Source organism: Ahaetulla prasina, chromosome 8, assembly GCF_028640845.1.
Source record: "Ahaetulla prasina isolate Xishuangbanna chromosome 8, ASM2864084v1, whole genome shotgun sequence".
NCBI classification, from domain to species: Eukaryota; Metazoa; Chordata; class Lepidosauria; order Squamata; family Colubridae; genus Ahaetulla; species Ahaetulla prasina.
In genome coordinates, this window is record NC_080546.1 from 51,122,708 (window position 1) to 51,410,517 (window position 287,810).

At 38.4% G+C, this 287,810-nt stretch overlaps 2 protein-coding genes across 3 annotated transcripts; both read left to right on the top strand.

The window, feature by feature from the left end:
* The first annotated feature begins 14,853 nt into the window (after positions 1 to 14,853).
* FAT1 (FAT atypical cadherin 1) lies at positions 14,854 to 175,484 on the top strand. Of its 2 annotated transcripts, XM_058192144.1 has the most exons (27): positions 27,730 to 31,018; positions 85,419 to 85,733; positions 106,517 to 106,578; positions 118,810 to 119,139; positions 121,303 to 121,513; positions 123,727 to 123,866; positions 130,611 to 130,886; positions 131,954 to 132,164; positions 134,311 to 138,384; positions 139,604 to 139,800; positions 140,715 to 140,868; positions 142,033 to 142,266; positions 143,175 to 143,564; positions 145,998 to 146,212; positions 146,750 to 146,887; positions 148,993 to 149,136; positions 152,146 to 152,343; positions 154,822 to 155,623; positions 156,411 to 156,542; positions 156,630 to 156,790; positions 158,335 to 158,797; positions 159,410 to 159,563; positions 160,084 to 160,194; positions 162,724 to 163,352; positions 164,587 to 164,724; positions 171,426 to 171,461; positions 173,830 to 175,484. In XM_058192144.1, exons 1-27 carry the CDS (start codon positions 27,745 to 27,747, stop codon positions 174,441 to 174,443), a joined length of 13,803 nt encoding a protein of 4,600 aa, XP_058048127.1. In that variant the 5' UTR covers positions 27,730 to 27,744; the 3' UTR covers positions 174,444 to 175,484. The 2 variants fall into 2 exon arrangements, with proteins under 2 accessions (XP_058048126.1, XP_058048127.1); XM_058192143.1 differs by lacking the exons at positions 106,517 to 106,578; positions 118,810 to 119,139; positions 121,303 to 121,513; ... (20 more) ...; positions 171,426 to 171,461; positions 173,830 to 175,484 and adding exons at positions 14,854 to 15,561; positions 88,775 to 89,340 and having other exon boundaries at positions 27,726 to 31,018.
* A 6,448-nt stretch (positions 175,485 to 181,932) lies between these two features.
* MTNR1A (melatonin receptor 1A) lies at positions 181,933 to 218,390 on the top strand. Its single transcript, XM_058193733.1, has 2 exons — positions 181,933 to 182,731; positions 216,671 to 218,390. Exons 1-2 carry the CDS (start codon positions 182,548 to 182,550, stop codon positions 217,537 to 217,539), a joined length of 1,053 nt encoding a protein of 350 aa, XP_058049716.1. The 5' UTR covers positions 181,933 to 182,547; the 3' UTR covers positions 217,540 to 218,390.
* Positions 218,391 to 287,810: the final 69,420 nt, after the last annotated feature.

The following is a 287,810-nucleotide window of genomic DNA, read 5'->3' on the forward strand; positions in this document are numbered from 1 at the left end:
AAAAAATATTGGTACCTTCGGGGCAAAACATCAATCATGCACCTGCCATCTTAATTGTTGTTGTTTTTTACAATTTCTTTCACTGTGGACTCCTTCGGCTTTATTTTTGCCCAGACTTTTCCAGGATACATTATTGCTAAACTGCTGAATTTCACAATGCTATTTTTTTCTGAAATTCAAACTAGATGAAATTATTTCCCTACTTAATAAAGCATTATCATTTAAGTAAGTTGAACATGCCTCTCTGCATTAACCCCTCCCCCCATCTCCCAAAACCTACTTCTTTCTGTCTAAAATCAGAAAAACAGTTCCAAAACTTCCAATTGGAGGAGGAACCTTCCAATCAACATCATAAACATGGTTCACTAAAAGAGACCTTCAATAAAGCCATTAAGTTCACAATATAAAATTATTTATTGCAGCTGTACCATTGAATGAGTCACTATTGTAGATTTGCTGCATTGCAGTCAAGAAGTGCAGATAGATCAATGGTTCATGCAGAAACTTACAAGATGGATTCCTTTTGAGGTATTTCCTTCTTACACCCACAGATATACATGAAAATAAAAATTGCTTCCCCAAAAAATAAGATGCACCTGCTGTTTTACTGAGAAACAAAAATGTCTTCCAACACTGTGCAGGATTTATCATTTTCCCAATGCTGTGTATAATACATAATCAGATTTGCAAATATCTGGAGAGGTGACGGGAAGAAACATCTCTAATGTGTACTGCTATGAGGATCTGACTTTATCCTTTATGGCAGGGGTCTCCAACTTTGGCAACTTTAAAGCTTGTGGACTTCAACTCCCAGAATTCCTCAGCCAGCAAAGTAAAGCTGGCTGAAGAATTCTGGGAGTTGAAGTCCACAAGCCTTAAAGTTGGAGACCCCTGCTTTATGGTATCTGTATCATGCAGTATCTTGTAATAGGCTGGACTTGAGGAGTTGGATCATGATTTAAGACTGCAGTATTTTGCAAGGGTCGGTTTCAAAAAGCAAAGTTATTTGGGATTCAAAGCCGTGCTCTTTGATCATACATGTGACATTGACCCATGTACAAAAGGGTGCAAGGCCATCTTGATTTGGTTTGACCTGTTCGACCTGTTGTAAGTATAAAAGACTATTGTATGATATATTGCATGATGTTGCAATGAGATATGAGAGAAAATTATAATAAGTGGTTGAAATAAATAAGGGAACTTCTACTGCCTCCTCTGCTACCAGATCTCTGAGCTGAATCAGCAGAACTATAATTTTGTGAATTTTACATAGCTGAAGGGTGTTGCTGTGCTTGTTGTTTTGGCTACTAGTTTAATGGTGCTAATAAAAATAAAGTATCAGATTTAGTTTGCCATTCCACTTTTATCCCATCATTGTGAAGATACTGATTTGCACTATAATATGGATGAAGAATCTGGGGACTTCTCTGTGTTATTTAACTGTACCCCCATGACTGTTTTCTTAACTTATGTGTTAATATTAAAGAAAGGAACACATAATTGGCACCTGCTGGGGCAGTGAAAATGATGAAATGTTCATTGAAGTGCAAACATGAGACTTATGTATTTGCATCTGAGATCTTGTTGTAAGTATAGAAGGCGATTGTATGATATATTGCATGATGTTGCAATGAGTATTTTGTCATTTTTTCAGCACTATCGTTAGTATCAGACACTTCTGGAGCACAATCTTTTCAGCTTTGCCCCTACAGTTTATATTTCCCCAATATAATGTGTCATCTTGCTGATAAGCCAAATTATCAGCAATAGTTTGGAAACAAGAAATGATAAATCATTAGGTACAATGTTTGGAGTATTTGTATCTATTTTATATTTCACTGAATCATACACCTTGTTGTTGTTGTTGTAAGTTGTGAAGTCGTGTCCAACCCATCACGACCCCATGGACAACTTTCCTCCAGGCCTTCCTGTTTTCTACCATCCCTGAGACCATTTAAGCTCACACCAACTGCTTCAGCAACTCCATCCAGCCACCTCATTCTCTGTTGTCCCCTTCTTCTTTTGCCCTCAATCGTTCCAAGCATTAGGCTCTTCTCCAGTGAGTCCTTCCTTCTCATTAAGTGGCCAAATATTTGAGTTTCATCTTCAGGATTTGGCCTTCTAAACAGCAGTCAGGGTTGATCTCCTCTAAGACTGGTGTGATCGCCTTGCAGCACCATAGTTCAAAGGCCTTAATTCTTTGACGCTTAGCCTTCCTTATGGCATCATACATCTTAGATGTCACCTAATCCAATATCCTGCTAACTGCAGGTTCCACAACAGCATCTTTGGGAGGTGGTTGTCCAGCCTCCAATGTAGGATAATATTCACAGCTCAGAGTTAAAATTAGGGGTCCTTGGTGCTCTCTGAGCATGGTTGTTTTCTTGCAGATGCTTCATTACCAAAACTACCGTATATACTCGAATATAAGCCGATCCGAGTATAAGCCGAGGTCCCCAATTTTACCCCAAAAAACTGGGGTAAACTGGGGACTCGAGTATAAGCCGAGGGAGGGAAATGAGGCAGCTACCGGTCAGGGAAAGCCTCCCTCCCTCAGCCGAGAAGGCTGGCGGCTCCCCCGCCCCGCCCTCTCACTGCACCGGCAGGGCTTCCCCGCGCTAATGCAAAAGCCCGCCAAGTTTGCACCATCCGGTATAATGTGAAAAAAAGAAGAAAAAAAAAACCCTCGAGTATAAGCCGTATATACTCGAGTATAAGCCGAGGGGACGTTTTTCAGCACAAAAAACGTGCTGAAAAACTCGGCTTATACTCGAGTATATACGGTAGTTAACATCATCGGTGCTAGTAAGTTTAAACTGAGAACAAACCCCATTCCTTACTAGCACCGATGATGTTACCTAGTTTGGGTAATGAAATGTCTATACGAAAACAACCAAACTCAGAGACTACCAAGGATCCCTCCTATCTAACCTCCATTTGAAAGCTTTAATGAAGGAGAATTCACCGCTTCACAGCCCTGTGTAGTCGACAATTTATATAGTCAGAAACTTTTTTCTGATATCTAGCCTGAACTTTCTTTTTTGTCATTTTAATTCACTGGTTTTGTTCTTGTTGTCTAAGGCAATAAAGACCCTCCTTCTTCTCTAGGACAGCCTTTCAGACAATTGGATATGATATGATAGTTGCATCATATTTACATATCTCCTGGGACACTGAATTTATGTATGTCCTTCTTATTTAAATTAGTTGTTTTGCAATTACAAATTGAAAGAATAGGCAATGATTACAACAAATCTGAACATAATTTAGAATTGTTCCAGTAGCAGCTATCTATAGTGCTTCGAATTTGATTCTTAAATAGTTTTGGGGAGCATGCCAAGACATGAATATAGCACCTTTCTTCAACTTTTTTAAAATAGCTATATTTCTCATAGAACATAGTATCTTTCTGGAATTGAAACTGAAGTTTTTAATAACCCTAAAATGTAGGAACACTTAAAAACAATTCAGAAGCGTTTTGTTTCACCCATTAGCCAGTCAGTAAGTTTCTTCATTTTGATCAATGATCCAATTAAAAAGAAAATTTAAATTTAAAAAATAAAGAGAGCAAACAGGAAATATACAGCAAAATTTAAAAATGAATATCAATAAACATATATGGTTGGTTAGGTTTGTTCCCAGTTCATCATTCATTTCTATATTTCAGTTTTAAAAGAGATTATTATAATTGCCAAATTTACCTTGCATGAAGATTTTTCATTAACTTCTTAATTAACAACAACAATTTCATGTAAATGGAGGACTGGACCAGACCCCACCAGAGACTAGATACCGAGTTGTTAATTTTAAAGGAGTAAAAGAATTGTAAAAAGTGTCACAATGGGAGAATTGTACATTTTTCTATTAAAAAGTATAAAACAGCCCTCTGATCAAAAGCTCATCTCCCCTACTAACCCTTGGGTCTCATAAAGCATAACTTTAATGAACTCTGAAGTTGCCTCTTCATGTGCGGAAATAAAAGCACTCAACTCTTCAGGTGTGGGGTACAGAGTCTTTATTTAAAAAATTCAAAGCCCTAGTCTAAAACAGCTGCTTTAAAAAGCAGTTACATGTTTTCAAGCTTTATAGCTGAGTCAAGTACAAAGGTTCCAGTTGAAAGGATTAAAAAAAACTTATCTAACCATTAATAGTTAACTTCAGTGATTAGTTACTTATCGGTGAACCAAATGTTTTGACCTCTTTAATTGAGGTAATCATACACATATAATTGTTTGATCCAGTTATTAATCCAGGTTCAGTTTGACTTCTAAGTCAAACCTGAACCTGACAAAGGCTTTCATTTTTTATCCTGTTTTGACATTCCAAAGTAATGTTTCTCATCTAGAGACAGAAAATAGATATAGAATAGTTTTGAGAAGGATACTTTTACGCCGACGATAAGAGTTGCTTGATTTATGACTCTGTGAGATCAATAAAGGCAAGCAGGTACAGGTAGAGTGGATTAGAGGTGATAGATTTGGAGATCTTTCTCTTTTCCCAAGAGAAAAAGGATCTGGCAAGATAACCTGTTCCTTTGTGCCTGCTTTTTCACTGCTGCATCGGATTCCTTATTAGAATGTTGCAATGAAAAATGACAGATGCAACAGTGTTGTGACCTTTGATGATTGATTGGGGCAGAAGCAGAGCTACTTAGGAAAAAAGGAATGATCCAGCAGTACATAAGCATTTTTTTTGCATTAGGTTGACAGTAGGATTTTTATCCATTAACATCCACAGACATCATGTTCCTGGAATGTATGTTTATATGTGTATGAATGCAGAAAGCTAAGTAGGATAAAACTCAACATCTTCGTACACAGGCTCTGGGGAAGCGGCTGGTTAATTTTATATTGAATCATCTCTCCCTGAATTCTCTTATAAGGTGATAATCTCAATAACATTTTTCTCTTTCCCCATATTAATCTGTATTGAAAGAGTGTTTTTAATTTTAAAAAATGTACACATCAGCCGCTACTGGATATGCTTATTCTTTGCTTTCTGTATGCTTTCTAATACGTTATTCTCCTTCTTCCACTAGGCTCTTAAAGTCAACAAATACCCAATAATGTTTCAAATAATGTTATTCAGAACTGAATAGTTTTGATGTGCTGCAGCGCATCTCTGAGTTGACACCCTCCAGATGTATTGAGACTGCTGGATGCCACCCTCCTACCAAGCCTCAAGTGCTAAGTTAGAAAACCAGCTGCTTGGTAATTCTAAGTCAAGACTTCCATTCATAATTTATTCTTTTGTACCGTGATACGTATCTGAAAGAAATGCAGCTGAAATGCATTGTCATATTGCGGTGAATATATAAATGCAAATGCAGTGTAGCAATAAAGACTCTGACTACCATTGGAAAGAATCAGGTTCAAGTCCACCTTCTGCTATGGAAGCTCACTGGCTTTGGGTTACTCTCTCCTAATCTAAACTTAATAAATTAATGCATAAAGACTGGCATGTGTCAAAACACACTGTGACACTGATTTAGGCTCCACTCCTTAGAATATCTTCTAGAGTAACTCAACCATTCCTGTATCAATATAGCAGTGATGAGGGCAGCCTATATATTACTACATTGATGAATGGATGGCTCTAGAATATGCTCTAAGGCCCAAGCATGGAAAGAATGAAATAAGAAAGTTTACAGACTCTGAACTTTGTCCTTTTATCATAGCTTCAAGTAACAAACATTCAAACACACTTTGAAGAATGAAAACTATGTGGCATGTAATGTTAGAATAGAATAGAATAGAATAGAATAGAATAGAATAGAATAGAATAGAATAGAATAGAATAGAATAGAATAATAACAGAGCTGGAAGGGAACTTGTAGGTCTTCTAGTCCAACCCTCTGCTTAGGCAGGAAACCCTACACTACTTCAAACAAATGGTTATCCAACATCTTCTTAAAAACTTCCAGTGTTGGAGCATTCACAACTTCTGGAGGCAAATTGTTCCACTGATTAATTGTTGTAACTGTCAGGAAATTTCTGCTTAATTCTAAGTTGCTTCTCTCCTTGATTAGTTTCCATCCATTGCTGCTTGTCCTACCTTCAGGTGCTTTGGAGAATAGCTTGACTTGTGGAAGCACCTGAAATGTTGGAACATGCTATCTTGTCACCCCTAGTCCTTCTTTTCATTAAACTAGAGATATCCAGTTCCTGCAACCTTTCTTTATATGCTTTAGCCTTCAGTCCCCTAATTATCTTTGTTGCTCTTCTCTGCACTCTTTCTAGAGTCTCAACATCTTTTTTACATCGTGGCAACCAAAACTAAATGCAGTATTCCAAGTGTGGCCTTACCAAGGCATTATAAAGTGGTATCAACACTTTAGTGATCTTAATTCTATCCCCGTTAAAAGATTCATATATAGTTCAGAAGTTCTGGACATCTGATTAACTAGACTCTGATCACTTAGTCTTCAGCCAGGTATTCCTAGAGATTAATTTCATTTTCTTGGTAACTGCCAGACTATATTGAATCCTGAGTTTTAAAGTGTTCTTATTTATCAAGCAAACAAAATCCAGTCATAATCCTATTTTTTTTCAAAAAAAAAATTTTTTTTTGCTTCCCACCCTATATACCACTGAATTATTCTTTAAAAAATAAAAATTATAGGCAGGAATAAGGAAATATTTTTGCTTGCAAAATGTGATTATCTGTCTAAAAATGGGAAATCAAATAGACAATGCAGAATAGGGATTTTTTCTTTCTTTCAAAATGTGACTATCTCTCTAAAAGAGGCAAAAATATATGGAGTGACATCTATTTATTTGTTTGTATGATTGATCCTTCATCTTTCTCTGCTGGTGAGTACTTGGGGAGTTGAGAAAATTAAAAACAAATTAAAAAACACAAAAACATTAAAAGCTAAATTTAGAATTAACATCAACATGGGCATTCAAACCAATTAACAATTAAAAGCTTGGCAGAAGTGTGTCCTTATAGATTTTCTAAAATGCAAAAAGTGTAGAGGCCAAATGCAACTCCCAAAACAAAACCTTTATTTATTTATTTATTTATTTATTTATTTATTTATTTATTTATTTATTTATATTTAGAAGACCGCCCAGCATTATACTGTTTCTGGGCAGCATATAAATTAAAAACAAGTTAAATGCCTACTATATAGATAAATAAGTCAACAAATAAATTTCCCCAATTAAAAGAAATAATACACTCCAGATGAATACATCCTAATCTACTCTTTTTTTTCTTCTTTGGAAGAAGAAAAAAGATTTTCAAGGTCTCCAGAGCAATGCTTTTCCAAAATATAGGGACTGCAACAGAGGAAAATCTAGGGCTCTTTGGAAGACACAGCTTGATGGATAGACTACAAAGTGTACCTGCTCTATGGAATGAACACAAATGATGGAATATTCAGATAATGAGAATTCTGTAGTCTGAGAATAACAGAAGAAAAGCTGGAAGAAGCTCCCCAAATCCAAGTGCTCAGAAACATTTGGAAGAAAATAAACTTTTTTCCCTAATCATGATAGCTTTCTGGAGGAACCTTGTCTCTCCATTTTTGATTTACAGTTGGGAATCTGAGTGCCACTGAGCCACTGTGGCACAGTGGTTAGAATGCAATATTGCAGGCTACTTCTGCTGATTACCGTCTGCCAGCAGTTTGGCAGTTCAGTTCTCACTGGCTCAAGGTTGACTCAGCCTTCCATCCTTCTGCAGTCGGTAAAATGAGGACCCAGATTGTTGCTGGCAATATGTTGACTCTGTAAACCACTTAGAGAGGTCTGTAAAACACAGTGAAGCGGTATATAAGGCTAAGTGTTTTTGCTATTGCTATCACGTAATCCTGATCTAGTAGCTGGTAAAATTGGCGCATATAATTAAGTTCATCCCCATGTTACATCCATTCCAGTGTACTAGGGCTCCTAAATGTTTTACTTGATGTTGTGTTGTCCTGAACTTACAGAAGTCAGAAGGTCAGAGCAACAGCTTCCAGTCATTACAGATCTTGCTACTGAATGAGACACTGTGATGTTAAATTGTTCAGTCATACATTGATAACATAATAGGGACTTGAGGGGCTGTGTGCAGTGCTGTGGAAGATTGAAGAAAAGAAACAGAGTCGAATAAGATTTTGCATTCCCAAATAGAGTATATCAAGTCCTCAGATCTAATAACCACCATCATTTGTGGGCTAGTTGCATTTAAATGAGTTTTGCCTTGTTCCGGACGAGAGAGAGAGCTAAAAGCTGTGCATAAAATGAAATATTCTGGGCTATTACAGTAAAATATGCCTTTGCAATACCGTGTAACATTGAGATTCCTTAGTCTTACATATTTAATATCAAGAACCTATACATTTTCAGCAACATATATTAAGTGACTGATTTAGTTCCTAGGGATTAAGGCAAGACCATATTTTGGAGAAAGAATGTAACGGAAGACACTGCTAATTTCATTGCCTACTTTGCAGCCTACTGAAAAATGGGCTAAAAGCAGTGGTGAAATGTAAAATTTGTTACTACCAGTTCTGTGGATGTGGCTGGGTGGGCATGGCTAACTTTTTTTTTACTTTTAAAAGCATTTTTTCTACCACCTCTTTGGTTGAAGAGATTGTAAAAAAATGCTTTTAAAAGGCTCTGACAATCCCAGCTCAGTTGCCTGATCATCAGAGGCTTTTCTTTTCTTTTAAAAGCATTTTTTTTGCCTTAAAAAGAAAAAAAAAGCCTTTACCAATCAGGCAATTTAGCTGGGACTGCCAGAGTCTTTTAAAAGCATTTTTTCTACAACCTCTTCAGCCGAAGTTGTAGAAAAAATGCTTTTAAAAGGCTCTGGTGATTGCAGTGAGCCGTGCGATCATCAGAGGCTTTTTTTTTACTCTTAAAAGCATTTTTTCTGCTGAAGTAAAAAATGCTTTTAAAAGTAAAAAAAAAACCCTCTGATAATCACTTGGCTCAGCTGGGCATGTGGGGGGCAGGGATTTTTGCTACCAGTTCTCCGAACCACCTGCTGCCATCGCTACCAGATCGGGTGATCCGGTCTGAACCGGGAGCGTTTTACCCCTGGCTAAAAGTAGAGATTATGGTTGCCTAACTACATTAACAATAATGAGTAGTAAAATAAGTGTTGTCTACAATCTTAATGATTTACTGATGCTTTCTATCATACAATAGAGGAATAATCATAGCTTGCTCTGCTGTTCCCATTTTTAATGAAATATGAAAAGTTAAAAAACTGTATTCTTCAGAAGGAACATAAAAGGGGCATATCTTCCTGTAAGCATTTTGGTCTTTATGCATGCTTGGGTCTTAATTTCACTTTTAACTTTTCCTTTGCTTTTTATCTTTAAAAGTAGACAGGTTGCCTGAAAACTGATTTATTTCAACCCTCTTGCTGGACTTTAGCTGTTCTCTTTTGTTCCTCTTAATTTTTATTGGTGTTCTAAATAATTTTTTTTTCTATATGGAAGTACAGCGTGCTTGTTGATAGTAATATTGATTTGTTTTCTGAATTATTCAATTATTCTGAATTATTCTGAAATAATTGATTTATATCAATATTGGACTCTCACAAGAGGGTTTTGATCTTTTTAATTTACAAAATATTTGGAGTTTTTTTTTAATTTTTCTTTTAATCTTGTATCAAAATATCCAGAAAACAACATCCCCCCCCTTTTTTTTTTGCTCCAGTTTCTTTGTTCTCTGGTTAAGCTCCAGAGAGCAACAGTTTATTACATTACAGACAAACAGTGGTTAAAATCTGAGAAAAGATCTCTTGACAACATGCAACTTTTAATCAAATACATTTTTAAAAAGTTTGATGAGATGAATAATGCTTGTGGAAAATAAGCAGAGGCATGTCGTTTTGGAAGAATCGTACTCAGAAGTTGTGATTCACAGAGATATTGACTTTACAGAAAGATATATGGCCATGTCTTTCTGACCGCTCTCAAAAGCAACTGGAATCTTCAAGACTCCCCTTCCCAAATGAGTCCACGGCATCCAAAAATCATTTTGTGTCAGTCCTAAGCATCCCCATTCAAATCCAGGAGCAGCACTGCCAGAGAACCAGCCAGGAAGCAAAATCAGCAGATTGTTGGCTGAGAGAAAAATCTTCTTATCCTTCAGCCATCTTGGGGAGCAAAACTAGAACATTCCTTAAGGAAAAGCAAGAGTGATTCAAAATAACTAAATAGATGAAACCAAAGAGACCATAAAAACCCAGGTAAGATCCAGCAGGGGGATAAAATAAATCAACAGTCAGTTAACTTTTAGAGACAAAAAGCAAAGTAAAACTATAACTTCAAAAAGTATGATTAAAACTGAGGCATGCTTAAGAGAATGATCTGCCAAAGGGAAAAAATAAGATGCCTTGACTTTCTGCTGCTCCCAGTAGGAAGTGTAATTTTCAAGATTCCTTGTCCCAGGTGGATTCATGGTCATTCGAAACTCATCTTGGATCAGTCCTAAGTGCTCCCATTCAAATCCAGGGAGCAGTGCTGCCAAAGAACCAGTTTTGGTAGCAAAATCAGCAAATCAGCAGAAGAGAAAAAGGTTCCTACCATTCAGCAGCCATCTTGAGGGAGGACTCTGTTCAAAGAATGTCAACAAACCACCAAATTCCTGTGCTTCAGAATTCTCAGGGCACTGTCTAGTTATATACTTTCAAGCTCATATATAGATATTTAGCGCCCCATTAAAACCAGTGCTGAATTTTGATTAGAACATGCTTTCATAATGTGCTTATGACAAAACATCCAATTCTGCTCTACAGTTTTAGAAAAATAAGAAAAACAGTTCTACTATTCTAAAGCAGTTCCACACCCCTGGGATCTCACAAGATTAGCTGAATCAAGAATGGATCTGCTTTACTTCTGGTTCACCTGCTATTGATTTAAAACTGCAGTAAAAGTACTTTTTTTAAAAAAAAAAGTATACTCTCTAGAGTTTCCAGATTCCCCATTAATTCCAGATTCCCTCTTGATTCATCCACCTCTAAGTTTCTGGGCCTCAATTCTTTCAATGAGCAAAGTGGCTTGATGCTTTTGTCAGATCCCAGAAGTGATGAATTTGAGGAGAATCTGCAAGACATTCATGTTACTTTCTTTTCTCAAAGGGTCTTTTGCTATTTCAATTACTGCAGCTCAAGAGATGGCAATAATTTTTGCTTTTCCCCCCAGCATTTTGAAAACAATCACAATGTGTTTCTAGTAATGGAGATTTTGTACCCATTCAGAAAGACTGGGCCAATTTATTCATAGCAACTCCAAATAAGCAATATAGTAGGCAAGCCAAAGCTGACAAGATTAGCTCAGACAAACATCTAGCATTTGCATTTCCCCTTTTGCCTGTGGAGCCAGCCATGACCCCTACATGACCTCATAGGAATCTGGCAACAGATATTAAAATATTGAAGGACATATTTTTGCACAGGAACATGCATCTCAATCACAAAGTCCAAAGAATGTATAAAAGCCCACCTACTCTCAACCCCATTTGTCAGCCACCCCAGAAACATGCTATTGTCACTGGTTTCTGGCTACTGAACAGAGACTTTCTTTCCAGCAGCCTGGCTCCATTTTATTTCCAGTGTCTTTCTCCTGACTTTGAACTGGACCAAATTTTTCTCCCAACATTGTTGTTGCACAGAAAAAAATAGGCAGTTCAATTGTACCATTGCAACCATAATCAATGTGACCTAATACTGGACGAATGTCATTTAGTTTTAATCCTATTTATACGCTTATTTTTACACATGCTATATACCTGCGACCTATTTTATACCTATTTTATTTGCTCAGTGTTGAATGTTATATGACCATAATTAGTAGTGCTTCTGACATGAATAAAGAAAAGACCATAATCCTGACTTTTCTGACCATATCTTGAATGGAAATTTGTATATTACTTACATAACATAACATAACATCAGAGTTGGAAGGGACCTTGGAGGCCTTCTAGTCCAACCCCCTGCCCAGGCAGGAAACCCTACACCATCTCAGTCAGATGGTTATCCAACATTTTCTTAAAAATTTCCAGTGTTGGAGCATTCACAACTTCTGAAGGCAAGTTGTTCCACTTATTAATTGTTCTAACTGTCAGGAAATTTCTCCTTAGTTCTAAGTTGCTTCTTTCCTTGATCAGTTTCCACCCATTGCTTCTTGTTCTACCCTCAGGTGCTCTGGAGAACAGCCCGACTCCCACTTCTCTGTGGCAGCCCCTGAGATATTGGAACACTGCTATCATGTCTCCCCTGGTCCTTCTTTTTGTTAAACTAGACATACCCAGTTCCTGCAACCGTTCTTCATATGTTTTATCCTCCAGTCCCCTAATCATCTTTGTTGCTCTTCTCTGCACTCTTTCTAGAGTCTCAACATCTTTTTTACATCGTGGCGACCAAAACTGGATGCAATATTCCAAGTGTGGCCTTACCAAGGCATTATAAAGTGGTACTAGCACTTCACGTGATCTTGATTCTATCCCTCTGTTTATGCAGCCCAGAATTGTGTTGGCTTTTTTAACAGCTGCTGCACACTGCTGGCTCATATCTAGATGGTTATCCACTAGGACTCCAAGATCCCTCTCACAGGTACTACTATTGAGCAAGGTACCACATATACGGTACTGGTGCATTTTGTTTTTTTGGCCTAAAAAAATCAACTTGATTTTGTTTTTTTGGCCTAAAAAATCAACTTGATTTCAGGAATAGTTCCAGACTCACATGCCTTCAACATGCATTATTAGAAAATGAAAATGGGATGATTGCAGTGTTTTGTGCATGTGTTTTAAAGTTGTTATAAATAAAAAGCAAAAAGGGAAGAGAAGAATCCACCTCCAGAATATTATCCTCTCATTCAGTAATCAAAACTAATTTTACATCTCAATTCTTGCCATACAATACAGTTAGGTTATTCTTATTTAAGTCATTTTACATTACAATTTTAAAAAATGAGAAAGTAAACAGAAACAATGATATGTACATTTCCAAATGCTCTCCATTCAAGGCTCCTGGCAATGAAATGCTTGTTCAAGTATAGAAAAAGAAATATGTCTTTTAGACCATTATAATCCCAATATTCTTGTTTGGAAGAGAAGGGTGTCCATCTGCCCAGGAAACAGAAAAACATGAAGTGTGACAATAAGGTTTATCCAAGGAGAGTGATTTTCAATCAACAACATAACTAGGTCTGTACATATTTGAACAATGATTCATAAAGAGACTTTTGGATGTTATCTGAGCACATCATTTCTCTGCTAATTAAAGATGCCATTTCTTTTTTCAGACTTCTATGCAGGCCTTAAAACAATCAAAAGATACATCTGCTTTAAGGAATCAACTCATTAAAGCAGCCAAGCCATTAAAGTTTGGGCACAAGCCTGAGAAAAGGTGGGTTGCTTTAACAAATAGCAGAGCTATTCATTTGAAATCCAAAGTTCTTATGAATAATTTTCAAAGCACGCACAGCTCTATCTGGAAATAATCTAGATGAGACATGGAACAAGTTAGTAAATCTTTTAGTCTTACTGTAAATATAAATGTAATAAGAAAATATTTGTAAATATATAAACATAAAACCTTGTGGTAAGAAGGTTTTCTGATACAGCAGGCCTTCAAACTGGTGGCCTGTGGGTCAGATACATCATGTGCAGGCCACACCTATCCCAGCTTTGCAAAGGCAAAAAACTCACAATATGACACAGTCTGGCCAGGGACACAATTGCATTTGACAGTCATGTGATAGTGATTAATGGGGCTTAAGAGCAAGATAGTTGAGAGCTGTTTGAGAATTCTAGAGGGGGAAATAACCATTTTAAGGTACTCATGAAAGTTCGGAAGTAGCTGAGCCAAGTGGATTGGTTGCTAGTTTCCTTTGTTGCCACAATATTTTGTATGTCCTTCAATCTTCCCAGTCATGAAGTTCAGAAGTAGTTTTTTCTTTTACTATACAGTTTTAGATGAACCAGCAAGTCATGTTTCCTATACATCAATGAAAACAAATGAGTCTATGGTTGGTAAATGAATATTCTGTGACTAAAACTATCACTACTGCAATTATCAATAATAATAATATTGATTAATGTATTATTTATTAGATTTCTATTTAGATTTTCTATTCTTTCTACTGCAGCGTCCCTGGTGTGTCTCCCAAATTCCAATGCGTCCATCAGATTGTGTGTATTTGATGATACTGATTTTACTTTCTGCAGAGCAGAAATGTCCCTGCATACCATTTGTGAATGTCAGTGTCAAAACTCTCTAGTAGGAAGAGTGCCCAGGAAAGGGGGTTTGTTGAAGTATGCTGGAGATAATTTTTTCACTCATTTCTTTTGTATGAACTGTCTAAACAGAAACAGGATGTTTGGTGTCATCTGCTATATACCACAAACATCTCAAGAATCATGCTTGGCAATGGCTTGGCAAAGGAGGGGAGAAAATGTGCTACAAAGACTATGGATTTCTGCTGACTATTTCTGGTGATTCTTTTGAAAACTGAAACCCATTATCTAAGATTATGTAATTCTAATGTTTATCTTTTGAAAGGGTTGATTAAAAAAAACTCAGAACAAAAGATATTTTGGTTTTTTCCTCCCCCCCCCCATCAACTTTCCTGCGGTTGAATGCTTATTACAATTCCACTAAACGGATCTGTCCTATGTCGAAATCATGCCCTAACATGATTAACGTGGGCAGATTAACATCTCTACCACGGATCCAGGATTTGTGGCAAATCGAAGTATGTCTATACGTAAGGGACTGGATCTAAACGCAAGAGCCGCGGGATGTTATTATGACACTGATGTGACAAACAGATCCAGCGATGTTTGGAGAAAGTCGGAGAGAATAGTCGTTGCTTCAGATTTGGCAAAACGGTCTTTTTCGCCAGGGATGAGAAGCACTTAAGGCTTCCCCTCTCTCTTCACCTGGCTGGCAGCCGCTCAAGCCACGCGTCCTCTTCCCCCAGCGGTGAAGGGAAGGCTACCCACGCGGGCAGAGAGGAGCGGGGAAGGAAAGCGGAGTGGCGTCCTTCGCTCCCACCTCTCGCGGAGCAGCGGAGCCAAGGCAGAGTTCGCCCACCCGGGCCGCCGCCCTTCCCGCGGAGGGCGACGGAGGCCAGGCGAGAAAGCACTAAACAGCCGCCGCCGGCGCCTGACTGGAGAAGCCCCTCCAAGAGCAGCCTTCGGAAGCAGGAGTAGGTGGCGCTCCAGCCGGCGAGTTCCAAGCAGGCAGGGAAGAGACCGGTTGCAGCTTTTGCTCTTCCCGGCGCTGAAACTCCACAGCCGCGCGCTTTGCCTGGACATGTCTTGAAAAACTTGGATCTTGTCCCGCCCCTCTCAACTTGCTAGGTTTTTTTTTTTTTTTTTGCCTTTCCCTTCTCTCCTTTTGAACCGGATGGGTTCAATCCGGCAGGCAGCCACCTGGAGATGGAGAGAAGCGGGCGATCTCTCGGACGCTGGAAGAGACAGAGCCAAGTTGGTCTTTGATTTGGTTTATGCGGCTCCTTTGAACCCGGGGCTCTTGGAATGGACTGAAGCAAAAGGAATCCAGATGTAAAAGCAAGCAAAGCGAGGTTGCACCCAGCTGGCCTGGTTGGTGAGTCCTTCCCTTCATCCCCTCCTTCCCAACCCTTCCAGTTGCGTTTCGGAAGCCCTGCGTTGCTTTACCTGAAAGAGGGAGTGCTCGGTAGACAAACGGAGAGACACTTCGGGGGAGGGGGCGCCGGCCCTTTTGCGTGCTCGCTCTCTTCACCTCCTTTACTTTCTATCTGTGTGACCCCTAGCAAAAAAAAAACAACTCCCCCGCTCTTTTATTACTGCAAGAACCAGTGATCCCAGTTGCAGTCTGCGTCTCTCAGATAGTTGTTTAAGAAACCTGGTTGTAAAGGGGCGCTCCTAGCTTTTTACGTATACGGTCGAGTGCAACTTGTTTTAGGAATAGTGCCTTTGGGAAGGAGAAACAAGTAGGCGATCCACGAGGAAAAGCATTATGGCGCAGCGCCCTCTAGCTACCGAAAAAGGGACATCGTTGAGTTCCCGTCCACTTTTTCTGTGGCCCGAATCGCCGCTTCCTGGGCCGGTAAACCAGCCAGTCAAGTTCAGCATTGTCCGGAGCCACGAGGAGAGAGAATTGAGCGCCTATCCCCCCCCCTTCCCCCCATCCCTCCCGCGTCCATTGTTGTCCCACCTTCTTTGGGGCCCCTTCCGGTTTTCTCCAAGGGTGAGCCTCGAGGGCAAGCTTTGGCGTCTCGTTTCACGGCCCTTTGTCAGTCACGGGGCGCGTGAATGAGAAGAAACGGGCTTCCCTAAAACGAGGTGTGGGGAGGGATTGATCACAGCGATTCAAGACAGTCGCGGGATCCTTAAAAAAAAAGCAGGTGTAGTGAGCAAAGAACGTAGCGCATCTTGAAGAATCTGCTTTATTTTTTAGCCCCTTCTTTTCGAGGGAGGTTTTAAGAAGGAAAAAAACGAATCCTTCGTTCTTTCCTTCCAGGCAATTAAATTTCGGAGGGTGGGTCGCAAGGTTGGAAACCGGAACTGACTAAACACGCTGCGATCCCTTCGTCCGGGATGTCTCTTTTAAGTCTCGTCGCACAGCAATTTGTTTTGCACGCTCCTAGTTGTAACCCGTTTCTGAAACAGCCCGCGGGAGGCGAGATGCTCAGTTAAACGTGTCGCAATGTTGGTAATTCACACTCCGGGTGTTTTAAAAAGCGCTTCTTATCCCCAACAAAGACCCAACGTGGCGCAAAAATCGACGTGTGTATCACCTGCTGGTCCCAACACGAAGGGACCCAAGCTACCCATGTGATCCTCCGGCCATTTCAGCCGGTACCCGCTGGGTTGTCCAAGCGATTTAAAAGCACAGCGATAACTCCGTCCAACTCGGCGTCCCACCCGGAAGTAGGTCCATCCAGGTCTACGAGGCATTACTCCCTGCAGACACCAGCAGGATCGTGACTCGACTGCCACCCTTCTGCCGGAGACAGTGCCCGGCCTCGTTTACAAGGATGTAGCCCAAATGAACGCGCCCTAACAATTTCTGCGCATCGAGATGAAATTCAGTCTGACAAAAGTGATTTATCTAATGGAAACCAGAGCCAAGCATCAATTTTCTTATGAGTAGGACCGGGAGGATCACGTAGCAAAGCCAACCGGAAGGTACTTCTAGGTAAGTACATGTAGATCTGTCGCTGCAAACCTAAGCATCCTTACCCTAGGAGTAAGCCTCATGAACCACGAAAGGATTTACACCTGAGTAAAAGCCTGAAGTTGCCGTGGTGGACGTTCTGGAACTACCGAGGGCTGGCTTTCCTTCTCTTCCATCCATTCGCCGACGCCTGTTTGCAGAAGGCAGGCACGGTCTCCGCCTTCTGTACTCTGTAAACTGCTGATAGGCAGGTGAACTCCAGTTTTTATTGAGCTCTTCAAAGGATTTCAAACTACCCGTTCATGACATGGCAGTTTTTTAAAAATTCATTCATCAGAGCAAGCCTCGCCTCTTTTTATCAATGGGCCAGGGGAGAAAAGCCGCCTGCCTTTCTATAAATTGTTCGGAGGGGACCTGAAATTTAAGAGGTGGATTGCTGGTGTCGGGTTACATTTTAAATCAAAGCTCTGAAATGGAATCTGAAAACCCTCCCATTTTCCCGGAGTTTCCCCCTCCTCCAGGAGAAACTCCCCCCTCCCAGTTCCTATTGGAGAATCCCTTCCAGCACCCAGTCTCTCAAAAATAAATCGAGCAATGCATCTGGTCTGTGTGGAAATTCCTACTCCTAAAAGTAAGTAGCTCAGCTTTGAAATTCCCTTAGTAAGACACCCTTTTTATTTCCTCTTAGAAGCGGACGGAGGTGGTTACGGTACGGTAATCTTTTGTTGGGCAATAAAGGCTGCGGACACTTCTGAAAAGTTATCGACAGGGCGGTCCTTTGCCGAGTTGAGCTCCAGTAACCTTTAATGTTGCTGGGCGACGCGCTGTAATTAATAATTCAAGTATTTAAGCGGTATTGCTTAACCGAGAGAGCATCCCACTGTCGATCAGAGCGATATTGAAGCCTCAGGCAATGTATTCGTGTTTAGAATCAACCGTCAAATCGCGTGGAGGCGCCTGAATCCAAGGAGATCAAGTAGCTGATCTGATTCAGGCAGCATCCGTTTTACATGTATCTGGGAATACGCCTGCTTTCCCTCAGTGCTTTACTCATGGGTAAACATAGCTACTCCTAGGGGATGGCCTTTAGTAGGAAGGCAAGATGGCTTGTGGAGTGCTCTGACAGTTGTTGAGGTCCAAACTGTTACGGGGGGGGGCCGAGACTTTCGCGTGTGCATTCTTTAGTTTAAATCGGGTAAGTTTGTCTTTAATCCAAAGACGCGACTGTTTTTAGAACTGCTTGGGCCTCCCAAGTTGGCGTAGCTGCCCTTTCCTGCCTGCCTTTAATTTCTGGTTGGGAATATGGTACTTTGCGGGATCCGCACCAAGGGCGTCGTGGTGCTTTGGGGTTCTGCAAGATTGAAAGGTTAGCGAATCCCCAGCTGTGAGCGCAACTGCAGGTTAATATGACGGTCCGTGTCGAAGGTTTGGGGCGGTAGAGCCTTAAAAGTGCCAAAGGAGGCAAGTTTTTGGTTCGCGGAGTCTTCCTTTTAAGGGCTTGTAACAGAATGTGCATAGTATAAAGCAATTACAGGCTAGGAGACGGACTCGGAGCACAGCACTATCATGCTCGGCCGAAATCCGGGCGGGTGGAAACTAGACACACTTAAGATTTGAGGCTTTAGTTCTTTACCAAAAAAAAAAAAGGGGGGGAAGGAAAGGAAAATATGTCTTGTTCACATTTCCTTGCCTTAGGACATTAACCCAATGATGGATTAAAGTCATATCTTCCAGGGTTCAAAGAAAAGATTAACACACTGCTAGAGGCAAGCATTACTTTAAAAAGTAGCTGCAAAGGAGCCTTAAATATATTTAAAGGTTCTTAAAAAGATTTAGCTGGATTTATCCTAAAGATCAACTGTGTGTGCATGTGCATTCAGGAAGGCTTACTCCCGGCCAGGTTTTTTTTAAAAAAAAAAAATGTTAGCAATTTTTAAAGGAAGCTCCACCTAGCTTTACTTCCGAGTAAACAGATTTGTTCAAGCTAAGACTGCTGCAGGCGGCTAATGAACCCGCTGAGATTTCCCCCTAAGTAAACAGGGCTCTCTGACCCAACACACTTACCTCCTTAGCCTTAAGCCCTTTCTTCTCTCTTCCCCCGCCACCCCCTTGTTCGTGTGATCACAACTGTTGCTCCGTTAAATGCGCTCTGTCCTTAAAGGGAAAGGGGGGGAGGGTGAAGGAGGAGAACGATAGTGGCGCGTTTGATCTGCAGGGTTATAATCACTCCGGAGCCAGATGGTTGCGAGCCGTGCAGTCGCTGAAGAGTGGTTTAACTTTTCATGCCAGAGAAATTAGTTCCGGACGCGGTTTGTGGCGGCTGCCCTTGGTTTGGCGGAGGAATCCGGGGACCGGAGCGTGTCGCGACGAGCGGCCGCGGGAGCAAAGGAGGCGCCGCTGCAGGCAGCGAGGGGAGGAAGAAAGGCAGACTTGGGGGACTCGGACCGGGCACCATGCGAGAGAACGGAGCTGGCGCTTCGCCTCCGTGGAAGCCGTGTCCCCCGATGCCTCGCCTTTCCCGGGGAAACCTTAGAGGTAAGAAACGGGGTGGGATGGGACTCGCGGCGAGCTGGACCCGAGGAAAACGGGAGGAGAAGAAAGGCAGACTTGGGGGACTCGGACCGGGCACCATGCGAGAGAACGGAGCTGGCGCTTCGCCTCCGTGGAAGCCGTGTCCCCCGATGCCTCGCCTTTCCCGGGGAAACCTTAGAGGTAAGAAACGGGGTGGGATGGGACTCGCGGCGAGCTGGACCCGAGGAAAACGGGAGGAGAAGAAAGTTCGGGATCGGCATGCCCTCGGTGTCTTCCCACGGGCGGTCTTTCCCGCATGAGGGAGGGGGCTTGTGTGGAGGAGCAGAAGCAGCCAGCAAAGCGGGAGTGCGAAAGCTGCTAACTGAGAAAGAGGCGCCGTGGCTACCGCGCAAGGGGGAGGAGGTGGGAAAGTTAGTGCTTTCTGCAAAGTTAGGAGCTTTTCTGCCTGGCCGCCCTATTAATAAATTTGCATTTGGAAGGGTGGCAGAGAGTCTCTCTCTCTCCCCCACCCCCCTTTCTGGGTGTCGGGACGTGAGGAGAATAGCAAGTGAGACACGAGGGGCTGCAGCTTGCCCGGGAGCTTTTGTCCTGCTGCTGCCATTAGCTGAGTAGTAGGGCACGGCGAGCCACGTTGGGAATGAAAGAGACTTGGGGAAAAAAGTGAGGAGGAGGAGAACCTCCTTTTCTTTCAAGAGTAATTGCTAAATCAAATCTTTTATGAGAGGTAGCTTTTAAAAGTGAGATAAAGCCTCTAAAGACTTTTTTTTCCTACACTCTCTCCTCCCCAACACAATTCCTGTTCTTGATTTCAGAGTGCTTAAAGTTTTATCTGCTGCTAAAATCCCTGCTAGTCTTTCCTTATTTTTCCCTTGGTCTAGGTTCTTAATTTTTTATCAAGGTCCGCCTGCCTTTCCTAATTGGATCAGAATCCAGTTGTTGTGACCTAACTAAAGTGCTGGAGAAAAATTGAAGGAAGTAGGCAGTAATTATCTTTTCTTATTAGTGGGCTTGGAAAGGAAGGAGCTGTTAACTATGGACTGAGGCTGTGATTTCTCTTGTTATGCTTGCCAGAGTTTGTTTTGAAGAGCAAAGGGTGATTAATATTTCTTAAAAAGGAAGGCATGCAGAATTCTTGGCATCATGTAGTCGAAGATTATAAACTTTATAATCTGAAGTAGTAAGCATTTAAAATGCCAAGATTTCTTTATTGCAATTATGTTCCAATTTTTCTCTTTAAGGCTCGAGATGGCATACAGGAGGATTTCTTATTTTGTCCCACCACATAAATCTATGAGATAAATTGGCTTGAGAGATGGTGGTAGACTGATGTAGAGTTGGTTAAACTTGGCTCTCCCTGGTCTAAGTGTAAGCCCTTCATTAAATATAGTCTTCTTTAAATCAAATTTGACTCTTGATGACTTCATGAAGATATCCATATAGCTTTCTTGACTGGAATCCAGAAGCAGCTTGTCCTTGCCATCTCCCTGTCTATCTTATAGGAATGCAATATTTAGGACATAGTCTATAATTGAATATAATCCATTCATAGCAAAGTCCCACTTATTTCAAGCATCACTTAAGCTTGCTTGAATCCTATCCATATCTATTCAAAAGCAATTTCTGTTTAGTTAAATAGCAACAGGTTCTATATTACATCTGTCATATATGCAAACATGCCTATATAGCTATACTAGGACATGCAGCAGTCTGAATTTTAAAATGAGAAAGTGATTAGGAGACTGATTGGACATGCATATTAATTTGATCTCCCTTAATCCAATATGTCTTATTGTATGAGTCTAGGAAGGAATGCAATTCTTTAAGGAAGTTGCAAAATAGATGCAATGTGTGCACCCCACTAACTCCAAAATTCTTTTCTCCCTTTGTATCCAGTTCACTGCACAGCCTAATGTTTGTTCACATATCACAAACTTATATTAATTTTAAAAAGTTTTTAATGGAATAACATTGCCTTGGCAAATTCCTCTAGGATTTCAGATTTCACTTGAGAGAGCTTAACTTTGGGCAGACTTCATCCTTGATCTTTCTGTTTCTTTTCTGGCTTGTTGACAGACTCCACCACAGTTTGACCTTCACATTCTTTGGAAGGATAGAACTTAGAATATTCAGAGAGGAAGGTCTTAAAAACTAGGTTTCTTTTCAATATGTTTGTTTTATATGATAACCTCAACAATCTGAGAAGCTTGCAACAAAAAAGAAGTCATCTTCCCATTTTCAAAGTCAGTCCCATTTTAATTTATTAGTTGTTTATCCTAAATGTGGGACCACTTATTTATTTTTCAATTCTGTTTTATATTTTAAGTGACGTGTATCATCTATATCGGGTGTCAAAGGTCATGGCATCACATGATTTATAAGGACCTTTTTCCCCTTTGCTAAACCAGACGTGGACGTGAGCATGTGACGCATCTGGCCCGTGGGCCGGCTGTTTGACAGCCCTGATCTATATTGTATTTTTAGAATGATCTTTTCATACGTTAGACAGGAAAATTCTCAGTTAGTAAGACACTAAGATTAGCCTGCCTCAGAAAACAGTAACAAAGTATTGTATGTTAAAATAACTTATACTGGTTGTTAACAGGATGCGATCATAAATGTGTTTCCGTTAAGTACCAATCTTATTCCTTCTAATTTGTTAAATTAGTAATCCTGTTATTGGCTGTTATGAATGACAGTGATAGTGGTTGTAATCTACTACTTTGCAGCAGGTTGAAGAAAGCAAAAACCAGAGAAAGGTCCATTGAACATGGCAACTGGATCCAAATTGTAGTTTATTTGTAGCTTATTGAATAAAACACAAGTGAATTGTCTGATACATTGTCTGGCTCTGAGACAAAAGACAGTGTTTCAGTACGCATTAGTTGGACTTGCATAATATACTAAAAAAACCATATTATAGTTTAGTATGATGTGTAGATTTGGTAAGTAAATGGCTTAATTTCATATAGTCATGAATAAATAATCTGGTAAATTAAAAGATAAAGGAACTGAGAGAAACTCTAGAATTGTGATGTTATTCAATACTAGATACTATTCAACAGTTATAATGATTTGGCTGTTGGTAACAGGGCTAAATATGCTGTTCTGCCAGTAAGATATATACAGAGTAATATTGTCTAACTATTCTTTCCACAATGAAACCAAGGAAAGATTATTGTAGTGATTAAAGGGCAAGAATTACTGTATATGGCAAAAAGTTCATTTAAGAATGGATTTTGGATTAAGAATTTCTTTTAAAAAATTCAATCTGTATCTATACTATCTGAGGAAAGATCTTAGCTTGTCTCACTTGACCTGGTCAAAGGGGGGGGGGCTGTTGTGTCTGCACCCCCCCCGAGCTGGGCCCCCGCCAGAAAGTGACTTGGAAAGTGAGGGGGAAGGGCCATCAGGACTTACCTCTGGAGCACCGGCTTCCCTGGTTCAGCTCCAGGAGCCAGAGGTAGGCCAGGTGGAGGAGATAACGAGGCCTCCATCCCCTGACTCTTCCCCCCCCAGGCCACGCCTCCAGACCCAGCTGATGGCAATCAGGCCTGGCTGGACCCTAGGTTTCGTAGGCAGGAGAGGCGGGAACAACAGAAGCAGGGTGGGGCAGGCCTAGGAAGTGCTGAGTCGTGGAGCCACACCCACAGGATATAAAAGCAGCAAGGGCTGCTATACCACTTCGTGGCACGCAAATCAACTGCCTCGAGGGAGAATTAGAGCTGAAGTCCTGTTTGTTCCTGGTTTCCTGGCTGACTCATCGGCATCAAGAGAGATAACAGAGACACTTGGCAACGCTCGCTAGTTTGCTGCCAGAGCTGATATTTGCCGGCTAATTAAATCATCGCTCGTGTCTCCCGGACTGCGGAGGGGGACAGAACAGGTGCGCTGTGGGCCCCATTGGTAAAGAGTTTTGGCTAGCAGGGTATAAAAGGAGAGCCTTTTCTGCTGTGGTGCCCATATTCTTTGGAATATCTTGCTACCTGAAGTGAGGTCTGGCCAACCCTTTTGGTTTTCCAGAATAGTACATTAAAACCTGGCTTTGCAGTTGGCTTGAGGGAGTTCTATGTTGGAGGTAATAGGTGGACTTACAGAAGAGATGCAGCCACTTTACCAATCTTGCCTTTTGCTGCTTGTCCCTATATTTAATCTTTTTATATTTTTATGATTTTAATTGTGAGCTGCCCAAAGTCACTTTGCAGAGCGAGATGAGCAACATATAAACTTAATAAATATTTCCCCAATTTTAAGGGATAACCCTTATTGCAATGATACTTTGCTTTTAAAGACAGTACGCAGGTTAAAAAACAACAACCCAGTATCGGTTGCCAGTTAACTGCAAGCAACTTTTCATACTATGTCTAAAACTTCATTAAAATATTTAATCTTGTAATATTTTTGAAATAAACATTTTAACAGGTTTAGTTAAGTATTGACAGAATTTATTCATTCAGCAAAAACCCAGGAAAAGTGTATGAATGGATTTTTGTTTTTCTGAGTTATTTCAATAACTATAATTTGTTTAAAGCTGCAGTCTCCGAGTGTTGCCATCTAATAAAATTTCATGTAAAATGAATGTAAATCCTGGGCTATGCATAAAAAAAAAGTGTGCATTGCTCAAGATCATCCAGTTTGCGCAAACCAGGTTTTTTGACTTGTTGCATATTATTATCACTCTGTACATGATATTATCGGAGAAGAGCGGGCAGAGCTGGGCGATGGAGTTAAGCATCCATTAGCTTAGAATTGTTACATTGCCACAAGTAGTCCAAGTCCAATTCCTCCTGAATTCTGTTAACCTTCATGTGGTGCCAGTTTAATATTGAACTTAATTTGGCTAGATTCTTGTGTATAGCTTGAACAATAAATCTTTTGAAATGCAATTTAACATACGGTCCTGATTCTTTGCACCTGTCATTAATATAGTCAGTTCAGGAGGGTTTGGAATTGGATCATTTGTGGCAACGTAAGTATTCTAAGCTGATGACAGGCTTAACTCCTGCCCTCAGCTCTGCCTGCTCTTTTACAGATTTTTTTTTGCAGAAAATGCTCTTTATTCATTGTACATCTTACTGTTATATGGTATTGTGTTGTAGCTAATAATTTTAGTATAGAAATTTATGTAGATATTTAGCTGCTAAAATAAGTAAAAACTTAACATAGGCCTTTAGATATGTTCCTCAATGAACAAATCATATTGACATCCACTATTACTTATTCACAAATGGAGAACACATCCTTAGAGTAAACAAATTCAGCCTTCACAATGTAGTGACACATTTGGTAGTTTGGTAACTGGGCAGAAGTGAAAAACTACTGGAAAAACACTTCTCAGTATACAGGTAGTCCTCACTTGTTTAGTATATTTAGTAACCATTTGAAGTTATAACAGTTGGGGGGAAAAACAGCTTTGTGACAAGTCCTCTCATCTTGGGCTACATCACCATTTGGGTGCTTTGCAATAGGCATGCATTTATCACCAGAGCAGCATTCCTTGGGCATGTGATCACCATTTGTGAACTTCATAAACTTGCTTCTGACAAGCAGACTTAATGAAAAACGTGAAATCAAAATTGCAAGTGACAGTTACCTGATGTCTCGCTTAGTAGTGGAAGCAATTGAGTTGCTGATCCCAGTTGTGGTTGATAAGCTTTGTTCCCTTACAGTTGATTAGCTCCTGATTCTTTTACTGATCAGTGGGGGTTGCAGTTGTTTTTAGCTTTGTTATCTTTTAGCCATAACTTCTTTAAATAATTAGTATGTTAGATTATCTACAATTGAATTTTGCATGCAACTGTTTACCTATTGTTAAACATAACATTTTTGTATGAAGAACTCGGAGAAAGAAAACAAATTTATACATAATCATAGGAGACATGAGATTGTACAGCCTTTTTTCTGGTTCCAGACCAAGTATCATTTCAAGTCATCACTGTAATGTTATTCAGCTCACCAAATGGATTTAGTAGCTAATCATTTGTTAACAAAAGAAAGTGCCAAATGTTGGTCTTTTATTATGGCCCTTAAACCTAAGCTTAAGGCTGATACTTTGTTTTGCAGCATGTTGGGTTGCTCACCATTTGTTAATACATAGAAATTTACAAAGTGAATTAGCTCGGTTTTTAAAGTTCTTGGAGATATGCTAGGAGATGCTAGGAGATTCTAGGTCATAAAATAATATCTATACTTGTGAAAAATCACAATTGCCTCTTGTGGGACAGAATGTCGTATTGTGCAGTTAGAGATAATTGAAGGAATTGTTTATGGTTTAGAACACTCTTCACAATTTTTGAGATTGCTCCACAGGGCTTTGGTTGCAAAACAATGGTGCTTGAAATCAAATATTGGTTATCATATATTCTATAGAGCAAAGGTGAAAGCTCATTATCTGTTATCTTTTTTCCAGGTGAGGCAAAGCAAATCTTAAGATCTGACAGTACTTGAGAGTACATGTCATTTCAGAAACACCAGGATCTTGTTGTATCATGTATTAGCTGAGAGTATGCAATAAAAAGTAGTACATTGGAAAAAAGTAGTGTTTAAGGCAAACCACCTGCACTCTAAAAGCATGATTAAAAATATTTGAACTAAGTTGAATGGAGCAGAAGTTGCATTTGTTAATAGAATAGTCACTGGGTAAACTACCTTACTGAGTAAAACTATAATTGTTTTTACAGTGTTCTTAAAGGATAGAATTTCTTCTTGGGATGATAGTCTTAATTAAAAACTAATCTTCACTTAAAGTTGTTATGGCTAGGCATGCAGGAGAGATTGTTATTTTTTTGTCCTTCTATTAATGTGTATTTTATTCATGCCTGAAAGAATGAAAAGTAAGTTCTCTATCTGAGCTTCAGCAAATACAAAATGTTTGGTTTTGTTAACTGCAGTTTGAGGTAAAGTTCAACCCTTTATATATTAGTTAATACCAAGATTAGGGTCAAGAACAAGACATTTATTTTGATATTTGTGTTCTGTCTCTTAAGTCAGATACCGCTTTGCTGCTTACAGACTGCATTGCTTAAGTGTAGAATCGTTCATCTTAATTCATTCTTGTCAATAAAATATGAAAAAGTATATATTAGGCATTTATGTTGGTATTAATGACACAAACAACATGATCTCTTTAGAAATTTATTATAGTGAAGAAGCTGAAGACACTGTGAATTATATCTATGAATGCCACTTTGAAAACCCATTTCCAAATCCCTGAAAGTTTTATTAATAAAAGAGGCATTTGTTTTTTCTGTCTTAATCTCAGAATGTTTTAGAATTTATTACTGGGCACTGTTACAGAATGCTAGTGTTGCTCTTCTCTCCCAGTTATATATTTGTCAAACTGCCTTTTCATTTCTTAACTATGAAAAAAATCCCTGGGAACATTTCTTCTATATATTCCCTAGAGATTTAATGTCAGTTTGGAAAATGAGGGACTCTGAGGGCAAACTGGATGGTGAAAGAAAGGAATCTGGGTGCATATATGAGTGCCCCTTAAAGTGCAAGAATCTGACATCCTACTCATGGGAATTTTGTCTTTTTCTTTTGGGGAAGAAATAAAGTCGATGGAAAATGGCTATGAAACAATGCAGAAGAAAAAATATATAATTATTGTTCAATAACTTCAAGTTATTGTTCAACTTCAGATAGACCCTTGAATTTATATGAAGAATCTTGAAATTCAGTGGTGTAAGATTGATACTTATGAATGTTATCCAGTATTCTGATTTATATCCATGTTTAAATGCAAGCTAAGGACAAGAACCTGGCCCTTAAGACTTGTAGAGGCTTTCTTGGATCTTCAAGCTACCCAAAACCAAGGGACTCTTGGATATTACTAATATGGAAAATCTTTTCCATTTCATTATTTTAATCCTTTGGTATGGTATGACCACTTAACTGAAAAAATATGTGTGTGGGATAATGGAGCTATTATATTATTATTATATTATATTATTATATATATTATTATATTTCCATGTAGACTTTATAGGAGAACTCAAGTCATTTTATTCACAGAATAGTTATTTTAAAGGACCATGTTCAAAGACATTGATTTCTCTTCTTGTCTTTTCCCCCCCCAGATTTTTAGTGATTGCTTGTATGAAGAGCCATTTGACCATGATGCTGTTGCTGTCCCTGCTGCTGCTTATGCAGGATTTTGAACAATGTGAAGGAACCCTGAGACAATATCATGCACTGCCAATGCAATTCACACAAGTTCATTACAATGCCACAGTATATGAGAACTCTGCAGCTAAGACTTACGTTGGGCATCCAGTAAAAATGGGCATTTACATTACAAGCTCCCTGTGGGATATAAAATACAAAATCATTTCTGGGGATAGTGAGAACTTGTTTAAAGCCGAAGAATACATTTTGGGGGATTTTTGCTTCTTACGAATTCGGACCAAGGGAGGGAACACCGCTATACTTAACAGAGAAGTAAAAGACCACTATACATTAACTGTAAAAGCAATAGAGAAAAATACAAATGCAGAAGCTCTCACAAACGTCAGAGTGCAAGTATTGGATACAAATGACTTAAGGCCTTTGTTTTCTCCAACTTCTTACAGTGTTTCATTGTCAGAAAATACAGCAATAAGGACCAGTATTGCCAAAGTTAGTGCAACTGATGCAGATATTGGAACCAATGGAGAGTTTTATTACAGTTTTAAGGAAAGGACAGACATGTTTGCTATTCATCCTACAAGTGGGGTGGTCATTCTGACTGGCAGACTTGACTATTCAGAAACAAAAGTTGATGAGTTGGAAGTCCTTGCTGTGGATCGTGGTATGAAATTATATGGCAGCAGTGGGATTAGTAGCATGGCAAGATTGACAATTCATATAGAACAAGCTAACGAACATGCTCCAGTCATCACAGCCCTTGCTTTCACTCCTTCAGAGTTGGACAAGGATCCAGCCTATGCAATTATAACTGTGGAAGACAAAGATCATGGTTTAAATGGAGAGGTAGCATCTCTAAGTATTGTAGCAGGTGACCCACTTCAGCAGTTCAAGGCTGTGAGAACCTTTCCAGGAGGAAAAGAGTATAAAATCAAAGCAGTTGGCATTGTTGAATGGGAGAACCAACCTTTTGGCTTTAATCTTACACTGCAGGCTAAAGATAAAGGAAACCCTCCAAAGTTTTCGTCTGTGAAAGCAATTTATCTGCCCCCTCCCCAGTTTAGGTCTGGAATAGTCCAATTTGAAAGAGTAGTTTATAGAGCTGAAATAAGTGAATTTGCTCCACCGAACACACCTGTGGTTATGGTAAAAGCATTGCCTACTTATCCCTATATAAAATACTTGTTTGTAAATGAACCAAGCAAAACTCAGTTCAGTTTGAATCCTGACACTGGCCTTATTACTACTCTAAATGCCATAAAAGCTCAACATGCGCCTCATTTTGAATTTGACATAATGACAAGTGATAGAAAAGCATCCACAAAAGTATTCATTAAAGTCATAGATGTAAATACTCATCCTCCAGAATTTACTCAGACATCTTATAAAGCTTCTTTTAATGAGAATGTCCCTATAGGGACAAGTGTTATGAGTGTGAGTGCGAAGGATCTTGATGAAGGCGAAAATGGCTATGTCACATATAGCATTGCAAATATAAACCCTGTTCCTTTTGAGATAAACCATTTCACTGGTGTGCTTACCACCTCTGAAACTATGGATTATGAATTGATGCCAAGAATTTATAAACTAAGAATTCGAGCATCTGATTGGGGCACCCCTTATCGCAGAGAAGTTGAAGTCCCTGTTACAATAGCTTTAAATAATTTGAATGATAATACTCCTCTCTTTGAGAAAATAAACTGTGAGGGAACAATTCCCAGGGAACTTGGTGTGGGAGAGCAAATAACTACAGTGTCTGCTATTGATGCTGATGAGCTCCAGTTAGTACAATATCAAATTGAATCTGGAAATGAATTAGATTTATTTAGTTTGAATCCAAACTCGGGGGTTCTTTTCCTGAAACAATCACTAGGAGATGGATTAAGTTCAAAAACATCTTTTCATAGTTTGAAAATAACTGCTACAGATGGAGAGAATTTTGCAGCACCCATATTTATTAACATCACTGTAGTCACCAGCCGCAAACCAGTGAGTTTACAATGTGAAGAGACTGGTGTGGCCAAAATGTTGGCAGAAAAACTCTTGCAAGCAAATAAGCTAAACGGTCGTGTTGAAGTAGAGGATGCTTTTTTTGATACACATACAATGAATCTGCATGCACCTCAGTTTGAAAGCAGTCTTCCCAGGAGCATTGAAGTAAAAGAAGATAAGCCTGTAAATTCTACCATCATATTGTTGAATGCAACTGATCGTGACACTGGTTTTAATGGAAAGTTAATCTATTCTATTTCTGGAGGTAATAATGACAGCAGTTTTATCGTTGGAATGGAAACGGGAATGCTAAAAATCTTGTCTCCTCTTGACAGAGAAATAAGAGATAAATATACTTTGAATGTTACTGTTTATGATCTTGGGATACCACAAAAGTCTAACTGGCATCTTTTAAATATCAGAGTTCTTGATGCCAATGACAATCCTCCAGAATTTCTACAGGATAGTTATTTTGTTGATGTAAGTGAAAACAAAGAACTGAATACTGAAGTAATACAGATAGAAGCCATAGATAAAGACTTGGGGACCAACGGTGAAGTAAGATACTCACTTCTTACAGATACAAATAAGTTTTCTATTGACAGTGTCACTGGAATTGTAAAAGTTTCAGGACTTTTAGATCGTGAAGTTCAAGCAGTGTATTTCTTAAAAATAGAAGCTAGGGACCAAGCTAAAGAGTCACCACAATTATCTTCAACAGTTCAATTAAAGGTATCATTGGAAGATGTTAATGACAATCCTCCGAAATTTGTTCCTGCAAATTATCGAGTGAAAATCCGAGAAGATCTTCCTGAAGGAACTATTGTCATGTGGCTAGAAACGTATGATCCTGACATAGGCCAAGCAAGCCAAGTAAGGTACAGCCTTTTGGATGGTGGAAATGGAAGTTTCGATGTAGATAAACTCAGTGGAGCGATCCGTATTGTGCAAGGACTGGATTTTGAGAAGAAACAAGTTTATAATTTAACAGTGCGGGCTAAGGATAAGGGAAAACCCATTTCATTGTCTTCTACCTGTTATGTTGAAATTGAAATAGTTGATGTAAATGAAAATCTTCAGCCGCCACGTTTTCCTAATTTTGTGGATAAAAGCTTTGTAAGTGAAGATGTTCCCATTGGTACTTCAGTAATGACTTTGTCTGCTTATGATGAGGATACAGGAAGAGATGGTGAAATCAGATATTCAATAAGGGATGGATCTGGTATTGGAATCTTCAGAATAGATGAAGAAAAAGGTAAGAAATTACTTTCCGTTCTAAATGTTTTGTAAAGACTCCGGTCATTTTTAAGTTTGTATTTATTGTTTTGTTAAGAATTTGAGTACTTTGCAAAAACTAAAGCATAAAGTATTAGGAGGTTTCAAATATAGATAGATAGATAGAATAATGATCTACTCTTTATTCATTGTCAGGCCAGTATTATAACTCTGAACTGATTGCATAATACCTTTGCATGCGAGTGATCTTAAATATAGCTTTTTTAGAACGTAACGTAAAAAAACCAGTTGTCATAAATTAATTTGCATCTCATTCAGGTTTTTCCTAAGACATTTGTTGAAAAACTATTATTAGAGCATTAAACAAACATTGTTTAGGCAGAATAGCAGGATAGAAATATATCCATATTTGTATCACTTGCTTTTCTTAAAAAGAACAAGAGGCACAAAAAATCATTACTGCATAATGAGCAGTAAGATTGAGAATATCTGGGGAGCCAACATTTTTCTGCTGTATTTGTTACTTAGGCATATTTTACTATTCAACCCTTTCCTTGCAGCTTCTGTTTTCTCCTACTGTTAAAGACATAGGGATACTGTTTGCTTACCCTGCAAATATGATATAATCTACTTTTGTTGTTACTGTTGTTTCTAATCTCTCATTTGTTCCTGATGCAAGGATTTTTTTTCCCCTTTCTTTTCCTCTTCTGAATGAGAACAGTGGAGAACTTTTCTGCTTGACCTTTGTAACTATTGAACAAATGTCCTTGCTGGCTTGTGCTGGCTGACAGTCCTGCCCTCTTGTGAAGCCGTATGCATGCAACGTTATCATGTTGCTTTCGTTTGGCTTGCCTTCACTTGTCCTGTTCCACTAGTTTCTAATCTGAAATGAGAAACAAATCTTACTCAGTAATACGCTAATATTCTGCTTGTTGCACATTAGAAATCTGTGGAATTCTTGCATGTCTTTGCACTCGAATCGTCAACAAATTGGTTAAGGAGGAAATACCTATAGGAGGTTCTCAAAGAGTATTAGGTTTGGGTACTGAAAGATGCTCAAGGAAAGCAGCATGACATGTCGCTTCAGCGCATGCACCACAGAACTGTTTTTTGTTTAACAAGAAAAATTGAATTTTTGAAATACATTTTCTTAAAACTTAAAAGCGCCCTTAAAAACCTGGGCATAACCTGGTAATTATTATTGTTTCATTCAGAATGCTTGGTAGGTGGATATAGAAAAAATATATATCTTTTATACTAAGCTCCAGTATATTTTCAATATGGATTAGATGATGAAGTTCGTCCATTATTTTCGAAGAGGACCTTGACATCTAACAGGTTGTGGGCTGCCCATGATGTGTCCGCAGGTGGCTGGTAATGCCTATATGGGCACAAAATGTTCTGCCATATGTCGGGGAGACGTGGACACCATTGTTGCAACATTTGCAGTTCTGGCTTTGCTGAGTGCTTGCTTCTCTTGTGCTATACTGTAGTTGTTCTACTATCCTCAGATGTCTGGCAGCCTTGGTGGATCAGTGTGCGCCATGTCGATCAATCTTGTGCCAGGGTTTCCCAGGAAGTAGTGTCAATATCCAGGGACTTGAAGGAAGCTTTCAAGGTGTCTTTGCATTGTTTCCTTTGTCCCCCATGCAATCGCTTTCCTTAAGACAGCTCACCATAGAGGAGCTGTTTAGGGATGCGATGGTCTGGCATCCTTGTCAAATGGCCTGTCCAGTGTGTCTGGGCTTTCACCAGCAGGGTGTGAACTGATGGCAGGCCTGCTCTGGAGAGGATTTCTGTATCTGGCACTTTGTCCTGCCACTGGATCCTCAGAAGTCTGTGGAGGCAGGTCATGTGCAATGGTTCAGTTGCCTAGCGTGCCTCCTGTATACAGTCCAAGTCTCACTGGCATACATCAGGATAGTTAGCAGTACTGCTCAGTAGACTTTGGGCTTTATAACAAGGCTTATTCCTCTGCATTTAGCAGAGCTTGCCTTGGCGATTCTGCAGTTGACCTCAATGTCAATTGTCACTGCACTGGAGATGGTGCTGCCAAAGGTATGCAAACTGGTCCATTGCTTGCAGTTTTTGTTCCTTCACTGTGATGGTGGGCTCTTGGTGTTGGGCTTTTGGAGCTGGCTGATGCATCACTTCAGTCTTCTTTTATGTTGATGAGAAGGCCGAAGTTGTCACATGCTGCTGCAAATTTGTCCACACTGGCTTGCATTTCCTGCTCTGATCCAGCATTCAGGGCATAGTCATCAGCAAGTCATGTACCACAGTCTCCTTTATCTTTGTGACAGCATGGAGTCTTTGCAGGTTGAACAGTTTCCCATCAGTCCTATATCTCAGGCTAACTACCAAGGAATTTTTCTGGAAGGTGTCTGACAGCATGGCTGAAAACGTGTGGTCAGTGCCAACACGCACCCTTGCTTGATGCTGTTGTAACACCGAAAGGCTTCTGAAGCTTCTCCGTCATCCAGAACACGAGCGGTCATACCATCATATAGCACAGAAGTAAACCAGTTTTTTCTAGAGCTTAGGACACCAGATTAGAAAGCTTGAATTCTAGTCTCACTTTAGGCATGAAACTCAGCTGGATGACTTTGGGCCAATCCTTCTCTTCCAGCCTAACTCACCTTATGGTTGCTGTTTGTGAAGAAAATGGGTGTTCATGTCTATTACATGAGTTTGCTGCCTTGAGTTATTTATAAAAATAATAATTGTGAGATATAAATAAATAATAAACAATTTCCTGATAGATACACAACCTTTCTGAATGATAGTTAGCATTATTCATGAAGTTGTGGGTCTGTGAAGTAAGCAGTAGAGACAATCTGTGCTGGAAAAGTAACATTAGGAGTGAATTATAATGTCTATAAAATCTTCTGTATGCTATGTACTCTTGTAGTTCATGGTGATGACCAGAAGCAAGTTGGTATAATTTTGGTGGCTGGAAATTTAACTTAATGGAAGAGAGCAATGATGCAAAGTAGAGAGGGCAATATTACACAAACGACTGCTTTATATGGTTTAGGCCTTACGCCACACTTGTTTTATTTTTTCAGTATAAAAATACCAGAAATAATGTGGATTGTTCTCCACGGTATAATGGAAATGGTTTTCAGTGGTCACAAGGGTGTGTGTGTGTCACGTTGTTCATTCCTGATCTGGAAAATTGTGATTTTAAACATTTCTGTGCTATAAACAGATTTCTTGAATGACAATCTTGTTCCTTTTTCAAAGATTGTGAAATTTTTTCAACATAATTTTCTCATTTGTGGAGGTGGGTGAAGGGGAGGGGAGGGGGGTCAGGACTAGAGAATCTAAAAGCTTGTAATATCTTCGTGTGCAGGGCACTTCAGAACAAAGAAACATAAATTACTGAGATGCACCTTATAAAGTGTAAAAAGGTTTATAATTTTAAAGGGTTTAGCTGCTTTTTAAAAAAATCTTTGAGAAAGAAAAAATTACTAGGAGTTAAAATGTCTTATCTTTTTATTTTTTTAGGAAAGTATAACAAATCCTGTGCACATTTCTCTATATAAATTATGTGTAGGATATGTTGTAATTAACCATGGGTGCTATATTTTTACATGGAACCTGGAACTACAGGTTGGTCAGATAAGATAAATTCAAAATATTAGCATTCTGATATGACTGCAAAATGTGTATTATCTGTGGAAATGCAAGTTCTTTATTTGTGTGCAAGTTAAAAGCTTCTGTTTGTAAAAAATAGCAGGCACTGTTCAAGCTTTTAATGAAGCTATTTATGCTGACAAGACTCAACAATTGTAATTACTAGCTTAGAATGTTATTGTGGATAGGTGTAATATTTAGCAGTTTTTTAGTATATCGTGTGAAATTTTATTTAAAAGCATAAACAGAAATAGTTGACTTTCATGGAGGAAAATGGCCCATGTTAGTAAAACAGTTTTATTACTGTGCGGCTTTTTCCATGTAACTTTACAAGTTTTTGCTGTATTAGAGAATGTGCTGAGAAAGGTGAAGATGGACTTTAAATATCTAGTTAGATAAACTGTCCTGGAGCCTGGTTAATAAGGGCACTGGCCATAAAAACATGGATTTTTCGGGGGGGGTGGGTTTCTGTTGAAAATTAGCATTGTTTAGCAGTGACCCCTATTGACCAGTTCATACCTTGGTTTGATGAAAACAGACTAGTTTTAGGAGGACTAAGATTAGGTGTGAAACACTTTCTCTGGAGTTTAAGATTGCCCTAGAGAAGTTCATTCAACTCTACAAGTAAAGGAACAGTGCAGGAAAATCATTTGTCAAAAACTAAAAAAAACACAGTCTAGTTATATGGTTGCTGATACCACAGTTACACTGGAAATTCTACTTAAAATTAAGATAAGAAAGAAGGGATAGAACTGGCAATATGTATACATGTTTTTCTTTCATTTATTTAATCATAAATTATTTTGTATTCAGGAAAAGATTAATCCTACATAGTGAGTGGTACCGTTCTGCTTTATACTGTATGATATGTATATATTCAGAATATGTTCATATTCTGTAATTTAATATTTTGTTGCTGAAAATTAAAGAAGGAACTCATTTCAGCAATCACATATTTCTGAAGATGTTCTAATATCTTTTTTTGTCAGATGATATGTAATGGTATGTGGGAAAGACCTTGGGAGACGGAGCAGAGACATGTTGCCTAGGGAACAGTCAAATAAGAGATGGTGTAGCCTGCACTGGAGAATAAGTGAAGCAAGAGGCTCTGGAGAGACCCTCCTAGTTTCTCTGACAGTAAAGGAGATGGCAGGAGAGTTTTACTTCAGATTTGCAAGATTCTATTAATGTAACTTTACTATAAAGTTGAATTAGCTTATCTGGTTGTTTTTTCTTACCCCGGTCTACCTGTTAAGGCTGACAAGATACTTGTGAAATCAAATTAAGAATCTTGTTCAAGGGAAGTTTTTTTTTTTTTTTTAATTTAAGACTAGCCTAGATGTACATTTTAAATTTCTTGGTATGTTTATGATCTGAAGGACAAAGTCCTGTGCTCATGCACTAATATACTGGAATGCTTATTTATTCTCATTAATCATTCTCATAATTCAAAGTTTCTTATATTTATGAAAATCTTTCAAAATTAAGCTAAAGTTAATGGATTATTTTTAATACCATTTTAAATATAATCTTCAACTTCTTTTAAGAATAAATAGATAGAATAATAATGTTTGAGTTCCTAGACTGGGTGCCAAAACACAGAAGTCTCTGCTGGTGCTGCATAACCTTTTGTGAATGATGAGCAGCTGATGATTTCAAGATATAGAAACACATCTGCAGACTGAGATTTTGGAATTTTTGCTTTGGGTATTAAGGGTATCTCACAACAATTACTGTAAATGTAGAAAGAAACAGAACAGTTTGTTATCCAGTTTGTTATTTTATAAACCCAGTGATTGTCCAAGAGCCCTAATTGAAAAGTGGCTGAATTATTTGTGTAAATATTAGCGTTTCAGGTGTAAATAATCAGTTGTCAGGCCTACAAAGTAGATGAGATTAAGAAACTGTCCCCCTAGAGAGACGAGGATGGAATTAGTTTTTTTCGGCAATAGTCTAAAATATCAGAATCCTGCAAGTCTGCTTGTGTTTTTAACTTTCATCTTTTCCAAATCCTGTAGAATCAGAAAGAAGCCACCTTGAATCTCTTCTTAATACTGTCTCTTTTCTTAGGATATAAGAAATGGTTTTGTCTTTGTCATTTCTGTAACAACTTCTGAATACTCCCTTCAAGCCCAGCTCTATGGCATTCTACACCAGCATACAAAGAATCAGCACAAGATGCATTTTACCTTACCAAATTAGAATTTGGTGGCTCAGGCTGTAAGATAGCCTGTTATTAAAACACAGCTGCCTGCAATTACTGCAGGTTCTAGTCCCACCAGGCCCAAGGTTGACTCAGCCTTCCATCCTTTATAAGGTAGGTAAAATGAGGACCCAGATTGTTGGGGGGGCAATAAGTTGACTTTGTAAATATACAGATAGAATGAGACTATTGCCTTACACAATGTAAGCCGCCCTGACTCTTCGGAGAAGGGCGGGATATAAATGTAAATTTTTTTTTAAAAATGTACTATTTGGCATTTTTCACTTCAGATGTAAATTTTTTCTGAGTATACACAGATGTTTTCTGCACCAAATGTGAACTTTTAAATATTCTATTTGTTCATCAATAGAACGGGTTCTGGATTGTGCAGGTGTACATCCACTGATACTATCCTCTAACCCAGTGATTCCCAAAGTGTGAGCCGCGGCTCCCCAGGGAGCCGCGCTATCGTCATAAGGGCGCTGCGAAGAAGCAGCGTCTGCTCCATACGCGGTGTTGCGAGATCCCAGATGCACAAAGCCGGACACGGCCGCAGCGACCGGGCCTCGTACACTGCAACTTGGGATAACTCTAAAAGCCAAGGGACCTTTGCGCAGCCGCACTCACACCCTCCGCGGGACAGGCCACAGCAGGTAGGAAGACGGCAGCCGCCGCCGACGGACTAAAGGAGAAGCGCGAGCGCCGGTTTCGCCTGCCCGTTTGAATCACAGCGCCTGCCCAGACGACGGACTAAAGGAGAAGCGCGAGCGCCGGCTTCGCCTGCCCGTTTGAATCCAGCGCCTGCCCTGACACGCTGTTCAACATGGCTGCGGCCATCACACTCGATGGCATCGGGAAAGAGGGGTTGCGCAGAAAATAGTAAAACTATTTTGTTGGTTCCTCCCAGGTGAGTCAGGCTGGAGGCGAGAACAGTCACCTCTTTTACAAGGCGGAGATTTGAGGGAACAAGGGGATCGTGAGAGGTCAAACTCCGAGACCGAAGCAGGGACTTTCATTTCTGGGAAAGTTTTGCAGAGGTTGCTCTTATCAAAGGAGACGGCGCGTCCATCAGCAAATCCAGACGGGCAGACCTTCTTTAAATTGTGAATTTAAAGCTCGTATTTAATTTATTTTTCAATTAACCTAACCTTAACGATCTAAAAAGTAGATTTCCAAAACCTTAAAAAGACAAAAATAAAAAAAAAATCGGATGTACCTATTAAGGGAGCCGCGGAAAAAATCCGAAGTGTTATGGGAGCCGCAAACCAAAAAAGATTGGGAACCTCTGCTCTAACCTTACTTATTTGAGAAAGGAGGCACTTCTCCATTGTACTTAGCAGTAGACTCCATGCTTTCCTTGCATTAGCCAACTATTGTATAGACTTCCACTGAGAGAACATGAAAAGCAGGCAACTTTTGGTAGTTTTTGCTCTTTACGTGGGGAGGAAAAAAAGCAAGGTGGGTACTCTTGGGACAGTAGCAAAGCTATTCTTCCATTTAGTGGAAAAATATATGGAGGGGAATTCTAGACGGAGATGACAGATGTTCTTGCCATCAAAAAGTCTTCTGGAAGTCCCAGAAAACTGCTAAAATGTCACTGGAATTGCTTTCTAGAGCAACAAGTAAGTTGAAAGTTAAACACTTTCCAAAGCAGCTGGGAAGCCCCATCACATTGTAGGGGCATGTCAGATTAGAATATCTTTTGAATGAACAAGAAGGGAGCATGGTCCATTCCTGGAGAGGAACATCCATTGGTCATTTAATCTTTTAATACCACGTTTCTCTGAAAATAAGACAGGGTCTTATTTTCTTTTCAACCCTGAAATAAGGGCTTGGCCTTATTATTGAGGTTCTTATTATTTCGGAGGTGCAGGAGGGCCTGGGCAGCCTGAGCACTCACAGCCAGGAATCCAGCAGAGAGATGCTTCCTGCGTGCACTGCCATCAAGCCCCTCTCCTCCTGCAGATTGTGTGTGTGTAGAACGGAGTGGCCCGAAGGCACCAAGCTGCACAATTGCCTGTCCCCCTGCTCGCGTGCCTCCAGGCCTCACCACATTGATGTGGGTGAATCCGGTGAGCACCAGGTCCTTTAGCTCATAGCCAATGCCGCCGGCACCCATGTGGAAGCCACAGCCTGGGCCAGCTCTCCCTGCAGGGTCCAGCTCCAGCCATCACCATAGAGTGGGAAGCACACTCTCAGAGCAGCTGCTGCCTTGGCTGGGGTTTGGAAGCCGCAGAAGCAGAGTTTGGGGGAGAGAAAAAAAGACTTCTGCTGCTTTCCTTGCATGCAGCTGAAAGCAGAAGCAGCTTTTTTTTTCTCTCCCCGAAACTTGCTCTGCGGCTTCCAAACCCCAGCCAGAGCAGCAGCCACTCTGGGAGTGCGCTTCCTGCTCTGTGGTGATGGTTGCTGGAGGGATCCCCACTCCTCACCACTCTGATCACCCTGCGGTTCTTCATCCAAGCGCTGACTGACCGGACCACCCGCTAGCAAGCCTAGGAAGCCCCTCTGCCTCAGGAGTCACTGGACTGGACTGCGACCAGGCCAGACTCTTCCTGGGGAAGGGAGTCTCACGGAACCCTTCTCCACCTTCCCTTCCTCCCGCAGGCCCGCTTACTCTTTCCAGGCAGCGAGATACTGGACAGCCACGCTGAGGACAGCCATAACAGACACAGCTCGGCTGGCCCAGCCATGGGCAATGCTCCTTACCCACAGCTGAGCTTGGCCACAGGGGGCTGGCCCGGACTTCCACAGGTGGAGATGGCAGCAACAGCAACACCAGGATGCACCAGTTCTCTGTGACTGCCCCACTACGCAGCCGCTGCCCTGCCCCCAACAGAAGTGAACCTGCCAACTTCCGTCTGCTGCGCATTGAGGTCTCCCTGCCGCCATGGCTGCCCTGCCAAGGAAGCCCCGGGGCAGCAATACTTGCGCTTGGACTGCTGTGGAGGGCTCTCGGTAGCATGGGCTATGCACACATGGCACCTGGGCATAGGGGCGAGAACAGGCGGGATGCCACCATGGAGCAGGAGCAGGCATTTGAGGTTTACGGTTGGTGCCGCAGGTGGCAGCGGGGGGGGCACAGGATTTCGCAGGGGTGTGGCTGCCTTGAGGGGGTGAGGGACCTGTGTGTGCATATGTGTGTGAGAGAGAGGGAGGGATGGAGAGAACATTGCTACCAGCCTTCTCCGAGGTTGGATCAGATCTCTCTCTCATACACACGCACGCACCCACACACCCACACACCATTCTTTCTTTGGGATCAGCATGGATTAGAAGGCTGAAGTCTTTGGATGGAGCATTTTGGGGATGTGTGTCTATGCTACAATCTCAAGTAAAGAATGATTAGCAGGAGGAGGCTGCAGCTGGAGATCTGGGCCAAGTTACACAGCCCTCGCTGACTCAGCTGATCAGCAGGCAGCAATTAAGGGGCTAAACCTCCATGAGGTAACCAGGGAAGTAAAGGGCTGCCTCCTGTGCTGGCCATGCCCACCCCTTCACTAGGGCTTATTTTGGGGGGAGGGTGTATATTTAGCTTGGCTTTATTTTTGGGATATGTCCTATTTTTGGGAAAACGTAGTTACAAATCAGATTTAATATATTTCCTGTTTTATGTTATTTTTTAAAATTGTGAAAGAAATAACACAGATAGGGAATCAAATGGCAAATACATTTATTTTAATATTATAATAAGTTAATTGTTAGGTCCTTCACCTAATTCTTTATGACTTTCAATTATTTCATAAGAGGTTTTTTTGTCTGTTACAGCCTAGTCATTGTATTGATTAACTTACCTTTCATTATGAATCACTGATTAAAGGATGGCAGTAAAGACTGCTGTGGTGTTATATAAAGATATATATATTTGTATTGTCAAATATCCATTTAATGGGAATATATAGCTTTGTATGTGTTGGTCAAAGTTCATTGAGAGTTGACTAAGCAGGGTTGCTTTAAATCATGAAGAAATTCTAGCTAAAAAAGATAGCTCAGTGTACTGCAGTGTATTCTGTCGATTACAGTAGCAATAGCTCAAGTTTCTGGTGGATTGTGACCTTGAAGTCTGTTTATTATTAACATATGTATTTTCTTAGGATTTTTTTCCTATCTCTTAATTATTACTGAACTATCTCTAACATGAAGCCAATATGGAAGCATTCTCTAAAAAAGTAAATAAGATTGTTTGATATTAAATCAAATAAGGTGAGCTTTATGTTTCTTTTTCCAATTTTGCAAGATAAAATGTACTTTAAACATTTGCTATGTGCAGAATATATATTTTTAAAATGTTAATTAACAATACCAGTGTGCTTAATACCAAGGCTCAGAAAATACTACAGATATCCAGCATATTTCATGAAACTAAAACATTGGACACTTTCTGCTGGGCTGAGATGAGACATTGGGCAAATTCTGACAAGCAGTTGAGGAAAAATAATTAGATCTATATTACAGTTGTAGATTCACAAATAACAGATATTAGTTATTTTATTTTAATTTACTGAAAAGTTATTAGTTATTTTAAAAATTAACCTAGAATTCCAGGATTGTAATCGAACTATCCAAACTAGAAATAGATATTTCTGATTTCATTTGGATAGATTTAATATGCAGCAAAGTAAGATGCAGCCATTTCTGGTTACTCAAGATATTGTAATAAATTTTCATCATGTATTCCTCTTTAGTATAATTACATGACATTCTTTTTGTCTGGGGTCTGCCATATATTTTATATTTTTCTCCTGTTCCTGTCTTTATGCTAGCTTTTGGGAATATCTTGGCAGTTCAGGATTGTATATGTTATATTAATAAGCAGTCAGTGGTGAAATCTGAACCGGTTTACTACCCGGTTCACTGGTTGTGCAGTGCGCACCACGCACCAAATGTGAGGTGCGGGCACATGTGTGCACAGTGCACAACAAAAGGAGGCATGGGGTAAGTAGAACAGCATGTGGGGGGTGATCAGCTGTGGCGCACAATGTTTTATTTTACTTTTAAAAGCATTTATTTACAACCTATTCAGCTGAATAGGTTGTAAAAAATGCTTTTAAAAGTAAAAAAAGGCTCTGATGATCGCGCAGCTCAGCTGTGATCGCCAGAGCCTTTTTTTACCTCTTAAAAGCATTTTTTTACAAACTATTTGGCCGAATAGGTTGTAAAAAATGCTTTTAAAAGTAAAAAAAAAAAAGGCTGATGATCGCGCAGCTCAGTTGTGTTCGTCAGAGCATTTCGCATGTCACTCATCTTATCGGCGGAACTTTTTTGTTTTTTACATTTTTTACTACCAGTTCCGTGAACCTGTAGCCTTTTTTACTACCAGTTCGGACGAATCAGACCGAACTGGGAGCATTTTACCCCTGTAAGCAGCCTAAGATCATTGACCCTAGAAAGAGTAGCAAGCTTAGGGGAGACCCTTTAATAGGATTGTTTCATTTTTTAAAAAGTAAATACTGCAGCTTCTTAAAGAAGGCAGCAGTAGTTAACTATTCTTCTTGTTTGCATTATATAATGTGCATTTTTGCTTGCCGTCTTCATGTCTGATTGGGAGTTTCTGTTTAATGCATGTGTTGAGAAGACTTCTCACAATAACAGGGAAAACCATTATAACAATTTCATATAGTACTTACGTTTTTGCTTTCCATGCAGGGTAAAATAGGCTTATATTTCAGAATAAATTAAGAATTAAATTCAGTGAATTGCCTTTTTTTTACACATTAATTTATTCAGAGGAATGAATGAGCAGGAAGTTTTTATTTTTCCTCATGCTTACAAATCTCTAGGGATAAAATGAATTAATATTGTGTTATCCCAGATTTTCAAAATAAAAATAGCAGCTCTCAATCCCCTTATCTTTTCCCCAGAAAGAACCATACTTAGCTGCCATAGGGCATCCTGCCTATGCAAGCAAGAAGTTGCATAGTAATGACTTCCAAGCTAAGACTGAAAAGAAAAGACCCTGTTGAGAAAGAAGTAAATTTGAACTACTGATTGAAGTTTACTGATTAACAGAATTCCGACATTCCTCTTGACACTGTAGGAGAAGGACTTGTGTATGGTAGAGAAAAAATCAGGAGAATTGCTAATAAAAAGTGTTTGTCAATGCCTGCTCTTTTGAGTATTATTCAACCAGTGAGGTGGAGGAATAATGACAAATATATAAGTAGAGCAGGGATGTCAAATGCAATTTCATTGAGGGCCACATCAGCATTATTCCCTCAAAGGGCCAGGTGGGTGTGGCCGGCTCGACATCTTACATGTCGAGGGGTGCCAGTAGAGGGCCAGGTAAGGCTGGTGGGGGGGAGATCCAGAGGTCTCCAGCAGAAGAAGGTGAGACCAAGATCAGCACCAAAGCTTCATCCACCAGAGGAGCCTCGCTGGACGCAAGGCAGAAATGGCGATCCGGCCCGCCCATCAGGCAGCAGACAGGGAGACAGGAATGCGGGGTGGCACAAGCCAAGTGTCAAGCCTGACTCCGGGTCGCCCTTTCCACTGCATGGCAGGGCTGGAGAAGGTAACATGGCACTTGTGCTAGATGCGGAGCCGTGGCCCGAGATGGGTGGAAATTTAATAAATGAAAAATAATAAAAATAGCATGCTAATACAATATTCTCAAAGTGTGACTTGCAATCTAGTTTCCATCCCAGTAAATTATCTAATTTTTTAGATAAAAGTTATGATTTATTACTAAGATCTAAAGTCATAATAGTTTCCTTAATTATTATCTAATATCTAATTATCTAATATTCATTAGATAAAATATTTCAGAATTGAAATGTTCAAAATACATAATGCTTACATTAAGTTTCAAGTTGGCTGCTCAGTAAGACTGAAACTGGACACGTTCTAGAATTGTTAAAAGAGGGTCTGATCATTTGCACTGAAGTCTGAGCAGTTTCAAATTCAAAGACTGCTTCAAATTTCAGGGCAGAGATATCAAATAAACATTAATCATGGTCTCTGACCAATCTTACAGTAAAAAAAGAGAAATGATTTAATACAGAAATTTGTTTATCTCTGAAAAGAGATAAAAAAGACATATCCAATTAAACTTTCTTTTGCAATTGTATGACTTTGATGAAGATACTTGGACACCTGGTATGTGTTACATTTCAAACTCACGCCATTTTAATTATATTTTGCACTATTAGTTGTTATTTTCATGGCTCATGTAATGCCATTTGTAACACTTTAGAGGTCTAAATTTATATTCATTTGAGTTATAGTAAGTTTTTTTTTCCAGCTAAAGTCAGCTCCTGATAATAGTATGGAAAATTATGGAAGTGGTTAGACATTGTTTTCTTGGGAATTGTATTATACTTTGTTACTAATTGCTTTCTATTAAACATTTTTAAAAGCCTTGTAATCTTTTCCACCAGGCTAGATGTATGTAGCTCTCTTCAGAAGCTTGTTTGAGAGATGTAATGTTACAGTTCACTCTGTTCCTTTTTCTGATGAGAACATGCTTTGCTAATAATAGGGAAAAAATTAAGTCTAGAATGTCTGCTTTATCCAAATATATGCCCTTAGAATGTTTTTCTAAAAAGGAAGAATGTATCAAAATGATGGTAGATAACAATGGAATGTCTTCACTGACTATACATTCTTGATTCAACAATGCCATTGCAGTTTCTTTTTCTTACACAAAAGATAAGTGCTCCTGTCTTGCTTATAAGCACACTTTCACGATGACTCCTAGTTTGAAGAATAATATTATGTGGACTGCAGGACGTGTATAAAATTCTTTATTACTGCATTACAGCTGACAATCTATTGTGAAAATTAAATCCATTGGCTGATTAAGTATGGGAAAAATAAAAGGCAAATTATTGTCTTTAGATAACTTAAGGGAGGGTTGTGCTGCTTTTGTAATGACCTGTGCAGTTAATGATCAACAAATGTTATGCCTGTTAGTTTCGGAATGTTGATTGCTTTGTGAAAGAAATTGGGTAGAATTATAAACAAAAAATACAGTAACACTGTGACATTAGATTTCATATTGCTAAAAGATTGCCACCAGACATTTGCATTTATCTTTCAGGCCAATTTAAAAATGTCTACAAAGTTATATGCATACAGCTTAATATTCAATTCTACTTTTAACAATTATTTACAGAGCAATAAATTTGGTTGCATATTTTTATGCAAGGCAAAGAAGTTTCATTAGTTTTTTAAAAACAGTTATGGCACTTATATGCAACTTCAGGGTACTTTACAGCACACTCTAAATGATTACAGAGTCAAAATATTGCTTCCAACAATCTGGGTCCTCATTTTACCGACCTTAGAAAGATGGAAGGCTGAACCAACCTTGAGCTGGTAAGGATTGAACTCCTGGCAATGAGCTGAATTACCACAGCTCTTCTTCTAAACATGTTTTTCATTATTTATTTAATCACTTCCAAAATTATGACTTCTCAAAAAGACTTGATGTTCTTTACGCTAAAATAATCTCATTCTATGTATACAATACATGTATTAGCTTATATATCTTGAGGAGAAAAACAGAACTATTTAAAATTTAGATGGAATGCCAGATTAAGACTTTCCATGCTAATATAGGTGGTCTTCACTTACTGTCTACTTGTTCAGTGACCATTTAGTTATTACTACAGTTACTTGAATAAGAAAACGTATGGCCAGTCTTCAAAGTTGCAGCCATCATAGCGGTCATGTGATATTTCAGACACTTGGCAGTTTGCACCATTTCTGATAATTGCAGTATCCTGTTGTCACATGTTCATTTTCAACCTTCACAACTGGCCTTCAACAAGCAAAGTCAATATGGAAACTGGCAGGAAGTTGCCAGTTGCAGTCATGTGACATTGCATTTAACATCCTGCAATGATTCACTGAATGACCACAGCTAAAATGAAAACGTAAGTGTGCGCAGTCATATGATGTTGTGTTTAACAACCATGCTGCTTACAGATGGAATTCCTTAGCATAGAAGAACCCAAGATATCTGTGACTGTGATATTCTCCTGTACGCTGCTTAGAGAGTCCAAGCAATGTGTTTTAACGTCATCTGATTGGCCAGAGACTGAGTTTTAATTTGTTTGGCCACACCTCTTCCTCCTGGCTGGGCCCCAGTTTTTTTAACTCGGTCGGCCTAGAGAGACATAAAATTTAGTACTCACATTGCTTGTACTTTGCTTGGAATATTTCAATCATAAGGACAACACAGGAGCCCTATGGCTGCAATAGGGCTAATCAAACCGCTGCGACAGCAGTTCGCAACCCTTACCCAGTCAGGCGCCACTCAGCCGAAGCACTTGGTGAATTCAGCGACAGGTTTCCCGTCTGCCCATCTACTGCAGCACATGCAATCAGTGCACTAAATCGGAGACCGAGGTTTTGGTCCCATGTGAGTTTGCGGCTGGATTTAGCGTAGAGGAACCATGGTGCCAGTTTCGCACTAGGCAGGGATCGAGGCTTCGTGACCGTTGTGCCGGTTTCACGCCATTCTCCCTTGCCTATTACTGCAGATTAGTCAGCGTGCCTGAAACCATGATGTCGGTTTCACACCACTTTACTGCGCCCCATCGCCGTTGTTTTCTGATGCTGACAAGCCGTTTCGCTGGCTTGGCGTCTCAAGATCTGCTGAGCCCACAGATACAAACAACAGTTGGCTACTCAGCTCCTTCTTGGGGAGAGCCACATTTAAGGGCCAAGGAGGGAGGCCTTATTGTGATTGGGTTACCAGGCCTCATTTCAAAAGCATTCTAACTGCTGTTTCAGTGTTCCAAAATGGCGGATTGCAGTCAATCTCATTCCAGCAATTCTTTTTTTTATTATTGAAAAACTTTTACAATAAAATTTTTCCCCCATTACATCCTCCCCCCTCCCCCACCCACCATCAACCCCCTCCCCCCCTGACTTCCCAGAGCAGACTACAAGGTATACGATCTGACAATCTGACAATAAGCTAGAATACCCTAATTATCCATAAATTCCCATCCCTCCCCTAGAACCTCAACTCCCCTTCTCTACAAAGAAAAACAAAAAAGAAGGAAATGTTCGTTCATAAAATATTTGATGTTTCTTCATCCAGTTATTATTCTAAATATAGTCAGTCCATCTTCCTCATTCCGGTATATTTTCTTGTGGGTTTTCAGTCTGATACATTGAAGTTTCCAACAAATTCAATATTTTCAACCTCTAGTCTTTGATAACAAGCATATAATCCATCTTCCAATGTTACACTAGCATCATCACAATAACTTACAAATATTTTATAACCATTTTAACATTTTAACCTTAAACAACTCCCTTTCTGTTTTAATTTTAATTTTAATTTCCCCCCCCCGAACACTTTAGACCCAACATCAATTTTTATCCGAAGTAACTAAATCCACCATTAATAAAATAACCTCAATAAAATATATCTCCTTCATTTTACTTACAAATTAAAACAAATATACCCCAACTTAATTTCCAAATACCATCTATAAAACATTTTATATAACAAAATGAATTTAAATTATCCTTCCTTACTTTCAATTTTTATCCAAAATAGATAAATCCACCATATATAATAATAACATAAATTTAATACACCCACATTTGACTTACAGACTCAAACAAATGCACATTATCCTTTCTATTTCTTTTATATTCAGAAACTTTTACTTACCCTTTCCCATAAAAGGAAACACTTTTCATTTGACAATGTTGCTTCTTTACTCCTTGTTCTTTTTTAAAGATTACCATCCTTTGCTCCTCCCCTGCTATTTTCTGTATTTCTTCTCCCAAAGTTACAGCCCCAGTTTCAAATTGTGTTTGCTTTACTCCCTTCTCCCTGGTAAACTTCCAGCCTTCAATACCTCAACATAAAAAGCTCTTGCTTTGGTAACTACATTAAGACAATACTTCCCTCCCATATATTTTACTGTTAGTCCGTCTGGCACATTCCATCTATACCATACCTGGTGGTTTCTAAGCTCCTTTACCAAAAAAGCATATTCTTTTCTGTCCCTCAATATTTTGGAAGGAATTTCTTTCAACACCAAAACCTCTTGACCCAATATTTGAATTTTACTTTTATAGGAGGCTTGCCAGATTTCACTCGTAATCTTCCTAGATGTAAAATAAATCACTATATCCCTTGGCAGCTGTCTCTGCCTTGCGACCCATGAGTTGACACGGTAAATTTTCTCAATTTGGTTTTCAAGATCCACTGATATCAAGCCAATCACCTGTGAAAAGGGTTCTGCAAATATCTTTTTTAGATTCTCTTGCTTATTTTCTTTTAAACTTCTCACCCTCAGCGCAGATTCCATTGTTTTATATTGTAATAAAACACGTTCTTCATCTGATTTCGGCACCTTGTTCCGAAGTTCCTCTATTTGACTTTTTAAATTCAAATTAATTTGATCAATCTCATGCACTTTTCCATCCAGTTTTTTTATAAATTCAATCATAGTCATAAAGGCTGACTTCACTTCTTTTAAATCTTCATTCTCAGCTGTAGCAGAATTTTTAATTTTCAATAATTTCTCCTCAATTTCCTTAAGTTTTTTGTCTCGAGCAGAAATTTGAGCCTTCAGAAATTCTTTCAACTCCTCTTGTAGTTTGTGTACTTGAACTAGGGAGGCAGCTCCCTTAGAATCAGCAGGCTGTATTCGTTTAAAAGCCATCTTACTTTAACTTTATAAATTGCAACGAAGTCAAATCTTTTCAAACCACTTATTTGAAATGATAAATCAGTTCTATAGACCTTCAGCTTTTCTCTTTAAGATTTCTTCACTTTGATATAAAATCCATCAAATTTAAGAAAAGTTAATAAGGCGCTAACGATGTTAACAAAGACTTCCTTAAGTTTTGTTTTCATGCCGTATTAACCAAATCTGCCATTTTCCTTCTTCTCAAATACCTTTCAAAGATTGAGATGCGGTCTAAAACATCTACCCTGCCTCTTGCCTCCGCTCCGTCTGCTTAAAGTAATTAGAATATCTTCATCTTGATAGCAGAGATGGTCGCGAGCACTTTGTTCTGCAAAAATGCAGAAGTTTCCCGGATCTGGAGCATTTGCCAGGTTTAAACAGGGAGCTCTCACCTTTCAGTCCCCAGGAGTTATTCCTGGAGCTCTTGGGGAGCCCTACCCCCACCCGGCTGCTCACTTTTCCCTCTTCTCCCGAGAAAAGGGTTTTCAAGCCGTCAAGACAGCTGATTTACGCTGTCTGAGTGGCTTTAACAGAATCACGGGGGCGGCGGTCCGAAAGGGCCATCGCCATCTCCAACTCATGCAGAACCACCGGAAGTCTCCTCCAGCAATTCTGATGCCTCCTCGAGACATCAGAGCTCAGAGACCCCGGCTTCCAAGAAAAGATTAACATCTAAAGGACCCTCTACCAGGTCCAAAACCTCTACCCCACATTCCTTTTCATCAGCATTGGAAAAGGATGCCATGAGACGACAAAAGGCATTAGAGAAGTATTTTGCTAAGGTCTAGAAAATGGTAGAGGCAAGCAGGGATCCTGAAGTTCCAGGCAGCAGTAAGGACACCTGTTCTTTTTTAGAGAGGGAGGTATTACCTCAGACCTATCAGGAGAATCAGCCCAACTGGTCTCCCAATGTCTTTACTGGGATGCAAGAATTTCAAACAACTGCCTACGCAGGGGAACTTATTTCCCCACAGGGTTCAATTAACTTAGAACCAGGGTCCAACTCTCGTTATAGGTCTTCCAGTCCCTCTTCCACCTTTATGCCTACTGTGACATGGCTCCCCCGGAGGAAAATCAGGTTTCTGCATTGTCACAGGAACTGTGCAGCACAGTTGTGCAAACCATTTCAAAAGGCATTGATACAGCCCTCCTTCAGAGGGGTATTTCAGCCCCATTGCCATTGGATTCTCCCAGTTGAAGGGTTATAAATTCTACAGGACACCTTGATTGGGACTATATCCTGGAGCCTCAATCTCCTTTACGCTCACATCACAACAACATTTCGCTTATGGGTGAGGAAGATATGGCAAAATACAACCTTTCAGAGGATGAAGATGTTGTCCCAGACAAGCCAGTAGCCTCTGGGCTCTTTCGTCACAACTTGTTTAAGACTTCATTATTCAAGGCAAAAACAACTGCCAACATTAGGGCAATCAGCAGGCATTATGAGGGCTCCACGGACCCTCAAACCCTAGCACACTTCTCTTCACAGAACCTGTCACAGAGCAAGAGGTTACTCCCTCTTCCAAACTCTTTGTCAATGTTATACAAAGGCAGTGGAATCAGCCTGCCCTCAGTGGGATGGATAGGAGGATGTACACTGTGGAACAGGATCTAGATGAGCTCCTGAAACTCCATAGATGCTCCACTGGCCAATCTAGCCACAACCAACTGTCAACATCCTTCCATCTGATTAGGCTGAGAGTTTAAAGACTGAGGACAGAAGGGTGGAGCTATCTGCTCATAAGACCCACCAGGCGGCTCTCTGGGCAATTCAATCTGCCACGGTGGCATCCTTCTTCACCAGGACTTCTTTAATTTGGCTTTGCCAAATACAGGCCTGTGCATCTCCTGAGGACACAAGGCTGCATCCAGACATCAATAAGCTGATCACTGCAGCTGAGTATTCTACAGACGCGACCCTCAATTTGGCAAAGTTTGTCTAATGGGCCTTAGAGTCAAATGTCACCTATAGGCGACTTTTATGGTTTAGGCATTGGCAAGCCAACATGAAAACAAAATGGAGACTGGCATCAGCTCCTTTTAAGGGGGGTAAACTTTTCAGGGAGGCCTTGGACCCTATTTTAGTGGAAGGTAAAGACACGAGGAAAGCCCTTGTTCACATCTACAGGAAGGCGGATAGAAGGGGTACCCCTTTCTATCGCTGGCAGCCCTTTCAGACCCCTGACACTGGGTTCAATGTCCTGACCTATCAGAGGACATACCTCCAGGGCATGGATCAATTGCAGGACGGACCATCCTTTCGGGATTGGGCCAGACAGCCGCAAGCCAGATGGCCCTTTCGGGGAGCCGGCAACTGACCTTACCATCAGAACAAGTGACTGTCCAGGCAAGAATCCCATAGGCAGCCATCTTGGGAGATCTTCCAGCCACTGGCAGGACACAACCACCGATGCCTGGGCATTACAAACAGTGGCACTTGGATTCAATCTAGAGTTCTGCTCTGAACCTCCAAGACGGTTCAGCCAATGCTCAGTGTCCAGGGATGCCACCAAAAGATCTTTGATGAAAACCAAGATCCAATATCTGTTGTCCATAGAATCGGTACTAGCATATCATCGGGGTTTTGGCTTCTATTCAATTCTCTTCTTGGTTCAAAAGAAATCATGTGGAAGCAGAGCCATCTTAGATCTGAAGAAGCTAAGTACAAACTTAGTACAAAGTACAAATGTTTCAAGATGCAATCTCTGCATTCCATCCTGGGTTGCATCAGGCAGGGAGATCTTTTAACATCAATAGATCTCAAGTAGGCTTACCTCCATATCCCCATCAGACCACCTCATAGAAGGTTCCTCAGGTTCTGCTACGTGGAGGTCCACTTCCAATACAAGGCCCTTCCCTTCAGGCTCTCGTCAGCCCCCAGGACTTTCACAAAACTGTTGGGTGTGGTGGCAACTCACCTATGGGTGAGACCAATCAGAATACAATGTTACCTGGATGACATATTGATCCAGTCATCATCCACACAGCAAGCAAGACCGGACCTCTAGATCATGATCCAAATCCTCCAGGACCACAGGTTTTCTGTGAACCTGGAGAAGAGCCACATGACACCCTCTACCAATCTGCTTCACTTGGGAGCAAGGATCAACATTCAGACCTGTCATGTCTTCCTCTCCCAAGAGTGTCAATCCAGCATCAGGATGACAGTGCGACAGGTCACAGCCCTCAGGCAGGTGCCATTGCCACTCCTTTACCAGTTATTTGGAAACATGATATCCTACTTGGCAATAGTACCTTGGGCAAGATTGCATTCCCAGCCCCTACAATGGCGCCTATTACCAAGTCAAAAAGCCGGCTTCAGCACCACCAACACTCGGATCAGAGTTCCCCAGAAGGTGCTTAGATCATTAGAGTGGTAGCCATGGAGAAGGACTATTTCTTTAAGGATCCCTCCCATCTAGTCCTGACCATGGACGCTACCTTCTTGGGCTGGGCACCCACCTGCAATCCTGAGTAACCCAGGGCTGATGGTCTCCAGACAACTTCTTGAAATACATCACTTGGCTGGAATTGAGAGCAGTGCACCTGGCGCTCCATCATTTTCAAAAGCTGCTGTCGGGTCACCATGTGCTACTGTTGACGCACATGGTAAGTACAATGAAGGTGCATGTGAACCGACAGGCACACATTCCAGGGCACTGATGCACAAAGCAGTGGAGATTGGTCTGTGGGCGGAGAAACACCTGTTTTCCCTGTAAGTAGGACACATCTCCAGGGTCTCAAATACCCAAGCAGACTGGTTGAGCAAGAGAACCATCAATCAGGCCAAATGGCAACTCTATCCAGACCTTTTTCCAACTGTCAACCAAATCCGGCCAACCATGTATAGATCTCTTTGCCAGCCCTACGAATTCACAACTACCAAGGTTCTACTCCAGATTCCAGACACCTGAGGCCGAGGGAACCAGTGCTGCCCATGGCCTCAGTGCTTGTTATATGTCTTCCCTCCAACCCCTCTCATACCAAGAGTCGTCAGAAAAATCCTGAAGGAAAGGGCAGAGTCCTTCTTGTAGCACCTCACTAGCCCATATGAGTCTGGTTCGCGGACCTAGTGAACCTAGGTATGACCTAAGCATAGCTCCTAAAATAATCTGCTACAATGTCCTACCTGTCAATGACTACTTCAGCTTCAACTACAACAACTCACAAGCACACAATAAATACAAACTTAAGGTAAACTGCACCAAACTCGATTGCAGAAAATATGACTTCAGCAACAGAGTTGTCAATGCCTGGAATGTACTACCTGACTCTGTGGTTTCATCCCAAAATCCCCAAAATTTTAACCTTATATTGGCTACTGTTGACCTCACCCCATTCTTAAGAGGTCTGTAAGGGGCGTGCATAAGAGTACCAGCGTGCCTACCATCCCTGTCCTAATGTTCCCTTTAATTGTATTCATTTTATGTATTCAATTCATGCTTATACTTATATATATTATCTAAAGCATACTCGACAAATAAATAAATAAAATAAATAAATAACCTATCTATATCTCGCCCCTGGAAGATACCTCCAGACAGGATCTCCCTCAGCCATGGTGGCGTTCTCCACCCTGAGCCTCAGTGGCTCCAATTGGCTGCCTGGCACTTGAAAGGGAGATCCTAAAGAAGGACCATTTTTCTAAGAAAGTCATCTCTACCATTCAAGCTTCTCACCGTCAGTCGACGAACTGCATATAGGAAGCCACATGGACCTCCTTTTGCCGTTGGTGCACCAAGACAAGACTTTCCTACATCAGCATCCATCCCATATATATTAGACTTCTTTCAAAAGGGGCTGGATAAAGGACACAAACACTCTCCACAGACAGGTTAGCAGCATTGGCTACTATCCTGACCTGCGACAGTGCGATAACCCCCTCACAACAGCCAAGGGTGCGTGGCTTCTTGAAAGGAGCATCCAATTTACAACCGCTGCCCATACCCTTCTTGGGATCTATTGCTGGTGTTGCAGGCACTCACTTCTCCATTCGAGCCATTAGGGTATGCCAGTTTCAAGATATTGATCTTCAAGGTTGCCTTTCTTGTCGCAGTAACATCTGCTAGATGAATTTCAGAACTGGCAGCCCTTTCTGTGTGAAAAGACTAATGCATCTTTCATCCAGATAGAGTTATACTACGATTAGATCCAAAATTCATGCCCAAAATCAACATCTGGTTTCATAGGGCTCAGGAGATCATTTTACCTGATTTTTGTCCGAACCCCAGACCTCCCAGGGATGGCACTCCTTAGATGTATGCAGGACTCTGTGCAAATACATCAGCAGAACGGCTTCATTCAGGAAGACTGAATCATTATTCGTCTTATTTCAGCCCAGGTCCATGGGCTCAAAGGTGACTCCATCCACAATTGGTCATTGGCTCAAGGCGTGCATAACATTGGCCTACAATCATCAGGCCAGACCACAGCCCAGCTGTATTACAGTGCACCCAACAAGGAGCGCAGCCACGGCTTGGGCTACACAAGCTTCTATCCTGGAAATTTGCAGGGCAGCTACGTGGGCCTTGCCCTCACCCTTCATCAAGAACTACAAATTGGATAAGTTTGCTTCATCTGAGGTGGCATTCAGGAGAAGGGTTCTACAGCAGGTTCTTCCAGTTGAGGGGACCCTGGACCAGGGTTGAAATGTTCCCAGTTCGGACTGGATTGCCTCATCCAGTAGTGATGATGGCAGGTGGTTCGGAGAATCGGTAGCAAAAATCCCTGCCCCAGCTGAGCTTTTAAAAGTAAAAAAAAAGCTTCTGATGATTGTGCGGCTTAGCTGGAATCATCAGAACCCTTTAAAAACATTTTTTCCTCTGGCAATCCCAGCTGAGTTGCCTGATCATCAGAGACTTTTAAAAGCATTTTTACAACTTCTTCAGCCAAAGTGGTTGTAGAAAAAATGCTTTTAAAAATTAAAAAAAGTTGGCCCACCCAGTCACATTACTCCCAAGCCATGCCCATAGAACCAGTAGTAACAAATTTTACATTTCACCCCTGCCCTGGACCCATCCGTTTCCTGCCCTAGGAATAATTAGCTTGGGTATATCCCTTTGCTTGGACTCTCTAAGCAGCGCACAGGAGAATGAACGTTGGACTTACCTGAACGTTCGTTCTATGTGCACTTCATGAGAGTCCAACCCCTCCCTGGTTCCATAGGGGTCCAGGGTGCAGGAGCGGATTAACTTCCTTTACAGGTTACGCCTCTCCAGATCCAGGTACTCATTAAAAAACTGGAGCCCAGCCAGGAGGAAGAGGTGTGGCCAAACAAATTCCAACTCGGTCTCTTGGGAATCAGACAAAGTTAACACCCATTGCTTGGACACTCACTCAGCACACATAGAACGAACATTCAGGTAAGTCCAATGTTCATTCATACTCCACAGGAAGTTTTCCTGATTTGTTGTAAACAAGATACCTAGTTCATTTAAATATACAGGACAGTTTTTAATAGTCTATGTATTCTCAAGTTCTCTGTCTCAGAAAATATCACTTATCCTAAAATTTGATTTAAATGCAGTATAATCACTCTAAACTACAAACTGCAATAACAGTAAGAGCTGTCTGTTTTGGCCCAAAATATTTCCTGAAATGGGATTAATAAATTGAATCTTAAGGCTCCATTGGGAGCTATTAATTAAATCATTTTTAAAAGCTTATTTTCAAGAATGCTTAGACTTGTTTCTAATCTTCTTTTGCTTAGAGTACTGGATCTCAAAGTTCCACAGCCTTAGCTTCAGGGAAATTTTACTAATATTTTACAGAAATAATCTTGTTTACCAATTTGGAAAGGTGACATTCATATTATGTATCCATATTAAGAAAACAGTGTAGCAGAATTTAGGTAGGAAAATGGCCTTTTCATTAAATAGGCCTTGTTGAATTGTGTATTAATATATTTATATGGTTTTTTATTTTTGTAAAGCAGTTTAACACCCTAAAGATTTGGGTTTTAGCAACATCTTGATTCAGGAATTAACTACAGGTAGTCTTCAATTTGCAATTGGTCACTTAGCAACCATTCAAAGTTGCAATACACCACAAAAAAGGTACTCGTGATCTGGTTTCCAAGTTCTGCCCTCGCACCATAATCACATGACTACATTTTGGGCATTTCATAGCAGGCCTGCCTTTATGGCTGTTTGCCTCTGGTCACAATGTTTTGGGCAAAACAATCCCATAGTAAACAATGGATTTGCTTAACAACCACTGAATTTGCTTAACAATCACAGCAAAAGGGTTGTTAAAGATCAGATTGATCACATGATGTTCCATTGTATGATTGAACTTATGACCATAATTGGCAGGCTTAATCATAGCTGTAAATCAAGGGCTACCTATGTGAGATTTAGCATGAAAACCATCTTGCTATTTTTTTTTAAAGATAACGGCCACACTTCAGCAAAAGTTCAAAGAATCTCTCACTTGTACAAATAAGCCACTTTTTATCAAGTAAAATATGAATCTTACATCTTTTGGTTGTTTTTAGACCGCTCTTATTCATGTATGCCCAGAAATTAGTCCCTTCCAATTGATATAAAATGGTTATGAGATGGCAACCCAAATGCATGAATTTTAGGATGATTTAACTCAAGCCATAATTTTTACCCTGAACCTCAAAACCTGACACCATGATTAATATTAAATATGACTCTTTATTAATAAAAATGGATAGAATCTAGACATCCTAAACAATCACACTTTTCGGCTACTGAAATGTCTACTTGACATTTTATTTTTGTTATTTGTCAAAATTGAAACTAAAAATTAACCCACAGAATGACTGCATACTGAGTAGGTAAAAATATTGTAGCATGTTAGGCTGTTATATATTGCCTAATTTTGGTGTACTTTAAACAGGAATTGGGGATCGTAAAACTAAAAACTTTCAGAAGGCTCATTATGCAGAAAACATAACTCTTGAATCATTCTCTAGATCATAGTGGAAACTTACTTTTCACAAAAATCAAAATCATATTGCTTGATTTTTACCAATAAACGTGCAACCTTACTTTGTAGGAACATACGTGTGTGTGTGTATGAAATTAATCATGTTGATTGTAATAGCTTATTTATTTTAACAAGTACTAAATATTTTAACAAGTACTAAATATATATGGCAAATAAACATGAGCATGTCAATTTATAATTGATTAATTGATTTGTCCCAAGTATTTCTTTAGTGTCTTCTCTGTCAGCTTGTTTTAGTAACCAACCAAAGTAATTAATTGATTTTTGACCATGCAAATTAAAGGATAAAATTGTATTATTTCTACTCAAATAGGATAGTTTATATTCTAGTAAAAGTAACTTTAGACATGACTGTCAGTATAAGAACATACATTTTTATTTGGTGTATTTAAGAATCCTGTTAAAATGGTCGTGTAATTGTAGCATCTTTCAGATGAGAATGTGTTATGTTCATAACACACTTGTTCTTCACTATTTAGTGGTAAATGAATCCACACTTAACTTATAATATTAACACAAAATATTTTTTGTCTTTCTGACCATATAATTCATGTAATTTCTTCCCTGCCTCCAAGTTGCACATATTCAAAGAAAAATCTTAAAATCTGAGAAACTAAGCACATCTTTTTGAATTATTAACTGGCTTAAAAACTTTATTTGAAGGTTATGAATTACAATCCATTAGTAATTAGTACATGGGTTTTTATAGTCTATATTATCATATCTTTTCCCATTAGATTTAAAATAGGCCATCATTTTTCCACTTGATAAACTCATTCAAGTCATATATTTGAACTTAAATTACCTCACCCATTTCCTCTTGCAAAGCCATAAAATAGCCAATTAATACTATGCATGTAAATCAACAGCAGTTTGCTTCTAAGAAAATAAGTAGATTTCCCATTTATGTTCCCATCCAGAGTGTATTACTACAAAGTAGGAATGAAGAGGCAAAATGTGTTTCTAATAGTTTGCTAAAAAAACTATTCTAATCAGTACTTACAGTACTTTATAATACTTGGAGAACAAAATCATATTTATGGGTTTTCTTTAACTGCAATGCAAAAAAGGACTACTGTTCTGTTCATATAACTTTCAATTGGTATTATACATAGGACTACATAGTACTTTACCAGAAGATTGCTTCAGAGGGCATAGGCATGTATGACTGTTTGTGTTTTCAACTGACATTTTAAGTGCTCAATGTTTGTCTGTAATGGGATGTATGTTACCACTTAAAACACTTACAGGCGGCTGGTTTTACCTAATTAAAGCCACCAGTAAGGCTGGGTGGAGTTGTTTCCTTGGCTCTTTAATATAGACAGTCCTCTATTTCACTTGCTTTGTTGATAACAGTGATACAAAGGACCTGCTTGGGTTTTGGGTTGCTTAGACTGAGAAATATGAGAGGTCTAGTTGCTTTAAAAGAGAAATGAGGACTTTTGCAGGTTGAAATCTTCTGAGAGCTCTGTCTATTGTGAGCTAAAGAGCCATGCTTGAAATTAGCTGTTGCCTAGAGTTGTTCACTTTCTGCAATTCATTGCTGACGAAGCTATGCATAAGCTGAGCCAGCAGTCTGTTGCACTCAGAGATTTTAGGATCAGTGTTTTTGAAGATTTGAAATGGGCCTTTTTATTATTTCAAATTGGAAAACTACTTTAATTCTGCAATTTGGAAACCGAAAAAAGAAATAGTCTGTTTATAAAGCTCAAGGAAATATATGTAGCTTCTGATGATTCCATGTAGTTGGACGAACAGAGACGGTGATATGTGCACCATTTTTTAATCTTAAATTGCATCCCTTTTTCCTATATTAGACAAAGAAAGGAGAATTGAATTACTTTTGAAGTGACCCATTAATGGATTAGCTAATTTATAGAGCATTGGATTTATCCTTAGAAGTAAGAGTGGATAGAGTGATAAATGCCAAAAAATTCTGAGGCTCCAGTTCTATACATATTATCTGGGTTACAAGAACCACTGAAGTGAGTATGTCTAAGTAGACATAGATGGTGGTACATAATTAATGAGATAGTATTATCAAAAATTGGCAGCATGTTTTTTCCAGCCATGGGCGGTGCATCAAGAGCCAAGGTGGTAGGTACAGTGGTCAGAGTGCAGTACTGCAGGCTACTTCAACTGATTGCTAGCTGCAGTTCAGCAGATAGAATTTCACCGGCTCAAGGTTGACTCAGCCTTCCATCCTTCCAAGGTGGGTAAAATGAGGACCCAAATTGTTGGGGGAATTATGCTGACTCTGTAAACCCCTTGGAGAGGGCTGTAAAGCACTATGAAGTGGTATATAAATATAAGTGCTATTGCTATTGCTATCTGGAGCTTTCCACAAACAAATCCCAGGCTGAACTTCATAGCCATACTATGTCATTTTTGCACATAGAGATTACACGTTTCTTGATTAAATTCTATTCAAAGCAATAAGGGTTAATCTTCAATTATCTGATGATAAGAAAGTGGCTGAAAAAGACATAGAGCTGCTGACAGATACCTTGCACTGTACTTTCAAAGAATCTTAACAATCTGAACTACCAAACTGCATTTCAGCTAAAAATAATTCAATGCTCGTGTTCATTTTCCAAGCTTAGGACATATTAACTCAGAAAAGTAATTGTAATTTGCATAGGCTTTTCCCAAGTGCACCAAATCAGTTTTATCCCTGTAATACAGCTCAGTAAGCAGAGGTTTAATATAAGATTGTTTGCTCAATAGAAATATCAGCATGAACAAACACACATATAAAAACAATTGATGAGACTTCTAGGACAGCCTCATGAGTCTAGAATAAAAAGTCAGATTTGAAAAAAAATTAGGGGTTTCTATCAAGGTGGATTTGATTTGATTTAAGTTGATTTAAATCATAATTTTTGAATAGCAGTTGTCATCTCTGTCCCACAGTGGCTCCTCCTCTGACCCGCTGTTGACTCACCGACAGTCCCATTCATTTTAATGGGATGGCTGGTGATACAGCGTTGATGCAACATGGTGAGGGACATGGCGGGCAGCAGGTGAATGGATTCCCGCTAACAGGCACTGCCATGATGGATCTGAAATGACAGGTGTTTTTTAATTGTAAGGATTTAAATTTTCTAAAAATTGATTTTTTAAAAACTTTTTAAAAATCATCGATTTTTATCCACCCTGGTTACTATCTGTTCTAAAATACCTATTTCGCAATATTTTACACACCTACTAAGGTTTTTAGATCATAATCTTGGTCGCTCTTTCCCCAGCCTTAAAAAACCCCACATATGTCCATATTGAGGAGTCTTAAAAATTGCTCAGTAAAAATTGGTTGGTTCTGTTTATATTATATAGATAGAAACTTTAGGGGACTCATACATTGCTCAACTTATGTTTGTTTATATATAAGACTATTCAATACTTTGGTTCCAAAGCCACAAAGATGCTTTACAGTAGGGAATGTTGAGAATCCCGGTCCCATCAACACCTTTGAATAGAACATCTTTTTCTGAGCTCTCACAGTAGCCATGGGATCCCATGAATAACTGTGTGTGAGTTAAGGAGGCACAGACAGGCTGAAAGAAGTTGCTTCATGGCCATCTTGTGTCAATACTTCCTTAATTGAAATGCAGATTGTTCTGGGGTTGTGCAGTTACTCTTTGAGTTCCTAGAAAAGACTCAGATTCTTTAAGGAAGTGCCAGCAGATGCAGAGTGCACACCCATATCTGCTTCAAAGCATCATTTTTTCTTTGAAGTACATTTTTTTTGCTCCAGATGCTGGGCATCTCTACTTGAAAAATACAGATTTGCTTCTTTAATCCTGAAATTAGAAGATTTCATAGTCAGCAAAGTCACATTACTTGCTTTTGCGAGGAAAATTTACAAGAATCGCCTCATGGAAATTTCACTTTATCTTAATGAAATTAAGATGGTATTTTAAAACAAACATTTCTGAAATTTATGTAAGTTTACATCTCCATAAATGGATACAATAGACTGGTTCAATCATCATGTTCTGATTTTTCATGGTTTTAGGTTTGATAATATGTCAGATCCAAATCACATTTTGTCTTTGTGTTTTGAAATGCGTTTTACATCACAGTATGGAAATTGGATCTAAACAAAGTTGCTTCATTCCAGTATTACTATTGATTTGTTTAAAGCAAGTTGGCATCATGTGGTAAACGAAGAGCTCACAAAACCGATCTTGATGGATTGTCTGAATTAATAGCTGAATTAATGGATCATAGTTATTGAGGCAGTTAAATCAATTTGCTCTAAACTGGATACATTATTTCAATTTATACATAGTATAATCATATTGAATTATTACAATTATTTTGGATCTTTGAAATTAAAACACAAATGCTGACAGTATTGGTTCCCCAATTCAGTGGTAAAACAGAGTCCCAATAGATATACTGTATGTCTGCCTGAAGATACCGATTTGCGGGTAACTCAAGACAGTTATAATGAGGGTTAGGGTTATGAGATAGATGAGGTGGCTTGTGCTATGTGTAATTTAAATATTGTCCTCTTCCATACTATCTAGCTGCATGTCGATTGGAAGTGTAGCTGAAAAGTGAAGTTTGTATGGAATGTTTCACCCATAAATGCTGCAGTGTACTGGAATGACACAGCCCTGAAATCTGTGTGGCTCCATTCTGTTGGTGTTCCACAAGGCCTTGAAGATTTGGTTGTTTTCTCAACCCTTGTATTAAGATGATTGGAGCTCCTTGTTGAATACATTTTTATCTATGTTTTTGTATTGAGCAAACAAATTCCTCCGTATTTTTTATTCTATTACGTTTCTATTGTGCATTACATTGTGAGCCATCCAGAGTTGTTTTGAAGTTAAATGGTGCCTAGATTTAAGTAATTAAAGAAGTGAAAATGGGCATTATTATATGATTCATGTATTAGTCACATATGCCTATACAGTTTTACTCAGAGATCAAATAAATTGCCCACCTTTATTGATTATGGGTCTCTATTTTTGGAACCAGTTTTAGATAGATAAGAAATTATTTGCAGACAGGGTTGATGATTTTTTTAAAAAAAATAATAATTTAAAAACAGATTTTTAAAAATTTAAATCGGATTTTTTTAATCAAATTTATTTTAATAAAATGCTTTTGGAGAAAAATCTAAAGATAATTTTCTGTTAAGATACATTAATAATTTAATTTATTCAGCATGAAATAGAGCTTCGTTATGTAGCATGAGGCTGTATATTGCGTAGTACTTAGATTTTTGTTAAACTCACTCAATGAATCCAAGCTCTGCAAGCTAAATAGGAAACCTTTATTTTGTTTGCAAATAATAATATTAAAGATTCTAACTACCAGCAAGAATGAGTTCTTACATTTAAAGAGCACCTGTCATTCTCCCGTAGTGCACTGAGAAGAAACGTGTCAGGTAAGACCAATGTCCTTTTCAGATCCATCATGGCCGTGCCTGTTAGTGGCCATCCACTCACCTGCTGCCTGCCACATCCCTCACCTTGTTGTGTCACTGCCGCATCACCCATTGAAGTGAATAGGACAATCAGTGACTCAACAGCAGATCAGAGGAGGAGCTGCTACGGGACAGATATGACAGTTGCTCTTTAAAAATTATAATTTAAATCAAGCCCAGAGAGGATAAAAATTGATGATCTTTTTTAAAAAATAAAAAATGGATTTTTTTATTTAAATCAGATTTTGATTTAAATCCATTTTTTTATTTTTATCTAATTTATTTTAATAAAATGCTTTTGGGGTAAAAATCTATCAAAAGTTAGTTTTCTATTTAAGATACAATAATAATTTAGTTTATTCAGCATAAAATGAAGATTTGTTATGTAGCATGAGGCTATATTGCAATATTGGGACAGTCAGTGAGTCATCAGCAGGTCAGACGAAAAGCCACTGCAGGACATGACAGTTGCTGTTTAAAAATTATGATTTAAATTGAGCTGATTTAAATCAAGCCTCTTTACTAGTGATTTAAATCATGATTTAAATCGACTTGATGTAAATCAAATCCACCCTGTTTGCAGACACTCTGAAAAAAATTAAAGAAAAAAGATCTCTATTTGGAGAAGTACATACTTCATTAAAGTATTAATTCTGAAATATAATTTTAAATATTCTTAGTGTCATTCTTTTATAACAGGTGCATATTTCCATAGAACTGCAAAACAACCAAAATGTGACTTTTTAAAAATGTGCTTAGCTTATTAGAATTCAGATTAATTACAATTATAATCAACATTTCAACTTCATGTTCCAAAGACTGGAATATTTATTTTCTTTGTTTCAGCCATCACTCCTAAAATATAGTCCATTAAACTTCATTTTCATGCATTGCTGAAAAATGATTGCAGGTTTTGATTTCCATTACAGAATCATTAATAATAATAATAATAGTTCTTATGAATAGCATACTTAAAGAAGGTTATCCAGGGAATGATAGCTTTACAATTTGTTAATGGAATAAAATTGGCATTTAAAAGCTGTGTCATGCTTAAGCATATTAACACATTTTTTTTCAAAATGACTTTGACTTGTACAGGCAGGAAAAATGAAGATTTACACACGTACTTATTTATTTTATTTATTTTATTATTCAAATTTTTATACCGCCCTATCTCCCAAAGGACTCAGGGCGGTTTACAGCCTAATAAAAACATAAGAATAAATACAAGTTAAAAACAACATTTAAAAAACTTATTAAATTAGGCCAAATTTAAAACTGTCGTTAAAATAGTACAAAACCCCATTTAAAAACTAAATTTAAAACTAAATTTAGATTCTGAAATTTAGATCTAAATTCTGTGAGAGCGTACGGGTCGGTGGGAGGCAATCGGTGGCAGTAGGCAGTCCCTTAAATAACCCAGCCCTATGCCATGAAGTGCTTTAAAGATGGTAACCAAAACCTTGAAGCGCACCCGAAAGGCCAAAGGTAGCCAGTGCAGCCTGCGCAGGAGTGGTGTCACATGGGAGCCATGAGGGCTCCCTCTATCACCCACGCAGCTGCATTCTGAACCAACTGAAGCCTCCGGATGCTCTTCAAGGGGAGCCCCATGTAGAGAGCATTGCAGTCATCCAAGCGAGATGTCACGAGCGCATGAGTGACCGTGCATAAGGCATCCCGGTCTAGGAAGGGGCGCAACTGGCGGACCAGGCGAACCTTTTAAAAAGCTCTCCTGGAGACAGCCATCAAATGATCTTCAAAAGACAGCCGTCCATCCAGGAAAACGCCCAAGTTGCGCACCCTTTCCATCGGGGCCAATAACTCGCCCCCAACAGTCAGCCGCAGCTGCAACTGACTGTACCGGGGTGCCGGCATCCACAGCCACTCCGTCTTGGAGAGATTGAGCTTGAGCCTGTTTCTTCCCATCCAGACCCGTACGGCTTCCAGACACCGGGACAGCACTTCGATAGCTTCGTTGGAGTGGCCCGGGGTGGAAAAGTACAGCTCAGTGTCATTAGCGTACAGATGGTACCTCACCCCAAAGCCACTGATGATCTCACCCAGCGGCTTCATATAGATGTTGAACAGGAGGGGCGAGAGTATCGACCCTTGCGGCACTCCACAAGTGAGGTGCCTCGGGGTCGAACTCTGCCCCCCTGCCAACACCGTCTGCGACCGATCGGAGAAATAGGAGGAGAACCACCGATAAACGGTGCCTCCCACTCCCAATCCCTCCAATCGGTGCAGCAGGATACCATGGTGGATGGTATCAAAAGCCACTGAAAGGTCTAATAGGACCAGGCCAGAGGAATAGCCCCTATCCCTGGCCCTTCCCAAGCAATCAAGTTTATTGGGGGGAGTAATGATTTTTACAGGCACAGGCATAATTTGTTGTTCTTTGATTTAACCTTTTCTTTCTGTAATTCTGTTATTTTTTTAAATCCTACTTTTTATGCTATTTATACAACACACAAGCTACATTCTGATTCTGAATTGCAATTGTATATAACAAGAAAATTCGAACCATAATGTTAGTCACTTAGAGAGGCACTTTCATCATCTTTAACCACTGGTAGATTGTTTTACTCTATCCGTGGTTTATATGATTTTGCAGATTATTGCACAGTCAGTCTCTATAAGTCTTGGGGAATTATTTTTCAATCAGCCTTAAATGTGCTTGCTCTATGAAGAGTAAACTGTTTACGATACCTGCAAAAAAGGCTACAATAATATATTCCTTGATTCAGTCCTGCATCCAAACATTACAGGGACACTTTTGAACTAGGCTAGGAGTCCGCAAACTTGGCAGTTTTAAGACTTGTGGAGTTGAAGTCCACCAGTCTTAAAGATGCCAAGTTTGAAGACCTCTGATCTAGGCTTTGCTGAGACAACTGACCTTGTGTGATCATGATAAAACAACTTAGCAAGGTCATATATGGCTAATACTTGATGGGAGACTACTAGACAAGACTAGAAAATAAGAAAAAATCATTCTAGAAGACAACAATAGCAAATCCTATTATTGACAATAAAATTGTACAGAAATGGAGATGACCTAACAATCACCTGAAGTCAAACTCGGCTTTAAAAAAAAACCCTTTTTAAAAAATCTTGTCTCTACGTGGAGACAGACTGCAGATGGTATGTTACTCTCCCCAGGCTCTGGCTTACTTTTATAGGTTCTGGCCTTCATTTCTCAGTAGGAGACACAAGTCTTAAATCACCCCAAAGTTTTTATATTTTAAAGGTTGAGGATTTTTTTCCCAAAATTTCCAAATTGATTTTTCAATCAATTTAAGTAAGATTAATTTCCAAAATGTCCAAATTGATTTTCAATCAATTTAAGTAAGATTAAAGCAGGTAACTAAAAGTTACCTGCTTTAATCTTACTTAAATTGATTTAAAATTTTAAAGTGATATATAGGTAGTCCTCGATATACAACCACAATTGAGCCAAAAATTTCCGTTGCTAAGCGAGACCATTTGTTAAGTGAGGTTTGTCCCATTTTACAACCTTTTTTGCCACAGTTGTTAAGTGAATCACTGCACTTGTTAAATGAATCGTGGTCATTATGCCAATCTGGCTTAGCCCATTGACTTTGCTTATCAGAAGCCAGCTGGGAATGTTGCAAATGATAATCACATGATCTTGGGACCAGTGCAACTCTTGTTAATACATGCCAGTTGCCAAGCATCCAAATTTTGCTACTGTGACAACCAGGATACAGCATACTTTCATACTGATAAGTATGAAAACTGGTCATGTCACTTTTTTCAGGGTCGTAACTTTGAATAGTCACTAAACAAATGGTTGTAAGTCAAGGACTATCTGGAGATCATCTAGTCCAGGGGTCTCCAACCTTGGGAACTTTAAGACTTGCGGACTTCAACTCCCAGAATTCTGAGAACTCTGAGAATTGAAGTCCACAAGTCTTAAAGTTGTCAAGGTTAGTCAAACCTTCTGCTAATATAGCTTCAATAATACAGAATCTAAAGCTTCCTGAAGCAGTCTTCTCCATCATTGTTCAGCTATTGTGCTAGGAAGTTTTCTTGATTTTCACTTGAAATTTACTTCTTTGTAATTTAAGCCAGTTGTTACTTGCCTTATCCTCTGCAACAACTCTTGAGTAATTCTGCCTTGTCTTCTGCATGATGATATTTCAAATTCTTGAAAACAGCTGTAACATCTTGCTGCAGGCTAAGTATACTCCTCCAATTGTTCTTCAAGTGGTTTCCTGTCAGGCTTTAATCAGCTATATTTTTTCTCTTCTGATTAGGTTTCAGTTTTTCAGTGTCCAGTTTCTCAGTGTCATTCTCTTGAACTCTTAAGATCAATAGAGAGGGAAAAGCAATGGATTCTGAAATGCACAAGCACATAATCCAGTGCATTTGTTGGAGAATTCCTTCAGCTATTTGGCACAGTTAAGGACATAGGAAAGCATGCTAACATTAAATAGTTTTTTTAAGAAAACAAAGAAGTTTTCTTAAAAAAAAACAAAAGCAGTTCCTTCCTTCATTTTTTTCGAATGTCGGCATGTCATAAGGAAGTGTCCTTTATAGTTCTCCATTAATGGAAGAAAAGGAAGAGATCACTGTGGTTATGCATTTGATTTAAGAACTAAATGAATAGTTTTTCATGCGTTCCCTTTGATAGGGAATTAAAACTATTTTCAGGGCATGGCTTTGCCTCAATGTAATGGTTTATTGCAGTGTCATAAAGCCAATGAATAGGCATAGCAATAGCACTTAGATTTATATATTGCTTTACCGGGACTTTGCAGCTTTCTCTAAGTGGTTTACAATGTCAGAATATTGTCCCTAACAATCTGGCTCGATGGCGATGACTTCTTTTTTGCTTTCTTGGTCTTCTCCTGTGGTGAAAATGGGGTTGCTTGGTCTGCATTATGCATGACTGACATTTCAGACTCAGAATACTATAAAAGTAATCCCTGATTATTTAACCAATTATTTAAACTTTACCACTTATTTAAACTGTTCAAACTTATAATGGTACAGGTAGTCCTTGAGTTACGATTATAAATGAGCCCTGAATTTATGTTGCTAAGTGAAACATTCGTTAAATGAATTTTGCCCCATTTTATGACCTTCCTTGAAAACAGTTGTTAAGTGAATTACCGCAGTTGTTAAATGAATCGTGGTCATTATGCCAATCTGGCTTAGCCCATTGACTTTGCTTATCAGAAGCCAGCTGGGAATGTTGCAAATGATAATCACATGATCTTGGGACCAGTGCAACTCTTGTTAATACATGCCAGTTGCCAAGCATCCAAATTTTGCTACTGTGACAACCAGGATACAGCATACTTTCATACTGATAAGTATGAAAACTGGTCATGTCACTTTTTCAGGGTCGAACTTTGAATAGTCACTAAACAAATGGTTGTAAGTCAAGGACTATCTGGAGATCATCTAGTCCAGGGGTCTCCAACCTTGGCAACTTTAAGACTTGTGGAGTTGAAGACCACAAGTCTTAAAGTTGTCAAGGTTAGTCAAACCTTCTGCTAATATAGCTTCAATAATACAGAATCTAAAGCTTCCTGAAGCAGTCTTCTCCATCATTGTTCAGCTATTGTGCTAGGAAGTTTTCTTGATTTTCACTTGAAATTTACTTTGTAATTTAAGCCAGTTGTTACTTGCCTTATCCTCTGCAACAACTCTTGAGTAATTCTGCCTTGTCTTCTGCATGATGATATTTCAAATTCTTGAAAACAGCTGTAACATCTTGCTGCAGGCTAAGTATACTCCTCCAATTGTTCTTCAAGTGGTTTCCTGTCAGGCTTTAATCAGCTATATTTTTTCTCTTCTGATTAGGTTTCAGTTTTTCAGTGTCCAGTTTCTCAGTGTCATTCTCTTGAACTCTTAAGATCAATAGAGAGGGAAAAGCAATGGAAAACTGGAAAATATCCTGATTTACTTCTTTGTAATTTAAGCCAGTTGTTACTTGCCTTATCCTCTGCAACAACTCTTGAGTAATTCTGCCTTGTCTTCTGCATGATGATATTTCAAATTCTTGAAAACAGCTGTAACATCTTGCTGCAGGCTAAGTATACTCCTCCAATTGTTCTTCAAGTGGTTTCCTGTCAGGCTTTAATCAGCTATATTTTTTCTCTTCTGATTAGGTTTCAGTTTTTCAGTGTCCAGTTTCTCAGTGTCATTCTCTTGAACTCTTAAGATCAATAGAGAGGGAAAAGCAATGGAAAACTGGAAAATATCCTGATTTACTTCTTACCATTTTTTTAAGGATCAGATTTAAGAAAGCTAATCCTTTAATTTCCTCGTCAGCTTTTTTAAAATGAACGAACTTGAGAAATTTTAGAGTTTTGTCCAACTACATTTTTGAAGTTTTGATCAAGTTGGTTCATAGTTAAGAATTTCCCAAATTATATCTCTTTTCTAGGCTGCCTGACTTAGCAGCCTACAGCACACTAGCCAGTACTGTAATATATTGTTTACCCTTCATGGGTATATGTATTTCCCAAATACAGATGACAGGTAACTTATGCTCAAAATTTTGAATGTCAATGTGAGTGTGCGCTTCCTTCATGTATTACACAACCCGTCCTCTCCTCTCCATTTCAGTAGTCAGTTTATTTTGCTACGCTTTTCAATTCTTTGCATTCTTTTCATGAGTTTTATCCCACTAAATTTCATTAATGCTTATTAAATCATTCTTGGCTTGCATTAAGACATTTAGTTCTTTCTCTTTGTTTTCCATGCTGAGTATATTTGTATGAAGACATTGGAATCATGTAAATTGACTTGTTCCTACCTGCACTATATGCTCTTTATTATTGTGCCTTACTCTTCACCGCATCCTTGTAGTTCTTATTTTTTTACACTATTTTCTGGGCTTATTTCTCTTTACCTCCCATGGATTCAGAAGTTTATAATAATCTCGATGTAAATGAAGCACACTTTTTACCAGAAGTCTATTTTGAAAAATACATTTCATTTCATTTTATTGTTTAAAAAAAATCAAAACAAAAACAAAACCATTTCCTTTGGTACCATCGATACAGCCCGTTGCTCACTAAAGATATTTTCTCTCTTCCTAAGGTATATCTTTAGATAATAAGTAGTGAATAAAACACCATGTGTATCCCAGCACCTTTAGCCTGCTCAGTATTTCTCAGGTTAATAACTATGTGCTTCTCAGAATACAAGAAAATGAGTAAAAGTTTATAAAACCTTACTAAAGTTATATAAAATATATTTAAAAATCCTCCATTATTAGTAAATTGGCTAGCTACCTCTGCTGTCCATCAGGTTCATTAAGAAATGTCCATCCTGATGGAAGTAGAGATAAAATGGAAACAAGTGAAAATATCCAGTTGTTGAGATTTCTGTAACCTAGCCCTTTTCCCTTTCAATAACCTAATTAGACATTTGTCAATAATCATGTTTATTTTTGCCAAGAAGTTATTGTATTAGTTATTTATTATAACAAATTATTGTGTTGGTTGTTTCCAGGGGTGGGCTTCAAAAATTATAGCAAGGGGTTCTCTGCCAGGTTGCTGGGTGGGCATGGCCATGGTGGGTGTGGCCTAATCTGTCTCCTGCACCACGGTGGAGGGGGGAAGGCATTTTTGCCCTCCCCAGGCTCCGGAGGCTTTCCTCAAGCCTCTGGGAGGGCAAAAATGGCCTACCTAGGCTCTGAGGCTCTTTGGAGGCTAGAAAACAGGCCCGTTTCCAGCCTTCCCGAACTTCGGGTAGGCCCATTTTTCGCCCTCCCCAAGCCTCTGCGAGTGCCCTGTGCTTACCTTGCATCCAAAATGGGCTGCATGGGGACTCCTGGGAGGGGTGGGAGGGACAGGATTGGGATTTGGGGTCAATATCCCATATTCTGTGTGTACAGGAAGGCAATTTCCACCCACCCCACCCCCATCAGTGGCCAATTGATTGTTGCATTATTCTCTTTCAAAAGGGAGTCTTTGCTCACTAGCACCAATAGTTGTACAGGTAGTCCTCAATTTATGACCTCAATTGAGCCCAAAATTTCTGTTGCTAAGTGAAACAGTTTTGTCCTATTTTACAATTTTTCTTGTCACAGTTGTTAATCACTGCAGGTGGTAAATTAGTAACATGGTTGTTAAGTGAAACTGGTTTCTCCATCAGCTGGTTAGAAGGTTGCAAAAGGTGATTACATAACCCTGGATACTGCAACCATCATAAATATGAGTCAGCTGGCAAGCATGAATTTTGATCATGTGGGGATCCTGTAGTGATCGTAAGTGTGAATAATGCTCTTAAGTCACTTTTCAGAGATGTAATTTTGAAAGGTCACTAAATGAACTGTTGTAAGTTGAGGACTATTGTAGTGTTCTCCTTTGGAATTAGAAGCAAGAATTCTTCACTGTAGACCATGTAGAGTCATCTTCCTCAGTCTCTCAAGCATGTTGCAGATCAACAATTAATCTTGAAATCTATTTTTATAATGTAGTCCATATTATAATAGCAATAGCACGTAGATTTATATACCGCTTCGTAGTGCTTTTACAGCCCTCTCTAAGCAGTTTACAGAGTCAGCATATTGCCGCCAACAATCTGGGTCCTCATTTTACCCACCTCAGAAGGATGGAAGGCTGAGTCAACCTTGAGCCTAGTGAGATTTGAACTGCTGAACTGCAGGTAGCAGTCAGCTGAAGTAGCCTGCAGAATTGCACCCTAACCTCCGGCTCATAAGAACTTGTATTGAGAGGGTTGAATCTTTGTGTCACATTGCTGCATCTCGCCATACCTGCATGCTGGGTTTCCTTCTCAAAAGCTTCTTGGTGAAATTCTGAGTGCTTCCTTTGTCTGATTCAGGCATTCCCTATCTTACTTGATAACTAAGGTTTAGAGAGTCTTACTGTACCTCTAGCCCTTTTACCTTCTTCCTCAGGAATGTGATCATCTGGTAGTTGTAACATGTATAGTTCCTAATTTGGAAAAAAAACCAAGCATGGCCCTCCAGATCACAAAAAAACTTCATATTCCATATTCATACCTCCATATTCTTCTGATGAACTACATATAATAAACTGTCTCTTCTTTCCAATCTATTCTATTTCCCTATTTCTTTACTGATCAGATTCAATTTGGTCCTTTTGATGGGTTAACAGATCCTAATTGGTTGTGGTAGCCAGTGGATTACCATAATTGGTCTTCTTGTTCTGGCAGGAAAAGAAAGGGATTCTGAAATGCACAAGCACATAATCCAGTGCATTTGTTGGAGAATTCCTTCAGCTATTTGGCACAGTTAAGGACATAGGAAAGCATGCTAACATTAAATAGTTTTTTTAAGAAAACAAAGAAGTTTTCTTAAAAAAAAACAAAAGCAGTTCCTTCCTTCATTTTTTTCGAATGTCGGCATGTCATAAGGAAGTGTCCTTTATAGTTCTCCATTAATGGAAGAAAAGGAAGAGATCACTGTGGTTATGCATTTGATTTAAGAACTAAATGAATAGTTTTTCATGCGTTCCCCTTTGATAGGGGAATTAAAACTATTTTTCAGGGCATGGCTTTGCCCTCAATGTAATGGTTTATTGCAGTGTCATAAAGCCAATGAATAGGCATAGCAATAGCACTTAGATTTATATATTGCTTTACCGGGACTTTGCAGCTTTCTCTAAGTGGTTTACAATGTCAGAATATTGTCCCTAACAATCTGGCTCGATGGCGATGACTTCTTTTTTGCTTTCTTGGTCTTCTCCTGTGGTGAAAATGGGGTTGCTTGGTCTGCATTATGCATGACTGACATTTCAGACTCAGAATACTATAAAAGTAATCCCTGATTATTTAACCAATTATTTAAACTTTACCACTTATTTAAACTGTTCAAACTTATAATGGTACAGGTAGTCCTTGAGTTACGATTATAAATGAGCCCTGAATTTATGTTGCTAAGTGAAACATTCGTTAAATGAATTTTGCCCCATTTTATGACCTTCCTTGAAACAGTTGTTAAGTGAATTACCGCAGTTGTTAAGTTAGTCACACTGTTACTCAATGACTCTGGCTTCCCCATTGACTCTGCTTGTCAGAAGGTTGCAAAAGCTGATCACATGACCCAAGGACATTGTATCGGTCTTATTTATTTATTTATTTATTTATTTATTTATTTATTTATTTATTAAATTTGTATACCGCCCTTCTCCCGAAGGACTCAGGGCGGTTCACAGCCAATAAAATACAAAGATATATATAACACCAGTTAAAAACAGTATAAAAAACTAATTCAATGTATGGCCTAAAAATTAGAATACAATTAAAAACCCCGTTTAAAAACCCCAATTAAAAACTACGTTTAACTAGCCCTGCACGCTGGAACAAGAGTGTCTTCAGCTCGCGGTGAAAGGTCCGGAGGTCGGGGAGTTACCGAAGCCCCGGAGGTAGCTCATTCCAGAGGGCAGGAACCCCCACAGAGAAGGCCCTCTCCCTGGGGGTCGCCAGCCGACATTGTTTGGCCGACGATACCCGGAGGAGGCCCTCTCTGGGAGCGCACAGGTCGGTGGGAGGCTACTGGTGGCAGTAGACGGTCCCATAGGTAACCCAGTCCTAAGCCATGGAGCACTTTAAAGGTGGTAACCAGTACCTTGAATTGGACCGGAAGACCACCGGAAGCCAGTGCAGACTGCGCAGGAGGGGTGTCACATGGGAGCCACAAGGTGCTCCCTCTATCACCCGCGCAGCCGCATTCTGGACCAGTTGAAGCTTCCGGGTACCCTTCAGGGGGAGCCCCATGTAGAGAGCATTGCAGTAGTCCAGGCGGGATGTAACAAGGGCATGAGTGACCGTGCAAAGGGAAACCCGGTCTAGAAAGGGACGCAACTGGTGTATCAGGCGAACTTGATAAAAAGCTCCCCTGGCAACGGCCGTCATATGTTCTTCTAAAGACAGCCGTGCATCAGGAGGACACCCAGATTGCGAGCCCTCTCCGTGGCGGCCAACAACTCGCCCCCAACAGTCAGCGATGGAATCAGCTGACTGTACCGGGCTTCCGGCATCCACAGCCACTCAGTCTTGGAGGGATTGAGCCGGAGCCTGTTTCTCCCCATCCAGATACTGGGACATCACTTCGACAGCCTCGTTGGGTGGTTAGGGGTGGAGATGTACAGCTGAGTATCATCAGCATATAGATGACAACTCACCCCAAAACCACGGATGATCTCGCCCAGGGGCTTCATATAGATGTTGAACAGAAGAGGCGAGATAACCGACCCTTGCGGCACCCCACACAAGAGGCGCCTCGGGGCCGATCTCTGCCCTCCTGTCAACACTGTCTGTGACCGGTCTGAGAGATAGGAGAACCACCGATAAACGGTGCCCCCCACTCCATAGGTGTTACGGAGACCTGGCTGGGCACTGAAGGGGGCGTGCCCCTGGTCGAAATGTGCCCACCGGGTTTCCATGCATTTCATCAGCCGAGGGCCCAGGGAAGGGGTGGGGGGTGGCGGTTGTTATTAAAGAGAGTCTAGAGCCGAGGGAGACCACTGTACCTCAGATTGCCGGGTGTGAATCCCTCTTTGTGAGATGGGGTCATAGGTGTCAGATGGGCTTGCTGGTCACGTACCTGGCTCCTTGCTGCGTGACAGCTGCCCTGCCCGAGCTCCTGGAGGTGCTTGCCGGGGTGGCAGTGGAGACCCCCAGACTTTTAGTCATGGGGGACTTTAACTTGCCATCTGCCGGCTCGTCATCGACAGTGGCTCGGGAGTTCATGGCTTCCATGACGGCCTTGGACCTGACTCAAGTAGTGGATGGCCCCACTCACATCGGGGGAGGCACACTGGATCTTATTTTTATCTCTGGTCAGTGGTTGAAGGATCTGGATTTGAGAGATGTAGTCACAGAACCTTTGTCATGGTCAGATCACTCTCTCCTTCGCCTGGACTTTCTGACCGCCACTCAACACCGCAGGGAGACGGAACCACTACGTTGGTTCCGTCCCAGGCGCCTGATGGACCCGGAGAGGTTCCGGACGGAGCTTGGGCCACTTCCTGAGGGTCTGGCTCACGGCACGGCAGAGGAACTAGCCGCAGCCTGGGAACGGGCTGCGGCTGGGGCTTTAGACCGTGTCGTGCCTCTGCGGCCTCTGACCCGGCGCAGATCCCAACCGGCTCCTTGGTTCTCCGAGGAGCTGAGGGGGATGAAACGCCGGAGAAGATGCCTAGAGAGCTCCTGGAGGTCTAGCCGTTCAGAGGCTGATCGGACACTAGTTAGGTCCTATAGTAGGACCTACCTAGTGACACTGAGGGAAGCGAGATGCTGCTATGCCTCCTCCCTCATTGCGTCGGCAGATAACCGCCCAGCCGCCCTGTTTTGGGTGACCCGTTCCCTCCTTCACCAGGGGGAGCGGGATGACCCGTTGCAGGGACGTGCTGAGGAGTTTAACGGTTATCTATACGATAAAATCGTTCAGCTTCGGGACGGTTTGGACCAAAATTGCGGCGATTCAGATGGGGCGTCTGAGGGTGGTCTTGGTGATATTGTCTGGGATGAGTTTGACCCTGTGGCTCCCGAGGACATGGACAGGTTGTTGGGTAGGTTGAATGCCACCATGTGTTTACTGGACCCGTGCCCCTCCTGGCTGGTGCTGGCCACTCAGGAGGTGACACGAGGCTGGCTCCAGGCGATTACGAGTGCCTCCTTGTTGGAGGGAGTCTTTCCGGCCGCCTTGAAAGAGGCGGTGGTGAGGCCCCTCCTCAAGAAGCCTTCCCTGGACCCGGCTGTTTTAGGTAATTATCGTCCGGTCTCCAACCTTCGCTTCGCGGCGAAGGTTGTAGAGAGTATGGTGGCATATCAGTTTCCCCTGCACCTGGATGAAACTGTCTATCTAGACCCGTTCCAGTCCGGTTTCCGGCCCGGCTACAGCACTGAGACGGCTTTGGTCGCGTTGGTGGATGATCTCTGGAGGGCCAGGGATAGGGGTTGTTCCTCTGCCCTGGTCCTATTAGACCTCTCAGCGGCTTTTGATACCATCGACCATGGTATCCTGCTGCGCCGGTTGGAGGGATTGGGAGTGGGAGGCACCGTTTATCGGTGGTTCTCCTCCTATCTCTCCGACCGGTCGCAGACGGTGTTGACAGGGGGGCAGAGGTCGACCCCGAGGCGCCTCACTTGTGGGGTGCCGCAGGGGTCGATTCTCTCGCCCCTTCTGTTCAACATCTATATGAAGCCGCTGGGTGAGATCATCAGTGGCTTCGGTGTGAGGTACCAGCTGTACGCTGATGACACCCAGCTGTACTTTTCCACACCGGGCCACCCCAATGAAGCTATCGAAGTGCTGTCCCGGTGTTTGGAAGCCGTACGGGTCTGGATGGGGAGAAACAGGCTCAAGCTCAATCCCTCCAAGACAGAGTGGCTGTGGATGCTGGCATCCCGGTACAGTCAGCTGAGTCCACGGCTGACTGTTGGGGGCGAGTCATTGGCCCTGATGGAGAGGGTGCACAACCTGGGCGTCCTCCTGGATGAACGGCTGTCTTTTGAAGATCATTTGATGGCCGTCTGCAGGAGAGCTTTCCACCAGGTGCGCCAGTTGCGCCCCTTTCTAGACCGGGATGCCTTATGCACGGTCACTCACGCCCTCGTGACATCTCGTCTGGATTACTGCAATGCTCTCTACATGGGGCTCCCCTTGAGGGGCATCCGGAGGCTTCAGTTAGTCCAGAATGCGGCTGCGGGTGATAGAGGAGCCCTGGTGGCTCCCACGTGACACCTATCCTGCGCAGACTGCACTGGCTACCTGTGGCCTTCCGGGTGCGCTTCAAGGTTTTGGTGACAATATTTAAAGCGCTCCATGGCATAGGGCCGGGTTATTTACAGGACCGCCTACTGCTACCGAATACCTCTCACCGACCCATGCGCTCTCACAGAGAGGGACTCCTCAGGGTGCCGTCAGCTAGGCAGTGCCGTCTGGCGATACCCAGGGGGAGGGCCTTCTCTGTGGGGGCTCCCACCCTCTGGAACGAACTCCCTCCAGGACTTCGTCAACTTCCGGACCTCCGAACCTTCCGTCGCGAACTTAAAACACACTTATTCATCTGCGCGGGACTGGATTAGATTTTAAATTTACTGGTTTTAAATGGGTTTTATTATTTATATGGTTTTAACAATTCGGCTATGGAATAAGTTTTTTACTTGTTATTTTAGTTTGTATTTATATGTATTTTTAAGTGCCTGTGAACCGCCCTGAGTCCCTAGGGAGATAGGGCGGTATATAAATGTGAAAAATAAATAAATAAATAAATAATAAGTCCCCCGAGCCGGCACAGCAGGATACCACACTTCGCCACAAAGCGAAGGTTGGAGACAGGACGGTAATTTGCTAGAACAGCTGGATCCAGGGAGGGCTTCTTGAGGAGGGGCCTCACCACCACCTCTTTCAAGGCAGTAGGGAAGACATTCTCCACCAAGGAGGCATTAACAATTCCCTGGAGCCAGCCTTGTGTAACCTTCCGGGTGGCCAGTACCAGCCAGGAGGGACATGGGTCCAATAAACATGTGGTCGCATTCAGTCTTCCCAATATCCTGTCCATGTCCTCAGGAACCACAGTATCAAACTCATCCCAGGTAGCAGCCCCAAGACCTGCCTCTTCCACCCCGCCCAGATCCACCCAATCTGAGTTCAAACCTTCCTGAATTTGAGCTATTTTATCGAACAGATATTGTCCAAACTCCTCAGCACACCCATGTAAGGGATCCTCCACTGCTCCCTGATGGAGGAGCGAGCGGGTCACCCTAAACAGGGCGGCTGGGCAGTTATCTGCCGATGCAATGAGAGTGGAAAAATATTCCCGTTTTGCCACTCTCATCGCCACTAGATAGGTCTGAATTTGAGACCTTACTAGTGTCCGGTCAGATTCGGAGCGGCTGGCCCTCCAGTTACTCTCTAGGTGTCTTCTTTGGTGCTTCATCTCTCTCAGCTCCTCAGAATACCAAGGGGCTAATCGAGATCGGCACCGGGTCAGAGGCCGCAAAGGCACGACGCAATCTAGAGCTCCAGCAGATGCCCTATCCCAGGCGGCGACTAGATCTCCAGCCGAGTCGTGGGCTAAATCCCCAGGGAATGGCCCAAGCTCCATTTGGAACCTCTCTGGGTCCATCAGGTGCCTGGGACGGAACCAGCAAGTCAGTTCCGTCTCCCTGCGGTGGGGCTAGCAGTTTGAAAGTCGAGCTGAAGGAGCGAATGGTCTGACCATGACAGGGGTCTAATAACTAACTCCCCTAACTCCAGATCATTTAACCACTGTCCAGAGACGAAAATCAAGTCCAGAGTGTTTCCCCCGATGTGGGTGGGACCATTCACCAACGGGGTCAGGTCCAAGGCTGTCATGGAAGCCATGAACTCCCGAGCCGACGTGGATGCCACCCCAACCGACAGCAGATTGAAATCCCCCATGACCATAAGACTGGTATAAATATGAAACAGTTGCCAAACATCTGAATTTTGATCATGTAACCATGGGGATGCTGCAACTGTCGTAAGTGTGAAAAATAGTCATGCCACTTTTTTCAGCACCTTTGTAACTTTGAACGGTCATTAAATGAACTGTTGAGGACTACCTGTACTGAAAAAAAGTTGTAACCACTGACAATGGTTGCAGCATCCCCATAGTCATGTGATTCGATTCAGGTGTTTGATACCTAGCATGTATTTACAATGGTAACCTTCCCAGTCAGCTTCCGACAAGCAAAGCTAGTTGAGGGAAGATGATTTGCTTAACAATCATGGCAAAAGTCATAAAATTGGGCACAGTCATGGGATGACTCACTTAACCACATCACTTGGTAATGGGAATTCCAGTCCCAATTGTGCTCATTAAGTCAAGGACTATCTATATAGGTAACTTAGTAGGCTGGATCAGGAGACTAGAAACAGAAGTTTGACCTGCTAAGTCTACAGCAGAAGCAAAACTGAATCAGATCAAAGATTTCTGCCAGACCCTTGAATGAAAAAAGGCTTGTTCTGTTGTCCTCTGTAGCTTTGCTGAAGTAGTGTCAGTACCTGTTTTTCATGCTAGAGAGACAAAGGAGATTTTTGTAACCAGGTGTCTTCTTATCTATTCTCATGTTGCAATTAAGCTGCGGTTCAAATAACTGCTCAAATTTTGGAAAATAATTTTCAATGCCTTTAACATGGTAACTTATTTTAAAAGATCATTATAAGCTTTAAACACCGATCTTTCCAAAAATAAGTGAACCAGAGTAGATTTCATACTGCAGATCACACACTGTCTATCCAGTTCATCCATTTCCCATTCCCCAATGAGGTTAATTTTGGAAAAAATAATATGAAATAATCTAGCCCCCCCTCCAAGATTATTAATAAATCATAGAAACATCAAGCACACTTCTTATATATGTTGCTTTTCTCTGAAAATATACTCCTGTGTTCCAGTGCAGTGAGAGAGAGCTAGATTTTAAAACATCCATGCCTGTGTTCCATCTTCTTCCTCCCCTCTCCCAAAACTACTTAATCTGAGGACATGAAGTATGCATCTGTGTGTGTGTGGAGGGGGAAGTAGGAAGTTACAACTTTTCAGATTCATATTTCTAATATTTTAAAAAATTGATTGTCCCTTCTCTATGACCACATTTTCTCTGAAATTATCTCCTCCCATTTGTGTATTTTAATATTTCTTCCATGCAATTATCCTGAAGCAGGATCTTAAAATAAAATTAAAATAAAACAGCATTGCTGAAATTACTACCAAAAAAAATTGAAAAGAAAGGAAAAAGCGGGGCAGGGGGGAGAGAAATAATTTATTTTTGTTTATGATAAAAAAACCAAGGATGAGAAGATAAAAGTTTCAGGGATATCAGAAATGGGAGGAGATGATTTCAGAGAAAATGTGCTCATAGAGAAGAGACCTAATGTAAATTTTAGCACTGCAGAAAGTCAGTCTTCAGAATAGCCTGATGATAATTGTTTAGGCCTTGGTATGCCAAAAATTGAAATGTGAACTTGATTTGTCATTCAGTTCAGCCTCTGTAATAAACAAAGTATAAAATGAATTGCCAGTATCCATGCTTGGGAATTTGTCTCGGGAACTTACATTATGCACTGTCCAGGTTCTGGATCACATCAGGTGCATGATGCTAATCTAAATGAGTGATTACCAATACATGGACAACAGCAATTAGGTTATCCTTATCCAAGGAAAAGGATAGTATACGTAACTCTTGAAGATGAGTATAGATGTTCCTTGGCCACACGCTTGTACTCAGGGAAGGGGGAGGTGCCAGGAAAGGAAACATTTAGAACATAAGACGGCCTGCTAAATTGAGACTGCAGTGGAGACTATAAAGTAGTCTTCTTGAAGCCTTCATTGCTACACAATGCAATAAGCATAATTAAAAATTGTGTCTCATAACAGGCTCTACCATTCATTCATTCATTCATACACACGCACACACATACATACACACACACACACACACACACATACACACACATATATATTGTGTATATATGTACATACATACATACATATATACACAATATATAAAATTAAGCAAAGAAACAACAGAACAACAGATCTTCACTAATTTCCTGACTGAAATAATGGTAGAAGCCACAAAAATTTTGGTGGGGAAGCGGATCATTCCTGAAGGCAAGAATTGCAACAGACAGATTTTCAGCTGTCTACTAACCTATTTCCTCACTTGTGGTTTTCCAGAATATCAAGCAGCTGTACAGGAATGAAAAGTATCTAAATATACTTCAATTAAATATTGTTTCCAGCTTTCCTCCAAGCGGATTTTTTTCTGACTTGGAGTTAAATTTATAAACAGCATCATCCACAGAAAAATTGTTTTGCATTTGTGGTTTCCTTTATCAAGAGAAAACGGCTAAGTGATTCATTTTGCTAGTGAGCTCAGAGTTCCTTATGATAATAATTAATTCACAGTCAAGCTGGAACAAGTGCAAGACAGCCTTCTGAAAAGGTTCAGAGAAATTTTAACCTAGGTTTTGTGTTTATTTTTTAAGAAAATTGTACAAGAATGTATTACTTTCGAGAAAAATATGACTTTGTATATAATATACAAATGGATGAAGACTATTGCTTGACATAGTGTAAGAGTCTTCGGAGAAGGGCGGGATATAAATGCAAATAAAAAAAATATATAAAATATTTGTTCAGAATGAGTATTTGTTTAGACTCGAGTAACAGACATAATGCTGAAAAGAAATACAACTTTAAATGGAACATTATTATGATTTGGTTGGGTCCATGGAGATTCCTTAATGAGGTACCAAAAGAATTCTGGAACAGTTTCCAGAGGGACAAAATACAATTTGACATTTGGATGCTGTATTGAATATTCTGCTCCATAGATCTTTTCCATAGGATGTGGACCCTTTTCCTATCTAATAGCATAATAACCTTCTTTGTCAATGTTATACATTTTCCCCATGTCTTACAGCCCAATAACCTGCTTATTACTTTTCAGATATACATTTCTATTGCTGCTTTGTCTTTCTCTCTTTTCTCTTTCTCTTTCTCTCTCTGTCTCTCCCTCCGTCTCTCTCTCTCTTTCTCTCTCTCCCTCTTGTTTAGGTAATAGAAACAAATGAATATACCACAGTTCTCAAATAATTATGGAATAGTGATATTGCTTTTACTCTTACTATAATATTTTGGTTCCCTTTTTTTAAGGTTAGGTGATATTGTAGTAATCAGAAATTGTGACCCATGTAAAGTAGGCATGGAAACGTCTACTATCACAAAAAGGCATAGTGATTACGTTTTTCTCCTCTATATTGTAGATTTGAACATCTGTCTTTTGACTGTAATGGTGATGCAATCTTTAAAATGTAATAAGATCTAATTTCATAGTCTGCCTACCTAAACAAAATCATTTTCATATTAATTTGTCAGTTTTGACAAAATCATCACTATGACTTCTGATGTTTTACAGTATAACTCAGGAAGATTAAATACATATTTGCATTACTCTCCTAATAGAGCCATTTATCTGATTATTCTTTGCAGATTTGTCACTAAACTGTCGCTACCCCACTACCTGCTACTTTGAGCAGCACTTTTTGTACATTTCTTCAAATTTGCACAATTTGGGCTCTGTATTCTTATTAATCTGCTTGTTACTTCACACCCTCGCATTTCTCCTGCCCCATTCATAATGTTGCAATCAATACTCATCACAATCATTTAATTCCTCTGGCGCTTAGCTAAACCTTAGTGCAGATTTATCCAGGTGATCCTAGAATGTTCTTCATCTACTAGATATTCTGGGATCTTCCATTTTTGTAATGTAATTGCCAGATATCAACTACTGTCTCGACCAGCTAAATACAATTTCTTGTTACCTTGTTATTCCTCATCCTTTCTTGTCTTTTTACCATCACTTTGATCATCTTCTCATTATAAACAAACAGTAGTTATTGTATGCTAAGGATTTGTGTTTCTATTGTAGCTCCCTTTAGTTGTAGTTGTTGTAAAACAATGAAATATGTTGAAATTTAAGAACATTGGAGTAACATTGTGCCAACTGATTAATATAATTTTGGATCAATGTTTTCACAGGGTCAGAACAGATTACAAAGAATTGAAACAACTGTATAGTATGATAGGGGAGCCTGAGAATGATAGTGTTAGAGACACTTACTAAGAATACAGTGAAGAATCAATGAGTCTTGGTCCAAATAAAAACAGATTACTGCTTTGAAACAATGGTCATTGTTATTTGGGCATTTAAAGTTAGTTTGGCTAAGGTTAGGATGGGTTGATAAAAGTAGATGGAATGGATGGAATTACTGGCATGTCCTTGCAAGAGTTGCAAATTATTATTGTACTAGAGCCAATTCAGTAAAATTCTAATGAGCATTTGTCTGTGCAGTCAGTAGGAGACAAACCTGAGTTGACATAAAATAATTATTAACTTGGCATTTAATACTAAATTCCTTTCTGAAGTACAATATAGTCCCAGAATTCTCTGCTTGTGCCAGACATCATGGGAATCTTCCATTTTAAGATGCAATTATAGGATCAACAGCTTTCAGAGCCAGCTAAGCTATAACTCTTTTGATCTCTTCATTCTGTGTATTTTCTTGCATTCTACCCATCATTTCTTCCATCTTCTTTAACTGACAAGGCCCTTATTTGCGTTCCCAATATATACGGTATGTAAACCTTCAGATTAAATTTTCCTTCAGATTAAACTTGCTCTAAACAGTAAATTTATTTTGGAGTAAAAGAAAATATCATGAAATGCTATGAGTTAGTGAGATTCCAAGTCAGTATTAAGGGTTGAATTATGTTTCTTAATAAATCAATGAACAAGTATAATGTTTTTGATTAATTTAATTAGAATCTATTTATCAAGTTTTGAGAATTGTCTGGAGAACAATCTCACATAGGTCATATACATGCAAAAATATTGTAAAGGGTTCAGACACTTTTAAGCTCCACTAAAAATTTGAGGTAATGTTGCAACTTGCGATAATATATAGGTGTGCATATTAAAATTTTTCGATAAGGCTGATCATATGGATCTTTCCAACTGAACATTTCCCACTCTTCTGCGTAAAAATAACAACATGGGTGTTGCTATTTGCCAGTACATAATTGGCAGAGTCTGTTGCTAGAGGTGAGTCATCTCTAGTTTCTGTGCAAGATTCAACTGGGTTGGCTGGGTTACAACATGACTTGGCTTTCTCAGGATAAAGCCGGAATCACTGATAAAATCAAATTATAAACACTACACTAGAAAAATTGCAACAAAGGAAAAAAAACCTGGAGAAGTCTTTTCCAACTAAGCTTATGTATACTTATTCCTTTTAATAAAATTAGCTGGAAAATTAGTTGCTACCATACTGTTTTTGATTATAGTGAAGTTCAAGAGATGTTCTGGCATGCATGTAGCACATTCTTCCTGTCAGTTAAGATCTCCTATGCCACATTACTTTCTCCATTATGCAGGGAGAAATTAATTATAAGAAATGAAGAAAAATTGCAAATTGACTGGACTGATTGTCTGTAAATACTTTGTATATCAAAGAGGTGATAATTTCTTCACTGGTCTGCTGATGGACATTGTAACAGTTCCCTCAAGTTCATTCAGACGATACCTGCTAGCTTCAATTATCTCTGAAATGCTTTTTTTTTCTAAGTCCTCTTGTAGAATTTCTAAAGGAAAATAAAATCTGACAGTGTAATATTATATTAGTGATAATACATCTATATTGTATGTATGATGTAAAGGCTTTTACGTTTTGCAGTCTACAGTATATGGTGATTAAAATATGCCAGTATTAATTTGAATTGGCTGTGTTACATAAATGACAATTTGACCTGCATTAATAACTTGGCTTTGCATGATTCAAAGCAATTAGCAGTTTTTTCTCTAATAAAATTGGATCATTTTTGCATGAAGAACAAAAATGAACAAATTTCTGTTATTACCTGGCTTGCTTTTCATATTGTTTCATCACTATTACTTTTATAATCTTTATAAATGTTTTCTGCAGTGACATCTGGTGGTAATTCAGACATTTTAAAAATAACATTTGAAACTGAATTCAGTTTAAACCTGTTTAAAACTAAGTATGATAGTTGGTTTTCTTTTTGTGTGTGTTTTTTTTTAAGTAAACGGGATAGGATTAGAACATTTTTTAAAAAGATTCTGTGATTGAATTGAACCAACCATTCTTTCACAGTTAATGTTGGCTTTAGTGAGTTAATCCTGTCTTTGTATTAGATAGCCTCTTCATTTTTCTTTTTCAAATATGCTTTCATGGGAAAGAGATAGCAAGGAACAAAAAAGAGAAAAAAGATTTGAAATCTTGGTGACTAAAAGTCCTGTCATAGTGTAGCTCAATACAGTACATAATAGTTAGACTTTCTGGAATTGGCAATACTTAAAATATTAACCAATAAGATCATTAATTCTTTTTTGGTGTTGCTGCATTGGGATTGAAGCACCAAAGAAGCAGCGTGAAAACCAAATATGGAGAATGGTTAGTTGTTAATGTACGTGTGTAGCCAGATCTTCTGAATATGTGGTTTAATTTATTGACTTTTATTTAATTTGTACATTTATAAACTACTGTAGTCAGTTTTATCCATTATGGAAGCAGCCATCACATAGCCCCGTGATGGCAACCACAGGTGGCATGTGTAGCCATATCGGTAGGCACGCGAGTTTAGCTCACATTTGATTTTCGAGCCTTCTGGGCCCACTGGAAGTAGGGAAACAGGCTGTTTCCTGCCTTCAGAGGGCTTCGGGGGGGATGGGGAACACCCATTTTTCTTTCTCTCCCACAGGTTCCAGAGCCTTTCTAGGAGCTTTGGGAGGGTGAAAATGGCCTTCCCAACCCCTACCCCTCCCAAGGCCCTCTGGAAGCTGAAAACTGCCCATTTGTCAACTTCCAGTGGGACTGGAAGGCCCGTTTTCTGCTCTCCCCAGCCTCCAGACCCTTTCTAGGAGCTTGGAAGTTGGCAAACGGGCCATTTCCGGCCTCAGGAGGGCCTCCAGGGGGGTGGGGAAGGCTATTTTCGCCCTTCCCAAGCTCCTAGGTAGGCTCTGGAGACTGGAGAAGAGCAAAAAACGGGCCTTCCAGTCCCACTGGAAGTTGGCAAACTGGCAATTCCCCAAGTTGCTCCCCAAATGGGCAGCTCTCCATTTCCAGCCTCCGGAGGGCCTCCAGGTGGGTGCCCTTCTCAAGCTCCTAGAAAGGCTCTGGAGGCAGGGAAGAGCAGAAAACAGGCCTACCAAGCTTTTAGGCTCTTTATCCACTTTACCTGTCAATCAGTGCAGGCTTTCACTAAACAGTTCCTACGACTTTGGATTGAGCTCATGAAAATACAGTACTCAGTTCCAACATTATCATTAATGCATCTGAACAGGTATTGTTTAAATTTGATCAATAAGATAATAGTAAGGGGAAAGATTGAAGTTCATGGGTTCCTTTCTATGAGAAGAAACACAGGTGACATTCATGTTAACCAAGTATGTTAATCGGCTTTTTGGCTGTAATTGTTAGCCATGGCCAAGAAATGCAAGGGGCGATTTTCTCATAAGCTTGTAATTCTCCTTCTAAAGAACTGACGAGAATTAACCTGGAGTTTCTAAAGAGTATGCATCCTGTTTATAGTACTACTACACATTAAAGTACTTATTTCCTGCTTTTGCAAGTGGGAATGGACCAACTGTGTTGACAGCTTAGGCAACATTGTAGCTCAAATATTATTTGGGATATATTTGATGCAAACAATTATAAGTACATTTAATTGTGCTGGTTTTTCTTTCTTATAATGCTGATTTATAATAACTAATTATGATTTACATTTTACTTCCCATCAGTAATTGGCTTGAACATTATACTTTATATAAATATGGGAAGCTATTTTTTTCTTTACAGAGTAGCAAAAATATTTTTGACCTGTCCTGTAGGGAAAAAGCATTTTAAAATTTTATCAAGTTAATTCTGATACTTCATACAAATAAGTTTTCATCCTTTTTATCTCTTTCTAAACAGGTACAATATTCACTGTTGATCTGCTTGATCGAGAGACTACTTCTCATTACTGGCTAACTGTTTATGCAACAGACCAAGGTGTTATTCCTCTGTCTTCATTCATTGAAATCTACATAGAAATTGGGGATGTTAATGACAATGCTCCACAAACTACACAGCCTGTTTATTACCCAGAAGTTATGGAAAACTCGCCCAAGGACATTTCAATCATCCAGATTGAAGCCTTTGATTCAGATTCAAGCTCTAATGAAAAGCTCACTTACAAGATTAGTAGTGGAAATCCACAAGGATTCTTTCATATAAATCCTAAAACTGGTAAGTAGCTGGCAGATTTTATTTTGTGAACTTTACAGTAAATTGATTCTTTGTTAAATAGAATTTAAACTGGAGAAAATCATTTGAGACTGAAAGATTATATGTACCTGTATGAAAAATAAAGGGCCGGATAGCTCAGCCTGGTAAGGCCTGTTATTAAGAACACAGAAGCCTGCAATTACTGCAGGTTCAAGCCCGGCCCAAGGTTGACTCAGCCTTCCATCCTTTATAAGGTAGGTAAAATGAGGACCCAGATTGTTGGGGGGGCAATAAGTTGACTTTGTAAAAATATACAAATAGAATGAGACTATTGCCTTATACACTGTAAGCCGCCCTGAGTCTTCGGAGAAGGGCGGGGTATAAATGTAAACAAAAACAAAAAAATATGGATAATGACTTCCGGGGTGACATCAGTTCAGACTTCAGTTCAGACTTCCGGGGTGGTGCAGTTCAGAAGAATGGGGCTCCATTCTTTTGGACCAGTTTTTTCCATCTGGAAGCCAACAGAGGCAAGGTCCAACCCTGGAGGAGTCGGCATTGTAGAGAGAATACTCTAGGGGTGATGGGGAGAAGAGTGATCTCCCATTGTGGAAAGAGGAACCCCTTGAAAGGGGTGCAAAAGAGACCAGCTGTAATGGTCGAGTCCGGAGACATGACCACCTGACTGAGTAGTGAAGGAAGAAAAGAGTGAGAAGCAGCGAGAAGTATCAGTGAACAGTGACAGGACAAAGTGAGATACTGAGTTTCTTCTCTAAATTGGTGGAATTGACAAGCTGAGTGACAAGTGAGTCTCCAAAGAGGGAAAAGCGACACTTTGGTGGTGGGAGCGAAGTAAAAGATGGCAGAAAGAGGAGAGAGAGATCAGACAATCTGAATGAGAACAGTGTTGGAAAATTTTATTAACTATCGAGACTGAACTGGTGGTGATTGGGATTGAGTGATTAGTGACTGTGGACATACAGATTGGGATGCTCAGGCTTGGATAACGAAGAGAAGTGGCAGTGACTGTGCATATTAGCAGGAGCTAACATCTTGGATTTTGGATTTGGAAAGTGGAGAGTGAAGGCGGTGCAGACAGTGTAGTGAGACCAAAGAGAGAAGGACCGCTTTAAAATCGGTGAAAGATCTTGGATTGGAAATATCTGTGGCCAGTTCTGTATATCATTATTTATTACTGCGTATATTTATAGCTATTATTTACCATTTAATTTATGGTAATATTTATATATTTTATATTCTATAGGTAAACAAACATATATTGATTAAGAGGAAATATTGGACTGAATTGGATATATAAACTTAGTTTTAAATAATTAAATAATCTATACTTTGATTATACATTTCCTAATTATTATATTCTATTTTGTTTGTGATTGTTAAATGAACTTAGATTGGAATTGATAACGGTATTGCTAATTAGAACGGTAGAATTAATTGTAGAACTTAATTAATTGCTAACTAACTTAGTAAATAACATCTTAGAGATTAATGCCCAGGCTATAGGAGGAATATCACTGTAAGGGTAAGATTTATTTGATAATAGCAGTTATATTTATTTATTTTTATTTATTTATTTTGTCACAACAATATATGTAACTATCATACAGATAGGTTATATAGTCAACCACTCCCAGAAGCACGAAGCTGAAGCCTGAAGATGACGAATGAGACTTTGTCGAAACGTCGCCAAGACACTTCCAATTTTACATGGGAGAAAACCCGAACAACCAAAGACCTATATACAAACACCCGTGAAAACCTCAGAAAACAAATATATATATATATATTTGTTTTCTGAGGTTTTCACTGGTGTTTGTATATAGGTCTTTGGTTGTTCGGGTTTTCTCCCGTGTAAGATATATATATATGCACGTTTGTGCACTTATGCATGCCCCTTATGGTCCTCTTAGGAATGGGGTGAGGTCAATAGTAGAAAGTTTTTGGTTAAAGGTTTTAGGATTATGAGAAGAGACCACAGTCAGGTAAAGTATTCCAAGCACTGATGATTCTGTTACAGAAGTCATATTTTCTGCAATCTAGATTAAAGTGGTTGACATTAAGTTTAAATCTATTGGTTGCTCTTGTATTATTGCAATTAAAGCTGAAGTAGTCTTTGACAGAAAGGACATTACAATAGATGATTCTATGAGTTACTTAGGTCTTGTCGAAGGCGACTTGATATGATAAGTGAACAGAGTAGAAGGAATTTTTATTAGAAGACAGTTCTTGGAGGACATAAAGAATAGGCACTTTATGGTATTGTGGAGGAAGTTTTTTAACAACGGCGACAATTATTAAAACTGCAAAGAAAACCACACAGATGACATTTTCCCCAGCAGGACAGAAATTAATAGGAGACATGTTAGGAGGTGAGAAAGCATGATCCTCAATGAATTTACAAAGTATGCAGTAGGTGATTTTGAAAATACAAGAGTCAGTTGAGAAGAACCATGAGGAATTGAAGAATGACATGGAGATGTAAAAGAAGATATAAGGAAATTAGATGATAGAATAGTAGAAATACAAGAGACAATTGCTAAAAACAAGCAGAGAATAAAGTCGGTGGAGGTTAAAAATGAGCAGAGAATAAAGTCGGTGGAGGTAAGAACAGAGCAAACAGTGAAGAAATTGGAAGATACGGAAAAAAAGATTGATGGCAGCAAACCGAGAGCTTGAAGAGTTAATAACACACCTTGAATTAGATAAATCTGCATTCTATCTAAGATTCCAAAACATAACAGAAAATAAAGAAGAAAACCTTATGAATCTTATGATGGAATTGTTGGCTGATAATTTGTGAATGAACAAATCTGAAATGCAGAATGGCATCAATGAGTTGTACAGAGTGCACACTATGTGCGGCGACACAAGTTAGCACAAGAAGTGCATATACATTTTACAAAAAAAAACGATCAGAGATGAAATTTACAGGAGGACACGGGCTGCATCATTGACCTATAAAGGGAAAGAAGTGCTGACTCTTAAGCAAGTACCTAGAAGAGTGAGAGAGCAGAAGTGAAATTATCATTTTCTCTCCTCAGAACTTGTCAAAATCAAGATTATGTTCCAGTGGCTTATTCCAGATGGTCTGCTTAGTAACCTGGCAAGACAAGAAAATTAGACTCGATATGCTTGATAAAGCCCAAGAATTTTATGATCACTGTATAGCAACAGATGAGAAATGGGCGAGTGGAGAAGAGATAGAAGATAAAAGCCAGGAAGAAGAAAAGGAGTTGGAAACAGAAGTACGAGAGAGGACTGAAAGAGAACAACAGGAAAGAGAGTGGGCAAGGTCGAGGACGCAACGAGAAACAAGACCAAGGAAAGGATGAGGACTACTAGTAAACAATAATATGGAACAAGAAATCAAATTAATCTTGATCAATATAAATGGCTGGGCTCAAAATAAATAAATAAAAAACTAAAATTCTGACTAAGAACCTTACAAAAATGCAAAATGAGGAATTGGAAGAGAAATTGGGGATTCAAATTGTTAAAAAAGTGAAATATCTGGGAATTGGTACATCTGATACAAAAAGATTTAGACAATTGGGCAAAATTACAAATATATTTAATTGGTAGAATCGCCGCAATAAAAATGAACGTATTACCCAAATTGTTATATCTCTTCCAAACAATACCATTAAGATTGGGAATAACATTTTTTGAACAATTAAATAAAATGATAGGTAAATTCATTTGGTTGGGGAAAAAAGCCTGAATAAAGCTTAAACTTTTACAGGACTTTAGAACCAAAGTAGTCTTTGGTCTCCTGGATTGGAAATTATACTATCAAGTGGCGGCAGCAACATTGGCTTAAATATTGGGTCCAATTAAACACAAGAGGTTATTAACTCTAGATGTTCATGATTTTGAATTGAGATGGCACGCCTTTCTAAGGGAAGGGAAAAATAAAACTCATACATACTTTCAGAGACATCTAATGGGAAATGTTCTGATAAATATGTGGGATAAAATTAAGAGAAACCATTATATGAAAGTTCCAATTTGGATTTCAACAATGGAGGAAATAATTTATCCAAATGTATTAGATATAAACAAAGCTGTAAGATATTCGGAATTACTAGGTGAATAAGGAATTTAAAATCGGAGCAAGATCTAAAAAATCAAGGAATAAAAATTGACTGGTGGCCTTACCTGCAAATTAGAACAAAATATAAAAATGATCGGGAACAGTATGGCATTTATGGAGAAATAGAATTTTTGTAAATATGATTCTTACGAAAGATATAGATACCGATATGGAAAAACTGTTATAAGTGTAAATTTGTGTTTTGTATTTTAAATGTTGGAAAATTCAATATTATTTTTTAAAAAAGAAAAATATGTGGGTAATATTAGGATTGGTATTTCAAAACTAAAGGAATGTGGTGGCTCGGTGGCTAAGATGCTGAACTTGAAGATCGAAAGGTCAGCAGTTCAGTGGTTTGAATCCCTAATACTACATAATGGGCTGAGCTCCCGTTACTTATCGAAGCTTCTGCCAACCTAGCAATTCAAAAGCACAAAAATGCAAAATGAGGAATTGGAAGAGAAATTGGGCATTCAAATTGTTAAAAAAGTGAAATATCTGGGAATTGGTACATCTGATACAAAAAGATTTAGACAATTGGGCAAAATTACAAATATCTTTAATTGGTAGAATCGCCGCAATAAAAATGAACGTATTACCCAAATTGTTATATCTCTTCCAAACAATACCATTAAGATTGGGAATAACATTTTTTGAACAATTAAATAAAATGATAGGTAAATTCATTTGGTTGGGAAAAAAGCCGAATAAAACTTAAACTTTTACAGGACTCTAGAACCAAAGGAGACTTTGGTCTCCTGGATTGGAAATTATATTATCAAGTGGCGGCAGTAACATGGCTTAAAGATTGGGTCCAGTTAAACACAAGAGGTTATTAACTCTAGATGTTCATGATTTTGAATTGAGATGGCACACATTTCTGTGGGAAGGAAAAAATAAAATTCATACATACTTTCAAAGACATCTAGAATGAAATGCTTTGATAAATATTTGGGATAAAATTAAGAGAAACCATTATATGAAAGTTCCAATTTGGATATCAACAATGGAGGCAATAATTTATCCAAATGTATTAGACATAAACAAAGCAGTAAGGTATTCAGAATTAGTAGATGAACAAGGAGATTTAAAATCGGAGCAAGATCTTAAAAATCAAGGAATAAAAATTGACTCGTGGCCTTGCCTGCAAATTAGAACAAAATATAAAAATGATCGGGAACAGTATGGCATTTATGGAGAAATAGAATTTTTGTAAATATGATTCTTACGAAAGATATAGATACCGATATGGAAAAGCTGTTATAAGTGTAAATTTGTGTTTTGTATTTTAAATGTTGGAAAATTCAATATTATTTTTTAAAAAAGAAAAATATGTGGATAATATTAGGACTGGTATTTCAAAACTAAAGGAATGTGGTGGCTCGGTGGCTAAGATGCTGAACTTGAAGATCGAAAGGTCAGCAGTTCAGTGGTTTGAATCCCTAATACCACATAATGGGCTGAGCTCCCGTTACTTATCGAAGCTTCTGCCAACCTAGCAATTCAAAAGCACATAAAAATGCAAGTAGAAAAATAGGGACCACCTTTGGTGGGAAGGTAAGTGTTCCGTGAGCCTTTGGCATTTAGTCATGCCGTCCACATGACCACAGAGACATCTTCAGACAGTGCTGGCTCTTTGCTTTGAAACTGAGATGAGCACCGCCCCATAGAGTCAGGAACGACTAGCACATATGTGCAAGTGGAACCTTTATTTTTATTACAAAACTGATTTATATATTGGCCCAATATGGGGTTGAAATGCTCCTGGTTCGGACCGGATCGCGTGATCCGGTAGTGATGGGGACGGATAGTTCGGAGAACCGGTAGCAAAAATCCCTTCCCCCCCCCACCGCCCACGCCTCGCTGTTTCTCTTCTTTGTCCTGAAGCTCTTGGTGGTGATATAGCTGCAAATGGCCTTAAATGACTGCCGCAGCGCTTCAAAGGGTTGCACTACAGCTGATCAGCGCTGTAGGAGGCTAGTAGGCCGGTGCCTCTATTTTTTAAAGAAGGTAGACCGGTGCCTCCAAAAAAAAGGCAATTGGTAGACCTCTATTTTTAAAGAAGGTAGACCGGTGCGCTCCCAAGTTTTTTATACTTTATTATTTTTATTATTTATTATTATTGGCCATGCCCATTCAGTCACCTGATCAGCAAGCCAGGCCCACAAATTAAGCTACGCCCACAGAACCAGTAGGGAAATTTTTTAGATTTCACCCCTGGCCCAATAAGGGGAAAAAATTGCTTTTATTGGGAATGCTGGCAGGTACTTGTATGTGAACATGTTATGAATAAAATTCAGAGCATGACTTTCAAAGTATTTTATTTTCAGCCACTAATTTGTTGAATTCTGATTGGTTTGTATTATTTCACAAATGTATACTGTTTCATTAATGCAGACTTAAATATCTTATATTTAATTTGCCAAGAAAATAAGTATATGGAAGTGCATGTGGTAAAGTGCTCTCCAGGTCAGGATAAATGCAAATCTGTATAGGTAATGCAGTCTTGTGTATTTGTGTATTTTATTGTTAGGACCTTGAATCCATCAGATCTAGCAATCTCATTGCATTAATTTTTCAGAGAACTTTTGTCATTTCTTTTCTTTTCATCAAGGAATGAGTGAGTTAAACTGAAATATGCACAAAGAGTGCATGCAACTGTTTGGTTCAGCATTTTCCCCAGTGCTACCTATGCTATTCACGTCTGTTTGCCTTATTCATTTGTCTTGTAAGAGGATACCTTTTTTTTAATTTGGGTCTTTCATTTGGTTAGGAAGTGATTTAATGTTTTTATAGAATTTTCAATAATTCATGAATGTTCTATATCAGACATATTTGATAGCTTTCAGAACTAGATTTATGAGTTATCTTGTTTTTGTTATTTTGTTATTACAAGCATAATTAGAAAACTTATTAGGCATTTTATTTTTTAAAAAATCCTGGTAATGACTATTCAAAGTTACAACTGTGCTGAACAAAAGAATTTACTACTGATCCTCAAAGACCCAGCTGTTGTAGTGCCTGTATAGGTACATGAATAAAATTCAGGGCCACCTATATTTATGACTGTCTTGGGGCAATCGTATTAATTAGGGCTATGGGTGGCTTGGCTTGGATGAAAGTGGGCCTTGCCTAATGACTGGGTAGGATTCAATTAACACTAGCAATGAGGACTGACATATTGCTGTTGCTAAATAAGTGCAGTTACTTGTCATTGCACTTTACAATCACACATTACTTAGCAATGGAAATTCCAGTCCCAATTATCATGGTTAACCAAGGACTACCTGTATGTAAATTATTAATATCACATATTCTTACATTTTTGTTCTTTGCTATTGTTTTTGTGAAAAATGACCCAAAACTTCAAAACAAAATGAAATTACAAAATACAACTTCTCTTTCCATCTGGAATATAAAATTGGAGGGAGAAAGAGAATTCCATAGAAATAAAGGAGAATACAATTACATCATTGATGTGATGACAATATTTTAATTAAAAAGTATATATATCTCCACAAAGTCATCAGCAGTTGACTTGATTTAACAGTGTTTTTCTCTGTTTTATTTTTTTTGGAATGTACTTTGTCTTCTATTGGGGGTCAAATTCATTGAGAGGAAAGTTTTTGCACACATTCCTTATTCCGCTTCCTTGAGTTTTAAGAAATGAAATCAATTTATTTCATTATTATAATGAAAGTGCCACATGAAAGTAAAAGACTTTGATTTAAGCTTCTGTAAAGAGAACAACTCAGCCATATGAACCACTTGAATTCAAGTGAAGAAGAGGTTTGTTAATTACCTGAAGGCTGCAGTCATTACATTGCAATATGCATCAAAAATGACTAATTCTCAGTGGACAAGAGCCAAACCTGCTCTAATTGTAGATGCATTTGCCTAGTACTAATAAATTTTGCTAGATTCCTATATAAAAAAGTATTTTTAGCTGAAATGTGTGCTGTTATACATTCTTGATTGTGAATGATAATAATAGACAAAATTCATTTTTTATTTGCCATATAATTGTCCTATAATAGCTACTGTGTTCAATTTAGTTTAGAGAGTGGTAGACTAGCAATTAAGATACTGGGCTTGGGACCCAAAGGTTGGCAGTTTGAGATTCAAGCACCATGAGACAAGGTGAGCTCCCGTTCTTACACCAGAACCTGCCAACCTAGTCTTTTGAAAGCATGCAAATGCAAGTAGATACATAAGTACCACTTCTGTGGGAAGGTGACAACATTCAATGTGCCTTGACACATAGTCATGTTGGTGATACAGCATGGACGTGTCTTTTGCTGGCTCCCTTAGCTAGGAAAAGAAGATATGCATCATTCCCCTAGAGTTTTTAGTTTTAAAAAAATAAGCTGAATCTAAACAGACAAAACACAATTTTCAGATCAGCTTATCACATCATGCCATATTTATGTAATATGCAAAAATATGCAGTAACTAAAGTACCATTTCTGACTAGTAGTTGTTTTCCTGAATTTGGCTGGAGTATTTGGAGTATGACATTTGAAGATGCATATAGAAAAATTTAATCTTCCAGGTAGTACAGTAGAACGGCACTTAAATTTTAGAAGCAAATCATGCTTCTTTCATAAATGGAGTGGGAGCCATTGCATTGACACAGCACAGGTATAATGGGGATAAATATCAGCTTTAATTAATAAGATTATGGTCATCCTGGGATCAGTTGCCAATTCTGAACAGTTTTTAAAGGTTGCCTCTTACGACACGGTGCAGTTAGAGGTGGCCTGCATTAGTTGGTTTCTATTAAATAGACGCTCAATTAGAGAGCAGAAAATTTAATTCAAGCATAATTTGTTAAATGTGATTGAGAACATTATAGAATCCAGTGTAAGTTTCAAATCTTTCCAGTATGATAACAGTGGAACTATCTGTATCATACTGATAACAATACCTTCAAATTTTGTTAATTATTGTTCAATTTACCAATGATGACTAAAAAAACCTTAAAAGGATACATGATTAGTCCACTTACCAGTTAGTCTCACTTCAGCAATCTATTCAGGATTAGAGTTATAATTTGGGGAGGGGAAAGCTCCCCCATACGCATTTATTAAGTAATGTATTTTAACAATTATTACATGGCATTCTCCTCCTTTTATGAGCAGTCTATCCTAGTATATTTTTAGCAAAGAAATGAAGCTGTTAGTAATTAGTTTCTCACAAGATTCTCATAAATGAAAGGATTTATTACTATTTTGAATTAACTTTAGATTGCCAGTATCTAAAATGCAACGTATAACAGAAGACAATTTATCATATTTTTGCTACCAACTCTCCTGGCCAACACTGTGGTGGGTCATCTGGAGACTGGGCAAAGAGACTGAAAGTATAAGTGTAAGCAAGTTCCAAAGACTTCAAGTTCCAAAGATTTACTTAGCTTTTGAGGATCTGCTAACATCAGCTAGGTGGGCAAGTTTGACCTAGAAAGGTATTTAGGACTTCCTGCCTTTGAGTTTGGCCCAGGGCAAATATTTTCTCTTGTCTTGCCCAGACTAAGGATACATATACTGTACAACTTACACCTTGTCTTCAAGGAAATCTACCTTGTAATTTGCATATTTTAATATTGTCTGGGTTTTTCAGTCTTATATATTGTCTTTTGCCAAATTACTAGATTATTACTAGATAGTTTGGCAATGCAGTTTACTAGTTTCAAATAATAAAAGTGGAGAAATAAAAATATTTCATCTAGATGAGCTTTATTTTACTAAGCAGTATGGTGCATTTTGTTCAAGTATGTGCCTTTTTTGTTAAGAAACAAACACATCTCAGAGTCAGATGATTTTGATTCTCAAACACAATGAAATAATCAAATAGATTAAAAATAGCCATCAACTACATTGATCTTTATCTTAGAGCTTTCCGGTTTCCTAGCCCTTTTTAATTTAACCAAATGGAAATTAAGCAAAAGAATAGTGCATGAGTGGGGAGAAACTGAGATTAAAGAAAATTCACATAAAGTCTCATCAGAACTTCTGTATATAATTGTAGAACAAAGTACAGATGGGAAAATTGAAATATGGGTTGAATTGTATTTTTGGTTAAAGAATATATAATTTGCTTTGATAAGCAGTACAAGTGCTCAGTAGATTAGTTTTAGAATAAAATTTGCCAAAAGGAATAAAATGGCTGCATTTTTCATATCACAGGAAACAAGGATTTGTTTTAACCACAACTTAAATAACAAATTATGTAGAAGTCAATCATGCTGATCAGCAAAGCATTCATGGCTTGCCATCAGATCCTTCTTTTTAAATTAGATCCTAACTTATAAAATATATTGATATCAAAGTGGGGTTTACTTTCCTAAAACAAGCTGGTTTTTTTCTTTGAAATGAACATCAAGACAAAAATCAGTTGAATATTGAAATATATTATTTTAGCTTTAAAGCAGAACTATTGAAATAAAGTCTTAAGTGACTTAAATCTTCAGTTAATTCTTAAAACAACTCCTCTAACACAACATTTGTTTAAAAATTAAGTAGGATTCATTCTAAAATAAAAACTAATATGTTAGTAAAGTAATAAAACGTTGAAATTTTGTCCAATTGGTCAAGCATTTTTCATAACTATATAGGTATCATCTAATTGAAGTCTTATCCTTCCAAAAATGTTCCCCTCAGCTGGCATTTTTATTTGAAAGTAAATACTTAATTAAGAGGAGTTCAATTTATATTTTTATAAATGTCTGCCTTTTCTTTTCAAAAAACAATATTTACAGTACTGTGAACAGGACATCTTTTGTTTTTAAAATAACCAGATTAATTTAAATTCTATGCAATTAAATTCTTATTTGCTGTTTGAAAATCCATATAAAATATATAAAGTGCCCATAAACAGACTTTTGTAGTGAGTGGGTAAAGCTATGCGTGGCTAGTTCCTTTTGTTATACTCTGAATGTTAGTTTTATTATGTGTTGTTCTTGGGCAGCAAGCCAGTGTCTGGATCCATCTTCTCATGTGGCATTATATGACTTAAAAGTCTAATTCTTGCAAAATCTGCAGATTCATTATCTTAACATCTTAATGCTGCTTAGAGACTGAGGAAGTAGTCTGGTACAGGCACATATGCACTCTAATGCCGGTACTTTGTAGTTTTGCTGAAACCAATTCTAGTGTTTCCTGACAGCTGATAACATAGTGACTGTTACAGCAAAATACCAAGTATGAGCTAAAATGGTAACCTTTGATCTAGCACATGAAGTCCTGGAGACTTCCTTGACAAACATACCAATCAAACAAGTTTGCCAGCATGTACTTTATTGACTTTATGCTAAGTAGGTGTACCATCTGCTACCCATAGGGTACTGTTACTCACTTATTCATTCACAAGTTATACTTTAGGACAGCCCTTTTGGATGTCAGTATGATTGAGGTTGTAACTCATTAAGCCTATTTATAATGCATATTCAAAGAAAACTTTTTTTTAAAGATAAGGCAACAGGTATTCCATTATAGAAATGACATTATCTTAAGAATACTTGCATTTTTGCCCTATAATTGTTATAATTTGTTTTAAGGCTGTAGAATGCAGTCTGTCTAAATTTTCTAATAAGTGTTACAATAGAATTTACTTAAGCTCCAGTTAAGCTGGATAACCTAATAGAACTATTCATGCTTAAATGGAGAACATTCTAAAATGGGTTTCCAGGAATGTATCTCTGGCTTTTCAACTTTCCATTTAAAGGAAATTCTGTAACTGGCAATTCTAAAACCCTTTTAAGAAAACTGTAATTCTATAACTCAATCAGCTTTATAATATACCATTATCTTGTCTTTTTTGCTATGTGTTTATGCATATAGAAGGGAACAACTATACTTGTAAGTAAAGTATACTACATTTGATGTTGACACTGCAATATATTAGGTGGAATAGATTTTTGCATTACGTATTTTCACCATGTCCGTCTAGTTGGAACTAATTCCAAGAATGAGCGTGTAAAAATGCAGGAAAAGAGTAGATTTTGAAGGATGTTCTTAGACAGCCTTAAGATGATGTGTTAACATAGATGGTGCCAGATGGTGGAATATGCTAATTGATGTCCAATCTGTTAGAAATCAGAAAATAGCCCTGCCAGAAGTATAGAGGTCAAAAAGACAGACTGAAAGTATATCCAAATGCTGTCTTATAATATCTTTCAGGCTGTAAAATACAGCTGATGAGAGCCTATTCTTGTTATTTCCTTACTATTTTGTGAATGTTCCATAACAGTCCATTAAAAGCAGTTTTTAATTAGGGATCAGCATTCATTTGAGCTTAGTGTATTACATTATTGATAGTTAATAGTGCAAAAGGGCAATTTAATGATAAATAGGAAAACTGTGTCCACATTTAGCTGGAGGAATGAAAGAATTTTAGCCTGGACAAAAGTCTGAAACCATGAGGCTAAAGGAAAACTGTGCACATTTATTTCAACTTAAACATTTTTCCTTCATGATTTAGAATTTTAAGCAGCTTGCTTTCATTACACTCTCCAGCTATTCAGTATGGAAGTCAGAAGGGAAAAAAAGTCAGGACCAGTATCATGCTCCTTTCTCTGTCTTATTTGAAGCCATCCAAGTATTCCGCCAAACTGAAGATGACCACAGCCCTAGTCAAACTGGACATGTCATCATTAATTCTTTGCTTATATTTTGGTATTTAAAGAAAACCCTAAAAGATGAAACAAATCTGCACCATTTATGTTTCAAACTAGATTTAATAGTCAAACTATTTTATTTTATTTAGAAAAAGATACATTTTTAAATCCCCATTAAACTTATATGATCTCCATCTCACAAGGGACAGGACAACTTAGTGCAGTGATTGCTAACCTTTTCCGGACAAGTGCTCAAAATTGTGCACCTGAACCCCAAAACACAATGCACGCATGGCCCCTGCGCATGCACCCCAGCCCCCATGCATGTATGTGTGCCCCCCCACATGCCTCCTGCGCATACGCACATGCTCCCACCCCCCTGTGCACACGCTCAACCTCCACACATGCCCGGCAGAACCCCGAAGACCAGCTGCCTGGCAAGAGGTGAACACGCATGCACAACGGAGCTGAACTGGGGCATTGGCTTGAGTGCCCACATAGAGGGCGTTGTGTGCCACCTCTGGCACGCATGCCAAAGGCATGCCATCATGGATTTAATGGATGATTTATACCAGAAACATTTATTGCCCATCCCCATAATGCAATGCATAGTTAAATTCACAGCAGGTTTTTTTTTATTTACTTTACAATTATATTCTGCTTCTTCTCTAAATGATCAAATTTGCTTACTTAGTGACTCTTAAAACAGATGTACTGTGTGAAGTAGGTTAGGCCAGTGGATCAGGATTAGCTGAAAGTTACCTGATTTGCTGTATGGAAGATTTGGACTTTTACTTGGACCTCTCCACTCTTCTAAGCCCAAAGTCTCATGAATGTGTGTACACACTGTATTCCAGAAGGCTAAGAACTAATTGATTTTAAAATTTCTGTTTAAACGTTGCCATCTCTATTTTGGTGTATGGTCGTACTTCTCTGCAGAATGCATTCTTCTCTTGGATAAGGTTATCAACCAATTGCAGGTTAAAATGCTTCAAAGTTAATTAAATTTAAGTATTACTCAGTAGCAATAGTTATATTGTTCCTATAGACAAATAACTAAGTAATAATCTGTCCTGAATATCTTGGTGTTTTGGGTTAGTTTGACTATTCCCTATCAAAACCTTCATAAACTTTTCTACTTGTTTTGATAATTTGAAAAATCTATTTTTAAAAAAAAACATATTATTGTCATATTCCAGTTAATTTAAAAAGTACCGTATATACTCGAGTATAAGCCGAGTTTTTCAGCACGTTTTTTGTGCTGAAAAACGTCCCCTCGGCTTATACTCGAGTCACGCTCGAACCCCGCACAGGAGGGGTACCGAACGGACTCCCATGGGAGGGACGGGAGCGGGCCCGCCGAGGTCTCGCGATTTGTCGCCCCAGGCCGCCCCCATTCCCGTGTCTGGTGGGCGGACGGCGCAAACTTGGCGGGGTGTGCATTGGCGGGGGGAAGCCGTGGTGGTGCAGTGCTCCCGCCGGCCCTGGCCTCCGTCCTCCGATCCCCTGGGCTGGGAGCGAGGGAGCGAGCCAGCGAACGGCTTCGGGCACCGCGGACTTTGGCAAGGAGGAAGGTGGGAGGGAAGCGGAGCTGCCGGCTGTGGGGGGGTTGAGGGCGTGCAAGAGGAGTGAGCGTGGAAAGGCCTTTTTGTGTGTGTGTGTGTGTGTGCGCCTGTGTGCCCTAGGGAGGAAGCGGAGCTGCCGGCTGTGGGGGTTGAGGCGTGCAAGAGGCGCGCCTCCTCTTCCTCCACGCCGCCTCTTGCACGCCTCAACCCCACCATCCCCACCCTCTCCGCGTGAAGGTCACCTCCTCCTCTTCCAGGCGGCGGCGGCGGCTCAGCGGAGCGCCACAGCCGGCAGCTCCGCCTCCCACTGGTCCCAGTCCAGCCGAACGGTGAAAGCGACATGCCGAGCGCCGCCCGCCACCGCTCGCTGATTGGGACCGCTTGGCATGGGTCCGCGCGGCGGGCGGGGAGCCGCCAGCCTTCTCGGCCGACGCCACCGCTCGGGAAACCTCCTCCTCAGCCGAGAAGGCTGGCGGCTCCCCGCCGCCGCCGCGCGGACCTGTTGTTGTCAATCCAGCCGAACGGTGAAAGCGACATGCCGAGCGCCGCCCGCCACCGCTCGCTGGACTGGGACCAGTGGGAGGGAAGCGGAGCTGCCGGCTGTGGCGCCCGCCGAGCCGGAGCCGAGCGCCGCCGCCGCCTGGAAGAGGGAGGAGGTGACCTTCACGCTGGAGAGGGTGGGGATGGTGGGGTTGAGGGGCGGCAAGAGGAGCGAGCGTGGAGGAAGAGGAGGAGGCGCGCCTCTTGCACGCCTCAACCCCCACACAGCCGGCAGCTCCGCTTCCTCCCTAGGGCACACAGGCGCACACACACGCACACACACACAAAAGGCCTTTCCACGCCACTCCTCTTGCACGCCTCAACCCCCACAGCCGGCAGCTCCGCCTCCCACCTTCCTCCTTGCCAAAGTCCGCGGTGCCCGGTTGCTCGCTGGCTCGCCGCCGCTCCCAGCGCAGGAGATCGGAGGACGGAGGCCAGGGCGAACGGGAACAGCCCACGCCCGAAGAGGGAAAGGGAGCGAGTGGGTGGGTGGCTGGGACGAGACCCCACCACAAACACACACACACACGCCCGTGAGACGCCTTGCTTGCATGTCACACACACGCACCGCTCGCTGGGAAAAAAAGGATGGATGGATGGATGGAAGTAAGGAAGGAAGGATGGATTGATGGATGGAGGCGACCGCTTTGAAGCGCAACCCTTCTCCCGCAACTAAGGGGGTCAATGTTTTCCCCAATCCTAGGGTGTGGGAAACAGTCATTCTTTCTTCCCCTAGTCTCTCCCGAGATCGCACTGCAGCGCCCATCATCCCCAGCCGGCAATCTGAGCTCGTGCCATGGCGGCGTGGAGGGTGTGGTGGTGGTAAACGGCCAGGAGAAAGCTTTCGCTCTTTTCGAGAGGTCCTCTTGGAAGGCTGCCTTGGAAAGGGAAAGTGGGAGGGGCAGAGATTTCTCCTCAAAGGTCCCCTTGGAAGGCTGGGTTGGAAAGGGAAAGTGGGAGGGGCAGAGATTTCTTCCTCGGGTCCTTCTAGAGTCCTTGAGAAACTGATATCATACAAGGTTAATAAATTATACTCCTCCTCCTCATTGATGAGTTTTCATCCTGCAACTGATTCAAACATTGTACCATCATATGCTGCCATAGCACAGTGTTAACAACATCTGTAAAGATGATATATGAGCATGACACTAAGTTTTTCTATATTTCCCCTTTATTGAAAAACTTCCATCATGCTTCTTTCTGAAAACAAAGGTCATTATAATATACCTCATTATATATTTGATTTGATGATATTTCAGTTAGTAAATACCATTTAAGGTGTTAAGCTTCTTTTCTTTTTCAGCAGCAAAGTGAATTACAACTTTAAAGAACTTTATTACTTTATATTCATTTATTTTAAGTATAGATTTTAGATTTTTAAACAAATATGTTTAGAGCTTTTATATCTTTCAAGTTATTCAAATTATCCCTCAGCAGGTATATAATGGCATCCAATTCCAATATCATGTTGGGGCTTTTGAGCAAGGGAGGAGGAACGTGAGCACCGCCTTTCGCGCTGGCATTCCGGGATTTCCTTTGTTTAGAGCTGGGAATCCTCCTTCCCCTTTGCACTCCTCCTCCTCATTGATGAGTTTTCATCCTGAAATTGATTGAAACATTGTACCATCATATGCTGCCATAGTATAGTGTTAACAACATCTGTAAAGATGATATATGAGCATGACACTAAGTTTTTTCTATATTTCCCCCTTTATTGAAAAACTTCCATCATGCTTCTTTCTGAAAACAAAGGTCATTATAATATACCTCATTATATATTTGATTTGATGATATTTCAGTTAATAAATACCATTTAAGGTGTTAAGCTTCTTTTCTTTTTCAGCAGCAAAGTGAATTACAACTTTAAAGAACTTTATTACTTTATATTCATTTATTTTAAGTATAGATTTTAGATTTTTAAACAAATATGTTTAGAGCTTTTATATCTTTCAAGTTATTCAAATTATCCCTCAGCAGGTATATAATGGCATCCAATTCCAATATCATGTTGGGGCTTTTGAGCAAGGGAGGAGGAACGTGAGCACCGCCTTTCGGCTGGCATTCCGGGATTTCCTTTGTTTAGAGCTGGGAATCCTCCTTCCCCTTTTGCACTCCTCCTCCTCCTCATTGATGAGTTTTCATCCTGAAATTGATTGAAACATTGTACCATCATATGCTGCCATAGTATAGTGTTAACAACATCTGTAAAGATGATATATGAGCATGACACTAAGTTTTTTCTATATTTCCCCCTTTATTGAAAAACTTCCATCATGCTTCTTTCTGAAAACAAAGGTCATTATAATATACCTCATTATATATTTGATTTGATGATATTTCAGTTAATAAATACCATTTAAGGTGTTAAGCTTCTTTTTCAGCAGCAAAGTGAATTACAACTTTAAAGAACTTTATTACTTTATATTCATTTATTTTAAGTATAGATTTTAGATTTTTAAACAAATATGTTTAGAGCTTTTATATCTTTCAAGTTATTCAAATTATCCCTCAGCAGGTATATAATGGCATCCAATTCCAATATCATGTTGGGGCTTTTGAGCAAGGGAGGAGGAACGTGAGCACCGCCTTCGCTGGCATTCCGGGATTTCCTTTGTTTAGAGCTGGGAATCCTCCTTCCCCTTTTGCACTCCTCCCTCCTCCCTCTCTCTCTCTCTCTCTCTCTCACACACACACACACACACACACAGACTTCTAAAGTCGATTGGCACAATGAAAGGCAAAGACCACAATTGTTTTAAGAAAGAAGCTTTAGCAGGAGGGGGATGGGAGGGTGTTTTAAGTTTTGGCAAACAGCCAGGCCAACTGTATTGGAGAAGGTCACACAACTGGCCTTAACATTTTAGCTGCTGTCTTTTCCTCACACTTGGGTTTAATGATATTAGAGACCCTTATTGCCCTGCCAAAAAAAAAAAAAAGCCACCCCAACGTCTATGAAAATTAACCTTCTCTGCCAAGAGACACTGTGCAGGGTATTTTCACTATTGGTGTGCATACAGGCTTAGATTTGTGCTGGGTTCTTAGTGCTTAGAGCACTGACCTTCAGAGGCACCCTGGTCCCTTGGAAGCTAAAGGAGGACTCATTTTCATGCTTGCAGTTGTATTGTCAATTTCTGTGAGACAATGTTGTTGAAGTAACTCACTCACTCATTCATTCATTCATTCATTCCTTGTGTGTCCAATCACACTTAGCCAATAAAAATTCTATTCTATTCTATTCTATTCATTCATTCATTCATTCATTTATTTTGTCAAATACATATTAAATAATTATATAAATATAAGCATGAATTGAATACATAAAAGGAATACAACTAAAGGGAACATTAGGACAGGGACGGTAGGCACGCTGGTGCTCTTATGCACGCCTTACAGACCTCTTAGGAATGGGGTGAGGTCAATACTAGATAGTCTTTGGTTAAGGCTTTGGGGATTTTGGGAAGAGACCACAGAGTCAGGTAGCACATTCCAGGCATTAACAACTCTGTTACTGAAGTCACATTTTCTGCAATCTAGATTGGAGAGGTTCACTTTTAAGTTTGAATCTATTGTGTTCTCGTGTATTGTTGTGGTTGAAGCTGAAGTAGTCATTGATAGGAAGTACATTGTAGCAGATAATTTTATGAGCTATGCTCAGGTCATACCAAAGGCGGCGTAGTTCTAAATTTTCTAAAGCTGGGAATCCTCCTTCCCCCTTTTGCACTTTTATTGTTTTTCGTTCAAATAAATATTCATGTTATTTTACTTGGCTCTATCTTTATTTTTTACATTGACCAGTAGCTGCCTCATTTCCCACCCTCGGCTTATACTCGAGTCAATAGTTTTTCCCAGTTTTTGTGGTAAAATTAGGTGCCTCGGCTTATATTCGGATCGGCTTATACTCGAGTATATACGGTAATTCAAAGGTTCATAATTTGCCAATATTTTGTCCAAAATGTTACCTTTCATTTCAGTTTAGTGGACATGGAGAAAAACATTAAAAGAAAATACAATTTATATTCAGTTAGAGCAGTTCATGATTCTAGGATTAGATGCAGTCCCCAAAGGCCCAAAATGTTTACTTTTGACAAATAGGAATCGTGAGTTCACTATTTTTAGGAACCAAACGATAGCATCATATGTTTAAAGAATCCTAATTTTTCCATTTAGTCATGAAACTAAGATGGAAATCCAGTGCCCTTGCTTTTATAGTATTATATTCGCCAGTGCAATCTTGCCTGTATTAAAAATACTTTTTAAAGTGTAACTGGAAGATTTGTCACTTGAGTCAAAGAACACAAAGGCAATCTTAAACTTGACATTGCAATTATTCCAGAAAACATTGGGAAAATAGGAGTTTATTGCCTATTAAACTACAGAACAAATACAGAAGTTTATTTGTGTACCATCCATCTCGCTGTTTGGAAACTAGATGGCTACCTGTGTAAATTATCAGAATAGATAAAAATTCATTTTTACATTTTCTGTACTTGTTGCTGCTCAGTTATTTATATTTAAACAGATACTATAATTCCGGTATATCACTGACATTGGCCATTTCTTACCTACAAAAATAAAAGAAAATTGTAATTGTAAGTTCCTTAAGTATCAATGACTCTTGTGTGAAAATACACAGTTTGGTCCATCAGGTTTGCGTGTTAACAGCTCTCATCAGCCAAGGAATGTTGGTTGGCAGGAAGGTAGGAGACATTCCTTCTATGCTTTAGTCCCTGCCTCTGGAACATTCTCCCTTCAGAGTTGAGAATGACCTCTACTCTGATGGCCTTTTGTAAGGCCTTGAAGATATGGCTTTGTACCCACACTTTGGCCCCCAAGTTTGTGAAGGATTCTAATGATTTTTTTTTCTTAGCTGCCATATATATTCTATTGTACACTATATTGTAACTTGTTAAAAAAAATTGTTAAGAGCCATGGTGGCACAGTATGAGGACCCAGATTGTTGGGGGGGCAATAAGTTGACTTTGTAAAAAAAATATACAAATAGAATGAGACTATTGCCTTATACACTGTAAGCCGCCCTGAGTCTTCGGAGAAGGGCGGGATATAAATGTAAACAAAACAAAAAAAAAAGTATTACAAGCTAATTCACTGCTGACTGCCAGGAGTTTGATTCTAAATGGCTCCAGATTGACCCAGCCTTCCATCCTTCCAAGGTCAATAAAATGAGGACCCAGACTGTCGGGGGCAATATGCTGACTCTGTAAACTGCTCATAGAGGACTGTAAAGCACTATGATGCAATATAGAAGTCTAATTGCTATTGCTGTCCAGAATCACTTATTTGAGATAAGCGGCAATAGAAATTAAATAAGTGAATGAATTAATTAGATTAGCTATATTGCAAGGTAGACCAGACAGCAAATATAACCAGATGAGCTAAAGCTACTTTTTATAAAGTTACATTAACAGAATTTTGCAAGTCTGAAAGAGCTTCTTTCACAGCTGTGTAAGAAATGATGCCCATGGAGCAGGAGCTGGCTTGATAGGTTGCAGTAAAACAACAGTTTTCCAGGAAGAAGAGAGCACATTCCAGAAAGGGAAAGGAGACAAGAGGTAACACAATCCTGAGCTGGATAGGAGACAAAGCATAAGAGAAGGATAGCCACTCCCTAGAATCTTCCAAGTTATATCCATTAGGCTGGGAGTAGTAACGGTTTAGTCTGGAAGATTCTGTTTGCTGTGTGTAAGCAAATAAAGAAATGAACTCTGGTTGAATTCTGCAGAAGAGGTTTTCTCTTACTCTGCCATTAGCATTAAGACTTTATTGCTTATTATCACAGCATCAATTATGTCAGGAATGAATTAAATATTGTGAGGCTTGGAAAATACATATATACAGACTAATACAATACTTTTATAACAAAATTAGATTATAAAATTGCAGTTGACAATATTCTCTTTTTCTTTTCATACCATTAATGGTTTCTGACTTGATTTTTTATATATATTTGCAGGTCTAATTACAACAACTTCAAGAAAACTTGACCGAGAACAGCAAGCAGAACATATATTAGAGGTAAATTGTGCTGCTGTGTTCTTAGTACACTCCTACGAAAAATAATTCTGCTTATGGGAGGCAGGGAGATAATATTTCTGCACAATACAGCCTCCTAAATATTTCTGCCCTTCTCCTGCTCTTTCCCCTGCAGTGCAATGAGAGTGTACGAAATGGGAATCCATACAGTTCTAAGCCCTAGGTCTCCCTCTTCAGTCCTTGGGGAGAAATTTGGGCTTGGACAATCGCAATGTGACTGCTGAGAGGAAGGGTTGTTGTTTTTTTTGGATTTTTTTGTTGTTGTTTTTTTAACAAGACAACTTTCCATCCTCTAGCCTCCAATTACATGTATTGCAGTCTTAATTATCTGTTATCTGCTCATTCCTTTTGGCACACCAACATCCTTGTTCAAGGCGCTCACCCAGCTGGAGTCAGTTTTGTGAGGTTGAACTTTAGAAATAGAAATCAGCTTCCATTTCTTTCATGCAAACTGTCTGGGTATGATCTGAGTATTTGCTTCCTATTATTATGCTTCACTGTGTCCATTTATACTTGGAACAGGAGAGCCTGCCATTGCAGTGATCCCAGTAAAACCCCCTGCAAATTCAATTACTCTTCTGAAACAGCAATCCAGCATTGAGCTTTTATTATATATTACATTAAACTAATGCATTGTGTGCCATTCTTTAGTCAGTTGTGCTAGAGCCATGCCAATTCTGACAATTCGATGAAGGCCGCTCAGTAAGCTGTTTGCAGGCCTGATCAGCAAGAGATTAATGTTGCAATTCATCAAATACATTTGGCTGCTTTCTTTTCCTTTTTTCCTTTTTCATAGTAGTTCTACTTATAGTAAAAGCTGTACTGCTCTAGGAGCCAGGAGAAAATGTGTGACATTTACCAAAAACGTAACAGGGATATCAAAGAAAAAAGTATAATAAAACAAATAAATCTGTTAAAGGGGTATATAATTTCATTGGGAAGTTTAAAGACAAAATTGCACTTGCCATCAAGGACTACTTTAAATTTTGTCAAAATATGTTAATTTAGAAATGTTACTTATGTAGCATTCTCCAGCCTGGAACTTTTTAGTTTATTTATTTAGCTTTTATTGAATATCATCATAATATTTCTGGGCATTAAAGTTTTGACTAGAGAAACTAGCAAGTTTATTTTTTATTTACTATTAACGTTTATCCTGTTTTTACTTCTGTTTCCATTGAAACAAAGATATCCTATTGATATTTTCTTAAGTTATAAACTAACTTTTATACAGCATCTTTTAAATGCAATAAGTACATACGTGTTATAATTACATTCAGTGTTTCTTGGAATACATGAGTTCTCCCTACATAGCATTTGGGGGGGAAAACAATTATTTTCTCTGTACCTAGTTATACCTCCAGAGGTCATAGTAGTGTCCTAAACATTTTGTCTCAGAAACTCTGGCAGGTGCATTCAATGGACATACTTTTACAGTCCAATTGCATTGGACTGCAATTGTAACTAAAATTATGAATAACTGTGCTTGATTCTTTAACAATATTTCTTGTTGTACAAATATTTTGGTATTCTGGCTGTTTGGTAGAACCACCTTTGCCAGTTGCTTATTTTTTACAAAGTTTCTGACTGTTGGTAATAAGACCTTCAAAGACCTTCTCAGCCATAAAATCTATAGGTGGTCTTGGATGAGGAATATTTATTCTGTTTATTGTTTCTCGAAGAAATATGTTTGGAGTATGGATCAAATTCAGCCCTGGAGATATTTGGGAAAGGTGTGGTAGAAATACAGTAGAGTTGAATGTTCAAGTAACAACATAGTAGATGAATTTAGCAGAGGGTCTTTATTTCAACATATATTTCTCAATTCCTTCTTCACATTTGTTCACAAAGACACAGTATCTTTTTCTTTTCTCACAGAAGTAGCTCTAACAAATAATTTTGTTCTTCAGATCAGTTTGGTACATTTTGACTTCCTTTTCAATTGCTTATAAGGACAAATATATTTTCTGTCCTTATAAGCAAATTGAGTCTGATATTTCCTACTGTTTGGTTCTAAAATAAATCAGAATCTTAAGTTATTTTTCTCATGAGAATGAAATGCCATTCTATCCTTCTCACTTGTTCCCTTTATTTATGTTAGGTCCATTCTTGAGAATTAGGGATTTTATAGACAAATTTAGAAAGTGGTACAGAGGGTTGCAAAAGGTAGAGTATGTGAAAGATTTTACAAGCAGACTCCTTATTTTTTCACACTGCGTCTTCTTAAGTCAAAAGGGTGTTAGTTGTTCTGTTAGAAGAGTGGGGTACCTGCCTTAGGAATATGCAGACAAAATGTTTCAAGGTATATTATAAAGCTAGCAAATAAAAAGCAATTTGATTTAGTGAGCAGTAGAAAAATATTTTTTAAAAAGCAATAGGCACTTTAAAAATCTACTACAATGGTATTTTTTGTTTTATACATCCAACACCATTCTTTTGCAAGTTCTGGATCTATGGATATAAAGAATGCAGATATAGGCAAAAAAACAAATGAAAGAGTCCATGGCAGCAGTTCTACCAGACATAGCCAACCTAACCAAATACAGTAACATTGAAATAATTAGAACAATGAACCTCATCAACCTTTGTCTCACTACTTACTTTCAGTTTCATGGACAATATGCCAACAAAACGCTCTCAGGACTCATAGCAGAGACTATAATGCAGAGTCTGGATATTATAGTTTTCCAACAGATACAACCAAAAGTATGAATCAGAAATGTAGACAACATCTTTATCTTAATAAAAAGGAAGAACTTAATCACTAACAAAGGATAGTTTGGTATAGTTATGAAAATTCTGTACTCTGCTTCTTCTTGGCAGCTGCTGCAACATATAAGTAAAAAACACAAAACCTACATTCATGACTTCCGGTGGTGCCACCTTCTTCGCTGAGTTCCTAATTAAGGGGCTCCCTACTGAACATCGTAAAAGCCAGGAAAGCCAGCTTTAATCTCTTTCCCTGGATGAAAGGGAAAAGATAAGAGCTGTGGGGGTGTGGTGGTAGATCTCCCCAGGGGCTTTGTTTTTTATTAAACAGAGCCCTGAGGGTCGAGTCCCATAAATCATCCTGCCATAAGCTCCGACTTCAGTGCGCTCCTGCAAAAGCAGGAAAAGAAGAAAGTGTCCATCTCTGCTAATTGTCTTATCTTTATGGATCTCTATAAGCAGACGGAATGAGCACGAGTGAACAACTATTGGATTGCAAGTATTTTTGATTTCCTGACTTCTACCCTTTTAAAAAGAGAAACTTTTTTTTCTTTGTTTCAACTGACTCTTTAAGATGGCGCCTGAAAGGGAGTGAAAGTAAAGAATGGAATTTTAAACAGCCTGTGTAACTAAGAAGATAAGAAATGTTATGTGTGGATTCTAATGAAGTGAAGTGAGCTCTCCTATACTTAAAGGGGAAAAGAGAAGTTTCTAGACTTATATTTTGTGACTCTTAAAAACTGAAATGGCTACTAAACCACCTAAGACTGGGGGTAGAAGGGGTTCTGAACCAGCTTTAGAAGATTTGATTAAAGAGCAAGGGAAAGTGTTTGAAGAAAGGTTTAAGGAGATTATGGATAATAATGAGAAAATAAGAGAAGAAATAAAAGAGAATAATAAAAAAATAAGAAGATATTTTGATGGCTTTTCAAGGTTTGGCAAGGTTTGGCAAAAAGACTGGAGGTGGTGGAGGAGGAGGTGCAAAAAATTGCTCAGTCAAATCAGCAAATAGAAAATAGAATGGGGGGAATGCAAATCAAATTGGACAAAAATGAAGATCAAGTGGTGGTGATGCAGTATAGAATGATGGAAGGATTAGGGGCTTGAATGAGGAGAAAGGGGAAGATTTTAAAAAAATTTTACCAGAAGCTCTGGCTGAACTTATTGAACTTGATCCACAAGAGGTTGCTTATCAAATTGACAAAATTTATAGAGTTAATTCCTGGATTGCTAGGCAGAAGAAACTTCCTAGAGACATTGTGGTTTATTTTTTGAAAAGAACAGTGAGGAATCAAATTTTGCAAGTTGCTTTTCAGAAAAACTTGAAAATAGGAGAACAGGAGCTGAAGGTTTTGAAAGAGATTCCTCCCAAGATGTTAAGGGATAGAAAGGACTTTACATTTTTTACACAAGAACTTAAGAAATACCAGATTCAATTTAGATGGGAGGTTCCAGTTGGTTTGACAGTGTATTATCAAGGAAGGAGATATCGTATTGATACAGTGCTTAAGGCCAAAGATTTTCTTTCTACCGTGCTGAAACTTGAAGTAGAAATAATAGAAAAAAGAATTCAAGAGACTCAAATGGGTGTGGAAGCTGAGGTGATTCCAGTGATGTTACCATCTGAGGAACAACCACAAGAACAAAGACTGACGAGGGGAGCCCTTAAGCGTAAAAAAAAGGAGCAACAAACTCAAAGTAAAGTTCAGGATTCTGCTACAGAAGCGGTGGGAGGAGCACGGCCGAAGATACAGGAGGACGAAACTTCAGCTGATCGCTCAAAAGCTTCAGCAGGCCAGTAATGGCAAATAAAATCTTGACCTGGAATGTCAATGGTTTGAATTCAGCTCAGAAGAGAAGAAAAATATTTCATTATTTGAAACAATTTAAAAATGATGTGATTTGCTTACAAGAAACGCATATTAAACTATCAGATCAAAAGTACTTAATAAATTCAAAGTTAGGTAAACATTTTGTTGCTTCAGCTTTGGAGAAAAAACATGGCATAGTGGTTTATTTGAGAAAAGATATACCAGCCAAGTTAATAGAGGCAGATATTCACGGAAGATATATTGCTATTGAACTTACAATAGAAACAAAAAGGACCCTCTTGTTTGATATATATGCACCCAATCAGCAACAAGAAAAATTTTATAGAATGTTGTATGATAAGTTGATTCTATGGGATTATAAATCGTGTATTATATTGGGAGGTTAATGGCTGATCAGGTGGCAACAAATATACAATATGCCAAACACAATACTTTTTGTAATGCAAATAGACCTGGTAGGTGGTTAGCATACACCTTAAGGAAAAGACAAAAACAACGTACTATAGAAAAAATAGAATATAAAGGCAAAGAGAGATATCAACAGGATAAAATTTAAAAAGCTTTTTTAGAATATTATACAAATTTATATCTTAAAGATAATATATTGAACAGGGATATTGATAATTATTTGAAGGAATATAAGGTTAAAAATTTAACTTTAGAACAAACGGATGAACTGAATTGGCCTATAACCTCTGAAGAAATTATTTTGGTAATTAAACAATTAAAAATGGGGAAAACTCCTGGTACGGATGGGCTCACAGTTAGTTATTATAGGAATTTACAGGATGAGATGTTAGGTCCACTTAAGGAATTATTTAATCAGATACAATTAGGAGGGGGAATTCCCCCCTCATGGAGAACCTCTTTTATTTCATTGATACCAAAAGAGGAACAGGATTGTTCTAAACCTGGGAACTATAGGCCAATCTCACTTTTAAATAATGATTATAAGATTTTTGTTAAAATAATAGCTAATAGATTAATGTTGATTTTGCAGCAAAGAATTCATAATGATCAATCTGGATTTATAAAAGGGAGACAGATGAGGAATAATGTTAGGCAGATTGTTAATTTACTGGAGTATTTAGAAAAGAAAAATTTTATTCCAGCAGCATTTATCTTTCTCGATGCAGAGAAAGCTTTTGATCGATTGCATTGGGATTTTTTATTTAAATTAATAGAAAAGATGCAATTTGGAGATCGTTTTACAAGAATAATTAGGGCAATTTATGGAGAGCAAACAGCACAGATTATAATCAATGGTAGCTTAACAGAACCTTTTAAGATTGCGAAAGGAACAAGACAGGGATGTCCTTTATCACCATTATTGTTTATTTTAACTCTAGAACCATTATTGGATAAAATACGAGAAGTAAAGGAGATAGAGGGAATTAGAGTTAGGCAACATGAATATAAGCTAAGAGCTTTTGCAGATGACCTGGTGATTACTTTAACAAACCCTATAAATTCTAGTAAATCTTTGTTGGAAATAATTGATCAATATGGGAAGGTTTCAGGGTTTAAGGTAAATCAGAAAAAGGCAAAAGTGATAATAAAAAATATGGCCAGACAACAGAAAGAAAAACTAGAGGAAATAACAGGATTTGAAATTGTAAAGAAGGTGAAATACTTAGGGGTTTATATTACATCGTCAAATGTGAAATTGTACAATCAGGCCAGAAATGCACTAACAAGGGAGATAAGAGCAGCAAAAAGAAGCTACTCTGAAAAGCTAAAGAATCAATTTTCAGCAAATGAACCAGCAAACATGTGGAAAACTCTTAAAAATATCACCGGCTATGGCAAACCTCCTTCCCAGGCTGAAGGTAATCAACAACTGGCAGATGACCTGAATGAGTTTTACTGCAGGTTTGAAAGGAAACTACAGCCACCTATCTCCACAACCCCCATCTCAGACACACCAACAACAGCCAAGCCTCCTACAATGGATTTCATTGGGTTACAACTAGTGATCACAGAAAAGGAAGTGCAGGACCTATTTCACAGACAAAAGCCAGGAAAAGCTCCAGGCCCAGACAAGATAACTCCTTCTTGCTTAAAAGTCTGTGCTGACCAATTGGCCCCCATCTTCACCCATATTTTCAATAAATCACTAGAGATGTGCTATGTTCCTTCTTGCTTCAAACGCTCTACCATCATCCCAGTGCGAAGAAGCCCACCATCAAGGAACTGAATGACTACAGACCAGTTGCTCTAACATCTGTAGTCATGAAAACCTTTGAAAGGCTAGTGCTTTTATGAAACCATCAAATATTTAGATTGCAATTTGCATACCGAGCAAATAGATCAACAGATGATGCTGTTAATATGGCTCTGCACTACATCCTACAACATCTTGAGTCTCCAAAGACCTATGCAAGGGTCCTTTTTGTAGACTTTAGTTCAGCATTCAATACCATCATTCCAGACATTCTTCTAACTAAGCTAAACCAGCTACAGGTACCGGAACAGACTTGTAAGTGGGTCACAAGCTTCCTAACAAACAGGAAGCAGCTGGTGAAGCTACAAGATCACATACCTGTACAATTAGCACAGAAGGCTGTGTGCTCTCCCACTTTTCTCTCTCTGTATATGACTGCATCTCCAATGATCCATTTGTTAAGCTACTGAAGTTCGCAGATGACACAACAGTGATTGGTCTCATTCGAGACAATGACGAATCCGCATATAGACGAGAGGTCGAACGACTAGACTTGTGGTGCAACCATAACAATCTGGAACTGAACACACTCAAAACCGTAGAAATGGTGGTAGACTTTAGGAAAAACCCTTCCATACTTCCACCTCTCACAATACTTGACAACACAGTATCAACAGTAGAAACCTTCAAATTTCTGGGTTCTATCATATCGCAAGATCTCAGGGTTTAAGGTAAATCAGAAAAGGCAAAAGTGATAATAAAAATATGGCCAGACAACAGAAAGAAAAACTAGAGGAAATAACAGGATTTGAAATTGTAAAGAAGGTTAAATACTTAGGGTTTATATTACATCGTCAAATGTGAAATTGTACAATCAGGCCAGAAATGCACTAACAAGGAGATAAGAGCAGCAAAAAGCTACTCTGAAAAGCTAAAGAATCAATTTTCAGCAAATGAACCAGCAAACATGGAAAACTCTTAAAAAATATCACGCTGTAAAATTCCTTAGGCTGAAGGTAATCAACAACTGGCAGATGACCTGAATGAGTTTTAGGTTTGAAAGGAAACTACAGACCTATCTACAAATCTCAGACACACCAACAACAGCCAAGTCCTACAACTGAATTTCATTGGGTTAAACTAGTGATCACAGAAAAGGAAGTGCAGGACCTATTTCACAGACAAAGCCAGGAAAAGCTCCAGGCCCAGACAAGATAACTCCTTCTTGCTTAAAAGTCTGTGCTGACCAATTGATCTTCATATTTTCAATAAATCACTAGAGATGTGCTATGTTCTTGCTTCAGTCTACCATCATCCCAGTGCGAAGAAGCCCACCATCAAGGAACTGAATGACTACAGACCAGTTGCTCTAACATCTGTAGTCATGAAAACCTTTGAAAGGCTAGTGCTTTCCTACCTGAAAACCATCACGAATGCTTTAGATTGATTTGCATACCGAGCAAATAGATCAACAGATGATGCTGTTAATATGGCTCTGACATCCTACAACATCTTGAGTCTCCAAAGACCTATAAAGGGTCCTTTGAACTTTAGTTCAGCATTCAATACCATCATTCCAGACATTCTTCTAACTAAGCTAAACCAGCTACAGGTACGGAACAGACTTGTAAGTGGATCAAGCTTCCTAACAAACAGGAAGCAGCAGGTGAAGCTAAGCAAGATCACATACCTGTACAATTAGCACAGAAGGCTGTGTGCTCTCCCACTTCTCTCTCTCTGTATACCAATGACTGCATCTCCAATGATCCATTTGTTAAGCTACTGAAGTTCGCAGATGACACAACAGTGATTGGTCTCATTGAGACAATAGAAATATATAGGCGAAATTAAGACTAGATTGTGGTGCAACCATAACAATCTGGAACTGAACACACTCAAAACCGTAGAAATGGTGGTAGACTTTAGGAAAAACCCTTCCATACTTCCACCTCTCACAATGACAACACAGTATCAACAGTAGAAACCTTCAAATTTCTGGGTTCTATCATATGATCTCAAATGGACAGCTAACATCAAAACATCATTAAAAAGGACAACAAAGAATGTTCTTTCTGAACTCAGTAAGCTCAAACTGCCCAAGGAGCTGCTGATCCAATTCTACAGAGGAATTATTGAGTCTGTCATTTGCACCTCTATAACTGTCTGGTTCGGTTCTGCAACCCAACAAGAAAAACACAGACTTCAGAGGATAATTAGAACTGCAGAAAAATAATTGCTACCAATTGCCTTCCATTGAGGACCTGTACTGCACGAATCAAGAAGAGGGCCGTGAAAATATTTGCAGATCCTCGCATCCTGGACATAAACTGTTTCAACTCCTACCCTCAAAAGCTATAGAGCACTGCACCAGAACAACTAGACACAAGAACAGTTTTTCCGAAGGCCATCACTCTGCTAAACAAATAATTCCCTCAACACTGTCAGACTATTTACTGAATCTGCACTACTATTAATCTTCTCATAGTTCCCATCACCAATCTCTTTCCACTTATGACTGTATGACTATAACGTTACTGGCAATCCTTATGATTTATATTGATATATTGACCATCAATTGTGTTGTAAATGTTGTACCTTGATGAACGTATCTTTTCTTTTATGTAACACTGAGAGCATATGCACCAAGACAAATTCCTTGTGTGTCCAATCACACTTGGCCAATAAAATTCTATTCTATTCTAAATTCTATTCTATTCTATAAGAATAACTATGAGGTTTTATGGCAAAAAGTTCAGAAGGAGTTGATTGTTTGGAAAAAATTGCAATTATCTTTGCTGGGGAGAATTGCTGCTATTAAAATGAATGTTTTACCTAGATTTTTATTCCTCTTTCAGATGATACCAATAATTAAGAAAGATAAGAATCTTGAGGAATGGCAGAAGGGAATTAACAAATTTATATGGGAAGGTAAAAAAGCTAGGGTTAAAATGAAAATAATTCAAGATTCTCGGGAAAGGGGAGGTTTAAAAATGCCCAATTTTAAATTATACTATGAAGCAGCTGCTCTCTCTGCAATAAGTGATTGGTTTAATTTAACGGAGGAAAGAATTTTGAATATAGAAGGTTATGACTTGCTATATGGATGGCATGCATATTTAATTTATGACAAAAAAGTGGATAAGGCCTTTAAAAATCATGTGCTAAGAACTGCTCTTCTGCGTGTTTGGAAAAAATACTCTTATAAACTAAATTATAAGGTTCCTATATGGGCAAGTCCTAGACATACAATAGAGAATATAAATATAGAACAGAATCAGGAAATGATTACATATAAAGATCTTTTGTATACTGAAAGAGGTAATTTGCAATTAAAATCTCTGCACGTATTAAAAAAGGAAGGGAAAAATTATACTTGGTTTCAATATGAGCAACTACGTGCTAGATGGAAGGAAGATCAGAAAATTGGTATAGAGCAGAACGAGGGAAATTTGGTAAAGCAAATTAGAAATCAGTCTCAGGAGCATATAAAGAGATTGTATAATGTGTTACTTGAAATAGATTCTGAAAGGGACTTGGTAAAGGACTGTATGATAAAGTGGGCACAAAATTTTCAGGAGCCAATATTATTGGAAACTTGGGAAAAATTTGGGTTAGAAATGTTAAATTCACGCAGGCACAGAATCTGAGGGAAAATTTTTATAAAATGTTTTATAGATGGCATTTAGATCCTAAAAAATTATCGTGTATGTATCCAGATATGCAAGCAAAATGTTGGAGATGTAATTGTGATGACGCTACATATTTTCACATTTGGTGGACTTGTAAGGATATAAAGGCCTTTTGGATAAAAATTTGGTGGATCTTACAAAATGTTTTGAAAAAGAAGATAAAGTTCCTGCTGCAATTTTTTTTGTTGGGAATTATTACGGACTGTACAGTAATTGAGACTAAATTGATTTTAAATCTAATAACAGCAGCAAGATTACTAATAGGACAGTACTGGAAGAAAAAAGAAGTACCTACAATAGAAGAATGGATATTGAAAGTTGCCAATTTGGCTGAGATGGCGAAAATATCAGCCTTTTTGAAAGACAATACGCAAGAAAGATACTTAAAGGGAATGGAAAAAATGGATTGACTATATTCAATGTAGATATCAGACTAAGAGTTATCAGACTGTTTTTGAATGATTATGATGTATTATTTTTGATTGTTTTCGGGGAAAGTTAGGAATTGATGATTATAGGGGTATAATTAAGTTGGGATGAAATTTTTTTAGCATATGTTTGTTTTATTTTTAACTATACCTTGTGTTCGTTCCGGGAAGTCGGGGGGGAGGGGGGTTGTGAAGGGAGGGGGAGAGGAGGGGGGAAGGGGGGGAAATTTTGTAAAACTTTTTGAATTAAAAAAAAAACCTACATTCATATAAATAAGCATAAGCATAAGATATGGTTGATTCAATTTTATTCAATCAATCATAGGAGTCACAACTTTAGTAGAGTTATATTGAATGACATAGTCTATTTTCACATGAAATGAACAATTTGTTCATATGTGTGATGTAAAATATAATATTCAGGTAAAAATGTTTATAAGGGCTTAAAATGGGTAAGAGTCTTACAAGTTTGGTAATTACTGGGAGTTTTAAAGACTTCAGACTTAGGAGCAGAATCCAACATTCAGGTACCTTATTGGTTGCCTCTATAATACATTGCTCTATGTTTCACTGACTTCCATTTTCTTTCCAGGTGTAATGCATGATGTTGGTTATCATTGTTAAAGCGCTAGATGATATAGGGCCAGGTCTTCCTGGAGTGTCCTTTGCCTCCATCAGGTCAGATAGATGGTGCCTAGGCAGAGTGTCTTCCAAGTAGCAGTTCTACTGCATGAAATACACTTTTCCATGAGATCTTTCAGGCCTGTATCCTGCTAGATGGCTTTGCTCCGAGCTTTGGGCTAGGGTGAAACTGACCCTCAATAATTGTGGTTTTTTAAAATATATTCAGGTACTTTTTTAAGGGACTCGGGAATTATTTTTTGGAGGTTCATTTTTGTTGATTTTTTTGGTGTGTTCTTGTTCTTGAACTGCTTAGAGATGTGGCACTATAAATGGGTGGCTCTATAAATAAATGCATCATTTTAAAAGTGTCTTTCCCTGTTTCTAGCTCCAGCACTGTGGAATGTAGCTTCTAGTCCTGATTTGTTAAATAACATATTTTGAACATTAGCGTTATACTTAATATTAGTACCATTTAAGGACAGTATTTAATTATTTTCCAAGTGCTTGCAGTAAAGTGAGTCATGTTTTCCATTTTGATACATAGACAATTATGAATACTTAAGAGGTTGACTTAATCTAAGCTTATATTAGATATTGTTGGCAAAGATAGTCACATTTTTATTCACTTTTCAAAATATTTAGACATTACAGCTGGAAACCATACTGAAAGTTCTACAGTGGAAAAATAGAGGGGGAGTCACAGTCTGCTTTGATTTCTAACAAAGAAGAAACATTTATTTTTGTGAATTGTTTTATTGTCCAATTAGGTAACTGTGACAGATAATGGTACACCAGCAGAATCAACCCTTACCCGTGTCATTGTGAAAATTTTAGATGAAAATGATAATCGACCTCAATTCTTGCAAAAGTTTTATCAAATCAAACTGCCTGAGCGTGAAAAACCAGAGAGAGAGAGAACAGCAAGAAAAGAACCAATCTACCGTGTGGTAGCTGCAGACAAAGATGAAGGTCCCAATGCAGAAATATCTTATAAAATTGAAGATGGCAACGAGCATGGCAAATTTTTTATTGACCCAATAACTGGTGTTGTCTCATCTAAGAAATATTCTGGAGCTGGAGAATATGACATTCTTACAGTAAGTTCGTATTTCAATTACATGTCCTTGCATGCTGTCAGTGCCTTTGCATTTTATGTAGCACTGTTATTATAGCTTATTTGGAAAAATAGTATAAAATATTGGAAAATCTTTTAATTCATAGCAAACCAAACTTTTACTTTTCAAAATATAAAGACGTGTTCTCTTTTTATAAAAATTAATAACAATTAAAATGTTTTAAATGTTAGTAACATTTTAGTAACCAATTTTTAAAAAACATTTTCTTAGCTAAAATTCAGATGATCATTGTGCAAGTAGTTGTGCTAGCCTGCTTGACATACATACAGTCCCCATTTTATACATTTATATATCTTTTATATAGGTAACATGATGCAGTTTATTCTAATGTAGCTGAGAATAAACCCTCTTAAAGTCAATAAATGTATGAATATGTGAAGGATTTATTCATCTTTAACTAAAACTTACTGGTTCTTGACCTTTCCTGATTGTGAGCTTGGCCATTTTAGTTCAGTATTTTCTGATGTATATAATTTATTTTCCTTCAAACATTTAAAATTGCTAATACTCTTATATTATTAGATCAAGGCTAGATATGACAAAAGTCATCAACAATAGTCTTCATATAGAATGGATCTCAAAAATCCATCTTCTGAACCCATTTCTTTTGAAGAATCGTTTTTTCTTTTACGGTCATGGAAAGTGATCCAGTAGCTCACATGATTGGTGTAATAGGTGTAGAGCCACTGGGTACTTTACTCTGGTTTGATATTACAGGTAAATGAATTTTCATTGTGACTTCTTGATTATTTACAGGGGTATCAAACTCATACAGCAGATTATCATTACGACCCTGGTTTAGCAAAGGGGAGAAACTGATACATCCTGGCAACATGAAGATATGAGTTTGACACCCTTATTTAGATGATAGTTAATATCTCTTCAGTAGCTACAAAATGAAAAGAAATCTGGGAAGGATTTAATTAAATATATGCTGTTAATTAGTGAAGAGAATGATTTTTTTCAGTTTTTCATAAATAAACAATTATGAATACTTAAGAGGTTGACTTAATCTAAGCTTATATTAGATATTGTTGGCAAAGATAGTCACATTTTTATTCACTTTTCAAAATATTTAGACATTACAGCTGGAAACCATACTGAAAGTTCTACAGTGGAAAAATAGAGGGGGAGTCACAATCTGCTTTGATTTCTAACAAAGAGGAAACATTTATTTTTGTGAATTGTTTTATTGTCCAATTAGGTAACTGTGACAGATAATGGTACACCAGCAGAATCAACCCTTACCCGTGTCATTGTGAAAATTTTAGATGAAAATGATAATCGACCTCAATTCTTGCAAAAGTTTTATCAAATCAAACTGCCTGAGCGTGAAAAACCAGAGAGAGAGAGAACAGCAAGAAAAGAACCAATCTACCGTGTGGTAGCTGCAGACAAAGATGAAGGTCCCAATGCAGAAATATCTTATAAAATTGAAGATGGCAACGAGCATGGCAAATTTTTTATTGACCCAATAACTGGTGTTGTCTCATCTAAGAAATATTCTGGAGCTGGAGAATATGACATTCTTACAGTAAGTTCGTATTTCAATTACATGTCCTTGCATGCTGTCAGTGCCTTTGCATTTTTATGTAGCACTGTTATTATAGCTTATTTGGAAAATAGTATAAAATATTGGAAAATCTTTTAATTCATAGCAAACCAAACTTTTACTTTTTCAAAATATAAAAGACGTGTTCTCTTTTTTATAAAAAAATTAATAACAATTAAAATGTTTTAAATGTTCGTGTAACATTTTAGTAACCAATTTTTTTAAAAAAAAACATTTTCTTAGCTAAAATTCAGATGATCATTGTGCAAGTAGTTGTGCTAGCCTGCTTCGACATACATACAGTCCCCATTTTATACATTTATATATCTTTTATATAGGTAACATGATGCAGTTTATTCTAATGTAGCTGAGAATAAACCCTCTTAAAGTCAATAAATGTATGAATATGTGTGAATAGGATTGTATTGACAGCATCTTGGCAACTACAAAACTTACTGGTTCTTGACCTTTCCTGATTGTGAGCTTGGCCATTTTAGTTCAGTATTTTCTGTGTTGTATATAATTTATTTTCCTTCAAACATTTAAAATTGCTAATACTCTTATATTATTAGATCAAGGCTGTAGATAATGGCCGTCCACAAAAGTCATCAACAGCCCGTCTTCATATAGAATGGATCTCAAAACCCACTCCATCTTCTGAACCCATTTCTTTTGAAGAATCGTTTTTTTCTTTTACGGTCATGGAAAGTGATCCAGTAGCTCACATGATTGGTGTAATAGGTGTAGAGCCACTGGGTACTTTACTCTGGTTTGATATTACAGGTAAGAGTATTTTAGAATTTTTCATTGTGACTTCTTGATTATTTAGAGCAGGGGTATCAAACTCACGGCCCACAGGGCAGATTCGTCATGCGCTGGCCACGCCCACCCTGGTTTAGCAAAGGGGGAGAAGTCGTGATACATCACGTGGCAACATGAAGATATGAGTTTGACACCCTTATTTAGATGATAGTTAATATCTCTTCAGTAGCTACAAAATGAAAAGAAATCTGGGAAGGATTTAATTAAATATATGCTGTTAATTAGTGAAGAGAATGTGATTTTTTTTCAGTTTTTTCATAAATAAAATCCAACGTTCTATGTTCTAGTATGAAAAATAATTGTACTCTCTAATAGCTAGATTCAATTTAATAAACAGGAATAATTATGGGAAGTATTTTGAATTCATTACTAAACAATCAGAGCTGATTTAAAATTTTGGCTCCCTTCATCCCAATGAAGTTGTTACACCTCAGGTGTTCTGCTTAAATTTAATTTTTGAAGAGCTCTGACATCAAAAGCCATTGATGTCTATAAATCTGGAAAAGATGCAAAACTATTTTCTAAAGCACAGCATTCCAATAATCCATAGTCCGACACAATGGATCTTCAAATGGAAAACAACAGATAGTCTCGTATGGTCCATTCTCTGAATATCACTCAAAGAAAGCTTCACACTTCCTTCCCATGAAGGTAACTATCACCAGAAGATTTTCTTCAATGCACTTTGTTGCAGTTTCAGTTCAATTTTAGTTTATTAAGCGCACACTGTTTATTAAGAGTAGAACAAGCCAGAATGATTGGGTTGCACTCTGTGAGATCTAGTTATAAGATAAGGGCTAGTTGGAATAATTGATCTATGTCTGTCTGCTTGTTCTTAGCTGAATGGGAATTGCGAAAATTCCTATTTGCATGAAATGCTGCTATTGTGTAGATAATGAAACGTACTGATTGGGATCCTGCAGTTACTGCAAGTTTCTTGACTGTTACTGCCAGCATGAATCAAATTGATTGACATTTTCTGTATTTGCTTTATTTATTTATTTTCCTTTCTATTTGGCTATATCAGATGACAAAGTTGCTAGTGAAGTTTTTTACATCTTTCCCATGGCCTGTATAACAGAAGGTATCTGCTTAGATCACATAATTGCTGGTCAGATTATGAGATCTACAGTAAAAAACATTCTGATGTAGAATATTTTATATCAGCTCACAGCTTTCTAGTTCACAATAATTGCCCATGGTTCTGTCTGTTATTTTATCGTCTCCAATGCAATGTGCCCCTAAGCAATTCAGATAAAGAGTATGATGTTTTGCTGTAGCCGTGTTTGTGTTTTGCAGCAGTTAGAAGCTTCATCCTGCTTTTAGAGTTGGCAATCTAGAAATTCAGTAGTATTTGTAATGAGGCAATATCCTGCCCATTATTATGAATGGTTGTAAACATAAATGGGATTAGATGCCTTTAATATCTCTCAAGCTTCTTTACAATTTAATATATGTTTGGAAGAAATGTACAATGTAACTGTGAAAGAAATACAGCTCAAGAATGTTTTATTTATAAATATTTTATTTATTACCATTTATTTCATTATTTATAAAGAAATATTTTATCTAAAATTGAGAATCAATAAAATTGGGTGATCAAAAATATTTATTACAGCTAATTAAAGTTTGTTTTAATTATTATCATAATGATAAATACAGTACCACTTCAGTGTTGCTGCAGAGTGTATTCCATTTGTAATTAATCTGTCATGGTCAGAATTAATTTAAGAAAAAGAAAAGAGTGGCTGGAATCTTGTCTTTATTTTTGTTTTTACTCAGAAGCCTTTGAAGGAATTCTAGTAGTAAAAATATAGCAGGGTGAATTAATTCTATTGGATTTTTAACACCAAATGGATAGTTTTGAATGAAATAGAGATTTCAAATGGCTATTCCTCTTTTATTCCAGGAAGATTACCAGTTGGGTGCTTCAAAGTTGTTTTTTAAATTTGATTAATACATTGGAGCAGGGATGGGCAACTATGGCCTTTAAGACCCGTAGACTTAAACTTCCAACTCCTGAAATTCCAGAGTCAGCCATGTAGTTGAAGCCCACAGGTATTAAAGGGACCATAGTTGCCTATTCTATTCTTTACATTAGAGCAAAGAATATTCCCATATTACAAAAAAACTGGATTTTATGAACTTACTTCTTGTACAATTTCTTGGAGCAGGTGGCAACTCTGACAGCCGCTTTGATGTGGACAAGGGCACCGGAACAATAGTTGTCGCTAAACCACTTGATGCAGAACAGAAATCAAATTACAATTTGACAGTAGAAGCAACAGATGGAACTAGGACTATTAGTACGCAGGTAACGGAATTTCTAATGAACTGTTTACAGAAATCAGTGTGTTTGTGTTCATTCTTGGTGTCCCTGGGCAGAATTACATTAAGTAATTTTATTTGAAAAAGAAAGAGTTTTCTATACAAATTTACAATAGCTCTAAAGTTCCATAATCATCCCTTAAGAGAAGATTCTGTGTAAGTATATAAGTGTACTTTGTGTCAGCTTTAAAATCAGACAGTTCTACCATTAGTACAATAAATGAAAACCAGAAACAAGACAAAACTACAATTCATACAGGAAAAGAAAGTATAATACCAGTAATAAGAAAATACTACAATGTGTATATACATAGACACAAATTCTGTGAAAATAATCATTTGTGTAGTGAAATAATCTTGTTTTGATGTCTGGATTAATTCTGGTCTTAAAAGTAATGACAGATTAGGTTTCTTGCTACTTAGATGTTCCCCAACAAAAATTTCCATCTGTTTGTATGTCTTAATTGTATACACTAGTGTTATATTTATGTTTGCATATGGAGTTATTTAAATTAAAACCTGAAATAAAGCAACAATAGTTGTTTATTTATGAATTATCCCAATGATTAAAGACCTCTTGTTTATTTTGGTGTCAAGATAAAATGGCTGTGAATATAACTTCTCTGTTGAAACCACATGAAACAGCTTCCATGTGAAAACAATTCTCCGTACAACTTGGCACCAGAATTTTGAGGAAGACTGTATGAAACAAAAGCAATTTGAATAAATTTAACTGTGACATATGAAATGATTAAAGAACAAATTCAGTTTAAAGATCAGGAAGTAGAAAATAAAACACAGTTATTATCAGCCCTACTTGTACTTTGAAATAGCTGGGCCAACTTCTTTCTTTTCACATTGAAAAGAGGAGAAAGAGAAGTTATGTGTGGTATGATGAACATGAATAAAGAGAAAGTTTCCCCCCTTTATCTAAAACATGGTTATCCAGTGTAATTAACTGGTTTTGGAGGATTGGAAGGGACCTTGACATAGCTTATTGTTAAATTGTGTAATATGCTGCCAGAACATGTGCTGATGAACATCAACTGAAGTAGATTTGAAAGGTTTTGTTGTTGTTAGTTGCGAAGTCGTTTCTGACCCATCACGACCCCATGGACAGCATTCCTCCAGGCCTTCCTGTCCTCTACCAACCTCTGGAGTCCATTTAAGCTCACGCTGACTGCTTCAGTGACTCCATCCAGCCACCTCATTCTCTGTCGTCCCCTTCTTCTTTTGCCCTCAATCTTTCCCAGCATTAGGCTCTTCTCCAGTGAGTCCTTCCTTCTCATTAGGTGGCCAAAGTATTTCATTTTCATCTTCAGGATCTGGCCTTCTAAAGAGCAGCCAGGGTTGATCTCCTCTAGGACTGACTTGTTTGTTCGCCTTGCAGTCCAAGGGACTCGCAGGAGTCTTCTCCAGCACCAGAGTTCAAAAGCCTCATTTCTTTGACGCTCAGCCTTTCTTATGGTCCAACCTTCACAGCCATACATTGCAACTGGAAAAACCATAGCCTTGACTATATGCACTTTTGTTGGCAGGGTGATGTCTCTGCTTTTTAGTACACTGTCTAGATTTGCCATAGCTTTCCTCCCCAGGAGCAAGCGTCTTTTAATTCCTTGGCTGCAGTCCCCATCTGCGGTGATCTTGGAGCCCAGGAAAATATTATTATTATTTTTTTATTTATTTTACATTTATATCCCGCCCTTCTCCGAAGACTCAGGGCGGCTTACAGTGTATAAGGCAATAGTCTCATTCTATTTGTATATTTACAAAGTCAACTTATTGCCCCCCCAACAATCTGGGTCCTCATTTTACCTACCTTATAAAGGATGGAAGGCTGAGTCAACCTTGGGCCGGGCTTGAACCTGCAGTAATTGCAGGCTGCTGTGTTTTAATAACAGGCTTCTTTACAGCCTGAGCTACAAAATCTGTCACTACCTCCATTTCCTCCCCATCTATCTGACAGGAATTGAGAGGGGCGGATGCCATGATCTTAGTTTTCTTAATGTTGAGTTTCAGGCCAACTTTTGCACTCTCCTCCTTCACCTGCATAAAGAGGCTCTTCAGTTCCTCTTCACTTTCTGCCATTAGAGTGGTATCATCTGCATCTGAAGTTGTTGATATTTCTCCCGGCAATCTTAATTCCAATTTTTGATTCATCCAGTCCCACCTTTCTCATGATGTGCTCAGCATATAAATAGGCAGAGCGATAGTATACAGCCTTGTTGGATTCCTTTCCCAATTTTGAACCAATCAGTGGTTCTGTGTCCAGTTCTCACTGTTGCTTCTTGACCTGCATACAGGTTTCTCAAGAGACAAATAAAATGATCTGGTACTCCTATTTCTTTAAGAACTTGCCACAATTTGTTGTGATCCACATAATCAAAGGCTTTAGCATAGTCAATGAAGCAGAAGTAGATGTTTTTCTGGAACTCCCTCGCTTTCTCCATGATCCAGCATATGTTGGCAATTTGATCTCTAGTTCCTTTGCCTCTTCTAAATCCTGCCTGTACTTTTGGTAGTTCTTGATCCACATACTGCTGGAGCCTAGCTTGTAGGATTTTAAGCATAACCTTAGTAGCATGTGAAATAAGTGCAATGGTGCGATAGTTTGAACATTCTTTGGCATTGCCTTTCTTTGGAATTGGAATGTAAACTGACCTTTTCCAATCCTGTGGCCACTGTTGAGTTTTCCAAATTTGCTGGCAAATTGCGTGTAGCACTTTTACTGCATCGTCTTTTAAGATTTTGAATAGCTCAGCTGGAATACTGTTTCCTCCACTAGCTTTGTTGTTGCTCAGATTTCCTAAGGCCCATTTGACTTCACATTCTAGGATGTCTGGCTCAAGGTCAGTGACCACCCCATCATGGTTATCAGGGATGTTAAGCTCATTCTTGTATAGTTCTTCTGTGTAATTTTGCCACCTCTTCTTAATCTCTTCTGCCTCTGTTAGGTCCTTGACGCTTTGGTCCTTTATCATGCCCATCTTTGCATGAAACGTTCCCTTCATATCGCCAATTTTCTTGAAGAGATCTCTGGTCCTCCCTATTCTATTGTTTTCTTCTATTTCTTTGTACTGTTCATTTAAGAATGTATTCTTATCTCTTCTAGCTATTCTCTGGAATTCTGCATTCAACTGAGTGTATCTTTCTTTCTCACTTGACTTTCACTTCCTTCTTTCCTTAGCTATTTGCAAAGCTTCCTCAGCCAGCCATTTTGCTTTCTTGCCTTTCTTTTTCTTTGGGATGGTTTTAGTTGCTACCTCTTGTACAGTGTTGTGAACCTCCGTCCACTGGCACTCTGTCTATCAGATCTAATTCCTTAAATCTATTTGTCACCTCTACTGTATATTCATCAGGGATATACCTGAGTGGCCTGGGGCTTTTCCCTACTTTCTTCAATTTAAGCCTAAATTTTGTAAGGAGAAGCTCATGATCTAAGCCACAGTCAGCTCCTGGTCTTGTTTTTACTGACTGTATATAGCTTCTCCATCTTTGGCTACAGAGCACACAGTCAATCTGATTTCTGTGTTGACCGTCTGGTGATGTCCATGTGTAGAGTCGTCTCCTGGGTTGTTGGAAAAGAGTGTTTGCTATGACCATCGTATTATCTTGACAGAATTCAATCAGCCCGTGCCCTCCTTCATTTTGTACTCCAAGGCCAAACTTGCCTGTTATTCCGGTTATCTTTTGGCTTCCTACTTTAGAATTCCAATCCCCCATGATAATAAGGACATCATTTTTTGGTATTAATTCTATAAGGTGCTGTAGGACTTCATAGAACTGGTCAATTTCATCCTCTTCAGCACAGTGGTTGGGGCATAGACTTGGACTACTGTGATATTGAATCGTTTGCCTTGGATTCGAACTGAGATCATTCTGTCATTTTGGGGACTGTATCCCAGTATTGCTTTTCCTACTCTTTTATTGATTATGAAGGCTACTCCATTTCTTTTGAGGGATTCTTGCCCGCAGTAGTATACCTGATGGTCATCTGAATTAAATTCACCCATTCCTGTCCACTTTAGTTCACTGATTCTTAAGATGTCGTTGTTCAGTCTTGTCATCTCTTGTTTGACCACATCTAGCTTGCCTTGATTCATGGGTCGTACATTCCAGGTTCCTATGGAGAAAAAGTCTTTACAGCATCGGACTTTTCTTTCACAACCAGATACATCCACAGCTGAGCGTCCTTTTGGTTTTAACCCAGTCGCTTCATTCTTTCGGGCACTACTAGTACTAGCCCTTCGCTTCTTCTCAGTAGCATATTGGACACCTTCCGACCTGAGGGGCTCATGTTCTGGGATTATATCTTTTTGCCTTTTGATACTGTCCATGGGGTTTTCATGGCAAAAATACTGGAGTGGGTTACCACTTCCTTCTCCAGTGGATCACATTTTGTCAGAACTCTCTGCCATGACCTGTCCGTCATGGGTGTCCCTGTACGGCATAGCTCATAGTTTCATTGAGCTATGCAAGCCCCTTCGCCATGACAAGGCAGTAATCCATAAAGGGGCTTGAAAGGTTTATTAGATACCAATTGTTGAGAAGTTAGACTATGACTTATTAACAGAATGAGATAAAGAATGTCATTATATACAAATCCTAGGGAACACAGAATCATTGTCATTATGGCAGACATCGTTGAGATTTGGCTATTTATTTAGTCAAAGGATAGATTTGGTTCTTTGTCTCTGATTTTTGTCATGGTTAGAATCAAATATTGACCATGTCCTCTAGAAAATAATAGTTTGTTATGTAAGAAAAACTTTTTGGGTTGTCATAATGATTTTGCCAATTGTTTCGATAAAAATATATCATTTTAAAAGTTTATTTGTCAAAGTAAAAGATTACTTTTGTGATAAAATCTTATCTAAATTTTCATATTCCTTTCTTAAAAGAATTAAGTGAACTGTGGCTACAGGAATTTAACACTACTATGTCAAGAAAATAGAACTGTGCTTTATTTAATAAGCAGCAAAGTTTCCAACTAGTCTAGACATGTTTATTGCCTAAGGCAATTTTTCCAACCTTCTGTTAATTGAAGAATTCAGTTTTTAAAATTTTTAAAGAAAGCTCTGAAGTGTTGTTTTATTATTGTAATATTGTATCATATCATACCATTATCTATTATGTTACTTATTATGTTATTGTTCATCCAAGGGTATCCTGAGAAATCCAGGTTTTATTCAGAATTATGAAAGCAACATTGCATTGTGAGAGGGCACACTCTGTCCTATTTGTGCATGCTTCTAACATCACATTGTGGTCACATGCAAAAGGGGAGGAACTTAAGTCATGATGTTCCACTGCATCGTTCTCCATTCTCTCACAGATTGACCTATATATACAGGTAGTCCTCTACTTAAAACCATTCGTTTGATGACCATCCAAAGTTACAACAGGAACTGAAAAAAATTACTTATTACACTTAGGGCTGTTTTCAAAATTGCCATGGTCACAAAATCAAAATCAATTGTTTGCTTACAAACAAAGTCAATAGGAAAACCAGATTCATTTAACAACCGTGTTACTAGCTTAACAACTGCAGTGATTCACTTAACAAAAATGGCAATAAAAATGGTAAAATAGGACAACTGTCTTGCTTGGCAAGGGAAACTTTGGACTCAGTTGCAGTCATAAGTTGAGGACTACCTGTGTTTTGTTTCATTTTGTTTTTAAGAATTTTAAGAAAATAATAACCATGAAAGATCTTATGGGAAAAAATAACCCTGAAATATAACTGGGGGTGAGCATCTGTGGAATATTTGATGAAGTTATCTAAATATTGATTAGTGGAGTGCTATTGCTGCTACAGTCTCAGATGATCCTTGTCACTTTTTGGTATCTTAGAAACCATGGTCTCTGGTCCTCTTTCTTGTCAGTTCTTACATGCCTTGTTGATCACTGCTGTCATATAATTTTCTAGGGCACTCAGATATTGTCCCAATTACTAGTTGACAAACATACACATATTTTTTTGTAAATTTTGGAAGATTTTATTTCAGTGTGTGTGTGTGTGTGTGTAGGTCTTTGGTTATTCGGGTTTTCTTCCGCGTAAAATTGGAAGTGTTTTGGCGACGTTTCGACGAAATCCCATTCGTCATCTTCAGGCTAGGTGTTTACAGCTTCGTGCTTCTAGGAGAAATGTGTGATCGCAGCTGTTTCTTCCTTTTAACTGCTAGTGGGGGTTTGCTCACAGAAGTCTTAGTGATTGTAGTTTTACATGTTTTTTTTTTCTGTTACGCCCATAACTTCTATAAAGTAACTCATTCATTTATAGCAGTTAGAATTGCTGGATTAGACAGCAGGTAGATTATTAGATGTATCCTTGTTGATTTATTTCTAGTTTCTTAGTTTTATAATTTTTATTTCTGCTAATTTGGTAAATTCAGTAAATATACTATAGTAGATGTGACTGAAAAGGTCTGTCACAAGTTAAGAATGTTATTTTTTTTAAAAAGACCAGTCCATCCCAAAGATAATTGTGGTGTTTAGAGGACAAAATAAGAATTTCATACATCATCCGCAGAATCTTAAAAATTTCTAAAGTAGTGGATGGACAATTTTTTTTCCTCTACAACAGACTGATTTGATCATCTCTAATATGTATTATTTTATATTGTCCTCTGTAGCTTGTTTGTAGCATTATTTTCTGATTTCCTGTGGGGTTTCATATTTGTGTTATAATGTTGTTGCTGCCATGTTTTATTTTTGCATGTCATTTCAGGTGTACATTAACATAATAGATACAAATGATCACAGACCAGAATTTTCTCTGTTAGAATATCAAGTCGTTATAGCAGAAGACATATTGCCAGAGACAGAAATTTTGCAAGTCAGTGCCTCAGACAGAGATGAGAAGAATAAACTAATTTATACTATGCAAAGCAGCATGGATCCTACCAGCCTTAGGAAATTTCGCCTTGATCCTGTAACTGGCTCACTTTATACTGTTGAAAAGTTGGATCATGAAGTCATCCATCAACATGTTCTCACAGTCATGGTAAAGAACCATTATTGTGCTTGTTCTTCAGCTGAAGTGTTAAACTTTGCAAGCAGTATGTGGATACAAATCTGAAAAACAAATAATTAATTAAATGTCTGGCTTTTCAGTAAAACAGAGAACCATTCATAAGCAGAAACTGAAATGACTGCAGGTCAGCTACCTCTTACATTTATACATAGCACATATCTTAACCATTTACTTGTTTTTGCTTAGGAAAGGTTTGTGGGATATGTAAGTTGGGAAGAATCAAGCCTTCTTTCCCTAATTTTTAGAATCCCTTCCCTTTCCAGTGCACTCGTTAGCTCTCATCCAAACCACACTCCAATTTAACTCTGAGCTGTAAATTAAAAAGTCATTTATTGAAATGTTAATTCTTCTGTGATACTACTTACGATGGTCTTTGGCAACTTGTTATCTCCAAATCCACAAGATTCTGGCTTTAAAATGAAATATCCAAATTATAGACCTGCCAACGCACTACAGCAATTCTGGGCAACTAACGAAGATGGTAATACTGTAGAACTGACCTATTTTATAAGAGTTCTGTAAACTTTATTTAGATGACATATTTGAAAGATCAAAAATTTTCAGAACACTATAAACTACTAATGCCAGCTAATGTTATATGGTCTTTTTCCACATTCAAGCTGTTTAATATTTTGTTCCCTCATTTTGTTCTTGTTTGGAAGGAATTTCACTTTGAATATTCTGAAAGAGAGGACCAATTAAAAAGAAGTGCCTTTTAGTCCTTTTCCCCATTTTAATTCCTATCACTTTCTTGTCTAATCTAACTAAGGAGATTTATATAAAGAGCCATCTGTAACACTAATCATATGCTTGTGAATTGTACATAATATTAAAATAAACTCACCCACCTCACAAAAGAAATAGGCGAAATAGTAATATTTATTCTCTTGCATTGTGTTTATTTGTATTGAGCAAAACCATTTCTGTAGGATGTAGGTTTGAGAATTTGTTTAGAATAAAATCGCATGTAAAATTGAGTTTTTGCTGATTTGGATAAAATAATGTGCTAATTGTTAACAGTGTGCTAATTATTTTAGGTACGGGATCAAGATGTTCCTGTCAAGCGCAACTTTGCTAAAATAATCATTAATGTTAGCGATACAAATGATCATGCTCCATATTTCACCAGTTCTTCTTATGAAGGACAAGTATATGAGTCAGCAGCTGTTGGGTCCATGGTGGTTCAAGTTACAGCATTAGATAAAGATAAAGGAGAAAATGCAGAAATCAGATACTCCATAGAATCAGGTAAATTCCAATATTTTCACTATATTGTAAAGATTAAAATGTAGAAGTATGAAAATATCCAGTTTCCAATAGGGAAATTGTGATCAGACCTGCATTATTCAAAATAGTATAAAGCATACTTTCAAAAGTATTTGATCTACACTGAATTTATTTTTGTTCGACTTATTTATATAGCCCGAAGCAAAATGGCATCCTCTCCCCAGAAAGAAAAATCCTCAGATTATTAACCATTAAAATTAAATAATGATTGGTTAATTTTGTTTTCTCCCTGTTTTAAATGTAGCTGAGTAATGGTTCTGTTACTTTACAAATTTTAAAAAATTACAATCTGTATATTATCTGGAATATGCTACACTAAAAGCAGCAAGAGATTAGAAATGTCTGTTTCTAGGATCCAAAACGATGAAATACAGCTGCTACTTTAAAGAAAGTTCCATAAATCAAAAGGCATCTCTGAAAATGACCCGTATTTCTAGAGTCATACAGTTTTCCATTTACAGAAGGATGGCTTCTGGTACAATAGATTTCCAACCAGACCTTCACAGCATAGAAGGTTATATGAAGGTTATATAAAGGGAATCTACTTTGATTTAAATATAAAGGTTAGAACCCCACATTTGAGTTTAGGTTGTAATCTATCAATTAAAATGTATGAAACATAGCACCCCATGATGTGTGCAATTAGTCTATAACAGTGGTTCCTAACGTGGAGCCCACGCCCCATGGGAGGGGGGGGATTTGATTTTTAATGGGGGCAATTGGAGCCTTGTTTAAACCAAATTAATGGCCTTTTAGGCTTCCTCTGCATGAGTAGGAGTTCACTTTTTGAATAGTGAGAATTATATATCATGGGGTGGGGTGGGGAATCAGGATTTTAGAGATGCTTAGGTGGGGCATGTCCAAAAAAAGATTGGGAACCACTGGTCTAGAAGAAAGGACATTCTTTTGAAATGAAAACACTATCTGGTCAAATGTCTGTTTTCCAGCTTGCTCCCTGTCACCCAATCTTTCTCTTCTTTCCTTACAAATTCTTCTTCCTTATTTATCCAGAGAACATTGTGGGAGGAAATGTTAAAACTTTCTCAACATTGTTATTTCTGGTCTATTCAGCAACTCTACAGCGAAAGCATTAGGGCAAACATTTTAGGCATATGAAATGAACATTCCTTAAATGCTTGTAATGGCTTAAAGGATTAGAAATGGAATATTCTAAGAATGGCACTCTGTTTATGACTTTCAATATTAAAAAAGGATAATATCAACAGCCTACCCAAATACATAATTTAAACATATTAATAAAAACAGTCATTACGAAGTGGTGGATTTAAAATTCTCTTGCTATGTTCTGTAATTAAAGTATTAGGAAAAATATTTGCTGTCTTAATTTTTGGGGATTTCCTAGGCAGTGTGAAATGCCAGACTATTTTCTGCCATTCAGAAAAAAGCCTATTTGTTCCTGTTTTTATTCAGTAGTCAGAACGAAACTGTCTTTTCTCAAAGTAAAAATTTTAATACAGAGCCTCAAGTCTATACATTTTAATTGGGAGTAATTTAGCTAAAAAATGTTTTAATTAAGCCACTGAAGTGTTTTTAGATTTAAAAATAATGACATAAAAGGGCTGCTAATGAACTACTAATTAAGCTTCAATTGAGACTTGATCAAAGGACATTTGACTACAATTTGCAGGCTGGATTTTGGTGAAAAAATCAGTTTTGAAAATGTGACCATATAAATTAACCTCTCCCCTCCCAAAATATTCTAGATTACTATGGATTTAGAAAAGCAGGGTCAGAGAACTCCATCCATCAGCAGCCCACTACATTCCTATTCTGCACATGGGGGCAAGGCTTTTCCAATGCTTATAGCCCACTTGATTTCTTCTCCTGACTGCATACAATTTCAGGCACTTGCAGAATTCAGCTCCTTTGCTGAATACCAGTTTGAGAGCTTATATGCAAGACTCATTCTAAGTTTTTAGTTTTACTTCAGCATAAAATGCCATGGCATTTAAAGAACATTGTGCTTTATATTATTTGAATCTAATAAGTTGGTGTTCAGTAAGGAACAATTGTAAATCTAAATAAATTATTATTATTTTTCAGATCATTAATTTCCTGTCCTTCTATTTTTCTTTCTCCCAAACAGGAAATATTAGAAATGCTTTCAATATCGACCCAGTCTTGGGTAGTATTACTACCGCAAAAGAATTGGATCTCAGGATTCAGGATGAGTACACTTTGATGGTGAAGGCAACAGATAAAGGGATCCCCTCAATGAATGAAGTTACAGCTGTGCACATTTCTGTCACTATCTCTGACAATGCATTGCCCAAGTTTTCCTCCCAAGAATATTCTGCAGAAATCAGTGAAAACAGCAGCATTGGCAGCTTCATCATCATGGTTATTACACATAGCCAGTCATCTGTAGCCTATGAAATAAAAGAGGGCAACATAGGTGATGCCTTCACTATAAACTCACATTCTGGTGTTATCACGTCTCAGAAGATTCTTGATTTTGAAACCTTGCCTTTTTATAGTCTTATTATTCAGGGAACTAATATGGCTGGCCAGTCCACTAACACCACTGTACTGGTGCACCTTCGAGATGAGAATGATAATGCACCAACCTTTATGCAATCAGAATACACAGGACTCATCAGTGAATCTGCTTCGATTAATAGTGTGGTTCTAACAGAGAGGAATATGCCATTAGTGATTCGAGCTACAGATGCTGACAAAGAATCAAATGCTTTACTTGTCTATCAGATTGTTGAACCATCTGCCCATAAATATTTTGCCATTGATTCTAGTACAGGAGCCATTCGTACAGTAATGACCTTGGATTATGAAGAAACCAATATTTTTCATTTCTCTGTGCAAGTATATGATATGGGAATACCACGCTTGTCTGCAGAATATGCAGCTAATGTTACTATTTCCATAATTGACATCAATGATTGTCCTCCAGTGTTCTCTAAAGACCTATATGAAGCAACTGTTCTAGTGCCAACATATAAAGGAGTAAAAGTTGTTACGGTAAATGCAAATGATCCAGATTCAGAAGCCTTCTCACAACTCATGTATTCTATCACTGAAGGCAACATTGGAGAAAAATTTTCAATCAATTCCAAGACTGGGTGGATAACAGTACAAAATACAACTCAACTAAGAAGTCGGTATGAATTGACAATCAGAGCATCAGATGGCAGGTTTTCAAGCACTACATCTGTAAAAATTAATGTAAAAGAGGCCAAGGCAAATCAGCTGAAATTCACACGTAGTTCTTATAATGCTGTGGTCCAGGAAAATTCCACAGAAGCGAGAACAGTAGCAGTCATCACTGCTGTAGGAAATCAAATAAATGAACCTTTATTCTATCAGATTTTAAATCCAGATAATCGATTTAAAATCAGTTATACTTCTGGAGTCCTTTCAACCACTGGAATGCCATTTGACCGTGAGCAACAGGAATCATTTGATATTGTGGTAGAAGTGACTGCAGAACATAATCCAAGTGTACAATCCATCATTGTACATCTTGTGGTAAAGATCACTATAGAAGACATAAATGATAATGCCCCTGTCTTTGTCAATCTTCCATATTATGCCACTGTTAAAATAGATACTGAAGTTGGTGAAGTGATTCACTATGTCACTGCTGTAGACAATGATATTGGTAGGAATGGTGAAATACAGTATTATTTCAAGGAACATAGTGACCAATTCCAAATAGGGGAAACCGGTGAAATCACACTCAAGAAAAAATTTGACCCAGACACACTAAACAAAGAGTATTGTCTTACTGTGATAGCCCAGGATAAAGGAGAACCAAGTTTGTCTGCTGAAGTTATTGTTCCAATCACTGTGGTAAATAAAGCCATGCCAATATTTGAAAAAACTTTCTATAGTGCAGAAATACCAGAAAATATCCCACTCCATAGTCCAGTGGTTCATGTGCAAGCATATAGTCCAGAGGGGCTCAAAGTCTTCTACAGCATCACAGATGGTGATCCTTTTGATCAATTTGATATCAACTTCAACACTGGAGTTCTCAATGTTATTGCCCCCTTAGATTTTGAGGCCCATCCTGCTTACAAATTGAGCATCCGGGCAACTGATTCATTGACAGGGGCCCATGCTGAAGTGTTTGTGGATATAATAATTGAAGACATCAATGATAATCCTCCTATCTTTACAGAGCAAATATATGCTGCCACAATTTCTGAGGCATCTATAATTGGAACATCTGTTGTACATGTCAGGGCAACTGATGCTGATTCTGGATTAAACAGAAAGATTTCTTACCACTTGGTAGGCAACTTTAGCAGGAACAATGATTATTTTGTTATAGATAGTACGGGGCTCATTCTGACATCAAGGAGCTTGGATTTTGAACAAGCTCAGCAACACATATTGTTGGTAAGAGCAATAGACAGTGGAATGCCTCCACTGAGCAGTGACATTGTTGTAACTGTTGATATCACGGATCTGAATGATAATCCACCAGTGTTTAACCAGCTGCTTTATAAATCTAATATCAGTGAATTGGCTCCTCATGGGCACTTTGTAACATGTGTAAAAGCCTCAGATCCAGACAGTTCAGATACAGAAAAGCTTGAATATTTCATATTAACAGGGAATGATAACATACATTTTGTTATCCATAGCAAGACTGGGGTCATCACTCTTTCAAACATACATAGGCAGACTCTGAAACCAAATTATCATCTCAATATATCTGTCTCTGATGGAGTCTTTAGAAGTTCAGCTCAGGTTCACATAAATGTAATCAGAGCCAATTTGCATAGTCCTGTGTTCAGTCAGAATGAATATGAGGTAGAATTAGCTGAAAATACTCCATTGCATACCCTGGTGACCGAAGTCAAAGCTACAGATAAAGATACTGGCAGTTATGGATCTGTAACATATCATATTATGAATGATTTTGCAAAAGACAGATTTTATACTAATGAGAGGGGGCAATTATTTACTTTGGAAATACTTGATCGTGAAACTCAGGCCGAAAAGGTCATCTATATTAGGTTCATGGCTAAGGATGCTGGGGGGAAAGTGGCATTCTGCAGCATCAATGTCATACTTACTGATGTTAATGATAATGCTCCTTTGTTCCGAGCAACTGAGTATGAGGTCAGTATTGGATCTGATGTTCCAAGAGGTACATCTATCATTAAAGTCTTGGCTTCCGATGCTGATGAAGGCTCAAATGCAGATATCACATACACAATTGAAGCAGATTCTGAACATGTTGAGGAGAATTTAGAAATTGATCATTTGACTGGAGTAATAACTACAAAAGAAAGCTTAATTGGGCTAGAAAATCAGTTTCTTACATTTTTTGTTAGAGCAATGGATGGTGGATCCCCACAAAAGGATTCTAGTGTCCCCCTATATGTTAGAATACTCTCTCCTGAAATACGTTTGCCAAAATTTTCAGAACCATTTTATTCTTATATTCTTTCTGAAGATACTCCTATTGGGACTGAAATTGATATTATACGAGCAGAGCACACCCATACCTTGTTATACAATCTTGTTAAAGGATATATACCTGAAAGAAATAAAGATGATTATTTTGTGATAGACAAGCATAATGGAAGGCTAAAAGTTGAAAAAAGTCTGGATCATGAGGTAACTAAATGGTACCAGTTCTCAGTGCTTGCATATTTTATGAAGGAAAATTATAAAGTTGTCTCTTCTGTAGACATAAGTATTCAAATCAAAGATACAAATGATAATGCACCGATCTTTGAAGCCAATCCTTATGAAGCATACTTAGTAGAAAATATGCCAGCTGGATCAAAAGTCATACGAGTAAAAGCAATGGACCAGGATTCTGGGAACAACGGACAAATTACTTACAAGCTGGAGCCGAACCAGGATACTGAAATCCTAGAGTCTTTTGGCATAAATTTGGAAACTGGCTGGATTACCACTTTAAGAGAGCTTGACCAGGAAAAGCAGGACAAATACCAAATTGTTGTGGTGGCATCTGACCGTGCTGAAAAAATGCAGTTGTCGTCCACCACTGTTGTGGAGGTTTATGTAGCTGATGTGAATGACAGCCCTCCTCAGTTTACTGCAGAGATTTATAAAGGAACGGTCAGTGAAGATGATCCAGTTGGAGGAGTAGTTGCTATAATAAGCACCACCGATGCCGATTCAGAATATTCTAATAAACAAGTCAACTATTTTATTACCGGTAAATATTTAGAAATATATTTAGACATTTTAACTATATGTTTTGTATTGCTACATTACGTGAAACCATCATAACTTCAGGTCTTCTGAATTCTTCCGTTAACCTGAATCTCTGAATCTCTAGCTATTGTTTATTCAACAAAGTTGAATAAACGTGTACACATGTACACACATGCACACACACTATATATAATTTTTATTATGAAACAATTATTTGTATTGATTGTAAGAGTTCCATTACTTAAAAAAATACCACTATAGCTGTCAAATAAGTATTTACAGTTTGGAATGTGTCTAGTATGCATTCAGCAATGCTGATATTTTTTCCCATCCAAAATTATTGCCAGTTGGGTACACTATAAAGAAGGGATTCAAAGCAGGCAATAGTCGAACCTTTAAAGCCTTTAACAATGTTTGAGTAGTAATAGCTTACAAGTCTGCATATTTGTTTGCCCTGCTTATTTAGCAATATATAAATAACCCTTGATTTGATTTTATGGATTTAAAAAAAAAATCCATAAAGTTCTGTTAGGCAATTAATGCAACATAAAAAAATATTAAAAACAGTAAGATAGAAAAGACTGGTATGCCTGGAAAAATAGAAGACACATTTGTTACATCAAATAATGCGTAACAATTATTTGAGGAAAACTTTCATATTCCTAATAGTCTAAAATAGTGTTTTTCAAACTTGGCTGAGAATTCTAGGACTTGGTCCACTCATATTAAAGTTTCCATGTTTGAAAAAAATACTGAAGCATTGGATACATGTTTTTACAGAGGTGAAACTATTTGCATGCAAAACATGCTGAACCAGAATATAATTCTTATTGAAGCAGCATTACATTTTTTCTCAAATACGCTGGTTCAGCTTTTATTTAAAATTGTATAGAGGTATACTCTAAATATAATAAGGTTTATAATATCTTGTATTAATATGGGCTTGTTTTATTGTAATAATTTAAACTAATGATTTCTGTGTATTGTACATGTATCTGGAGAGTGCCAGTTTATCTGCATAAAATATTGGACTTTTTATTAGTACTAGTACTAATAAATTTATTAGTACTAAATCTTTATAGCATGTTGGGGGGCAAGGGATGCCCAGCATTTTCAGTGAATACTTCAGCATCTTCCAATATCATGTTTAGAATTTTTAAGTCTTAAATATATTCATTTTTTTCATGGCATAAACATATATTCTCTTTTTAATTATTTAGGAGGTGATCCATTGGAACAGTTTGCTGTAGAAAACATACAGAATGAATGGAAAGTTTATGTCAAAAAGCAATTGGACAGAGAAGTAAAAGATAATTACCTTCTAAATATCACAGCTACTGATGGGATGTTTGCTGCTAAAGCGGTGGTAGAAGTAAAAGTCCTTGATTCAAACGACAATAGCCCAGTTTGTGAAAAGGTATTGGTCTGGATTTCTGATAGATGTTTATTTCTAACTTGAAAACATTCTGCCATCTAGATAACAAGAATGCTAATGTTCAAACTGAATAATTATTTTGGGGAGAGAAAATTAACAAGTCCCAGAAACATTTTAAGTCAGTATATCTGTTAACCCTAATTTATATTAATAACATCCAGGAAGTTAATCTGATGGTATTCAGGAAACTATTAAAAGACCTGTTTAGTATCACAAGCTTTAGGACAGAATGATGGCTGAGTCCTGTAGGGTTAAAGTGGGGTGAGGCTTAGTTTATCTATTTGGCATCAGGCTGTTTACAATTTTTTTTAAACTTTTAATTGTAAACTATTCAGACTATTGCGACACATGCATAGTATACAGAAAGGAGTAAGAATGTATTGTTTTTTTTAAAAAAACAACAGTTAATACCATATTTTAAAAGTAAAAAGCTTGCTGTTGTTTTCTACAGCAATCTTTCCAAGCTGTTGAAACTTTCTATAATTTTTGACAGTCTTTCATATTATTTGAATATTATAGGACTTATAGGAAAGAGACAGATGGCAGAAAGCTGAAGAGTTTTAATATAGATATGGCAATTTTTTTGATGTGGAAACCATTGGTTAGCGGTTATCATCCAGTCTCTTAAGACAGGTAGTAATAAAGGACTTGGGGCTGAAAGGGGCAGGGCTAGGATGTTTCCCTTGTTATGTTTTCAATTTTGTGGGGGCTGGTGAATCAGAAGAACAGTATGGAACTCTAGAAAACATGTAAGAGTAACTTTTGAATATTTTTATAATTTGTCTCTCACCTTTTCAAATCTTGTAATATCTGATCTTAATAATGCCATGTCTTTTAGTCCACATCTTAAATCCTTAATGTATATTTACTCACAATTATCTTACAAATGCTTTTAGGCCTGGTATACAGACACTGTTCCAGAAGATTCCCCTCCGGGCAAGTTCATCATGCAAGTCATGGCTACAGATGCAGATATTCGTTCCAATGCAGAAATAACTTATACATTATATGGTGCTGGAGCAGAAGAATTCAGACTCAATCCAGACACAGGTAGTATTTAGAAGTTATAAACTTTTATTGAAACCTTAGCTCTTCCTTACTGTTTGTAGGTGTTTGTATAGTTGGTTTTCTGGTGATTTAGGCAACAGAAGGCCATCGCCTCATTAGTTTGGCAGAACAACAGTTATTGAGCATGATTCTTCTACCAATTTGTAGCCACCAAAGACTCTAATGTTGACACTCTAGGAATGGGACACTTGAGTATTGGAGTCACTAATATTTACCTGTTCTCCCAAATAGCTTTAATTTGAGTCTGTCAATTACATTTGTAAGACTACTGTAGCTAAAATCATGAATAAAAAATCTACCTAGCAGAGAAGCCAATCAAAGCAAATATATATTTGCTCGCCTTGCCAACAATTAAATGCTTTAAGATGTTGCTGAATGTTCACCTTCTAGAGATGCCCCACCATCTAGAGATCTGAAATACTTGTAAGCTCAATACTAATGGGCTTACTCTGCAATTAGTCAGTTCAAGATTTTATTTTGATTAGTTTAACATGAATAGCTTATATCATTTTATATTTCTGAACTGTTTTAGCTCTTGGTATTTTAAATTACTTTTATTCCAGAATTATGGTTGGATGGATTTGATTTGCAAGCTGTAAGGTATTCATTATTTATTATGTTCTTCCAGACATAAATTAGAGGGGGGAAATAACTATTTTAGCATAAAGAAAGAAGTGTTACCATGTTGGAAAATCAATCTAGTTATCCAAAGGAAATCCTTTACCAAACTTTTAGTCTGTTTTTTAATCAGGCTCATGGATGGAGATGACACTGCACATTTTATACACTTGCATTTTCAAAAAACCTTTTGACAAAGGTCTTTTATCAGGGCCTTAACCCTTAAGTAATTCTTAGATGGTTAACAACTGAAAACAAAAAAGAGCAGATAAATGGATAGGTTTCTCAATGGAGGGAAGTAAAAAGTAGAGTTCTACAAAGATTTTATTGGTCTTTCTGCTTCTTAAAAGTTGTAAATGTTAGTAAGCAATGAGAACCAGTTTGTGAACGCTACTAAACTATTTGGTATAGTAATAACTACATGTCATTTTGAAGAGATTCAGAGGATCTCTTTAATCTGGTCTATCAAATTATAAATGCAGTTCTTAACATCACATGGTTCCTTTATTTTCACTGCTTCTTTTGTAGGTGAACTGAAAACATTAGCAACACTTGATCGTGAACAAAAATCTGTATATTCCCTTATGGTGAAGGCTTCAGATGCAGGAGGAAGATTTTGCCAGTCTAATATTATTCTGAATATAGAAGATACCAATGATAACCCTCCAGAGTTTACAGCAGAAACCTACTCCATTACAGTGTTTGAGAACACTGAATTGAACACTTTGCTGACAAGAGTTCATGCTACTGATGCAGATGCAGGTATGAGTTATAGAATAATTATTTCTAAAACAAAGTTCTGCTATTTATGCTTTTGCTTGTTAATTATATTTTATAAGTCTTTTTATGACACAATCTATAACTTGCAGATGTGGCTGAGCATAATCTTGCCATAACTCATAGCTCCTGTGCATGTATTGCTACTAGCTACTACTTCTAGCTGGCAGCCAGCGCCTATGTGATTGTGAAGTTTTTCTTACTTTAGATCAGGGGTATCAATTTCAAGGCCCAGGGCTCTGGAAACAGTGAAGGACCAGTCCATGGTGCTTCTGGCAGTGAAAACAGGCTCCCAAGCTCCATTTTTGCTGGCAGAGGGTTGTAGGAGGCTGTGGCAGCCAAAAACAGAGCTCAGGAGCCTGAGCTAGAGTTTTCACTGGCAGAGTACTCTGGCCACCACAGGTGCCCCGGACACAAGTGACATTGAGCTGGCCATGCCCACCCCGGCCCCAGTGGTCAAACACAACCCTGATGCAGACCTCAATGAAATCGAGTTTGATACCCATGCTTTAGATTAAGCTTTGTTACCCAGAATCTTCTGGGCTATGGAAAAACTGAGTGCTTAGAAGACAAAAGATATAATCATTACAAGAATATAAATATAAGTTTTGTGGTTATGGATGACTAGCATATAATTTAACTAGAATCATGGCCAATGAATCCATTTAGACTAAATTCTATGGATCCATGTGCATCTATTGAATTTATGCGTGCATTTTGAAAAAAATAGAGTAAGTTGTGTAAACATCTGTACCGTTTGTTATCTGACACTAGCAAAAAGCAATATAGTAACATTTGAAACTGATAATTGTCATTATTTTTTGCATTGATCAAAGAGATTTATTTGAAAATACTATTTAGAACCTTAATCTGCTATTTCTTCTTAATTGTAGGTTTAAATCAGAAGATTCATTATTCTTTGCTAACACATGCAGATGGGCAGTTTTCTATTGACAAATTCTCTGGGATTCTTAAATTGGAAAAGCCCTTAGACCGTGAGTTACAAGCAGTATATCATTTAATATTGAAAGCTGAAGATGAAGGTTCACCAAGGAAGCTGTCTTCTACTGCTACACTGGTGGTTTCTGTTCTGGATATAAATGACAATCCTCCTGTCTTTGAGTATAAAGAATACAGTGCAACCATCTCAGAAGATGCAATAGTTGGAATGGAAATCCTTCAGGTCTATGCTGCTAGTCGGGATATTGAAGCCAATGCTGAAATCACCTACTCCATAGTGAGTGGAAATGAACACGGAAGATTCAGTATTGATTCAAAAACAGGTAATGGTTCATATAACTACTAATAAATAAGGAAAAATTACTAACATTAACATTGCATAATGGGCTTGCATATATGTGTGCATTTTAAACATTCCTATAATGTGATGTATTAAAACAATACTTTATTTAACAAGATACTATTGTGCTTAAATTGTTTGCTTTTTAAAAAAGCTTTTCTCTGACATCCTCTCAAAGTGATGGTTCAGTTTTATGTGATGCAGTGCTGTCACATTTCCTTTGAAAATAATGCCGGTCCAGAATCATCTACTTTAGTGGGAGTGGGAATGATACATACTCTCACTTTATTGGTCAGTTAGGTAATGTATATTATTTCAGTGATTTTCAATCATACGCTGGTTATATATGATTGAATGACTGGATGACTGAAAATCTCTACAGACTTTTAGCTATACAATTTGGGATGAACACCCTTTGAATAGTGTGGGAGTAGGAATGGATTTCCAGAGGAAAAAAATGCAGACTTCAAGATCCAGGAGCACTCAGGTGACCCTGAGGACACAGATAAACTTCCAAGTGCTTCGACTATCTTCTAAAAGGATGCAAATATCTCTGTAAGGAATATATATCCTTCAATTCCTCACTATCCTGTCAGAACCGAAGAAGCTTCTTGGATGAGAAGCAAAACATCTTCAAAGCAAAAAAAGACCCACTTGCTTCCAGAAAAAGCACCTTTGGGACAACAGTGACCTGAAATCTCTACAGACTTTTACTGACACTAATGGTGATCATGAGAAATGCTGCAAAGATTGTAAATAGTTGTAAATTAGCTATAAAGCTGTTCATTAATATTGCCCAAACAAAAAATACAAACCAAAGCTCCTTTGGTGTTGTCTATAATTTTTTAAAGTGAAGGGATCATGAGACAAAAAAACCTTTTAAGAAATACTCTTCTAATTTTTCTAATACAGCTTAGTTCCCTTATCTCCCCCTAGCCAGGCCACCAAGCCGCAAAGGTTGGGGACCGCTGATATAGGGAACAAAAAAGGGAAAAAAATCATAAACTAAACAAGTGAATAATACAAATTGCTTGAAAATCTTTTTCTATCTATGTATAAATAAACTAAAATAAAAATTCAAATTTATTGAACACACACAAATGCACACCTTTAAAAAAACCCAATCAGGCATTACTATATTATTCCAGTTTTATATGATTTTTATTCTGTGGGCTACATCCAAAGCTTGAAAAATCTATTGTAGTACCTGATATGTTTATGGATTCTATTTATACCAACCAAATGGTTAGGAAACAGAAAAATTACCATTATAAAGTCATATTAATAGGCTGGTGAATAACTTCAAAATATATTAAAGAAGCCACTTCCGAGTTATATTTCCAACAATAAGAGAATTGTAACCAACTTCTTTGAGGTGTGAAAAGAGGAGCATGTACATAATCAACATCAATTTAGATCCAGCTCAATAATGCCAGCATGACAACACATAGACAATACAATTACAAATTGTATGCCATTATATACTTACATTCTGATATCTTCAAATACATAAGTTAGAAACATTTTGTGACATGTCACAGTTGCTCCCTTGGACTTAACTGAGTGGACACTTACGCACATCTTACTTTTAGAGATTAGCAGTAGATTTGATTACAAGGAACGAAAGATTCAAATCCTGTTACAAAGACAGTCTTTAAGCATTCACAGATATAACAGATTTGAGTAATTGCAGATCAACAACTTCCAATGCATAATCGTTGATTACCCACCGTTGCTTTGATTGCTTTAATATTTATTTATTACTGATTGATATCTTTTTAGCAGAAATGCACCATAGAAATAATACTATTGAACATATTATGAACATGATCAGCCATCAGCATGGATTATTTTTAAGAGAGGTTTCTCTCTTTTATGTTACAAACCAGAGACATTTAAAGCTTCAAACCAGTTGTTGTTAGTCGCAAAGTTGTGTCTGACCCATCACGACCCCATGAACAATGCTTCTCAAGGCCTTCCTGTCCTCTACCATCCCCTGTAGTCCATTTAAGCTCACACTGACTGGTCCAGTGACTCCATCCAGCCACCTCATTCTCTCTTGTCCCTTTCTTTGGCCCTAAGTAGTTCCCAGCATTAGGCTCTTCTCCAGTGACTCCTTCCTTCTCAATAGGTGGCCAAAGTATTTCAGTTTCATCTTCAGGATCTGGCCTTCTAAAGAGCAGTCAGGGTTGATCTCCTTTAAGACTGACCTGTTTGATCACCTTGCAGTCCAAGGGACTCGCAGGAGTCTTCTCTAGCACCAGAGTTCAAAGGCCTCAATTCTTTGGCGCCTTCCTTATGGTCCAATTTATGGGCAAACCATTTACTAAACATGAAATAATTTATGAAGCAATTTGAAATTTATCATTGTCATTTTACTTGCTGCAACTATTAGTGTCATTTTCTTTTTTTCTAGGTGGGATTTTTATTATTGGAAGGCTTGATTATGAAATTTCCTCTGAGCATTTTCTGATGGTAGAAGCCACTGATGGAGGAACACCTTCACTAAGTGATGTTGTAACAGTGAATATCAACATAACTGATATCAATGATAATACTCCAGTATTCAGTCAAGACACTTATACAGCAGTAATCAGTGAAGATGCTGAGGTTGAACAATTAATCATCACGGTATGTACTTCCATTCCTAGCTTCCCTGAGATAGTCCTGTGTGACTCTTGCATTTTAGAAGAACAAAAATTATGCTTAAACAGCACTGCGTGAGAGAATAACACTGTTCCATATTTGCTGATTTTTCTGAAATATTATTTTAAGAGCCATGGTGGTGCAGTGGTTAGCATGCAGTATTGCAGGCTACTTCTGCTGATCACCAACTCCCAACAGTTCAGCAATTTGATTCTCACCGGCTCAAGGTTGACTCAGCCTTCCATCTATGTTGCTGCTTAGAGAGTAAACTGCTTAGAGAGTGCTGTAAAGCACTGGGAAGCGGTATATAAGTCTACATGCTATTGTTATTAAACTGAGGATACAGAATATTACAATGCCCTGAATATTGATTCTGCAATATGATTGAATTTATAACTAAGGATAGATTGGTTTAGATAAGAGTTATGAATCGGGAAAATGTTTATTAAATGATTTAAATGATTTGAAAAAAAATCACTGTCTACTTGTTTTGGTTTTAATTGAGAAATGTGTCTCTTTTAGATTCTTGCAGCTGATGCTGATGGGCCTTTAAACAACCGCATTCGATACTCTATTATAGATGGCAACCAAGGAAATCCTTTCACAATTGATCCCACCTTGGGGGAAATTAAAGTGGCTAAACTTCTCGACAGAGAGAAAGTAGGGGTCATACTTAAGATTATGTTTGTAATGATTTTAACAGTATTTCTAGATATTATCTATTAGTTAAGTAGTTTACAAGTAATTTCACCCCTTCATTTTGTCCAAATATTTCTTAGTCTTCAAATACAAAATCCTCAATTCAGTGTTCTTCTTCTTTCAGCAAAAAGTCCATTCTGTAAAAAAGAATAGAAAACCTCAATTTCATAGTTGCTATAATTTGACTACATTAAATAAAATGATTTTCTCTGAACCTAAGAAAAGAATCCAAGGTTGCAGGTATAGTCTCCATGCGAACTGGGTGTCCACATCTTCAAAGATTTCTTTTTTTTCCCCAGAAATTTATTTTTTATTTTTTTAAAAATAAACCACATACAAATCATTTTTGAACAAGGTATCAGTCAGGTACATAATTAAACATAATTCAGATTTCACACACACACACACACCATTGTGTCATTTATCTAATATATTTCCCTTTCCCTCCTAATATTTTATTATTTGCACATTTCTATCATAAAATCTGTTCCTTCCCCCTATCCTGAAATAGCGTTAAATCAAGTCTAATTCCCATATTTTTTACCCCCTTTCTTGTCCTTCCCTTCGTCATTAAAATATTTATCCTCAACACAATTTCCTTCAATCACCATCTTACATTCCACAAAATATAACAATAATTGTGCCTAGTTTCATCAAAAAGAAAAAAAGACCTATAACAAAAAAAGAAATAAAATAAAAGAGACAAAATAAAATCTAAAGAAATTTTCTCTTACATTTCATCAATTTCAAAAGGATCTCCCATCACCAATAACAATTTCCAAATTATCCATTCTTAATAAAAGAGCAAATTAGAAAAAAAGCAAACATTTCTTCTTATTAAAAAAAATCCATACTTATATTCAAATATTCTATTGGAAGTTTTATCCTAAATTATTTCAATTTCATTGTTTATGCTTAAAAAATTTCATATTTTCTTAATTTAAATTCCTTAACACTCCTTTCCCTCTATTCTCACCATTTTTATAATCCTCTAATAATCTTTAATACAGGCTTTAACTTTATTTTTAATATCATACATTTTATATTCTTCACTAGAATTGCTGCTAGCTACTCTTGTTTTTAAAACATTGTTAATATTCCAATTCTGTAATTATCTCTTGCATTCTTACTTAAATGTCATTTGTATCTCTGCTTATTCTTTGATGTTATAAATCTTAAAGGATCAGCCATCTGGTTACAAAGTCCTCTCTTAAGCTTCTTGCAATCGCAAAGACATATCCATCTTCCTTGGAACTGTCCTGAGATCACAGAAACATTTCCATCTTGTATTTCTTTCTCAAGAAGGGCATGGAATGGAATAGAAATAGGAGAGAATAGAATGGAGATAGGGGTGGGGATGGGATGGGATGGGATGCAATAGCAATAGCAATAGGATGGAATGGAAATAGGATGGAATGGGAAAGGAATGGAATGGAATTCAATGAGGTATCCCAGAGCACTGCCAGGATTGAAGGGAATCCTGCAGAAGATGCTGTGGGGGGACAGAGAGAGACAGACACAGACAGACAGACAGTGAGAGAGAGATTTGTTGATTATAAGCTCCTTGGGGCTGAGAAGAATTGCTGCAAAACTGAGTATCTGAAGTGGACCACTAAACAACTTAAAAAACAATCTAGTAAAAATAAAAGCCAACCAAAAGAGCAACATGCAAACTAAAGCAAATAAAACAAACACCCCAAGAGCAAAACAAATGAAAGTTTAATTTATGTGTATTGTTCAGTGGACTGCTAAATTGGCCATGCCCACCCAGTCACATGACCATATAGCCATGCCCACCCAGTCACATGACCACCTAGCCACACCCACTTAGCCAGTCTGGCCCTCCCAACAGTCTGATGGACTGTGAATTGGCCTCCTCTTTAAAACTTTTGAGGACCCCTGGTGTAAAGCAACTAGCATTGTTTATGTCCAGATGCTGTGTTGTTCATTCATAAATGCTCTGTATAAAATTGCTTAATGCAAAATGCGGAAAATATGTAGATTTTATAGTTCAAAAGAATAGAGCCTAATTGTGTTAATATTTTTCTGTGTGTTTCATTTTGAAGATTTCAGGTTACACTTTGACAGTTCAAGCATCAGACAATGGATCCCCCCCAAGAATCAACACAACTACAGTCAATATTGATGTATCTGATATAAATGATAATCCACCCTTATTTTCAAAGGAGAATTACAGCATTATTATTCAGGTAATTCATATATATTATATTCTAGTATTTGATATATTGTTTGTTTTCTATACTATTGGAAAGCTTCTACTTATAATGTAATATTATTCAACCATTAGAGGATTGTAAAACATTTATATAAATTCTTAGTGAGACTTTATTTATTTATTTATTTGATTTCTATACCGCCCTTCTCCCAAAGGACTCAGGGCGGTTTACAGCCTGATAAAACACAATTATATATATAATATAAAAATTTTAAAAACCTATTAAAAAACTAATTCAATTTGGCCAAATTAAAACTTAAAAAACAGTAATAAAACTATAATAAACCCCTATTAAAATTACTATTACTTCAAGCCAGCCCTGTGTGGTAGAACAAAAACGTCTTCAACTTGCGACGAAAAGTCCGGAGGTCAGGGTGTTGTCGTAACAGCTCATTCCAGAGGGCAGGTGCCCCCACAGAGAAGGCCCTCCCCCTGGGGGTCACCAATCGACATTGTTTGACTGACGGCACCCTGAGGAGGCCCTCCCTATGGGAGCGCACAGGTCGATGGGAGGCTATTGGTGGCAGCAGGCAGTCCCGTAAATAACCCGGTCCTATGCCATGGAGCGCTTTAAAGGTGGTAACCAACACCTTGAATTGCACCCAGAAGACCACAGGAAGCCAGTCCAGCTTGATCAGTTCCAGAGTCTGAGTTTAGATAATGATATCTTTTGAATGTGTATGGGTTTTGGGAGTTGAGAAATAAAGTGTCCCTGATAATGCTAACAAATTAAAAATTCCCTTCCCCGATTCCATGACCTAAGAAAAGAAGTCAGTCCTTATCCTGAATTTTTTAAGGAGATCCATATTGACAACTTTGCTGCTTTTATTTCCTTCAAAAATGTATATATTACAAAGTGGAGAATCCCTTGGTTTTTATAGGTACTTCTAACTGTGTTACTAGGTTGAGGTTGATATTTTATGTAAGTTTATCTTGCAAGTGGAAACTGTTATTTCTTATTCTTTGGGGAGAGCAGAATCTCACAAATTTCATTTTTGCCAACGTGAGAAATGCAGCTTTTTTGCTTTCTACCGAAAAAAACAAAGCATAGCATAATTGAAAGGGAAATGAACTATCAGAGTTTAATGAACTGATTTTTCTGATTCAGTAAGTCGCTGAAATCAGTGATTAACAAAAAAAGTGATGCTACATGTTAATTGATTTGCATGTTCATACTCAAAATATATTTATTTAAACCTTTGCTGATATTCTTAAGTAGAGAGCAACTAGATAAGAATTTTACAGCGTCATCTGAAATTTGGTTTTAATGTTTGAATTTGCAATACTCAAAAAGCAGCAAAGGGTAATAGTAATGTTTACTGATAGTAATTGATAAATTTCTTTTAGAAATACAAATTCAAAGCTTTCAACAAAACAAAAACCAGGATACAACTAAAAATATTGTTCTTTTGAACAAGAAAACAAGATTTAACACGCTTAAATTAGCAATGTCAAATTTATCCTCTTACAAATATACAGTAAAACTGAACATGGGGGGCATTAAATTAAGGGATGAAAAATATTCTCATTTCCCTTTATTTGTAGCTGAAATTCTTCATTCAGATGCTTGGTTGCTTTGTGATAATAGTGCATTTATTTGTATGGTCTCAAAAATAATACTAGTAGACATAATAAATTAAATAAGTCTTGCCTGAATCTTTAATTTCACTCTTACAGAATTTACTAGCTAAGCTTACTTACTTTTGGCATGTTGATTGTCAGACAAGAATTGATGGTTGGAGGCCTAGTTGGGCTGCATCGTAAAATACATGAGCCAAACAAAGGATAGGAAACAGTAAGCTTAGCTCTCCTTTAACTGCATAGGAAGTAAAGTGACAGAGAGATTAAAGGATTTATTTCACAGAGGGTTATGACACAGACAGGAAGTAATCCTGGATGTTTTGTTGCTGAGACTTTTGTACTTTAGGATTGTCCTAATAGCTAAACACATATCATCTAATCCAGTATCCTACTTCAACAGTGGTCATTTCAGAAAAATAAAAAGAAAGAACTAGAAGTCTTTTAGAAGCAAAAGTAGTATTTTATTTTCTTCTAAGTTGAATGTTAGGTTGTATTCAACAAATACATCAATTAGGTGATATTATATTGAGGGGAGGAGGGAGCTAGGAAACTTGAGTTCTATTTGAAAAAGGCCCAATATATTATTAAGAAACTTACCTTTAAGCTAATGTGTTGTAATTTCTTTACAGCCAAAGCTATTCACTAAAACATATATTCAGACATTATGTATGACGCATTTTTATTTGTTTGGAAGGACTTTATCATGTTTTTAGTATACTCCAGAAATGTTATATTATAATTAGATTTAGTCCATTGATTGAAGCGATTGAATTGAAAATGATGGGACTCCCTCACCTAACCATTTTCAGTAATGAGGAGAAGAGAGAGAGATTAGCGTTACTTTCCATGATATAGAAAGGGCACAATAGTATGTGTAAAAGTAGTATATTTGTAACATCCTGCATCAACAGTGGTCATTTCAGAAAAATAAAAACAAAGAAGTCTTATAGAAGCAAAAAACAGTATTTTCTGTTCTTCCAAATTGAAGGTTTTATTCCTTCCAAATGGAACAACTGGTTGAGCTGCTCAGCGCTTTACATATGATGGGGGAAAAATGAAGTCTTGCTGATCATGTTTTCTTCCACTCTACAAAGCCAAGAAGGAAGACAAAGCACACCTGCTAAGTGATATACTAAAAAAATTAAATTTAAATTTGAAATCCACATGACCCGTGTTGAGTTTGAAAGATTTATCCTAAATCTAAAGTATCTGTCTCATTTTATAAATAATTTTTAGCAGTTTGAGAAAGATTGAAATAGCCCATTCAACCTGAAACAATTGTTTTGAACTCTAAAAAATGGAGCTTCTTTGTAGTTGAAAGTAGCTTTGCAACTATATTAACACATCCACATAAAGCATCCTTTAAGGGCTTATGTCAGAAAATTTCTTCTCACTTTTATAGGAAAATAAGCCAATTGGATATAACATTCAGCAGCTGGTGGTCACAGACAAAGACTCCTCCCACAATGGCCCACCATTTCTTTTCACAATTCTGAGTGGAAATGAAGATAATGCCTTTGAGATCAACCAACATGCAGTACTTACAACTGGTATTCAGCTACAGCGCAAACTGAAGGATCATTACGTACTTCATATTAAGGTATGATATGCTATCATGTGTTTTTGAAGTATGTTGAAATAGCTGGGCTGTGAAAGAATTAGTACGTACTAATATGGTCAAATCATCAATTCAGTTTAGACTGACAAGTTTTCCAAATCATTATCACTACTGCATCTTTGCTACTCTTTTATTACAATGGAATGTAATGGTCATTCCATTCTAATAAAATTAAGACACTGGACTTGTCGACCAGAAGGTTGACAGTTCGAGACCCAAGCACCACATGACCGGGTGTGCTTCCATTCCTTTCCCAGTTCGAAAGCATGCAAATGCAGGTAATAAATAGATACCACTTCACTGGGAAGGTAACAGTGTCCTGTGTATCTCAGTTATGCCAGACGCATAACTATGGGAGTGTCTTCTCTCAACTAGGAAACAGAGATGAGCATCACCCCCTAGCGCCAGAATTTTTCATGGATGAGGGAAACCTTTACCTTTTTATATATATATAAAACCTGTTGTGCCTGCGCCCCCCGAGCCGGGCCTGCTGCCAGAAAGTGACTTGGATAGTGAGGGGGAAGGGCCGTCAGGACTTACCTCAGGAGCACCGGCTTCCCTGGCTCAGCTTCAGGAGCCAGAAGCAGGCCAGGTGGAGGAGGGAACAACAGAAGCAAAGGTGGGGCAGGCCCAGGAAGTTCCGAGTCATGGAGCCACACCTCACAGGATATAAAAGACAGCAAGAGCTGCTGTGTCTCTTTGTAACAGGCAAATCCACTGATTAAGAGCTGAAGTTTGTTTCTGAGTGACTCACCAGCGTCGTGGAAGATAACGGAGGCTCTTGGCAGACGCTGGCTATTCTGCTGCCAGAGCTGATAGTGCTGGCTAATTAAGCCATCACTAGGACGGAGGTGAGGGAGGACACAACAAAACCATTGATAGATTAATGGTCCATTTCTATTCTTTATAGAAACTACATTTAATATGCTACTATGAAAACTGAGGAGTGAGAAAAGGCAAGAGTTACCACTCTAGCACAGCAGAATACTATGTTTTTCCCTCTTCCAGAATTCACTAGCCTGGCCAGGGTTACATCTGAATCCTTGTGAAACTTTTTATGGAAGTTTGATTTCCAGAAACCTGTCAAATTAACCATGAAAAGCAGTAAAGTCCCCCTTACAGGGAAGATGGGTGGCATAAAAATTTTATTAATCATTCAATCTATGTATATTAATGAAGAAAATAATACTGCAACATTATCAAGAATGTGCCTTTCCCAGATCAGTGGAATTTGTACATAAGTAACTACCATAACATTTTCTTTCAAGCCTGATTTTGGTATCGATCATACATGATACCAAAATAAATGATTTCTGATTTTGATAAAGCACATAAAGAATTGTTTAAGGAATTGTAAAGGGATGCTTTGTAATTATATTAAGAAATTTCTGGAAGAGTTTAGGAACAAAAATTGGTCTGAATTTTGAAAGAACAAAAAGCCAATCCAACTGCCATCTGCTGTTTGTGATTGTTATTGCAGCCTTGATCATTTTAGTGCCTTAGAGCAGGGGTCTCCAACCTTGGCAACTTTAAGCCTGGCAGACTTCAACTTTGCTGGCTGGGGAATTCTGGGAGTTGAAGTCTGCCAGGCTTAAAGTTGCCAAGGTTGGAGACCCCTGCCTTAGAGAGCATTCTGAATTTGTGATTCCAAAGTCTTTTTTATTATGTATAAAGCCCGCCTTTCCTATAAAGGTTTATAATTGCTGTTTTATACCATTTTACCCCACTGATTTCAAATCGGATTAATTAAGCTATATTAAAAACAGTTTTGAGGAGGCAATTAAACTGTTTCAATGGTTTCAGAGAAGCTTTTATAAATAGATACTGCTGAAACCTTGTAATAGGAAGAAGTTGCACTTTATTGTCAGGTCTTCTAGCCACACAAAGTGAACTCTGATGATGATGAAGCTCGCCTCAGATGCCTACCAGGCTCAAGAATGAGCAATGACTTCAGATTTAAATGAATCACTTTGTTTTGCAGAATCTAAAAATCCACTTACAGAACTCAAAAATAATATCCCGAATTATAGATTTAAAATAAGCTTCTCTTCTATGCATTATCAGCTTAGAAACTTGCTAGTAATAAAATTAATTTGAAACAGTAGCCCTTTTATTCTTATAGTTGTTATTATTCTTAAATAAAAGGGAGAATCAGAAGTATTCCATTTCCTCCAGAGAGCTACCAACTAATTATCATCTATTGCTGCTTAGGCATTTTTTTCAAAATTTTGCCAGTAATGAATATTTCCTGTGTACATTGAATGGTTCTTCCTCACAGCTGAGATATGGAAAGCAAATTGAACTGAATAAGTATGATAGATAATGCTTCTTTTCCAGTTCAATTTTATATAATCTTCATTAGCCCTTTATGTATATAAAAAAAATACCTATATTATGCATCTTACAGTGATTTAAGTTAAAGGTGAGCTAGACTGAGCACAAATCCATTGTTTATTCTAGGTGGCTGACAGTGGAAGGCCTCAGTTGTCTTCTGTGACTCACATTGACATTAAAGTCATTGAGGAAAGTATCCACCCTCCTGCAATCCTGCCCTTAGAAATCTTCATCACAATCTTTGGAGAAGAATATGGTGGTGGTGTCATTGGAAAAGTGCATGCAACGGACCAAGATGTTTATGACACTCTAACCTACAAACTGGATCCCCAAATGGAATCTCTGTTCAGTGTTTCTAGCACTGGGGGCAAACTGATTGCCCACAAAAGATTAGATGTAGGACAATATCCCCTGAATGTTACTGTTACAGATGGAAAGTTTACCACTGCAGCTGTCATTGCAGTACATATCAAACAGGTGACACAAGAATTGCTGAATCACAGCATAACTTTTCAGTTTGCCAACCTTGCCCCAGAAGAATTCATTGGTGACTATTGGCGCAATTTTCAAAGAGCTTTAAGGACTTCCTTGGGAGTTAGAAGAAATGATATTCAGATAATCAGCTTACAACCTTCTGATCATCCATCAAATCTTGATGTACTCCTCTTTGTTGAAAAGGCTGCTAGTTCTCAGCATTCGACCAGAGCCTTGCTCCACAAAATAAATTCCTCTGTGCCTGATCTTGAAGAGATCTCAGGTGTCCAGATCCTTAAAGTTTTCCACAAACTCTGCTTGGGCTTGGATTGCCCTGGGAAATTTTGTGATGAAAAAGTGATGGTGGATGAGAAAAGCATGTCAACTCACAGCACAGCTAGACTGAGTTTTGTCACACCACATCACCATAGAAGTGCAGTCTGCCTTTGTAAAGGTAAGGACTATTTATATTATAAGGTACAAAATCAACTCTCTCCACTCTTAAGCAGAAAAACAATAACTGAAGTATAGGGAATATTCTTTGCATAAAATATAAAATTGACACCATACTATTTAACAGCCACAATTATAAGCGTAACCTTATATTGAGCAAAATGTAAAACAGTGGTAGAGTGGAGAGACCATGCTTTTGACCTCACTATCGTAAATAGCTTTTTTCCCCAATCATGCTAAACTGTAATCTCTAGGAAAAGTTTGGAGAATCTGGAGGAGGCTGTTACAAGAGGTCTCTCAAACATTTAAGAGCTATCCTTATCTTGATAGCTTTCACAGCTAGCAGTTCTATCCCTAAGGATATTCAGTGTGGGCCTTTAAGAAAACATACATTCGTGATGTGATTGGAGAATTGCAACTCTTAGAAAATTCTGCCTGCCGGCTCCAAAGGATTTGAAAATGATAAACAGTGTATGGTTTACCTAGATAACATAATTTATGAATTCTGTAGAGGGATGGGGGAAAAAGTACAATCTCGGGTGAGTAATTTTCCCAGCAGAATCTGATCTGATAGCAATTTACAACTGAATGATGAAATGATTGCTGGCTGGCTGGCTGGCTGTCATATTCTCCTTCATCCTGCTTTCTGACAGCTATCATTTTCATTACCTGTTGTGCCCAGGCAAAATTAGGATCAGAGGTTTAGGTGCTCCTGCTTGAAGAATTACTGAGAGACAGAGAGGACAGGCAGGAGTAAAACTAAAGTCATGCTCTGTTGTATTCCCTAGATGGAAGATGCCTGCTCATGAACAGTGTTTGTGAGAGAAACCCATGCCCTGAAGGTACTGAATGCTTAGCTGACCTTCAGGAAGAGAAGTACACTTGTGTTTGTGATAGAAGCACTGCCACCCAGTGCCCTGGTAAGGTCTTATCACTTAATCCTCTTTGTCTAATTCAGATACAGTCTGCAGTTTTAAATCCTGGTTTGTGGTTTTTCTTTTAAGTAGCTGCTGGACAAGCAGTGACTTTTACTGGAAACAGTTATGTGAAGTATCGCCTCATAGAAAATGAAAACAAAGAGGAAATGAAACTCACTATGAGGCTCAGAACATATTCTACTCATGCGGTTGTTATGTATGCCCGAGGAACTGACTATAGTATTTTAGAGGTATGTAGCTCCAAATTCTGAAAACTTTTAATTAACAAAAACTTTCTGAATTGCATTCTGAATCTACTTCAGATCTAAACTGCTGCAGACTTAGAATAATTTACTGGATTCCTATCATTTAATCATCAGAAAGCTACGTGAAATGCTTTTGATGGTTAGCTAAATATTGAATGCTTTTTAGCATATGTATTTTAATCTTCCAGGATAATAACCTTTTTAACAAAAGTACTCACAGTATTCTATAATATAGGTAAGAAGTATAGTAGAAAAATAAATACAATAGATAAAGAGAAGGGAAAAACTGAAAGATTCAGAATTACTGAGACTTTACTAGCAATGACTAGGAATTCTAAATGGCATTAATAATTCCACTTAGATCTTTAAGCATATCTGTAAATATATAGACATTATTCTACTTAATTGTTCTCATTTTAATGTAGGAAGAAATAAAGCACTATAATTAGCTTGTAAAGTTTATAAATCATTAAAAAATCATGTCGCATGAAAAATGAGACATGAATTAATGTATTTTTTAGTTAGTGGTAATTGGAACTGTAATTTCCATCACTAAGTGATGCTGTCATAAACCATGACGTGATGTGGCCATATCAGTTAGCAACAGCAGCATTACTGTCATTAAGTGAGGGTTACGAGTCATTAACCTTCTTGCAACTTCTGCCAGTTTCCAACAACCAAAATCAGTAGGGAAGCTGGCAGGAAGTTGCAGCTCCCAAGGGGCTTTCAAACAGACTAGCAGGCATGTAAGGGGCTGCTACGGGGGGTGGGGAGGGGTTTGGTTTGATATGGTACAAGTACAGCAAGGCTTGAGATGGCTGCTATCAGGTGGGCAAGGGTCCAGCTCAATAAGCACACAGTAAGGCTTAGGGTTACTGCTGTGACACAAGTGAGGGAGCCTAAGGGTCTGCTATGGCACAAGAACAGTGAGGCTTGGGGTGATTTATGTTATAGACAGGAGGGTGTACAAATATTCAACGCAGCACAACAAGGCTTGGGGTGCTGCTTTGGATTGTGAAATGGTACATGAGGATCAGCATGGCGCAAGAAGAGAGAACCTTGGGATGGTTGTTACTGGGCATGGGAGATTTACCCAAGCAACTTGTGACCTTCCTGGCTTCTCCTGACTTTGCAAATGGCAAATATGTGACCATGCAACTATTTTAAATGCAAGCCAGTTGCCAAATTGCAATCATGTTGCTGGGACAATTGAAACTTTGTGTCAGAAGTACCACTCATTCAGCACTATTGAACTTTGACCAATCAATGAATGAATGGTCATGAACCAAGAATGAGTGAATCTCAGTGGTGTTAGATGGAGCTATGATTTTATAATCTGACCACAGTTTGATGCCCTCTGAGAGGATGGGCTATCAAGTTTTAGAACTGAATTCAGAAATCTAGGAGTTGGCAGTTCTTAAAGATTTCAAGCATTCTATCAGAGTAGGCTGTTCACATTTGACATTCTTGTAAGTGGGAGCCAGTGTGATGTCTTCATAGTTAATTGTTACCTTTCTTGTTTCTTTTAGATCCACCATGGAAAACTTCAATACAAATTTGACTGTGGAAGTGGTCCTGGAATTGTGTCTGTACAGAGTATTCAAATCAGTGATGGCCAGTGGCATTCAGTATCTCTTGAAGTGGATGGAAACTATGCTAAACTGATTCTAGATAGGGTACACACTGCTTCTGGTATTGCCCCTGGTACTCTCAGGACACTGAATTTAGATAATCATGTCTTTTTCGGTGGTCACATTCGGCAGCAGGGTGTGAGACATGGAAGGAGCCCACAGGTTAGCAATGGCTTCCGAGGCTGTATGGATTCCATTATACTCAATGGTCAAGAATTGCCGCTAAATAACAAACCTCGGAGTTATGCTCAAATGGAAGAATCTGTGGATATATCTCCTGGATGTTTACTGACAACCATGGAGGATTGTTCAAGCAGTCCATGCCAGAACGGAGGCATTTGTAATCCACTCACCACTGGAGGTAAGGTTTTTTTATTTGTTATTGGTATTTAGCATGGCTTTATTTTGTATGATCCATAAATATAAATGCTGTACAAGACCACTTTTATCTTACTGCAACTTTGTATTAGCTTTCCAAGTAATAGTCTAAAACCAGACTTTCTCTAGAACAAGTGAAGACATTTTTTTAAAAAACAAACTTGCATATCCCAGATACCATTCAGTTCAATTAACCTAAATGTTAAAATGCCCTGTGGAGCAACACTGCTAGGTCTAGTTTTCAAAATGCTAATAAAGTAAAGCTATTTGGACTCCATTTATTGTATTTCAACATTTAAAGTTTTCATACACTGTCAACTTTTTAAAAGGAATGAGATGTATTATGTTCTTTCGATTGCAATATTCATTTCTGAAATAGCTATCATAATTACAGTTACTTATTCCACAGTAAGATATTGTTAAGCTTTATTAACTGGTTCTTTCTAGGAGTGTTGCATCTCTGTAATGCTTTTGTGCCCATTTATCTAGATTTGTTTTCAGAAAGGCTCCATTGATTGTCTTTTCTGTGGAGAAAAAAAAACCATTTAGTTTTGTGAGCGCAGTAACATGCTTTCATTCTTGGCTTTCATTGCAGGTTATTATTGTAAGTGTGCAGCTGCATTTATGGGTACACACTGTGAAGTAAATATCAACCCATGTGCTTCCAATCCCTGCCTTTATGGTGGCACTTGTATTTCCATCAATGATGAATTCATCTGCCAGTGCAGAGGGCTATATACAGGCCAGAGGTAGGAGGCCTTTTTCGAACTGTTGAAATAAATTTCATCCAGTATGTTTATCTTCACAGTATCGCGTCTGTAATATTCTCTGCTTGCATGTGTACTTTGAGAAAATTGTCTGTGTGACAATTTTGCATCCATTTACTTTGTTAGAAGCAGAAGAAAGTTTTCATGTATGTTTGAAGAAGTGAGGCACAAATGAGGACAAGCTTGGGTATATAAACATAGATCTTGTTCAGCCATTCTTACTGTGGATTTTGTGGAATGCACATTTACTAGAAAATCAAGATTGGCCCTGCAAGAATTGTACAAAAAAAGCAGTTGAAATTCATGATATCGTATCTGTTCATGGTCTGGGCAAATACATAGGCAGGATACATGTTAATAATCCTGGAATCATATTGTGACCGATGCTATTTACTACACAAAATAACTTTCCACAGAACCTGGCTGAGTATGCTGACATTCATAGCTCATCAAATTTGAATGATCAATTTAGGAGGTAATTGACTATTATTTTTTCCCTTAGGTGTCAGATTGGTCCATATTGCAAAGACAACCCCTGTAAAAACAGTGGCAAATGTATTGATAGCTTAGATGGACCTGTTTGTGAATGTGAAGCCGGTTTTCATGGTGAGAGGTGGGTGACTTTTGTACAGTTAATGGTTTTCATTGCTCCAGTTTACATAGCATGTGGAATAAAAATTCTTACAAGGGATGGGTGGGATAGTGGCCCATAATATTACCTACCCATTTTTAAAGCTTAGTTCTATCATAAGAGGCTGAAACATGAATTCAACTATGAAGATGGTCCCGGTATGGTCTCTAAATACATAACATATTCTGATCAAAGATAACTTGTATTACTATCTATGTTCATTTGACACATGATACATGAGGACTTGACTAAATTTTAGTTTATCAATGAATAGATATCTCCACTGGCTTTTTCTGTGCAGCCAGCAACCCTGGATAGCACAAGTATAATATTGAGGCAGGCCTCCGGTTGATTTTGTTATAACCTATAAAGTACAAATAGAACTGTTTACAGCACAAGCCAGCAAATTGCTTGAATTGCATAAAGCAAAAGTGCTCGTTGGAATAATAAATTAGAATTTTTAAAAGAAAATGAAGCTTGCTATATCATATGAATTGACTATGTGTGGTAAAATAGCCTAATGCTATACTAATGTAAGATGGTTTTAAGCATGGTTTTATAATTGGAAGAAGAAACCTCAATAAAATATGCTATGTTGATGACATAGGTATAACAGCAAAGGATCTGCAACTTCTAGTAATGAAAGCCTAAGTGCATATTGAAACAAATAAATATAAAGAAGATAAAACTAATGACAACGGATACAACATCAACCTTAGGATTAATAGTTAAGATATCAAAGTGATAGATAGTTTCTGCCTTTTGGGGTCAAGCAAGATGGATGGCTCAGTTATAGTGGTAATGGGCAAAATTGCACCCAGTCAAGAAATATACCAGACTAGAACCTGGTAGAGCATTCATGAAAGCCTTAGAAAAGATATTCAGGTGCCATCAGTATGTACAACCCTACAAAGATCAGAATAGTGCAAGCCATGAGATTTCCTGTGACATTCTATGGAAGTGAAAGTTGGAGATTGAAGATAGGATAGGAAGGATATTGAAGCTTTTGAGCTTTGGTATTGGAGAAGATTCCTAAGAATACAATGGGCAGCCAAGAAAATAAACAGATCATTGAATAAATCAATATATAGTTTTTACTAGAGGTACAAATAATCAGGATCAAATTATCCTACTTCAGACAAATTATGTGAAGAGCTAGCTCTTTGGAGAAAACTTTAATGCTGGAAAAGATAGAAGGAAAGATAAAGTGTATGACCACAAGTATAATTGGTTTCTGAAATTGCATTGCACCATCCCCATGGTCCTGTTAAAAAATTCAGACGGTTGGTAGTCTGCCTGCAATTATGACCATAAGGGGGCTTCAGCTCCTCCCTCCTGCCTATTTTCAACTCTCTCAATATGCCCACCTTTTTGGCTGCTTTGTACTTTATGACAAATCCCTGCTGCCCCCAATTAACCTTTGCTGTTGTCTTTTTCCTGCTGATGGCCTGGGATCCAGGCGCTGGGCAAGGGGGCATCCCTGGGAAATGTGTGGTGAGTGCAGCAGCACAGCAAAACCTCATCTGCCAAAGGGAACTTGCCACAAGTATTGACATTCAAGAAGAAATGTTTACTTTTTGCTTATCACTGGATTATAGCAAATGTTCACTCTAAGACACCTGTTTGCAAAAATAGTAAGTGATGAGAAACATAGGAAAGCAATGTGCCCCACCAAATGTTAGCATTAGGTTTAGAGTTTTCTTCATGGTAATAATAGTTGTAAAAAAGGTTTTGTAACTTGTCTGCCTAGAAAAGTTGTTGAGTAGGTATGGGACTGCTTCATCTTCACCATCATGGCAATGAAGTGCTTAATTGTGCTGTTTGACCATTGAATAGGGATGTCCAACCATGATAACTTTAAGACTTGTGGACTTCAACTTCCAGAATAAATGGCTGGTGAATTCTGGGAGTTGAAGTCCACAAGTTTTAAGGTGTCAAAGTTGGACGTCCTCAGGATATAATTTTATCAGCAATGATTTTATCTGTAGAACAGTTACTTGGAAAAATCCATCCTGCTGTAATCAGAACCAATTATTAACTAAAGGCAGACTTTCCTCCTATCCATAGTGCTATCTTCCCTTCCACCTAACCTTGCATTAACTTTTTTTCTTTTGCCAATGCAGTGCTGCAGTCCTGAAATTATTTTTCACAACAGCTATTTGTGACATACGCTCACATTCCAAGCAATAGTCCCCAGATAGCAGAAAGCAAAGTAGAAGAACCTTATCTCCCACTTGCTTGTTGGGATGACCACAAAGTGGATCAGAATGGAAGAGTAACTTAAGCAAAGCGGTTTGATGGCAATAGGATGACCAGGTTTTAGTTTTGCTGTGATTGAGCTAGAAAAGTGAACTTATTTTTTGTTTCCTGAAGGAATTCAGATTACTTTACAGCCCATTACAATTTGTAGTGTAAAAATCTTGGTATTTATAAACTTGTGAGTGTTTAACCTGGATATATGCTGTTAGTATTCACAGACACCCCCCCCCCAAATCTTTTAATGTTTTTCAGGTGCCTAATTGATGTCGATGAATGCATGGAAAACCCATGTCAGAATGGCGCTCTGTGTGAGAATACATATGGTGCTTATAACTGTAACTGTAGTCATGGATTTGGAGGAAAACATTGTGTTGAGGTCCTTAACAAATACGTTTCAACTTCCTGGAACATTGGCTTAGCCGAAGTAATTGGAATAATCATTTTCATAGCAATAATCTTAGTATTAGTGGGGGTTTTCGTTGTCTGTCGCCGAATGATCAGAAAAAAGAGGAAAAGCCAGCCACAATCAGAAGACAAACACCTAGGAACTACAACAGCTTTCTTGCAAAGACCATACTTTGATTCCAAACTGAATAAGAATATTTATTCTGACATTCCGCCTCAGGTGCCTGTACGCCCCATTTCATATACTCCAAGCATTCCAAGTGACTCTAGAAACAACTTGGACAGAAATTCTTTTGAAGGTTCCACTATTCCAGAACATCCAGAGTTTACTACTTTTAACCCTGACTCTGTACATGGTCATAGAAAAACAGTAGCTGTTTGCAGTGTAGCTCCTAATTTGCCACCACCTCCTCCATCCAATTCTCCATCAGACAGCGACTCAATACAGAAACCCAGCTGGGACTTCGATTATGACAGTAAGTGCTGCTTTTCTTTCTTTTAAATATGGTTTGCTGATAGGATGTTGAGACATGTGTCTTGCAATAACATTATCAATCATAAACTAGGAATAAAATGACTGGAGGCAATTTAGAGTGTAAGCTAAACATCAAGTAACAAGTCACTTTTTACCACTTATGTTATGTAGTAAATTATTCCCTCTGATAGTTAATTAGGATGGTTGAATGCAAGCAAAATGTGATCATCCAAAAATAGAAAACTGTTTTCTATACAGTCAGAAAGACCCTGGAAACTCAAGCAGTAGATATGAATGCACTTCTCAAAAAAAGTAACGTAGCACTTCCTCCTTTCTCTCTTCCATGCAGATTTATGAGATTCTAGAGTTTGAGACCATAGAATTAAGAAAAAAATAATAATTAGAGAGGAAACTTCTGGATTACATAGAACACAAAGGATAGAAAATCCTGTTTTCAACATTGGCTTTTGTAGAGCAGAAACTACTTTCCTAGTTTCAGACACGTTAAAATAAGAATTACGTTAGTATTGAAAACACCAAGAACTATAAAAAGTTGGAATGAGGAGAAATGAAAAATATTGACTGCTCAAGCCACTTAATCATTTTATAATATGCATCTTTTAAGAGGGGACGTATACCATGAAATTAAAGGTCTCCTTTTCCCCTAGTGTTACAGGGTGTTTCAAATGGAAGGGAAAGAAAAAGAGAACCCTTTCTCTTTGTCTGGCACTTCTATAGTTTAAGTTTGGCAATAGTCATTATCCCTAAGTGCACAATCTGGGAAGAGGCCATAAGCAGTGGCCAGCAATGCTGATCTATATGTTGTATCTGTGGACAATTACCCAGTCACTGACATCTCCAGCACAACTTGGAGAAGTAAGGATCCACTCACTCCCTCTGTGTTGCGTTCTTTGTTTTTTGTTTTGTTTTGTTTTTTTAATTTACATTTATATCCCGCCCTTCTCCGAAGACTCAGGGCGGCTTACAGTGTGTAAGGCAATAGTCTCATTCTATTTGTATATTTACAAAGTCAACTTTGTGGAAACGTATTGTTTATAGTAGCTAATGTCTGCTTTCATTCCTTTCATTAAGCCTAGGTGAGATCTTCAGAAAGGCACACGTAATAAAATTTGTACATATCTTTCATGTTCCTTTTATAGTTTTTGTGCTATTTTATGAGGTAGATTGGTTTCATTCCGATGATTCTTATTTTGGGGGGGTTTTTTTTCCCTTAGCTAAAGTTGTGGATCTTGATTCCTGCCTACCAAAGAAGCCTCTGGAAGAAAAGGTGTCTCAGCCTTACAGTGCTCGGGAAAGTATGTCTGAGGTCCAGTCCCTCAGCTCATTCCAGTCAGAGTCATGTGATGACAATGGTAGGTACACAGCAGATCCTTATTGGTCATTGCTGCATCTTAGTTTTCTGCAGCTTGAGGCTCTCCAGACATGTAGAATTACAACTTTCCTTGTGGGATTTGTGCAGAGCCATCAAAAGGGCACCAAGCTGAGGAAGCCTGCCATCTCCTTAACTTTCATCACCAGATATCTGTTTTACGCTATCTTAACCAATATCATAATATTCTATAGGAATGTACATGTTCCACATAATATAAGTTAGTTCAGTAAAGTTGAAATCAGTTAATACATCTTTGATAGGTAATTGATGATAGATACGGCTAAATAATTCCTTTGCCAAATAATCCTTTGGAAGTATAAACATTAGCTGTTTGATGCTAATGTTAGGCTTTAAACATCTAAAATTGGATTACAGCTTTATTTGTTTCCTTTTTTTCTCCCTTGCTGCTGCTGCCTCAGCTCCCATATGGATCAGAGCAGTACTGAGTGAAAGCAGAGTATAAGGGATTTGCTTGTAAGTCTGATTACATAAGTAATGAAGGAAGTTGTCTGTTGGGGCTTTGTTATAAATGTCTTGCAATCTGCTTTATGCCACGATAAGGACTAAATATCCCTTTAGTCTTTATCATGGCATAATGTGCTCTTTGTGCATTAAAAATATTCCACTTAATAAAATCAGACTATAATGTTAACAGGAAAATATTCTGAAAGTTGCCTGACCCATTCAATATATCCAGAAAATTTGTTTTTATTTTTCAAATTTGACTTAACCATAAGTATTTTCTTCTTTAAATTACCACAGAGCCTGCTATTTTAAAAACATTTTTGTAAATTTTAATTAGTATATGAAAAAATATTTTTTTTGATAAAAATGTTACATCTTAAAACTTCCTTTTATTACTTTAAAAAAGTAAATTTTATTATTTCTGGCTTTTTTAATGAAGTGTGTGTATGTGTGTTTCTTAGTAGATAATACTTTTGTAAAGTTGCAGAAATTTCAAAATGTGTTCCTGTTTTTTCTCACTATAGAAATTATTCTTTCTCTCTTTAAATCTGAATGCTGTTTCCAAATAAGTTAATATAATACAGCATGGTAAGAAAAGAATAGCAATGATAAATATCCAGAAGTGGGTTTCAGCAGGTTCTGACCAGTTCTGGAGAACCGGTAGCGGAAATTTTGAATAGTTCAGAGAACCGGTAGTAAAAATGGCCCTGCCCCCATCTATCCTCTGCCTCCCAAGTCCCAGCTGATCGGGAGTAAATGGGGATTTTGCAGTAATCTTCCCCTGGATTGGGAAGGAAATGGAGATTTTACAGTATCCTTCCCCTGCCACGCCCATCAAGCGACACCCACAGAACCGGTAGTAAAAAAAATTGAAATCCACCACTGCAAATATCATAATTGCAGACTACAGCTGAAAGTATTATGCAGCTCCAAACATGATGCAGCCTGCTCAGATAATAATTAAGAAGAAATAGAGAAATAGAGCTAGCAATTTGGCTGCTTATATCATAGCATCTCCACCCCACTCCATAGTTTAACTTTCACACTGTGATTTCTTTTCTTATGTCCTTCTACGTCTTGTAACAGACTTCCTTTTTCAATATTGTGAACTTCATCATTCCACTTTACACCCAATTAAGGATACTTGGAGCAGCTAACAAAATAAAATGCAAAAGCAAATTTAAAAGCACAATTCAAAAATGTAATTAAACCTCTCTGAAATACTGTTCCACTTTATGCTTCCTTGTTCTACCTCTATTTCCACTAACATTAATCCTAATTGTCTCCGGCATTGCTTCTGTTTATTCTGAACTAATTCCTATAAAATTCCTGCCTTAACCTATTAAAAGCAACCTCAATTTTATTCTATGGGGAGAAAAACCCACAGACTCTGTCCCTATGTTTTTCAAAAGATTTTGTAAAATATTCTTCCTTTCTTTCTATCCCTACCACTGCCTTTTTACCAGCCAGTTTTCCAGGTGTCAATCTAACCTTCACGTAATACTTGCTAGGACACCTGTTCCTCTACATCTTGCCTGCACAAAAGATGGATTATGTACTGGATTGTATTTATTTCCCTAATAAACTGGTGCTTGCAGATACGCAGGTGGCAAGCCACAGGGGATACACATAGTCATAAAACAGAATCTATTTGGGGGTAATTGCTCTGACTGACATTCCTCACACTTTTTAAAACTCACTTTCTTGTATCAGTAAATCTAAAGGTGTTTCCTGCAACTTGATAGTGACCTAATTCAGACCTAATTCAAAACAAATAGAGTCCAGGTGCAGTGTAGGAATTTCTTGATGATGCATATCCTGGTAAATTGATGCTTTTCTCCAAAAAGATTAGTGCAATAGTGAAAGGCTTGAACCCACTTCTGTTTTCTGAAAAGTAACTATTCATGTGTATGATTTATAATTGCTTTATTGCATTTGTGTTTGACAATCTATACACAAGTATGAAAAGAAGAGTGAATGAGTATAAATGATAGTTAAAATGTATGTGCATGTTTCTCTTTGCAATCCATTTTTAGTTTTGGTAACCTTTGTAAGCCATTCATGTGGATAGGATTGATCGTTAATATTTGCAGGTTGAAAATGTTTTCATTCTACTAGAGACTGTAATTCACTTCAATATTTCTATATAATCAAAATGAAGCAATGTTAGTGCTAATCTGTTTGTGCAGTGGGGAGATATATGTTTTGTGTGGGTGTACATAGAGAATTGTTTCAAGCTTTACATTGCATGTAATTTTTATAAAATGTATAAGTTCATGTTGACATAATGTTATGTGCTATTTGAAATGGTTGCTAATCATAGGTTTCTTTTTTAACTTACTCCTTCCATACTTTTTACAAGCTTCCCTAGTGACTGTAATACACCTTGTCAATGCTGTTGTTGACTCGGTGGGAAAAGAAGGTATATAGTTTTCATTTTTATTTATTGCCTGTGTAGAATATTGCATGCCCTGTATTTTAACATGGAAACATTGGAAAATAATGTACAATATTTGCTTTATTATTAGTAATGTGTAGATTTGACAATGTGTGCTTATATATATTGGTATATATTTTTTAAATAGACATCTTTATTGATTTATGTAGGATGAGATGTCTAATGTACTTCTGTATTATTCTGACTTGATTTCCCAAAAGTTCACATCCACCCAGAAACTCTGTAATACTCAAATGGCACTAAATTCAAATATATGAATGGTAAACATTCCACAATCCTCAAGATGCATAAAATGAACGATAGCGGTGGACCAGCTATTTGTGAAGTTCATGCAAATCAGGGATGTTTTGAAGTCAGATACTTATCTAAATGCAATAGTTATTGACTAGATGTCTTTGAGCAGCTCCTTGTATGTCTGCCTCAGTGTACCCCATATGAACTTACATAAATGTGTGAAAGTAAATGCACTCTTAAAGTAAGTTTAATCATTTCAGACGTGTTTTCTTAGAATTGCTTCATCTATGAAAACTAGAGAGGATCTTGTCTGAGATTCTTATTTCACAGTACTGTCCTAGACTCAAGTTTTCTTTTATCTGAGCATTATCTTGATAGTGTCTTTCTTTATTACCTGGGCTTACTCCCATGCATATTGAGTTTATGGCTATCCCACCTAGTTCTTAGATGGCTGCTGAAATGGCCATTGAAACCCAGAGAGTGCTGATAGCCATTGTGGGAGAGTTTCTAAGAAAACTGAAAGAATCTGATCTTGTGAATTTCAGCAAGCTCCTAAGATGTCATTGACTCTAACTTTATTCCTCTGATACAGCTCCCATATGCAAATTTCCATACTGAAAATTCTTCAGTATTGGAAGGTTGAAATAGTGTTAGTGATGATTGTGATTGTAGAGAAAATTTGAAAGCTTCATCCTCCTGAGAAAAGGTGGGGGGGTGAATGTGAATAGGATGAAGTTATGGGCTTCATCAACCCAAAATATATTCACCCATAGTTTATATTCTAAAAGCCTTCTAAATTACTATAGAACAGTGGTCACCAACCAGTGGCCTGTGAGAAAATTTTGGTGGTCCACAGAAAAATTATTTGCGTGTCTAATAATGCGTCTTCATCCACCATGGAAAATCTCCAGATAAATTAGAACTTTGATTGCAGGAATTTCTAACTTGAGATGTTCATAATGTCTAAATACATCTGGAGGGAATCGGATTGGAATACATTGGTGTCAGTAATAGAATGCAGATCAGAGTTTATTGTACTGATAAAAAGTACAAATTATAAAACAGCAAGACACTGATTTATATTTCAGCTCAAGTATTCAGCAATGAAGGATTCCTCCGAATAAAGCAATCTCTTTGCCCCCACTTCTATAATAATATTGGTGAGAAAGTTATTAAATGGCTGCAATCAGTTTGAATAACGAATAGTAATATACATATTCATTTCAGTTCATATACATTCATTCATTCTTTACTTACTTACATGAAACGCATAATCCAAATGGAATAATGTTCAAATATTCACTGTTCGCATATAGGTTTCATCCCATACCTAGAAAATTCTTTATTTTTAAATTTATTTTTATGCATACAAGTGTACCCAATTGGCTGGGAAGACAGAATAGTTTGCAGTGTAGGAGCTATATAAAATTAGTGTGCTAGAACAACTATTATTTCAGATCGTATTTCTCTTGGCATTCATGTTAATGCAAGGTGACTGTACAATAGGACTGAATTCTACAAATCTATATTGGCTATTTAAATGCAGCAAACTCCTGTAGTGTTCTCCAAATATATTTCATAATTCTCAGAATTCCAAGCAAGATGGCAGGACAAGAGATAATGAAATCTACTCCAAACACAGCTGAAGGACATAATATTGGGTCAGAATGATAATTGACCAATAAGACAATTATTCCAGCAATAACAATATGAAACTAATTAAGTTAATTAGATGTTCTATATAAAAAAATTAAGGGACACGGTGGCTCAGTGGCTAAGACGCTGAACTTGTTGATTGAAAGATCGGCAGTTCAGCGGTTTGAATCCCTAGCGCCGCATAATGGGCTGAGCTCCCGTTACTTGTCCCAGCTTCTGCCAATCTAGCAGTTCAAAAGCACATAAAAAATGCAAGTAGAAAAAATAGGAACCACCGTTGGTGGGAAGGTAACAGGGTTCCATGCGCCTTTGGTGTTGAGTCATGCCGGCCACATGACCACGGAGATGTCTTCAGACAGCGCTGGCTCTTCGGCTTTGAAACGGACATGAGCACCACCCCCTAGAGTTGGCAATGACTAGCACGTATGTTCAAGGGGAACCTTTACCTTTACCTTATATATAAAAATTCATATATCCGCATATCTTCTATATCAACAGTTACTACAAGTAACTGAAATACCATTTTCTAAAAGTGTTGCTTATGTGGTGCCATTCATGTGTGTGATAACTTAAAGAGGAGGAAGAAGAGGAGGAGTAATGGATGGTCTTTGTTCCTGGAAACTCCTGATGTAACACAGGGGAGGCAACTAACATAAAATCACACAAATTCTCTAAATGCTGCAAAACCACTGTCCACAATCATGCCCATTTTATAAATACTAGTAACACAGAATCAGAAGGCTGTGGAAAACCCATGTCTTACAATAATGTACATATAAACACTTTTGTTTAAAGGAAAAAGCCTAATGACTGAGTCAATATCTACCTGGTGGCCCCTTAACATGGTTAGAATAGATCATGTAGCCACAGTAAGAAGGCCCTAGGAAGTAAATAAGATGAAGTGGATCCAGTCAGTTATACATATTCATCAACCTTCAGACTTAAAATGTTTTTATTTTATAAAAAATAGTCAGCAGTCCTCATAGTAGTCATAGTAGTGGTGCAATAGCAGTGTGGACATTAAAGTAAACCAAACAAGATCAAGATTTATACTTTTCAAAAATTGCCTAGGTCTCAGATATTTATTGTTGTTGTTATTTAAGAATTGGATTTGTATTTCATCTTCCTATTTGACCATTAAGCTAGCTTGCAACAGTAAAGGTACAAAATATAAGCTAAAACAAATTAAAATCCATGTGAAATCGGTAATTAAATCATGTAAGTTAAGCTTGACCAAAAATGCTTTTACCAATTTCCCAAATTTTGGGACAGTGGGACCCAACTCTCCTACCTAAAATATACATTCCAAAGCTTAAGAATCATATACAAAAAGGTGTTTTCCTGCATGCCTGATAGCTGAGTATCTTCATAACTAAGGAGAACATAAGGATATCCCTGATGATTTGGAAGTTTGTCAGCTTCATAATAAGCACTTTGATTAGATCCAAGGAGGCACATAACTAATTTTGTGTACCTAAAAATTGATTGAGATACAGAATCGCCTTTTGAAACTGAGGCTACTTTCAGAAGCCCTTTTTGTAAGGCTATTTTGATGACTGTTATCATCATCTAGCTCAGGGGTCCCCAACATTGGCAACTTTAAGCCTGGTGGACTTCAACAAATTCTGGGAGTTGAAGTCCTCCAGGCTTAAAGTTGCCAAGGTTGGAGACCTCTGATCTAAGCTACTAATCTAATGTTCCTTCAGGGATTTCAGTCTTTAGCTACATAGTTCCATAACTATAATAGATAAAAATGAACATGAATTTGTGTGCCATTTTCATGACATCATGTAGGATTTGGGTCCATTAAGAGTTTTGGAACTAATCAACTGTGTATTTTCCTCCTCTTTTTCACTTGTCTTCTAAAGAGTCTTTTGCTGTTCCTGACCTGGGCAATTCAAGAGGTGACTTCTGCATGTGGATGTTCAGTGATACTCATTTAAATGTCCACAGCACTAACTTGACTTTGGTTGCTTAGTGTGTGTTTGTGTTGTAATTCATACACTTTATTGCAATGTTTTAAAATACACCTTTTTAGAATTTTATCATGAATTGGAGAAATGTTGTTTTTATGTGTTTATAATCAGTTCACCTTTATTTTCAGCATATTTTATTTTATATTTGTTCTACAACACAAAGCAATTTTCAAATTTTTGCATGGTTAGCTTAATATTTGTTTTGACATGTGAATGTCTGAATGCTGTTACTAATACTTTTTAAAAATCAGATATTCAATTATATTTTATACTTTCTGTTAAAGAGCTTATTGGTCATTGATAATATTAGTGACAGTAATATTAACCATTACAATTATTGATTTTTTTAAAAATCAGATCCTAAATTTATTGGTCTCACTCTAAACCAAAAATAAACTTGTTTCTGTGCCATTTGCATACTACGCTTATTCCTAAATCTGTTTATTCCATTTTTACTTTAGTGTATGATTTTTTTGAAAAAATACATAATATTTAAGTAAACCTATTTCCTGTATAGCAGGAAAACATATCCTAAAGTTACAGCAGTCTGTTCTGATCTGTTAAAAGATAAAAGAACAAGAAAAAAGTTCCTGAATACCCACTTTGCTCTACACTATGTACTTGGGTGTGTGTACACACGTGTTGTCTACACACACACACATATATATGCATACACATACATACATATGCATACACACACACACACAAACACATACAAGATCCGTGGTGGCACAGTGGGTAGAATCCAGTATTGCAGGGCTAACTCACTACTCACTCCAGGAGTTCAATTCTAAACAGCTCAAGGTTGACTCAGCCGTCCATCCTTCCAAGGTTGGTAAAATGAGGACCCAGATTGTTAAGGGCAATAGGCTGGCTCTAAACCACTTGGAGAGGGCTGGAAAGCGGTATATAAGTCTATAACTTTTTGAATTTTACATTACAAATGGGGAAATTTACAGTTTGAACAATTACTGCATGTTTTAGACTGGAAAAGCAATATCAGTCAGTTTGCCAAAAATTGATGAAAAAAAATCCTATTTCAGAATTATTGAAGTCAGGAAGTCATCAAAAAAAAGTTTCTAATTTCATTAATTGTAATCGACAAATCCTGCAATCCCATATATCTTCACTGAGAAGAAAATACTGCTAAACGCAGTGAGACTTATTTCTGCATAAACCCGAATCAGAATAATGAAGTATAAGACTTACATGCAAAGAAAGTGCTTTTAGTAAGTGGCTGGCATGCACCTGGTAATTGGCGGTTGCATTCTTTTACCCAAAGAATGATACTGTGCTTACACCGTAAAGGATGTCCAACCTTGGCAATTTAAAGACCTGTGGACTTCTACTTCCAGAATTCCACAGCTAGCTAGGTAATTCTGGGAGTTGAATTTCACAAATCTTAAAGTTACCAAGGTTGGACATCCTTGTGCTCCTTGTATAGGAGGTCAACTACGTCTTTTCACAACTTTGCGTAATAAGATATGTTGAAATTAAGATAGCTCAGCCTTGGATTATAAACTATATACTGCATGGCACCTAATGTCAGGGTTCCAAGGAACTCCCCCAACGAAATAAAGCAATTTTCTTTTTGTCGTGTCCCACTCCTCCGCTGACGGCTGGGTCAGGGAAATCCGAATCAGGCTTGCCTCTGCAGCTCTGCCCAAAGTCCTAGCAAAGTCCTCAGAGCAGGCAGGAGACCAGTAAGTGACTTCAGCAAGATAAGTTCGACTTTTGCCTGACTCAGAGACTGCCAGAAAGTAGCTCCTTTATATAGGCCATGGGGTGTGGCTCCATGACTCAGCACTCATTAAGGCCTGCCCCTCCCTTCCCTCTGTTGCCTCCGCCTCTCCAATCTTCTGATGCGAGGGTCACACCAATCAGCTGTTGGTAATAAACCCTCCTCAGGCTCACCTGCTGTGGAGGAGGGGGAGGGGTCTAGCTGCTCCGTTTGCCTGGGCATGGAGTCAGGGCTGGGGCAGGGAGATTCTCCTTCTGCAGTTTGTGTGGGCATGGAGCCAGGACTGGGACCGGGAAGCATATATTCCTCAGTGTGCGGGAGCAGGTAAGAAGGCCCCGGCTGCTCTGAGGGCGGGCAAGACACAACACTTTTTGCTTCTTAACTGCCACCTGTGGTTGTAACACTGAATGTCTTTGTTAACCATTACAGGCAAATAGCTTCAGTTATTCGTATTCTCTAATCCTGAGTTGCTCTTGATGCGTTTGCTTTGGTTTTTCAGTTTTAATGGTAAATCAGGAACAAGATATTCAATTTTTCTTTATTTCTGCTCTCCAGGCTATCACTGGGATACTTCTGACTGGATGCCGACTGTCCAACTGCCTGGCATACAAGAATATCCAAATTATGAAATTGTTGAAGAGGCTGCACCTCTGTACACAGATCCAAATTCGATTGATGCTGATTATTATGCTGGAGGTTATGACATCGAAAGCGACTTTCCACCTCCACCAGACGATTTCCCTGTTCCTGATGACCTCCCACCCTTGCCACCGGAATACAATGATCAGTTTGACTCCGTACAGCAATCCAGGGACGTATCTGCTGTAGGTAGCTTAGGGTCTTCGGTAGGAAGCAGGCAAAGATTCAATCTCAACCAGTATCTCCCCCACCACTATCCCTCAGACGTTTCAGAACCTCAGAACATAATAAATGGAATCCCTACAAATTTCCAAGAAACTTTTGCTCCTTACGCTGTAGGCTATAACAGAGACCCTGTAGACAACATGTCCATTTCTGCATACGCTTCCACAGCTTCATGCTCTGATATGTCAGCATGCTGTGAAATGGAGTCTGAGGTAATGATGAGTGACTATGAAAGTGGGGATGACAGCCATTTTGAAGATGTGATCATTCCTCCACTTGATCCTCAGCAGCACACAGAAGTCTGATATCTTCCTCAAAAAAAAAAAGTGCCTGGATGCTAATGAACTAAAAAGAAAAAGGATTGTAGAGAATCTTGGAGAGCTTTCCCCCCCTGGCAATGCTTGAGCGCTATTATTTCAGTGAACTAAAACTGGCATGGCTGCAATGGAATATGCAGCTCATATTAACCAATTTTCCTTTTTTTCCCCCCTACTGCAGTTTCATTACTCACAGGTCCCCCGTGTATTTTTTTTTTTTTTGTACTTGCATTGTCTATGTTAGAAACAGGAAAAAAAAACACATACCACTTCCTCATTTTAGCATGATAAATGTATTTATATCATTCAGAAGCAAATCATTTTTCTTATATTTTTGTAAATTTTATGTACAGTTTTGATTTTGGTAATTTTAACTAGATTTTGTAGATAATTTTAAGATTTATTTCCACTGACTTAGTGGTGTTCTGTGTGCCATTAAACCCTGGGCTGCATTATATTCAGGAATCACTATACAGTAAACCCTTGATTGAACAGTTCTCTATTTAGCTTACAATGCAGAGGATGTAATTGACCCATACACTGTATAGCTTCTGTATACGTACGTATAGTATCCTATACACTGTGCAGCTGTAAAAGCAGATTCAGAATTTACACAACACAAAGAGTGCTGTAACAGATACACTTCCCCTTATTAGTTCATTAAATCAAAGGTTTACTGTATTTACATGTGTTCTCACAGAAATTCACTTATATATTTCAGTGTAATAACTCATGCATTTCCAACTGTACATAATTTCCAGGTTGTAAAACATATCTGATATTTTCTGGGCAAAAAAACATAGCAGTGTCTTACACAAGTTTCATACTCTGGAACAGTATCCGTTTTTTCTTTTCCTGAAAAGTGTGTTGGGGCCCATTGCATTCCTGTTTAGAACCAAAATCACAGCACAGTTTTTATAGTGTCTGTATATTTGTGATGCAGCAGTCTTGTAAAGGTTTTTACTGAAATCTACCATTAGCCAGTTTTTCTTACAGATAATAAATTATTAATAAAATACTCTAGCTCTGTTTACTCTATTTCATACATTTTATATATAAATTTGTCAATTTATACCGGTAGTATAGATTTATAGATATAAAAAGTGTAAAGTTGCTAGGTGCAGCCAAGCTTTATTTGTATGCAATCAACCCACTAGATGGCAGTAGGAGCTTATTCATTTAAAAATCAAATATATCCTTCTTGATAGATAGATAATATACTTACGAATGACGTCTTTCATATATTTCCTGTTACACTGCAGTGTGTTATCATAGTACAAATGTACTATACATATGTACATAGTACATTCTACAGAATAGAATGGAAGACTTGCAAGTTAGTTGGTAAATAGTTATGTGATTATTCTTACTTTGTTGCCAGAAATTACTAACAGCTTTTAATTTATTAGTGATGCTCTTAGTAAATGAAAACTTCCAGCTGTTCAATAATTGGATTGTATTTTGCTATAAACTATATCTTGAACTGGTTGTGCTATATCTTGTGAGGAGTTGAGGTCCAACAGATAACTTTATGCCAAGTCACAAGAGGTCTTTATAAAACCAGAATTTCAAATTGTATCCAGAAGCTAATAGAGAGCCTGTTAAACAAATACCATGTGCACCCACCAACCCAACACTGGTGAGCTCTTGGACACTATATTTTGGGCCAACAGAATGTCCCAAATTTGCTTTATCAAATGAAAGAAAGCCTAATGAAATTATCCCTCATATCTTTCAAATAATCAAGTTGGATAATTTGAAATGTAACAGTGTATTATATATCACGAGGAAGCTTAACTCTGCACTTTTCACAACTTTGGATTTTCATATCGTTGATTTCCACCCTTGAACTGCCTACATACAGTGAGTGTGGAAATCCTCGTTCACAAACTGAATCAAAATAAATTTATCTTGGTGTAACTTCTGGAATAGAATTTTCCAGTTAATTATGTTATTTATATGCACCAAAGAACAAATTAACTATACAGATAATCCTCTAGTTACCGAAGATCAATTAGTAACTGTTTGAAGTTACGTGATAACCAACCCTCTCAAGTGCTTACGACAAAGTCCTGAAATTACAAATGTTGCAGCACCATGGCAATTGTTCGCCCTTATGAACGTCGGGATAGGCACTTCAACATTCATCCTATTTCCCTCCCCCCTGCTCCCCACAACTGCTTCCCACTCCCATCCTGCCATGCTGGACTCAACTTGCAAAGATCTGTCTCCTCTGCCACAGTTTCTTTGCCTTTGAGGGAGAGGAAAGCAGGATGATTTCCCTTCCAGGGTCCAGTAGGCTTGCAAATCTTTTTTGCACCAAGCATGAAACATTCTGGGGGCCATGATCTCACATGACTGCAATAGCGGATGAGTGCCTGAAGTCACGCAAGATGACGATCCCCAGAACCTTTCACTCTTGTGAAAAGCACTTGAAAGCCAAATGGATGCTGGAAAGGAAATCATTCTGCTCTTGTTCCCTCAAAGGCAAAGAAACCACGGCAGAGGAGACAGATCTTTACAAGGTAAGTGAGTCTGATGTGGCAGGATGGAGGGGGGAATATCTCAGTGGGTTGGGGAGGTCTTGGGTGGCCTGTTCCATTATTAAACCCCCCCCAAGGATGTTCCCCACTCTGAGATACCTTGTGCACATAACAACCCACACATTAGATTAGCAAATGCATTCGATTAGCGTATGTATAGATGAAAGCAGGGAATGATAATCAAGTTACGTGATTCACTCCTACGAATCCTTAAGTTACGAATGTAATTAGCAGGATCCATTACATTTGTTAACTTGAGGATTACCTGTTTTTAGTTTTGACTATTACATTTTAAAGAACATTTCAGGAATGGTATAGGAATAAGGTAGACTTACAATCATTCATTTAGGACCATTTAAAGTTATGACTGCTAAAAGAAGTCCTTACACTTAATGACCATTGCAGTGTTCCGTAGTCACATGATCACCATTTGTGACCTTCCCAGGGAGCTTTTTGGAAAGCAAAGTCAATTGAGAAAGCCCAATTCACTTAACTGACTTCCTGATTCACTTAATGGTCACAGCAAAAGAGGTCATCAGTCATAAAATGGGTCAGTTAATGACCACAATTGCTTAATGATGGATCTGGTCCCAGTTGTGGTCATAGATCAAAGACTATATGTTAGAAAAAACCCAATATGAAAACATTTTCAAAGAGATTTAGCTTCACTGAGAAAATTTGATGATTAGCCTTGGAGAAATGCTGCTTTCTATTACTCAATTTTACTCTTTTGAGTGAGTAAATCTAGTAAACGGAATCTTATGAGGTCAGTGATTTTGGCAGGTGCTGTGAGATTGGCTGAGAAATTTGCAAGGAAGAATTTGCAATAAGGCTTCAAACATTAAATGTACATAACATAGATTTAAAACATGAACATTTTCTTCATTTTAGAGAAAGGGTTGTAGTTACATAAAAAATGGCATCCACTAAAGTGGCATTTCAATAATAGGCATAATACAATTTCCACTGCAAAGAACTGCTTTTTACAGCTGTGAAACACCATATGGAGAAAATTGCCCACTTGAACTCTCTACAACAGTGTTTTTCGACCTCATGGGACTCTTTCCCAGAATTCCTCAGCCAGCATTGAAAAGCAAAAATGGTTAAATTAAGGAACAAAAGAAGAAAAGGAAAGCAGAAAGAATGGATTAATACTGCACCAAAATGTATTTCCCAGTTTTCCGGGTGGGTTTTTTCTGTGAAAGACTTCCATTTTTTCTCTAATTCTCAAAGAAATACTGTAGAACTATTTGACAATGTTTTAACTTAAGATAGTGTACTTAAATATTTATTATTTACCTGCAGTATATGTGGTTGCCCTTAATCCCTGATAAGAAACAGCTCCTAGGAGGAGTTCATTCATAACCTCTTTGCAATTTAACTGAATTGCAGAAAGCTAAAGAGGCTTCAAATTACTGGGTATAATGACTTCACAAAACAAGCACAACTACAAAATTATTTGAAGTCAAAAACTTCCTAAGATTTTCCCTAAACAGGAAATTTCTTGTCCAGGCTGAACAAGGATTTTCTTTCAAATACGTAAGCCATTTTTGGCTCATTGCTAATGAACACTGCTTCTTCCTGGTCTAGATGTTTTGATTAAAGGAAAATCAAAGGGGAGAAGAGGGAATTGGGGATGATGTTACCCATCAGCAATGTTTATGTTGGTGACATTTAGTATATAAAAAATAGATACCTGTGTTTAAAAGGGAAGGTAATGAATCATGTCTTGATTACCTGAATGCTTATTCATTAAAGTGCATGCAAAACTGGTGTTCTGGAAAGTAAGCAGTGATCACATAAAAACAAAATACACACAGATCCATCTTCCCAAATGAAATGAAAGAACTACATCTTTTAATGAACCACTTAATTGTTGAAATACAGATTTAATGGGTATACACCAGCACAAAGAGACAGCTTCAGGCATTGGAGGATATATCTTTAAAATAAATTACTGTAGTTGAAATAATACAGAATGGCCATCAAGATTTCAAGAAACTCAGTTGACTGAGGATAGATAAAGAGGTACGTTTTCCTGAATTGTATTGAGGTAAGCAGTTTTAATGTTGTTATGAACAAGGGCCACACATAGCATTATATCCTTCAAAGTAGTATATGAATATACTTATTTTAAATAAGCTAAGGTTTACAAACTAGAAAGATGAAAAACTATAGAGTGAAAAGCATAAAGGAGGAAAAAAAGTTTAGTTGAAAAACATGAGGACAGGGCAGTGACTTCTGGGATCTGCAACTACTTGGGGCCATCTTGTTCAGAACTATCTTCTGGTTTTACCTCACTGAATGCCTTTCCACCACCACTCCATCCTTCAAAATTGAATCTACCTAAAATGGAGTAGCATTGTTCTAAACTTCCAGAATGATTTCTGGACTAAGAAGTTTTTACACTTCCTTAATTCTATATCAAATTCTTGACATTATTGAATGTTATTTACTTATTACATTACAATTAGAGCTGAATCAAGCGCCATGCTTGCCTGCATGAAACTGGTGACATCCCACTCTGTCAAGGATTTTTTTTTCTTCACTTATGAAGTGGAGGATAAAAAGAAGCTTTTTATCCTCTAGAGAAGGATAAATTTTGATAATGTCTAAGTGGGACTTCCTTCTCTTTTTTGTCCTCTGCTTAATTACACATTTCTGTATCACTTCCATCTAGTAATTCGTTCTTCCTTTCATTTCCCCTCCCTTTCCTTCCCTTTGATGTTATTCCCTTGCATCCTCTGTCTGTCTTTTTTTGTTTTCCTTTTTCTACTGCAGCAAGCAAGATAGTGTGCATGCATGTATCTGTGACTGATTTGTGTATTATATGCCAGCAGGAAATCTATTAACTTTATAAATAAGCTACTTTATGTTAAAGGTAATTTATTTTAAATTAGTAATTATTTCAATTAATATTTATTTGTCACCTTTATATAGTTGCTCATCTCATGATCGTGACTCTGGGCAATGTACAAATAAAAGCAATATAAATTTGGAAGGAAATAATTCTAGCCAAGCTGTCTTTTGATGTAGCTGTGGCAACTCAGCATACGCAAATACATAAACATATATGCAAATGTGTCACATGTGTATATTCATGACAGAGGAAATTTTCTCCCAAGTTTTCCAGGAATGGAGAAACCGTATTGAAACTAGGGCAGCTAAGATCAGAGTTGGAGAAGTTGGGTATTGCACAAAATTATGGTCCACATTTGAATGGTGGAGATTATTTTAAACAGAGCATCATCTTTCTTTCAGATAGAATAGCTGAACACCGGCTTGAATTAACATGACATTAAAAGAGATCCTGCATACTTTTTGTATTTTTGAAAGATTTTAACAAGTCTCTTTTCTCACAAGAATAGCTCGATTGACAAAAACTGGCTTAGTATAGCGATGCATCATCCTTTTTCCTCACTTTCTGATGCGCTGTTCCTCTGAATCTGTGATCAGTACAAATCAGAGAAATTTTCCTTGTAGCATAAGGCACGTGTAAGAGCACTGGATGCTATTTTTAGCACAGGTTTTTTTTCTCCCTCTTAGCAAATGGCATGCCACCATAGGAAACTGCTACGTCTTCTTAGAGGTTGGTTTTTTTTTTACATGTCTATCACTTCCTACTTTTTCATTTGTTTGTTATTCAGCTTGTTAAGCTTTGTGATTATGATTGCTTTTTCTCCCCTTTTTATAGCCCAGCGCAGCATCTTTCATTATTTGGTGTCAAGGACTTCAAAATGACATAATCACCAAATGGTTATGGATCGGTACATTGTACAAAAGTAAATTCTACTTTTTTTTTTCTTTGAAAGAAGAAAGGAGGTAGGTCTCCAAATGGCCAAATAATTATATATTGAGCTTTCATAAGAGCATATAAGACATTGCTCTTTCTTTTTCAGCTAGAAACCAAAATGAGAGGGGATTTAGCTCTATGGACTATTTGGTTAGCATTTTTTAAAGCTGTTTGAATAATGTAAACATGTTTTGCACACAAATTTCATTTAATGACACACACCTTTAAAAAATAAACACAATCGGCTTTCTCTCTGAGGGGAAAAAGAGTAATTCCCCTGCTATTTTTTTGCACAGATCAGACTGTTTACTTTACAGCAATGTTTGTCAACCTTTTGAACTTGAAGTCCAAACACCTTAAAGTTTCTAATGGTGAGAAATACTGGTTTATAACACTGTCCAATTCATAACCCCTATAAGCATATTATTATTCTGCTGGCAATATCTCCACTGAAAAATCAAGCAGGTCCCTGAGAGATGGGATGGAAAGGATCCCACTTTCAGATAGCCTGGTGTGTTCCGAGATCACATGAAAAATCTGCATTACATCTCACAGTCAGGAAAGGTAACCTGCATCTTTTAGGAGATCCATAAGCAGTATTGCAGAAACATTACAGGATCTGATTTTTACTTATTTTTACAAAGGTAAAGAATAAAAATAAGACATTTGGACTCTTCTTTGCTGTTTTCTTTTCCTCCCCTGAAGCAGGGGTCTAAGTTGCCTTCTCTGCTCATTCCTCATGCAAAGCAAATACTGTACTCAAAGGAAATTTGTGTAGCAGTCTATTCGGAATCAGTATTTTTTTTCCCCCTCCATTCCCAACCACTCCTCCCCTTCCTTACCTATTTGACTAAAAATCGATTTAGAAAGCGTACATAAAATTCACATTTATTATAAATAAATAACTCCTCCTCATCGTCTTCCTCTTGCTCTTCCGTTCTTCTGTTCTCCCAAAAAAGCCAGCCAGCCGCTACTTCAAGTGCAAAAGATAGAAACAATTGCTGGGTGGTGCCTCTCCAGGACCTACCGACGGCCAATCTCATGAATGAACCCCGGTAGACTCATGAATGAGCGAGCGAAGAAATGAATGGAGGGAAAACCTGGGAGGGGGGGGAGAGAAATGAATGGGACCTTGCGCGCTCGCGCCCGCGCCTGCACAGACCCTCTCCGCTTACAATTTCCCCGTGAATGGAAACTCTTATTCCCGCGCAGGCCGCAGGAGGGCACTGTGCCCGCGCTGCCCACTCGGACGGCAGCTGGAATCCCCTCGCGCCGCACGTGTCTCGGGAAGGGGGAGGCCAGACGCCAACGCGGAATGTCACCTGGAGACAACGGTGGCGGCTGTTGGGGCGTTTGTGTGTGTTTGGGGGGAGAGGCGCTGAGGTGTGGATGCCGGACGCAAGTGCAGCAGCCGAAGCGTCGGGGCGATGAAGGCGGAACGAGGGGAAGGAGGGGGGGGGTGGAAATGCTATAAAAATAACTCAACGAGGCACATGCACACTTCGGCGAAACGTCCCAGTCTGAGTAAGGGGCGAACGAGGATGGGAGGCGTCCGGCGCTAGGGGCAGCAACGGCTCGGCTCTTTTGCAAAGGGACGGGGGGGGGGGAGACGGAGTAAAATGCCGTTATCCTTCCACCCCACCCCGCCTGGTCCACTTCTAGCATCTCCCCTAAAGAAGGGCAGAGGAAAGGGACGAAGTTCTGCTGCCCAACTTTGCATCGCTGGCCTGGACGTCCGGCGAGCGTGACTCTCAGCATGTCTGTCAATGGGAGCGGGCCATTGAATGGCTCAGGGCCGCAGGACCAGCTCACCTTGGACAGGCCCCCTTGGGTGGCTTCCACCTTGGCCGTGATCCTTATCTTCACCATCGTGGTGGACCTGCTGGGCAACCTGCTGGTGATCCTGTCCGTGTATAGGAACAAGAAGCTGAGGAACGCTGGTGAGAAACGGGAAGCCGAAGGAGGGTGGCAAGAAAGTTGCAAACCAACCCAGCCGCGCTCCGGACGGCACTCCGGGGAGAGGAGGAAAGATGGGGGGTGTTGAGGGGGCGGAGAGTCGCTCGGTCCCGGGACAATATTCCCCTGCAAATCATAAAGGCGTTCCTTCTGGCTATGAGGCGCCCAATTAATTTTATCTCCCTCCGCCAGAAAGCGATGGTTTGCCTCCCCTAGTGCCCTCCCTCTTTAATCTGGCAGGCACAGCTAAAATCGCATAGCTGGGATCCATCCAGCCGCCCGTTTTTTATTCTCCGGACTCTGCCGGGTGGCTGCAAGGCAACTTCTGTAGTTCAGGCTAGCCTTCCCCGGAAGTTTGGGGTGGCACCCTTTCTAGGACCTGCCCATAGGATGAACCCATCTCATGTATCCACTCTTTCCTTCTTAAGTACAGAATTCAATAGTTTTTCAAGGTTTGCAGGTTGACCTCGCTGAGTCCTGTACTATGCAGAACACCAGCTTCAAAGTAGGTGACAAAAACAAAAAACAAGGGCCTGAAATGTATTTTTCCCCACTTCAGATAGGAGGGTAAACAAGGAGATTTTTTTAGCAGGAGCAGGTTTAGGTTGTTTATATAAAACTCCATGCTCAGGGACATTGGTAAGATCTAGTCCCGGTTGGAGTCACACATTCCAGAAAGAAAGAGGGGAGCAATACAGTTCTCTCTTAGATGAATAAATGGAAAGAGATGGTCAACTAAACCATACTCCAGGTTATTAATCCAGGGTAAGAAATAATGGCACAAAGTGAATATGTTGCTACCATCCCTATTTGGGGTGCAGCTAGTTCAATGCTAACTAATTCTTTGGCCTTTCTCCTGTCTATTTAATTCATTGGAAAACTCTCAGGCAGTTAAACAGAGTTTTAATTCTTCCTGTCTGCATGTATTTAAAGAAGAGAATCTCTTGAGCAAATCTGCCTTCTTTGATGTTTGTTCTAATAGAGGATGGTCCTCTCCTTATTCGCTATATCAAGTTGGCTCAATTGGGGCACACGTATTCTAAATCTAGTCATTCATACCTCTCTGGCCCTTTTAAACTTTCATTAAGAAAAAAAATCTTGCTTGCTGAAGGAACAGAAAACATGTGCAGGGAGCAGAAAACACGTGCAGGGAATTGCGTCAGCAAAGCAGACAAATGTGTTTCCACACCCCCTTCTAGAATTCCAATCTTTAGTTGATGCTCTGAATGAAATGTCTTGCTGGCTTTTGAAGGGTGTCACATGGAATGTTAGTTATTCTTACACGGTGTTTTGACAATCTGGGCAGATGAAATCCGACGGATGACTCTGGGGAAGCACATCTTTTTCCTGTGGTGTCCACAAGAGCACCTAACATACTACAGTGTTTTCCAGAATTTGTGGGGAGTTTAGAATAAATCACCTCCTTACTGCTGCAAAGTAATTATTATATAACCAGCATACAATCAAAGGATATAGTCTTCCTTTGAAGTATTTGCTGCTGGTGTTCATTTCATCAGTCTGGGGAGTTCCGAAAACAAGATTATGTATGTTACGTATGGAAGGCTATATCACTTACTTTAAATTTTGGAACTCTACATTAAATAGGCTAAATAAATTTAGGTTACAAAGTGAACTTCCACTTGCACTATAGAATTTTTGTCTTTCTCTTGCAGCCCTTTCTGCATGCCCCTACACACATACACACACACACACACACACACATACACACACACACACACACACATACACACACACACCCGCATGGGCTGGAGATATATATTCTACAGTACTGACAGAGGGACAGACCAAGTGGAAACAAAGTTTTACTTTGATATTGAAAATAGAAACCAATTCTCCCAGGGCAAATGAATACAAATGCATACACTATATTCAAACAAGCAAATTAGTTTTTTCAGGGCAGATAGCCCTCAATTAACATTAGTATGGTTCCATCTAGGACTTGCAACTTCTTCCTCCTCTATTGATTTCGCTTCTTGGAAACTGACAGGGAGTCACAAGGAGGTGGTGACTTAATGATCCACACATTTCATTTAACAATGGCAACAGGGACTGCCAGGATTGGCATCATTAAGGTATGCAGTCATGTGACACTGTGCTTTAAGACTATATTGTTTAGTAGCCAAACTTCCAGTCCCATTTACCATTGTTAAGCAAGGACTCAATGTATAACCATAATAACTTGGAGTGGTAGAATCATACTGTACAATTGCTTGAATTATAGCTGTGTATTGTTTCCTATGTGAAAATGTTTCCTACCTAAGGCAAGTTTATTTTATTTATTAAGTTTATAATATGACATTCCTTCAGGAGTTCAAGGTAGTATCTGTTATACTCCAAAAATTTTCCCACAAAATATTATTTCCTGAGCATAAGATTGGAATAGTATATTAAATGTAGTTTAATAAATAGCATTGTGTAGAGAATTCATGAATAATTTAGTTTCTCTATTTACCTGCATTGCTGATCTCAAAAATAAATTATGAGCCTCTTTAAGTGCATCAATTGAGAAGCATTCTGAATCCATTAAATCCATCTTTTTCCACGTCAAGTATAAAAAATTTTGTTTTACAGGAATATTATAGTTCCATGCTCGGTATTTTAAACTTGAAGAGGAGTGGAGAGTTGGACTATTTATAGTCAAAATCACACTAAATATTTTTGGACTGTGCGAATGTTGTAATGACATGATGTTCCAAAGTGTGTAGGACTAGACATCGCATAAGGATTCCACGTTTTTATAGGTTTTGTTCATGGATAGGGGTGATATATTTCATTTTTTATGATAATACTCTATTAGTGTAGCACACCCAATCATTTTCTTGTATTTTCTATTTAGAAATGGCATAAATTGCACCATGGATTTTTATCAAACACACTACTGAAATTTGACAGCATGGTCCAAGATAGCTGCAGAGCTTGGGGCAATAGAGCAATGAATTAAACTATTCAAGATAACATAGTTGGGAAAAACTAGTGCTTATAAGAGAAATATACACCAGTATCTTTCACCAGTTGAATGCAGAATTCCAGAGAATAGCTAGAAGAGATAACAATATTCTTAAATGAACAGTGCAAAGAAATAGAAGAAAACAATAGAATAGGGAGGACCAGAGATCTCTTCAAGAAAATTGGAGATATGAAGGGAACGTTTCATGCAAAGATGGGCATGATAAAGGACCAAAGTGGCAGGGACCTAACAGAGGCAGAAGAGATTAGGAAGAGGTGGCAAAATTACACAGAAGAACTATACAAGAACGAGCTTAACATCCCTGATAACCACGATGGGGTGGTCACTGACCTTGAGCCAGACATCTGATGTGACCCAGGCCCAAGTAGGTGGTAATAAACTTAGTCCATGAAAAACAAACTTTATTCGAACAGCTGGGAATTACTTCATTCCCAGCGTCGTTCAACTCAAAGTAAAACAAGTACCTCCCAACACAAATTCCTCAGTTTTCTTACAAACCTTAGTCCAGCTAGGCAAACTGCGAGAAGCCACAAAAACAAAGTCGTATACAAAGCAAAAGACGAAGCAGAAGACGCAGCTACAATGTTGTTTTCCGGCAAAGCTGAAACACCAGTGTTTTAGGCCTTAAGGGAGGGGCCAACCATCTCTTGGCCCTACTCCCTAGTTGTCCTCTCTGCTTGAGCTGCTCTTGCCTTCTGGCAGCTCTTCTCATGCGTGCATTAGGAACAGGCTCCTCCTGTTCCTCTGTCTCACTATTATCAGTCTCTGGAGGCTCTGGAGTCCGCACCTCACTTCCTGATGGCCCTGGCTTCACCTCAGCCTCATTGCTGTCCGAGTCCGTTGCCAGCTCCGTAGGCTGCTGACGGACCACAACAACATCCTAGAATGTGAAGTCAAAGGGGCCTTAGGAAATCTGAGCAACAACAAAGCTAGTGGAAAAGACAGTGTTCCAGCTGAGCTATTCAAAATCTTAAAAGACGATGCAGTAAAAGTGCTACACGCAATTTGCCAGCAAATTTGGAAAACTCAGCAGTGGCCCCAGGACTGGAAAAGGTCAGTTTACATTCCAATTCCAAAGAAAGGCAATGCCAAAGAATCTTCAAACTATCTCACCATTGCACTCATTTCACATGATAGTAAGGTTATGCTTAAAATCCTACAAGCTAGGCTCCAGCAGTATGTGGATTGAGAACTACCAGAAGTACAGGCAAGATTTCGAAGAGGCAGAGGAACTAGAGATCAAATTCCCAACATACACTGGATCATGGAGAAAGCTAGGGAGTTCCAGAAAAACATCTACTTCTGCTTCGTTGACTATGCTAAAGCCTTTGATTGTGTGGATCACAACAAATTGTGGCAAGTTCTTAAAGAAATAGGAGTACCAGACCATCTTATTTGTCTCTTGAGAAACCTGCATGTGGGTCAAGAAGCAACAATGAGAATTGGACACGGAACCACTGATTGGTTCAAAATTGGGAAAGGAGTCCGGCAAGGCTGTATATGCAGAGCACATCATGAGAAAGGCGGGGCTAGATGAATCAAAAGTTGGAATTAAAATTGCAGGGAGAAATATCAACAACCTCAGATATGCAGATGATACCACTCTAATGGCAGAAAGAGAAGAGGAACTAAAAAGCCTCTTGATGCAGATGAAGGAGGAGAGTGCAAAAATTGGCTTGAAACTCAACATTAAGAAAACTAAGATCATGGCATCCGGCCCTCTCAATCCCTGGCAGATAGATGGGGAAGTAATGGACGTAATGACAGATTTTATTTTCCTGGGCTCCAAAATCACCGCAGATGGGAGGAAAGCTATGGCAAATCTAGACAGCGTACTAAAAAGCAGAGACATCACCCTGCCAACAAAAGTGCATATAGTCAAGGCTATGGTTTTCCTAGTTGCAATGTATGGCTGTGAAGGTTGGACCATAAGAAAGGCTGAGCGCCAAAGAATCGAGGCCTTTGTACTCTGGTGCTGGAGAATACTCCTGCGAGTCCCTTGGAATGCAAGGCGAACAAACAAGTCAGTCCTAGAAAGATCAACCCTGGCTGCTCTTTAGAAGGCCAGATCCTGAAGATGAAACTGAAATACTTTGGCCACCTAATGAGAAGGAAGGACTCACTGGAGAAGAGCCTAATGCTGGGAAAGATTGAGGGCAAAAGAAGAACGGGACGACAGAGAACGAGGTGGCTGGATGGAGTCACTGAAGCAGTAGGTGTGAGCTTAAATGGACTCCAGAGGATGGCAGAGGACAGGAAGTCCTGGAGGAATGTTGTCCATAGAATCGTGATGGGTCGGACACGACTTCGCAACTAACAACAACAAAGTGCTTATAATCTTAGAAAGTGACTCTCAGTTGGAATAGGTAGACTAGATCAAGCAAATTCTAGTCAACCAAAGAGTAACTTCTTTGAAATAGAAGAGGCTATTTTCTATACTCTTCCGTAATAAGACTCCAAAAACATAACGACTATCCTGTGCATTCTGGTTTTGCCACAACGATTTTCAGAGTCATATGCCAAGGGTAGGTCTCAGTAATTCAGGATATCACTATTGTGAGCTTGTTTATAGAAAGTCACAATGTGTGACTATAGTATGGAGAAAATAATAGAAAATGCTTTAGAGCAGTGGTTTTCAACTTGTGATATGTGGACCCTTGGGGGGGCCACAATGTCATCCTGGGGAGTGCGGGAATATAAAGGTTTGAAGAAATGTTATGATTTAAATCTTGAATTAAGTTTTGGTGGTCTGAGGCCATGGTCAGTGGCTACAAAGGGTATTTAAAGGGGGTCTGTGGTGAAGAAAAGGTTGAGAACCACTGTTTTAAAATATCATGAATGAAACCAGCTGAGATCTATAGAACATGAGGAAAATTGTGGCTAGGGGAGAGATTGCTGGGCTACAACTGGTATTTTGCTAGAAACAAGTTTGGTTCTACTTCTTTAGTTTTCTATGCTTCTGACCATGTTCCATAAGCACTGTCACGCATATCTGCTTATTTGTCTTCATCCCAAGTATTGCTTTTCTAATTATCTTTTCATTATTGTGGTCAAGGGTGTGCTAACAGAATAATTGTATTCAATGTAAAATGTAAAAGTTTTGGGTTTATAAAGAAATTATCATTGTAATGAGCAGCACAATTCTATGTCAATATGGTAAAAAAATCCATTCTTTGCAACTTTTTTTAATATTCCTAAAATATTTAGGTTGAAGATTTTCCACTTAAATTGCAGTTTAAATTTTCCATTACCCTTTTTGGCAAAACAATGCCAAACTCTTTTATTAAAGCATTTGCAGCTGATGAACTGTTGAGAGAAGAGTTTTAAAATGCAGGCTTGATTCATTTTAAATAATTGTTATTAATTAAACTGTAACATTTAGCTATAACTGTTACAAACTCTGAATGCAGGAGTATTTACATGGTCATTTACATATCTCGTGTAACTTTAAAGTTGTGGGAAGACTGTTAAATGAGGCACATCAAAACAACATGAATTCTCTGTTCTATTGATACGGTATAAATGCAAAGGATACAGGATGGTATATATCAAGCATAGCATTATTTGTGCTATGTGTTTTGTGAAAAAGGATTTTCTTTTAAGTTTCTGATTGCTATTTAAATCATTTAAGACAATAAATACAAATAGTACATCTCCTTATATATGTGTGTGTGTGTGTGCGCGCGCCTGTGCACGTGCACACATACACACACACTTTTTATTTGTAATGTATTACTTATGAAGAAGCTACAACAATGCAGAATAAGAACATGGAACCTGGGTAGTTATCACAGTTATTTGCTGACATTTTCACTATGAAAAACCTCACCACATGATGGAAATCTGACATAGATCAGAAGGTGAATGAAGATGGAAGGAAGGAAGGAAGAAAATGTAAATCAGTGAAGATCACCCTTGTTTCTCTGCAAGGAAACCAAACTGATTAAGGCCGGTTTAAAGTGATAGCTTGGGGAAATCAATCCATATTTCTTCATTCTTGCCACCATGTTACCAAATGGCTGGAAAAAAAAACAATTTGGAAATCTGGATTTCTTTTATTGACTTTTGGGGAAGAAAGAGGGAGGAGAGACAGAAATGGCTATGCACTATGTAGAGAAGGACACAATTCAGTTTCTCTTCACAGCAGTCATAACATTTGCAACTAGAGTTGCAGAACTCAAATCAAAAGACTCAGATGTCTCTCAAAGGTCTCCCAAGAATGTTTGTCAAGAAGATAATACGTTGCAGATATCTTCATCATAGCATAAACTTGGATTCAGAAGATGCTCCGTTAGAGTAAGAAGGTGATATGACTGGTAGGACTCTTGTTTTATTGAATATACAGGTAGTATTTGACTTACAACCACAATTGAGTCCAAAATGTCTTTTGTTAAGGGCAACAAAATTGGACACAGTTGAACAACAAAAAAAAGTATCATTATAAAACAATATCTTTTTTTGTTGTTGTTGTTAGAATGGTCTCTCTTTCGCTGTCACCAAAAATTACAACTACATTATGATCTTTGGAAGTATTCCTTATATTCTTTCTTACAATAGTTAATTCTGACTTTACCATAAAGAACAACTTATGGTTGACATTGCAATAAGCCAAAGATGGCCAAGGAATGCAAGCTGAGACAGCAATTTCATGAAGCATTTTGATTCTCCAGCAAATTATAGTCACTTTTTTTTTAAAAAAATCAACTTATTTGATAGATTTCACAATTTGTTGCTGTGTCCCTGTTAGATTTTCATATATCTAAGGACATGATTTGAGATTTGAGTGGCACGGCTACCTATGATATGACAAAGTTAAGGTAAATATGGATTTCCAAAATCATTTCATAATGAAGGCTTGGAACAAATATAAAACAAGATTGATTCCCAAATTTCTTCATGATTGTCACCCCAATAAGCTTTTTTTTAGAAGTACTTACAAAATTGGTTGACCTACTCAGACCTAAAGGTAAAAGGTTCCCCTGCAATGCGAGCTAGTTGTTTTCTGGCTCTAGGGGCGGTGCTCATCTCCGTTTATAAGCCAAAGAGCTAGCGCTGTCTGAAGACGACTCTGGTCATGTGGCCGGTATGACTAAACGCCAAAGGCACATGGAGCACTGTTACCTTCCCATCAAAGTGGTCCCTATTTTTCTACTTGCACTTTTTACATACTTTCAAATAGATAGGTTGGCAGAAGCTGGGACAAGTAACAGGAGCTCACTCCATTATGCGGCGCTAGGGATTCAAACCACTGAACTGCCGACCTTCTGATCGACAAGCTCAGCATCTTAGCCACTGAACCACCATGTGCCTTTTAGAAGTCACCCAGATCTACTGACTTCTAAAAGGGAATCTAAACTGAAAATGGAAAAATAATTTGAAATGGAGGGTCATACTTGTCCGTAGTATGCTTTTGAACATAATGCTTATGTTTGGTTAACAGAAAGACTGAAACTGGACAAGAAGTATTTTGGTTTTACAAATGAGAAAACTTACTTTAAATTAGATTTATGTACTAATGACGAGCATGTTATAGCTAAGGTATACAAACTATTATTAAAAATGAACATGGAAGATTAATATGACAAAGATTTATCAAGATTAAATGGGCAAAAAAATATGGTATTTTGGTATATTGTATAATGCTTGATCAATGGAAAAATATGTAGACTAAAGGATTGAAATTTACATTAAATTATAGCTTGATAATTTGACTTATAAATTATAGATTGTAAGAATTTTTATATGTGTGTTTTTGGAACTTAACAGCTAAAAAATTGTCAAAAATGTATAAGAATGTGTCAAATATATGTTGGAAATGTAATCAATCTGAAGAAAAATAGGGGATTATATATGATAATAGCAGCAAGACTTCTGTAAGCACAGAGATGGAAGAAATCTTCCCACCATGGAAGAATGGATGATGAAATTAACAGGTAGAAATAGCAAAATTGACTCTTTTGATTAAAGAAAAGACTAGCTTTGTTTCTATTTGGAAACCACATCTGAATAGTTTGCTTAAAACTGAAAGAAATAAAATTTTAATTTTGGAATTTACTATTAGAAATGTTTATGGTTATAGAAATACTGTATATTGTTGTTAATCTTAAAATAAAATTACAGTACTCTATACTACTCCTGTTTTATTTTTTTTCCTTTTTTTCTTTTGTGCTAATCTTGTTTCTGTATGACTTTCTTTTTCCTATTCTCTTTTAATTTTTCTGTTTTCCTGAATTTGAGTCTTAATGAAATTTAATACAGTAGAACTTCTGGTCACAACCACTTCTGACCACAACCATATTGTTTTCCAACCAAAAAAGTGTCCAAAAATATTTTTTTCACGTCCGATTTTCCCTTTTGTGCCATTTTTTTTATAAGTGCCAAATTTCCAAAATTAGGTTTGGGTCACTACCAAATCAGGTTGCAACCAAAGTTATGGAACAAAATATGGTTGTGACCAGAGGTTCTACTGTAAAGTTTTTTTGGTTTTTTTTAAAAAGGACTGGACATTTACTAACATATTTATGCCATAATTTTGAAGTTACAAAATGATGTCAACTTTTATTACACAGCTTTTCTCTTGATGAAAGGGTTTGGTTAATCAGCCAAATATTTGGTTACAGACTATTACCCTGAGATCAGACTCAAACTGATTGAAACTGACCTTTCCTGGATAGCCAATCTTCATTTCTGCAATGACATGGACTTCCTTTCTCCTCCTTTACTTGCAAAGCAGACGCAACACCTTTTGTAAGCAAGAAAATTACAGGCACTTCACTTCACTGCAAGACAACTTATGCCAAAAGCTACTATTGTGTACACATTATTTCTGCACATGACATATTATATGGTAATGTCTGGCAAATGTACTTATTTTTCTGAACAGGAAATTGTTGCCTATATAGGGAAATAGACACTTGTATATTTATCAAAAGTCATGATGATAATGATGGGCTAATGCTGCATATAATGTGATCCACATGTGTTTGAGTACTGTTTATGATACAGGATGCTGTACAATAAAGCTGTGAGCTGGTTGTCTGAGGAGGCAAAGAAGTAACTAACAATAATAGGGTATTATATGGCTACCTGTGGTTTCTTCTATATTAGGGGATTCAGATGTGGTTATTTCAATTATTTTGCCATTCAGGAATGCCATTCAGGATTCCACATGTGCTAATTATGTCTTCGCTGCACTTTATTTGGTATTTTCTAATTTATAGTCAGAGATAAAGCTAAGAGTTTGATAATTATGAAGATTTTGTTAGTTTCACAAAAATTAAATAGTAATTAGTCTATACTTATAGTGATTCAAGCTGAACAGTCTAGTAGTATGTTGTGACTGATTTAGGATTTTATAGATTTCCTTCCAGCACTGACCTCCTGGATTTGCAGAAATAAAAGTGGGATGAGGCCTGTGCTTGGCATGATGCATTAGCCTTGTTGGATAACAAAGATGGTTTTGCATGTGTTAGCAGCATATCACAGCTATTTTTTGAAATTAAAGCTTGCTGTCTACATATGGAAAACAATTAGCATTTGAATATGCATATTCTCTTTCCAAAGCATTTAGGACAGCCCTAAGTTCCAGCTTTTCAGTTCAAATTCAATTTCCATAATTTTCAATTGATCTAGCTAATAAAGAACTATAAGAGTTGAACCACAACCAATCTGGAATATAGCATATTTAGTTACTTCTACAATTAGTAACATTCTTATGTCTTCTTTGTTATTTCTGAAAAGAAATTTGTGCATAAAGCAATCCCATTTTATTTTTTTAGCAAATTAGTCATAGGTATATACAAAATCAATGACTTTGATGAAACAGAATATATTTAATGGTATTTGATGAGGTGAATGCTATTGCTGCTTTTCATTGCAATATCCATTCTTCTATTGTCACTTCTTGTGACATAGATTGACAGCTATCTGATTGCTTGATTCAACTGCCACAACATATTAAGACAAACATTATCATCTTCAATTGATGCAAGTTTGTAAACTGGTGTTTTTTTCTATCCAGATTTTTCTCCAATTATTATGCAACTTTTGATCTCTTTTTGTTTTTTAACAAATAAACTGATATTCAGGAAAATAATAATAATTAGTTCATAACCCAACTATAGAAACAGGGTAAAAAATTAAAAATCTTAAATATGGAAGTGTGATTAAATTATTATTCAGAGCAGTTTGTTCCACTCGTTCTACAAATATTTGCTATAAATATAAAACAGCATTAATCCCTTCTCCATATCTCAATTTTTAACTTTTATGGCACAATTCATCATTGAAATATAAATATTCACTCACCAATTATTGCTTGTTTCAATTTATTTTTTTATTGTAAGGACAATGTGGATAAGGCAGAATTCAAAGTTAGGAACTGGTGTTCCTAGGACATCTGTTCTATATGGGAAATATTTCCAAAGTATTACAAAACCCAAACTGCTCTTAGCCAAACAAGAAGAGATTGTTAATCAAATTCAATAATATTGAAAATGAATGAGTGATGTACTGGTGTATATATCTTTCTGATATATATATAATATCATTGTTATGCAAATTTACTGAAGTAAATATAAACAACACCATGTGTTGTTTCATAATTTTCTTTCATCATCATATTTCATAATCAGAAAGTAGCCTGGGAAATATTCACTTCTGAACGTTTCTCTGTTTCCAAATTTTCTCTTCTCACAGATACTCTTAGGGCATAGTTTAGTACTAGATTTGGATCCACCTAAATCCTGATTAACTTTAATGAGGACTGTATTTTTATTAGTTTCCAAAACTACTCCCAACTTCATTTGAAAGTTTATATCAGATATGATTTAACCATTGTTAAAGTTGAGGAGAAAGAGGAGGAGGAGAATAGCCAGTCCTTAGTTTGTGAATGATAACTGTCAAAGAATAGACATAATATCTGTACCAAGGCTTCATAAATAATACAAATGGGAACATGAGTCAAAATATAGAGGATTCCTGCACAAAGGATTCAAAGGAGGTCCCTCATGATACATGGGAGCATAACAAAGTGTTGCTCTTTGAATCATTAAAGCAGCCACATTTTTTTCCATTTTTTCAGGTGGATACCCTGAAAGCTATTCCCAGTTGTCTCTGGATGTCTTGTGAAGTTTACTTTTTAACTGTTTTATACAGCCCTCAAGTGAATCCTACAATTAGCAGGATAAACAGTCATCGATGGATGCCATTTTAGATTTTCAGTGTGATGTCTCCTTTCATATACTTTCATATCTGTATGCTTCAAACATCACTACAACCATCTCTAGTGTAAATATGAGCTGCAACATATGATTCTGTTGATTGCAGCGCTTGGCTTTAAGTTAATTCTAATCAGTCATTTAAAGACCTAGTAAGGAAATTGAAGTCTATATTTGGAATTACAGGCAGTTCCTGCTGACTGGCATTTGCAGACCTGATTTTTTTTTTCTGAAGCAAATATGAAATTTTGAACAGCAGTTTAATTAATTAATGAAGGACTCTTTTTTACAGAAATATTTGTTGAAAAACAAAAGGCCAGATGCTAGATTTTAATCTACTTCAGAAAATCAAATTGTCATTTTTACCTTCATTGTTTTCAGTGCCCTATTTTTGAACTGAAGTAGATTTTTAATTTTTTATTGCTTCCATGTCATAAAAAATACATTGATTGCTGCCTTGAATTTTGAAGTAAAAAAGTCCTTGTCATTATTGCAGATGTCTTTTGGAGCAAAAATGGAGGAGACATCTGAACCATCAGAAGGACATTTTCACTTTTAGAAGACCTGCTACTTATATGCAAACTCAGGATGTCATGAGAAGAGAGTGAACATTTGTATTTCAGAATTGCCTTACATCAGGTAGCGTGAAGGGTAAGCAAATTGCATATGTGGAGGGGGTGGGAGTTAGCCACCTTAGACTGCAATTCTTACATCTGTTTACAAGGAAGTAAGTCTCCTTGTACTTAGGTGGGGCTCACTTTTCTGTAGATGTCTATAGAATTACATCTTAAATTTTTCTGCAGGCGGAGAATAAAACACTTTCAAAAATGTTTTTGCTGTTCTTTGTGAAAGTTATATCATGTTCATTTATTTGATTTACTAATCAAATTTATATGGCTGACCATCTCATGACTCTGGGAGGTACAACAATTACAAAACCTACTAATACTATTTCCTGACATTTATATGAAAATAGGTTATGTTTTCTTATTTTTATCAAACCTTTTCAAACCTACATGGCTTCTGTATTTTTTGAGACGTTCATTTCCGGTGTTCCTGTTCACGTTGCCCTGATGACTGGGAATTTTGAAAGTGGTAGAGCTGCCATGCCTGAAAACTATTCAGTTAGAAAAAAGGTTTTCCATTGATTTCTGAATTTGAGATCTGAGAGCTGGATGAAATAGGATATTTATTTCTATTATTGAGCCCTTTCTTTCCAGCTCTTTTCTCCAGTCACCCACAAATAGTAATGCAAGAATCTAAGAATCATCACAATTATTGAGTTAAATAATAATTGGGAAAAAAAATAATCATGAATTACGTATTTTTGAAATAACCTGCCAAACTAATACTTTAAATGCCTGTATATTTCTCTTAAAAGTTTCTTAAGCCATTTCAACTTCAGAAAAAAGCAAATACTGATGCACGTGTATTTTGGTTTGAAATACATATGTCTTCACTATTAAAACGTTTTTCATGCTACTTAGGCACTTTTTGTGAAGGAAAAGTTTTGCAAAATTACAGTGGTGCTATAAATTGCTTTTTCAGAACTTTTTTTGTAAGCAGAAGAATTTTATGTAATCAATTTTTAGCAAATTTTCTCATAAATAATTTTAAGCAAAACACTAAATGAATCTGTTTCCTCTGTCTTCCACTGTTGGTGGAAGAATAAAGTTTGCCTAAAGTTTGACATTTTTATTATTATTTTGCTTATTTAATAACTAGGAAATTTATATCCCAAAGAATGAGTCTTCATTTAATGTTTAGTCCACATTTTCTCTTTTTTTATTCGAGAGGAATTTTTTGTTCTGTGGCTATAGTGTTTTGTAATGAGCTGCTGATATTTATTACTACATATACAGAAACTGGTGGTTCAGTTCCTTCTTTATCACAAACTTCCAGCTAACTCAATCCCAGTATCCTATCTGTAAAATTTATGATTCCACACTACGTCAATTAATGCACTGCAATCTCTATTTTTTTCTCCTAATAAATCAGGAGAATAAATGGAATTTACTAAAAATGTACATGTGCTTGGGATGATATTCTTACATTTATTATTTATTTATTTATTTATTTATTTATTTATTTATTTATTTATTTATTTATTTATTTATTGCATTTGTATACCGCCCTTCTCCCGAAGGACTCAGGGCGGTTAACAGCCAGTTTAAAAGATACAATAAATACACATTAAAAACAGACTAAAATTTATATAAATAATGGCCAAAATATTTAAAAAACTAACTAATACAAAAAACTAAAACCCCATTTAAAATTACTTAATCAGGCTAGCACAGCTCAATGGAATAAAAGAGTCTTCAACTCATGGCGGAAGGTCCGAAGGTCAGGGAGTTGGCGAAGCCCCAGAGGCAGCTTGTTCCAGAGGGCAGGAGCTCCCACAGAGAAGGCCCTACCCCTGGGGGTCACCAGTCGACATTGTTTCACCGACGGCACCCCAAGGAGGCCCACCCTGTGGGCGCGCACAGGTCGATGGGCTGTTTGTGGCAGTAGGCAGTCCCATAAAAAGCTGCCGAGAGATCTAATAGGACTAAGACAGAGGAACAACCCCTGTCCCAAGCCCTCCAGAGATCATCAACCAACGCGACCAAGGCCGTCTCTGTTCTGTAACCAGGCTGGAAGCCAGATTGGAACAGGTCTAGATAGACAGTTTCATCCAGGTACTGAGGGAACTGTCCTGCGACCACACTCTCAACAACCTTCGCCGTGAAGCAAAGGTTGGAGACAGGACGATAATTAGATAAAATGGCTGGATCCAGGGAAGGCTTCTTGAGGAGGGGCCTCACCACCGCCTCTTTCAAGGCAGAAGAGAAAACACCCTCCATCAAAGAAGCATTAACAATCCCCTGAAGCCAGCCACGTGTAACCTCCCGGGTGACCAGAACCAACTAGGAGGGACATGGGTCCAATAAACATGTGGTCGCATTCAGCCCCCCCAGTATCCTGTCCATGTCCTCAGGAGTCACAGAATCGAACTCATCCCAAATGGAAACATCAAGACCGGCCTCCGCCATCTCACCCGGTCCTACCCAATCTGCGTCCAACCCTTCCCGAATCTGAGCGATTTTATCTTGCAGATACTGTACAAACTCCTCAGCTCGCCCCTGCAGGGGATCTTCCAACGCTTCCTGATGGATAAGGGAGCGTGTCACCCGAAATAGGGCGGCTGGGCGGTTATCTGCAGATGCAATGAGGGTGGAAAAATACTCCTGTTTTGCCACCTTCATTGCCACCAGATAGGTCTGAATTTGAGACCGCACTAGTGTCCGGTCAGATTCGGAGCAGGTGGACCTCCAATTACTCTCTAGGCGTCTTTTCCGGCGCTTCATCTCTCACAGCTCCTCGGAATACCAAGGAGCTAATCGAGAACGGTGCCGAGTTAGAGGCCGCAAAGGCACGATCCAATCCAGAGCCCCCGCCGCCACCCCTTCCCAGGCAGCAATAAGGTTCCCAGTCGAGCCGCGGGCCAAGTCCTCAGGTAGCGGCCCAAGCTCCATCTGGAACCTCTCCAGATCCACCCAGGTGCCTGGGACGGAACCAGCAAACCGGTCCCGTTTCCCTGCGGTGGGGATCGGCGGTTCGAAAGTCAAGTTTAAGGAAAGAATGATGCGACCATGACAAGGGTTCAATAACTATATCCCCTAGTTCCAGATCATTCAACCACTGTCCGGAGACAAAAACCAAGTCCAGAGTGTTTCCCCTGATGTGAGTGGGACCCGTCACTAACTAGGTCAGGTCCAGGGCTGTCATGGAAGCCATGAACTCCTGAGCTGCCATGGACTCCTCGCCCACCGATGGCAGGTTAAAATCCCCTATGACCATAAGTCTGGGGGTCTCAACCGCCATCCCGGTGATTACATCCAGCAGCTCGGGCAGGGCTGCTGTCACATAGCAAGGAGCCAGGTATGTGATCAGCAAGCCCACCTGCCTCCCCCAGCCCCACTTCACAAAGAGGGATTCACAGCCGGCTATATGTGGTACAGTGGTCTCCCTTGGCTCTAGACTCTCGTTGATAACAACCGCCACCCCCCCCCCCACCCCTGCCCTGGGCCCTCGGCTGATGAAATGCACAGAAACCTGGTGGGCACATTTCAACCAGGGGAACTCCCCCTTCCGTGCCCAACCAGGTCTCCGTAATGCCCATCAGGTCCGCACCCCCCTCTTGCATAAGATCACAAACGAGGGGGGCTTTATTTACCACAGACCTGGCATTGCACAACATCAACCGAAGGCCCAGACTCTGAGGACTTAGACCACTCGGGGAACGGGAGGAGTCAGGGGGACCAGAGCGCACGATCGCTCACAAACAGCGATCGCACACACCCCGAACATGATATGGGCCCCCACTCCCGCCATATCTGCCCCTCCCAGTTACTGTGCCAATAATACCGCCCTCATGGCATAGAGCTCCTGCCTCTTCTTCCACCTCCTGATCGCAAAAGTCCCTGTCGTGAGTCTTCCTAGGGTCTAGCCTTGGATCTGATGGAATTTCCCCCAAATCCCTCTCAGCCCTCCCACCCCCTAAAAACCCCTTATTTAAATTATTTAAAAATTTATCTAAAAAACCCTTTAAAAAACCCCTTAACCCCCTCTTAGCCACATGCCACTTCTCGGGATTCCAAAATCTATCATCAAGGTAGGCCCTCGATAGAGAGGGGGGCCATATCCATGAGAGGGGGCATCTCGTAGACCAAGAAGTTTCATATATAGATATATATATAGATATATATAGATATATATGAAATCAAATATATATATTTGATTTCATATATATATGAATATATATATATATGAAATCAAAAACGTATTCCTAGTTAACTTCATAAATGCATAAAATGTGTAAGAATATAATATACAAAGAAATAAAGCATGAGCAGTAATATACAGTAATCAGCCAATAATAACCATAGCTGACCTCAAGCTGCAGCATTCTCCAAAGTTTTCATGAGGAATTCAACTTTAATTAATTTTTGGAAAGCCATAGGAGGGTGTCTAAAACTGGAAGAAGACTATTCCATAAAACATAAGAACATTACAGAAAAGCACTGTTCCAACTCCTTCATTTCCCCCCAAATGGCAAACCATTAATAACTTTTCACAGAAAGAAATCTCTTGGAAGCTATTGCATATCCTCTAATACAAGTCTTATGTGAGTATAGTGATTATTACCAACCAATAAATGGGTTGATATCTTAGCACTGCCTGCAGTTTCGAAGTAATCTTCAAAAGCAGCCCATGCTCAGCACTTCACAGTCACGTTGTAAGCTTTGGCTACATCTAGCACACCAGTCAAGCTGTACAAAAACCTTTACGCATGGCCCCCATTTGCTTATTTGGAAGTATCAAGAATCCGAATCATGAATCTTTTCCTTCAGGGGAAATGCCATTCCTTCCAGAAATGAAAGTGGAACTAATAGGACTGTTTCTGACATTTCACTAAAGTTTAAGCTCAGCTTGCTTTGTCACATCTGCAACTCAAATCAAAATTTCCACATTGTCCATGGCTAGCTCAAAGATGGCTGTCAAATATGATATGTGAGGATCAACTGCTAGCTGGTAACTGACAGTGCAATTGAAACTCTGCCTTGTTTATGTCCCTATGACACAGATAAAAACAGGCAGAACTTTCATTGCCTAATCATAAATGCCAGCTAGACTGTTTTTTTAACTATACGCTGTGGACACATTTCCCCTGAAGGAAAATATTCATGATGGAAGTCCAATCCCAAATAAAACTTGAAAGTGTGGCCTTCAGATAAAAAAAAGATTACCTGCCTTTATTTATCTGCCACACCTGAAACAGAGGCGAGGCCGAGCTTTATTGAAAGAGTATGTTTCTATAGTACACATTTTTGGTCATTTGGATGTCCGCCCCTTAAATTTTATTTTCATTCTGTCATGCCTTCACCTTAAAATTAAATGAATCAAAAGATAAAATTCTACTTTAATTTTGAATTGAATTATAGTACTTTTACAATAATTACTTTTACTTTTACTGTGATTAGTTGACAGTAAGTCAAATCGCAACACTCATTTCCATTTCTGCCCTCATAAGGCAATTACTTTTCAGTGTAAAGCAGCGTGCTTCATATACAAATATTGTAACGTGTGAGTAGAAAGAAAGAACAAAACTTACAGAATTACTGCTTTAAGTTACTTAGATAATTTCCTCAATTTTTTTCTCCATCAGGTGGCTTCAAAGTATGAGTCTTTATGAAATGTCAGTGGATTATTAGTTGTATGCCTCAGGCCTTTCCTTTTTAATAAGAATTATATTTAAAATTTAAGAGACGAGTAGTAAAGGAGTTAGAAAAGGTAGCATTTTTCTTATAAATTTGGGTTTTTTTTTGTTTTTTGATATGTTGGAGATTCTTAAAGGGATTTAATAAAGAATGTTATATACTGCTTGGGCCTCATTCAGGTTACAGATTTTTGAAGATTATAGATTGTTCTGGCAGGGGAAAGTATTCTTCAAAGCTTCATTGTTTGGATATCTAAAGGACTACACTGCTAATATTCTTTAAACATTCCATTGGCCTTGGAAATGGTGAATCAATTAATCAAATGAACATTTATTAGCCTATTTTCTGAATTACGTCAGTAAAAAATAGTAATGTGTGGAATTGTGATGAAGCAATTAAATATTGGTATTAAATGACTGGTTATGAAAAATTCTCTTAGTATATAGAAAACCAAAATTAAAGCATATCAATTGCATGCCTTTTACTGTGCATTTTTATCATTATTTATATTACTTATAAACTGGCTTGAGTAGCTTTCTTCCTTCCTGGAATGTAGCATATTAATATCTTTAATAATTGCATCTTCATTTGTAAAAGGAGAAATGAAGACAAGAAAAACATCATGGGATCATCGTTCAATGACATCTAATTGTAGACACAACAGAAAAATACTAGTTCCTATGAAGTTGTTTTGCATTTAAAGCATGGAATCTCAAAACAGATGAAATACTGATGGTTATACTGCAGACTACATTTTAACAGTGTAATTCTTTTAATATTGTACGGTTGATATCTGTGGACACAATCAAACTGCAAATGATGAGAGGCATTTAAAATCAGATTTAATTGCTTCTTTATCAATTTCTATTACATTTAGTGCATATGCCTCTCTGAAGATGGTTTACAGTGTTTACAGTTAATATGTTTCAAATATTTTATCTGCCTTTGCTTTACAAAAGACTAACAGGGTTGAAACTACAGGAAATTCCTGGAGGATAATGTTCCACAGGACAGATGATGCCAATGACAGTCAGGGCACAAAAGGGCCATTGCTGGGCCCAGTCCTGAGCATCTATTCTTTCTATGCACACATGGGTCAGACAGTTTCTGTTTGGAAGAGTCAAATTATATAAGATTTTGTTGGTCAAAGTTATGTCATACATTTGTTCTGCAAACCTATTGATAATTAATGAAAGGGAATGAACACTGGTGTTCCATTCACATCCTGTCTCCACATCTTATTCAACTGCAATTTCCAAGGTATTTTGACGTGCAGACCAACATATAGCATGTCACAGTAGCAAACCACTCACAACTTCATTGCTTTCCTGGCATTTGTTGATCCAAAAGTTGGATCAAGTTGCAAAGCTGCTCAGCTGAATGGGGATGAAGGAGAACTCCTTCCATATCTAACACAAGAACTATGTCTAAATCAAATAACATTTACCTGGGACTTCCTCATTAATATCCATCCATCCAGGAGTAAAATGCTCTCGGTCCAGAACGGATCGGCCAATCCAGTAGTGATGGTAGCTGGTGGTTCAGAGAACCCAATAGCAAAAATACCTGGTCCCCACACCCATGCCCACCCAATCGCCCAGTCACCCGTTTGCCCGCTTGCCGCTTCTTTCTGTCTCACTTGCTTTTCCCGCTCGAATGGTAGGAATAGGTTGTAAAAAATGCTTTTAAAAGATTTTTAAAAAGGCTCTGATGATAACTGCTGAGCCACACAATCATCAGAGCCTTTTTTTTTACTTTTAAAAGCATTTTTTACAATCTATTCGACCAAATAGGTTGTAAAAGAATGCCTTTAAAAGTAAAAAAAAGATTGCGTGCCACAGCTGGTCATACCCTTCCGCACGCTATTCTACTTACCCCATGCCTCCTTTTGGCACGCACTGCATGTGCACCTTGCATTTGGTGTGTGGTGTGCACTGCACATGCAAACACGCCCCTTGCATTTGGCATGCATTGTGCATGTGCAGCCAGGGAACCATTAGTAAACTGGTTCAGATTTCACCACTGCAGCCATCTATCCATTATTGCCTCCAGAACAGAATAAGGATTGTTTCTTTGACTTGGCAATATACAATTGAGCATCACTGGTTTTCACTGATTATGAATAAGGAATAACATTCCCCAGCGGCCTCACATATGTTAAAAACTTCATATTTGATAAAATAGGTTTAAACTGTCTGATTCATTCCTACCATATTGTATTTAAAGTATACCAAGTTTCCTTTGGGTTCTGAGTAATTGAAATTAAATTGGAAATTCTTTGTTCTGTTTGCTTAATTAAGAAATTGTAGAAAACCTAAAAAAATATACATTTATACAATATATACTTGATTTAAGAATTAGTAATAGAAACAGGATTTCTTTGTGACTTTTCTGTAGCTTAGCTAAAATGTTGTTAGTATTATTGACTTCAATGAGTATGTAATTTTTTTCCCTGCTGTCTCAGAAAATGATGAGTAAATGAGTAATTTTCAGTATTCAGCATATAGCCAGAAATTTTCAAGTAGGTTTTCAAGGTTGTGGCAAATGCATACTGGATTCAATGGACTTTTAAATATGTGTAACTGGCCAGTTAATAATCAATAGAAGTTAAGAAGGATGTTAATCAGTGAAAGTTAAAAATAAATAATGTTGAACATCATCATGTCCAGATTTATTTTCTTCCTTTTTAGGCTGAAGCTAGGTATAGATTGTTTCATTTATTTCATATTTATCAGATAATAAAATCATTATTTATGTATTAAAATAAATAAAAATGTTAATATTGGAAAACTTTCCTTTTTTGTTTGAATGCCAAAGAATTATAAGGGTCTCTGGTGGCTCAACAGACTAAGTAAGTCTGTTATTAACACAGCTGCTTGCAATTACTGCAAGTTCAAGTCCCACCAAGCCCAAGGTTGACTCAGCCTTCCATCCTTTATAAGGTAGGTAAAATGAGGACCCAGATTGTTGGGGGCAATAAAAGTTGACTTTGTATATAATATACAAATGGATGAAGACTATTGCTTAACATAGTGTAAGCCGCCCTGAGTCTTTGGAGAAGAGCGGAATATAAATTCAAATTTAAAAAAAAAAATTAACTTCTCTCTAGATATTTTCTGCTAAATTTTTGCATCCAAATCACTACATGCACAATTAATGTGCACCTGGAAGTTTAAAGACGGAAAAAGATAGGTCAGCTCACATTAACGCTGGTGGAAAGACATGACTGAATCAGCATTTGTGTCATCGATTCCATGTCCATTCTTTCAGTAAAAAACAAGAATTCTCAGACTACAGTAAAAAAAGAAAGTTCAGGGATCTCTTTTTTGTCACTTTTTCTTCCTGATTAACTCTAAATGGAATAAAAGTTCTGCAGTTCAAGATGAAGCTACCTTGACAACATCATGTATTTAGTATCTTACTCAGATTTCTACACCTTCTTTCTAGTAAGACCGTTTTTAAAGTTCTTCATATATCTTTCTTGTAAATATTTTTTGCTTATTCATTGTTATCAGGAGCAATAGACAATAATCCTTCTTTATTTTGTAGAACAGTGAATTATTTGTAAGTCCTTTAGCAAAATACCAAGATGTTAACAGAGTAACTTTAAATGCCAGGAGCAAAATCTGTGACCAAGGAGACTGGAAGCATGATATAATGTTTATTATTTTAATTTTTTGTTTCAATCCGAAAGTGTCTCATTCAAATTGGTTAATACATATTCTCATAATAGTTTGTTATATTCTTCAGTTAGATGGTTCTTTTACATGGCCAATGTTTTCTGCTGTAGAAATACTGTAATTAATTCATCAAAGTTACTTTTGTTAAAAAAAAATTAAACTTTTACATTTGGATATTTTTTTCATAGTATTTTATTTATATTGATTGCTCAGAGCCTGAATGTCTAAATCTGTAACTTTTAGCTAGGAAGCGGTATAATTATATGACTATATGATAGAAGGAAATATATTGGATACTAACACATGCCAAATGTTCTAGATATCACAACATTGTTATGAAATTCAATCTTAATCATTGGCATAATCATAGAGTCAAGTCAAGTATTATTTCTATTCTATGTTCTATTATATACCTAATATTTGTATCCACTTTTGGACATTTTAGAAAAGACCTTGACCACCTGGAGCATTTTCAAAAGACAATATAAGTTGCTTGTGACTTATATCATTGATTTTAAAATAACCAAATGATTTTCTCAAATAACAGCGCCTTCATATGACAAGGATTCTATGCTTCCATACCTGACAATCTTTATAGTGATTTTAATAAAATTGAAGGCTGTAAGATGGAACAATGAAAACAAAAGGTTATATAAGTTATGATTTTAGGTAATCATTCACCACCCAGCTGAATTACCTCAAATATTAAATCTGAACTTCTTTCATAGGATTTTGATTTTATAACAGTGTTCTATTTTATGTGTTCAGAAATATAAAATGTGTACAAATAAATGGTCCTTGGTATTCTCTGAGCTTGGCTGTTTTCTTGCAGATGTTTCATTACCCAATGCTATTAAAGTGTGGAGTTACTCTCAGTTTATATTCTAATGGATGGGTGTCAAACTCGCCATGTCACGTTACCATCACGTGACATATCACGATATTTTTTCCTTTCCTGTGGTGGGGGTGGCCTGTGCATGACACATCCGGCCTGTGGGCCACCAGTTTGACACCCCTGTTCTAGTGGCTTTCCCTGTCAGTGTTGGTGGGAATTATGTTAATCTTGGAATTAATCTATGCTCATCTGGGTGTTGATTACTGATGAGTTGTTATGGTCTTTTTGTTCCCTTGTTCATTGTCTCTTTTGCACAGTATGTAGATATTATTTATGTCTATGTATCTACTGAGGAAATAGATCAGAGGTCAGAGGATGAGGAGGACATTAGTCGCCTCAAAACAACCCAAAAGGGTAAAGAAAATGAGAGACAGAAGGCACTAGTTCCTTGTTTGGGTTGCGGGGGAAATCATCATCGCTCCACATGTAGATTTAAAAACGTGGATTGCAGAAGGTGTGGAAAAAAAGGGCACCTGGTGAGAGTCTGTAGGGCAAACCTGTCAGCGGGCTACTCAGCAAAACCCTGCTCTGAAGTCCAACCCAGAAACAGACAGGATAAGAAAAGTGAGGAATGTTTTACAACTACAGGGGTGCCTGCCACTCTGAGCAAGTCATAGACCAGACAAGTTCGAACTTGAGGGGAAAAAAAATTGTCACAGTTTTAATTGAAGGAAAGCCCTGTAAAATGGAGATAGACACGGGTTCATCCATGTCTATTATATCCTGGAGCACAGTTAAATGACTGGTGCCTTCGATGACTAAGAAACATTTGACATCTTGTCATTTTCACCTTCATGATTACCAAGGCAATCACATACCAGTATTAGGGTGTGTCAAGCTTAGGGTCCAATACAAGGGGTTCAGCGGCCGCCTAAAAATAATTATCGTTGATGGGGTTGGAGTGGTTAGATGTGTTAGGATTGGCTGTGACTGGTATTCATACCACCTCTCTTGAGGTATTCACAGAATTAGTCCAGGAATTCTCCGATGTATTCAGTGAAGGACCAGAAAAATATACAGGATCACCTATATCATTCAATTTGGACCCCAAAATTGGTCCCATTCGGCTTTTTGCACTCCGCCCATAGGTTGACAGGGAGCTCAACAAATTGCTGGCCCAAAGTAATCTAGAACTGGTGGACCATGCCCGGTGGGAGATGCCAATTGTCATTCCCCTCAAGGCTGATGGCTCCATATGCATATGTGCAGATTATAAGGCGACTATCAACAAGGCACTGTAATCAAACCGGTATCCTGTTCCTGTGGTTCAACACCTGCTGCACTCTCTGGGATGTGGCTCAATATTTGCTAAATTAGATATGGCACAGGCATATCAGCAGTTGGAGGTGGACGATGCGATGGCCGAAGGTCAGACCATTGTCAAGCACAGAGGTGCTTTCTGTTGTAGATGACTGCAGTTTGGTGTATGTATCACTCCTGGAATTTTTCAATGCCTGATGGAGAGACTGCTTTTGGATGTGCCTGGAGTAATTCCCTACTTTGATGACATCTTCATCTCTGCATCGGACAAGACTGAACTTGCTGACCGCGTTCACGAGTTGCTGAAACATTTCAGGAGCAATGGCCTTAAACTTAAAATGGACAAGTGCAACTTGGGGGTGCCTCAAGTGGAGTTCTTAGTTTACCTCGCTGATGCTGCCAGCCTCCATCCTGCACCTTCAAAAGTCCAGGCTATCAGAAATGCCCTAACACCTACTGGCAAGCCTGAATTATAGGCTTTTCTGGGGCTTTTGAACTTTTATAACATGTTTTTGCATGTTGCAAGGTTACTGCCGCTGAGCCCCTGCACTGTCTCCTGGATAACCAGAAACTGTGGGCCTGGGGTCGAAAGGAAGCTGCCACATTCCATGGTGTCAAGGCCTTGCTCACGTCGGATAGTGTGTTGGTTCAATATGACAATGACCTGCCGTTAACTCTTGCCTGTGACACTTCTCCTTATGGAGTGGGGGCAGTTTTAAGTCACCGTTTGCCAAACAGCACTGAGGCCCCAATTGCTTACTTTTCACAGACTCTGTCAGCTGCAGAATGTAATTATGGACATATAGACAAGAAAGCACTGGCCTTGGTGGCCGGTGTCAAACAATTTCATGACTATTTGTACAGCCGCAATTTTGATCTTGCTACGGATCATAAGCCTCTCCTAGGGATCCTGGCTAGCGACTGCCAGACTCCACCAATTCTATCGCCAAGAATGACAAAATGGGGTGTCTTCCTAGCAACTTACAGCTATAGATTACTTCATCGCCCAGGAAAAGACTTGGGGAATGCAGATGGCCTCAGCAGATGCCCATTGCCTGCACCTGTGGTGGACCCCGCCCCAGTATCATCCATTTTGCAGATTGACGACCAACAAAATCCGGTGTCCATTTTGGACGTCGCCAGGTATACCACTAAAGACCGACTCCTACGCCAGGTGCTGGACTGGGTAAGGAGGGGGTGGCCTCTTGGCCAGGGAGCTGCCGAATTCCAGCCTTACAAGATTAGATGGCAGGAACTGTCCACATTAAGGGGTTGCCTATTGTGGGCTACCATTGCATAATGGTCACCCGGGCATCACCCGGATGGAAACATTGCATAATGGTCACCCGGGCATCACCCGGATGAAGGCTTTGGGCCAAAGTTACCTCTGGTGGCCCAAGTTAGATAAGGAAATTGCGGCCAGGAATGCCAACCATGCCAGCTAGCCAGCTCAGTCTCTCCAGCTGCACCGATCAGGGAATAGGAAGTTCCAACGGCCCACTGGTCCCGAATACTTTGTGTTTCAAGGACACACCTTCATGGTGGTAGTGGACGTGTATTCAAAGTGGGTGGAGGTGGACAGCCGAGGCTGTCATCAGGGCTTGGCGAAAGTTGTTCGTGACCCATGGTCTGCTGGACATCATAGTAACAGATAATGGGCTCCAGCTAACAGCGACATCCCTTCAAACATTTCTAGCCAAACATGGCATTAAGCATATTACAGTGGCCCCGTTTCATCCGGCCAGTATGGCCTGGCTGAAAGAACTGTGAGATCTGTGAACGAAGCTCTTACAAAGCTCAGGCCTGGGGACTGGCAAACCAAGCTGGCCACCTACCTGCTAACACAGTATGTGACACCCTGCCCAATGACGAACCGTAGCCCGGTCGAGTTGCTAATGGGTCACCGGCTGCGAATAGATTTGGATCGATTACACCCAAACTATTTTCCAGAGAAACCCCCAGACTCTGTGGGAGGGGTCCCTTATTTCCAAGAAAGAGATCGCGTATATGCCCAAAATTACAGTGGGGAGCTGCGCTGGCTGCTGGCCAAGTAATTGAAGTAACAGGACCATGATCGTACAAAGTCCTGCTGGGGGATGACCATACATGGAGAAGACATGTAGATCAGTTGCGTCGCCACAGAGTGGTTTCCTCAGAGTTGCCTGACCAATCACTGTCCAAACCAAGAATGACCAAAACCATATTAAATGCAGAAGCAGACAACGGAGCAAACACAACCCCCCCATCCGGCAGCGGGCAGCCCAGCAACCTACCTTGCATCCCAGGGCCAACACAATCCGACAATCCTGGACCTGACATTGCTGTGCAGTCTCCAGTAGTTCCAGAAGCCCACAAGGAAAGTCCAACCCCTTCTAGAGAAGTGCGCAGGTCAGAAAGGAGGTGTCCCACGTACGACTACGCCTGCACCATCTGGGAAGAAAGGGGTGTTGCTATGGATGTCCCTTACACAATTGGCAGCAAGACACTGGTGGGAAATCAGGACCTGCTGATTGGTCTATGCACTGACAGCTGAGTATAAAGAGCTGTCAGTGCCTCAGATGGCACTCGCTCTAGCCTAGCCTCTCCAACTGCACCATCAGCAAACAGAGTGAGTCAAATTAGCTTAATAAAAGATTTTAACTGTTCTTCTGCTGGCCTCCTTTCTTCTGCCTTGTTCTGCCAAACAGAACACTCCCCCTCTCTCTTTCCCTCCCCCTTCTGGCTGGGAAGGATGGGTGGGCTGAACATTTGGAGTCATGTTTGGCGGAGTTTGCAAGCGGGCTTGGCGGGGCCACTTAGCAGGGAGACCACAACCCCTGGGTTTGCTTCGGCATGGGGTGGAAACGCAGAAGGCAGAGGAAATCCGTGCCTCTCGGCATTCAGCCCTCAAAGACTCCTTTGGGGCAACTTTTTCTGCTTTTGAAACATTACACTTAGCAACAATAAAAAAGAAAAACTCTTGTAATATCATTTCACTTTCCCTCCCCCCATCTCTCTTTCCCTAACTCTTTCTCTAGCTCTAGCTCTGCCTCCCTCTGTTTCTCTCTCTCTCCTTCATGGGGGCAGGGGGAGAACCCCTGAACTGTTGCAGGGTGGTGCATATGATGTCTGAAGGCTGACGAGCCCTGGAGCAGCATGCCCTCGCTCATCCGGCTGGTGGGGAGGCAGGGCACCCAACACAGGCAGTTCTGCAGTAAAAGAAACTGCTTTTTTTTTTTGCTGACCCAAGACAACGTAAATTCACATTGTGGCTCCACATCGTAATGGGCTTCAGGAAGAAGTCAGAACTCTGTCCCCCCCATTGTGAAGCGTGTGAATGAAAAAGTTCACTCAATCAATTCCAACTTCGCAAGATCTTTTTCTTTCGTGAGACATTGGAATTGATTGAGTGAAACACAATGGAGAAATGCAATTGGAGCTTGGATTGGATGGGGCGACTGCATTGATGCCCATAGACAGAGCTATGCATGCCACATCTGGCATGCGTGGCATAGGTTATTGATGTTTTCCTTCTGTGGCTGCTGGTCTTTTGATTTACTTAGGATGTTTTGGACAGCCTTAGTTGACTTATGAGCTACAGTGATTCCATGTGGTTGTAGTAATCTATTGGTGGTTTGAATTGATTTGTGCAAATAATTGCATTCCGATCATATTTAGGTTTCATTTTAAAATGACAACTTTTTAGCATGTATATCTATTAGAAAATAAATGTTACTTATTTATTTTCTATTAGAAAATAAATGTTACTTATAACAAATGTGATGTTTGTTCCCAGGAAGTAAGTAAGTGTGTGTGTGTGTGTGTGTGTGTGTGTGTGTGTGTGTGTGTGTGTTTGCAAATGAAATATTTAAGGCATTTCTAAATTGATTTTAACTAATACTTTCTACAAAGTCCATTAAGGTATCAAGCTAAAAATCAGGAATCTGTGAGTTCTAGTTCTGCCTTAAGACATGAAGTCAGCTGGGTGTTCTTGGACCAGTCACTTTCTCTCAGCCCTTGGAAGAAAGCAATGGCAAACCATTTCTGAAAATCTTGCCAAGAAAACTTGGGGACTAATCTAGTTAATCACCAGAAGTCAACACTGACTTGAAGGCTCCATCTATCATCTATCAATCATCTTTTATCTAGCTAGCTAGCTGTTGACAAACCTGAAATCTACGTACCCACTGTTTTTTGAAATTAATAAAGGTATATTAGTATACTTTAGATTTGACTTCATTTGAGAAACGAGAATGAGTGTGCCAGGAATTAGTTCTCACTTAAATGAGTATGCCTTGGCAAGTAGTAAATATTATATGTAATTTATTGCTTGGAAAAAAAGCTGTAGAATCACTAGCAAAAAATGTTAATATATGACTCAAAGCTCTTTAAGACTCTAAAAATATGTAACAAATATAAATTAAAATTTAATGAAGCAGTAAGAATACTTCTGAAAAAATAATTCATTGAATTAATGTCAGAGAAAGTACTAGAAATTTCAGAGCAGATTTTCAGAGCGATTGAAGATTAATTTCTCTAATAGAACAGAATTTGTATTGAACTATAGAAATTTTAAAAGCATTTGTTTTAATATATACAATAATGTACTAAACATGTGCATCCATAGTCATTATATCTATTAACATTACACAGTTTAAAATACAATTCAAACCGGAAGCCTTGATTTAACACTGGTACAGAGCCATTTAATTTGTGTACAATCTAAACAATCTAAACAAATCTTTTGTACTTCTAGCATAAATGGGTTTTGTGTGCTATCATTAAACTCAGATAAAGTATACCTTTCCTGCACCTGAAATAACTTAGCAGTTAACTGGTAATTACCTCATTTTTTTCAATATTCTTCTTGCAGACTGATAAATATAATGTAACTTATATTGTGGAAATTTTTAAGAAAATGTTGGATAACCATCTGTCTGAGATGGTGTAGGGTTTCCTGCTTGGGCAGGGGGTTGGACTAGAAGGCTTCCAAGGTCCCTTCCAACTCTGTTGTTGTTGTTGTTGTTGTTATTTTATATAATATGCTTATATTAAGATAAGAACTTTGATAGAACCATAAGATTCTTATCCCTTCAAGTGTCCAAATGTAAAGTTTTGCAGTTTCTTAGGAAAGGTAGTTTGAGAATGAATCCTTGTCCAACAGGTCACTGAAGGCACATTGGCATCCACTTTGTAGAATTAACAAAGACAAGCATGAATTAAACTAAATTAAACTAAAATGTGGACTGTTTCAAAGAAATACCTTTGCAAAGAGGATTCAGGAATTTATCAATATGAGTTTAATTCAGAGTGAGCCAGTTCATTTTGTACAACATAGCCAAGATTTTGTGTAATATTTTGTGAAACTGATTTTCTTACATGCTGGACATATTTCTTCAAACTTTTTGAAAGCTGCAAAATTTCTGCTCGAAACTCCATTTGTGGACTAAGGAAATAGTAACCATGAACACAATGGAAATATTATTTAAAACAACCCTTTAATGCGGTTTAATAGCCATTGCAACTTGATTATGGTTGTACACAGCTCTAATACAGTAGTTTAGTTTCTATGATCTGGTTTATTTGCAGTAACACAGATATCTTATTAATAGTTCCAAGATTGTTCTGACTGTAACTTAAATCACGAATCACTATAATGCAATCACTTCAAAATCACAATCACTGATTAACACAATCACAAATCTTAATACCTTAGATTACATACAAAACCATCAACTGATGGTTTTATCAGAGTTTCAGCTACATCCAAGCACTAAGGAGGACAGCAACCCTTTGGGAATGGGATTCTTTACAAAGCACATTTGTAGGGTTCCTGGTTCTTAAATGCCTATCTGGATCAGTTGTTTAATTAACAACATTTGCTTATATCTCCTAAATAGAGTCATTTGGCTAAGGCAATCCACAAACGTGACAGCTGCTACCAGAATTCTCTTAGCTAAGATACTAAAATAGATCTATGTGAAAATTACTAATAATGTAAAATATATGGCCTATTTTTAGATGGACAGATATGTTGAAGTACACATGCTTTCTGCTGAAATGAACACTTTGAGTTTAAAGCCATTCACATCCTTTTATATAGCCACCTGCACTACTAGAAGTAATTCCAAATTGGCCTTAATGAATTACCATTTAATATGCACAGGAATTTTTATACATATACTTAATGTAGGTTTATATATAGAATCTGGATTATAAAGGCAGGCATTTAACATTTGAGAGAGATGTAAGAATTGTGAAAAGAATGTAATATTCCTAGTTGCGGCCTGGGAGCGGGCCGCGGCTGGGGCCTTGGACCGTGTCTTGCCTTTGCGACCTCTGACCCGGCGCAGATCTCGTCTGGCCCCTTGGTTCTCCGAGGGGCTGAGGGAGATGAAACGCCGGAGAAGACGTCTAGAGAGCACCTGGAGGTCCAGTCGTTCCGAAGCTGATCGGACACTAGCTAGGTCCTATTCTAGGACCTACCTAGTGGCAATGAGGGAGGCGAGGCGCTCATACGCCTCCACCCTCATTGCGTCGGCAGATAACCGCCCGGCCGCCCTGTTTCGGGTGACCCGCTCCCTCCTTCATCAGGAGGTGCGGGATGACCCGTTGCAGGGACGTGCCGAGGAGTTTAGTGGTTATCTATACGATAAAATCGCTCAGCTCCGGGATGGTCTGGACCGAAATTGGGATGATCCAAGCGAGGGAGAGGAGACACGTCTTGTTGAGTCTGTTTGGGATGAGTTTGACCCTGTGGCTCCCGAAGACGTGGACAGGTTGTTGGGGAGGCTTCACGCCACTACATGTTTACTGGACCCGTGTTGGTACTGGTTAGTACTGGCCACTCAGGAGGTGACACGAGGTTGGCTCCGGGGGATTATCAACGCTTCTTTGTTGGAAGGGGTTTTCCCTGCTGCCTTGAAAGAGGCGGTGGTGAGACCCCTCCTCAAGAAGCCCTCCCTGGACCCAGCTATTTTGGGTAATTATCGTCCAGTCTCCAACCTTCGCTTTGTTGCGAAGGTTGTAGAGAGTGCTGTGGCGCGACAGCTACCCCAATACCTGGATGAAGCTGTCTATCTAGACCCGTTCCAGTCCGGCTTCCGACCCGGGTACAGCACGGAGACAGCTTTGGTCGCATTGGTGGATGATCTCTGGAGGGACAGGGACAGGGGTTATTCCTCTGCCCTTGTCCTATTAGACCTCTCAGCGGCTTTTGATACCATCGACCATGGTATCTTGCTGCGCCGGTTGGGGGGATTGGGAGTGGGAGGCACCGTGTATCGGTGGTTCTCTTCCTATCTCTCTGACCGGTCGCAGACGGTGTTGACAGGGGGGCAGAGGTCGACCGCGAGGGACCTCACTTGTGGGGTGCCGCAGGGGTCGATCCTCTCGCCCCTTCTGTTCAACATCTATATGAAGCCGTTGGGTGAGATCATCAGTGGCTTTGGGGTGAGATACCAGCTGTACGCTGATGACACCCAGCTGTACTTCTCCACCCCAGGCCACCCCAATGAAGCTGTTGAAGTGCTGTCCCGGTGTGTGGAAGCCGTACGGGTCTGGATGGGGAGAAACAGGCTCAAGCTTAATCCCTCCAAGACGGAGTGGCTGTGGATGCCGGCACCCCGATTCAGTCAGCTGCAGCCGCAGCTGACTGTTGGAGGCGAGTTATTGGCCCCAAAGGATAGGGTGCGCAACTTAGGTGTCCTCCTGGATGAATGGCTGTCGTTTGAAGATCATTTGACGGCCGTCTCAAGGAGGGCCTTCCACCAGGTTCGCCTGGTTCGGCAGTTGCGCCCCTTCCTTGATCGGGATGCCTTGTGCACAGTCACTCATGCGCTCGTTACCTCTCGCTTGGATTATTGTAATGCTCTCTACATGGGGCTCCCCTTGAGGTGCACTCGGAGGCTTCAGTTAGTCCAGAATGCAGCTGCGCGGGTGATAGAGGGAGCTACACGTAGCTCCCATATAACACCGCTCCTGTGCAGACTGCACTGGCTACCTGTGGCTTTTCGAGTGCACTTTAAGGTTTTGGTTACTACCTTTAAAGCGCTCCATGGCTTAGGGCCTGGGTACTTACGGGACCGCCTGCTGTTACCACATGCTTCCCACCGACCCGTACGCTCTCACAGAGAGGGACTTCTCAGGGTGCCGTCCGCCAAGCAATGTCGGCTGGCGGCCCCCAGGGGAAGGTCCTTCTCTGTGGGGGCTCCCACACTCTGGAACGAGCTTCCCCCGGGTTTACGCCAAATACCTGACCTTCGGACATTCCGTCGCGAACTGAAGACACATCTTTTTATTCGCGCAGGGCTGGCTTAAATTGAATTTTATTAATTTTAAATTCTTATTAATTAATTTTAAATGGGGTTTTTAGTTTATTGTATATTTTTACTTCTCAGGCTAATTTTAAAATAAGTTTTTTAATTGCATTTTAAATTTGTATATTGTATTATCTGTTTTATTTTTGCCTGTACACCGCCCTGAGTCCTTCGGGAGAAGGGCGGTATAAAAATCAAATAAATAAATAAATAAATAAATAAATAAATAAATAAATAAATAAATAAATAAATAAATAAATAAATAAATAAATAAATAAATAAATAAATAAATATTCCTGAGAATATTTTTATTTTCCTTCAACCATTATTTTCCCTAAAGACTGGAGGTCTGTTCATCCAAATTGAACTAGGTCTAGGATTATTAAAGCAGAATCAGACTATGGTAATAGTTTTGTAATCCTGAATGCCTACCGATATTATTTTCTTTTCATATTAAGATAGATCAAATAGCTTTCAATACATGTGACCAAGTAGTTAAATAGTATAAATTTTATCCCATTTCCTGCCCATTTTAGCAGGAGTGAATTTTTATCCATTCGGTTAAAAATTTAATTTCATTTACAGTTTTCACTATATAAACATATTCAACTTTCTCTAATGTATGCTAATTAACTTTAATTTGCCTTTATGTTTATCTTCATTTAGTGAATTTTCAAGAACTATATTTTGTAATGTATCCCAATATAGTTTCCTTTTTAAAGAAACTAAAGACTTTTCTATACATTTTTTAAAAAAAAATAGTTTTGTCTTGCATCTCCCACAAATACTTTCTGTGTGATTGTAGACATTTCAGCATCAAAATATTGTTATGCTGTTATCCGACTTGATGGTTTTTCATAAACTTAGTTTATTTATTTTGAAAAAGTTGAGTCATTTTTAGTGTATGCATATATATATGGGCAGGTTGGGAATATTTTTCCAAAACTTTCTACTGAATGAAACATAATGCATGTATCTACAGAAAACTATGTTTTTAAGCAATAATAACAATCTTACATAGTCTTTATACTACCCTCAAATAATTAACCAATAGTGTCTTACTTTCATTAATCACCTAGAGTTACTACCAGTTCTGTGTGTGTGTGTCTGTGTGTCTGTGTCTGTGTTTCTGTGTTTTCCTGTATCAAACATTTTATTATGATCAAAATTATGACTCTGATGGTTGAATTCAGAATAAATTTCTCATGGAAGAAATGAATGCACATAAAATCACTCTTTGATCTTCAATTCAGCTTATATGTAACTTTGTGTTTAAAAAATGCTATAAGTTATTTACTAATATATTATGTTTATCTTTCAGGAAATGTTTTTGTGATCAACTTAGCTATCGCCGATCTGATCGTAGCTATCTACCCATATCCTCTGATCTTGACATCTCTCTTTCATAATGGCTGGAATCTAGGATATATACACTGCCAACTCAGTGGATTTCTTATGGGCCTGAGTGTGATTGGATCTATTTTCAACATTACAGGCATTGCTATAAATCGATATTGTTACATCTGCCACAGCCTCAAGTATAACAAGTTGTACAGTGAAAAGAATTCTGTCTGCTATGTCATTCTAATCTGGGTTTTGACTTTTGTTGCCATTGTGCCAAACTTTTTTGTTGGATCCCTTCAGTATGATGCTAGGATTTATTCATGTACTTTCTCTCAGTCAGTGAGCTCCACATACACCGTAGCAGTGGTCTTTTTTCATTTCATTCTTCCAATAACCATAGTGACATTTTGTTACCTGAGAATATGGATCCTCGTTATCCAGGTACGGAGAAGAGTTAAACCTGACTACAAACCTAAACTAAAGCCACATGATTTCCGGAACTTTATCACCATGTTTGTAGTCTTTGTACTGTTTGCGGTCTGCTGGGCTCCATTGAATTTCATTGGCCTTGCAGTGGCTGTCAGTCCGGAAATGATAATTACCAAGATTCCAGAGTGGCTGTTTGTTTCCAGTTACTACATGGCATACTTCAATAGCTGCCTTAATGCTATCATTTATGGACTTCTAAATCAGAACTTCCGTCGAGAATACAAACGAATACTTAGGACAATTTGTACAAGAAAAGTTTTCTTCCAGGACAGTTCTAATGATGTTCCAGAAAGGATAAAAAGCAAGCCCTCACCCCTGCTCACACAAAACAATTTAGTGAGAGTTGGCTCAGTATGAAGGGAGAGATCTAGTTACTAACAATTACTAAATATTATGTTACATGACACCCAAGTATTAAATCCACGTACTAGCCCCGTTCTTCAACTTCTGTTACAATACATGGAAACTTACATGTATATACTGTATGCGTTTAGATAAGATTATATGTATAACATTTTGGAACCAAGCTAATAATTACATATTCTATTATCACATTATGTATGAAGTTACACACAGCAGGCATGATTTCAACAAAGATACTTGAAAACCATTGACAATAGCTAAGAAAATATGTCAGTTACCCTTGACATTGATTAGATAATTTCCAGTAATTCAGTGACATCACAAATGTATATTGCACTCCTACACAAGTCTTCTCTAATGTAAGATCACTGAAGTCATAAAGGCTTATAGTTGGGTACATGAAGGTATAGAATTGTAGCTTTGGGTTATTAACAGAATTCTAAAATAATTCCCTGTAAATTACTTGTGTAATTTAGATTAGCCCCAAAATGGATTAAAACAAATCAGCTCATTACTTTGATTTCCTATGCTTATCACAGCCTCTTCCAACATTCAGCAGCAAGCAGTGTAGCTTGCCATCCCTAGAAGAGATTCTGTCAGTACACACAGTTTTTCCATGGATGCCTCTATGTGGAGAATTACATGTAGAGGAAGTTTAAAAAATGAGATTGTGAGATTTAGTTGCTTCTTTGCCTCAACCAAAAGAACATTATAAAACCAAAAGAACATTATAATTATATGGCTCCAAATTTATTTTTGTCACCAATAATTTGGAGGCACATCTTAGAACCAGAAAAGCTTTTGATATGAAGCTTCCTTTGATCTGCCTAAGACAAACTACAAGATTGTTTCCCTTTTTGCTTTTTTGGACATCAGACAAGGGAAGATTTTTTTTTCCTTTATGTTTTTTTCTTCTTAACTTAAAGTTGCAATAATATGTTCATTTTATTATCCATATTCTGGATAATAAAATATTTTATTAAAATTGTGAAATAAAATAAAATATTGGCACATAAAAAAACAAGCATTAGTCCTTACTTTATATTTTGAAAGACTTTGTTAAAATTAATAGCACATAATGATTTGGTGCTTTAAGATTAATTCACTTGCATTAATTATAAAGTTACATGATGCATTTGGATTATATTAGTGGTTAACAAACTTTAACTCTCGTAGTAATTTTAATGATTCTTATATACTGATTTATATAATAAGATTTTTAGTTCTTAACGTAATAACAGAGTTGGAAGGGACCTTGGAGGTCTTCTAGTCTAGTCTTTGGTTTTTTTTAGAAAAAAACTTTAAATTTATGAATATCAAATGGGATCTTCTAAAATGAGTTCATGATTAATTATAATTGTTAGTATTTTAAAAATAAAAGATAATCATTTTTCAAGAAGAAATTCTGTTTTTATAGAATCAATTTTAGTAAAATTATAATCTCCATTACATTGTAAATTTATTAATTGTTCCCTTTAAAGTATAACAAAAAAATACAAAATCCAATAATCCAATAATTCATAATAAACATTAGGGTCCAAGGCTTTGTAGAAACAAAATGTATATGAATCAGAAATAATTTTTCTAATAAATAAATGTTTAAAATAAGAAAATGAACAAATATTAATGGGCAGACATAATTTATCTTTAATATTCTTTAAAATCATCTTAGTAATACCTGGTTTTTCACAATCATGTGAACATTTATTGGATTAGCAGTAGCCAAGAATCATTATACATGCTTTTAGATATTAGAAACAGACATGATAAAACCAGTTGTTAACAAAATAATTTGTTTTCTCTAACCCTTGAAATAAAAGTGAATTGAAATAATAGGTTATATATTATCCCATTAATAAAATATACATAAATATGTTTATGAACACTCAATACTCCATGAATACTCCATATTCTTCATGAATACTTTACTTGAAGAACAAATGCAACCAGGCTGTTATACGAGCTTTTTATGAGCATCTGATTAACCTGCAGAACATTGGAATAAATGAGCATGTTATCAGATTTAGCAAGTCTCTCTTTATATTCCTTGTTTCAATAATTCACGATTCTTACTTTATTCTATCCTGGTGAATTTTAAATCTGACCATTAAAATATTTCAGTTGTCAAAACCTACTGTCTCTTGTGTAGCAATAACTGCTACAGTATAACATTCATGTGGAGCCAACCAACTTAATGAAGGAGAAATAAGCTTCACCATACAACTATTTAAGCAGAAGAGTTGTGTTGTTAGAAACTTCTGAAGTTAATCTGATGCTGCCATTGAGAGCATGCCACCAACTTGAAACGAGGGTATGTGATGCATTGATCCCTGCTCAGGTATTTTCATAGGTTACTCCCCAAAATAATATATTGTTAGCTAAGGGATCTGTACCTTATTCCATGTAAAATTCTTCTATTTAAAATTACTTGTGTAGTGACATCTGCAAATTTGACTAAGTGACCAGTAATTCAGTACAGTTATGATGCAGATTGGCTAGTGGTAACAAGTGATGAGGAAGAAATTTCAAAATCCAAGAAGTGCCATTGCTCTGTAGAATGAAAATGAAAAAGAATTATCATTATTAGCACAAAATCAAAATAGGAGAGAGATGAAGTCAGAGAAAGGCAATTACAAAAGTACCTTTCCCAGGTTCTCTTTAGGCCTGGCAGTAACTATACCAAATCAGCATTCTGGTATATCCCTGAAGCTAATGTGAGATATCACTGAGGGAAATGATCCATCCCCTGTTCTCAGGATTTAGCTCGCTCACAAGATGTGGTTTTTTTTAAAAAAAATGTTAGGGATTTTGACAGTTATTCTGACACTACGGCTTGTTTTAGATGATCTTAGAGTTTTCATGTTTCTCACTTTCATGTGAGAAACTTCTGTGGTATAAAACTACAGTCGGCTTTCAGCAATCACTGTCAAAGTCTTGCAAAATAAAAATGACTTGGCATGTCTCCATTGCTTGGTAGATGGTGAATTGTGTAGTGAAATGCACCATTATAACATAATAGATGAAATTGGCCTTGGTAGCTATGCTGGACAAGATAGGAGTAAAATATAAGGGAAACCAGGCAGTAGAGTAATAGAATTTTGTAACAAGAGCTGGTTAGCCCCTTTCAAGACTAGCCATGGATGTTGTTTTAATTCAAGTATGCTGGAGATCAAAGAAATAAATCTTCCTCTGCTTGAATATAATTAGAGACAATAAAAAGGAATCATGCTATGCATTAAACCCATAGTATGTAATTCCAGAAGAAGCAGATTCCAGATCAAAAGAGAAGAAAAGGGGAGATCCATAATGATTTGACACTAAAATGTAATTTTCATTTCAAAATTTTATAAGTTTCGTAGTCTGGAAGGATTTTTTTTAAAAGCCACTTGTGGGACAGAATTAATTAGTCAACTGAAGAAATAAGTTTGAAACGGATCATTAGCTTATTGTGAGACGCTACAATTTAGCAGATCCTGTGAAACTAGGAATTCAGTAACAAGATAAATACTGGCAAGTCAGAAAGAACAATAATCTTTAAAACAGCAGAGTCACAATCACAGACTGCAGCTGTGTGAACAAATCAGAGAGTGACTTGTTAGACAAATGATCGCCTTCTGCATGAATTATACTGAGACCATAAATGTGAAACAAAATATTTCCATAAAAATAAATCACATCACTTATCTAAAACACATCACTTATCTAAGAAACTTTCTCGATGGCATAAATTTATTTTAACTTAAAAATAATTCGGGAAATAATGTGTTAACAATTGGCAAAAAAATATAATTTGAATAAAGTCATGCTGGTATACAAGTAGCCCTCAACTTACAACTACAATTGAGCCCCAAATTTATGTTGCTCAGTGAGAAATTTGTTAAGTCAGTTTTGCCCCGTTTTATGACTTTTCTTGTTATGTTTATTAAGTAAATCACTGCAGTTGTTAAATTAGTCACACAGTTCTTAAGTGAATCTGGCTTCCCCATTGACTTTGCTTGTCAGAAGGTTGCAAAAGGTGATCACATGATCTTGGGACACTGCAACTGTCATAAAAGTGAGTTAGATGTCAAGCATTAGAATGTAAATCATCATCATGGGGATGCTGCAGTGATCTTAACTGTGAAAAACTGTCATAAGTCACTTTTTTCAGCGCTGTTGTAACTTCGAACAGTCACTAAGTGAACTGTTGTAAGTTGAGGACTACCTGTATATTTTGAATGTTATATAGATGAATGAATAGCACAAAACTGCCCTGTCTGAAAGTAAGAATTAAAATAAAGTGTAAAGATGCTATCAAATTGCAGCCCAGCACAAGAAACACACACAGAGAATTGAAAATGCTTTTCTATTTCAGATTTAAATTCAATTTCCAGAAACCAATGGGAATTGTAGCTGGGTAAAAAGTGATCTTGAACAAAAAATTGTCCATAAGCCATGAAAATTTAATTTTTTTATCCTAGTTGTAATACAGATATACCCATAAGATTCTACTATTTTGAACATCTCAATAATGCTGAAAGCAATATAGTAACAAACACATTCATATTCATGAATAAGTAAAAGTTTACTGGGATTGTAAATATTTATTTGCCTGCAATGAATCTCTCATTATTAAACAGTAACAGATTAAATATCCACCATCTTTCTAGCTACTTATTTGTCTACCTTTGCAACTATCTGGGACTATCAGCAGCAACTTCAAGTATTAGGCAATGTGATAAAATTGTGTTTATTTTTATTCAAATAAACAAATTGGTCCAGGTTTCTAAAACCTTCATGATAAAGTCCACATTTAGAATTAGATATAGGAGGGAAAAAATCATCCTACGTAATTTTTGTATACAAATTGATCAAATTCATATCCTTTATACTTAAAAAGATTATTCTGAATGTGTATACGATGAAAGGCTGCATGTTTAAAAAATATCAACGCAGTTTGTAATTTTCTTCCCTGCATGCAAAAAAAGCCCCATTGTGCCAAGGAACAGTGTACACAAAAATATGAATATAAAAACCAAATACATATTGGAAAAAGGGCAGATAAATGTATATTTGTGGCAAAAAGTACATGAAGGTGTATTTTCATGTCAACTTTTCTTTTGTAAACTGATGTGAAGATGGACAGATTAAAGCTACAACTGAAAGAAAACTTAAAATGATTTATTGTTCTTCTGTATATGAATGCAAGACATTATTGCAGAACATCTAATAACAGATGGGATGAGAATGACTTTTTCATCCAAGGATTGCAAATTCTTTTGCCAACTACCTGGAGTTTTGTAGCTTTCTTCATAAAACACATACACACACAAAACACACATACACACTTAAGTCTTTCTTTTAAAAAACTTAACTATCTCTTCACCCTGAAATAAGAAGAAACTTCTTTGAGATATATTAAACTAATCAATTTTATATTAATGATTAGGATGAATCCAGAATCCTGTACTCAACTGAATCATTTAGAATGATTTAGCTCTCTTTCCAGAATGTCATATGTTTCCTAAGAGACCTCTCAAGTGAAATTATTCCAATGAATCAATATGATTTACCAAGTTTGGAAATGAGTCAGGTATTACCTTTCATGTGCTACCTACATCTCTTGCTAGCTACCTGTCTATCAACTTAGCAGCTTCTAAAGTTAACATACAGATAAGTATTATGGGTTTTACAGAATATTTTTTGTAAATGTCCTTTACAAATAGGACATTTGTGTCAGAAAATTTCCAGAACATTTTCTAGAATATTCTGCTCAATGCTGTATATTCCACTCACATATTTGCTAGGCTAATGCCCCAGAACTTTAAACTTTAAAACTCCAAACTTGTTTTACACTGTACTTAAAACTGAAATCTACTATTAGTAATGAATTTATGAAATTAAAAATTGTTCATCAAAAATAGGAACTTTTCTGATTCATCATACATATCTCACCATTCTGGACTTTTAAAGTGGACAACAATAATCAGAGGAACAAGAGACAGAGTCCTTCTCATAATTATAAAAATTGCCAGCCTTTTTACAACTGTCTCAAGTACCTCAAATCAAAGTAGATTTCATTTCATATTTATAAGTGTGTGCATAGGTTATCAGCAGACAGATATATGAAAGGCAGAAGTAAACTTGATATCAAAAGTCTAAAGATAAAGGGGGCATCATTAGATTCAAGGACATATCAAGAATATAAAAATATAAACAGAATTAAGAAAATAAAGAGAGAGAAAATTTCATACAGGGTAATTTTTAATTATATATTGTTGGAGAGGAAGAAGTAATGATGTGGAACAATAAGAAAAAGTTATGATCTGGCACGTTGAATAACAGCATTCAAGACCACAATATTTATTTCATATTCCACCAAATCATTCTATCTGATTTAACAAGCAATCCAAATGAAAAATATGAATACAAGCAGCTCAGTTGAGTCATATACATACCATGAATAATCACAATGACAAATCTTACTTATTTTATATAATATAAACTGCTAGTATGCCCCTTAAAAGTATCAATTACATGAAAAGATAAATATCTAAATCAGAATTTTATATAGTAAATATATGAGTTATTTATCTTGGAGTTATCTGTACCTTTTTGTATAACTTCGTGTCATTAGAGAACTGTTGTGTAATCGGACCAGAATTTCCATTGCTAAGCAATATGGTCGTAAAACACCTCACATGACAATGCCATGGCAATTGTCCTTATCACATGACAATACAATGGCAATTCTGGTAGTAACCATTGTTAAGCAAATCATCATGGGTCACTAAGTAAAGATTTCCCATGAATACGACTTCCAATTTTCTGCTGGTTTCTCCATTGACTTTGGTTATGAAGAAGCTGGCAGAAAATCAAGAACTCTGAGAACTGGTTAGAAATTCACTCATTCACTGCCATCGCAGGTTGAAACAATCACTGAATAAGTGACCATCAACCAAGGGCCAACCTGTAATGTGCGGTGTAAAGTATCTATCTACATTTTTGAATAAAATAGCTAATATTACTAAGCAATGTTATATAGATATAAAGGAAAATGTATAGAAATTTTGAAATATAGTTTTTTATTTTCAAAATTTTTGGAATTTATATTTTATTTGTACTCACCTTAGATTTGCCAAGTGATTGAAGCTGGTAAATAGGAAAGAGCCAACATATTTATCTGTCGTATATATAAATATACAACATTAGTAACATCCAAAGCTAAAAAGAACAAATTACCATATCAATAAGGAAACTCCAATCCAAAAAAAAAAATCCCTTTGGTGGAAGCCAAACCAACTTATCAAAAGCAGCACCACAAAAAACAGATTAGTAACACAAGTTAAAATAGGGGGGGAAATGGTAAGAGAACATCTGTCTACCCTAGACGAGTTCAAATCACCAGGACCGGATGGATTACACCCCAGGGTTCTGAAGGAACTGGCAGACGAAATCTCAGAACCAGAACCACTGAACTATATCTTTCAAAGATCCTGGAGCACAGGGGAACTGCCAGAGGACTGGAAAAGAGCTGATGTAGTTCCCATCTTCAAAAAAGGAAAAAAAACAGATCCAGGAAACTACAGACCTATCAGCCTGACCTCAATACCAGGGAAGATTCTGGAAAAGATAATCAAGCAACGAATCACCGAACACTTAGAAGCAAACAAAGTAATAACCAAAAGCCAACATGGGTTTGTCAAAAACAGATCACGCCAAACTAATCTTATTGCATTCTTTGACAAAGTGACAAAATTAGTGGACCAGAGGAATGCTGTCGATATAATTCACTTGGACTTCAGTAAAGCATTTGATAAAGTAGACCATAACTTACTACTAGATAAAGTAGAAAAATGTGGGTTAGACAGCACCATTACCAGATGGATTCGTAACTAGCTGACCAACCTCACTCAACGTGTAGTCCTCAATGGAACTACATCCACATGGAGGGAAGTATGCAATGGAGTACCCTAAGGCTCTGTTTTAGGCCCAGTACTCTTCAACATATTTATCAATGACTTGGACGAGGGGATAGGTGGGGAACTCATCAAATTTGCAGATGACACCAAGCTGGCAGGAATAGCCAACACTCCAGTAGATAGGCTCAAGATACAGAAAGATCTTAACAGACTAGAACATTGGGCGCTATCTAACAAAATGAAATGCTTTTCATTTCATTTCACTTTTTTTTCAAAGTGAAAAAAGATGATTAGGGGACTGGAGGCTAAAACATATGAAGAACAATTGCAGGAACTCGGTATGCCTAGTTTAATGAAAAGAAAGACTAGGGGAGACATGATAGCAGTGTTCCAATATCTCACGGGTTGCCACAAAGAAGAGGGAGTCAAACTATTCTCCAAAGCACCTGAGGGTAGAATAAGAAGCAATGGGTGGAAACTAATCAAGGAGAGAAGCAACTTAGAACTAAGGAGAAATTTCCTGACAGTTAGAACAATTAATCAGTGGAACAACTTGCCTGCAGAAGTTGTGAATGCTCCAACACTGGAAATTTTTAGGAAAATGTTGGATAACCATTTGTCTGAAATGGTGTAGGGTTTCCTGCCTGGGCAGGGGGTTGGACTAGAAGACCTCCAAGATGCCTCTGTTGTTGTTGTTGTTGTTATTATTATTATTATTATTATTATTATTATTATTATTATTATTATTATTATTATTATTATTATTATTATTATTATTATTATAGTAAAAATAAAACTGGCTATGTAGCTAACTTCAAAAACTGATAAAAATCCATTTGCCGCCAAAGAAAAACAGAATGTATCAATTACCACTGCAAGCAGGGGGAAGAATTGTTATGCATGAATTCTAATCGTGCCTTCTATAATTTCATAAACGCCAGACTTAAAGACTCTAAAACCATTCCACCTCTAAAAGGGCCAAATGGTGAAGATTTTAACAATGATGCCATTAAAGCTAATCTCTTCAATACTTTTTTCAGTTCAGTCTTTGCAACAGCAATGGCATCTCCCCCTCATTTCCTAGTCGTACCTCATCCAATTGCAATGATCTAATCCACATTGATTTTACTGAAGGGCATAAGGGCACTACACTAACTAAAGCCATCTCTATCTATTGGTTCCGATGGAATATGTGCCTTCCTTCTTAAAAAGCTTTCCTCGGCCGTTGCTGAACCTCTAAGCATCATCTATGAAATATCTTTTAGAATGGGTTCCTTGCCTGACATATGGTCATTAGCAGCAGTCATACCTATCTTCAAAAAAGATGACTCTGGCCTTGTTGAGAATTATAGACCAATCTCTCTTTGTTGTGTCATGTGCAAAGTCATGGAATCCATCATAAACCAATCCATCACACTCCACTTAGAGACAAATAACATACTCTCTGATAAATAATTTGGTTTCAGGAATAATTTGTCATGTAATCTGCAACTCATAAACTGCAAAAACATCTGGACCTCTCAACTTGACCAGGGCAAAGCAATAGATGTAATATACATTGACTTCTGTAAAGCCTTTGATTCAGTTGTGCATGACAAACTACTTCTGAAATTTAAATCTTATGGTATTTCTGGACTATACATAATTGGATAGCTGCATTCCTATCAAACAGGCAATAATTTAGCACTTTAGAATTTAGCACTTGATGATGCAACACTTGATGATGGTCGTGGGCTACAGATAAGCAGTCAGGAAACAATATATCAATAAATCGTAAGGATACAAGCAACATTGTTTTTGTTGAACATCTCATTGTTCCCATCACCCATCTCCTTCCACTTACAATTGTATGACTGTAACTTTGTTGCTTGTATCCTTACGATTTATATAGATATTGTTTCCTGATTGCTTATTTCTACCCTATGACTATCATTAAGTGTTGTACCTTAGAATTCTTGATGAACGTATCTTTTATTTTATGTACACTGAGAGCATATGCACCAAGACAAATTCCTTTTGTGTCCAACACACTTGGCCAATAAAAATAAAAAAATTCTAATAAGTGGTCAAAATAAGCAGCGCCCTATCAAATCCTGCATCTGTCAACAGCAGTGTTCTCCAAGGCAGCATTCTAGGTTCAACACTCTTTCTGCTTTATATCAACAACCTTTGTGATCAAATTATAAGCAGCTATGTCCTCATTGCCAATAATATTAAACTATTCAACACCACAGACAACTTTGCTACCGTTCAAAATGAACTTGACTATGTATCTAAATGGTCTAACAATTGGCAGTTCTTAAATCTCTGCTAACAAATGTTCAGTCCTGCACATTGGCAGTAGAAATAAGAACTTCAAATATTTGCTGGCTGGTAATGATCTAAAAGTTGACCCACATTCTGTCAAGGACCTAGGAGTACTCATTTCTAAAGATCTAAGTCCCAGAGCTCACTGAAACATCATTGCAAAAAAGGCTTTAAGATTTTTAAATCTTATTTTACAATTTCTCTCTCTGGTAACACTGTACTCCAAACTAGGGCATATAAAACCTTTGCCAGACCTATACTTGATTACTGCTCACCTGCCTGGAACCCTCTCTGTTTTTAAAGACATCATTACATTGGAGAGGGTCCAGAGATACTTTACTAGGAGAGTTCTCAAATCTTCTGCTCAAAATAAAATTCCCAATACCACCAGGCTTGAAATTTTAGATCTAGAAAGCCTCGAACTACGTCGTCTGCATTTCGACCTATGCTTAGTTCATAATATTATTTACCAAAATATTCTACCTGTAATTAAATACTTTAATTTCAACCATAATAATACAATGGCCATCAATAGATTTAAACTCAATGTAATTCACTCTAATCTTAATTGGAGGAAATATGACTTTTGCAATAGAGTACTAAATGTCTGGAACAATCTACCCAATCCTGTTGTTAGTCTCTCTAATCCCCATACCCTTTACTATAAACTGTCTACCAGGGACCTTTCATGATTCTTAAGGAGCTGTGCATAAGAGCACCAGCGTGCCTACTGTCCCTGTCCTACTGTTCCCAATTATATGTACTCATTCTATGTGTTTATGGCTATGTTTTGCCAATTTATATCCTTCTTTTGGTACCAATTTTTTTTCATGTGTCCATGTCTGTGTCTACTCTGTTACTTGTTTTCTTGCATTTGTTGACAAATTAAATAAATAAATAAATAAATAAATAAAGGTAAAGGTAAAGGTTACCCCTCACATGCATGCTAGTCCTTTCTGACTCTAGGGGAGGTGCTCATCTCCATTTCTAAGCCAAAGAGCCAGGGCTGTCCAAAGACATCTCCAAGGTCATCTGGCCAGCATGATTAAATGCCGAAGGCGCACAAAGTGCTGTTACCTTTCCACCAAAGTGGTCCCTATTTTTCTTCTTGCATTTTTTATGTGCTTTCGAACTGCTAGGTTGGCAAAAGCTGGGAGAAGTAACGGGAACTCACTCCATTACGCGATGCTAGGGATTCAAACCGCTGAAATGCTGACCTTCTGATCGATAAGCTCAGGGTCTTTTGTCATATATATATATATATATATGTAGGTCTAGACCTACATACAAGAACTACATACAAACACCCGCGAAAACCTCAGAAAACATATATATATATATATATATATATATATATATATATATATATATATATATATATATATATATATATATATATATATATATATATATATATATATATATATAGGTCTTTGGTTGTTGGGTTTTCTCCGTAAAATTGGAAGTGTCTTGGCGGCGTTTCAGAAGTCTCATTCGTCATCTTCAGGCTTCAGCCGTGCTTCTGGGAGCAAAAAGCACGTGCTTCTGGGAGCAAAAAGCACGTGCTTGTGCTTTTGCTATATATATATATATATATATATATATATATATATATATATATATATATATATATATATATATATATATATATATATATATATATATATATATATATAGGTCTTTGGTTGTTGGGTTTTCTCCGTAAAATTGGAAGTGTCTTGGCGGCGTTTCAGAAGTCTCATTCGTCATCTTCAGGCTTCAGCCGTGCTTCTGGGAGCAAAAAGCACGTGCTTCTGGGAGCAAAAAGCACGTGCTTCTGGGAGCAAAAAGCACGTGCTTCTGGGAGCAAAAAGCACGTGCTTCTGGGAGCAAAAAGCACGTGCTTCTGGGAGCAAAAAGCACGTGCTTCTGGGAGCAAAAAGCACGTGCTTATATATATATATATATATATATATATATATATATATATATATATATATATATATATATATATATATATATATATATATATATATATATATATATATATATAGGTCTTTGGTTGTTCGGGTTTTCTCCGTAAAATTGGAAGTGTCTTGGCGGCGTTTCAGAAGTCTCATTCGTCATCTTCAGGCTTCAACCGTGCTTCTGGGAGCAATGTGATCGCAGCTGTTTCTTCCTTTTAACTGCTAGTGGGGTTTGAACTGATTGGGTGGGAGCTTGGCTGTGCTCTGATTGGATGGGGTTTTCTGTGCTCTGATTGGATGGGGGTGTGTCCTGTGTTGGTGGGGGCTTGGTTGTGCTCAGTCTAGTCTGTGCTGCAGGGGGATTTGAGCTGGTGACCTGTATAGCTGTTGTTTGGCTTTGTGGTCGTGCTACATCTTCATAGTGGGTGTCAGTCTGCTGCATGTATGGATTGGAGGGTTTGAAATGGCTAATGTTGCAGCTGCGGTCTGGCTTCTGGTCCTTGGTCGTGCTTCATGATCAGTGTGGGTTTGGGTCTGCTTTCTGGGTGGATGTGTGGTGGTGACATCCTGTGTGGACCTCGTGAGTGTGGGTCTGGTGTCATTCCTCGTGTTAGGGACTCGTTTGTCAATAAGGCGGGTTTCCAAATGGCTGGTAGGCGGGAGGTGTCATCTCGTTTGTTCATGCTGTGTGGGCGTTTTTCTATCTCAATGGCTTCTCTGATTATTCTGTTGTTAAAGTGTTCAGTTTTGGCGATAGTTCTGGTCTTTTTAAAGTCAATATCATGTCCTGTGACTTTAAAGTGTTGGACCAGGGAAGTTAGTTCCTCTTTTTGAATGAGTTCTTGTGTTCTTCAATCGTGCACTTATTCTTCTGTTGGTTTGTCCAATGTATGTGGTGGGGCAGGCGGTGCATGGGATTTCATATACTCCTTGATTTTCTAACTCAATTTTGTCTTTGGGGTTTCTTAGGATGGTGGATATTTTTGGTTTGTGCAGAATGCTGTCTTGATGTTATGTTTGTGGAGGATCTTGCTGATTCTGTCTGTGGTGCCTTTTATATATGGGAGGAGGGCTGTGCCATTTTCTTGTTCTCTGTCTTGGGTTTTAGTGGGGGTTCTTTTTGGATTAGTTTGGTAATCTTATTTGTTTGGAATCCATTGGATGTTAGTACGTTAGTGAGAGTGTCTAGTTCGGGTTTTAGGTGTTGTTCATCAGCTAAGCATTTTGTTCTGGAGATGAGTGTCTTGGCTACAGAGTTGATCTGTGCTGGGTGGTGGTGTGAGAGTGCGTGCAGATAGCGGTTTGTGTGTGTTTTCTTCTGGTAGATGGTGTGTCCTAGGGAGCCATTGGGTTTCCTGTAGACTAAGACATCTAGGAAGGGAAGTTGGTTATTAACTTCTGTTTCCATGGTGAACTGTATTTTGGGGTGTAGGCTATTGAGGTGTGTGAGGAAGTTGTCAAGTTTTTCTTTCCCGTGTGGCCAGATTATGAAGGTGTCGTCTACATATCTGAGCCAGAGTTTGGGTTTGTGATCAGATTTTTCTAGAGCTTGGGTTTCAAAGTGTTCCATGTAGAGGTTGGCAATGACAGGTGAGAGGGTGATCCCATGGGTGCTCCTTCTACTTGTTTGTATTTTTGTCCGTTATAGATGAAGTATGTGTTGGATAGGCAGTGGTTGGTCAGATCTAGGATGTGCTTGGGGGTTATATTTGTTTTGGATAGCTGTCAAGGCTTCTTTGATTGGCACTTGGGTGAAGAGGATATGACATCAAAGCTCACGGTAGATCGCTGGGCTGTAAGTTTTGTTTCTTTATGATCTCTATGAACTGGAATGAGTTTTTACATGTGAGGTGATGGATTCTGCATAGGGCTGTAGTTGTTTGGCGAGAAATTTGGCTAGGTTTTGTAGAGGTGAGCCTATGGAGCTGACTATGGGTCTGAGTGGGGTTCCTTCTTTGTGTATCTTGGGGAGGCCATAGAGCTTAGGGCATCTGGATGATTTCTCTCTGGGAATGATTCTTTGTTGGATTTCTTCGCTGATGGGGGAGGCTTTTATTTTGGATCTAGTGGTTTTCTAGGTAGGTGGTGGGGTCTGTTTTAGGGGTTTGTATGCAGGGTCTTGGAGTAGGTTGGTTAATTTGGTTTGGTAGTCAGATGTGTTCATAACCACCGTGGCGTTGCCCTTGTCTGCTGGTAGGATTATTATGCTGGTATCTTTTTTCAGGTTAAGTAGTGCTGTCTGTTCCTCTTTGGGTAAGTTGCTTTTGGGTGGCTTGCTGGTGCAGAGGATGTTGGAGATCTCGAGTCTGATTTTGTTAGCGTCATCGGGGTTGATTTTGGTCAGGCTGGTTTCAACTCCGCATATAATGCTTTCGGTGGGGATGTATTTGGGAGTGACTGCAAAGTTGAATCCTTTGGAAAGGACATCGGTTTCAGCTTTGGTGAGGATCCTATCTGAGATGTTATGCACTGTTTGTTTCATGTGTTGCTGTGAGGGTGGAGGGGTTTGTTTCTGGCGTTCTTGTAGTCTTGAGTTTGTTGGTGTGCGTGTCTGTCTTGAGGGTGGTCTGTGTTTGGCTCTCAGGCGGCAAGTTGTTTGGATTTGTCCCAAAGTGCAGGGTGCATCTTGTTGCTGAGTTTGAGGTGAAGTGTGAGGAGATCTTTGTTGATTTGATCTAGGAGGAATCTTTTTGTGTGAAGTTCATTTCTGATTAAGGCCAATTCTGTTCTTTTTAGGATCCGTTTGGTGGCTGCAGAGTTGGAGTGGAATTTCAATTGGAAGCATTTGGGGATTAAATTTTGATCGCGGCAGTTTCGTAGGAATGCGAGGTCACATAAAATGGAAGCTCTTTGGACTTCTAGTTTTTCATAGGTCCTGGTCAGATGGTGGATTTCCTCCCCGTAGAGGTGCAATATTTGTTTTCTGAGGTTTTCACGGGTGTTTGTATATAGGTCTTTGGTTGTTGGGTTTTCTCCGTGTAAAATTGGAAGTGTCTTGGCGGCGTTTCGTGAAGTCTCATTCGTCATCTTCAGGCTTCAACCGTGCTTCTGGGAGCAATGTGTGATCGCAGCTGTTTCTTCCTTTTAACTGCTAGTGGGGTTTGAACTGATTGGGTGGGAGCTTGGCTGTGCTCTGATTGGATGGGGTTTTCTGTGCTCTGATTGGCTGGGGTGTGTCCTGTGTTGGTGGGGGCTTGGTTGTGCTCAGTCTAGTCTGTGCTGCAGGGGATTTGAGCTGGTGAGCTGCACTGCTGTTGTTTGGCTTTGTGGTCGTGCTACATCTTCATAGTGGGTGTCAGTCTGCTGCATGTATGGATTGGAGGGTTTGAAATGGCTAATGTTGCAGCTGCGGTCTGGCTTCTGGTCCTTGGTCGTGCTTCCTGATCAGTGTGGGTTTGGGTGTGCTTCTGGGTGGATGTGTGGTGGTGACATCCTGTGTGGACCTCGTGAGTGTGGGTCTGGTGTCATTCCTCGTGTTAGGGACTCGTTTGTCAATAAGGCAGGTTTCCAAATGGCTGGTAGGCGGAGGTGTCATCTCGTTTGTTCATGCTGTGTGGGCGTTTTCTATCTCAATGGCTTCTCTGATTATTCTGTTGTTAAAGTGTTCAGTTTTGGCGATAGTTCTGGTCTTTTTAAAGTCAATATCATGTCCTGTGACTTTAAAGTGTTGGACCAGGGAAGAAGTTGGGTCCTCTTTTTTGAATGGGTTCTTGTGTTCTTCAATGGGTGCACTTATTCTTCTGTTGGTTTGTCCAATGTATGTGGTGGGGCAGGCGGTGCATGGGATTTCATATACTCCTTGATTTTCTAACTCAATTTTGTCTTTGGGGTTTCTTAGGATGGTGGATATTTTTTGGTTTGTGCAGAATGCTGTCTTGATGTTATGTTTGTGGAGGATCTTGCTGATTCTGTCTGTGGTGCCTTTTATATATGGGAGGAGGGCTGTGCCGTTTTCTTGTTCTCTGTCTTGGATTTTAGTGGGGGGTTCTTTTTGGATTAGCTTGGTAATCTTATTTCTTTGGAATCCATTGGATGTTAGTACGTTAGTGAGAGTGTCTAGTTCGGGTTTTAGGTGTTGTTCATCAGCTAAGCATTTTGTTCTAGAGATGAGTGTCTTGGCTACGGAGTTGATCTGTGCTGGGTGGTGGTGTGAGAGTGCATGCAGATAGCGGTTTGTGTGTGTTTTCTTCTGGTAGATGGTGTGTCCTAGGGAGCCATTGGGTTTCTTGTAGACTAAGACATCTAGGAAGGGAAGTTGGTTATTAACTTCTGTTTCCATGGTGAACTGTATTTTGGGGTGTAGGCTATTGAGGTGTGTGAGGAAGTTTTCAAGTTTTTCTTTCCCGTGTGGCCAGATTATGAAGGTGTCGTCTACATATCTCAGCCAGAGTTTGGGTTTGTGATCAGATTATTCATCTGCTTGCGTATCAAACTGTTCCATGTAGAGATTGGCAATGACAGGTGAGAGGGGTGATCCCATGGGTGCTCCTTCTATTTGTTTGTATTTTTGTCCGTTATAGATGAAGTATGTGTTGGATAGGCAGTGGTTGGTCAGATCTAGGATGTGCTTGGGGGGGTTATATTTGTTTTGGATAGCTGTCAAGGCTTCTTTGATTGGCACTTGGGTGAAGAGGGATATGACATCAAAGCTCACGAGTAGGTCGCTGGGCTGTAAGTTTTGTTTCTTTATGATCTCTATGAACTGGAATGAGTTTTTTACATGTGAGGTGATGGATTCTGCATAGGGCTGTAGTTGTTTGGCGAGAAATTTGGCTAGGTTTTGTAGAGGTGAGCCTATGGAGCTGACTATGGGTCTGAGTGGGGTTCCTTCTTTGTGTATCTTGGGGAGGCCATAGAGCTTAGGGCATCTGGATGATTTCTCTCTGGGAATGATTCTTTGTTGGATTTCTTCGCTGATGGGGGAGGCTTTTATTTTGGATCTAGTGGTTTTTTCTAGGTAGGTGGTGGGGTCTGTGTTTAGGGGCTTGTATGCAGGGTCTTGGAGTAGGTTGGTTAATTTGGTTTGGTAGTCAGATGTGTTCATAACCACCGTGGCGTTGCCCTTGTCTGCTGGTAGGATTATTATGCTGGTATCTTTTTTCAGGTTAAGTAGTGCTGTCTGTTCCTCTTTGGGTAAGTTGCTTTTGGGTGGCTTGCTGGTGCAGAGGATGTTGGAGATCTCGAGTCTGATTTTGTTAGCGTCATCGGGGTTGATTTTGGTCAGGCTGGTTTCAACTCCGCATATAATGGTCTCAGTGGGGATGTATTTGGGAGTGACTGCAAAGTTGAATCCTTTGGAAAGGACATCGGTTTCAGCTTTGGTGAGGATCCTATCTGAGATGTTATGCACTGTTTGTTTCATGTGTTGCTGTGAGGGTGGAGGGGTTTGTTTCTGGCGTTCTTGTAGTCTTCGGAGTTTGTTGGTGTGCGTGTCTGTCTTGAGGGTGGTCTGTGTTTCGGCTCTCCAGACGGCAAGTTGTTTGGATTTGTCCCAAAGTGCAGGGTGCATCTTGTTGCTGAGTTTGAGGTGAAGTGTATATGACACTTCACCTCAAATATATATATATATATATTTATATATATATATATATTTACATATATATACACACACATACATATATATATGTATATATATACATATATATACACACACACACACACACACACACACACACATACATACACACACACACACACACACATACATACACATAAAACACAAACCCAATAAGTGTGGATCTAGATTTGCTATCCATAATTATAATAAGTTCATCAAGTTGCTGACTTTAATTTATCAAATGTCCATTGACACTTTATGTTGGACAAATGGCCCCCTGTTTAAGCAAAGAAGACTAAATGATCACAGCATAACCTAAAAGATGTAAGGACACTAAAACATGAATATTATCTCAATACCTTGAGATTCTACTTTGATTTTGGTAAGGGTATCTATTCTGAGCTGATATATCTGGATTTTCTTCTATTTAAATATCCTTTTTTTACTAGTAGGTGTTTATATGTGCAATAGCACAAACGTTTTCCACATTCAAGACTACTTTTCTGGAAATGAACTCAATGGAATAAAATTGGTGTGATGGCAGTGTCCTCCTGAATTTAAATTAAAAAGGGAAATTACTTGGCTAATCACTAATTTCTACAACTGATTTTATATTTTATTTTTATTCACATAGCAAGAAAAAAATACAATACCTTTTTTCCTACATGCTGTAGCATGCACTAAACAACATTCATTAACTTTTTCAATGTGCTCCTTTGTCATTTATATGAAATGTTGAATGCTTGATTTAGGTTTCTTTTTTCATTAAAGTTCAACTTTTGCATCTCAGTAAATTCAGAATTGAAAATCATAAACTGCTGAATTCATGCTTACTTTCACATCAGTAATTCCAAGAGAGCCCTTTAAATGACCTTGTAAAGCAATCCCTTTCTTCTCTTCATCCGTCCCTTGTCCCTCATAACTTTCTACATTTTAAAGCACTTATAAGCTATTTCCTTTCACTTACTTAATTTTAGAAATGTATTAGCACAAAGTAGAAGCGTTTCATCTTTATCTAAAATCTCTTTCAATTAAAGCTTAACTCCTAATGACTTATATAGATATATTAGTGCAATTTTCTGGCCTGATATGGAAGCGATTTCATTTTGTGTTCTTCCAGGTTGCCAATTTGACTTCTTTATCTAGTTATACTGAATCATATTTGGAATGTGTATTTCAGATGAGAAGATAAAATGGATGAAAGTGAATACAGAAAGAATAGATTCACACATTTAAAAACATTCATGATTTTGAAGTTCAAATTGTGTTCCCCAGCTTTCCTGCTAAATTGAAAGAAATCTACCCTAAATTTGGAGAACCTCAGCCAATTAAAGTCAGAGAAGCCAGATTAAATTGACCAATGATATAATTTAACAGATGAAAACTTCCACTGTTCCAAAGTCAACATGCTGAAAAAGAAAAGTAGCCAGAAAACAGCCTTCTCCTTCCTTCCTTCCTTCCTTCTTTCCTTCCATCCTCCCTCCCTCCCCCTCTCCCTTCCTTCCTGAATTTATATATTTATCCATTCATTTGTTCATTCTACTGCAGCAGTAATTCTGATAATTATTTTTCTTCCTTCAATCGTGTCCGATTCTTGGGTACTACCTGGATAAATTCCTGCAGTTTTCTTGGCACATTTCTCAGAAATGGTGATTGGCCAAGCTCACCAAGCTGGCTTGTGCTCAGGGCAGGGCTTATAGATTCCTGGGTTCTACCTTGAGGCATTAATCACTTCAGCAAACTGTCTCCCTCTTATAACATTAATCATAGTCTAATATGGTAAGAGACAAATTGGTTGTTCTAAATTATTGTGATTTCAAAAATGAAAGTATTCATATTTTTATGCAGGGATTCTTCTCTCATTAGTAAATGATTACAGTACGGGGGAGGAGATATAATAAAGATAAGTGAACTCTGCCCTTCATTATCAATTAATTAATTAATTAAGCATTTATGAGGTTGAAATTCAATACATTTGGAAAGCATCAGATTAGAGAATCCTATTCCTATAACAATGAAAGATATATTGCTTTAGCTCCAGAATTCTGTCAGGCAAAGACAGACAGAGAATATGCAGGGAAACATACATACATACATACCAGAGGTGGGTTTCAGCAGGTTCTGACCAGTTCTGGAGAACTGGTAGCGAAAATTTTAGTAGTTCAGAGAACTGGTGGTAAAAATTCTGACTGGCCCCGCCCCCCAACTATTCTTTGCCTCCCAGGTCCCAGCTGATTGGGAGGAAATGGGGATTTTACAGTAACCTTCCCCTGGATTGGGGAGGGAATGGAGATTTTACAGTATCTTTCCCCTGTCACGCCCACCAAGCCACACCCACCAAGTCATGCCACACCCAAGCCACACCCATAGAACCGGTAGTAAAAAAATCTGAAACCCATCACTGATACATACATACATGCATGCAATTTGCCTTTAAAATGCTATTTGCTTTTCATGACAAAGGAAGACAATAGAATATTTATTATCTTGGATTTTGATACCCACAATCCTTTTTGACATTTATATTTTACCTAGAATTTTCATTATTCTTTTTCTGGCTGCATTCTCTGAGGATATTGCAGTTACTGAATTATTTTTTCTCCTGTCAGACTGCAGACTACATTAAACTATAAAGCCAACTATGGGCTGGACATACAAAACATGCATTTCAAACACAATTCTCTGTTTCAGTGTATCCCTGGGGTTTCACCTGAACTGCTGAAAGTTGTTGCCTGAATGCAAATAATATAAAATTCCTATGTTATGGCCATTTATAATTCCAACTCAGAAAAACCATGAAAAGGCTAACAAATGCAAAGAATATTTGTCTTATTTTAGTTTCATAGCAAAATAGAATAAGGTTTTTTTTAAAAGCAAAATTCAACAAAAAGTCTGATTAAAATGAATTTCTAAGTTTAAAATTGCACTTCATAATACATTCCTTTATGTACCTTGGGAGAGAGTGCAATTGCTTTCTAAGAGAATATAGAGTGAGAACTACAGTATTTTTAAAATAATAATAATAATTCACTGGTGTATAGCTATGATCAAATAAGTATTTTAGGCATTTCTTAACAGGATATGTTATAACTGTGTAGCTAGTGACTATTTAAATTTCTTTTATTAAATCATGAAATACCCTCTTTTTCTTCAAAGAAACTTCTTTGAAAATCTGTGTTGAATGATGTCTTTGTCTGGGATCCTACTTTAGTGGTTTCAGTGATAAATGCCAGCAGAAATTAAAGTAACATTAAGGTACAAGGCATGTTGTAAAGTACCAGCATGTTGTAAAGCAAGTGTAGTGGGATGCGGGATATTTGTGCCACTGCCCACTCAACAATCTTTGATGAGATCCTGCACAATTTATTTTCTTATTTATTTGTTAGATTCCTAACCCATCAGAGACAGTTAACATCAAAACCACCTTTTATTTTATCACTACAGTGGCAACTCTAAGCGGTAGACTGAAGATGTAAGAATAAGCCATGACTCAAGAGTTTGACTCTGACCTGGAGTATGACAATATTTGCTCTAGCTGAACCTGTGTTTTAGAATGGTCAGCCACAGGAATCAAGCAGCCAGGATTTAATACCAGCTGATCGACCAGAGGCATTCCCTATTTAGCTGGACCAATCAGATGATGAGGTACAACCCCTAAACTTAGGTACTTCCAGAAGTGAGCTGAGTAATGATCCTCAACTAGGCTTATCACTAAAACTGCATAATTGCAGTCAGTTGGCTACAGAGATTTCGATAGCTCTTTTGCTTGCAGTCTTCGTTGGAGATAACTGTTTGGCTTTCCAGCTCTTGCATCTTGTTGGTGACTCTTGATCATTGGACCAACTGACTTGTGGAAGGATATGGACTACGCTCTTGCTTCTTATACTGCATTTGGCTCTCTTCAGGCAAGCTATGAGGGGGATGAGTGATTCTTAAATATGATAAATATTTAAAATGGATAAACTCTCTTGACTTGTTGATGTCTGCTGTTATCAACCTACAACTGTAGTAAATCTGTCAACTTTGAATACTATATTTATGTGTGCATATCAGCAAAGTTGAAACAGAACAGAAAGTCAGTCAATAAATAACATATCTAAAAGTTAACTTTATTTATTTATTTGGAATATTTATATGGGCACCCAGTCACTCTCAATGACTCTGGACAGCTTACAAATAATAAAAAACCAAAATATGGTGGATTCATATATATATATAACTTGAACCCAAGTTTCTCCTATGCTAGAATAGTTCCTTAATCACTAAACTACACAAGCTGCCTTGTAATTATTACTCATGTAATGTGAAATATGTGTAAAATGAATGGTACTTCAATCTCACTATCAAGGCCTATCATTATATTTTTGATCCTATCTTTGAGACACTCCTGTAGTTGTCTACACCCATTTTCTGTGTAACTTTGGGGCCTTTCAATTAAAGCAAAGAGGAAAGGAAATAAAAATATATCCCCATTTATTAATAATAGGGCTTTTCTCCCTGATTCATGCTCCCAAACATAATAGTATAATCTGAGAATGAAAGAAATGTCATTAAACTTTACTACAGAAGTTGAGGTCACTGCTCATCCTAAATTCAAACTTTTCATTCTTTCAAGGCCCTCAAGAAGATGTAAAACATACAAAATATAGTAAACTGAAGAATATTCAATAACCTGGCAAGGAGCATTGGATGCAAGTGCTTTGCTTTGTTTGGTTCTGGAACGTGAAAATATAGCAATAAAAAGAATATATTACCAAAGGTAACAAAGAATGCCTTTTCAGATCTTTAGCCAAAGGATATTTAACCCAGGAAGAAAAATAGAAACTTCTGTAAAAAGGCAAATAACAAATGTCTCTGAGCCTACATTCATTTACACTGAATTTAAGCCTTATTTATCATTTTGACATATCATTTGGCACTTTATTCTTTCAATCTTCCAGCAAACTTACAGATATAATTACTACTATCAAATTGTGCTTCTACCAAAAGGCATTTATAACCACTCTTTTAGGGTGGAGAAAAGATGGATGGCTGAAGGAGAAAAGGTATGTCTCATTGAAGCTATCAGCACCTATCAGGTGGTACACTACCACAAAGTGATAATGTTTTTGTTCATTACTAACAATTCTCTTTACACATGGAAGTCACTGGTTAACATGGGATTCAACATTATTAAAATACCAAGAGGGATGCCATTATAGATAATGTCCACAATTGGAATCCACAAATTGGTGGCTAAGTCAAAAGATCGCTAAGTGAATCTAAAACTGTGGTTATTATCTTACTTCACTTTTCTTTATCTTTACAGATAGGAGAAGTTGTAAATACAAGGATTGGACAGAAAATTATTTTTCATCAGTGTTGTAACTGAGAACTGAACAAATTAAACGAGGACTACCGGAAGTGGCTTAATATCTAGCTTTTTATGTTTATTCCATGCAATCCTGTGCAAATACTTGATAAATGAGAAGTAATAAATGATGGTGCTCCTCATTTCTGGGCAAAGTATGTACGGTAAGTATGAAAGTATCTAGAGTGGGTTCTTATTATCTTGACAGCTCTTATATTGTAGAAAAGAAAAACTGCTTCTACAAGGACCTCTCCTTTCTTGGACAAGCTATCACAATTTTTTACAGGAAAACAGTTGCAGATTTTTTTCAGGGTTTTTTTTTAATTATACAAATAATGTAATGGTGCACAAAATTCCTTAACTACTAAAATGGGGAAGTAATATGATAGATTACTTGTCTACAGAAAAGCTATTAGTATTTCCTAGTAAATGCATTTCCTCCTAAATATATAATCCATCTTGTCAAAAATAGTATCAATGCCTGCTCTATTCCAACCTATTTTATCCATATCTGGCAGAAAAGAAAGAAAAACTTTCACACTATTACTAAAAACTCAACTTCCATGAACTGCCTTTGAAAATTTTGTCCTGACAAGAAGTTTCTATTTCTATTTCTATTCTGTTTCAATTTTCATTTTTGGCAAAAATGTAATGGCAATGTTTTTATCTGCCAGCCTGAGACAATTATCTATAATTTAAATAAATTGCCAAAGGGGATTTTGCAATTAATTAATGGAATGGAATTAATGGAATCATAGCCCAATTTTAGAAACAAATATAATTTTGAAGTAAAAGGCTTAAATAAACAGATGGACATTTTTTTTTTAAAAAAAGATATCCTGAAGTAAATGAACAAATCGGTAACATGAAAGTGTCTTTGTGTGGGCTTATTCCTTGAAGAGACGAACAAAGATATAATGGATTTCTGGTCATTTCTTGTGATTTGGAATAATTTCCAAACATAATTGTGCTGAAATAACAATAATGCAGACATGATTTATATCACTTCAATGATAGCTGTGAGGATGGTATAAGTCACTAATAAGGAAATGGTTACTGACTCATGCTAATATATGTACATCAAATTATATGTGCATTGATTATGAACATTGATTTTACCATTTATGAGATCAGTTAAATTGACAATTTATGTCCCAAAAGACCCATTTTGTCAGTCCTCAAAGAAAAACAATCATTATTTACTTAATGAATCTCAGGCAGGAATATCTTTTCATGCAATTTATAGAAGTATTTTCTATTAAAAGTTGAATTTATTGCAAAGTTTCAACATACTTTGATCAGTTTAGAGCACAGTTCCCAAAAGTTTTCAGCTTTGCAGACTGGCAGGTGGGGAAGGGATGGGTTGTGCAAGCTGCAAATGTAGTGTGTGCACATGTGCTCGCTACTCACACAAGTGAAGATACGCATGCGCACAGGTGCACTCACCAGCCATTGCCACAGCCCATTTGCAAACCCCTCACAACCAACTAGTGGGCCATGGCCCACAGATTTGGGATCCCTGATTTAGAGGTACCATAATCTAATCATCCTTCTGAAGTTAAGCCCTCTATATTCTCTAATAATACTCCTACAATTTCTAACATGTTGTCTTTGTTTTTTATAATATATGAAAAGAACTATACTGATGCCACCTGTAGTTTTCTCATCTGTCACAGAATCCTTGTGTCAGTGGTAGCAACATTTCAGAGGTTGTAGCATAACATTGGGTTAAAAAAACCAAGTCACATCCAATTAAAAAACAGCTACGTGAGAACAAATATAAACATATCCTACATGTATAAAAGGGAATCAGTGACAAAGTAATTTTTAATTACAGGAGGTAACTGGCTTTCATTCTAATGATTTCAGACATGCACCTGTAATTTGTTAGTGGATCAAAAGAGCATATCTCTTGCAGGGACATCCTAGTTTACCTCACATGCTCAGATTACTTTGATATCACATGCTGGCAGAATTAAAGCAGGAGAAATGTTTAAACATGTTTAATAGTAATTTATTAAAAATTAAAATTGCAAAGATAAAAACTAGTTCAAACTAAAAAATAAGATTAAGAACAAATAGAAAGTGCAGAAAAGAAAAACACAGACAAATTGAAAAAAAGAAAAAATAACGTAGTTAAAAAAATGACTTCCTCATCACAAAAGCAATAAACAATTTAATAATTTATCACCTTCTTTTAAAATACCCCAAATGCCCTGTTTTTCCCATATCTCACTTTTAGCTATACCAAAATCCAAAAGCCTTTTCATTCATTCCTTATCAGCAAAAGTCTAATGCCTCTTTTAATATTGAACAAACAAATTGACTTTATATTTTTTCGATTTACTTTTAACAAATTTGATATATAATCTATTTAAATAATGCCCTAGACTTGATATATTTTAATTTTTTTCTTTGTCTCTTCTCACAAAATTGTTCAAAATTTAACAACTTACTTTTTTTAAATCCTTAAAAGTTATCCTGATCATTCACTTTGTATATCCCTTTTAATTATTACAATGTCAGCAGTTTATTTAGCATCTTTTTCCATATCATTCTGAAGCATGTAATTTTTCAATCCACTTTCAGATCAATCTCAGTATTGTCAGGTAAAATGTATTCCTTTTCATAACATTTTTAAACACAGTGTAATAACAGAGATAGACACACCTAAAATTAACTTCTGGGTCTATTGTTCGAAGTATCCTTCAATATCTCCAATATTAAAATATTCTGCTCCATTCTGTATTAGCAAGTCAAATGTAAGTATTCTTCTTTAATTGTAATCTTTAGTTCCTTGTAGTTCCCTTTGCTGTCCAACCTTCAAAGTTTCATCTGATCATTTTTTTAAGAATTCAAAACAAAAGCATTTTCCCATAGGAAGTATTCTAATAATTAATAATTAATTCTAATAATTAATTCCAAAATCTTACTCTCTACTATCCAGACTATTTGTAACTTTACAAATTCTTTAAAATGTTCTAATCACCTTTTACCGTTTCTTCAAAAAAAAAAAAGTCCTTCAACTTCTATTTAAAACTTCTTATACAAAAAATTGAAGGAAGCTCACTTAGTAATTTCAGACTTGTCAATCCAAAGGTTTGGAACCAATAATTAAAAAGAAATTAGCAAGCAATTTATGAAAATGATGTGAAAAGAAAGTATGCAAACTCTTTTTAAAAGTGCTGGCCTTGGTTGGATTAAGAGGGCTATCCCCTCGTCTTCCTAAATGCTAAACCCACCAGAGGTCACTGTTTTGCAGTCTCTTCAACTTTCCTCCAGAGCGCTTGTGGATGTTCTCTCATCCTCTCTATGTCTGAAGAGGAATTACAAAGAGCCAGTCTAATTAGCAGCTCTTCATTCCACTAAAATTGGCAGCTGCTCCACTTTTAGCAAAGCTGTTTTCAGTTCACTATTTCTTCAGCTGGTTTAAACGTTTAAAATGTTTGAGGGTAAGATGACTGCTGAGAATCCCTTAGATCCTTTCTGCCTCTCATTTTTTCCTTTTCTACTCCCACTGAGCCATGCAATCCTGGGAGATTTTGTGTGAGAGAGAAATCTATATTGAACAATCCTATAAACCTTCTGATGTTATCATAGAAAGTGTAGGCTTTTGTTATCATGTGTAAATGAAACTTCATATTTCTTTCTCTAGCTAATTCTTTCTCCACACACCATAGCAGCTTGGATATTTTCCTCTTTGCCTTTTCATTGGTCTAAGTCTACTTTTACAAATTATATCTATCAAACTGATAGTCTTTAAGGTTTTGATTGATTAATTGAACAGAAAGTGATAGAATAGAATAGAATAGAATTTTTTATTGGCCAAGTGTGATTGGACACACAAGGAATTTGTCTTGGTGCATATGCTCTCAGTGTACATAAAAGAAAAGATACCTTCATCAAGATACAACATTTACAACACAATTGATGGTAAATATATCAATATAAATCATAATGATTGCCAGCAACAAAGTTACAGTCATACAGTCATAAGTGGAAAGAGATTGGTGATGGGAACTATGAGAAGATTAATAGTAGTGCAGATTTAGTAAATAGTTTGACAGTGTTGAGAAAAAAATCCTGGGGTTAGAAAACTTACAACTCCGTCGACTTCGACATGACCTGTGTTTAACACACAAAATCATCTATTGCAATATCCTTCCTATAAAAGACTACTTCAGCTTCAATCGCAATATTACAAGAGCAAAAAATAGATTCAAGCTAAATGTCAACCGCTTCAAACTTGATTGCAGAAAATATGACTTCTGTAACAGAGTTGTTAATGCTTGGAACTCATTACCTGACTCCATAGTCTCTACTCAAAATCCCAAAATCTTCAATCAAAAGCTGTCTACTATTGACCTCACCCCATTCCTGAGAGGACTATAAGGGGCGTGCTTAAGAGCACAAATGTGCCTATCGTTCCTGTCCTATTGTTCCCTTCATTATATCCAATTAATATAGTTGATGCATAATTTTAATTATATATATATTTTCTTCAAGATATGCTGTTTTATCTATGACATTTGTTTGTGTATACTGTTGTGATAAAAAAAAAAAGAATTATTTGTTTAGCAGAGTGATGGCCTTCGGGAAAAAACTGTTCTTATGTCTAGTTGTTCTGGTGTCCAATGCTCTATAGCGTCGTTTTGAGGGTAGGAGTTGAAACAGTTTATGTCCTGGATGTGAGGGATCTGTAAATATTTTCACGGCCCTCTTCTTGATTTGTGCAGTATACAGGTCCTCAATGGAAGGCAGGTTGGTAGCAATTATTTTTTCTGCAGTTCTAATTATCCTCTGAAGTCTGTGTCTTTCTTGTTGGGTTGCAGAACCGAACCAGACAGTTATAGAGGTGCAAATGACAGACTCAATAATTCCTCTGTAGAACTGAATCAGCAGCTCCTTGGGCAGTTTGAGCTTACTGAGTTGGCGCAGAAAGAACATTCTTTGTTGTCCTTTTTTGATGATGTTTTTGATGTTAGCTGTCCATTTTAGATCTTGTGATATGATAGAACCTAGAAATTTAAAGGTTTCTACTGTTGATACTGTGTTGTCTAGTATTGTGAGAGGTGGAAGTATGGAAGGGTTTCTCCTAAAGTCTACCACCATTTCTATGGTTTTGAGTGTGTTCAGTTCCAGATTGTTTTGGTTGCACCACAAGGCTAGTCATTCAACCTCTCGTCTATATGCGGATTTGTCATTGTCTCGAATGAGACCAATCACTGTTGTGTCATCTGCGAACTTCAGTAGCTTAACAGATGGATTGTTGGAGATGCAGTCATTGGTATACAGAGAGAAGAGAAGTGGGGAGAGCACACAGCCTTGGGGGGGCCCTGTGCTAATTGTACAGGTATTTGATGTGATCTTGCTTAGCTTTACCTGCTGCTTCCTGTTTGTTAGGAAGCTTGTGATCCACTTACAAGTCTGTTCCGGTACCTGTAGCTGGTTTAGCTTAGTTAGAAGAATGTCTGGAATGATGGTATTGAATGCTGAACTAAAGTCTACAAAAAGGACCCTTGCATAGGTCTTTGGAGACTCAAGATGTTGTAGGATGTAGTGCAGAGCCATATTAACAGCATCATCTGTTGATCTATTTGCTCGGTATGCAAATTGCAAGGGGTCTAACAGCGGATCCGTGATGGTTTTCAAGTAGGAAAGCACTAGCCTTTCAAAGGTTTTCATGACTACAGATGTTAAAGCAACTGGTCTGTAGTCATTCAGTTCCTTGATGGTGGGCTTCTTCGGCACTGGGATGATGGTAGAGCATTTGAAGCAAGAAGGAACATAGCACATCTCTAGTGATTTATTGAAAATATGGGTGAAGATGGGGGCCAATTGGTCAGCACAGACTTTTAAGCAAGAAGGAGTTATCTTGTCTCGGCCTGGAGCTTTTCCTGGCTTTTGTCTGTGAAATAGGTCCTGCACTTCCTTTTTTGTGATCACCAGGGGTTGTGAACCCAATGGGATGGGGTCAGTTGTAGGAGGTTTGGTCTGTTGTTGGTGTGTCTGAGATGGGGCTTGTGGAAATAGGTGTCTGTAGTTTCCTTTCAAACCTGCAATAAAACTCATTCAGGTCATCTGCCAGTTGTTGATTACCTTCAGCCTGGTAAGGAGGTTTGCCATAGCCGGTGATATTTTAAAGAGTTTTCCACATGTTTGCTGGTTCATTTGCTGAAAACTGATTCTTTAGCTTTTCAGAGTAGCTTCTTTTTGCTACTTTTGATCAATCCCTTTGACTGATTAATTGAACAGAAAGTGAACAACACTCTTCCTCATAGAAACCATGCCTATAGAATTGTCTCTAGATGAGATGGGAAGCACATAAATCTAATAAATAATATAAATATAAATAAAAAATGCCTTTTAATATACCTAAGTCGTATATTCATTTCCAGGTTGCATATACATTTCCAGCACAAAACGTTGTAGGGGTTTTTTTCATATTCAGAAGAGAAATTGGTGGGGGAGGAGAAAAAAGTGCAATAAATTTGCCAGCTGTGGACCTGCATGTTCCACGATGAGAAATTAATTATATTAATTAAATGCAAATGAAATACTAAAGTTGCTGCCCTCCAATTTATGAAAATGCTTCCAAGTGCCAGCTTCTGTATTGAAGATTCCAAGGAAATAATCAGAATGCTGATTGAAATATGAACTTATTTTCTTCCACTATCACCAGTCTCCTTTAAAAAAAATAGGTGCTATAGCTCAAGGCACCCTCCCCTCCATTCCGACTCCTACATTCCTTGTTTCTAAGTAGTGGGATCAGGCTACAACTGCTCAAAATTGGGAAGAATGCACTCTGCCATATTGCTTTTCAATTCACAATGTTGATGTTGGATTTTTTATTATCTATAAAAGTGTAGTAATAATATTTAATAAATTTCAGATCTTTTTTTTTGTTTTAAAAAGTTTTATTTTGACATTCTTATCCAATAACATATCCAATAACATATTTAATGTACCCTCATATACAATTAATCGGATCTGCCTGGTCACCACCCCCTTCCTTTTCCTTTTACTCTCCTTCTTTACCTTCTTCTACTTTCCATAACCATCCTCCCCCTCTCTTATCTACATCCTCTCCTCTTTCCTCCCTATTCCTTTCTTCTCCCTCTTCCCCTCTTCCTTCCTTCCTTTCCTCCTCCTCCTCTTCTCTTTCCTCCTTCTCTCTTCTACTCCTTCTTTCCCTTCATTCTAAAGTAGTAACCAGGCAGGTCCGATCTTACATTAATTATACATCTTCAATCATCTTTGTACATTAACTATCAATCCATTTTCTACCCCTCCCCTCCCTTCCTTCCTCCCCCACCCCCAGGACTTCCGAGAACCGAGTACAGGGTATAAAACTAACAACAAAATTAAAATCTAGCACAAATCATAATCCATAGTCGTTCCTTAAAACCTCCACTCCTTCCAAAGACAAAGAAGATACTTTTCTTCCACTCCATTATATATCAGACCATTCCACTCCTAGAATTCTCCAAAGTTTCCAATTGAGTTAGTGTTTATTCTTGAATAAAGTACGTAGTTTTAATATCCAACCTTCATCAATCAATATCAAAACAACGTTCCATCTTCCAATATTCACCAAGGTTTCTTCTAAAATGTCTTTCTTCCCTTAGCAATCTCTCAAAAATAGTTCATATTTCCGACTTAGTTTCTTTAATTTTTCTGTCCAACCTTCAGGGGTAAGCAATAGTCCATCTTTTCACATCTTTAACATTTATATATACAACAAATAATATTACAAATATCCAAAGTGTCAATTGTAATAATTAAAATCTTCACTTTACCTTACTTATGTCAAATAACATTGTTAAAATTACACCTATATCATCCACAATATATCTATTATAACAATTACATTCTAATTAACATTACATCCATCTCTTAAATATAATATTTAATCCAAGTTCCTAAATTTTACTATCTATCCTCCAAAATTAAACAATATTCCATCTTCCTATTCCTTTATACCTTTAATATATCATATAGTACCCCTAAAATTACACATTTATATCCACAATAAGTCATTTACAAAAATTAACCATAATCATATTTAATAAAGTTAAACATTCTCCTCCTTCTTCTATCTTACACATTTTCAACCATCTATTCACCATTCAACTTAACATCTGTTAACAAAGAATTCCCAATCTTTAATACATTAGTATAAAAATCTCGTGCTTTACAAATTGTATTGAGAAAATACTTTTTTCCTTTATAATTCAGTGTTAAACCTGCTGGAACCTCCCATTTAAAATATATCTGATGTTTCTTAAGCTCATCCACCAGAAAGGCAAATTCTTTTCTCTTTCTTAACATTTTAGGAGGAATTTCCTTCATCATTATTATATCTTGTCCTAATATTTGAAATTTATTTTTATAAAATGCTTGCAAAATTCCATACCTAATCCTCTTATTTGTAAAATAAATAACCACATCTCTCGGTAAACACTTCTGCCTTGCCCACCAGGAATTAACACGATAAATTTTTCAATATTAACTTCAAAATCTTCTGGTTCCATTCCTCTATCTGGGCAAAGGCCTGAATAAAAATCTCTTTCAAATTTTCCTCTTTAAATTCTCTTAAACCCTTACCCTTATAGCATATTCCATTAATTTATATTGTAATATAACCCTTTCTTCCTCTGCCTTATCAGCCTTAACCTGAATATCATCTATTTTATTTTCTAAATTCAAATTAATTTGAACTTCATCTATTTTCCTTTGCAAATCTAAATTAATTTGGTTAAATTCATTCAGTCTTTCTTCTGTCTGTGTACTAGATAACAATAATGGAGTAATTGATTCCTTTAATTTTTCATCTCCTTACTCTGCTCTTCCACCAAATCTTTAAAATCCAGTATTTCTCTCTCCATTTCATTAAATTTTGATCTATTTCTGAAAGATGAGCCTCCATAAGCTCCTGTAAAAATTCCTTAGACTGTCTTTAATATCTTCTTTCAATTTCCGTACCTGAAGTGAAGATATTTCCAATAATTTAGAAGTGGTTAAATCTCTTTGCTTAAAAGCCATTTTAAACTAAGTAATATCAAGAAGAAGAAGAAGAAAAAAAAAAGGGGGAGGAATAAAAGAAAAAAAACCCAATAAATTTTTCTTCTTAAACACTGTAAAAAAAAGATAATAAAAGAAATAGATTTTTTTTAAAAAGAATTCCATTTAAAAAAAATATCTTGTTATTTTCTTCTTAGAGGTTCCACACCAGCAATTGTAATCAGCATTTCCTTAGCTTTCACTTTCAAAAAACAAAACGCCATCTTTCTTCATCTCCACTCTTCAAATAACTTCTCTGTCAGGGAGTTAAAATCATCTTACAAGCAAATGCCAGCCTTCCTGCTTTCGATTCTTCCGTGTTAAAAATTTATCATTAATCCTCTTCAGTCACGGAGATGGACGCTGCGTTTTGCTCTGCTTTTGCAGAGGCGTTCTGGACTCTGGAGCTTTTTTTGAACTATCGAAGGAGCGTTTCCCATCAAACCACCAGAAATCATTCTGGGGCTTTTCTTGGGGGCTCAAACTTCAGTTCAAATGCTCATCTCCCCCTCTTTGCCCGAGGCAGAGATTTACGAGCTGTTGACAGAAGATTAGCACTGTCTAAACAGCTCTCACAGAATCACAAAGAACGGGCGGACTGAAATTGCCGCCATTAACACAGCGGAGCCAAACCGGAAGTCCAATAAATTTCAGATCTAACTGCATCTTACAGTGCAAGCCTTTGTAATTCTTAAGTGGTATTGTACTAAATAGTACTCACCCTCAACAATCACTATAACCCAATCAAATTCACCTTTGACAAAACAATCATATTAAAAATATGCAATTATTGCATTCAATTATGCAATAATTGAAATAACTCAATATATATTCATCTTCCTTTTGAAAGGAAAGTTCAGTTTCATAAAATGCACTCTTACTGGTGAACATCTAAAATCTTTATCAATAACTTGAAATTATTTGTCATCCATTTGACCTGTGCACTTTTTAATATACTTTTTTTAATCAAGAAAAAATGTATGCCTCTTCCTCAAAATCAATAAGACAGGTATATTTGGGCTTTTTATTTCAAATCCTATTACATTTAAATGTCTAATCTGATCATCCACCAGATTAAAAAAAATATTCTCTTTATATACAAGGGTACTAATTTGTATTCATATTTCGAATCTTGATGTATCAAATGCTAGAAACATATGGAAAATAAAAGGTTTTTTCTAGTATCATGGCACAGAAGGTGTCGGGAATGCAGGTTTATTGTTAAAAAAACTGTGAATATACCATACATATGTTGTCTTTCAATTATTATACCAATAATCTGAGAAACTCACAATGATATAAAATTTATCAACAGTAAAAATGTATAATGTCTTAAAACAGAAGAAATATGGAATGGAGTTCTATGACAAAATGGTCATCAGTCAAGAAATCATCCAGTTGGTTAGTGATTTTGAATAAACTGAATGACCTGCAGAAAGAATTGTAACTAGGCTATCAGAAAGGGGCAAAAATAATTTTCTAGAGAAAATGCTATTAAGCTTGGTATTATTAACCTCAATTCTTTGGAGTTTGGGCACTTTAACCTATGAGAGAATCAGGAACATGAGAAACAATGCTAGGGATGTACAACAGTTATCACAAATAATAAAACATGCTTTAGATTTAAAATTCAGTTTACTTTCCCGGCAATTGCAACACAAACCACTGGGGAACAGCACTAGAAATGTGTTCTTTATGGGCCTGGGGTAATAATTATGCCTGAGAAAAAGCATGGGCACAGAATGAAAGTTTCCGTTTAGATTAAGATAGAAAATCTGTTCTTCTTTTGAAGATGAGGGAATAAAAGCCCACCTGCTCTTCAAGCAAATTAGGCAATGCAGAGTGGATCAAGAGTCAAATCCCAGGTAATTTGTGATTAGTCAGGGCAGTTTATTATTATTATTATTATTATTATTATTATTATTATTATTATTATTATTATTATTTATTTGATTTTTATACCGCCCTTCTCCCGAAGGACTCAGGGCGGTGTACAGGCAAGATAAAACCAACAATACAATATATAGGTTAAAATACCATTTAAAAAACTTATTTAAAATTAGCCTGAAATTAAAATTACCATAAACTAAAAACCCCGTTTAAAAATTCATAAAGTTTCACATTAAAAATCCAATTTAAGCCAGCCCCGCACGGATAAAGAGATGTGTCTTCAGTTCGCGACGAAATGTTTGAAGGTCAGGTATTTGACGTAAACCCGGGGGAAGCTCGTTCCAGAGTGTGGGAGCCCCCACAGAGAAGGCCCTTACCCTGGGGTCCGCCAGCCGGCATTGTCTGGCGGACGGCACCCTGAGAAGTCCCTCTCTATGGGAGCGTACGGGTCGGTGGGAGGCATGTGGTAACAGAAGGCGGTCCCATAAGTACCCAGGTCCTAAGCCATGGAGCGCTTTAAAGGTCGTAACCAACACCTTAAAGCGCACTCGGAAGGCCACAGGCAGCCAGTGCAGTCTGCGCAGGAGCGGTGTTACATGGGAGCTACGCGTAGCTCCCTCTATCACCCGCGCAGCTGCATTCTGGACTAACTGAAGCCTCCGAGTTTCTTCTCTCCCTTGTGGTAGAGAGGGTGGGTATAAACCACTGCATTCAGAACCCTCTACATATGTTCAGCCTAAATTTGCCTATGTGCCTACAGTCAGTGCTACAGCAGCTGGATCAATAAAGAACTTCTGTGTATGTATGTGTGGGGAGAAGGAGAAAGAGAGAGAAATAGAGATAGGCAGAGTGTTCATTAAAGCCTTGGTAAGGAAGAGAAATTGTTCTTAATTTCTCTCTCAAATTCAAAGTCAGTTTGACCTTTCCTCTCCCTGAGTGCTTTTTCAGACCAATCTCAGCAGGATAATATTGCTTTTATTAACTAAGCCGAGCTAGCTAATCCAATGGAAGTGTCTTTTGAGGGCTGAATGATTCTTCTAAATAAGCTAAAGTCCTTTTTATAACTTTTACTAATTAGCTGTTGAGAGAGAGGGAGAGACAGGGAAAAGCTATATTTAGAATTAGTCCCTGTTGCTAATTTTTTTTGACTTGCAAGCTTGTTTTTTCATATTAGTACATGCTAAGCTCACCATTTCAGTTCTTTGTTACCTAAGTAGAAATATCTGGTTCTAACATTATAAGGTGGGCTCTTCCTCAGCTTGACTAGCCAACTAGATGTTGAACTTGGATCTTGCCTAGCAAGGAATTAGTTTAGCCTCATTCTTCCCAACTCCACCCATACTAGACATATTTTTAAAATCCATAGGATAAAAAAGGTTTAAAATGGATAACAAGTTCTGTGGAGATGCCTGGGAGGAGACTTATCCAGTTATCTGGGTACAGTTTGATTCACTTAGACCTAAAGAAGTTGCATTCCTACAGAATGCAAACACCACCACCTGTGTATTAGACCCATGCCTCTTCTGGCTGATTAATAGCAACAGCATTTAGGATTATATACCACTTCACAGTGCTTTACAGCCTTCTCTAAACAGTTTACAGAGTCAGCATATTGCCCCCAACAATCTGGGTCCTCATTTTACCTCAGAAGGATGGAAGCCTGAGTCAACCTTGAGCCGAATTGTCAAACTGCGGGCAGCTGGCAGTCAGCAGAAGTAGCCTGCAGTACTGCATTCTAACCACTGGCTACCATGGCTCTTAAGGCTGTCTGGAAGGTGTCATGTGGATGAATCCAAGCAATGGTGAATATATCCTTGTTGGAATGGTGTTTCCAGTTCCTTTTGAGAAGCATTGGTACTGCTACTCAAGAAGCTATTGTTGGACCCTACCATTCAGGACAACTTTCGACCAATGTCCGACCTCCCCTTTTGGGGAAAGGTGGTTGAGGTTTTCCACTCAGTCACCCATGCCCATTTAGACTATTACAACATGCTCTACCTGGGATTCCCCTTGAAAAGTATCTGGAAGCTTCATCTGGTGCAGAATGCAGCCACATAAGCTACATTGGATGAGCAAAGAAGGACACATGTAATATCTCTGCTCCATGATCTGCATTGGATGCTAGTTTGCTTCTGCCTTTAATTCAAGGTGTCAGTTGTGAACTGGACTATCTATGGAATAACCTCCATCCCATTACATCAGTCCATTCCACCAAGTCAAGCATGAAATGGATGCTGTGGATCCCATCAGTTAAAGAATTCTAACTGGTGCTGTCTAGACAGAGAGGCTTCTGTGCCATTGCCCCTACTCTGTGGAATATTCTCCCCAATGAGGTGAGAGAGGCCTCCACTCTCCTGGCCCTCCGAAAAGGATTTAAAACATGGCTCTGGGTGTGGAGCCCAAAGGAGCATGCAGGCATTGAGCTGGTTGGAGCTGCCCTAAGGATCCTTCCTTTACATTTTCAATTGATTTTAACAGGGTTTAATTATTCTTGCCTTCTTCTAAAAACTTCTAATTTTAAAATTTTAATTCTAACATTTTAATTTTATACACTCTTTTTATAATCTGACATTTTATTGTACAGAGTCCCTGTCCACAGGGAGATGGCTGATTCAGAAATCTTAAATAAATAAAAATAAATAAATAAGCAAGCAAGCATATACATGTGATAGGACAGTTCTGTTGTCATTCTTCAAAACAAGAAGAGTGAATATCTATCTAATAAATAGGCTAACATCAGATAGAGGTTTCCTTCACCTTTCCCAAATTCAGAACTGATGCTAGCCTATTTATTAGATAGCATTCTGATATTTATATAGTAAATAAATGGTTGAATCTCTGTTTATATATTGCCAAAAGATAAGAAACATTGAATTGTATGTGTTAAGAGTCTATTCACTCTTCTTGTTTTGAAGAATATTGGACAATGTATTACCATCTAATGCGCTATTTAAAAGTCACTAGAAATAGAGTCTAAGCTACAAAAAAAACATTGTCCAAAAGTTTGGCATCAGTTCAGGTGACTAAGTGATCTTTGCTTAGCTCATTCTTTAACGATAAATCCCTGACAAGAAGGAAGACTGAAACCAAGTTTGAATTATAAATCTTGGAGATCTGATTATACTGTGGTCAGAAAAACAGAATTTATTTATTTATTTATTTATTTATTTATTTATTTATTTATTTATTTGTTCATACTTTTATACCGCCCTATCTCCCTAGGGACTCAGGGCGGTTTACAGCCAAATAAAAACATAAATATATACAGAATAAAACATTAATTTAAAAAACTTATTCAATAGGCCGAATATTTAAAATAGAAATATAAATAATAAAACCCCATTAAAACCAGATTTAAAATTTAAAAATTCTAGTCTAGTCCTGCGCAAATAAATAGATGTGTCTTAAGCTCGCGGCGGAAGGTTCGAAGGTCAGGAAGTTGGCGAAGTCCTGGGGGAAGCTCGTTCCAGAGGGTGGGAGCCCCCACAGAAAAGGCCCTTCCCCTGGGTGTCGCCAGTCGGCACTGCCTGGCCGACGGCACCCTGAGGAGTCCCTCTCTGTGAGAGCGCACGGGTCGGTGAGAGGCAATCGGTGGCAGCAGACGGTCCCGTAAGTAGCCCGGCCCTATGCCATGGAGCACTTTGAAGATCATTACCAAAACCTTGAAGCGCACCTGGAAGGCCACAGGCAGCCAGTGCAGTCTGCGCAGGAGAGGTGTTACGTGAGAGCCACGAGGGACTCCCTCTATCACCCGCACAGCCGCATTCTAAACTACCTGAAGTCTCCAGGTGCTCCTCAAGGGGAGCCCCATGTAGAGAGCATTGCAGTAATCCAGACGAGATGTCACGAGAGCGTGAGTGACCGTGCATAGGGCATCCCGGTCTAGAAAGGGGCGCAACTGGCGAACCAGGCAAACCTGATAAAAAGCTCTCCTGGAGACAGCCGTCAAATGGTCTTCAAAAGACAGCCGTCCATCCAGGAGAACGCCCAAGTTGCGCACCCTCTCCATTGGGGCCAATGACTCGCCCCCAACAATCAGCCGCGGCTGCAGCTGACTGTACCAGGATGCCGGCATCCACAGCCACTCCGTCTTGGAGGGATTGAGCTTGAGCCTGTTTCTCCCCATCCAGACCCGTACGGCTTCCAGGCACCGGGACAGCACTTCGATAGCTTTGTTGGGGTGGCCCGGTATGGAAAAGTACAGCTGAGTATCGTCAGCGTACAGCTGGTACCTCACACCGAAGCCACTGATGATCTCACCCAGTGGCTTCATATAGATATTGAACAAGAGGGGCGAGAGAATCGACCCCTGAGGCACCCCACAAGTGAGGCGTCTCGGAGCCGATCTCTGCCCCCCCGTCAACACCGTCTGCGACCGATCGGAGAGATAGGAGGAGAACCACCGATAAACGGTGCCTCCCACCCCCAATCCCTCCAACCGGTGCAGCAGGATACCATGGTCGATGGTATCAAAAGCCGCTGAGAGGTCTAATAGGACCAAGGCAGAGGAATAACCCCTGCCCCTGGCCCTCCAGAGATCATCCACCAAAGCCGTCTCAGTGCTGTATCCGGGCCGAAAGCCGGACTGGAACGGGTCTAGATAGACGGTTTCCTCCAGGTACTGGGGTAGTTGACGTGCCACCACACTCTCTACAACCTTCGCCACGAAGCGAAGGTTGGAAACCGGACGATAATTACCTAAAACAGCTGGGTCCAGGGAAGGCTTCTTGAGGAGAGGCCTCACCACTGCCTCTTTCAAGGCGGCCGGAAAGACCCCCTCCAACAAAGAAGCATTCGAATGACAGAGTTGGAAGGAATATTGGAGATCTTCTAGTCCAATCGCCTGCTCAAGCAGGAGACCCTATACCATTTCAGACAAATGGTAGTCCAAGTAGTTCAAGTCCAAGAGGAACTCAGGTTATGCACAAGATCTATCGGGGGTAATGCAACCCTATATAAGACCAAATAAATAAAAGGTGTGAGAGGAGATATGTTTTCCAATTTTCTACCTTTCTGTGAGTTGGTTACCAGAAAAAAGACTTCATGTTAAGACCTAAATAATTCTAGGAGCCTACTAGATTCTAGCCATTATATTTTATATTTATCCTGTGTCAGCCTTCCAATTTTTACTTCTGAAATATTTAGCTCAATAAAGTATCCAATAGTAAAGTGGGCACATTTTCAAAACAGGAAATTTTTCAATCTATGAATTTAAAATTTGCTTTTCTTTTCCATAGATTATTTATTTGATGGGGAATTGAATGGTGTCACAGTAGAGACTACTATTTATTTTTAATCATCTTCTTATGTCAATGTTGTTCACTGAAGCAGTTTTCTTCAATATGATTACCTCCAGATGTTTTGGATTTCAATTCTCAAGAACCCCAACCAAATTAGAGCAAATTGAACAATAACAGCAGATACAGAAATCATAGTTTTCCTTTAGGAGGAACATTCAAAATTTTTGCGGAAGGCATCATTATAATAAAAAAGAAGGGAGCAAAAAGTGAGGGGAAAAGAATCAAGCAGCTTCACAAAGTCAGAGTAAATTGAATTTAATGATCCAATAACCCAGTCAATATTTTCTTTGTGATTTAATACTAATTGACTTTCTGAAAATGTATCCATCCCTCTCTTAATGAAAAAGCTTCTCACATTAAGGAACTTCTTGTGGAACAATAGATTCTTTATTCAATATGTTTTAGCACTTGACTTCAGAAACATAAGCTTTTATCTGTAGAGCCTGATAAATATTTTATAGTAGATTAAAGCTGTAGATGTCTGCAGTTTTGATTCACAACAGCCAGCCAAGGAAGTAGTAAAGGTTTATTTTACAGTGCGTTCTCAATAGCCTTTTTTGGTCCAAATGTACTCAAAACTTAAATGAATATAAACAGTCTTCCTGATTTGAAAGGGTCCTGAATTAAATCTCCTTTGGTAGCTGCTTTCCAAATTACTTGCATAGTAATAGGCGCTATCTAACAAAATGAAATTCAACAGTGAAAAAAGTAAGGTTCTACATTTAGGCCAAAAAAACAAAATGCACCAGTACCGTATATGTGGTACCTTGCTCAATAGTAGTACCTGTGAGAGGGATCTTGGAGTCCTAGTGGATAACCATTTAGATATGAGCCAGCAGTGTGCAGCTGCTGTTAAAAAAGCCAACACAGTTCTGGGCTGCATAAACAGAGGGATAGAATCAAGATCACGTGAAGTGTTAGTACCACTTTATAATGCCTTGGTAAGGCCACACTTGGAATATTGCATCCAGTTTTGGTCGCCACGATGTAAAAAAGATGTTGAGACTCTAGAAAGAGTGCAGAGAAGAGCAACAAAGATGATTAGGGGACTGGAGGCTAAAACATATGAAGAACGGTTGCAGGAACTGGGTATGTCTAGTTTAACAAAAGAAGGACTAGGGAGACATGATAGCTGTGTTCCAATATCTCAGGGCTGCCACAAAGAAGAGAGTCGGGCTGTTCTCCAAAGCACCTGAGGGTAGAACAAGAAGCAATGGGTGGAAACTGATCAAAGAAAGAAGCAACTTAGAACTAAGGAGAAATTTCCTGACAGTTAGAACAATTAATAAGTGGAACAACTTGCCTTCAGAAGTTGTGAATGCTCCAACACTGGAAAATTTTAAGAAAATGTTGGATAACCATCTGACTGAGATGGTGTGGGGTTTCCTGCCTGGGCAGGGGGTTGGACTAGAAGGCCTCCAAGGTCCCTTCCAACTCTGATGTTATGTTATGTTATGTTATGTTATGTTATGTTACGTTACGTTACGTTACGTTACGTTACGTTACGTTACGTTACGTTACGTTACGTTACGTTACGTTACGTTACGTTACGTTACGTTACGTTACGTTATGTTATGTTATGTTATGTTAATGTTCAGAAGTAGAAGCTTCTATTCAAACCTCTTAGAAATTCTCGAGAATTGCCCTCTAACCACTTGTTTTTCTACAATACCAAACCTTCAAAATTATTTTTAAAACATTTTTCTGCCTATTTTTATGTTTGAGAGAGACTTTTGGGGGGGGATTATTTTCTCTCTCAGAATAATTCAATATTTCAGAGAATGATTTTTTTTTGTTACAACTATATTAAGGAAAGTGAAATTGAAGTAAAAAAAAAATACATAAAAGAAATCTGACCTTCGAATCTGTGTTGCTAAGGCTGGTAAATTCTGCAATTGGAGAAAGCAGCTTCTGAAGGATTACAAGAATGGAGTCCGCTCGAACAATGGCAAGAGGCCACCTTGGAGCTCTGGCACAGGCAGCCAGGAACAAATAGGAGCAACCTTAAATAGGCTCTATGGGCTTATCAACAATAGTAGAAAAATGGCTGAAGATGAAAATCATGTGGCAGATCCTGGGGAGTACTGGATGGTGAGGGCAATTCAATGGTGAAATGTGAATCAGTTTACTACCAGTTTGCTGGCTGTGCATGCACACTGCATGCGCATATGGGCAGTGCACACCACATACCAAATGTGAGGTGCGCGTGTTTGTGCAGTGCATGCCAAAAGGAGGCATGGGGTAAGTAGAACAGTGTGCAGGGGGAATGATCAGCTGTGGTGCATGATCTTTTTTTTACTTTTAAAAGCATTTTTTACAACCTATTTGGCCGAATAGGTTGTAAAAAAATGCTTTTAAAAGTAAAAAGACTCTGATGATTGCGCAGCTCAGCTGTGATCATCAGAGCCTTTTTTTACCTTTTAAAAGCAATAGGTTGTAAAATAGGTTGTAAATAGAATAGGTTGTAAATAGAATAGGTTGTAAAAAATGCTTTTAAAAGTAAAAAAAATGGCTCTGATGAACGTGCGGCTCAACTGTGATCGTCAGAGCTTCTTTTTTTACCTTTTAAAAGCATTTTTTAAAAGAAGCGGCAAGCAGGCAAGCAGGCAAACAGGTGACCGGGCGATTGTGTGGGCATAGGCGGGGGGGAGGCATTTTTGCTACCGGTTCTCCAAACTACCCACCACCATCGCTACTGGATCGGCCGATCTGGTCCAAACTGGGAGCATTTTACCCCTGGGGCAATTGTGGCTGGGAAGAATGATGCATGGCTTGCTCTGGTATGAGGAGTTTCTGAATGTCAACAGTGATGCTAGGAATAAAGTTGAGGGGTGGAAGTTGCAGCAGTGGTTGAGACTACTAAAGAACCTAGGCCTCTATTTCAGCTCAGGACAGGCATTCCTGCCACCTCCGTGTGCCGCTTTACAAGGTGGCCAAAAAAGCATAGATATAAGGAAGTTGGTTGGTGGTCTCAATTTCCCTGTGGTCACACATGTGGGCAGGTTGCTAAGGTTGCTTTTTATCAGGTTGTCACCATCATAATCACTGAATAAATGCTTGTAAGTCAAGGACTAATGGTATTCTTTCTTGTCTTTTTTCTTCTTTCTTTCTTTTCCCTTTTTCCAGCACTTTTTATTTTTCTTTCCATTCTTTTTCTCTAAGTTTAGTTTGTATTAGTTTTTCTATTATTGCAACTTAACATTTTTGTATAAATTATACTGTAAAAATCCTATTTCACAAAAGAGAGAAAAGAATTAAATAAGCTTAGAATCAAAGTCAAAGGATATTTTGTTTAAGCATTCTGAAGGCTTATAGTGGATTATTATTCTTATATTATCATATTAGTCTACTAGCAGAGAACAATTGGCATACTTCAAAAAACAACCAGGTTTATAAAATGGAGAAGTAAAATCACCAGCTTTCCTTTCCACAATTCAAATGTCAAAATAAGCATTTTTTCTAACCCGTGGCTTTTAAAATGTTGAGAAGCCAGCGAGCAGAATCTATGGTTGAATATTTCCCTTCATGCAAAATATTGTTTATATTTTCTTCATTATTTTTGCCTATTGAATGAGGGGGAAACTGATTCACTGAAATAACTGTTGCTATCATATTTTTTTTTTGTTTTTTTGTTTTTTTTTGTTTACATTTATACCCCGCCCTTCTCCGAAGACTCAGGGCGGCTTACAATGTATAGGGCAATTATTTCAACTGATTAGCTTTCCTGCCATAAATTTAAAAAATGATCCGTCCACAAATTGAAAATTCAGTGAATCTTTCTTGGGGGAGAGCAATTGTCTATTACTCTTCAAAGTTTTCACCAATTATGCCATTCATTACAATTTATGTAATTTGAATTCCCAAATTACACAAGCTGTATCATTTTCATAAAATTGCATCCTTTCATTATTATGCAAATAATGCTGTTATGCCTATAAGTTGCCCTAAATGACCTAAAACCAATGCAAATTTAACTGCTATCATGGAATGAACTTGACATATAATGGGGATTTCAGGGTAGAAATGTTGTCAGTTGCATTTGAAGTCTGTTAAATGTGAGTCTGTTTTATTGTGCTACATTTTTCTGTGGATAGAACAATTCCATGTTTTAAGTTGTGGCCAATTTTATCCTTTGCCCCATCTTTTAAAAAGCTTCGCAGGAGTCATAGAAGTTGCAATGAATCTTTAATGGTGGGTAATAACACCATCTCACTTTATTAATATGAACCACCCAAAGTTGTTTTAAGATGGGCAATCATACACATCTTTTAAAACAAAATAAAAGTAGATATGTATTATGCATATTATTATGTGCTAGTAAGTCATATACGTACCATATGATAATTCCCATATAATTACCCTGCACAAATTCACATATTTTGTTGTTTAGAGCCCTATTCCTTGACATTAAGGGAACCGTAATTCTCAGAAGAGTGTGATAGCATTTACTCAGAAGAGTGTTATCTTAAAATTTTATTTGGGACAGAAATATAACAGGCTCCAAGGACACTTTACTTAAATGCATATTTACATATTTAATCACATGTACTAATGTCCTTCTTTCTGCTTCATGTAAGGCACAAAAGAGAACTCAAGCAATAGAGGCTGAAAGCTAAAAAAAAATGAATCTTCCTCAAGAGAAAAAAAATGTCTTGAAAACCTCATATCAGCATTTTCTGCTACTAAGAAGTATCTAGGTGCGCTTGGTATAGTTTTCATTGTCAAGATCATCGTACTGTTCTCTGGAGCTGAGCAAATAGGAAAGAAAAGGCCAAGAAAATGCGATATTCGACATATATCTAAGGAGAAATAGATCAAGTACCCATTTAGAACAGTGTCATATGCTATGTAAAAAAAATCCTACATCCCCTTGAAATGTGACCTCTAACTACAAAAAGGCTGACTACTTTTAATCCAGCATAAAAAGGACACACTGAGTGCACTGAGAATTTGTTCATCCAAAATGACTCCAAGTTTATTTTACTGGACACTATACTAGCTAGATATACAGGCTTCATGAAACTTGGCTCTAAAAATTCCTTGTTTAAAAAGTCATAGTTGATACTAGACAACCCATATCCTGTTGGGCTCATTATTTCAGATATATTTCCTTATCTAAAGAAAAAAAGAGAATCAACATGGCTGGGCAAAAAAAAAAACCAGTGAGAGTCGGAGCAACTTCTGACTTTCTGCTGCTTTCCCATTGATTTTGCTTATTGGAAGCTGGCAGGGAAATAATGATTATGTGACTGCAGATGACCACAAAAGGATGGCATTGCTGCACAAGCTACAACTTTGGCAATACAACTGGCCTGAAGATCCCTGAATTCCAATCCCACAGGAAGACTGGATCTCAGATTTTGGATTCTAGACCAATTCTAGAATACAGCTCGCCTGTTTGGAACCCTCACCACATCTCTGACATCAATACAATTGAACGTGCCCAGAAATATTTTACAAGAAGAGTTCTCCATTCCTCTGAAAACAACAAAATACCTTATCCCACCAGACTTGAAATACTAGGCTTAGAAAATTTGGAACTCCGCCGCCTTCGACAAGACCTAAGTTTAACTCACAGAATCATCTATTGTAATGTCCTTCCTGTTAAAGACTACTTCAGCTTCAATTGCAATAATACTAGAGCAACCAATAGATTTAAACTTAATGTCAACCGCTTTAATCTAGATTGCAGAAAATATTACTTCTGTAACAGAATCATCAGTGCTTGGAATACTTTACCTGACTCTGTGGTCTCTTCCCATAATCCTAAAAGCTTTAACCAAAAACTCTCTACTATTGACCTCACCCCATTCCTAAGAGGACCGTAAGGAGCGTGCATAAGCGCACTAACGTGCCTACCGTTCCTGTCCTATTGTTTTTCTTTTTCTTCTTCCTATATACATATATGCTTATACCTCCTTATATTTACTCATATATGTGTTTATATATTATATAATCTTTTTGTATGATACCTACATACATTGTTATGACAAATAAATAAATAAAAAATAAATAAATATTTAAGTTAGCCCCTCTGAGGTAGCTTGATTCAAGAATTGTTGCCCTAGGGTGCCTTATTTTGTCCAATGGAAAGTTATAAAAACACAGGGTAGTCTTAATAGTATATAGATTTTCTGACATTATTCTTTCCTTATTGTTACATAAATTCATGTAATTTGGAAAGAGTGGCATTCTTTTCATTTAATAAGAATGCCTTTTTTTTAAGACTCCACTTTTTCTGGAACATGAATTTTCTGTAGAAAATATTTTTGAGCAAGATGCTTAACCAACAACTGTGGTTCAACCAAAGATTTACTAGCTATCCATATATTTTACAATCATCCACAAATATATTGTTTATTTCATAAATTAATATGATACATGACATACGTATACACACACACATATACACACACGATGTGTTTGCATTGCATTCAGAACCATTAATTTTTTTCATTTAGAACTACATTTCATACTTTGCCTATTTTTTTAAAAAAAAAACTGTAGGATCATCTTTTGAAAAGAGTGAATCAGGCTAAAAGTTCTGGCACAGAAGGCAATACTACTTATAGTAGTGTTTGTCCTTATAGGAATTGCCTATGATGGATGGATGGATGGATAGATGGATGGATGCATAAATGAGGAGGGAGAAATGGTACTTTCTTTTCAATATGGCAATTTCACCTTGATAGTCTAAACATTTGCACAATCAAGCAGATTATCTCTGATCATTTTACCCTGCTCAGATTGCATTGAAATGGATTCCTTCTATAGAACCATCGTTATAAGTGGGGCGGGGGCGGGTTTCAAAACCCATTGCTACTGGTTCGCTCCTGGGCATGCACAGAAGCATCTGGGTAGGTGGGCGGAGCCTCCCGCCGCTTCTGTTACCAGTTCGCCTGATCCAGGGCAAACTGGTAGCAACCCACCACTGGAATGGGCTAAATTATGTAGAGGCTTGGGTTTGGCATGCCAAGAGAATGTGAAAGCTGTGGATCCTATGGATTCATAAGTTCCTTTTATGATCTATCCTTTTATACAGTATATATGACAGCACTAATGTTCATAACACAAGCATTCTACTGAACTTATGAGGAGTAATCAAAACAAAATTGCCCCTCTAACATCAGAACATTCCCTTTTGGGACTACTGACCGCAGTCAGGTAAATCTTAGGTGGGAAGTGGGAACCTGCATACATGTTTCTTTGTACGCATAAGTTGTGTATGAATAGATAGGTGATAGATAAATCTCTATTTTTTGTCCTCCAATTTTGCCAGAGCATTAAAAAATGTGTTGTAAAATTGACATTGACATCTGAAATGCATCCAATGACATAATCACTATTGAGGGCTCCTTGGTGGTCTTTGATCTTGGTTGTTTTTTTGCAGACTAGCACCGATGAGGTTACCTAGCTTGGCTAATGAAACATCTGCAAGAAAACAACCAAGCTCAGAAAACGCCAAAAACCCTACGTTTCAATCATGTGATACAAATATTCTCCTTTATTGATAATCTCTGTTTCTGGCCATAGAACCCTGAATGTCTCCTAAAGTTTTGAACTTTGTTTCATCTCAGTCCACTGAAACGTGCTTAGATTGCTGACTTTCCAATTCTTCCTTCACTTCACTTTCGTCTCCATGGCTTTGTTGTTACCTTTGAAGTTATTTTTATCTCAAAAGCTTCCAGCTCTTGCTCCTGTTACTTTATCTTTCACTCCAATGCATATACATCTAAAAAAAGCTTTCATATCCTCAGTTCAACTAATGCTATTCCATCTGCTGGGCATGTAATTGGAGAAAATCAGAACTGCACTAAAAGTTTTGTCTTTCTGAGCCTATATACTGTATAAAAGAGGAGGGATCTGTCTGTGGCTCATAAGCAACACACATTCCCTTTGCTCCTTCTCCCCCTCCCCTCAGCTTTGTGTTGCTGAAATTGTGTAGTAAACATCATCATTCTTATCACCGACCAAAAGCTGATTTTAAAATCAGGCTTTTAAAAATCTGGCTTTTCCAGACAAGGACAAACCATGGACCCATTGGTGTCTATATTTGTACTAGTTTTAATGATTAATCTAATTATTTTTATTATGCATTTTTTATTATCTGCCTAGGGTTGTGGAAGTGGATCAAATTGCATGTGTAAACACATAAAATTACAACAATATTTTATTCTAAAATATAAAGCTTCCACCAGGCTTCCTGTATTTATTTATGACCCTAGTGGTATTTTAAAAAAACCTTTATAAAATGCCAGGTTTTTGCGGGGGTGGGATTCCAGTGCATGGTAAGAAATGTTGACAGGGCAGCCACAACATTGCAAACAAAACTTTGTCCATTTTATATGTGCAATGATGACCTAAAAAAATAGGCCAGAGGGTTGATCTTATTGTGGGTGCCTCTGATTCCAGTTTTACCTCCTTCAGTGATGTTATCTCACCAGCACTATATTTCCAGGAACTACAACAATATCAGGTTTGTTTTCCACCCTTATGTACAGATATGAGGGGGCGCAATAGCTCAGCAGTTAAAGATGCTGAGCTTGTCAGTTGACAGCCTGGCTTCAAAACCTTAGTGCCATGTGACGGGTTATCTGTCATTACTTGTCTCAGCTTCTGCCAACTTAGCAGTTCAAAAGCTTGCAAATGCGAGTAGATAAATAGATGATCACTTCACTGAGAAGGTAACAGCATTACCTCAGCATATAGTCATGCCGACCACGTGACTATACCGGTAGAAGTTTCTTCAGACAATGCTGGCTCCCTCTTGATAAGAGATGAGCAATAGCAATATTACGTAGACTTTATACTGCCCCACAGTGCTTTACAGCACTCTCTGAACAGTTTACAACATCAGCATATTACCCCCAACAATCTGGGCCCTCATTTTACGGACTTTGGAAAGATGGAAGGCTAAGTCAACTTTGAGCCAGTCAGGATCGAACTCCTGGAGTTGGCAGTGTTACTGCACTTTAACCACTGCACCACCATGGCTCCTAAAGTCAGACATGATTGGAGAAGGAAACTTTTACCTTTACCTTTTATTTTTATGTACAGATTTAAATAGAGTTAGTTAGTTAGTTAGTTAGTTAGTTAGTTAGTTAGTTAGTTAGTTAGTTTGTTAGTTTACTTTATTGTCATTGCACATGGTACAATGAAATTAAATACCGTCTTCTGTGTACATTATAACTATAAAAATAAAAACACAAAGATACATCCTTAACATTCTATATAATTGAAATTGAAAACCTGATATTGCACTACACTGTAGAATTCAATATGGTTATTACCCTGGGATAGAAGCTGTTTTTTCAGCCTATTTGTCCTTGTTTTTATTATCCTGTACCGTCTGCCAGATGGCAATAGTTCCAAAAAAGGGTGCCCAAAAAGGGTGCCCAGGATGAGATGGATCTTTAAGAATGTTTTGAACTTTCTTAAGGCAGCGGGAGCTATAAAGCTCTTCCAAAGAGGGGAGGGGCAACCAATAATCCTCTGGGCAATGACGTTGACCCTCTGGAGTGCTGTCCTATCTGCCACTGTGCAATTTGCAAACCATACACAGATGCAGTAAGTTAAAATACTCTCTATGGTGCAGCACAGGGGTGGGTTCTAAATTTTTTTACTACCGGTTCTGTGGGCGTGGCTTATATTGGGGCATGGCTTGATGGTCATGTGACAGTGGGTGTGGCTTGATGGTCATATGACTGGGTAGGTGTGGCCAACTCAATGTCTCTCATGTCAAGGGGTACCTCGCCTGGCCCCTCCCCTCCTAGCCATTCCTTGTCACACCCAGCCTCAATGTATCTATAGTTCTGCAAAAGTGTTGTTCACCTTTTTTCAACTTTATTATCTACACACTATAGATCAGGGGTCTCCAAACTTGGCCACTTTAAGATTTAGGGATTTCAACTCCCAGAATTCCTCAGCCAGCTTTGCTGTCTTAAAGTCTTAAAGTGGGCAAGGTTAATGACCTCTGCTATAGATGCACTTTCACGGACCACTGAAAGGAGGAAATGGCTCACATGCTTTGTCCAAGGGTGTGATAGGCAACAGTCTTTTAAGGGGCTGTTAGAAAGAAGTGGGGGGAAAGTATTTTCCAAAGCACCAGAAGGCGAAACAAGAAGCCATGGATGAAAACTCAACAAAGAGAGAAGCAACCTAAAACTAAGGACAAACTTCCTGACAGTGTGAACCTATGTAGGTTTCAGTTATAATTTCACATATGAAATAGCCATTCATGTAATACAACCTGCATATTGTTCAAAACAATCATTAGTATTATGGCTGATGTTTGACAGCAAGCCTAAAATCCCAATTCCCTTCCCACTCCAGGGGAAGGTTACTTCAAAATCTCCATTTCCTCCCCACCCCACTAATCTGTTCTGGGAAGGAATCAAACTCCCCCCTCTTCATTTCCCAAATAAAATATCCCATATGATTAAGAAATAATCAAGCTGCTGGCAAGGAACCTGCCTGGAATTCCACATTCCTGCCAGCTGCATAAAGAAAACTTCGTAAGCAGAAAACAGCTACCGGTGCTTACAGATAATATAAAGTGGAAGCCGGAAGTTCAGCTCCATTTACAAGCAGGCAGAAAACTCATTCAAGACAGGATACTTCACAATGGAAATCACCCAAACCTTTTTAGAAAGACAAAGCCCATGTTGCACAAACCCCAAAACTTCAGAAACATCGAACCATATAAGAATTCCTCCTCTTATCAATTTGTTGTTAAGCTGACCCAGAAAGGAGCTTTTAGCCACTCTGTCAATTTAAAATGACAGCGTTTTCCCCCCCACTTCTTCTTGCCAAGCAATCTCCTGGCTGAGAAGCGAGCTGATCAGTTGGGAGGCTTCTGGGCTTCTCAGTTTAAAGGGACGGCGTCTTGTGTTTTTTTTTTCCTCTTCTTCGACAAGTGAGTCTTGATTTTTTCCTTCCAGCCAATCAGCTGGGAGTCGGGAGACAGCAATAGATTGGGGGTGGGGCCAGGCAGAATTTTTACTACCGGTTCTCCGAACTACTCAAAATGTTTACTACCGGTTCTTGCGAACTGGGGAGAACCGGTAGCAACCCACTACTGGTGCAGCAGTACAAGGGCATCAGCAGTTTTTCATTCAATTGTTGTTTCCTGAGATGTCTCAGGTAGTATAATCTCTGCTGGGCCATTTTGACTAGTGCTACAATATGAGTGCCCTAGGTCGGGTCCTCTTTTATATAATTATAGGACAATTTTAAGAGAGAACCTTTGTGAGAAATGGAATTATTCCTGGAATTATTCCTGTAAAGAATATAGCCTAAGTAACTCCATATTGTACACTTCCTATATCCTGAGCTATTTTAGCAGTGTAAGACATTTAATAAGGGGACGTTTGTGTAATGCCTGTTCTGAGGAAGCAAGCCATAAAATGATTTTTGTACCTGTTGAGCAGGACAGGCTGACCTAAGCAAAATCATATTCCATTTAATTGTTCTGTAAATGACATAAGGGGGAAGTATGATTTCTGGGGGACTTTCCAGAGGAAGAAGATGGTGCTGAATAAGCCAAAATGTTATATAATGTGTGAAAAACAATGACAGATGTAATTGTCATGTTGATTGTCTGAAAATGTATTTAAACCATGTATTCGGAGCTGTCAGATGTTCTCTCCCTTGCAGAAAACCCTTTTGCAAAAGCTTTTTGATATATATATATCAGGCTCTGCGCATGCGCAAGATGGCTGCATAACCGGGAGATCGGGAGGACGACGATCTGTGAAGTGGGGGATGGCGACGCCCAGGCGGTCTGCCGAGCAGCCTGCGCCCCCCGGTTAGGTGTAGCACCATCTGAGCAGCCGTGAGAGGGGTCTTGGAACCTCCTTGGACTCACGGCTGCCGGGACCGAAGCCGGGAAAGGGCGGGGCTGCGAACGGCGGCCATTTTATTATTCGGCCGGGCGGGAGCCGAGGAAGGAAATAGCGAGGCCTGGAGGAAGGACGCCGGTACCCAGAGGGCCTGCCGAGCGGTTTCGCCCCAGATCCGGTATGTCATCTCTCGGGCAGCCGGGGGAGAGGTCTGGGAGCCTCTTTGGACCCCCGGCTGCCGGGAACGAGGCCGGGGGATGGGCGAGCCGCGGATGGCGGCCTCTGGGCTACGGACGAGGCTGCGGCTTGGATTTGGTGGTTGGGGAAGCCACAGCTGGGTTTCCCCCCCTGTTTCATCGTTTTATCGTTTCATCGCTTCTCTGGCATTTGGCGTCTTCGGATGTTTTCTGGGCTCTCCAGCTCTTCTTGATTTCCCCTGACCCCCCTTTGGACTTGGCGGAGGGGCCTAGGCTCTAGGGCCTAGGGTGAAGGGCTGTGATAGATCCCTCTTGTGGCCCCCACCGGAGGTGTCCTGGCCCAGTTTGGCCTGGTTAGGCCTAGCGGGGCCTGCTTCTTCTCGGACTGGGAGTTGCATTGTCATCTGCAATCATGGGCCAGCTGCATTTGTCACCTTGCACCTTATATGGCTGGCTGATGGCCATTTTTGGGACTGTCCGGGAAGGTGATTGGAGACCGAATGGGTATTGGGGCCCTACTCTGCAACATCTTATGAGGAAACATCCACTCTGGAAATATCGGTGACGCCACGAACGGGGGAGATGAATACCACCCCTATTAGGACGGATTTTAGGACTGAGCTTTTCGCAGAGCCACAATAACTTTTTACTACCAGACTGCATCTGCGACTTATACCATCTTGTATCAGCTTTAAGCCAGCCACCATCTGAAGACATTTGGCAGATGGGTATCCACTCGGACTTGGCATTACACCTTGCCACCCCAGACATTACTTTGCTACTTCACGTCGTCTGCTCTCTCCTGTGTATGCTTTTAACTTATTTATTTATGCGATATTCTGCCTTGGAACTCTTGCGCCTGCGAGGTGCCCCCGCCTCGCAGGAATGGCCCGCCGCATTATCAAGGGCCGGCCTCAATGACGGGTCTTGGGACCCACAGAGGTGGCATGCGAAAAAAAAGAGCCTGTGGGGGTTTTTAGATAGGGCTTTTTTAAGGGGTGGGAGGGTTAAGGCGGGCGTTGGGGGTAGCCCGTCGGGAGGGGAGCCAGTCCTTGCGCCTGCTCGTGACGGTTTTTTAATAGGTTCGGAGGTTAGGGGGGGAGATTGCGTTCCTGTTGGTGAGGGCGGCCTGATTCCCACGGTAAGTGAGAGGGGCAGATATGGCGGAAGGGGAGGATCATATCGTTTTGGGGGCGCGCACCCGATGTTTGCAGCGTCACGCGCCCGATCCCCGTCCTTTTCCCGTTCCCGGATGGTCAAGACCCCAGAGCCTGGGCCTTCGGCTGATGTTATGCAACGCACGGTCCGTAGTTAATAAGGCCCCCCTAGTATACGACCTTATTCAGGGGGGCGCTGCGGACCTTATAGGCGTCACGGAAACCTGGCTGGGCACGGAAGGGGTGTGCCTTGTTGAGATGTGCCCGCGGGTTTCCGTGCATTCCATCAGCCGAGGCCCAGGGTAGGGGTGGGGGTGGCGGTTGTGATTAGAAAGTCTAGAGCCGAGGAGACCACTGTACCTCAGATTGCGGGTGCGAATCCCTCTTTGTGAGATGGGGCCATAGGTGCCAGATGGGTTTGCTGATCACGTACCTGGCTCCTTGCTGCGTGACAGCTGCCCTGCCAGAGCTCCTGGAGGTGCTGGCCGGGGTGGCAGTTGAGACCCCCAGACTTTTAGTCATGGGGGACTTTAACTTGCCATCGTCCGGCTCGTCATCGACGGTAGCTCGGGAGTTCAACTTCCATGACGGCCTTGCACCTGACCCAAGTAATTGATGGCCCTACTCACATTGGGGGTGGCACCCTGGACCTGATTTTTGTCTCTGGTCAGTGGTTGAGAGATCTGGACTTAAAGGAAATAGTCATTGAACCTTTGTCATGGTCAGATCACTCTCTTCTTCGTCTGGACTTTCTGACCGCCATTCACCGCCGCGGGGAGGCGGAGCCGACACGTTGGTTCCGTCCCAGGCGCCTGATGGACCGGAGGGTTCGGACGGAGCTTGGGCCATTTCCTGAGGTCTGGCTCACGGCTCGGCTGAGGTACTTGATGCGGCCTGGGAACGTGTCGCGGCGGGCGCCTTAGTCCGGGACGTGCCGTTGCGGCCTCCGTCCCGGCGCAGGTCCCATCCGGCTCCTTAGTTCTCTGTGGAGCTGAGAGGATGAGCGCGGAGAAGGCGCCTAGAGAGTTCCTGGAGGTCTAGCCGTTCAGAAGCTGATCGTACACTAGTGCAGTCCTCTACTAGGGCTTACCTAGTGGCAATGAGCGAGGCGAGGCGTAGCTACGCCTCCTCCCTCATTGCATCGGCAGATAACCGCCCAGCCGCCCTGTTTCGGGTGACCCGCTCCCTCCTACACCAGGGGGAGCGGGATGACCCGTTACAGGGACGTGCTGAGGGGGTTAACGGGTATCTATACGATAAAATCGTTCAACCGGGATGGTTTGGACCAATATTGCGGTGATACGGGTGAGACGGCTGAGGGTGGTCTTGGTGACATTTTATGGGATGAGTTTGACCCTGTCGCTTCCGAGGACATGGACAGGCTGTTGGGGAGGCTGAATGCCACCACGTGTTTACTGGACCCGTGCCCCTCCTGGTTGGTGCTGGCCACGCAGGAGGTGACACGAGGCTGGCTCAGGCGATTCTGGCGCTTCTTTGGTGGAGGTGTCTTTCCGGCCGCCTTGAAAGAGGCGGTGGTGAGGCCCTCCTCAAGCCTTCCCTGGACCCGGCTGTTTTAGGTAATTATCGTCGGTCTCCAACCTTCGCTTCACGGCGAAGGTTGTAGAAAATATGGTGGCATATCAGTTTCCTTGCACCTGGATGAAACTGTCTATCTAGACCCGTTCCAGTCCGGTTTCCGACCCGGTTACAGCACGGAGACGGCTTTGGTCGCGTTGGTGGATGATCTCTGGAGGGCCAGGGATAGGGGTTGTTCCTCTGCCCTGGTCCTATTAGACCTCTCAGCGGCTTTCGATACCATCGACCATGGTATCCTGCTGCGCGGTTGGAGGATTGGGAGTGGGAGGCACCGTTTATCGGTGGTTCTCCTCCTATCTCTCCGACCGGTCGCAGTCGATGTTGACAGGGGGCAGAGGTCGGCCCGGGCGCCTCACTTGTGGGGTGCCGCGGGGATCGATCCTCTCGCCTTCTGTTCAACATCTATATGAAACGCTGGGTGAGATCATCAGTGGGTTCGGTGTGAGGTACCAGCTGTGCGGATGACACCCAGCTGTACTTTTCACACGGACCACCCCAACGAAGCCATCGAAGTGCTGTCCCGGTGTCTGGAGGCCGTACGGGTCTGGATGGGGAGAAACAGGCTCAAGCTCAATCCCTCCAAGACAGAGTGGCTGTGGATGCCGGCGTCCCGGTACAGTCAGCTAAATCCGCGGCTGACCATCGGTGGCGAGTCATTGGCCCCGATGGAGAGGGTGCGCAACTTAGGCGTCCTCCTGGATGAACGGCTGTCTCTAGAAGATCATTTGACAGCCGTCTCCAGGAGAGCGTTCTACCAGGTTCGCCTGGTGCGCCAGTTGCGCCCCTTTCTGGACCGGGAGGCCCTATGCACGGTCACTCACGCCCTCGTGACGTCTCGCCTGGATTACTGCAACGCTCTCTACATGGGGCTTCCCTTGAAGGGCATCCGGAGGCTACAGTTAGTCCAGAACGCGGCTGCGCGGGTGATAGATGGAGCCCCTCGTGGCTCCCGTATAACACCTATCCTGCGCAGTCTGCACTGGCTACCTGTGGCTTTCCGGGTGCGCTTCAAGGTTTTGGTGACCACCTTTAAAGCGCTCCATGGCATAGGGCCGGGTTATCTACGGGACCGCCTACTGCGACCAGATACCTCTCACCGACCCGTGCGCTCTCACAGAGAGGGACTCCTCAGGGTGCCGTCAGCTAGGCAGTGTCGTCTGGCGACGCCCAGGGGAAGGGCCTTCTCTGTGGGGGCCCCCGCCCTCTGGAACGAACTCCCCCCAGGACTCCGTCAACTTCCGGACCTTCGAACCTTCCGTCGCGAGCTCAAGACACATTTATTCATCTGTGCAGGACTGGCTTAGTTTTTTAGATTTTAAATTTAGAGGGGTTTTTTAAATTGATTTTAATATTTATATTTTTATTTTTAATTAATTGGGCAGTAGAATAAGTTTTTTAATGATTATTTTAATTTGTATATTGATGTTTTATATGCCTGTGAACCGCCCTGAGTCCTTTGGGAGATAGGGCGGTATATAAATTCAAACAATAAATAAAATAAATAAATAAATAAATATATCTTTTTTGAAATAAAACCTGCTTTACACTTGTTCATGGTTGCTGTTACCTTTTTATGGGATTTACCATTATTGTATTTCTCACAGTCTTAAAAGAAAAATGGCCCACCACCACAATTTTTGTATCTTATTTCCTAAGTGCCAAGTATAGGCAGCCTAAATCCTCTGACGTTTTGCATTGGAGATAGGAGGCAAAAACGTGCCATTTTGTCTCCGCTATAAAAAAAAATAAATCTCCTCCCAAAATGGTACAATTTCATTTTTGCTTTCAAACAGCAAACATCAAAAATCTTCTGACATTACTAATAGACAAGAAATAAGTATCTTTAGTATCACTATTTTGTTGATTTTCGTCTTCTACTTGCTCTTCTGTCTCTCAGAAGAAAGAATTGACTCCAGGATTTCATCCTTATCTGTGAAGAAAGCAGTAACACTGGGGGAGGGGAGTCTCCATGTCATTCTGTCCTCCACTGTTAATGGAAAATTGGTGGTTAGTTTTTGAAATGGGGGATTTCGTTGCTATCAACTTCCACACAAAAGTAATCAAATAAATGTTGAAATAAATTAAATTAAAAAACAAAATACAATTAAAATAAATACTAAAATGCAAGTTAGAAATAAAAATGAAAACTTCTTTTGATCTTCAAGCCACTAGAATGTTATATGAAGCCTGATGTAAAGCATGCATGAGGGTCAACCTGCATACAGCATTATTCAAACTTGTGTTGAGTTGAGTTTCTACTAAAATGTTTTGCTTCCAAAGCAATTCGTTCCTGACTTACTGAATGTTTAAATAGCAGCATGTTAGGTGATTTCCACCAGAAAACTAATCTGTGATCTCAGTCCCATTTGGGACTGGGTTCTGGATCATGGGTGGGTTTTTTTCTTTCTTACAAAGTCAGTTTTATTAAGCACTTAAGAAGCAAGAATAAGTATCATGTACACTATGGTTTTACATAAATACATTAAATAAAGTACACATATAAGATAAAAAGTGTCTTCTTTATAATCACAGAAGAAAAAATACATAATTGCTTCTTACCTATACAAAGGAATAAATATGGGAGAAAGAAGAATAATTGGTAAGATTAATCAGACCTAGGTATATACAATTGCAAAATTATATCTTTGTTTGAATTTTTGGTAATTTTAATCTCTTTTTATGTTTACAGTCTTGATATTTATATATCTCATCACATTGTAAGCTGCTCAGAGTTAGCTCAAACTGCAAGATGGGCGGAAAATAAATTTAACAATAATAATAAGGCTTACTGAGTACTGGAGAGACCAACTGGCCTACTAGAAAGAACAAATGAAGAACAGAAAAAAGACCTATGAAGGCAAGGCATTACATGGCCAGTACATTAAAACAAAATAGCAGACAAAGCAGATAATAAGATCTGGCAATAGTTAAGAGCAGGAAAGTTGAAGAAAGAGCAGGTCTAATTCTGGCTGCACAAGACCAAAGCTTCAAGAACAAATGTATACAACACCAAAATTGAGAAGATAGTAACAGACAGCAAGTGCCATGTCTGCAAAAAAAGCTGAAGAAACAGCCTCTGCTAGCTACTGCAAGAAGATCTCACAGACTGACTGCAAATAATGGCATGACAAAATAGCAAGAATGGTGCATTGAAAATCTTAAAGAAATACCATTTGCCTGCAAGCAAAAACTGGTGGGACCATAAATTAGAAGAAGCTAAAATGCTCTGGGACTTTAGAATTCAGACAGACTGGCAACCCAGACTTAACAATTGTCAACAAAAAAGATTTAAAAAGTCTGAATAGTCAATATGGCAGTACCTGGAGACAGCTGAATAGAAGAAAATAGAGAAGATAACAAAATACAAAGATCTGCAAATAGAAATAGAATGACTGTGGCAAAGGAAAGCAGAGATAGTACCAACCATAATAATGCTTAATTAATACTTAATTTATGTCTATAATTCTGACAAAAATATGTCTCTCTTTTCTTTTTCCTTTCCTTTCCTTTCCTTTCCTTTAATTTCATTTCATTTCATTCCCTTCCTTTCCCTTCCTTTCCTTCCCTTCCCTTCCCTTTTTAGCAAAGTTATCTTGCTACCTGAACAAAAGAAAAAGATTATGTTTCATCTGGCCCATACACAATATTTAATAGTTCTTCAATGAACAATGGAATAGTCTAACCTGCATTTGGAAGAAACAGTCCAGTTTCAGAACTGCACAGCACAACTTGCTGCTCTAATACCTATTGCCATTTCCCATTTTCACCCCACTTTGCTTAATGGTACAAAGCCCAGAAGCTTTGTGGTTTGCTTTTCACTAGCTGTTCTCAATTAAACAAAATTCATATTTTCAAATCTTGGGGGTTTTTTTCAATCTAGGTCTTCTCCTCTGCATCCCAAGTTCCCTGAGTCATCCACAAAGCTTTAGTAAAACAATATGGTTGGTCTCGCCAACTTCTCAGGGAGATCTTGTAGGATCAGAAGGGAAAAGTAGAAAGCTATTACTCAGAGTGATCAGAAGTGACGGGAGAGGTTGAGCTTTTCAGATCATTTTGTTGGGCTGAAAACAGTGAATAGCCTTTAAAAACCAACAAATATATAAATGAGATTGTTCTTTCTCAATTTGTCATCTTCTTCTCTAAGGAATCAGCTAACTCTCTCAGAAACACATGTAATAGCTAAAAGTAGCAGCTTGAAAAGTCTGGTTCTTTAATGTGAATTAGATGGTTAGATCAGAAAGGACCACAACACAGATGGACCAGAACTAAAAATGCATGAAAATTTACTACGTAAAACCACTCTTACCAAATGAAACAAATGTTATATGCCATCAATCAGGGGAATGAAAAAACTTGGCATATTCACAAATCTTAAAGAGGAAATAGAACAACCTGTTCAAATAAAATTATTTTGGGGAGAAATATCAAAAACTGAGTACTTGTTAACAAAAATAGGGCAGTCTTTGTGCAAAAATTTAAAAGTGTAAAATAAACTTCTATTTAAATCTTATTTCCAAACAAACTTTTCTATATAACTTTTAGAAGTTATAAAAAAGGCAGGGAAAAAAATCAGATATAATAATAAAAATGTTCAAACAGGAAAAAAAATTATACACATCAGCATTTTTAATTTGCTTTTCTATACTTCTTGAGGTATTCATTGAGACATTAATCCTACTTTCACTGGGATTTAATTTAAAGAATTTTTGCCTATAGAAAACTGGCAAGTATCTTCATGTCACCCTGTTCATCATGAAATTCTCATTTGCTTTGACCCATTCGTGCAACTTACTCTGAAAAGACGAAGATGCATAAACTGAAGGAAGGCCACCAGTAGAAGCAGGGAGTGACTGTGGTGGGCTGATTAAAAAAGCGAATAGAGACAGGTACAATATATATCCCGCTCTGTCCCTAACTTCTGAAAAATATATATACTTTTTTCACTCTGACAATAGATAATGGCGAATACTCTAAGTCAGCATAAATATGATAGACATCTCTTTGCCTGTTTAATCTTTCTATGCATTTGTTACCAAAGGTGTAATATTGTAACGTATTTGAAAACTTCTTATTATCTCTGCATCACATTACTCTTAGAACCAGCCATTTTTACCACCTAATAGATGTATATTCTAGGAACTATTAAGCAAGGAATTATTCATTGTATTTTTCATTTGGCATAAATTGGCTGTAACTGTAGAGCCAATCTTTGGGTAAGATACTCAAGATTGATCTACTGGGTTTTTAAGAATTTTTTCCCCTCCCTCTTTTTATTTTACTCTCTGAGCCATTGGGCTAATATATGCACTGACATGTCTTAATAAATCTTTTGTGGCAGGCACTGATGTTCTCTTAATGCAAGAACTAGCACTGCCCTTGGGTGTCCTCACAGAGAGTTGACTTTAATAAACCCATACCCCTCTTGTTTTCTCAGAGCATCAGATCTCACTTAATAATCAAATTAGTGGCTATATTTGCAATAGATACTGCACTAGCTCAGAATACTGATTACTCCTACTGACCTTTTCAGCTTTAAGTTATTTGAATACCAAAAAAGCTAAAAGGCAGAACAGCTGTGATGTAAATATGAGTGGGTAGTTTTAATAATGCTGTACTCAAGATTTCTTTCTAAAGGGAAAATAAATTCCTGAGAGGAGAATAAGAGGATGGTTTTCATAAAACTTGGTTTTTCCCTCAAACATTAAGACCATGTTACGACTTGCCCATGATATGCATGGTTGTTCTGTCTGAAGTGTCATTATTCTTTTTTTAAAGAATTATTATGACTGTTTTAATTGTATTTTATAGTATTTTCAAATTGGGTTTTTTATTGTTCTTAGCAACCTAGGGCTACTCATTTAAGATGGGTAGACACATATATTTTCTAAATAAATATGCAAGAAAATTTTTAGGGAGAACATTTCAATGATGAATGACTGGAGGAAAAATCTGATAATAAATTCTTTAAAAGCTGAGCTATTTATAGCACAATTCTACACATTATTTATAGCACAATTCTACACATTCTATTCAAAAATTCATCCCATTGAATTTACTAAATCTTATGTTCAAGAAAATATCCTATCCCAATACTGCCCTCCCTCCCATTGTCCCCAAAATATATCTGAAGCAAAATAAGAAAGTCAATTTTGCATTTTTAGAGATCACTCCATAAGTCTAAATATGACCCAACCAAAATTTTTGGACTCCCAGAAACATGTGAACAATTGTACAAAGGAACCCAATTTAAAATTATAGTTTCAGTAATCCCGGTTATCCTTCTTGTGAGTTGGAGTCACTGTTCCCAAGAACAAAGAGTTTATTAGCAGATGGTTTCCAAGTTGTTAACATAGTCTTTCCCAAAGCTGCATTCTAAGGATCTAAGCCTACACTGCCCACTTCTCATGCTCCAGCCCTCTGGAGGTCACATAAACCTATTTATAAACTGTCTCTGACAACTTCATACAACTCAATGGAGAAGCCAGCAGGAATTCTGGACTGTTCTAAGATAACAAGGGCAACGTACAACATTGTGGTTTTTTTAAAAAAAGAATAAATTAAATTAGATTAAAATATTGCCAACGTAATTATGCTACGTGGGAAAACCAGGTGGGAGGGACACACCATAGTCAAGCGATGACACCAAATGTTGGGATATGGCAAAGAAAATAGAGGTGAAGAAACAGAGGATGAAAGGGCTGTGCCTCTCCAGAATCACAAGTAAAGAACAGAATGAGGAGACAAGAAAAGCTGCAGAAGGAAAGGAAAATCAGCTTGAGAATATGTGGCAAACACTTATTATTGAGAAAGTTCCTCAACATGACAATACCTGCTTTTGGCCAAAAAAAATCTTCACAGAGAAATACTGAAACAAAATCCATAACTTGCACAATGTAATATTCCAACTCTGTTGTTATATATTATATATATTATAAATAATATTTCTGCTAATGTTGGTGCCATGGTCAGCCTAGCCTCACTGTCATACATTCCTATTTGCTGGAGAAACTTCATACAATTTGTGCTGTTGCAAGTTGCAACCTTTAGCTAATGTACTTCTCAATTTTATAGCGATTATGAATCTACTGCAAATGACTTCAGGAAGAATATCAGACAGTACACTGCATCTTACAAATGATAACCTTTGGTGCCAAAAAAATCCTTCCAACAAGAAATGGATGTATTGTAATCCTTCTATAATTATTCAAAGAAAAATTCATCATTATGTTGTACATAACCAGCAAGTCAAATTTATTCAAATTTACATCATGGATCCTCAAGACAGTGTAGAATTGAGAATGGGTATACACCAGAATGATGGAATTCAATGTGAGACTGTTCAATTATTGGAAATGTTGCCATGACAACAACATTGCAGCCCTTCAACTTGCAAAAGAATAAATTCAGGATAGGCCAAAAGCTTTCATTGTCATTTGGTCCTGACCAGAGACCAGGATTTGAACATGAGATAAGATTTAGTGCATAAATGTCACTAATGCTGCCATGATTACATCAGACCAAACCAAAATTGAACAACATCATGGCACATTACATTGAAAGAACAAGGAGATGGTTTGCAAATTACTTCAGAGATTCATTGTTTCTATGACAGCTTTCAATATATGTAGTCCTTGATTTACAACCATTTGTTTAGTGACTGTTTGAAGTTACAACAGCACTGGAAAAAGTGACCTATGACTGTTTTTCATATTTACAACCACTGCAGCATACCCGTGGTCACATGATCAAAATTCATACGCTTGGCAACTGGTTTATATTTATGAGGGTTGCAGTGTTCTGGGATCATGTCATCACCTTGTGCAACCTTCTGACCTGCAAAGTCAATCAGGAAAACAGATTCACTTTACACCTGTATTACTAACGTATCAACTGCAATGTTTCACTTAACAACTATGGGAAGAAAGGTAAAAAAGTGGGCAAAAATCACTTAATAACAGAAATTTTGAGCTGAATTGTGGTCATAAGTCGAAGACTGTCTGTACATATTTTTCTTTCCTATTGGAAGGGATAGTTGGCATCATCAGCTCCAAATGACAAACAAGAAACTAATGGCAATGCATTAATATGCATGTTGAATAATGAACCATGAGAATTTAATAACCTTATAAGAGGAACAATATGTAGTTGACACAACTGCAAAGATTGAAGTCAAGAAGGTATGTTGCACCCAAGTGAATCAAGCAACCTTCAGTACAACAGCAGATGCCTGACATTGAATATGTACATATGTACTATTGCAGATGAGCTGTCCATTGGTGTGTAGATAATTTCTGTCTTGCTACATAGCAAAAAGTAATCTGAAAATTGGCAATTGGCTGAGGAGACAGATGAAAAGTATTTATACCTTTGTGATTTACTTGATCAAATCTGGAAGGTAAATTACACAAAGGTAAAGAAAAAGCTTGGTTCCTTTGAAGAGTTTGCATGAGTATATCTATGCATAGACTGTGCAAAATTGTAGATTAAGAGCTCTCCGACAGATCATAATTTCTGAATGTGTCATCATGCAATTTCCCCAATGATAAGTCTTACAGGGATGACAGCATGCATCAATGGCATAAAAATAGCTTGCTGGGAGGCAGAATCATTGAATATCTATCACACAGAAAGAGACTGCAAAGAATTCTAGAAAGAAGCTGCTTAGCAATGAATAGGCCAGGTGTCTGTAACAAGCAAAATAATACAGAAGTAAATTAAACACAGACAGAAGACTTCAAGCTGGAAATAATAAGATTCCAACAGTAAAGCCATTTTAGTTTAGATACACATACTGATACCAAAATGCATTGATTGAAAACATTTTTAAAATAAAATATATTTTCAAATAATCTTGTTAGAATGAGCTGTAAATAATTAAATATATGCTGTGCAAAATGGATCTGAGATAAGTGCAAGCTTGGAGTATGGAATAGGATGCTTTAGCCCAGTACACATAACACTGTGTCAAGAAAGGATAGTGACTTATGCAGAATAACATCTTATTTCAAAAGTGTGCGTGGGGGGCAGAGAATATAAACATTACAACTTAAGTAGACACATGCAAAATGTCCAGAGGCAAAGGAGATTAAGATATAAAACTGTTCAGAATTATTTATAGGATTGCTAAAGATAGAATTGATATAAAACTGCAGCAACTTAAAAGAAATTCCTATAGAAAAATACAAAACACAATATAAGACTCTGATGACCATATTGACCTGCTACTGATGTAGAAGCAACTGATGTAAAAGTTGCCATTTTCCCGCTATCTCACAAAACCCAAGTTTGTATAACCCTACAGAGAATAGGGTCAGGCTACCTACAGAACTACATTGGCCCATCCCACCCAGTCAGGCAGGGAAGGTATGTTGCAAACCACATCAGTTAAAGAATTCTGACTGGCGAAGTCTAGAAAGAGAGCCTTCTCTGTCGTGGCCTCCACCCTGTTGGAATAATAATGTCCTCCCAGAAGTGAGATAGGACCCCAGTCTCCTGGCTTTCTGAAAAAGTGTTAAAACATGGGTCTGGGACCTTGCATGACAAACCACATGAGCACATATGGTGACTTGGTGGCTCAGTGGCTAAGACACTGAGCTTGTTGATCAGAAAGGTCGGCAGTTCAGCAGTTCAAATTCCTAGTACGGTCTCCTGTGTGAGCAGGGGGTTGGACTAGATGACCTCCAAGGTCCCTTCCAACTCTGTAACAGTTAATAAATACAGCCATGAGGTTCATTGGTGCCTTGAGAGCCCTACCTTTGCTTTTTAAATTAATGTTTAATGAAGCTTAATTATTCTTTCTCTCCTTTTAAAATTTTTAATATCAAAATTTTAAATCTAACATTTTAATTTTTATGTACTGTTTTTATATTTTGATGTTTGACAGTACCCAACCCAGAGTCCCTCTTTGAGGGAGATGAACTGTTCAGAAATGTGAAAAATAAATAAATAACTAAATGCAGTTACCATCAGACAATAAATTAGACTGAAAAAGATACAAATTAAAAGTAATCTTATGCATTATTTCTAGTTCGATGCTTTTCAAATGTTTATAAACCAGGCTGTCTCTCATGAAACAGATTTCCTTCGGCTTGAATTCCTTCTTCCCTCCAGATCCCGGGAGTTCATCCTGAGCTTCTGGAGAGATGGAAGATGTCCTATTTCTTTTCTTAGCTGGCTTCTGACTTGTCCCTTTGTTTGAAAGATGTTGTTTTTACTTTCACAGTAAGGGCAATATGGATAGTTTGATTTTGTAAGTGACACAAGGCCTGTAACATCCTACAATTGTGAGCTCTCTGTAGGAGTTGAGTGAATATACAGTGAAACCTGGACACTTCTACTGTAGCTGTGAATGAATGCTCATTGACTATAGGTGGGAACAGGTAATTATATCCTCCTGAACAGGAGATCAATAGAAGGCAGTTAAAAGGCAAAACCCCATTGGCAAAAACACAGCAGCATCTCTCTTTTATTGTCTTTTCCTTTTTATTAAATGAAATGTGAATCTCACCTTATCAGCTCAGTAGGAATTTCAGGCAGAGGACAGAAGTTTAGATTGTTTCTTGCCTGAACCCTAAATTTACCAGCACTTTAGAAATACTCCCTTTTTACCTCAAGGGTGCCTGCTAATTCTACAGACAGAGGGATTAATGAAAATAATTATAGACTTCATTCTTTCTGAAACTTCAATACATGCTGTCCTTCTTTCTAGGATTCTAAATTTGGTTGAAAGCTGGTAGAAATTAATAATGATCTCATTTACATTTCAATAGGTTTTTTATCATTTTAGTTTATGCTAGTCTGTAGTTTATAACAAAAAAAAAAATCCCTTTCCTCCTTCTTGTCTTCCTACTCCCTAAGAATCATTACCACGCTCTATTATTTGTTCATTTATTTTTGCTGCCTTGTTAAATTTGCATGAAGAATATCCCACTTATTTTTGCCAGCTATGTAATAAAAATAAAGTTACATTGTTATCAAACATGGGTTCAACATTGCCTTAGCTCTTCATGGTAGAAGGTTACTTAACTCTACATGATAGAAGGTTACTACATATAATTACTGTATAATCTAACACTATTGTCATGCTTTTTATTTTAATTTTCCACACGTTTTTCCTCCTTGTCCCTATCTTATGGAAATTTAGGACAACCAGTACAGATTGCAGAGTCCCTCTGTGGCTATTTTTGTTGTAACTGCCAGAAAGAATTTTCATTGCTTAGTTGTTGTTGTTTTGCAGAGTTTACTTGAGAGGATAAAAAGCTATACAGTTCATCTGCCTTCTGTGCACTCACCCTTACCTCCATGTTTCCCTCACAGGAACATTCAATCCAGGGATAGGAGTCAGCTGGTTTTGGCTGGTTCAGGTGAACCGGCAATTAAATTGCTGGCTGACCCCTCCCCACACGTCCCATTTTGGCTCCCAGGTAAGTACAGGGAGGCCTCTAGACTATAGTGACCAGATTTTAACATTGGTAAAGTGGGACAGCATTGACTGGGGGGCGGGGGGGTTCTAATTTTTTTTACTACCGGTTCTGTGGGTGTGGCTTGGTGGTCATGTGACTGGGTGGGTATGGCCAACTTGATGTCACTCACGTCAAAGGTTAGGGTGCCTGGCCTCTCCTCACCTCAAAGGTCTCAATGAGATACAATTTCCCTTTCTATTTATTTACTACTACTGAACATCCAAAATATACTATTTAAATTAATCATATTACATAGTACAGAGTGTGTATGGGCACACAAAAAGATACATTATCTACTAGTCCTTCTTTTCATTAAACTAGACATTCCCAGTTTCTGCAACTGTTCTTCATATGTGTTAGCTTCCAGTCCCCTAATCCTCTTTGTTGTTCTTCTCTTTCTAGCTCTGCTTTTTGCTCTCCTTCTTGTTCCACAATGCTATACAAATCTATATCTTGTGTTCACTGATCGTTCTTGGCTCCATATTCTGCGTCATTACAGGTTCGTCCTTGTTTGTTCCTTTTTCGTTTACAGCCCTTGATTTGAAAAGTAATTAAGTTTTCCCAATTCTCTTGATGCATCAATTGTTTTCTTGTGCTAGATGAGGTCTTGTTCTCCAGGGAATTTGTATCATATACATATACATATACATATACATATACATATACATATACATATACATATACATATACATATACATATATATATATATATATATATATATATATATATATATATATATATAGTAAATAATGAATGAAGGTGTTAAAAGAGCTAATTTGATTCACATCAAATCAGTTGCCATTTGTAATTTATTAATTTCTCGCCCTGAAAATGGTGCTGCCAGTTTTAGCAGGTGGTCATTCTGTGTGACTCCACTTGTTGTTAAGATCAAAGTATAAACCCACAAGGAGAGGCATTTATTTGGGGCAACGTGAACTAGACAGTTTTACTTCTTCACATTGTGTAAGTTGAAAATTATTGCTTTGCAACCCAATGCTTTCTGACATAGATCTGAGTTCTGTGAAGCAGGCATGTTAAATGATTTTAGGCCAGGCCTGGTGAACTCATAATACTTCACACAAGATTTGGTAGGGGAAAATAACATAAAATAAAAATTCCACAAAAGTCATTTAAACTTTTGCTGAAAAGACAGGATAAATATCCATCCACATTTTAAATGTCTCCTTCAAGTTAAAGCTGGCTTCTGATGATTTCTGGTAATTTTATGCATAAAATATTCTGGGAGGCCATATGGACAAATGCCCTTTCCTCAATACTAAAGAACCAAGCTTCTGGCAATGGAGGATGTTCCCAGAATTCTGCATGCGCTGGCTGGGGAATTCTAGGAGTTGAAGTCCACCTGTCTTAAATTGCCAAAGTTGAGAAATGCTGTCCTAGGCTGTGTTGCATTGGAAATAGGAAGAGTTTGACACTCAGTTTCCCTCAACCTAATCTACCCAACAGGGATCCAATTTGAAAAGACCTTCCTAATTACATCCTAATTACTCTCCAAAGCAATTGGGATCTAAAGGCAGGCTGCCAGATCTGTGCTCCAAAACTCTAGGAACCACTAGAATGCGGTAATCTATCATCCGTCAATCTATCTTCTGTCTGACTATCTATCATATGTCTGTCTATCTCTCAATCATCTATCTATCTATCTATCTATCATCTATCTATCATCTATCTATTATGGGCCGCGGTGTGGCTCAGGCTGTAAGACAGCCTGTTATTAAATACAGCTGCCTGCAATTACTGCAGGCTCGAGTCCCACCAGGCCCAAGGTTGACTCAGCCTTCCATCCTTTATAAGGTAGGTAAAATGAGGACCCAGATTGTTGGGGGGGCAATAAGTTGACTTTGTATATAAATATACAAATAGGATGAGACTATTGCCTTACACAATGTAAGCCGCCCTGAGTCTTCAGAGAAGGGCGGGATATAAATGTAAATAAATAAATAAAAAAAATTATCTATCTTTCTATCTATCATCTATCTATCTTTCTATCTATCTTTCTATCATCTATCCATCCATCCATCCATCCATCCATCTATCTTCTATCTGTCTGTGTCTGTCTGTCTGTCTGTCTGTCTGTCTGTCTGTCTATCTATCTATCTATCTATCCATCTATCTATCTATCTATCATATGTCTGCCTAACAATCATCTATTTATCTCTCTTTCTATCATCTATCCATCCATCCATCTTCTGTCTGTTTGTCTGTCTGTCTCTTTCTCTCTAATCTGTCAAATTTGTCATCTGTCAATCTTATCATCTGTCAGTATCTGTCTGTCAGTCTGTCAGTCTGTCTACCAATCCTTCCTTCCTTCCATCCACCCACCCACCCACCCATCCATCCATCATCCATCATCTGGTAGCCTTAAAGCTAAATGCAGGTATATGTATGTGATCCCAAGTGTTGGCCCTGCCTACAGGTATCTCTGTCTTGAAACTTATCCTTAAATCTGAACTGCATAACTATGCTTGATGGTCCCTTTACAGCAGGGCCCAGTTCTCCCCCGCCCCGCCCCACCCCGCAAAATGCAAAGTCCGCGCCCTTCCTTGTTCCACAAGTTGACGACGACCAAAAAAATAACAAAACCCAAGAACGTGCTGACGTTGTTGCAGTCTAATAAACTTTTCGCAGCTTTGCCTCCCTTCCCTTCTACAGCACAGTGATCAAAGGCGGCGTAAGACAAGTGCGGCCACCCTCAACGCCCCCCCCCAAAAAAAGATATCTCTCTCTCCATTTGCTCAGAGTGAGATGCTGCCTCCCCTCTGCCGGCTCCTTCCTCTTGCAGAAGGGGGACTCTCTGGGTTGCCTTCCTCCCTCCATCCCTCCATCCCTCGGCGCCCTCTTCCCTTGGCTCCCGGCTACTTCCTCGAGGAAGGTGCCTTTTCCCTGGGCAGAGTTGGCTTTGCAGAGCCGGCCTCTGGGCGAGCCTTCCGGAGGGTTCAGCTGGAGTGGCTAGAACGGGGGGCAGCCAGAGAAACAGTCCTGACGTGCTCCCCACTTGCCCTGGCGGGTATGGGGACTTCACACGCATCCGTGGCAGCCGGCGAGTTCTTCGCGGGGGGACCGGAGCCAGCAGGGTTCCTCCTGCCCGCCCTTCCCCTCCTTTCTTCCAACTCCTCTGCGCTCCCTTGGAAAGAATCTCCTGTCTTGGGGGCTCCTCTGCCTCCCCGCCCACTCCGGGTTTGCCAAGGCAGCGTCAGAAGAGGCAAAGTGGAGCCCAAATTGCCCGCGTGAAAATTCTGCCTCCTGGTCAGCCAAGGACCCTCGCTCGCTCTCGCTCTCACGGGTGGGGGGAAATTCGGCACTGCCTAAAATGAACGGATGCTGCAAAATGCACCCTCACCCCTTTGGCGCCTCCACAGGAAGTCTCAATCGGGACTTTTTTAGAACACCATGGGACGCGGGACAAATTTTTTAAAAACGGGACTGTCCCGCCAAAAGCGGGATGTCTGGTCACTATATCCTAGGCCCAAAATGGAGTGTGGGGGTGCGGCATGGCCTCCCCGTGGCCTGTTTTTGCTCCCAGGGGTGCAGGAGGCCGAGTGCAGCCTGTCACAGCCCCTGGCCATGCTCACCATGGCCATGCTCACCCAACCAGTCATTAGCGAAGAGAAGCGGTTTTTAAATTATTTGAATCCCATCACTGGTCGAACCGCAGACCCATTTTCACGTGATGACAGCAACGTTGCTGGCATGAGGGCAGGAGGTGGCCTATATGAACAAGAAAGTGATGTGCCTTCTTTCCATCTGGCCTGGGACATTTGGAAAAGTTAATTCAATAAGTCTAACTTATTTCAATCTAAAAACTGATTAGAATTTTCAATGGTTATAAGAAATTCACCATTATTTTTTGTGAGGCTAGATAAGTCACTTTTATTATTCAGCAATGAATAAAATCTTTTCCGGTTTAAAAAAAAAAGCATATGGAAAAAGCATTTCTGACATTCTGATGGAAAAAAAAATACCTTCTGTCTGTTCATTTTATGCACCTGGCTGTTTATAACTTGCTGGCTGGGAATGACTGGGGAATTCTGGGAGCTGACGTCCACATATCTTAAAGTTGCCAAGATTGAAAAACATTATAATATGCACAGCAAGAATTTCATTTTGGGCTTACTGCCTGCCTTTTTAAGATACAAGTAGCATATCTTATATAACCTCAATACTTTGTATGTGTGAGTGCCTCCAAGTCCATATTAGCAAGTCTTTGTAGTTTTCCTGGCAAGATTTTGGAAGTTGCTTGCCATTGCCTCCTTCCCATGCATGAAGCAATAGTAACTGACCCAAGCCCCATCCATCTGGCTTTGTTTTGAAAGTGGGACTAGAACTCATACTTGCAGTTTCTAGACAGGTACCAACCACTAAACTAGACCAAATACCATAGGTTGTCACACCTCAATGCACTATAAAACAATATTTTTAGTTATCTGACAAGTCCATATCAGTTCATTGGAGGTCATCCAAGTTGCTACTAGTAGTAATTGTAACCAAGCTCCTTTGTTCAGTTTAAATGTCACCATAACTGAAGGAAGGATGTTCATTTTCACAGATTAGTTGGACCTTAACTGATAAAGCTGGATCTAAATAGCAAACGCTCTATAAATATCTTTTATGAATGGTATTTATAGCTAAACTCATATCTAAAAAAGATTTTATCGTTTGGACCCCATCTTTTTAAAGAAC

Coding starts and splice junctions, on each gene's coding strand:
- FAT1 (XM_058192144.1), top strand. CDS start 27,745: ATGAAGAGCCATTTGACCATGATGCTGTTGCTGTCCCTGCTGCTGCTT. Junction 142,267..143,174: donor TGCTACTGATGCAGATGCAG/GTATGAGTTATA, acceptor TCTTAATTGTAG/GTTTAAATCAGAAGATTCAT. Junction 146,888..148,992: donor AACTTCTCGACAGAGAGAAA/GTAGGGGTCATA, acceptor TTCATTTTGAAG/ATTTCAGGTTACACTTTGAC.
- MTNR1A (XM_058193733.1), top strand. CDS start 182,548: ATGTCTGTCAATGGGAGCGGGCCATTGAATGGCTCAGGGCCGCAGGAC. Junction 182,732..216,670: donor CAAGAAGCTGAGGAACGCTG/GTGAGAAACGGG, acceptor TTTATCTTTCAG/GAAATGTTTTTGTGATCAAC.